A 243,553-nucleotide genomic window follows, 5' to 3' on the forward strand; every position below is an offset into this window, starting at 1 on the left:
TTAGCATGTATTTGTAAAGCAAATAAATGATCAAAGTTTATGGCAATAGTGTATCAGGCAGGGCAGCACTTGAGTCTACATGGTACTGTTCATACATCTGTCAGCACTACATATTAGTGCTATTCTGATTTTTGGTTGTATTTTAGCATTAAGTTTAAGGAAAACTGTAAGCCAAGGGCCAACAGTAGATGCTGAGAATGTTAGAGTGCCCTTATATAACTCTACAGGTATAAATTTTTAAATTAAAAAAAAAACAAGTTCTACCCTCAACACATTTTAAGTGTACAATACTGTGAGTACATTTTTATGGGTAAATGTTGCATTCTACTCCCTTCTCCAAATATGTGAAGAAGTACTTCCCACTTTACCTGAAGCACCAGAAATCATTTAAGTGAAGTTGGGTTTGGGTTTTTAAATGCTGCTAAGATACAGTAGCTACTTCTATGTCTAGCTCTGTGTTAAGCATTTTATATATGAAAATTTCTGGGCAGCCCTAGGAGAGAGAAGTGGGGATCTATTAAGGCATGAGATCATTATGACTTAGAACATACTTGACCAGGGCTGGGGATTTAGCTCAGCGGCATAAGTACCTGCCTTGCAAGCAGGCGGTCATGAGTTCGATCCCCGGTACCGATAAAAAAAATAAAATAAAAACATACTTGACCAGGATACCGCAGAACCTGAAACCTATCCCATTACCTGTTTTCAGGGAGTCTCAGAGAAATCTATGCCAGAGTATAAAACAAAGCAAAGTGACTCTTTATCATAAGCTGGGGCTTTAGCCTCAAACTCCAGTATAGAACTGGGAGGAATGAGACTTACGATAGCAATTGTTCTCTGCTAGATAGGTGTGAGGCCTCCAAACCCACATTCTAGGCTTGGCTCTTTCTCCACTGATATGACAAAGTCTTGCCTATGAATGCCTGCGGGGAAAATAATGGAAAGAAAGTGTCTTGATTCCCCAGAACCCTCTAATCCTAGGCATAACTGACACAAAAGGAAGGTTCAGCAAAAGGGTACTTCCAGACAGAAGACAGAGACAACCTCAGAGCTTTTCGTTCTATGAAAGTTTCCCTTTCTGTGACTGTGTTCAACCTAGTACCATGGAGTCTTTCTCAATCCAGTTTAACACTTTCTGAGTGGGGAGGTGGGAGACAAAGGAGCAAGAAAAATCTTGAGCTGCCTTTCTGAGAAGACCAGTGTAACCAGAGCAGGTAAGTATGTGTACTGGCGTCTAAACCAATATCTGAGCTCTTAACCACAAAAGAGGAATGCATTAAAATAACTTGGAGGTATTTTTCACAATACATATGACCCTCTAGGCAGTTAGCATAAACATGTTGACTGTACAAAGGCTGAAGGTGAAAGATCAGGGATGGGTAGAAAAGCAACATTCAAGTAAATTAAATACCACAAAATAGAAAGATCTATCTTTTCATACTAAGGAAAAATCTTACTGTTAAATTACAAAACCACCAAGATCTGAAAGTGTAATTCATTATGTTCTTTCATATGTAAGAAATGGCAGATAAGTTGTGTGTGTGTGTGTGTGTGTGTGAATAATACTTAATTTTACAGGAGAGGTCACTGAAAGAACAAACAGGAAACTAATACAAGTTACCAGTAGGCAAGAAGTAATGAGGGTGATGGACTTAGAAGTAAAAATGAAAAAAAAAGGAAGAAAGAAATGAAAATGAGACTTCTAAATGTAAACCTTTTATAGTTTTGGCTTTTGAACTTTGTAAATGTTCATTTTATTTAAAAGTTGGGGATTAAAAAAACAAAGTGATAGAAAAAAAGAATTAACACTGAGTAGGAAAAAATCTTGAAATACTTTTCCAAAGATTAGTTGGTGATTTTTTTCTTCAAATGGAATTTAGGGATAGGAAGAAAACTAATGCTCAAAGATGGCTGAAAACAATGACCTTTGGCTTCATACCACAGATTGGATGAAGCCCAGAGAGGAAGATGTTTCCTCATTGATCGATTGGAATATGAAAGAACTCCAGCTTGATTAAGGAATGAGAAGTAAACAGATACCAAGTCATCTGGCAAAACTTTGTCTTCTTTTTTTTCCCCCAAGAATTGTACCTAGTGTCTTGTGCAATACTACTGAACTACATCCTGGGCCATTTATATATATATATATATATATATATATATATATATATATTTTTTTTTTTTTTTATTTAGGAGGAAAGAGAGAAAAACACAAAACAAAACGAAGCAGTGTAAGGTTACATATAATACAGAACTACAAAAAAAATAACAGTAAGAAATCACCTGTTAATAGATTACATATTATCATCTTGGAAATAGTTGCTCAAATCACAGTATCAAAGAATACAGAGTAGACATTCAAACAGAGAGATTACAAACAGCTGTGTTCAATGATCCAAAAACATTAATATAGTCAGCTCATTTATATTTTTTTAAGACAGGGTCTCACTATATTGCCCAGGCTGACTTGAACTTATCATCTTCCTGTTTCAGCCTCCAGGATAGCTGAAATTAGAGGTCTAGGCCACTGCATCCAGCCTGGCCACCCAATTTTTATTGCTACTTATGTGCATCACTCATTTTTACCTCATGAGAATGCTGTCAGTGTCAATGCCACTTATTCTTTAGAACAGTGCTTCTAAATGTTATCAAGGTCCCTAGGTTTTTTCTCAAACATATTTCTCAATCATCTAGATTTTCTTTTGAATTACACTTCCTCCCTATAGGATTGTTCACTAATAATCATGCTCTTGTTCTTTAAAATGTCTCCCCAAATAAGTTGCTGTGACATTGAATCAAATCTATGACTTCATTGAGCCCTGCTTCTTTGGCCAGGTTCTGTGCTAGTCTCTATTTTTCGTATTTCTTTCTGAGATTACACTCATGTGCCACCTAACTCAGTCCCTCAATTCTTATTTTATCTACCCCTTTCCTTTACTTTTCTCCACCTCATTTGTCATCATGGCATAAGATTCAGTATTGAGTCCTTTACATCTATCATTTTGTTCTTTTTACCTTCTAGATAATTTATTTTACAACAACATAATTTAGCACCAAATGTTTAGTAAGCACTCATCACACTTGCCATACTGGAAATTAGCATTATTTTATCTGACCAGCCTTATGAAACATACATTTTTTCTTTTGACAAAGGGTATTAGAAATCCCAAAGAGTAAGGAGACTATTGCGTAAAGTCATGTGTATCGTCTAGTACCACAATTCCAGTTTAGGGTGTACAAGCAGTTGGAAAAAAGATGGCAAGAGGTGAGGATGTTGAAAAAGTAGGAGTAGTTTTGAACTTGTGCTCATACTTTTCTTCTAAAACAATGCAGAGTCTAGCGAAGGAGAAAATCATTGAGGCTGGAGACTAAACCTATAGTCCAGGATTCAGATAGCTATGAGGGCCTTGAAAAGCAGTAGAATCAGTGTACCCGAAAGGTAGTTCTAGAGTTGACCTCATGAGCTATGGAGTGTCTTCTTGGCATCCACGTCTTTTTAAATTTTTTCAAGTATTTTAGCCAAGTCTGGCATGTTATTATTCTGAGTCCAATGTAGTCTACATATATTGTCAAAAGTACATCCAGATAGGAACTAAAGTATGATGTCAGAGGGGAGATCAAAGAGGGCACAAAGGGGAGCTGCTGCTCCTATGTCATTTCCCTGAGCTACATGAACCTTTCACGTAGCTTCCACCGTCACTACTAAGCACAAGCCACTCCTCAGTCTTAACTTTCTACCAAATATATTCCCATGAGTAATTAAATAACTGTTCTCCTGGTCTCACCCTATACTAAACAAAACATATTACATTCCTTCTTCCCAGGTGGTCTCCAGGTCCTGGCATTTCTATTTCTATCAATGACACGCAATTATCTCAGTTATACCACTGACATTTGGGGGGCACCTGATACTGTTCTTTTAGCTTTTATGTAGAACCATTCCCTCCTTTTCGTAACTATCCTCATCACGCTAAGGTGTACCACTGACCACATGGTGACTCTATCAGCTTCTCTCCATGCAATGGTATAACTGGGGCTAGGGGTCCTCCCCTGGGTGGCACATTTTGTGGGTGGCATTATTGGAAAATTATGTTGTAACAATTTACTCCATTCAGATATATTGGGAGGATAGCAAATTGAAGGACCACCCCAAGTGACATGAACTCTAGCTATGTCACTACTCTCATATATCCCACACACTGCAGGGTAAAAGAGTACAGTAGTTAAGAGCACAATCTTTTGTGTCATTTTTTGTCATTAATCTTGTATCATCTTGTGACATCTTCTATTTTGAAATTCCTAAGTACTTCTCTAGCTAGACTGTTAACTATCTGAGTAATCCAAATGATGATCACCTTCATTTTGAGGAAAGGGAGCACTTTCTTAAAGAACAAAAACATCAAAAACTGTACAACACATTGGGGTGTAGCTCAGTAGTAGAGTGGATGCAGAACATGCACAAGGCTGTGGTTTCAATCCTCAGCACCAAAAAAAAAAAAAAAAAAAAAAAAAAAGAATTAAGGTGCCTGCCATGTACTACCCCTTAAAAAAGTATAGCCCACAGTAACTTTCACAAATATTTGTTAAAATAACTCAGTTTTCTGTTTTAACCATTTGGTCTCCTGAGTATTGAATGGAACATGGTAAAGAACAAAATTGGCCTTATGTTCCCATCTATGTCTGGAATCCCCTTTTCCACTCCTACCGAAAGCTTCAAATTCTGCCCATCTTTCAGGAGCGGCCCAAATTCGATATCCTCCAGAAGCCACTGACCCCCAATTATTTGAGTGAGTCATGTTAGAGTTGCACAGAACAAGTAGGGATTTGAAAAACTTCAGACCTGAGTTTGACTCACATTTTGCTACGTACCACCTGTGAAGATCTCCAGCCAGTTAAGTTATGTCATTACTTCCCTCACCTGTGAAGTGAGTCATGCCTATTTTGCAATTCTATTGAGCCTTCAATTAAATAAAGTAAAAATATTAACCCCAATGTTCTCCCTGATCATATAAACTCTGAAGTATTTTTTCTTATGTCTTATTTTCTGTGGACAAATACCAAAACTTCTGCGCCCGGCCCAAGCAGCCAAATAACTTCCTGAAGTAAAAACCGAATGAATGCAAATATGAATTTGTTTGAGGGGACTCTAGCAACATTAATGCCACTAAATTAGTGCCTCATTTAGTACCTAGCAGTAACTGAACACTGTGTAAGGGGTAGAGGTTGCAGAGAACTGTTTGCAGGCTGTCAGAAGTATCCTGTTGATATGTAATTCAAAGTTTTAAGGTAGGCAACCTAGCAGCTGTAGCGTCTTTAACAACCTAAGATTTCTCTATATCTTCCTGTTCTAAATATGCAGTATTTTCTTTAAGTTAGTAAGCTAGCTCTCATGCCTTAAGTATTGTGACTGCATTCTAGACAGAAAGAATAGATCAGGTGAGTGGCAAAAGGCCAGCTAAATCTGATCCTTTTCATCAAGGAAACAATTACTTCCCCAGAAGCCTTGATTAGTAGACTTCTACTTATGTCTCATTTGCCAGAGTTGGGTGAAAGGCCATTCTAGCTTCAAGAGTCTGGATGTGAGTACAGTATTTTTACTAGGCACATTATTTCTCCAAAAAAAATTGAGTTTCTGACAGAAAAGATGAAAAGAATAGATGCTGGATTAGCAGTTGTAACTATTTGCCACATGAGATTCACAATTTATTCAGTTTTTTTACTTATTTTATTTTTTCTTTTGTGGTACTAGGGATTGTATCCAGGGCCCATACACTAAGCTACCTCCCAGCCCTTTTTATTTTTTATGTTGAAACAAGGTCTTTGCTATATTATGAAATTGGCTAGACTGGGCAAACATGCCTTCTTTCTGCCTCTGTCTCCCAGAATGCTGGGATTATAGGCATGTGCCATTACATTAACCAGATTATGACTGTTTTCTCAGTACTCTGGGAACCAGAGACAGGAGGATCAAATTTGAGCCCGGCCTGGGCAATTTGTTGACTGAACATGACCATTTTAAAATAAACATTTTCAAAAGGGCTGGAGATACAGCTCAGTGCTAAGGCTGTGAGTTCAATCTCTGGTACTGTATTGTAAAAATTTAAAAATTAATATATTCTACATACAAAGCGGGACTTTTCACCTGGATCAAATCCCAATGCCCTAGGCTAGGGAGCACCCCCATCCTCATCTCATGTGCATATACCCTCCTTATCCTGTTTGACCTCTGACACCCACACCAGGTCAATGCTTCAGGAGAATCCTTGGTCTCTGTCACCCCATACCTGGCTACCTCCACTAGATAAAGTTGTCTGTCGCTACACAAGAGATAGACTTCTATGCGTCAAGCATGCCAAGCTATTACTTTGCCATTGAGCTATGTCCTCAGCCACCTAAGTGGGTTCTCAAGTAAGCATGAAGTAAGACTACATTTTTGTGCAATTGCAGGTAAATTTTTTCCAAGTTAGAGGAAAGGATAAAATATATTAGAATCAGTTGCTACCTGGAAATGGTTTTTAAACCTCCTCTTGATGTTTGTGGTTAGATGCCTTGCTTTGTCTATTGTCAATAGGATAAGAGTTCCTCTGCAGTGATGTCAAATCTTTTAAAACTCTCTGCTACACATGTGTGTCATACATTTACCACGTAGTGGTGACTTCCCTAGGGGAGTGCCTGTCTTTACATCAAAAAATAGTTGTGATTCTCTTAAACAGTTGGTTTGATTTTGTCTCATGAACCTTTTGAAGTATGTAATTTATCTTATTTTTTCATCCTAACTGCCATGCTAATCTGACCTATGAGCCACATAAATTTTATAGACAATTACACTATTTATTTTTGTTTACTTTTTCTTCTTGCCCTTCTTTACATTTTTACCTACCAATTTTACTTTATATGTCTGTGCTGTTTCTAATGCATTTTTGTCATCCACATTAAATCATTTCTGAATATCAGGCTTAAATATATGAAAAAACTTTTAAAAATAAATGTAAGGGAAAAGATTTAAGAACATTTCCAAAACTAACCCAGAAGTTTCTTTAGGGGGATAAAGAATAATATGGAACCATTTGGATAATGTCTGCAAGAAAATTAAAATTAAAATATTCCCAAGAAATTTCCAGATAATTTAAGAATCAAAATTATTGCTGTTGTGATTATAAACAAACAAACTGCTTCTTTCATCACATCAGGAATGCAAGATTTATAGATGAACCTGGATAGTGCCTATTATAGGAGGAGGCCTGAAGCAATTTACATGTGCCTCTATCCCATAAGCTCTTTTGCTTCTACCATCAGAAATCTGACTACAGAGCTGTGTGAGATCTCATTTAGATGATGATTCTTGAGAGGAACAACTATCTCCTAAGCCATAGACAATGCAGTTTAATTCTAATATGGACACTGGTGGTTTGTCTCTGAAGATCAGCATTCTCTGGTAATCACTTTCACTTTGAGTCTTCTGACTTAGAAAAATCCAGTGTAAGGAAAGAACACAAAGTTCAAGGAAATGGGTTTTTTAGTGCATATTGATTTATATATAAAAGCAAAGAGAATGATTATATCAGGATTCCAACAGATAAGTGAAATCATTTTTACACACACACACACATTTACATGAATGTGGAGGCCAGTTAATCAAGTCTGAGGTATGAAATCCTTCAGGTACGCAAACAGAAAGGATAGATGGGAGCTCTTGGATACAAGCTGATGTTGCTGTCCACAGGCAGAATTTCTTCTTTGGGGAAGCTCAGTTTTGCTATTAAAGTGTTCAACTGATTAAACCAGACCTACCAGATTATCAAGGATATTTTTGCTTAATTAAAATTTTGACTGATTATAGACTTGAATCATATCTACAAAACACCTCACAATACCACCTAAATTAGTGTGTAATGTACCTACATTTGTGCGTTGACATTTAAAACTGACCATTAGAGTGATGTTTGATTGTTGGGAGCCGCGTCTGTGATAGCTCGCCTTGCGCAGCGGACGTGCGGCCTGTGGTAAAGAGCAAAGCCTGAGGTAGATTACCCCTCCCATCGAATATGTTAGTTTCCTGCTTACCGCGTAAACAACCCGCTCAACAATATAGTCTGCCTGGCAACTGATGATGTTAGCCAATCAGCTTGCCTTGCTTACTTTAACATGATTGGACACTGTACCCGTATATATACCGGCGCCACCCCTGGGCGGAAGTAGAAGCCAGATAGAAGCCCGGAAGTAGAAGCCCAAAAGGAGCCGCGGAGAGCGGACCGGTAGAGGCTTTGGGGCAGGCTGAAGCACAAAAGGAGCCGCGGGGAGCGGACCAAAGGAGGCTTCAGCTGGGAGAACCCAGGGCAGGCTGTACGGAGAAGGAAAATAAAAAGAAAAGGTTGTCCACTACCAGACTTTGTCGTGTGTCCTTCCTGCCGGCCGGGAGCGGACATCGACATTTGGAGGCCCGCCCGGGGACTGATCACCCCCGCGACGTGGAAGTGGACAACGCTCCAGTACAGAGCTGCGAGACAGGTGAGTTGGGGATAAGCCTGGGCTCTGGGTGGCGCGCACCTACAGGGCTTTTAGACTCCCCTCAGGCTCACGCGTAAGTGGCGGATTCCTTGGGCCTCACGCGGTGAGTAACATATTAAAAGATGGGAAACATGTTAGGTAGCAACACTAAGAGCGAGGGTGGTTGTGGAGAAAGCTCTCAAGAGCTTACAAAAGTACGCAGGGTATCTGAGCAGGCCCAGTCAGGGAGCTCCCGAGAGGGGTCCGTCAAGGGGAACAAGGATGCTAAGGAGGAGGACGGGGCTCTAGCCTCGGAGTCGTCTGACTCCGAGGACGAGGGAAAGTTGAATGGCAAGGAGGCCAAAGAGACCAGCTGTCAGGAGCCTAAGTCGCTCAATAAGGAGTCGCAGGGTTCTTTTCCAGCGTTGCCCCGCGAATTGCGCTCTGCTCAACCTGGTCTGCGGAGGAGTAGAGAGCTCCTGAGCGCTCCCCGGCGCGAGAGGGAGGCGAAGCCTTCCGCCCCACCTTGGGGGCCGTTTCCGGAGGCGATTCCTCGCCACGAGGCGGCCGCCTGGGAGCTCTCTCCCCTTTCGCCAGAACAGGAAGTGATGCACGGGCCCCCATTTTCCGCCCAATCACGGCCGCCGTCTTATGCTCCGCCGCCGGCGGGTCGGTATTTTTACAGGCGGCTTTGGCAGGGGGGACGCTTGTCTCATGAGGTACATCCACCTGGGATAGATAGTGGCCCCTACGAGATATTTCCTGTACAAGTAGCTATGGGCCAGGGACGCAATGTATGGGAGCCTTTTGAGATAAAGCAGATTAGAGAACTTAAAAATGCAGTTACAACCTTTGGGCCGACTGCGCCTTACACCATTGCCATGCTGGAGAATCTGTCTTCTGGGCCCCTCACCCCCGCGGACTGGATTCAGCTGGCAAAGGCGTGTCTGCCCTCGGGTAGTTACACAGAGTTCTCTGCCGAGCAGGCTGAGAAAAACGCCGGTCGAGGAAATGAGGGCTGGGGATTTAGCTTAGCGGCATAAGTGCCTGCCTTGTAAGCAGGCAATCGCCAGTTCGATCCCTGGTACCACTAAAAAAAAAAAAAAAAAAAAAAAAAAAAAAAAAAAAAAAGAAAAAGATAAAAATAAAAAATAAAAAATAAAAAACAAAAAGGGGGAGTAAGCCAAGGCCTGCCTCCAAAGGCGCGGTTATCTATGACAGGACAATGGATGGGCCCGGATCCAGTGGTCAGCTGGAACCGAGGCGCGGTTTGTGTTTTCCCACAGGAATCGGGACGAGAACCACTGTGGATACCGGAGAGACTGACACGGGCAACAAAGCCCTCGACTGAAGATCAGACCTGCCCTACTGGAGATCCATCACAGACCAACCAACAAGATGAATAGAAATAGCGGTAGCCCGAAATGGACAAGAAGATCCTCAGGCATATGCATGGCTTGCTCAATTGGCCCACGACCGAGTCTAGATATGGCGGGCATCCCTCATTCTCCTCCATAAGGTGACAATACACAGCAGGGTAGGTGAGTCAATGACGGGTAAGAGCGTGCCTCCCCAGCACGACTCGACCTAAGCCAGGCCCTACCCCATCCTGCACGTAAGCCGCTGGACTGTTAGATGCTGCCCAGGTCTAAATTTCTCTCCGAGGGGATTTCTTTACGGAGAGGAAATGAGTGCAAGCTTGTGTGCATCCAGGTTCCGTCCAGTTTGTGCCTGGCCCTAGAAAAAGGACGAGGGCCTCAGGGCCTTGGCAGACCATGGCATGGCCAACCAGGGTCTAAGCCAAGGACCTACGGTGGGCCTACACATAGGGCATAAGCCTCTGCACCCAGTCCAGGAAGGGCTACGATGCGCACATTCATAAAAAATAAAATAGGGGGAGATGTTGGGAGCCGCGTCTGTGATAGCTCGCCTTGCGCGGCGGACGTGCGGCCTGTGGTAAAGAGCAAAGCCTGAGGTAGATTACCCCTCCCATCGAATATGTTAGTTTCCTGCTTACCGCGTAAACAACCCGCTCAACAATATAGTCTGCCTGGCAACTGATGATGTTAGCCAATCAGCTTGCCTTGCTTACTTTAACATGATTGGACACTGTACCCGTATATATACCGGCGCCACCCCTGGGCGGAAGTAGAAGCCAGATAGAAGCCCGGAAGTAGAAGCCCAAAAGGAGCCGCGGAGAGCGGACCGGTAGAGGCTTTGGGGCAGGCTGAAGCACAAAAGGAGCCGCGGGGAGCGGACCAAAGGAGGCTTCAGCTGGGAGAACCCAGGGCAGGCTGTACGGAGAAGGAAAATAAAAAGAAAAGGTTGTCCACTACCAGACTTTGTCGTGTGTCCTTCCTGCCGGCCGGGAGCGGACATCGACATTTGATGTTAATTTTGTTTTTAACTTCCATTAGTGAGTATTTTGTTCTCTGTGAAAAAAATCACAAACTGGTTTGAGACAGGATCCAAGAAGCAAAAAGTTAGTGTTACTGATATATGCCATCAGTTTTAACATGCATCTTTCTATAAAGGTCATTAGCTACCTGGCATTCATTGAGTATATTGTTTGATTCCACTAAACTGTTTCAGTTAATTGGTGAGAAAATTAGTTCTTCAGTTGAAATCAACATCTAAAAAGGAAGAATTTCAAGAATAGGTATATATTTCACTTGTAAATTATTTTTCTCATGGCAAAGTGCTTAAAGAGTATGAGACTATGTTAGTTGCTCTTTCTACTTCCCCTTGGGATACAAATGATAGATGTATTGAAAATACTCAAACCTACAAAAGAATAGCAAGCATTTTCATTTTGAAGGATACCTGCCATTCACTAATGATGTGGGCAAATTACTTTCTTTCTGAGTCTCATTTGCTTACCTGCAAAATGTAAATAATGATTACTATCTTGAGAGCTTGGTGAAGGTCAGATGAGAAAATACAAGGTAAATTTCTAGAACACAGTAGATACTCCATAAATGCTTATTTTTTTGCATTCACAGGTGAAATCATATGAGTTAAAAATTTTCTCCAATTTTTTTGTAGATTGTCTCCAACTATTCGCATTATTTCAGATATCAGTAGGAATCAAAGTATCAAGTTAGAGTTCTAGTGATCGAATTCTCACATTTACTACACTCCTTGCAAGTTTCTTTGTATATACTTATGGGCATATAAAAGCTTTTTTTTTTGTAGTACTAGGGATTGAGACCAGGACTTTGCACTGAGCTACACGTATAGCACTTTTTTACTTTGTGAGGGTCTAACTTGCCCAGGCTGCACTTGAATCTATGGTCGTCCTGCTTCACACTCCCAGAATGCTATTACAGACATGAACCACCACACCTGGCATAAACTCATTTTTATATGTTATCATTACATTTTACATGTTATCATTTCAATCATGAGTGTAGATAAAATTGATATGTTTACAATTGCTTTTTTAAGGATCAACAATTCTCTAATTTTATCTGAAAATATTCTTATGAGACATGGTGGTAAAGTTTTGAATAAACATTAGGTGTCACCAGGTCTCATGAATGTGAAATAATATTTGACTGAGGAAAACAGGACATATCTTAAATTGTTTTCAATTCAAATGTAGCAAGCAGCTGAAGCTGGAGATTGATCACATGTGTGGGGCTAAAGCAAGGCCAGCCCTGAAAATAGGAAGACTACAAAGCAACCAGGTAAAGCAGTTGTTCTGGCTCCAAGAAGGCAAGGGACACAGGCCAACCAGGCAAACAAGTCGCTAGACAGAAAGAGAGGCTGAAATTAATATTATCCTCCTGTACAAATAAAACTGCTACAATGATTGAGCAGTTCCTTTCTTCCCATCCAAAAGAATAAGGGCTCCACCTGACCTCAGCTTTTGTTTCTTCTTTACTTTCTCATCCTATCAGGGTCCTTAACCCCAAGAACCACAAGAGCCACGTTGGTCGCAGCATCAGAGTCATGTGGCTCAGCATACACAGGTTGTTTCGTTTTATTATTGTTAACTATATAAGAGACGTAAATAACGTATAGTTTTATTTTTCCCTGGGAAAAATTGGAGATGAATCTAAAACCTCTTCAATCCCTACTCCCCATCAGCAACTACCATTATCACTTTGATCTATCCTTCCAGACCATTTTTCTATGAATTTACATACATACTACAATGTACACATAAGATGAACTCAAATGGAAAGTAGATATTTTATTGCCTAAGGAAATTAGGACCTGTTATGGATTTTTATCTTGTGAAATTTGAGATGTGATAGTCAAAAAAGAAAGATGAGAAAAGAGAAAAGGGAAAGGAAGTCTTGCCAAGAGTGACAATTTAAATGTCTCTATATTTCTTTGGTATTTTATTATTGGTCTCCTGAGCCCAGTTTTGCCAAGTTACACCACCATAGTATGTGTATGACAGCTCACATGGTTTAAAGATCTTGATTCCAGTTTCACCAACCAGTGCTTCAACAGAGACAGATAAACAATTCCTTATGCATTCTCAAAGTCTCGCTCCACAAAAGTCCAAGCATTATCAGACCCAATTTACAAATGAAAACGAAAAATAATTGTGCCTTTAAAGTACAAATTGAAATGATGATGCCCAAAGTCAACTGTTTCCCAATTAATACAGAAAAATACCTTTCTCAGTTATTTAATTATTTTAAAATATGAGGTAAATTCAAGTTTAAGACAAGATGGCATAGACTTATTTTTCCTTGTCTTTCCCTGTTAGAATTCCTGAAAATAATACAAAAGTCATTATAAAAGGACTCTAGAATGTGGAGAGTTAGTGGACTGGACAGAGACTTCAGCACTTAAAGAATGACACTCAAGCTGGTCATGGTGGTGCACACTTGTAAGCCCAGCACTCAGGAGGCTGAGGCAGGAGGATCCTTGCAAGTTTGAGATCACCTTGGGCTGTAGTGAGCTTATGGCCAGCCTGAACTGCATAGTGAGACCCTGTCTTAAAGATAAAAGGAAAAACAAGACACTATGTGAGCTCTCTGGCTTTTCTTTTTAATCTTCCACAAGTTTGATATTGGATTCTGGAGAGGCTTCCAACCTACCTAAGACTCTTCTGTCAAAGCAGACAAGAAATAAAAATAAAAAAAACAAAACAAAAAAAAAAACTGTTCTTTGTGCCCAAAGGACTGGGAAAAGAGAGAAACCCCACCCAGCAAAAGAAAAACGTTTTAGACAACACTGACCCTACCCAACTGTATGCTATAGTACTTCCGAACCCTACTCTGTGGACACAGGTAGCTGGAGAAACACATTCCTCAGGGAGCACCAGCTGAGATTGAGCTAGACTCTGGGCGACCGAGAGGCCTGGGGAAGCACTTTCTTTCCCTGCAAGCAGCAGCATATACTTAGAGCCAAAGTAGTAGGGATCTGGATAGCTCCAAGAAACTGGAAGAAGCGTGCTCCACCAGCTGGAGCTTCAGACCGCTGTCTCCCACGCAGCAGCAGCAGGTAGCCACTTAAGACTTTAAGCCTACTCCCACTCCATGGCACCAGAAAGCTCAAGGAAACACTTTTTACTCTATGCTAGCACCCACTGGACAAGTGAGGCTCAGATTTCTTGACTACAATCACAAGGCAGGCCACAGAGGCACTTTCCTCTAAGGCTAGTAGTGTTAGCGTATGCCAGGCCACCTCTGGTATCAGCAGAGGATGCAGACAGTTGCTTCCACTCCTCCCTGCTATTGCTATGCCAGCTAAGCCTAAGTGAAAAACCCGGATGCCTAGCAGCAGCTGGTGCCCCTCACCCTCTCTATTAGAGGGAGGGAATCATCTCAGAGAGCAGGGAACTGGAGAAAGAGATTCTTCAAATCTGTATAGAAGTCTTGGAAAGACACCTGTTTAATACAAATATGAAACTTAAAACATCATGCCTGAAAGTCTGAGAACTTTATTGCAATGTGGCATCCCACTCAGGTTTTCATGGTGGTCTCTGAGGAACACACAAACAAAGCAGATCAGAATAGCGATGTGCAGGTTCTAAAAAATAAATTGTCTTTGGAACCTCAGCTCACAAAAGCAGGCCAATAAAACTCAAGAATATCCACACAGAGACACATCATAACTAACTTTTGAAAACTAAAGATAAAGAAAAAATTTTTGATAGTAGTTAGAACAACATGCATTACCTATAGAGGCACACTGGTTTAAATGATAGCAGATTTTCTCATCTGAAACCATTAATGCTGGAATAAAGTGTACATTTTTCAAATGATAAAAGGAAAAAACTGTCAAACCTGAATTCCATTGCAAAAATCCTTCAAGATTGAAGAGAAAATAAAGGCATTCTCAGATGACAAGAAAATTTATAAGTTGTATTAGCAGATACATCATTAATGAATGGCTAAAGCAAGGTCTTCAAACAAAAAGGAAATGATACTAGCAGAGGCTTGGAACTTTAGAAAAGGAAAACAATGACATATGTAAAAATCAGGTGAATATTGTAGTTTTTTCTCATGCATTTTTTCAATCATGTAAATTGTTGAAAAAAACACAATATACCATCTGATGATGGATTCAGTATATGTAGAAAAATAAGTAGAGAAAGTATATTTCAAAAGGGGAAGCAAGGGAGGAGTAAAGGGACCTACATGAAAATAAGGTTCCTACACTTAGAAGTGGTGAAATACTGATAAGAGTAGACTGTTACAAAATACACACATAATCTAAAACAAACATTATGAAAACTACATAGTTTTTGTAAAGTTATAGACTCAAAACACTAAATAAGTCAAAAAGGAATTCTAAATACAATTCAAATAACTCACAGTAAGGCAAGAAAAGGAAAATAGAGAAATGAGAAATATAATATTAAATATTAGATTTAAGCTCTAACGTAGTAATAATTATGTTCTGGTTGAATGTGCTAAATAAATGGATTAAAAGGCAGAGATTCACACATAGTTTTGTTTGCTTGCTTCTTTTTGAGACAGGGTCTCGCTATGTAGTTCAGGCTAGTCTGAGTTCACTAAGTAGCCCAGACTGGCCTCAAACATGCAACTCACAGTGATGCCCCTAATTCAACCTCAGAGTATTGGGATTACAAGTATGCTTCACCACACTCAACAAAAACAGATTTTTAAAAAGCTACTATGCACTGTCTAAGAAATTCCTTTCAGATCAGGGATATATCTCAGTGACACAGTACATGCTTGGCGAGCACGAGGTCGTGAGTTTGATTCTGGTACCACAAAAAAAAAAAGAAAAGAAAAGAAAAAAGAAAAAGAAAGGAAAAAACTCCAACTCCATTCAAATAACACAGGTAGGTACAGAGTAAAAGTATAGAAAAATATATACTACACAACCATTACTTATTAAAAGTAGCAGAACAGCACCTACCTCATGGGTACAAAGGCCTGAGCTCAATTCTCAGTACAAAAAAACAGCCAGGTAACTTATTAAAAGCAGAAATATCTATATATTAAGATCAGATAAACTAGATTTTAAAATTTCCAGGGACAAAGAGAGATATTATATAATGATAAATGGGATACTTCACCTAGAACACCTAAATGTAAATGCAGCAATAAATAGTTTTCTTTTTTTTTTTTTTGTCTTTTTCGTTTTTATCGGTACCGAGGATCGAACTCACGACCGCACACTTGCAAGGAAGGTGCTTATGCCACTGAGCTAAATCCCCAGCCCCAGCAATAAATACAGTTTTGAAAGACATGAAGTAAAATGATAGTCGCTAAAGAGAAAAACAAATGCACCATTATAACTAAGACTTCAATACCCTCCTCTAAGCAATATAACTACTATATAGAAAATCAGCAAGGTTATGGAATTGACAACACTGTAAAGCAACAGGATCTAATTTTAGATCCAACTTTATCCAACAATAGCATAACTCACATTCTTTTCAAATACCCATGAAATATTCACCAAGATAGTCATGTTCTGGGTTATAAGACAAACATGAATGAATGCAAATGAATTGAAATCACAGAGTATGTTCTCTGACCATAAGAGAATCAAATTAAAAATAAATAATAAAGTCAACAAGGAAAATCTCTAAACATTTGGAAACCAGACAATGCACTTCTCAATAATATATAGATCAAAAAAAAGTCTTCAAGGAATTTTTTTCCTAGAAAAAAGCATGTATTTGGCTTTTAAACAATTAAAAATCCTGTCTAAGCAGGCTCTTTGATCAGGTTTGCAAGTCCTGCTCAGCAACTTTATGTCCTACACTGCACTCGGGGGTTGCCCCAAAGGCACAAATTCACGGCCCTCTGGGCCCACTCCCCTGCACAACTAATGCTGACATGATATGCAGCCACCAGAGCTGGTGCACTGGGGTTCAATGAGCCATGTCACAGTCACACATGCTCATCCTAGATCAGGTCCCACATTCAAAGCCTGACACAGCTTGGAGGGGCCACAGTAGAGATCAAAGTCTTTGAGGCCACAGCTGCTGGTGTCCTTCTGAAGGGTGCTATGAAGCTGCCTCATGGTCTCCAGACACTGGAGACTCTAGTGATCGAAGCAGGACACAAACCCCATCCTCTTGGCCAGACAGATTCATGAAGAAGTACATGCCATAGATGAGGTGCACATATAGGACCCCAGGCTTCATGCAACTGATGCAATTGCAGGGGAGTAGGTCTGCTAGGGACTGGATTGGGCAGTTTCATCCTCCAGTCCCAAGTATGCCTCAGTCTTCACAATGCAACTACGCAGTTCTGTGCCATCACCAAGTTACCAGACAAGGATGTATCCTAGAAATGCCCAGACCCAAGGAGACTGCTGGTTGGTCAAATAACTCTGACCCCAGCCAGCAGAGTGGTCCTTTGGGCTCTCTAAAAGAAATAAATGCTGCATTGGGAGCTCAGGTTAATGGTGGTCCCAAGCAAGACTTTTTGGGGGAAGCTGGCCAGGCTGTGTTTATTGGGTTCTACCGTTGCTGCTCTGCCTCTGCCAGTTTTTTCCCCCATCCTTTAGGAAAGCTTTTGGATGAACAAGGAGAGGCTCATTCCATTTAGTGGGAAGCTTGGCCCTGCCTCAGGAGGACAAAGTAGGGCCAGCGCCAGTATCCCACATCTCTAGATGTGTTGAGGGAAATTTTTAAAAACACAGTGAACTGAATGAAAATGAAAATACAACATTAAATTTGTGGAATGTAGCTGTGCTGACACAATTTATAACACTAAATGCTTACATTAGAAAAAGAGAAAAGGTCAGGTAAGTTCCTAACTGGAAAAAGAAAAGCAAAATATACTCAAAGCAAGCAGAGGGAAGAAAATAATAATAAGCAGAAATCATTGAAACTGAAAATAGAAAAAACAATAGATAAAATCAGTGAAGCAGAAAGCTGTTCTTCTGAGATCAATACAATTGATAGACCTATAGCAAGATTAAGATTAAAAAGAGTGAAGGCAAAAGTTCCTAATAGCATAAACGAAACAGGAAATTTTATCACAGATCCTGCAACCATTGAAGGGAAAATAAGAGAAGTCTATGAAGAACCTTGTGTATAACTCAAGTGAAATGGATTGATTCTTGAAAAGCACAAACTATCAAAATTCAACCAATACGATATATACCATCTAAATAATCCAAACTGTTAAAGAAAGTGGACTTAAAATTAAAAAGGTCTTGAAAAAAGAAAGCTCCAGGTCCAAATGGTTTCATTGGAGAATTATTTCAAACATTTTAAAGAATTAAATTGAATTTACCTAACCTACTCTAGAATACCAAAGATGAAGGAACAGTCCTATGCTAGAGGTCCTCCGAGCCATTCCCAGGCTTAATGAATCACAAAAATCTGCAAGAAAATATTAGCATTATGGAATTCATCAAATTATAAAAATACTTTAACAGTGGCCAAGGATTCCCAGAGTACACCATATAGTCATACTTGTGGCTATGATTTACTACAAACAGAGCAACATCAGCAAAGGAAAAACAAACATGGGTTGAAGTCCTAGAAATCAAGGTACAAGCTTCCAAGAGTCCTCTGTCACAACTATGTACTAGATAAATTGTACTAATTCCTTTAGGAACAAGTAGGGACAATACATGTGAAATGATGTCTATCAGGAAAGCTCCTTAGAAACTCACTCCCCAAGGCATTTATTGGGGATTGGTCACGTAGGCACCCTCTGCCTAATACTTATCAAAATTTCAGACTCCCAGAAGGAAAGCAGGGAAATGTTTAGCATAAAATATATTGTTTGTACAAAACAGGTACAGTGAACAGTTTTATCAATCCTAAAAATGGAGGGGACCCTCTCCAAATCAAAGTTCCCAGATGCCATTCAAGGATCCGCCTTTTAAGCAAGCCTGTCAAAGCTCCAAATTCAAGCCTGCTACATTAAATATTTTCTGCCCAGCTGGGAAATCAAAGAGACTAGAGCTCTGGTCCCAGGAAAAACCACATTTGTACAGATTATGTACAGTAAACCACTCTTATCAGTTCTGGAAATGGTGAGAACGCTCCTAAAACCCAAGTTCCCAGATTCCAAAGAGCTTGCTATCTTAGCTTTTTTTATTTGTTTGCATAACTTCCCAAGTCACTTTATGAGGCCAGCATTATCCTAATACCAAAGCCAGCAAATCCTCTCCAAATTACATACTTTATCTCCCTTGAACTTTAACATAAAAGTCTGCAAGAAAATATTAGCAACATGGAATTAAACAAGGTATAAAAATAATTTTACCATGGTGGGAAAGGTTTTATTCTAGCTGTGCAAGGTTGGTTGAAAAGTCAGTATTCAGCCAGGCTATAATCTCAGCACTCTGGGAAACTGGGGCAGCAGAATCACAAGTTAGAGCTTGCCTATGGGACTTAGGGACTTATCAAGATTCTGTCTCAAAATAAAAAAAATAGAAAAAGAACTTGGTATGTATCTCAGCATGAAGACCCTGGGTTTTATCCCCAGCACCCCCACACACAACAAACAAACAAAATCCCAAAACTCTCAATATTCAAACCATGTAATTTACCATATCCACACCAAGCTAAAAAAGTAAAATCATATAATGTATCACTTAATGCAGAAAAAGCATTTTACAAAATTCATCATTCATTCATGATAAAAAGCTCTCATCACAATATGAATACAGGTACTTCTCAAATCTATAAAAGTATCTACAAAAAACTTACAGCTAAACATCATACTTGTACTGATAAAAGATGGAATGTTTTCCCCCCAAGAAAGGGAAGAAAGGAAAAACGTCCACTTTTATTATTTTCATTCAATATAGTTTGGATATTTTAGTCAGAATAAGGCAAGAAAAAGAAGTACAAGGCATATGATTGTAAAGGAGAAAATAAAATGGTCCCCATTCACAGACAACATGATTTTCTATGTAGAAAATTCTACAGAACCTAAAATATAGGACCCCCTAAAATTAATTGAGTTCAGCAGGTCACAAGACACAAGATTAACACAAAAATTAATTTCATTTCTATAAACAAACAATGAATATGGAAGTGCAAATTTAAAACGATACCATTATAATCATGCTGAAAAAATGAAGTTCTAAAGTATAAACAAAACTTTTTCAGACTTATATGCTGAAAATTCCAAAATGCTGATTGAGAAGTCAAAGAAGTTTTAAATAAATGGAGAGGACATATCATGCTCAAGTATTAGAAGACAATATAGTGAAGCTTCCAATATTCTCCCAGATATAAAATTTGTGAAATCTGAATGTTATATGAATAGTACCCAAAGCCAGTATGTTAGTTTTGATGTTTACTGAGTCATATAAGATATTACCACTGAGAAAAACTGGGTTTCCGTACATGAGACTCTTCTGTAATAATTTTTACAACTCTCTGTGAATCTGTAATTATTTCAAAGTAAATTAAACATAATTCAGTAATGTAAGTCTGAAGGAGTAAGAATATTTTAAAACTCGCATTTATTACAAAATAGAACTACATCTTAGTATGGAAAATAGCCAATATACACAAAAGCCTACACTGCTGTTTATCATAGAAATGTAAATGAAAGTGACTATGAGTTCTTCATAACTGTATATGGCATATTTCCACACCCAAAGCGAAAAAGATTTGTTGCTAAACATCTATATCAGTCAGAATTCAACTAAAGGACCAGAACAAATAGGAAATAATTAATTCATTCAAAGCTGTTGTAAAATCTACAGGAAGAGAAAAATCGGGAGGTTGGAACCAAGAAGCATAGGCCAAAACTACACACACACACACACACACACACACACACACACACACACACACACACACACACGCCTGCCTGCCTGCGCGTGTTTTCCGATACCTCAGCTCTAGTTTAAAAGTTTTCGAATTGATTCAGATTATCCTGGATAATCGCCCTTACTTTAAACCAGCCGACTTGGAGTTTTAATTATATCACCAAAATAGCTCCACAACAACACGTAAATTATTATTTGATAGGATAACTGGGAGTTGTAAGCTAACCACATTTAAAGTAAAACAGCCACACGAATTTCATAAACCATTTCTGCTTGCAACTGGATAAACATACTAAGAATCACTTTGGATTTATTATCAAAGGTAATTTCTAACACAAACGATGTAAATCACTAGTGTCCGCTGAGTTCATAGACGAAGTCCCACGTAACAGAACTTTAGAATTGAAAAGCTTAGCTTGTATTTCGACTGAAGAAGCGTCTCGCCGAGCTGAGCTGCGGCTCCTCGGGAGGCGGCGCGCGGGGGAGGAGGGACGGAAAATCCACCTGGAGCGCGAGCGCCACGGGTGTTGGAGCTCTGTGGGCGGAGCTTCGGAGCCAGTAGCTTTTAGCGACTGCGCCCAGCCCGCCAGAAGAGCGCGCGGCGGGCAGACGGCGGGGAGCCAGTCGGTATGGCGAGCTCTGCAGGCTGGGGAAGGAGGGAGCGGTGGGGGAGGAAGGAAAGGGAAGAGGCGGAGCGTGGGAGCGCACAGTGTCAGGAATACAATAGTGCTCCGCGCCGCCTCGGCCGCCGCCGCTGCCGCCGCCGCCCAGCTGCCTGCCCAGGGTTGAGGCCTGACGGGGCCGAGCGGGCAAGGCGCGCGCGGGGGGGGGGGGGGGGGCCCTAGCGACTCCCGCGGCCCGGCGGAGCGGGCGGGAGTGAGAAGGGGATTAGGGGGCAGGTGCGAGGGAGAGGAGAGAAGAAAGCCGGTGGTTAAGGGGGCGGTTACCACCCCTGAGGGACTTGCCAGGCACGTTGCCTTGGCCCCAGTGTGGAGCCAGGAGGGAGCCGCGACCTAGCTGCGCGAAGGTAGGACCTAGAGGCCAGACGCGACGCGGGCGAGGTTAGGGTCACCGCACGCGTTAGGCAGCTGGAGTGGCGGCCTCGGGGAGTGGGAAGTGGGCGGCTCGGAGCACAGTGTCCCGCCCGGCCTCGCTGCTCTCCAGGTCGCTCCGGCTCCACATAGCGGTCGCCTGTGGCATCTCCAGAGCCTTTTGACCAGATCGTGTGTGAGCTGAGGTAAAGTGCCTGGTGGTCCTTCTACCGGCTGGGGCAGTGCCCGGTGGCACGAGAGGGGGGCGGGGGCAGACGCACGAGCTGAGCGGCAGCTCTTGGGCTGCACAGGCAAGGATTTGAGCGCCATAACTGTTGCGGCGTTCCCTCCGGTTTATCCTCTCGGCATCCCCCACCGTCCCTGTCCTCAGGGTGGTATCGGGGCTCGCTGGGCCAGACCTGTGGCGGGAGGGCTTGCTCTGTCGGCCTCCCGTGGCTAGATGCTGCAGGGAGCCAGGGTGCGCTCAGGCTGTTCGGCATTGCGTGACGGGAAGAACCGAATGCTAGGAGAGAAGCGGGGGTTGGAGTTGCAGGGAGCAGCGAGGCGCTCCAGAGAGCCAGCGTGCCAGCCGAGCGGGAGCGCGGGCGCCTTGCCGGCCGGCGAACTTTCCCTTCTCTTCCAGTCATTGTTTGGACTCTGTAAGTACGAAGCTGCAGAGCGCAAGGCAGTCCACGGGGTAGAAAAATCAGTCTGGACAGCTTTGCAAGTTATGGGAAAATTTTCCCACCGCCAGGCAAGGCGGAATTGTTAACTTTTCACTAGCTCTCGAGTTCTGGTTTCCTGTGCTGCGAGGTCCATAGATAACTATCTTTTAAAACTTCCAATCTTGTTCTCCCACTTTTTGTAGCAGAGCCATTGCTTCCACCAAGTCTGGCTTTCCAGTGTACTGGGCAACCTGCACTTACTATTTGTGAGGAGAAAAGGAGGCGCGGGATCTCGAGTGAGTGATCCTACCGTGGTCTGTGGAGGCATGTTTAAAAGCTTATATTGTTGTGCAGCCCTGATACATATATAGCTCGTAGGCTTTTGGCGAGAAACTTGTTTGGCCGCTCCTTTGGCTTCTCAGTTGTAAGGCAATCCATAGCCTTAGCTGTGCACGAGGGCCCGCCCCCACCCTGAGATGCGTTTATCTTTGAAGCTGAGGAGATCCTGGTCCCTGCCCCCTCTGAGGTCTGATTGTATAAGAAATCAAAACTGTTTTGACAGTGCTTCTAATGGCCTGAAGGGAAAGGCGACCTCATTCCTTGTATTCAGTCTAATAAAGATAACTGCTGCTCTCTAAATTCAGAAAGGAATGGAACAAAATTTAGGTAAAAACTGGTTACACAACCTCTTTGCTTAGATTGAGCAAACCAGAATCTACTTTCCTATAATAGGTCTCTTAATTTTAACCTACAACCACTTCTTGTCAGCCTGGGATTTGGGGTTGTAGGGATGGGGAGGAGAGAATTGTGGGCATTAAAACACTGTTTTATTTAGTTTAATACTTTCGTAACATCTGTAGACAGTGACAATATGGATCTCAGACTTCTTCAAAGCCTTTCAGTAGTGTAGTTCTCATGTTTTGGTACCATCATGAGTTTAATCTCTAGATAAGTGAAGAAAGATTTTTCTCTTTTGTGTTTAGCCTAATGTTCTATCTTCTTACCGTTTTCTGTTTTATTTAAAGTGATCTCCCATACTTGAACTCTAAAAGGATAATGCCCTCTCTTCAAAGAATACCTGAGATCTTTGGAAAGTGTTTCTCACTACCCAGTGTATATTAAGCTTTCAATATTGGTAGCTACCATCGTTGCTATCTTTTTTTTCCAGTTCCATTATTCTCTATACTTTTGTTTGCTAAAGAAGGGTGCAGCCCAGTATTTTTTTTTTTTTTGGAAGAGTTCTTTGCATGTTCTGGCTAATCAGCTGTATAATACTCAATATTCTGATTCTAGAATTCACAATTCTCTTCCACCTTTTCTGGGTCACATTGCTAGATTGGCAATGTGGTGTGCATTTTGGTCATAGGTAGGGCAAATGTGAAGAAAGATCTTCCACTCCTTGAAGTGTTTGTTGTTTGTAATCAGCTGGGAGCAGGAGCCTCCCTCAGGGCACCTGTCACCCATTCTTCTGGCTAGTGGAGGAGGTTCCCAAGGCTGGAGAAAGTGATAGTGCTGGCCAGTTGGCATAGCTGAAATGTGTGAGTTGCTGCAAGTTAAAGAACAAAGGATGTTAAAGATTTGTAGTTTTAGTATGTTCTTTAGTAATTATTTTTCTCTCTTTTGTGTTCTACCAACCATATCTGTTTCTGCTATAAGCTGCAAAAAGCCATCTCTTTTATTTTGAGGTCTGACTGAAGCTAAACAAGTATTTTGGAAGTTGGGAGTGGGAAGAAGGAATCATCAAGCATGAGGTGTTTGTGAAGATGTGACACTACAGAGGGTTATTAGAACCCTTGATCAGGCAGGGATGCAGAAAGCCAGGCTAAAACTGAGGTTGCATATTTTCATGGAACATAAATGTACTTACCTCCTCATGTAGCTTACACAGAACAGAGGCTGAGGAAGAGAGTTGTTATATGCTAGTTCACATTAAGAAAAATTTCTCATCAGAGAATGATTGATATAAACCCTTTGCTTGCTGCTTTATACATTAAAGCGGTGAGCATTCAGTAATACTCATCTGGCATTGCCTTAGCAAGTGTGTGTGTGGTGTTGGGGATTGAACACAGGATTTGGTATATTTGCTTGGCAAGTGTTATACTGCTGAGCTACATTCAGCCTCAGTACTCTCCTGAAATGAAGACAGTTGAGTAGCTCACAAGTTTATGTTGTTCCTGTTACAGTGACTGGGAAAGCTGAACTGTTCTAGTTTGTAGGGTAGGAAGGACCTAGGATAAGTGCTTAGAAGTAATTAATAAGAGGGTATAGCAAGTGATCATTACAGAACAAGTGCTGCTTTCTGTTTTCTGGAATCATTGTGACTCCCTCATGTTATTTTTGCCCCTTCCCTGTAAGTCTTTCCATAGACAGTAGCAGTGATACTTTAACCATCAGAAATGCCTCTGTGCTTCTGTTGGGAAAGAGCAAGAAAAGGGGTCCTGGGAAAAACACCTGATTCTATAGCTGAGCCTGGGAAAAGAAAGGTAAAAACTTAGAGGGCTGTCTAAACATGAAAGGAGGCTTGCAGACGTGAGAGGGTCTTAGGGGGTCCTGATATACCCTGAAGAGGCCTAGAATAGGGAAATGGTACTGGGGCTTTACCCAATAAGAATCTCCTTGGAAACTTATTAATACTATCCTTTTTTTATATTTTAAAAACTTGATTTTGATAAAATTATAATTATAAAAATGTTGCAAGATTGGTATAAAGACCTCACTGTATTCCCTTTACCCAGGATCACCAAATGTCAGCAGTTTGATTTCATTCACTGTATCATTCTTTCTGTTTCTTTTTCCAAATCATTTGAAAGTAACCATTGAGAGACTGATATTTGTCAAGGCCATCCTGGCAGAATTGTCTCAAATGCATCCACTGAGTATAGCAGAGCCCAGAAGTAGTCTACCAATAGTGTCAAAGCATACATTTGTAAATTATGTGGAATTCTTTGGTGTTAGATATAGAAATCATTATCAATTTTAGAAGTGTTTAAACATACTCCTCTTTTCTGCCATTCTTGTTGCGTTGTCCTAACTATACCAAATTTTAATATTGCTATGAAAATTCACTACCCAACTTTGCAGCCGTAATATATTCTCCAACATTGTTATTTAAGTAATTCAGCAAACATGTATTGAATACCTTATTTGCTAGGGGAGTAAGAGGTGAGAGAATCCAGGTGTGGCTTGTGCCTGCAATCCTGACAGGAGACTGAGGCAGGAGGATCCCAAGTTCCAGTGCTAGCCTGCACAATTTAGAGCCTGTCTCAAAATAAAAATGGTGGTGGTGGGGGTGTGGCTCAGTAGTAAAGTTCCCCTGGGATCTGAAGTGCAGATGTCTGGGAGTCATTTGGATGGACATAAATGTAAAAATTCATCTTCTTTGAGGTGTGCTGCTTTTAGAAGAGAGGGTTCATGAGTTAGGGAAGCCTTTTGTGTCCCACATCCCTGTGGCATCAGGCCAACTTGGATTCAAATTCTGTCAGTACTCCTTTATCTTGACCAGTTTTTTAAATTCTCTGTGTTTCATGTTTTTTCATCTGTCAAGTCACATTTCTCAAGGTGGTGCTGAGAATTAATTGAGGTAGTAGTTGCTCTGTAAGCATTACTGTAAGTAATGCTCTGTAAGTCATCTACTCTTAGGAAACTGCAGTATGTGGGGAAATAGCAGAAGTATTAGGTATTAAGGTAGGATTCAAGGGGATATTCTGTTTTTTCAGTAAATAAATGTCTAATTGAAGTGTGAGGCTTAAAAAGGCAAAGCCTAGGTAACTTGCCCAAGGTCACACAGCAAGAAAGATGTAGAATTCTGCTTGTGAGAGATACCAGCAAGGTTCCCTTGGAGCTTCAAGAATGAGCAGAAATAAGGTTAAAAGGTAGAGAAAAAAGATTACCAAGCAAAGGGAGCAGCAGGTGTTGTGAGAACACTGAAGTGGGAGAGAGGTGTAGAAAGGATCCACAGAGGTTTGCCTAGGATCTGGGGAGAGATGAGGTAGGCAGAGGAAGATTGACAGGGCCTTGTGGGACCTCATTAAGCAGTTTGTGTTTTATTCCAAGGACAATAGGAGGTTGCCAGAAGATGTTTTTTTTTTACTTTTCTTAAAGCACATAGTGTATGCATGCAGATGTGTGTGTGCATGTGTATGTCTGTGTGTTTAATCCAGAAAAGCTTCTAATAAAGCCTAAAGGAAAATGATTTAAGAAAGTTAGTTATTCAGTGTCTCATCGTGTGATACAATATAGGCAATGTTTTTGGCCCAGATGTTTAGATTTTTAAAGCAGTTTTTACTGTCAGTGTCCTCACAAAACCTACTGCTCCCTTTGCCTGGTAATCTCTTTTCTCTACCTTTTAACCTTATTTCTGCTCATTCTTGAAGCTCCAAGGGAACCTTGCTGGTATTTCTCACAAGCAGAATTCTACATCTTTCTTGCTGTTTGATCTTGGGCAAGTTACCTAGGCTTTGCCTTTTTAAGCCTCACACTTCAATTAGACATTTATTTACTGAAAAAACAAAATATCCCCTTGAATCCTACCTTAAGCAGTTTTTACTGTCTATCATAAAAATAGTTTTTGTGGTGCAAGAAGCCCATCCGTCAGAATGCTGCTAGAAAGAGGTTTAATTTGGCTCGTGTATGTCTGATGATTTTTAGACTGCGTTAAAGCAGCTCTTTTAGCTTTCACTGACTCCCTGCAAAGGAGTAAAAAAACCTGGAACTGGGAGAAAACGTAATTATCAGAAACGTGAGTTGCTGTTCAGTGTTAGAAATGGAACTGCCGAATATGGCTTGTTTAAATATATAATGATAAAGATACTTCAGAGATTAAATAGAAATTTGTCTTTTGTGTATGTGTGCATGTTGCACACGATCTGTGATAGCAGACCACACATTTGTGAGAATCTGGAAAGACAAGAAATTTTCAGTACTTTATTTTTATTCAAGTATTGGAGGTTTTCATGTTTGAATTTATTTTTTATGTACAGAGTAAACTGCACAGGACGAAAGTCAGTGTTCTCTTCCCCTTGCCATATGCACTGGGCCACAAACATTTACTTTTAAGTATCTTGTGACAATTAATTTTTATGGGGAAGAGGTGGTTGGTTGATATCTGGATGATCTAGGTTGGGCTCATTAGTGTATCTGGTAGTTGACAGGCTGTTTGGTCTAGGTAGGGAGTCTTAAACTTAGTTGGCTTGTCTCCACTCCACATGGTCTCTCCTTGAGCTAACTTGTTAACATGATGTTCCTACTCTAAGGAGTAGCAAGTGAGCAAAAGCACCAGAGTACAAGCACTTTTCAAGTGTCTGCTTGTGTCACATTTGATACTGTTCCATCAACTAAACCACACAAGTGGGTCCATGATCTAGTCTGAAGCCACTGTGGGAGAGGACCATTTGAGGGTGTGGATACAAGGAGATGCAAAAAAAAATAATTGGGGACCTAGAGGCCAGGAAGTTTAGCTCAGCAGGTGTAAGTGCCTGCTTGGCAGACGTGAGGTCTTGAGTTCGATCCTCAGTACCAAAAAAAAAAAATTGAAAAATAGGAGCCATTACTGCAGTTGTGCATAATAATTAGTACTCAATGTTAGCTCTTTTGATAAATTTTTAACATTAAGTACCCATTTCTGAATGAAGTATATTGTAGAGATTAAGTAATATTGATATACCATTAATAATATCTTATTTTGTATTGGATATAAAGTGGAATAATGCTGTTTTAGGAAGAAACCAAAGGGAGACTTCTAGTTTGGATGTAGGCTCAACAGCTCACTGATCTTGTATAGCTGTTATCAAAGGAGCCCCTGGGTTTTCTCAATCCCTTTTCAAGCCTTATTAGAAAACCCTAGTTTAACTGTACTGTAGGTTTTGTAGTTAAGCAAAAAGACTTACTTGGGGATTTACCACCACTTAAGAGATGAAAGATTTGTAGCTTCTTTTGAAACCTTTATGTGTTTTATAATTTTAAGAGAAAAAATTCTTATTTGGGCATTCCAAAAAAGGCATAAGAGTCTCTGTAGATGTTTTATTTGACCAAGAAAAATCTACTTATGGTTGCAGTGAAGAATCCAGCATTGTACTATGAAGTGAGTGGCCAGGAACCACCAATTTGGAGCATCAGCTTTTGACCTTTGCTCAGGAAGATATCAGAGGTAACATTCTTCACATAACTAACACAGACTTTACAGCAACACAAGACCTGAAATGTATTACATAAAAATATAACTGGGCTCTATAAAGCACAGGTGGGAAACCCATCTTATACATCTTAAAGAAAATTACTTGATGGTAGCATCTTAGCTTATCTTTAAATTCCTGACATTTTTAAAGTCAGTAACTTGGAAAGAGCCATCAGAATTTATAAACACACATATAGTTTGAACCAGAAAACACTTCCAGGAATTTATTCAACAAATACTTGCATGTTAATTAAGTATCATTTACAATAGCAGAAGATTAGTAGTACCTTAAGTGTCAATCAAAGCTTGGTAGACAAGGTTTTACCTTGATATTGGGGGATCTCCAACATGTACAGAGGTGACAAAAAGCATGCAATAGAATAATGTGTATTGTATGCTATGTTTTGTATAAATGTTTATAAGTACCATTTGAATTTTAAGCTATATGAATGTATTTTTCTATTTCAAAAACTAAATACACTTTTTTAAGAGATGATTTATGGTGATGGCTATGTAAACTTTCATGGGCTCCTTCCCCAGTTGACTTTGTCAGTTATTCCTGTTCAAAAAATATCCAATCAATATTTTTCCTTAGAAATTTCTCATCGTGGTATAGTTCTGATTTCTTTTTTTGATGATGCTGGGGATTGAGCCCAAATCCTGGCTTGTGCTAAGTGTATGCTATGCCACTAAACCCTGAATTTTTAACTCTAGTCTTGTCTTTTTAAGAATGCCCTATATGTGGAATCATAATATATAGCTTTTTTAGTCTGACTTACTTTATTTGATTCATCTGTATTATGTAAACTAATAGCCTGACCCTTCTTATCACCAACATTCTGTTATATGTGTACTTTGTTCATTCACCTGTTGAAAGCTGTCTTGGTTGTTCACGTTTTTTGGACAATTATGAATAAAGTTACAGTAAGCAATAGCATATAGGTCTTTGTGTAGATACAAGTTTTCATTTCATTTGTATAATACCTAGAACTAAGGTTGCTGCAACTCCACTATTTTGCATTCTCACCAGCCATGAATGTGATATATATGTTAAGGTTCATTCTCTTGTATGAATATTCGATTGTCTCAGCATCATTTGTTGAAGAGATCACTTTTTTCCATGGCATTGCTTTTGCACATGTATATCCAATTCTGGGATCCATGATGCATTAATCTGTGAACCTATCAGTTTCCATTTATACCCTCCCCCTCTCCTGTGTGTGTGTGTGTGTGTGTGTGTGTGTGTGTGTGTGTGTGCTGGGGATGGAACACAGGGCCTTGGTTATCCTTGGCAAGTGCTGTACCACTGAGCTACATTCCCAGCCCTAACACACTATCTTGATTACTATGGCTTTATAATAAATCTTGAAATCAGGTAATAAGAGTACCTTGGCCTTTTCTTCTTTTTTGTAATTATAGTAGTGAGAATAGAGCACTTCTCCCAATTGTGGGAAACATTCTGCCTCTCACCATTAAGTATGATGTTGACTGTAGGGTTTTGTTTTTTGTTTTACATTTTATCATGCAGCAAGCAGTTAATCTAGCAGTCTTGAGGATGCTATTTTTAGAAGACCTGCTTGCAAGACTGGCCCATAGTTGATATATGGGACACTGACTTTTCAAGCATTTTTAAAAATAAAAGATTATATTCTACCTTCATTTATTTTTACAGTGACCTTTATTTCTTTTCTTGTAGTTACCTTTAACATTTCTTTCAGAGCAAGTCTGATGCCAGTAAATTCTATTTTTATTTACATGAGAAAGGTTTTATTTTTCTCCCAATTTTGAAGGACATTTTGTTATGGTTTCTGATAAGATAATGTACCATTAGTACCCTTTTTCTTATAGATAATGTGCCTTTTCCTCCCTCTAGCTAACTTCAAAATTTTCTTTTTGTCTTTGATTTTTAGCAGTTTGAATGTTACATCCTAGGTTTGACTTTAAAACTTTTTTCTATATTTATTCTGCTTGATATTCTCTGAAGTTCTTACATCTATTGGTTGTTGTCTGTTACTAATTTTGCAAACTTTCGGCCATTTTTGCAAGTAATTCTTCTGCCTCCATCTTTCTTTTTTCCTCCATAAGATTCCAGCTAGAAGTTTAAAACTATTTGCTGTTGCCTCACAGTTCTTTAAATGCTATGCTTTATTTTTTTCTCTTGTCTCTTTTAAATTTTTTAATTTTTATTGACTGGTTAAAAAATGTCTTCCGGGTCACTTTTTTTTCTTGCCTGCATCAAGTGTCCTGTTGAGCCCATTAGGGTTTTTTTTTTTTTTTTACTGTTTCTTTATTTCTAGTATTTCCATCTTATGTATATGTATATGTATATGTATATGTATATGTATATGTATATGTATGTATTTCTACCAGGGATTGAATTCACAGTCTCACACTGCCATAACCTCACACTTGCCAGACAGGTGCTTATGCTGCTGAGCTAAATACCTGGCCGTCCATTTGATTCTTTCTTACAGGTTTAATTTCTTTGCTGAAGTTGTCTGTCTGCTCTTTTATATTACCTCCTTTTTCCACTACCGTCTTGAATGTATAAATCACAATTCTCATTACATTTCTGATAATTGTGGTGTCTGTCTTTTACTGAGTTTGGATCTGATGATTAGTGACTTGGAATATTTTCTTATGACTCATAATAAGCCTGCTGAAAGCTGAACATGACAGTAGATGCAGAGAAAAATGTTTGATATGTTTGGAGAAGAATCTAAGTTCCTTTTTGCTAGGCATTTAGTGTTAATCTAGTCGGGGTTGCCCTGTTCTTTATGTTTAGTTTTGCTATGGGCATAAGAGATTTCCCTTTTTCCTACTGATTGGACTTCATTTTGACGCTTACTTGGTTTGGAGTTTTTTCCTTTTTGCTGCATTCCAAGAGTTGTCTTTTATAGCTTTCCCAGTTGTATTCCACTATTATTAACTAGATAGGTGGTTTGCTACATAGTGGTTGGTGGGGAAAAAAGGAGCTGTATGATTATCTGATTAAGCCTGTGAGATTCGGCTGATACTGAGTTTGTCCCTGGCAGCTCCTCTAGGGGTTAGCACTCCTCTCCATTTCTTTTCCTCAGCTGCATGAGTATTCACCAGTGTTCTCAATCCGTGGGTTTCAAGTCCTTCCTCCTCAAGATTAAACCTTTTGTTCTGTACTGTCTATAAAGGGAGTCTAGGCTGAGTTTCACAATGTTATTTTCCTCATCCAGCCAGTACCATCACAGGAGATTTTGCTGAGATTTTCTCTGGTACTTAACTCTGAGAGTCTGGCAGAATTGCTGTAGGAAAAGCTTCTAAGAAAATAGAGTGCATATTTCCCTATGTGGAGCCCAGGAACTTCACAGTCTGGCTTCTAGTAATTCTCAGAATTTGTAGCTTAATCTTCCTACAGGTTTATAATACGTTCAAACCTGTGTCTCCCTGCAGTTTTCAGTCTCTCCATATAACAGGGTAAGTGGTTTGTCACATCAACTCTGTTCTTCAATAGATTCAAGAAAAGTAGTTACCTTTCAATTTGCCTAGCTTCTAGAGTGATTTCCAGTGATTATTTTCCGAGCTGAAACCTGAGTCATAAAGTTTTAATCTCCATGACTGTCCAATGCAGTATATGACACAAAAACTCAATACAGATTATTTTTCTCCTTTATTTACATCCTTGAATTTTATGTTTTTCCTGTTAGGGAGAAAGGAATATTTGATTCTGGTTTGAGTCTGTCTGTTTTAGGCTTTAAAAACCTCTACACCATCAGTAGTATGTGATATTTATCTTCCTATCTTTCAAAATTTTGTGTATGCCTTTGTAGTTTTTGTTCACATTATTAGCATTTAGCAATTGCTTCGTTCAAAATTATATCATGATTAGCCTATCTAGATTATAGGTTTTTGTTAATGATCATGTGTTTGCCATATTTTCCCCTGTGTTGCCAGGTACAATTCAATTGAGCAAACATTGGTTGAGTACCCCCTGTCATATGGGCAAGATACTACATTTCAAGTAGCACACATACCTGGTCTGCTCAGTGAAGTAACTAATCTCTAAGGATAGTGGAAGGAAGGATATTGCAATTTTTTTTAAAAATTCCATTCCAATCTAGAACTTTTAAAATTATTTTATTAATTATATTTTAAATTATACTAGTGATACATGAGTGTATTTTAGTAAAAACTGAAAATTTATAAAGAGAAGAATTTGTTCAAAAGGAAAAAGGAACTAGAATGGGTGAAAGGGGAAAGGACAGTAAAAAAAAGGGAAAATGCAAGTCAGTTATTATACTGTCAGTATTTTTTAGTTCATTAAAAAGGAAAGTTTGTGCTAATATCAATTGGAGAAATTTTTGCGCTTATGGTTTGTACCTGAGCAGCTACTTTAAAGATAACAATATGTAATGTTTTAATTATTGTTATTCTATTACTTTGTTAAAAATTTTTGTTTTACCTCTTTTCCGTAAAATAAAAAAAAAAAGAAATTATAAAAGGAACCATAGTTGGTGCTGGAGATTTAGCTCAGTGGCATAAGCGCCTGCCTTGCAAGCAGGCAGTTGTGAGTTCAATCCCTGGTACCGATAAAAACGAAAAAGACAAAAAAAAAAAAAAAGGAACCGTATTTGTTGACATCCTTATTCACATTCTTCTTCCTAGGGTTAATTTTGATGACTTATTTTTATTACTATTGAAATTACTGCATGGTGTATAATGCCATCTAATAATTTAGTGAGGTACTTTTTTTTTTTTTTTGTCTTTTTGCTTTTTATTGGTACCGGGGATCGAACTCACGACTGCCTGCTTGCAAGGCAGGCGCTTATGCCGCTGAGCTAAATCCCCAGCCCCCGAGATACTTTTATTTTTAATGAAATAAGCTCCTAAATTTATTTAACTTTTTTATTACTGGAATAGAACCTAGGGCTTTCACACTAAGGTATATGCCCAGTCCAGTTTTATTTTTTAAATATGAGACAAGGTCTCACTAAATTGTTAAATTATCTAGACTGAGCTTAAACTTGTAATTCTACTCCAGTGCTTAGGGTAGCTGGGATCACAGGCATATGCCACCATACCCACCTGTTTACTTTTAAGGAATGTTAGCAATAACTGCCATGATTAGTTTGATTGTGTGGCTTGATAATGCTGCTTGGTTTCATATTATAGTGTAACTGTCTTAAGTCCCATTGTTAGTGGTAGGTACAAATGTTATAGGAAGTGTATGTAGTGCATAGAAAGTACAGAATTAGTACTGACTGAAAAAATGATCCATTGACTTTAAAAGTATCATACCATAAAATGTAATTTTTTGGCTGTATATGGGTCTCTGTATTTTAATACATTTAAAGGTCAGCGTAACTGCCACTACAATTAAGGGACAAAAGAAAAGAAGTACCTCTGAAAACTTCTTTTTGCTAGATTTTTCGTCACAGTCTCTTCCTACTTTTATACTCAGTAGCCATTAATCTTTTGTGCCATCACTATAGTTTTGTCATTTTGAGAATGAGAGCTCATATCGTCCAAATTGTGTATACCAAGTTTCTTTTTATTTCTAAATAATACTGTGTTTTTTCCTGGCAAGTGCAAGGTTATGAGTTTGGTCCCCGGAACCAAATCAAACCAAACAAAAAGCAGTAGTTTATTGTATTGTATAGATCTATCACAGTTTGTTTAATCATTCAACATTGAACTTTTTATTACTAGAATAATATAGAAGTTTCTAATTTTGGTGATTATGAATACAGTTGCTATAAAAATTCATATGCAAATGTTTGTGTGCATGTTTGTGTTTTTCTAGGGTAAATACCTGGAAGTGAGATTGCTGGAGTTACACCACCACTCATGGTAACTAGTTAAGAGTTTAGATGTTAAAGTAGCGCAGTAGTGGCAAACCTATGGCATGTGTACCACAACCAGCTGTTTGTTATCATTGAAAGTTCTACAGAGTTTGATATCACTAGAATAGAATAACAGACACTCTTGTTTGAATCCTGCTTCTTCTTGTACTATTCCTAAAAACTTGAGTAGTTTTAAGCTGTTTGTACCTTAGTTTCCTCATTTGTAAAATGAAGCTAATAACACAGTGCCATGGTTTATGTTGGTGGCCCCCAAGCCTCTTGCCTTTGCATTATGCATTTGTGATTGGTTCATTGTCTAGTGCTTGGAATGGGGGAGTGAGTGCTACACCAGCTGAGGGGTGGAGCCAGGATGTGATGCAATGGCAGGAAGAAGGCATGTCCCATGAACTGCGGTCCTGCCTTGCCACCCTGCCTTGGAGCCAACTGAGCATGGACTGAAACCTCCAAAAAACTGTAAGAAATAAACCTTTCCTTTCCCAACTTTGGGCATCAGGTATTTTGTCTCAGAGACCAGTAAAAAATAACTAAGATAGAATTTGGTTCCGAGGAATGGGGTCATTGCTGGGACTATACCTGACCATGTTTTTCAAGAGGCTTTGGAAATCGCTTGTGGGCAGAGTTTGGAAAGGTTCGGACATGTCACCTCGAGGCATACAGCTGGAGCAGTTTAGGCTGTTCGGAAGAGGAGATTCTGGTCAGAGCTCAGGAGACCAGAAGGCTGGTAGAAAGCCTGATGGTAAAGACCAGGCTTGGGAGGTTTCTGCTGGGAAGAAGGACTGCATTGGTTGTTGTACTCCCCATGATGTGGCTTGGCAGAAAGTTTGTCTGTATTTTGCTCATGCCCAGGACACTATGCCTGAGACTGAGATTAAGGGCAACAGACCGATTAATCTGGCAAAGGAAATTTCAAGGCAGTCAAATGTTAAGGCTGTGGCATGGCTATTGTTGGGGGCTTTTAGCCAGACATATGTTGCAAATCAAAAGCAAAGAGCCCAGCAGGATAATTTAAAATGCTATGAGTTTGGCCAGAAGGAAAACTGTAAAGCTGTGGATTGTAAAGATAGAAATGAGACTTTGATTGTTGAGAAGAAACAGAGAGATAAGAAAGATGGCCATGGGGCATCCCAGGAATCAGGGGATCTTCACCCTTTGCAGCTTCAAAACTGCAAAAGTGAAAGAATTTACTCTGAGGAGAAAGCTTCAAAGCACCACACTCCAAAATGGCAACAGAGGCCACATGAGGTTCTAGAATGGTGGCAACATAAAGAAGCTTTTCACAATCAGGTTCACAGAGCCCAGTGATCCAGGTAGTTGACCCCTACAACCAAGAGAGAGAGAAGCCTGGCTACTGCTCCAGCTGGCAGCAAACCTTGATTGTGTCCACATGGCGCTGATTTTAGGTGCAAGAAAATGCACAAATTCTGAAGGTAAGATAGCTTCCTCTTCAATTGCAAAGGGCCTAGGAGGCCAAGCAGTGTGCCCCTGAGAGGGCAATTTGTAAAGATGTAAAGGTGAAGCCAAATGTGCAGTGGAGACTCCAGCAGAAGTTTAAAAAAGCCAGGAACATGGATCATCCAAGGAAAGCTTCAAAAAGCGAGCAGAAAGGGTTTAAGAGAGAAGTTGCAGGAGCTGATATACCTGGAAGTGCCACGGAGGGGTGGAATCACCCAAGCCTTTTGGGGCTTCCAACCAGATTGTTTCAAATGTGTTTCAAATGCTCTGCATGGAAATCTAGGACTTAATGTTCCCCTGCTGGATGTTGGACTTGTTTTGTTTCCAGTGCTTTGTATTGCCCTGTTTGTAACTTTTGGAATGGTAATGTTTATCTCCTGCCTTTGCATTTCAGAAATGTTAAACCTTATTTCATGTGCACAGGGTGTTACAGTTAAGAGTTTGCCATAGATCTTGGAGGAGACTTAGGACTTGGACTTTTCAGCAATGCTAAAAATGTTAGGACTTTGGCAACTCTTGGAGATGGACTAAATGTCTTTTGTATAAAGGATATGCATGTGTCTTTGGGGGCCAGGGGTGAAATGCCATGGTTTATGTTGGTGGCCCCCAAGCCTCATGCCTTTGCATTATGCATTTGTAATTGGTTCATTGTCTAGCACTTGGATTGGGGAAGTGAGTGCTACACTGGCCTAGGGGTGGAGCCAGGATGTGACGTAATGACAAGAGGAAGGCATGTCTTGCCCTCTTGCCAGGTTCTGCCTTGCTGTTTGCAGCCACCACGAACTGCAGTCCTGCCATGCCACCTTGCCTTGGAGCCAACTGAGTATGGACTAAAACCTCCAAAAACTGTAAGAAATAAACCTTTCCTTTCCCTTTGGGCATCAGGTATTTTGTCTCGACGACCAGTAAAAAATAACTAAGACACATGGGGTCATTTGAGGCTGGGTATTTAGCTGAGCAGCATAGGTGCCTGCCTGACAAGCACAAGGTCATGAGTTCGATCCCCAACACCCCCCCCCGCAAAAAAAAAAAACCTGGGGTCATTGTATGAAATAAATCATGTATTACAGATAAAATGCTGAGCAATATATGGCATCCTGTATATTTTATCTCATGTTTAATGAAATGTTTTTTGGTCAGAAACATTTGCCTAATATAAACAGAAAATTAAGGAATCTATCAATATGGTATGTTTGGTAGGCAAGTCTTCAAAGCATGTAGGGAAAATTTTAAAAGTCCTCTATGATGACATTTTTAGGAACACAGATATGTTAAGAATTCTGTAAAATGCTCAAAGAGTGGACCAGATACCCAATTTTTGTGGTGTGACTTGCCCTACCATATTTACCAAAAATTGAGTGTATTGCCATATTTCATACAGGAAGCTACAAAAAATAGCTCAGAATCAACTAAAACTCACTGAATACTTTCTTTAGACCAACCCCCAGGGTAGGCATTCTTCTATTATATAAACCTAACCACCTCCTCACAAAATAAGACATTTATATGCTCAATAAAACTTAATTTTACACTTAAAAATTTTTTTTGGTGCTGGGAATTGAAACCAAGGCCTTTCACTAGTTAAGTATGTAACTTATTCCTGAGCTACAACCCCAGAGCCTATACTTTTTTTTAAAAGGCCAATTATTGACAATAATGAGGCCTGATTTCTCGGGGCCCTCATGATTTGAGCCATCTGTGATTTCTCAGGTATTATATTTTATTTTGTTGAAGTTTTTATGTGAGCATATGTTTGAAATTTAGCATGAATATATTTATCATAGGAAATTGGTACATATACATAGCACGTCTTCATCTTTTTTTCCTCTTCTTCTCTCCCTCCTCCCATCTTCTTCCTTTCTCATATCTCCTTCCCATCTCTACAAAGTCTTATCTCGATGTTTCCTATTATTTCTCTTTTATTTTGCTTTTCTGAGTTTCTCATGTAAGGTAAACCATGTGATATTTAACCTTATGTGTCTGAAATATCTCACTTAGCACCATGGTCTCAAGGTGTATCCATTTTTCTTACAAATGACTCAGATTTATCTTTCTTTATGGCTGAGTAGAACTTCATTGTGTGTTTTATATTTCCTTTATTCATTCATATGTTGATGAATATAGGCCACTTCCAAGATTTAGCGACTGTGAGTTGTGTAGCTATAAACATGGGTGTGCACGTATCACTATAATATGTCTTTAACTCTTTTGGAAAAATACCCAGAAGAAATATAGCTGGGTTAAATGGAATTTCTGATTTTAGTTTTTTGAGGAATCTCCAGGCTAATTTCCATAGTGGTTGTACTAGTTTACATTCCCAACAATGTAGAAAGTTTCCTTTTCTCAACAATCTCACCAGCATTTGTTGTCTTTTGAGTTCTTGATGGTAGCTGTGATTTCTGGAGGAAGATGGAATCTTGTTTTGATTTACATTTTTCTAATGGCCAAATGCTAAACATTTATCCATGTATCTATTAGCCATTGGTACATTTTGTTTTGAGAAGTATCTATTCCTTTCAATTGCCCATTTTTTAATTGGATCTTATATTTTGGGGGAATTAATTTTTTTAAGTTCTTTGTATAATCCTGATACAGTATTAGTCTTCTGTCCATAAAATAGCTGGAAAAAATGTTTTTCCCATTCTGTAGATTGTTTCTTTGCTCTGTTATTTCCTTTGCTGTGCAAAAGCCTTTTTTAACGGAATCCCACTTTTTGATGGTTGATGCTATTTTGTGTGCAGTTGGGGTTCTGTTTAGAAAGTAGAAAGTTTTTGCTGTTCATTTGTCTTCAAGAGTTTCACCCATTTTATTTGCTAAAAGATTCAGTGTTTTTATAGTTAAGTCTTTGGTTCATTAGAATTTAATTTTAGTACTGGGTGAACTATATGAATCTAAATTCATTCTTCTGTGGATGACCACGTTTCCTAGCACTATTTGTTAAAAAGACTATCTTTTCTACATCATCCAGTGCTATATTTTAAAACACATCTTTGTATAGAAAATTGCCCCAGTTTTGAGTAATACAATGAGGAATGAATTGCAGAATAACTTTGCATGCCCATTCAGATCTCTTCCTAGAGTACTAGATCATTATAAAAGGCAACATAGATCTCTCTTTTTAATTTTTAAAAAATTTTTATTAGTTCATGTTTATAGTACATAATGCTTATATTCATTGTGGGAGTTGACACAAGTACATAACACATCTTAACTCTTTTTGTATCCCTTTCCACATCCCTCATTCCATCTCTTGGTCACCTTCCCTTTTGCAAAAGATCTATCTCTTTCCATTTTGTAGCTAATATATAGTATTGTCTGGCTCAGTCTAAGCAGGCATCTAGGGCAACGAGGGGATGTGTTTTTCCCCTGGTGAATCTCCCCTCTACCCTTTGAGGTATACACAGAGGGTCTCCCATTCATTCACCATGCATATATAAAATCTATGTTCAATGAAGAGCCTGAATGTCCTTTTTAACATTTTATTTTTTAACTGTCTTTTCTTTTTAGTTTCATTTTATGTTTTAAGATGATCTAATCCATGAACTATAGATAATTATTCACCTGGGATTTTAAAAGAACTAGGTGAATAAGAAATCTTGATCACAGTGTTAGGAATGTCACCACTAGTCTATTTCCTGTTTTCTAACCAACAGTTTAACACTCATATTTACTTGAAATCTCTCCTCACAAGAGGGACATCTTTTCCTCTTTGCTCTGAAAACTCTGCCTAGGCCAAGTTTTCTAAATTTCTACAAGCCCTGTCTCAGCAAAACCCCCTGCACACACATATGCTATGTTGTATGCCATATTCTCTCATTCAATAATGTAATTTTTATCAAGGTGCAGTGGTACATGCCTGTAATCCCAGCATGCGGGAGACTGAGGGAAGAGGATCACCATGAGTTGAGGCCATCCTGGGCTTCATAAGCAAGTTCACAACTAAACCAGCCTGCACTACATAATGCGATCCTGTCCAAAAATGTAATTTTTATTACTTTTGCACCTAATGCCATGCTTCTTTATTTATGAACTATTTATATGTGCATGGCTTGCAGCAACTAACCTCTTGCAGTGCAGCAGGAAATCCTCAAATTTTCTACATCTTAATCTCTACAAACACATGAAAGAGGGTTATTGCCTACTATTGAATTAACAACCTGACATTATGTAACTTAATTAACAGAGAAGAAAAGAAATTTAGATGCCTTGTCCCAAATACTGGATTTGGTCCACTGCTTACTATTCAATTAAAAAACCAAACATCATATCTCATATTGTGTTTAAAAAAAAAGATGTGTAACGTATGCTAATGATTACATAAGTCCTGTGGAAAACAAGAGTTTGGAAAAGAAATGCACATTTTACTCTGTGTCAAAATTATTGCATTGCCATGCTGCCGTGGGAATATTTATGTTTTATATTTATTTTATATTTATATATATACACTCTGCCTGTGTAAAGTATAGCTTTACAGTTAGATTCCATGGCTCATTTAGAGTTTCTAGCTTTCCCCATAATTCTGTCTTTTCAAATGTAGACAGAAAATTTTGACTAGAAATAGCTGTGTCCTCCTCATTTTCCATGAAATTCACATGTTATGCAGATGCACAGGTGTATGTGTGGCTATGGTATGTGTCTACATTTATCCCTCTCTAGAATCACTAACTTAAATTCTGAAGAAACTTTGTTATACTATTAAAGAAGTGTGTAAATGCTCTAGTTCTGGTTGGGAGTGGTGACACACACCTGTAATTCTAGCACTCAGAAGGCTGAGGTAGGAGGGTCATTGTGAGTTCAGGGCCACCCTGGGCTTCAGAGTGAGTTCAGGTCCAGTCTGAACTTCATAATGAAACCCTGTCTAAAAAGAAAAAAAAAAACAAACAGACAAAACCACCTCCAGTTCTGTTCTGTGTAGCCCCTTAAGGATAAGGGCAATTCATGTAAGTACTTGCCTTTAGGAAAACTGTCTCTAGGCTACTTATTTTGCCATAATCTCAGTGCCACTACTTTCCAGATCCAAACTCAAATTCTTTCCAGACTATTATTGTTCATCAAGATGTAGACTTTAAAGGGCTCTTCCTTATATTCCCATCATCACCTCTGCTACTAGGCCACCACTGACCCCTGGTTGCACAATGTACAAGAGGTAGTATCTGTACTCTTGAGAGGCTGGTAGTCAGGGTCTCTCACATCAAATCATTTTTTACACTCTTTACCTATTTTCAAATCCTGTATGTACTTCATCTAAGTATGCATTCATTAGAGACTAAACATATCATGAGTCACCCTACTCCTCTGTACTTAGCTCTGCTTAGAGAGTCCTCCACATTACTCTGGTTTTGTTCTATCCTTCATGTTACTTAGAAGCTCATTTTTTTCACCTCAGTAGTTCTCACACCTCTGAAGCTCCATAGGACTAAATGTATTCAATACTAATTTACTAAGTGAGACTAGCATGATGGAGTTCTTAATAGCTACAATGTCCTTTCATCTCTATTGCACACTCCTTTACAGTATAACTTTGCAGCTCCTATCAATAGCTGTAGTCTATTTCTTGAATCTGGGATGTCCTTGTGACTTACTTTAGCCAATTAAAATGTAGTGTTTTACTCTGGGTAACCTCTAAGCCTAGGTCTTGGGAATACTTATAGCTTCCCTTGCTCCAGGGGAACCCTGGCTAGCCTGCTAGAGAAAGAGAGGTGATATGGAAGAATATTTCAGACAGCAGTCCGATCATCAGACATGTAAATGTGGACAACTTGCACCATTCAGCCCAGTCACATTTCAGAGCTGGGGAATAGAGTTTTGTAGTAGAGTGCTTGCCTACCATCCACAAGGTCCTGTGTTCAATACCCAGTACCTCAAACAAATTGTGTGTGTATATGTGTGTGTTGTAGTTGATTTACACAGTAATAAATAAGTGAAAGGATAGGGCTTATACTGCTTGGCTTCAATACAGTCTTAGTAGAACAGTACCTTGGAGTTCTTTGCTGCACTGGACCAATATCTATCCATTTGTCTGCCTCATAACCCGTAATAGTTTGTTCCCCTCCATCAGCCCTATATTGCATCCCTTCTATTACCCTTGTTGATTGCCCTATGGAGTCAACCCATTGAATACTTCAACCCAGGAAAGTTGTTCCAGCCTCCTAGGCTTCCATCATCACTCTGAACTTCCAATACAAGAGACACATGTGCTTATAATTATAATAGACCTTAGAGATTGTATGGAACAATCCTATCCAATTATGAATTAAGAAAGCAAGTTCCAGATGAGAACTAAAATAATTCTGATAATAAGTGAGTTATTTAAAGTTAAATGTTATCTGTGTCAAGACTAGAACTCACATCTCATACAGATTATTAGCTAGAAAATTTCCTGTTTTCTTGCATCACCTCCTTGGTTCACATGTATGAAACTGTAATTACATTATGGAAGTTCTTTGGAGGTGGGCAAGGTACCTTTTTTTCTGGGTTTTCATACTTCCTTGTTTATCCCCACTCTGAGACTAACCAGTAATGATTAGATGCATCAGTAGCCAATAAGTGCTTGTTGATCAGTTGACTTATGGTGGTAATTACAACTGTATGTATTTGTCAGAACTTGAACTGTACATTGAAAGGGTAAATTATACTGTATATAAATTTTTAAATTAAATTTTTTAAATTCACAAGTATTACACTGAAGAAATTCATTTGTTTGATAAATATGGCTAAATATATAGGTTACATGTTACTGTGTAAAATGAAATTTGGCCCTTTGACTTGCATGTAATAGACAGTCTATTAGAAATGTTAATTTCATTCTTCCTTGCACACAAATGCTTCATGATTATGTCTCAAGGTTGCTAACAAAAACATTCTTGTCCTAGGTGATAGCTGGATCACAGATGACTTTATAAGATTCTATGAGTGGTTTAAAAGATAAATAAATGGAGCCTGGGATTTAGCTCAGCAGCATAAGTGCTTGCCTGGCAAGCACAAAGTAAAAGAAAAGAAACTACAATACTTTGAAAATGGAGATCAAAGAGGATATGAGCAAATTAAAAGAGATTTTTAAAAGAGAAATAAATGACTTAGAATGTTTGCATAAAATAAAAAATATAAGTATACCCATGCTATTCTAAAAAATAATCTCCAGAACCTTAATTTTATTTATTTAGTTAGCCTCATTTTTTTCCTAAGACAGGGTCTTACGATACAGTTTAGACTGGCCTTGAACTCTATATAGTACAGGCTGGCCTCGAACTTGAAGCAGTCCTCCTGCCTCAGCCTCCTAAGGGCTAGAATTACAAGCGTGTGCCACCATGCCTAGCGCCTTAATTTTATTTTTAAAACTAGGCTTAGCTGTAAGATAAACTATTAGCCCTTTATTAACAGAAATTACTTAAAATTTTAAAATAAGACAAAAAGGTAATCAAGTGGCTTTAAAGGGTCATACCAGCAGAATTGACTAAGAGGTCCATCAAAAGATTGTTTTCCAGGAGTTTACATCTTTGTTTGGCTCATTGCCCACTAGTGACTGGGTCTAGACTTTTTCAGGAAACATGTTAGCTTATAGATTTTTATCTGGTAGAGAAGCAGATCTTTCCATTTAGTAAAAGAAATATTCCCAAAGACTTTAGATTAACTTTCCTATACAAGGCATAACCACTTTTTAAAAAATCTAATTTAGCAGTTCTATCGTTCTCAATTTCAGTGTAAGTATACCAAGTCTCAATTATTTTTAGTACTGGAGATTGAACCCAGGGTCTTCTTACTGGGTGACATCCCCAGTTATTTATTTATTTATATATATATTTAATTTTAAGATAGGATCTCTCTAAGTCACTGTGTTGCCTCGGCAGTTGTCTTGCTTCAACCTCCTAGAGTACTTTGATTCCAGGTATGTGCCACCACGTCTGACCACATATTCTTCGAATCAGCTTTATATTCTGCTAGCTCATTACTAATAAGCTAAATACATCTGACATGTATTCATTCTGTATTTGAGGCATATTTTTAAAATTATATTTTGATACCCAAACATCCTGTAACATTACCTGTAGGTCATTCCCTATCTATTAAAAGTCCTAGGGAAATCCACTAATACTGTATCAGTTCCTTGAAATATCTTTATGATGATACTATTACCAGAAGAGGTCGTCACAGGAAGACTAGATATCTCTGCAGATATTCAAAAACACTTCAGCAAGACTTTTTTGGAACTATTCTCACAGCATGGGAAACTGGTTCCTCCTTATGTTCCTATTATATCTGTAAGCTGAGAGGATGACATTAAGAAACCTTTGTTTTATGAGATCCAGAGCAAATGGATTCACATAGAGCTCTTCTCTGCTATCAAACACTAGTCCTATAATTTGTTTTTAACTAATAATAGCCATAAAATAACTATATTATAGTAATAAAAGTTGATACACTACCAGCTGCTTTAAAAATACAATGGCTTTGGCAAAAATATATTGTAGCCTATGATACAGCCTCTTTTCCATAATAGGTTTTATTTTAATACTTTTGCCATACTACTGAACAGTGTACTCAAATCAACAAATTCAGCCAATGCTCAATTCATTGCAGGCACTGCATTTGGCCCTGTGCCCTCTACTTCTCCATCCCCAAACAGGCTCCACTAGAAAACATTGTCAATCACTGCTTGCAATTGTCTGGATGAAAATGGAAAACAGAGCCTGAAGCATTGTAGTCTGCCCTGTCAGCACCCAAAGGACTCAAAATGGAACAAACAAAAGACTGGATCTCTTTCACATTAATAAAAAGCTTAATTATCTACAAGACCACTGATTATTAAATACATTCAAATTTGAAAGATCCTGAGAAATAAGAGCATATTAAAACATGATTCACTATCTCTGGTATTTATAAGTATTTTGAGTCAGTTCAACAATGTAATTGAAACATATCTTCCAGTCAAAATTTACATGCAAACATAATCCAGGTATTCATACAAAAAGGCCAGTTTTCTATGGAACATAGGGAATCCTTTGCAGATCATGTCTAAGTCAAAATTCTGAAACATTAGGAAGGAGAAAGGCATGGACTGGATTAAGTGTATGGTAGCACACAAGTGGAATAAAACAATTCTACCTACTTTTTCCCCTGGAGATTAAGAACAAAATAAAAGAAAGCTCAAAAATTTTCTCTTCAATGTTTTATAATAAATTTAAAAAATTAATCACTCAGGTCAGCTTCTGCCCCAGGATGTAAAGATCTAAGAGTGTTGTTTCCATTCTTTACAATAGAAAAATAGACTTTTAAAATTCATGACCTGGGGCTGGGAATTTAGCTCAGTGGCATAAGCACCTGCCTTGCAAGCAGGCAGTCATGAGTTCGATCCCTGGTACCGATAAAAACGAAAAAGACCAAAAAAAAAAAAAAAAAAAATTCATGACCTTCATCAAACTCCATAGGATTTTGCTCAGATATTTCTTGAGAGAAGTGTTTGTTCAAGTTATGTTGCCCATTTTTAAATAGCATTGTTTTCTTACTGTTTTTGTTTGTTTGTTTGTTTGTTAGTTAAAGTGCTGGGTATCGAAACTAGGCACTTCACACTACGCACATTCTCATACTTTTTAAAAAATTTTTATTCTGAGGTAGGGTCTGGCTAAATTGCTAAGTTACCCAGGCTGGGCTCAAACTTTAAATCTTTCTGTCTCAGGGGCTGGGGGTTTAGCTGAGCGGCATAAGCACCTGCCTGGCAAGCAGGTGGTCGTGAGTTCGATCCCTGGTACCGATAAAAATGAAAAAGACAAAAAAAATCTTTCTGCCTCGTCCTGTCAGTACTGTTGAGTTTTTTGAGAGTTTTTCAATATTCTGAATAAAAATCTTATATTACTTATGTGATTTATCAGCAAATGTTTTCTTTCTTTTAGTAGATTGATGTTTCATTGTCTTTTTAACTTAATACATTTTTTAAAATTTTTATTTTGAAGAGAACAAAAACAAAACAGAACAAAGCAGAGCAGAGTAAAACAATGCAAATAACCCAGAATTTTAGAAAAAGACGGCAGGAAATCAGCAGTGGCTATCATAATGTCTCTTGTTTGCTTTGAAATAGTTGTCCATACCTTCACACACAAGTTAATACACTTTTTAAAATTTTTACTTTAAATAGAATAAAACAGAACAAAACAGAGCAAAGTAGAACAGAGTAAAACAATGCAAATAGCACAGGATTTCAGAAAAAGCAGGAAATCAACAGTGGCTATCATGTCTCTTGTTTTCTTCAAAATAGTTGTCCATACCTTCACACGCATTAAGCTAATACAAATCAAAATAGTGTGAAAGTAATGAAAACACAAGAATGAGAGCCTTAAGGCCTTTCAAGACCAGACACTAGGAAATCAATAATGGCTACCATAATGTCTCTTGTTTTCTTTAAAATAGCTGTCCATATCTTCATACGTATTAGAATGAAATAATTGAAAACAGACTAAAACCAATCAAAACCAAGAATAAAAGCATTACAATAAGTTAATACAAGTCAAAATAGTATAAAAGCAATCAAAACAAAGCAAAAGAATGAATATATTTGTTATACATAACAATCACATTCATCATAGGGAATTTGTGCCCTGCACATAATATATCTTATTTTTCCCATTCCCCTCCACTCCCTTCAAACTTTCTTCCTCTCCCAACTTACAATAGCTTTGTTTCCATTTTCCCTTCCATTACTTTTTTTTCCTTTTCCCTTCCCCTACCCTGATTCCTTGTTTCCCTTTCCATTTAAGCATATGCTTCCTATTTCCCAATATCTAGTCTCCATTATACTCCTTATTTACCTTTTAGGTTCCTCACACAGGGGAAACAATGCAATTCTTAGGTGTCCAGTTTATTTCACTTAAGGTTAAGGTTAAGACAAAAACTTGGTAAATTGTTCAGCGTCCTTCCTTAGCCTCTCAGTAGCTTGGATTATAGGCATCCATCTGATTTATCATTTTTTAAAAAGGATTTTGCATTTGAACTCATATTTGAAAACCCTTTTTCACTCTAGGTTGTAAGAATTTCCTCTAAAAGTTTTGTACTTTTATATTTGAACATGGTTTGAGATAATTTTGTATATGGCATTAAGGTTAGGTACAGATCTGTTTTTGTGTATATGGATGTTTTTAAATGACTTTTTTCAGTACTGGGGATTGAACTCAGGACTTTGCACTGAGCTATATTCCCTAGCCTTTTAAAATATTTTGAAACAAGGTCTCATTAAGTTATTAACTTCCCCAGGCTGAGCTTGAACTTGTAATCATCCTGCCTCAGCCTCCCAGAGTGCAGGGATTATAGACATGCATTATTAGGTTCATTTCTTTAAATTAATTAATTAATTAATTTGTCAGAATCAATTGCCTGTATTTATGTGAGTCAATTTCCAGACGTTCTTTTGTTCCAATGGTTTGTGCTTTTATTGCTTTGCCAATACCATTATCTTGACTAGTGTGGCTTTACAGTAAATGTTAATTAGGGTCATTATTCCAATTTTCTATTTTTTAATTTAGCTGTTTATACCCTATAAGTTTTATAGTCATTTGTCTATATCCACAGAAAGTCCTGTTGGAATTTTTGTTGGAATTAGGATAAATCTACTGAATATGTGGAGAACTGACATCTTTAAAATGTTGTGTCTTTCATCATACAAATAGGGTATATTTCTTCATTTATTTAAATTTTTTTATTCGGTTAGCATTTTGTAGTTTTCAACAGACAAGTCATGCATATGGCTTGCTAGATTTATACTTATTTTATTTCTTTAGAACTGTTATAAATGATTTTAAAGTCATTTTTCAACTTTTCATTGTTAACATATAGAAATATGATTTTTATGTTGTCCCTATTTCCTGATATATTATTAAAGTATTAGTTATGAGAAGAATTTTTTGGGCTGGTGATACAGCTCAGTGGCACAGTGCCTGCCTGGCAAGTGTCAGGTCATGAGTTCAATTCCCGGTACCAAAAAAAAAAAAAAAAACCAGTTTCTCTGTTTTCCTCCTTACTATCTTTTTTCTTCCCCTTTTTTGCTGGGGGACAGATTTCATTGTGTTGCTCAGGCTAGGCTCAAATGCTGAAATTCAAAATCCTGTGGCATCACCCTGCCAAGTAGCTGGAAGTACCGGTGTGTGCCAGCATGCCCTGCACAGATTTTTCTAAGCAATCATGTCATCTAGAAGAAGTAGGGTTAATTTTATTTCTTCTAGTCTTTATGCCTTTTAAAAAGCCCATTAATTTGATTTTGTGACTTTGGCAGTTTTTAATGAGTAATTATCAAATATCGATTCTATGATGTTAATTTTTTTTTAATTTGGTACTGTTCTACCCTTTTCTGTTTTTCTATTTTCTTTGATTTTTGTTTCTTTCTTTGAAAAAAAGAGAACCTTATGCAATATAACAACCATTGTTAAATTTCTTTCATTCTGTTTGAAAACCTGTATTGTTATTGAGTTTGCTGTTGTTGTTTATGTCATTTGCTTTTTGTTTTTCTTTTCTGACTTTTCTCTTTAAAAAAAGTACATTATTACACAGACAGAGATTTCCAGTATGATATTGAGTAGGAATTATGAGAAAAGGCACTTTTTCCTTATTTTACATTTAAGTATTTCACATTTAAGTTCTTCATCAAGGTTGAAGAAGTTCTTAGTTATTGAGAATTTTTATGATAAATGCATGCTATATTTTTACAAATCTTTGTTTGTTTGTTTTGTTTTGTGGTGCTAGGAATCTAACTCACAGCTTCACACTTGCCAGGCAGGTAGGTGCTTGTGCCACTATATTCCCGGCCCTACAAATGGTTTTGATTGCATCAATTGTCATGATGCAATTTTCCTTTTCTTAATGTGGTTGAGTACATTGATTAATTCTCTAACATTGAACCTGCTTTGTATTCTTGATATAAACCCCATTTTATCTATATGTGTCTAGGTAGTTTTGTACTACTGGGGGATTGAACCTGTGACCTTCATACTGAGTGCATCCCTTCCCTTTTAAAATTATTTTATGATAAATGTAATTAATATGTATGACAAATATATGGTAATAAAAATAAAGTTACTTTAAATTTTTGATACATGGTCTCACTAAGTTACCCAGGCTGGGATTAAATTTGTGATCCTCCTGCCCCAGCCTCCCAGAATGCTGGGATTACAGGCATGTAGATGTATAATTTTCTTTTTATGTTTTTTTAAGGAGAAAAAAAACAGAAAAAGGGTACAAGTTATACAGAACTTCAGAAAAAATAAACAGGAAATCACTAGTTAATTACATATTGTCATCTTAGAAATAGTTGTTGAAGTTACAAAATTAAAGCATATAGAGGGGACTTTCAAACAGTGAGACTGCAAACAGTTTTGTTCAATGATCCAACAAAACTCAGTAATATTGGGGCTGGGGATTTAGCTCAGCGGCATAAGCGCCTGCCTTGCAAGCAGGCAGTCGTGAGTTCGATCCCCGGTACCGATAAAAATGAAAAAGACCAAAAAAAAAAAATTAAATCAAAACTCAGTAATATGGTCATCTATCTTATACACTTAAATATATATGTAGTTATATCTTTTAGAGAACTTTCTTTTCCTTTCTTTTGTACAAGACAATTACACATTTTGGGTTTTATTGCTCCCACAGTTCTTAATACTTTTTTTTTGAAGAAGGTAAAACCAAATGTGACATACCAGGACAGAGTCAGTCAAATCAAAAGGATGGACATAATACATAATGTAAAAATACAAGGTGATCAACAATGGTTACCATAATGCCTCTTGTTATCTTAAAAAGAATTGCCTATATCATCAGTTATAATAAAATTGAACAAAACAGTAAAGAATAAGAACAATAAAACAAAACATTGGAGACATTAGAGGACTTCAAAAGTAGATAATAGTCAACCAGAATGGGTGTCACAATGAATCTTACTGTCTTCATAGTTGTTGCCTATACTTTCAAACTTGGTACTATCAAGCATAACAGAATAGAGGAAAATCAGTCAAAACAAGATGGTGAGAGAAATACAGAGTTTCAAATCAAGTTAATAGGAAATCAAAGTGGATTACTACAATATATCCTGCTATTTTTTATTTATTTTTCCCTTAATTAAAAGGATAAAAATGAAAAAACTAGATAATAAAAAGGAGATTGAGATAAAAAAGAGGGCATAGCAACAAAACAGCACAGATCAAAACATAGCCATTTAAGCAAAATAGTATTTCACCACAAGATAATCTCGACATAATGGTAGTTACCATAGTGTCTCTTCCCTTAAAATCTTTGGGTATAACTTCATATACTGTAGCATCAAACATATCAAGACAATGTAAAACCGTTCAAGAGAATGACAGTATTACAGGGTATTTAGAGTCAACTAACAGAAAATGAACAATGGTTTCTGTATAATCTCCTTGTCTATAAAAGTTTTGTTTATAGTATCACATATAATAAAATCCAATAAGGTATAACACGTTAAAACCGATGGAGACAGAAGAACAAAAGCTTGATGGGACTTCAAAACAAGAGGATATTAAATCAGCACTACCTATTATGATGTCTTGTTTTCTCCAAAATGGCTGTTCCTACCATCCAACCTTCTCTGCCTCATTTCTGTTGAGCTCTTTTTCTGTCATTAGTTGTCAGTTTGTCCTCTTCATTTTGTTTTCTGCTCCATTCATTGTGTCCTCTCTGCCACTGTCTCTGGAATCTTGGTATTTTTCATTTTTAGAATATCCTGCAGGATTCTCTGTAGAGTTGAATTGGTGGTTGCAAATTCCCCGAGTTCCTCTTTATCCTGGAAGCCCCTTGTTTTTCCATCAATTTCTAGGGACAGTTGTACAGGATATATCAGTCTTGGCTGGAGGTTATTATCTTTCAAGCTTGAATTATTTCCCCCCACGCTCTTCGTGATTTGATGGTTTGTGCTGAGAAGTCTGCTGTAATTCTGATGGGTGTTCCCTTGTAAATGAGCTGTTTCTTGTTTCTGAGGGCTTTTAATATTCTGTTCTTATATTTGTTTTCTGGAATTTTGATTATTATATGCCTGGGTGTAGCTCTGCTTGGGTTGTAGGTGGCTGGGGTCCTGTATGCCTCATACATGTGAGTATCTTTACCTTTTGCTAAATTAGGGAAATTCTCCTGGATTATTTCTGTGAATAGCTTTTGTAGTTCATTTGTTTGAGTCCCTACTTCTTTTATGTTCTTAATTCTTAAGTTATAGATCCTCTTATCATCTTCTAATCTTTGTATTATTGCTGTTTGTTTTCTTGTTATTTTTAAGAAGTTTTTCATTTCATGCTCCCACCTTACAAATCTGACCTCCAGTCCTGATAATCTATCCTTAGTTTCTTTCAAGCTCTTTTGCCAGCTTTCAATAGAGTTTTTAGTTTCCTGGTAATCTCTTTGAACCTGCTTCACGTATTCTATGTTTTCTCTATTTTCTCCATCAAACAATTCTCCCCTTTTTTTTTCTGTTCTTCCATTCCACCATCTGTTTTTTCTTGGGTGGTGCTTAGTGTTTCTCTAACTATTCTACTTATTTCTTGCTTTATTTCATTAAATACTTCATTTTTGAACTCGTCTATGAGGCTCCGGAGATACCACTTTATGTCTATAGGTGCGTGTTTGATATTGCATGTTTTCTGTCTTCTCTTTTGCATTTACCTTTCCTGCATCAGTGTTCTCAAGATTGGGGACTGAGAACCCTTTCTTGTTGCTCCCTTTTCCCATACTTTTTGTTCCTTCCATACAAGCGTATGTAGGAGGCCCAGTTTTTTTTTTTTTTTTTCTCTTTGTCTGTTACAGTTTGTTTGAATCCACTGGCTAGGTGTTCCCGCCCACTGCAGTGTACTAGGGAGACACAGACCTGGGCAGCCTCTGCTGGGCCCGCCCCTCCAGGTCAACCTACTGAATGTTTCACTGCTAGGGTGCACCGCCAGGCGCAGGGACCTGATTTGGGCTAGCCTACTGGATCTTAGTCCACGGCATCACCAGGCCAAGCGCTCCCCACCACTCCCGCTTGAGAGGGGAATATGCAACTAAAGTCATTGCAGGGCCCTGTTCCGGCTAGTCTGCTCGTTCCCAGAATGTCCTCTGTTGGAGCTTCCTAGTCTATGAAAGGGTCCCCATTTCTCTCACTCACCGCAGGTCGATGCAGGGCTTCCTGCCAGTCTCGCTCTCAATGCTGTTTGGTTCGCCGATTCCATCTCTCAGAGCTTTCGCATGTCTCTCTCCCTTATGGGCAGATTGGGATGCAGTATTGGCAGCAGGAAATTCAAATCGCGGCTTCCAATGGCGCGGAATCCAGCTTCGCACTGAGATTTTATCTGTTCCTGTTATAGCATCAGGATTGCATTTCCAGTGGGTTTCTCTCAGCTTAGTTTGTTCCTGGGTGGGCAGGGTACATCTCCCCTTGCGTAGGACTCCTCACACGGCACCGCTCCTAGATTCTAAACTGGTAATCTCAGAGAGCCTGCGTGGCTGCTGTTATATGTCCGCCATGTTCTCCCAGAAGTCTTTCTTTTTATGTTTTGTCTGGGTTTAGTATCATGGCTTCATAAAATAAGTTGAAAAACATTCCTTCCTTTCCTTTTCTTTGGAAGAGATCTTTCAGAATTGGTGTTAATGTTTCTTTAAATGTTGGAATTAACCAGAGAAAACATTTGAGTCAGGGTTTTCCTTTTTCCAGAGGTCTTAAACTTTGAATTGAGTTTCTTTAGAATATATAAGTATTCACATAGTATTCAAGTTATCTATTTCAGCTTCCGAAAGTTTTTGGTAGTTTGTGATTTTCAAGGAATTAGTCCATCTCATTTAAGTTGTCTAATTTAGGTACATACAGTTGTTCAAAGTGTCCACTTACCGTTTTAGTGTCTGCCTGATCTTAAGTGATGAAGTGATCTTTCATTCTTGATATTGGTAATTTGAGTGCTCTCTTTCATTTCTCAGGCATGCAAGGGATTTTTGTTGATCTTTTCAAATAGCCACCTTCTAGTTATTATTGATTTTTCTCCATTTATTCTCTTAGTTTGCTTTCATTTCTGCTTTCTCTTGATTACTTACTGTATCTATTTGCTTTGGATTTATTTTGTTCTTTTCTAGTTCTGTAAGGTAAAAAGTGTAGAGGGAGAAATTACTGATGTGCCATGTTTCTTCCCAAAGAGCATTTAGTGCCATCAATTTTCCTCTAAGAGTAATTTTTCAGTTGTAGCCCACAAATTGGTTTATAACATATTTTCATTTTTCTTGAGTTGAAAATATTTTCTATACTCACTCTACCATTTTGTGTGTTCTGCATCCCTAGCTGCTCAAATTACAATTTTACACAGTTTTTCTTTTTTTCATAATTATTTAAATCTGTGCTATAGACTATCCAAATGTTTGGAGATTTCCCTTTTATTGCTGATGGTGTCTATTTTAATTTCTGTTTGGTCAGGGAACATATTCTTTATAATGTCATTTTTTAATATTTGGGAAGATTTGTTTTGTGACATAACATTTAGCCTTTTTTGTTGAAAGAATATGTATTGTATAAATTGAGGGTAGTTTTCAATGTGTACATGTCAGCTAATTCCACTCACTTGTTATGGTGTTCAGTTCTATGTTCTTTCTGATTTTTTGTCTACTTATTCTTTATATTAATTCAAATATATTTGGGTTTTTCTTTCTCATTTTAAGACTGGAAGTTTTTGCTTTACATATTTGAAAGCCCTGTTGTCACTTGTTATGCAGTAACATATTTAGTTATTAACATGTTTAGTTAAGTCCTTTGAATACAGTAACATTTTAGCATTATGCCATGTTCATGTTTGTTCAGAATTCTCTTGCTTGGTATTTTCATCATATATCCTTTTTCACCTTCTCACTTTTTAACTATGTTTTGTTTTTCTTTTTTTTTAGTACTGGAGATTGAACACAGGTCTTTCACACCAAGCTAGATCCCTAGCCCTTTTAATTTTTATTTTGAGACAGGGTGTGCCTAAGTCACTAAATTGCCCAATCTGGGCTCAGAATTGTGATCTTCCTGATTCAGCCTCCCAGAGTGCTGGGATTATAGGAATATGCTATCCCTCCTTCCATTTTTAAGTGGATTATTTATAGATAGCATATAGTCAGTTATGTTTTTTTAAGTCTATTCTGCCAATCTTTAACTGGTATCTTTGGACCATTGCATTAGTAATTATTAATATGCTAAGACTACCATTTCATTACTTTCTTTGTATGACCCTTATGGAATTTTTTTGTTTGGGTTTTAAGATTCCAGGGTATGAATTTAGGGCCTTGTTCATGCGAAGCATGTGCTCTACTACTGAACTATTCTTCCAGTTCTAACTCTGATTTTGTTTCTCTTTTTTTCCTCACTGCCTTGCATTCTTTTGGTTCATTTGGACACTTTTAATGCTACATTTTAATGCCTCTACTGTGATTTTTGGTTTATTCCTTTTAATATTTTTCTTGTTGCTCTAAGGATTATAATATACTTAGATTATAAGTATATAAGACTTACATATTCGACTTTTTACAGTCTACTTAGAATTATCCATTTAAGGGTACTTAGAAAACCTATAAACCCATTTACCCCTGCTCCTTTATGTTATAATTGCCTTACATATCACATCTATATCTATTGAATATCCCCTGACACATTATTACCATTTTCACTATCAGCCACCAAACATTTTATAAAACTCAAGTTTATTTACCCAAATATTTGCCATTAATATTGCTTTTCTTTTATTCCTAATTTCTAAATTACCTTATGGTGGTATTTACCAAGTGCCTGAAGAACTTCCTCTAGGAATTTTTTAGAATAAGCCTACTGACCATAAATTCTCATTCCTGAAGGATGTTTTTGTTGAATATAAAATTGAATCTTACCACTTTTCTCTTTTTCCCTCAGAACTTCAAACATGTTGTTCCACTTCTGTCCTTTGAAAAGTTCACTGTCATTCTAGTTGTCATATCCTCATGAGATAATGTTTTAAATGCTTTTTTCAAAATTCTTTGTTTTATTTTCATCAGGTTGATTTAGATATGTCTAGGAATGGATTTTCTTGTGTTTTCTTATTTGGAGTTTTTTACTAGGATTATGGAAAGTAAAAGTAAGTGCTACACTCAGAATGGAGTGAAATAATATAAGACTTCTTTTGAAAGTGAGCTTTGTATCATAGGGATCTGCACACAGAAATATTTCTGTTTGCTGTATCTCCAAGATGGATTTTAACATTAATGAACTCTGTAACTCCCACTCCCTTTCAGTGATACAGAAGATTGCTAAACATGGACTAGAATGGAGAGTGTTAAGCTCCTAGAAAAAGTAAGAGAGTTTTGTAGCTTTAAATACCTACTAAATTATAGGTTGCAGTTTTCAAATGCTACTTCTACTATAATGTATTATTGTGTACTTATAAAACTTGTTCCTTCTGCAAGATGAAACTTTAAGGTGATGGTAAGGTACTGGTTTGAAATACTCACTGAAGATTGAACCCAGAGCCTTTGCACTGTGCTACATACATCCACAGCCTTTTTTTTTTTTTTTTTTTTGAGACATGTTCTCAGTCACAATGTTGTCCATGCTGGACTTTAACTTGTGATCCTTCTGTCTCAACCTCTGAGAGTTCTGGGATTAGAGTTTAGCCACTTTTTGTCAGTGAAAATATAAAATTTTAAATTCTTTCAGAAAGACATCAAGCCTGAGTTAAGAGCAGGGACTGGCATAGTATAGCATCACTGCCAGAACTGGCCTGCTCCCTGCATTTTTATAGCCTACAAGCTAAGAGTCTCTTTTTGGTTTTTAGTGATTGAAAAAACATCAAAAGTAGAATATTTCATGACATGTAAATATTATATGAAATTAAAATTTCAAGGTTCATAAATGAAATCTTATTGGAACATAGCCATATCCATTTGTTTATATAATGTCTGTGATTTCTTTTACAGTACAGCCAAAGTTAAATAGTTAAAATAGAGTGTCCTGCAAAGCAAAAAATAATAACTGTCTAGCCCCTTATAGAAAATGTTTACTAATTCCTGATTTAGAAACATGTCCAGTGAATTGGATTAGAGTATCAGTGATCTGGGGGCTAAGGACTTAGCTCAATGGTAGAACACTTGTTTAGCAAGTGGGAGGCCCTGGGTATGAGCCTCAGCACCAGAAAACAATGACCTAGAGCATCAATGATTTGTAACTAGAATTCAAACTTTGCTCTTTGAATAGGTATTAGAGAGTTGAAGGATAGAAGACTTGACTAGAGTTAACTGATTACAACTCTAGTCTGTTAACATATTAAATATTTTTTCAAGCTTATACCAGTATTCCACATTATCTATAGTTTGTGATGCTGAGGATAGAACCCAAGGTCTTGTGCATGCTAGACAAGTGCTCTACTATTTAGTTGTACTTCCAGCTCTACTTGATTTCTAAGATGACTGTGTCAGATGAAATTGATTAGAGGAAAAGCCAGAACTGTTTCTGCCTGGTTATTTGAAGGTTTTCACTTGATGGTGGAGGTACTTGAGGTTTGAGTGTGAGGGAATTTGTAAGATTTTCTTGGCTGCAGGAGATACAGGCCCTTATTTAAAATTCTGTTTTCTTGGTTATGAATTGAGCTTTTTACAGATCTAGTTACCTAGTTCCCTTTCCTTAGACTTCTCTTATGAAGATGTTTGTTTGGCTAGTGAGAGGAAATTGAGTAGTTCCTTTTAAATGAAGAGGAAAGTCCACCTATGACAAGGGCCCAGACTGCCGTTGTTCATAATCCCTCCAGCAGGTCTGTCTTCTGGGCTTGCAGATTTGCCTTGCCAGGTGGCATTAGCAATCTGTTCAAGATGTCTATAACTTATTTTTCCTAACCTCTTTCCTTTTTCTGTCCTCTATTTTAAGGACCAGATGAGCCACATCTGTACTGTGCTTCTATAAAATGGTCTTTTAAGCATAAATCATCATTTGCTACCCACTGAAATTTAAGCTTAGATGGATTACCTAAGGAATAATCTAGAGATAACCAATTTAAATACACAATTTACATTAATTTTAGGGCAAATATATTATGTTTGTGATCAGAAAGTTAGATTTTAGGTATCAGGAAAAAAGTCTCTTTGTAACAGGACAAATACACACATATATTTTCTATATATTTGTATGCTCCATAACTGTTAACTCTTGGATCCATTTTACTACCATGAAACACAACTGTCCAAAATGCCATGGGACACGACCATCTTGGAAGTGAAATTAGGGTCTGGATGACAGTCATACCCTTCAGCTATTATACTTTTTCAGCTTTGTGAGCCATTTTAAACCACGCTCATTTTACTCTAGAGGTGTTTGTAATATTTTCCTGAGTAGATTCTCCAGAGTACCACATGTCATTTTTCTTCTGACATCTTTTCTCTGAGCAGCTTTGATGATCTTTGAGGCAGGCTTCTTCCTGGGCTTTGTTGTTTTTAGCCCCTGGAAACTATGGTCCTGTGTTTGCCCTCAACCCCACTTCCCACCCACCATGCTGCTGATGCCACAGACATACCGGACTCTGCTTATTTGAGCAACCCACTCATGCAGTACTCTGCTAAGGGTACTAGTGTCTATGTGAAGGCTCTTGGTTTTCTCATCATTCTGTTGAAGCTAGAGCCCCTTGGGTTTAGGAACTGCATGTTAACTTGTTTGGATTCCTGTGAAAAGCCTCGCTATTTACATTTACCTGAGATTCTAAACTGATTTCTTTCAAGCTAGCTGAGCTAAAAGACGAATCTGGGTAACATTGTCCACATCACTTTATGAATTCCTCCTCCCTTATATCTTGCTACCAGATCCAGTTAGTAAAGTACCATCTTTTCTTAGGCCTCTTTTCCAGGAGATTTCTTGTTCCTTCAAGAACATGGATTCCTGATAAGATAGACTGCTCCTGGACTTGCCCTAACAGGTAAAAATCCCACTGGTATAATCGTTTTGTTTTCAGGTATAGCATATGTGTAGATTATTGTATATGCCATAGTTTATACCTTACGTACATATTTTCCTGTTCCTCTCTCTCCTTGAGATTTTAAAGTTGTTTAGTTACTGTAAGAAGCCTGGAGCTTAATTTTTACCTTTACCTAGACGTGGCTGTCTCCTGCATTCATCTGAAATGTTGAAATTAGTTTTATTTTTCTCTCTGCCTAAGCATTTATGCCTACTTTGGGCTCCAGTGTCTGCTCTACCTATCCATTGTTGCCAACTCGTAGAAGTTGACTTTTATTCTTCTCAAACCTTCCTTTATTTGTGTATCCTAGTTCAAGGATTATTATCCTCTTTTTCTAATTTCTTAAGGTGTAGGAACTTAGATTATTGACTTAAGATTTTTTATTTGCTAATGTAAGTATTAATACAAAAAGCACCTCTCTCATCACAGTTTTAGCTTTATCCCACAAATTTTGATATATTTTTATTTTAATTTAGTACAGTATGTTTTATAAAACTTCCCTTGAAATTTATTTGGTTCATCGTTTATGTAGAAGTACTCTATTTAGTTTCTAAACGTTCAGAGATTTTTCCTGTTACCTTTCTTTTATTGGTTTCTATTTCAATTCCATTGTTACCAGAAAATGCACTCTGTATTTTTAAATTTGTTTGTTTCATGACTTTACATGTGGCTCATCTTGTTATATTTTCTGTGAGTGAGTGAGTGAAACAAATGTGGTTTGTTGTTGGATGCAGTGTTCTCTAAGTATCCATTAACTCTCATTGGTTGCTAGTGTTGTTAGTTCTTACATGTCCTTGCTGTTTTGTCATATGTTGGATCTTGCTGATTTTTCAGATGTTCTTGAAAGGATGTTGAAGTCTCGAACTATAATTGTACATTTGTCTATTTCTCCTTTCAGTTCAGTCTGGTTTTACTTTACATATTTGCACCTCTCTTTAGTGCATATGCATTTAGAATTGTTATACCTTCTTGGTAGGTTAACCTTTTTATTATTATTTAATGTTCCTTGTTTATAGTATTTATCTTTTCTTTGGTATTACTACAGCCACTCTTGCTTGCTTTTGAGTAATGTTTGCATTTAAATCTTCGACTTTTGCTTTTCTTATATTTGAAATAATTTTCGTGTATGCAGCATGTAATAAATAGGTCGGTTTTTTTAACCCACTCTGCTGATCGCTGTGATCATTGATTTAGACCATTTACTTTTGGCAGCCCTGCAAAGATGTGTAGAACATCTGTCCTTAGAATGCATTTTCTATATTTGTGCCTGGCTTTTTCATAAGTGACTCTTTAAATATATGGTATAAACAAAGTTTATTTGACAAAGAATTGAAAGTCCTGGATGCTAGCCCTTCTTTTGGCATGCAATAGTTTTTTGACATTGAGCAAATGATACCATTTAGTTCTGTTTTAAAATGCTCTCTGGGTTCCTATTGGGTGCCAAGAGTTAGACATGGATAGTAAAGACACAAAGATGAGACACAGCATATTCCTTGCTTTCCAGGAATTTAGAGAGATAAGTTCAAATAATAATTTTAGGGGGAAAATGTTAATGGTTAGTATCAGGTTTGTACAATAGGAGTTAAGCAAGGCTTCTAACAAGAGGTAATAGCTGAATTTATTTGTGATATTTTCTTTTTTTAAGTTTATTGGTACAATTTAGGTATACAAAGTGACCGCATTCATTATAGGGAATTTATATCTGTACATGGTGTATCTTATTGCCTCTTTTTTCCCCCATTCTCAACCCCTTTTAAAAAATCCCCTTCCCCTCCCTGTTCACAAAGCCCTGTTTTTATTTTATGCCTTTTCTCATTTTTTGTGTCGCTTCTTTCCCTTTCCCCTCTCTCCTCCCTATTTCCCTTTTTTCTTTTGAACAGGTTCCTCCTATTTCACAATATGTATTGTATACGTATATTCTTGTTTACATTTTTAGTTTCTCACACCAGAGAAATAATGCAATATTTACATGTGTGCACAATTTATTTCACTTACGACTGTGGTATCAAGGACAATCCATTTAGCTATAAATGTCTCAATTTTTTCTTTCTTTATGGCTGAGTAATATTCAATTATATTTTTAAAAACTACATATATTTATCCATTAATTGGTTGGTGGTTAAGTGGTGCTGCTATAAACATGAGTGCACGTATATTGTTGTGGTATGATGCTTTTAATTCTTTTAGAAAGATACCGAGAAAGGGAATAGCTAGGTCAAACGACACCACTAATCCTAGTTTTTTGAGGAATCTCCACACTGATTTCCACAGTGGTTGCACCAGCCTATACTCCTACCAGCAGTGGAGAGGGATTCCTTTTTCCCCACAGCCCTGCCAGCGTTTGTTATTAGTTGTTTTCTTGATAAGAGCCATTCTTTCCAGAGTGAGATGGATTCTCAGCATAGTTTTAATTTGTATTTCTCAAATGACCAGTGATGTTGAACATTTTTGTATATTTATTTGCCATTTGTACTACTTTTTCTGAGAAATGTCTGTCTCAGATGCTCATTTTGAATTGGGTCTTTAAATTTGGAGAGTGATTTTTTTCAGTTCTTTATGTATTCTAGATATTAGTCCTTTGTCTGAAGAACAGATTATCTTCACATTTTAAATGCCCAATATAGACAACAGGTGAAGAAGTGGACAGAAAAAGAAAACTGAACATATTTGTATTTTTGTATCCTCATGTTTAAGGAGAAGTTAATGAAAAAAATCCAGCTCCCTTTCACCTCCTGTAGACACAAACATTGTGTAATCATGATATCCTCAGGCCTTGGCATCTTTTGAGTCTATTTGTACCCAAATTATTTTATGATTCTTGGTTCTAGTGGTTTCTGAACTTTCAGCCTCCATCAGAGTTTTCATGGTTATGTTTATAAGTCTTCATAAATATTTCATGTCTTCATATATCAGTATTAATTATAGTCACTCTTCTGCTTTTGAGCTAATCATTTATATAATATATGCCTAAGGTAGATGTCAGGGAATGGGGTTAAAGCCTAGGCTTCAGAAGACTACCAAACTTAACAATGGATTTTTGTCACATTTATAATTCCTGTATTTACCCTGATAGTGTTTTTGAATATTGATAAATTTTATAGTATTTATTTTCTTCTTCTTTAAACCACATTTATATTTTTCAGTAAGAATTAAAATAAATTGTACAAGTTCTTTAACCACCTTAATAATTCTTACTCCTTTGTGAGTTTCTTCTCCATTGCCTAAAGTTTTTCTGTAATTGGATGAATACTTGGTACAGATCACCAAAGCTACTGGGTACCCTCTCATGGTACCCTCTTCATTGAATCTTCCCTCCAAGAGTTTCTGGCTTGTGAAAGTAGAGCATGATAGAGTTGAGAATCAAAACTTCAGAGTAGGTAAAGGGTTGTGATTCATAACCTTGCAGAAGGAAAAACTAAGAGGATGCTACTGAAGTAACAGGAACATTTTAAACAAAATTTGGTAGTAGCCAGTTATCACTAGAAGTATTGAAAATATGTAATGATTTTTTTCTATGATGAATTTAGGGAAATAAAGTATTTCTGACAGCTGTTGAAATGTTGAAGTGGATACCTAAAAGATTATGCAGAATTTATTTTCTAAATCCAAGAAAACAATTTCCTATTCTTCATTTTGGAGTGTAAGATAAATTTAGAAGACTTAAGAGGCAATGAGTAGGTTGGGGGTCTTATTATGTCATTACCAGTTTTCCCATTGAAACAGCATGATGTATAGTGGGGAGATACAGCTTTGGGAATTGGCCCTTGAGTTCAAATTTCAGCTGCCTAAGGCTCTTCTGTATAAGTGGATAATATCTGTGGCAAGTAGGATTAAATAAATTCAAGTATGAGAAGCATCAACCACAACAAAATGTGCCCTATTGAGTGTAGTTGCCCTGATATTTCTTTACAGCCCATCTGTATTTGGCTCCCCAAATTCATTGCTCATAACCTTCACATACTATCTGAAGTCTAATCATTCAGAATTACTTTCCATTTTTGTCTTCCTATTATACTTCTTTTAAAATGGGTTCTCACTAGGTTGCCAAGGCAGACCCTGATCTCTCGGGCTCAAATGATTCTCCTTCCTTAGCCTTCCAAATAACTGAAACTATAAATACACACATGCCAAGCCTCTGATTCTAGGTAATTCTGAACATATTGTGTCTTTCCATGCTCTCAAATGTGTTATACTCTTTATCTTGGAGAATTCACTTTGGTCCAGGTTTGATTTTCTACTTGGCTCTGAAACTGAGTTTTGTTCATACTGAGGATGGATCCCAATTTGCAGATGGACTTGAAGTCACATAGCTCTATATAAACCAAGATAATTTATTGATGTGTAGGGAAAATTCAACTGTAATTACAATTTCATGTGGTGAAACCACATTATGCCACATTTTAAGAGCTGATTGTGCTCATGGATTTCCAATTCCATCATCTGACATCTTAGGAGCTTGAAATTGACCACTGTGACTACTGTGGGAGTACCTACATCACAGAAATCAGTGAACTACAAAATCGTAGATTTTCCTCCCATGAAGAGCCTGAAGGTACACATTTTTAAACTCTACTAAATGCATATTTCTATCTCCCTCCCTCCCTGCCTCTCTGTTCCTCCTCTTCGTCCCCCCATATTATATGCCCAGTATCATAAAAATGCACCAACTCTTATACATTTTACCTCCTTTATAGTGTTTGTCAGCTCTAATAATTGCTGAAGTATGTGAAAATGAACTCTATTTAAAGGGTAGTTTAACCTACTATGGGTAAACTAGGGTCAGCTTCTTTGATGCTAACTCAGAGAGGTTCTGCCTGTGTGAAAGATGCCTGTGTTCTCCCCGAAATCATTTCGTGTGCTCACTTTACTCAATTTAGTTTTGACTTTTAAATGTCACTGATCACTGACAAAGACGTTACCAGGTTAAGGATATACATTGTTGGTAGTTCAGTGGACAAAAGTGCAGAGAGAAAGAGAAGAATCTGTATTAAAGAAGGTTAAGAGGAGGTTAGGAGTAATAGCAAATAAGATGGTGAGCATATAAGAGAATCTGCAACATAAGAGGAAGTCAATTGTACCTTAAAAAGTGAAAGTGTCATAAGTATATATAACCCTATTAATCTTAAAAGCAGACATACCTATTCAATCATTGCCCAGGTCAAAAAAACCAATATTGCAAGTACCTCAATGATCAGAGATTTACCAGGTAATAAAATCCTGAATTCTGTTGCCATAGATGTATTGTTTTTGTAGTTTACATAAATAACACACACACATATCAGCTTTTTAAAAAAATATTCTATTGAACATTTTAGGGATTTTTTCTAGTTTGGGGTTATATACAGTGCAAATCTGGACAATTTTATTTTTCCAGTCCTGGGAATTTGACCCAGGGTCTTCACACTGAGCTATATCTCCAGCTTTTTTATTTTATTAAAGGATCACACTTAGTAGCTCAGGAAGGGCTCAAATTTGGAATCCTCCTGCCTCAGCCTCCCAGACTGCTGAGATTATAAGCATGTGCCACTATGTCTGGCTTGAACATTGTCTTTTAGGATTTAGAGTTTGTTGAGGTTGTTTTGTTTTGTTTTAGAGGGGGGTTTTGTTTTGTATTTGAGATTATCTTTTTTTATAGTTCAGGTTACCCTTGATCTCAGTATGTAGCCCAGGCTAACTTCAAATTCACTGTGATCCTCTTGCTTCAGCCTGCCGAATGCTGGGATTACGTGCATGTACCACCATGCCCAGCCTGGCTCGAACATTTTGAAATATGTCTTTGGCGGGGAACATAGTGTGCATTTCTGTTGTGTATCTGAGAGTAGAATAGCTGAGCCTTAGGATATGCACATATTAAACTTTAGTAGATACAGTATTTTTGGTATATATCTAAATAGAAAGTTGCCTTTCTCTTTATTCTAATTTATATTTTCACCAGCAGTATACCAGAGGTTACATTTGTGCACATATCATTGTCAACACTTGAAGTTCAATTTTACCTTTTTTGATAGCTAGCAGTGGCATTTTGTTGTGGCTTTCTTCTTTTTTATTGAGATCTAGTTTACATGAAGTAAAATACAGAGATTTTAAGAGTATAGTTTGAGTTTTGACAAATGCATATAACCATGTGATGTAACAAACTCCAAGATATAAAACATTTCTCTCGTCCTGGAAACTATTAGTATGTCTCTTTTTAGTCAGTCCCCTCAATCCAGAGGCAAGCCCTATTCTGACTTATGTCACCATAGCTTATAGTTTACATGTTATTGAATTCATGTAAATGAAAACTTACCATATATATTCTTATATCAGCTTGATTTTCGGTTTATTTTGCTCTACACATAAGTAGTCTGTCCTTATCCACAGATTTACTTTCTGCAGTTTTGGTTACTCTGCCTTGAGGCATGAGCTGAAAATACTGAGTGGAAAATGTCAAAAAAAACAACAACTGGTGTTTCAAATTGTATGCTATTCTGAATACTGTGATGGAACCTTATACCATTCTTCCCAGCATGTGAATTATTCTTCTGTCCTATATATCCATGCTGCATATGCCACCTACCCATTAGTCACTTACTAGCCATGTAGTTATTAGATCGACAACTGTAGTGCTTATGTTGAAGTAATTCTTACTTTACTTAGTAATAGCCCAATAGGGCAAGAATAGTGATGCTAAAAATTCACATTTGCCAAAGAGAAACTATAAAATACTTCTTTTTTTCTTTTAACTTTTTTCTTTTATTAATATGTGTTTACAGTACATGATATTTACATTTATCTTATGGAGTACGTATATGTGTATAATGCAGCTTGTTTCTATTCCCCTTCCCACCCATCTCCCTCTGCCTCTAAATTTCCTCTCCCCATTTTCATTCTTATTCTTAGCTCATGTTTATGACATACAGTGTTTGCATTCATTGAGGTTATTAGGTTCCTGTACATGGCATATCTTCATTGCACTTACTTCTCCTCCACTCTCTTTGCCCTCAGTCTCCTGGATGACCTCTTCCCATTTGCAAGAGAGCTATCTCCTTTTTTCCTTCTATCCATCCTTTATTATTTTCTTTGTTTGTACTTTACCTTTCTCAAATGAAAGATTCTATATGATATTTAAGCTTGTGTGGCTGATACATTTTCACTCAATATCATATTTTCCACATGCATCTATTTCCCTACAAATCTCTTGAATTTGTCTTTCATTATAGACAAATAGTATTCCATTATGTATCCATTTGTCTTTATCCTTTTGTCTTCATCCATTCATCTGTTGATGGGTATACCAGTTGCTTCTAGGATTAAGTTGTTTTGAATTGTGCAGCTATAAATATTGGTATGCATATATCACCATAATATGATGTACTTAGTCTTTGGGGAAGATATCTAGCAAGGGAATAGCTGAATCATATGGAATTTCTAGTTTTACTACTTTGAGAAATTTCCATACTGGTTTTCACCCTAGTTGTACTAGTATTTCCTTTAAGTGAAAAAGTAAAAGTTCTTGAGGAACAGGAGAAAGATAAAATCAAATGTTGAAATTGCTAAATTCTACATGAGATACATTTAGAATCGAGAGGCCATGTTCACATTAACTTTTATTCTATATTGTTATATTTGTACTAGTTTGTTTTTGTTGACATATTACTGTGCTTAACTTACAAATTATAGTTTATCATAAGTATATATGAGCTGGGCATGGTGGCTCACGCCTGTAATCCCAGCACTCAGGAGGCTGAGGCAGAAGGATTGTTGCGAGTTTGAGACCAGCCTAGGCTACAAAGTGAGCTCAAGGCCAGCCTGAACTGCATAGTAAGACCCTGTCTCAAAAAGACAAAAAAAATAAGTATATATGAATATGGAAAACAGTACAGTCATGCATCTCAGAACAGGTATACATTGCAGAAATGCACTGTCAGACAATTTTGTCATACAGTGTACTTAAACAAACTGAGATAGTCATGATGTCACTAGATGGTAGAATCTTATAGGACCATGATCATATATAGTCCATTGTTAACTGAAATTTCCTTGTATAGTGTCCGAATCTGTTTAGGGTGCAGTGCTACCATAATTTCAGGCATCTCTGGGGGTCCTGGGCTATCTCTCTCATGGATCAGAGTGGATTCCTATATTTTTTAGATTTATATGTTGATGTCCATCATTATTACTGATTTTCTTTCTAGTTATTAAAGATGGAATGTTGCACTGCTGGAGTTTAATTGTTCATTTCTTCAGTTTTTTTGTCTTTAGCAATTTGAGTATGATATATTTGGGTATGGATTTCTTTGTATTTATTCTGTTTGATGTTCTTTCACCATGGCAGTTTAAACTTTTTTTCTTTAAAAATATTGCAGTATCACACTTTTTTCTTCTTTGTATTGTATCAATTACACAAATGTTGGATCTTTTATTGTTATCCAGCACATCTTGGGGTTTTTTTGTTTTTTGTTTTTTGTTTTTTGCCTTTTTCCTTTTTATCGGTACCGGGCATCAAACTCACGACTGCCTGCTTGCAAGGTAGGCGCTTATGCCGCTGAGCTAAATCCCCAGTGCCCACATCTTGGGGTTTTGTGCTATGATCTGTTATTTCAGTTAATTTTTATTTCTACTTATAAAGTTTCCATTTTGTTATTATTTGTGTTTTCATAATACGTTGTATTTCAACTTTCTTTGCAGTGAGTGGGTCTTGGTTTGATGAGTACTTAAATGATCATTTTTTGTAATAGCTACTTTAGGTGCTTGTTAGGTAATTTCAACATTCGTGTCATCACATTGTTAGCGTGTATTATCTTTTCCCCATGTGATTAACTTTTTGTAGCTCATTCTAAATGATTTTTTATTTTTATCCTAAACATTTTGAATAGTATGAGATTCTGGGTCTTGTTTCAGTCCAGTGGTGGATATTGATGTATTTTTTTCATTGGCAATCAACCTGCTTAGGTTCAGACTAAAAGTTCCAGCTTGCTTTCTGTGAGCTATAGTTTCAAAATCAGTTCAGTATTTAGTGTATTTCCAGTGCTATTCATATTTGACCCATGTATACCACCACTTGTCAGAGGCCTGAGTGTGTGTTAATTGACCTTCCAAATCTTTGATATGCTGGTTAGGATCAAATCCACACAAGAACAGGGGTTGTAGACCCCAGGAGTTTATAAACAGCTTTGTGGGTTTGCTTTCTGTAGTTCTTTCCTCTTTGCTATTTCCAGATTTCCTAGGGTTTACCTTTTTGATTCTGCCATCAGAAACTACCCACTTTAACAATGTACCATCTCTGAAGCATAAGAGGCATGTGGACAAAGAGAAATAAAATAATAAAAACAGTGGATTTGGCTTTACTTTTTGGAGCCATTAATGATTCCACCAAATTGAATGGAAGTTTTCTTTTCCTTAGATTTTTGGCATCTGTAGTCTTCTGTGTCAGTCACTGTCCCACAGCTTCTACAATCAGATTTTCCAGGCTGAAGAAAGGGAAGGAAAAGAAGATAAAAACCCAGGGATTTCCCCTCCAGTTTCTCTGAACTTTAGAGGTTCTTTTTTTAAAATCTTGAACCAGAGCACATGCTCTAACTGCAGTGCTCACTTTTAGATTTTGTGTTGAGTTCAGGCCAGAAAATACTATAGGCAAGATAAGAGGTGAAGTTATTTTTTCAGTTGTAGTACTTCACATTCTAGTGTTCTTTCCTGGTTATCTGTTCTATACTTTTAAGAGTTCTATGGTAGTTGCCCAGGCATTTTTTGGAGGTACTAAGGATTGAACCTAGGGCCTTGAGCATGCTAAGCAGGTGCATTACCACAGAACTACATCCACAGCCTTCCCCAGACATTTTTTAACAGATTTTATGGTTGTAAGAAATCTACACTATAGGTGTGTGTTTATTCCATTTACCTGGAACCGTATATCTCAGTGGATACTTTCATAGATGTTTTGAGTTGATTCATATCCCTCAAAATACTTGTATCTCTAAAATACTAGTTTCAGAGATGTAGTGTTTGCTGTAGTTAGGTGGATGAAAGTTGCTAATGGTTAGCAGAAGAGTAGCACTATTGACTGTGTACATAATGACCAAGCCCTGAAAAACAGCCCACTTTTCTGAAGTCATACATGGTAATCTCCTCCTTGGCCCTGCCTTTCTGTCACACTCTCTTACTTCTGTCCTGGTATTTTCTAGTAACATTTGCCCTCTAAGACTTTATCACATTCCATTTCCACAACCACCCCCCACCCTGACATTTTTCACTGGGTTTCCCCACACTCTCTCCTTCCTAACATTAGTCTTCCATTTTATCACCAAACTATTTCCCAAAGATAAAAGAAGTGAAATTTCCTGTGATATTTGAGGACTTAAGTTCTTGCATTTGAAGGTAAGCTGGTAGGAAGTGGGCACAGATAATGTTTCAGCTCTTAGATGAGGGCTGGACCTATGTCTTTGAAAGGCATTGTCCTGGTCTGGCCAACTATTTTTCCATCATATTGGGACTTTTTTCTCTCTTGCAGTGTTTCTAGTGTGTGGTGGGGACCAGCCACATAAAGGTCTAATATAGCCAGGAATATGGATTCAGAAAAAAGATAATATTTAAGCTACACTAGCCTAACTAATTTGGGAATATATGAGACTTCTGGACTGGTTTGGTTTTTTTTAAGTCTTAAAATTTAATAAAAGAAACTACAAGTAGTATCTTTTATTTATTTCCTATTGTTACTTATCAGTGCAGGAAGGAAATGGGCAGAAATCACATAGAAATCATGTGATTTTTATATTGAAGCATGAGCTCAGTATTTTTTTAATGGTGGAAACCTATATTCTTTAAAAACCACAGTGGGCTGCCTAGGTGTCTGCTCAACTCATAGCCTTCTGGCATGTATTAACTATGTTCAAGGAGGAATATACTTACTGGCCAAAGATACGGTACATACTTTTCCAAAGAAAATCCTCAAGTATAGCATATTGCCCTATTTATGCCTGTTGAGTTGTCCATTATCATCTTGGCTGGGAGCAGGGCAGCAGCAGGGAGTTGCCTAAACTCTGACACCATTATTTTTATGATATACTGGCCCTCTTCATAGGATAGGTCAGTGATACTTGTTTTCCATTGCTAAGATATTTTTTCTCTTGGCAATTAGCCAAAGCAATTAGTCTAAAAGAAAACGCATCTATTATTCTTACTCTTCCATTTTACAAAGGAATGTTCATTTAAGTGAGGTGTTTCTGTGGTGCTCTCCTTAGCTGTAGGAGCAATTTGACTTTGGTACTTGGAGAGCAAATAATAAGCCACAGAAACAGTGATTAAACAGTATTTCTCTAAATAACACAGATTTATGTGCCTGAGGTTGACCGAAGCATGAAAATCAGGGCTACCTTCAATCAAAACCACTACCTATAATAAATTTAAGGTTCAATTGAGTGATTTAAATATTTTCTTCTTTCTTATTTATCTATTTATTGGCAATACTAGGGCTTGTATACAGAACCTTCAGCTTATGCTATATACTCAGCCCCTTTAAATTAAAAAAAATGTCGGTAGAGTCTTTCTAAGTCACTGAGTTGCCCAGGTTGAGCTCAAGTTTGAGATCCTTCTGCCTCCTCCTCTAGTGTACTGGGATTACAGACACATGCACTATTATTATTGATGGTGAGATATTCCCAGGTAACACAATTCAAGGCTATATATATTGAATTCATATTATTGTACTTTTTAAGTTCATCTTAGGATACTTGTTGCATTTCCCGGAACCTGACTCTAAATTGAGAGGTTCCAGTTCAAGGTTGATGAAACCTGAGAATTTCAAGGACATTACAATTCACCAAATCCAGATGCCTTCCCTTTGCAGGAATGCTCTTTACAATATTCTGTCAGACAGGTGGTTGTCTGACTCTTAACTCTTCTTTGCCCCAAAGAATATGTACTTTTTTCCTCCATACGTTTTGAGGCTGACTATTCACTCATCTTTCATTGGCAGATTGTTCTTTATTTCTAAACCATGATCTTCTTTCCATAAATCCTCATCATTATTCCCAGATCTCCCCTCCATAGAAACACAAAGTAAATCTCCATTATTCAAAATATTTAAAGCCATCTATTGTCCTATTTACCATCCCCTTCCTCCCATTCGTGGTCTTTTTGAACACTAACACATTCTGGATTCTTCCAACTGTATATTTCAAGGATTTTAATACAATGGGAAAATTCAAAAGATAATGTAATGAACACTCATATTCCCTGCTAGTCAGAATAGTTAAGATTTTTGTCATTTTCTAAAGATTTTTGGGTGTTGTTTTGTTTTGCAATAACAGGGATTAAATATAGAGCCTTAGCACTGAGCTATATTCTCAGCCCTTTTTAAATTTTTTTGAGGCAAGATGTTACTTAATCACTAAATTTCCCAGGTTGGGTTCAGTCCCCAGTATTGCAAAAACAAAATCTGTACTGTATTAGTTATTGTGCAAATTTGCACACATTTTTCCATGATACATAGATATATATCATATATACATATCACTGTATAGATAGATATGATTCCTGATTCATAAAATACGGATAGTTTCACTTTTAGTGATTTTGTTCTTCAAAGTGGTCGTGCAAATTAAATCCTTACCCTTTCACCTATCATTCATGTGTCATGATCCACAAACTTTTTTTTTTCATTTTGGTTCTCCTCTCTGAATATACTTTTATTAGTCATTGTTTCTCAGATTGGGACAGTGTTGTCCAGTTTTTGTCCAACTGAAGTAGACAGTACCTTGTATGTTTCTGAATTTAGCCTAAATTTAGTAGTTACATCGCCCTGCGGTATTTACTAGTATTAAAAACTACACTAGCCAGGGATAGAGTTCAGTGGCACAAGCACCTACTTGGTAAGTACATGGTTGTGAGTTCAATCCCTGGTAGAAAAAACAAAACAAAAATAAGCTGTCTTCACTTGTACTTAGAAAACAGTTGTGCTGACTTTGCACATATTCTACTTACATTTCATCCTGCTTCTGTTTACAATACTAGTTTTTTAAATCCCTCCTTTCCTCTAATGAATGTTCCCTTTCCTGGGCTCAGTAATCCTGGGCTTATCTATATTATTGATCCAGGTTCTGACCAAAGACAGGAAGAACCCAAAGGGGCACATACTATATCTATGGCCCATAACAAGATACTGTTCTTCCAGCTTACCGGTCTACACCTGGATTCATCATCTCAGTAGGAAAAGCCTTATAACCTTTGTCAGCTGCCTCCACATACACTGTATCTGTAAATAATTTTCTTCATAATGAATTAAGTGATTGGAACAAAAACTTTATAGTAAATTGGGAATGTCATGTTTTCAGAGATCCTATTCTGGTTGCTATTGACTACTTCTTTCTTTTTCAAGTACGTCTCCAACAAATATTTTGTTAATAGGGTCCAGAATTTAGGTTGGAATGAGAGTAAGTCTTCTTATTTCTGATGATCATATACACCCCCTTGAAACTAAGGGATATTTTTGCCATTATCCACCCTGTTGGGAAGTCTAATTTCTATGAATAAAGTAGTTTTCATGATAATAACCATCCAGGGTTTCTGTGCTCTATTCACAAGCTAGTGCATCTTCTTATACCAGAGCCAAACCTTTCATGTGTGAGATTCCTTAGGCCAGTAGCTCAGGTCAACACTAGTTAGGCTGATAGATTTTCTCTTGTTCTTTAGGACCACAATTGTCTAGTTCAAGTTACTGTTTTTTATAAGGATTGATGGTTACACATGTCAGAACCATAACTTAAATTAGCCAAAGGAGCAATCAGAGAGTTTACTGATAAATGAATATTCCATGAACTGTTGCCCTTGGGAATGGCTGTTTCCAGGCAGTTGCTACAGCCCTGAATCTCCTAATCTCACTTGCTTTTTTCTGATTTAGTTTCTCTATTGGGTAAACTATGTGCAGCAAATGGAATGCTGCTTTACCTATATTTCTGTCAAAATTCTAGGGTGACTTGTTGATCTAGCCTGGGTTATATGGCTTATATCTAGGAAATATGCATGTGTTGGAAGAGGGGAGATTGCTCTCAAACCACATGGACTGATAATGACCCCTCATTCATTCATTTGCTAGATGTCCACTATGTGTACCAAACATTGTGTTGAGCCCTAGGGTTGTCATCATGAGCAGTACAGACAGTGTCTCTGCCTTCCTAAAGTATTGACATATATAAGATAGATTTTAATGTGCTCATAGTAATGAAGGAGAAATTGCTCATGCTGTAAAGCAAATGACAAGGATCCTGACCCACTCTGGGAAGGCTGCCCTGAGGAAATGTTGTTTGAATTGAAATCTGGTAGGAATAGGAGTTGGCTATGTGATATAGGTTATAGGGATGATGACCACTCAAATTAAAAGGTGGGATAATATATACAGAGCCTTGGAAGAAGAAAGGAACATATTCTAATCACTGAAAAAGGGGTGGAATGGTTCAGTTACAGTCACAGACTAAGGTTTAGGCAGAACTGTAGAAGTATATTGGCACCACTTCTGACAGAGCTACATGGTTTGCAAGAGGTTTTGCCTTGTAAATTTAAGCTGGGAATCTAGGGGCTTAATAACTCTAGCCCCTATGGGTAACTCACTTCCTGAACACAGCTTTTTCTATCTAATTGGCCCACTTGATTGAGATTTGAATTTAGACACACTATATCTGTCATGTGTCTAAATGTGGCTCAGGCATTGCCTCTCCCAGGAAGTACTCATCACCATATCTTTGCCACTGGAATGTTCTGCCATTCGTGTTCCCATTGTCCCTCTGCTCAGAGTACTGTCAGTTTTGTTTATCCCATCCAGCCCTGGGAAGAACATCTGGATGCCCATCCAAGCTAATGATTGCATCTGTGTAAAAAGTGTTATCAGAGCAGGCCTGACTTTGAAAGCCTGTTTATGAGATTGGCCCTGGCCTGGAGTCTGGGAACTTTATTTTTGGGAGGGTTCTGCCATTCACAGAAGTGATAAGGTTAACTTATTGGATCTGAACTGTTTATACAAGCAATGTGGTTCATGTTGTATATATCTGCTTTCTTTCTCAGAGTTTGGAATTTTGGTATGTGCCAGTTGGGTGTCTATGAGACTGCCCCCAATAAAAACACTAGGCTCTGAGTCTCTTGTAACCCTCCCTGATAGGCAACATTTTATGTTTTATCCCAGCTTGTTGCTAGGCAAATTAAGTGTGTCCTGTGTATTCATTAGGAGAGGACTCTTAGAAGCTTGTGTCTGGTGTCCCCTGGACTTTGCCCCATGAGCTTTTTTCTTTGCATCAATGATTGTACTTTGTGTCCTTTCACTGTAATAAAGCATACCAATAAGTGGTTATGTGTTGAACCCTGTGATTCTTCCTAGTGAATTGTAGAACTTAAGGGTGGTTTTAGGAACCTTTCACACAGAACCCTTACAAAATCATTATTAAATATTTGTTGAATACTTTTTAAAGGAGAAGAGGCTGAGCCTGGCAAGAAACTAGGGCAGAGAGAAAGGTTCTCTGGTGATGATACTAACTGGCCCTCTGAACGGTCAGCATTGGTCCTAAACTTGCACTCTGCATTTCACTATACTACAGTCTTATGGGCTAGAAAGGAATCCATGAGCACTGGGGAAGCAATGAAAGAGTTTCACATTAAGTATCAGGAGTAGATCTGGCCTTTGGAGAGAATTGATGTCCAAGCATCAGTAAAAGATTGTGAAAGCAGTTTACTTTGTCAGATTAAAATTTATAACAAGAAAAAAACTTAAACAAAGCTAGTATAACAAAAAAGTCTTTTAATGAACTAGAAAATACAGTTTAACATACAGCCTGGAACATATATATGGGAAATATTTCAGCCTAAGTTCCTTCATCAAGGGCTGCAGAATCACTCAGTAGTAGAGCATTTGCCTAGCATGCCCAAGGCCCTGAGTTTGATAGCCAGTTCTAGGCAAAAAAGAAATGAAAAAGATTTTCTTGCCTAAACTGAGAATGGTGGCATTTGCCTATAATTCCCAGCACTCAGGAGGCTGAGGCAGGAGAATCTCCTTAAGTTCAAGACCAGCTTGAGCTGCACAGCACAACATAGCAAGACTCTATCTCAAAAAAAAATTGACATTGCCACATTCCTTCATCAGATCTTTATTGAGTTCTTCTCTGGGCTCCGTGAAAGGGAACATGTGACCTTTAGTTCCTCTTTGGCTTTACTTCTAAGCTAGGTCCTGCAAAAACAAGTATTTATACTGTCTATAACAGAATGCACTAAACTTGTTTTCAGATGGTTGTGATGCTGTTGTTAGCTGTCAAAGTAGGACTGTGGGATTCTGAATTTAGAATCTGGGAAAAACATTTGAACAAAGAACTTTTTTGCCAGTCTCCTATAAACTGATGATATTTCAAATAACTGCACATTAATAGCTCAGAAATAGTTTGGTACTCATAATTTTTTTAGTTAGTAAAAATGAAATGTTCTTATTTCCACGATATGCCACCATTGTTTTGTCTTTCTTGTGTGTCAGGGATGGTGTTTCCTAAGGGAAAACTTAATTAGACTGTACAATAATCTTCTTGGGGAACTAGTAAAGGCTGGTTATAAAAACTACACTGGATTAAAGTTCTTATTTAAAAAACCTTAAAGGAGAAAAACATCCTGTACTGAGGGAACAGAGGTGAAATGATGGAGTTTTGCTGTCCCTGTTTTGCATTTATGACAGTAAACTTGAAAGCACAGGATCTTCTGACCATTGAAGCTGAAATTACATATGCAGTGTTTTTGTGAAATAACTTTTACCATAAAAAGTTTGCATTTATGTCTGTCTTGAATAATTCTAAAAACTTCTATAAAGAAAATTCTAAAAATACTGGTGCAGAAAATCACCAGTCCAAGACCAATACAAGTACACAAAAGCATTACACTGACTACATGTCTGTGTATTGGCTGATTTCTGAAATGGTGTCTCAGAAGGATTAAAATTGAGCCTCTGTTCTGAGCATGTGATGTCCGCTGTGGCCTGGGAGAGTGCCAGTTAGTTGAAGCACCTGTGCTTCTTCACAGGCTCTTCTTGTGGATGCCCAGGAAGATGGTAGGGAACTGCCTCACCATTCCAGCCACACATTCAGGGCTAGGAATCCTGAGGCTGCTTCTGCTCTGACTGACAAAAGGCCTATACATGGTAGTCTAGCCATCTGGTTGCAACTGTGAGCAAGAAAAACAGAATGAATTAGAATAAAATCAAGTATGCCTCCCCTCCAGCTGCCACTAAATTCACATTGATAGTGATTATCAGAATATCTTTCTGTCAATGACTTCCTCTTCTATTAAAGAATGCTCAGGAAATCTGGGTGTGATGACCTATTTTCTGTGTGCACATAGAACATAGGAAAATTGTGCTCAGCTCTGACCTAGAAATTTGGAATATTGGTAGAGAGACTTGATACCCCACGGGGGACCCATAGGCCAATTACCTTGAGTCTGGCAAGTAGAATACAACTCCTAAAGGAAACTAGGTATTTTGAACAAAGAAAAAATGCACTTATCAGGGAAGCTTCGTATATTTATTTCTTTGTTTATTGCAAATCCTCAAAAGTTTTATTTTCTTTAAAATAAAAATAAGAGAGCCGGGTGTGGTGGCACATGTCTGTAATCCCAGCATTCAGAAGCATGAGGCAGAAGGATTGTTGCAAGTTCAAGACCAAGCTGGGGTACAAAGTGAGCTCAAGGCCACCTGAACTGCATAGCAAGATGCTGTCTCAAAAAGATAAAATAAAAATTTAAAAAAGCTTTAAAACTATTTTCAGCTTATTATTCATTGCACTTAGCTTAATCAAGAGGGAAGTTCTCACAAATTCCTAGTCTGTTCTTTATAAAACAAAAATTTCCTATTTTGAGAAATTTTATTGTTAGAATAAGCATTTACTGCCCAAACCAGCTCTCAAAAATCAATCTGTAATTGGATGTATGAGTTCTGGTATATTCATTTTTAACAAATTACTTTATAGTTATACATGTATAATTAATCTTTTGAATTGTTATCTGTCTTTTCTTTACTAGAGTACATTGAAGGCCAACACTGGTACAGATAAAGGGGTATTATAACTAAAATGAATACCCTAATAGCAATGCTAAATTCTCATAAAAGAGCTTAAAACTCTTCAGGTAAGATATTAGGAATGTGTTATTTTGACATTTCTAGTTAACTGCTGGCTGTAAGTGCCACTTATGTCTGTTATGAGGAGGCACCTTATGGCTGTCTTGGTACCAAATAAAATGGGATGCTTGCAGATAGAGGGACATGTGCTATTTGTATGACTACTGTTATAGCCTCCTCCTTTTGGTCAAGTGGTGACTCCACTGTGATCTTAATATTAGCTACAGTGCCCTCTTCAGCAGAGCCTATCTATTCATAGTGTCTACTTTGGAGATTTAACCAGTATCTAAATATGCTCAACATAGTACGACTGAGGTATGTGATAACTTTTCACGCTACAGTTTATCATTAAAAATTTCCCTCCAAAATCTAGTAACTTTTGCTGTGTAACTAAGATTTTCAAAGTTAGTGGCTTTAGAATAGTAATTATTTATTTCATTCTTTGGGTTAATCATTTGGATTGAATCTAGCTAAGCAGTTCTGTTCTCAGCCAATCTCCCTTATATCAGTAGTCAACTGCAACACTAGGGAGCTGCTTCAGACTGTCAATAAGAGCAGGGGTAGGATCACTGGGCTAAATGTCTCATCTTGCAGCAGGCTTGTTCTCATGGTAGCTAGACAGGTTTCTAAAAATTAGTGAAGCAGTAGGGCTTCTTGAAGCTGGCATACTGTTACCTCTTCTGTATTCTATTTTCCTAAGCAAATCAGAAAGCTAGTCTAGATTTAAGTTGCTACAAAGTCATCTTGAAAAGTGTGGATGGGTAAAGAAAAAGGTGGAGAATTGGGGTCAGTTTTGTTATCTGTCACAGAAATATAGATTATTCTTAAAACCTATAGATACTCCTGGAATTGTTGTGTTGGTTGTTATATGATGCTGGGGATTGAACTCAGGGCCTTGCACATACAAAGCACACTCTACCACTGAGCTACATCCCCAGCACCTTCTGTAGCGTTTAAAAATGTATATGTTATGCATGTTCAAAATTACCTTAGAGACTGATTAGAAATAAAGTAGTAAAAGTTTTCACTTTTCAGGACTGTAGTGAAAATTCTTTGTAAATTGGGTTTTTCCTGATACGCAGATGTGCCTCATGTTTTAAAGCAAGTCATAATTCTGGATCCTTGCTGCAAAATGATACAAAGTCCTGAAATGGAGGTTTAAAACATAACTGCAGATTTTTTGGTACTCCTTTCATCAGGAGGTAGGGCCTCTATCTCCTTCAATTTCAATCTGGGTGAACTTGTGACTACTTTATTACAACACAGTGTGACTTCAGAGGCTAATTTAATAAAAGGCAAATGCAGCTTCTGTCTTATTCATTGGAACATTCATGCCAGGACTCTTAACTGCCACATAAAAAGTCTGACTACCCTGAGGCCATCCATAGTAGGGAGACCTCATTTAGGTGCTCTGGAGATAGTGGCTGCTAAGCATACCCATTCCGTCAAAGACACCAGATGAATAAAGACGCTCCCAAATGATTCTGTTTGTTTGAGTCTTCCCACCGAGAGCCTATACCTTGTGGAGTCAAAAACACCATCCCTGCTGTGCCTTATCTGAATTCCTGACCTACAGAATTCATGAGCTGATAAAGTAATGGTTGTTTATGCTCCTGAATTTTGAAGTGGATTGTTATACCACAGTCACTAACTGAAACAGCAAAAATGAATGAACATGGTTGTACTCCAATAAAACTTTATAGACACTGAAATATGAATTTAATAATTTTGTATGTCATAAAGTATTCTTCATTTTATTTTTCCAGCCATTTAAAAATGTGAAAATCATAACTTCCAGGCCATAACAAAAATGAGCAATGAGCTGGATTTGTCCTGTGGGTTGTAGATTGCTGACTAAATCTAAAACATTGCATAATACTTACAAAATTTAAACTTGAGCTTCTGGTTAAATGGCTCTATGTTCATATTTGTTTGTTTATTTGATTGTTCAAGACAGAATCTCACTATGCCTTTTGGGCTAACTCAGTATGTAGCCCAGGCTGGCCTCAGAGCTCACAGTGATCCTCCTGCCTCAACCTCCCAAGTGCTGGGATTTCAGGAATGCACTACTACACCCAGCTGAATTCATATTTTAAACTCATGTCACCTTTCTAAACAAAGTGGTAACAGATAAAGCAAAAAGCCAGACATATCCATGATTAAGAAAAGATAAATGAAAAAAAAAACCCAAGGGATTTAGTTTAGCCAAACAAGTGCCTGCCTGGCAAGTGCAAGGTCATGAGTTTGATCCCTGGTACAATAAAACAAAATTCAGTTAATGAAAGAAATGATCCCTGACTCTGAAGTGAAGGATTGTCCATTAGCAGAGATAGAAAAAGACGTTACTTCTATTCAGAGCGGCAGGCAGGAGAACAGAGAAAGACTTGTGCAGAGACAGATGTCTTGCTAGATTACTATCTAAATTTGTATTTTTTTTCCTCCCTCTTTGTGAGAAGGGACTGACAATCCTGCAAAGAAATACCTCTCAATGGAGATGGTAAAAGGAAAGGGAGAGAAATAAATTTGCTCTCAGAATCTTTTTCAAATGACTTAAAAATTTTCAAAGAGATAAGAATAACATTCCTTACAAATTTTTAAGCAAAAAAATGATGATACAGAATTTTTAAAAAATGAGTTTGGGATTTAGCTCAGCGGCATAAGTGCCTGCCTGGCAAATGCGCGGTTGTGAGTTTAATCCCTGGTACCAAAAAAAAAAAAAAAAAAAAAAAAAAAAACAGAATTTCAAAACAACCTAATAGGTTAACAATGTTTAATATATTGTGTATAACTATCTTCAAAGTAGTTGCTCAGATTTTAAGATATAGGCATGAAAAGATGACCAATGAAAGCACAATTCTTTTTGATGAACTAACAAAAATTATCTATCAAGTCTCTCTCTCTCTCTCTCTCTCTCTCTCTCTCTCTCTCTGTGTGTGTGTGTGCATGTGTGTACACATATAATTTTTTCCCTTCTTTCTTTCCTCCTTTCCCTCATCTCAGTTGTTCTTTCCTTTTGAGCAGTTTCTTCCCCTTTCACTTTCACAATATCTTTTGTACATTTTGGGTCCTATTTACTCTTTCAGTTTTTTATAATAGAAAGGCAATATGTTTACACATGTGAGTTTGATTTATTTTACTTATGAATATGGTCTCATGTTGCATCCATGTACCTATAAAAGCCTTGAGTTTATCCTTCTTTATAGCTGCGTAGTACTCAATTGTATAAAAATACCACCTTTTATATCCATTCTGTGGTGGATAGGCATTTGGGTTGTTTCCAAGATTTAGCTATATTACAAATTGTACTGTTATAAACATGGGTACACATATATCACTGTGGTATGATATTTGACCTGATAAGAATTCATATTCTAGTTGGAGATTTTGTAATATATATTAATGCTTAAAGTAGTTTAAGTTAATGATGCTAATACACATGCCACTTTCATATTGCTGTTGGGATTGTCAAGGTCAAAGTGAATCAGATACTGGAGGTTTATAAGGCTTATAAGGACATATAAATGTTTGAAAACTGAGAAGCCTTTTGATCATGCATAATAAAAAGGAATAAGATATGTAAATGTCTTTTATTTGCTCAAATATTTAGTAGAAAAAACTGAAATAAGAAAATATAGCAATATATTAACATTTTAAAATCTAAATGATGGATGTATGAATCTCCATATCATTTATTTTTCCATCTGTTTGAAGATTGCAAAAATGTGAACTTTTTTTTACTGAAGAAGCTAGATGGAATTGTGTGATTATATGAAGTATGGAAATGGGTACTACAGAGGTTCAGCAGTGTTTGAGCTGGAAATAGTGTGATAAGGTATAAAGCTGCAGAAGTAAGTGTAGCTTGATTGTGGCGAGACACGAAAGTTGATCTTAATAGGGACCTTAGGTAAAATCCTAGGAGCAAAGAACACCCTTTAATGTCTCAGCGTGATAGGACATGGTTCAATTAGTGTTTTAGATAAGTTTCTAGCTATGAAGTAAATTTGATGGCAACAAGATCAGTCTAAAACCAATTAGCTGCTCTTTTACTCTAGGTTTAAGGAAATAGGTCCTAAACTTAAGACAATGATGGCTAAAATGAGAAAGGAACATTAATTTAGAAGATTATTTTACAGTAATTTCGCAAGATTTAATAACTGGACGTTCTAGGACAAGGTAAAGAAAACAAGACATTTCTGTAAATTGTGTGACTCTCAAAGGAGGAGGTGACAAGAGAGACCATTGAAGGGAGGAAGAGCCAGTGGAAAAGAAAAGATTGTCACCTTGATGTCTGTGTCTCTGGTTGGCAGGACTTCTCTCTCTCTCCTTCCTCCATACCTTCCCTTTCTCCTCCCTTCCTTTTTGTACTAGGCATTGAACCTAAGTCCTTTGTACTAAGCTATATCCCTAGCTCATTTTTTTTATTTTGAGATGGAGTCTTACTAAGTTTCCTAGCTAGGCTTAGACTTGAAATACTACTGCCTCAGCCCCTATAGTGTTGGAATTACAGGTGTGTGTAACCACACTTGGCTCTTTTTTCTTTGTATTCTTTCCCCTTTCTTCTCTTTTTTCTTTTCTGTTCTCCCTCATCCTCTCCAAATCTCAAGCTCTAGATAATGCTCTAGACTGAGGACCCTGTTCCAGGGCCCATGACCCTGGGGATAAGGCATTTATGGAACCACCATTATTTACAAGATGGTTAGTGGGGGAAAAAGTATGTTGCAGAGTAGCACAGGAAGCTGTAAAAATGCTTTTGGGATGTATAAGTCTTTGAATGTCCACGCTGTCTTCTGAGTCTGTTTTCTGTGCCTCTTTTTAAAATAACTTTCAAAGGAATTATTTCAAGAGGGATGGAAGAGTGATCAACATGTCAAATGTAGCACACAAGTGTTTAGAGATGAGAACTGGAAATATGCAGACTGGTGACCTTTTCAAGTACTCTGATGTTGTAGAAGTCAGTTAAGAAGTACTAAAGCAAAGAAGGGAAAATAGACTGTAGACTAATTTTTAAGTTTTCACAAAAAGGGAAAGAAATTGGATATTAGCTAGAGAAAAATGAAGCATAGTCAAGTAGTTTGGGGATAAAGGTAAAGATTTGAACCTAATGGTACAAATTACTGTAAAAGCAGAAAGAAGTTGAAGAGCAGATTTTTTTCTTCATAGAAAATTATTCCTTCATTTATAGCTGCCAAGACACTGACGTGAATTGCCTTGTTAGATAGTGAGCTCTTTGTCACCAGAGTAGTCAAAGGTTGTGTATATCTCTTCTAGTCAGCTGTGTGGAAAGATCTGGTGAATGCATTTAGGAATTTTAACTTGTATCCAATTCCCAATAATTTTCTCCAAAGTTTTTTTTTTTAGTCATTATAAACCTAACTTGCTATCTGGTAGACCTCCCTTGCCTGGCAGGACCCAGATATTTATTAACTCACTGGGATAAGTTAATTATTTGTCTTTGATCATGAATAAAATTAAACATCAGATTCTCAGATAAGAAAATATAGAAACGTAGGGTCCAAAAAGCTTTATCACATCAACGGCTAGCCATACTGTGAGCTCACAGGTACTTTTGACAAGGTAGTCACTTTCTACACAATAGCAATAGTGAGTCTTTGTTTCAAACTTTTAAGAATTCTATTTTATATATGTCTGTATTTTGTAAAACAATACTAGTAGCATTGAGAGGACAGGGGAACTTCACAAACAAGAAATACCTGCTTCCTTTTCTTTATTTCATATTCCTATCTGGATTTTTTTCAGTTCACACAGAATTTTGGTTTTCTGGGACCAAGAGTAGATAACTAGGCTCTATCCATGTTGTTAGGTCCTCATCTTAGATCTTTTAGTGATCTTTTGGGTTAGTATGTGAAACCATTCAGGGGTGACTTTTGCTGTTTTTTCTCAAATGACTCAGGTATTTGTCTGTATCCAAATCTGACATTCTAAAGGTACTGGAGCATGAATGACTGAATGCAACTAGTTCTCAGAAAGTCACATTTTAGTCAGTACCTTCCAACTCTCTTATTCATCATTCCTTTTATAAAATTAAGAAGTGGTATAACCTAATTGACTAAAGTTTTATTCCTTCTCAATTACATTTTGAATTCTGTTAGCATCTGAAATGCTAATAATGACTAAAATGGCTAAAATCCAGTCAGAGAAATTAGAAAATGCAAGTACTAGAAAAACAGCGCCACACTTCCAAAGAAAAATCAGAAACAACAGGTATGGTACATTTATCTTTTAAGGAAAAATAGATACATAATTACTACCAATTGATCTGCCTACTTGTGGGCCCACAGTTAGGAAGTCAGCCTCCCAATTATTTCCAGGCCTATAGGTTTTGGCTGTTTCTTATTCTGTTTCTTACCCTGTTTATAAGTGAAAATCTCATAAGATGATGTTGATTATTTTCCTTTCACAGATGAATATTTTCCAGATATGTTAGGAACAGAAATAAACTGCCCTGGGGCTGGGGATTTAGCTCAGCGGCATAAGCGCCTGCCTTGCAACTGTGTGGTGGTGAGTTTGATCCCCAGGACTGATAAAAAAACGAAAAAGACAAAAAAAAAGAAATAAGAAATAAACTGCCCTTTTTACCATATACTTGCTTTTATAACAGTTAAATTTTATTTTGATATTTTTTATATTTGAATGAGATTTTAAGATAATAAATTTAATCAAGAGTTGCAAAAAGTAATACAGAGAACAAACTTCCTGTTCCAAATAGAATGGAGTATATACATTTTGTTCCAATTAAATATACTGATATAGGAAGTTTAAAAGTATATGAATAAGAAAAAGATATACCATGCAAACACCAATGAAAACTGGAATTGCTATACAGTACTAATATCAGATAAATTAGACATAACAGCAAAGAAAATTACCAGAGGGAAAAGCACTACATAATGTTATGAAGGATCAATCCACCAAGAAGACAGCAGTCTTAAGTGTTTGTACACCAAATAGCAGAATCACCAAATTGGTGAACAGAATTGACTTGAGAAGTAGACATATGTACAGTCATAGTTAGGAACTGCAGTACACCTCTTTCATTAATTGATAGAACCAGTAGACAGAAAATCAGCAAGGAGCCGGGCATGTTGGTGCACGCCTGTAATCCTAGCACTTGAGAGGCTGAGGCAAGAGGATTGTTGTGAGTTTGAGACCAGCCTGGGCTACAAAGTGAGCAGAAGGCCAGTCTGAACAACATAGCAAGACACTGATTCCAAAAGACAGTAAAAAAAAAAATCAAGGATATAGAAAAAATAATACTACCTATCTGCCACATTTAATTGACACTTACAGAATATTCTGCTCAGCAACAGCGTAATATACTTATTTTCTAAATACATGCACAACTTTCAGGTCATAAAACAAGTCTTCAAATACAAAGAATTAAAATCATACAGAGTATATTCTGTGAACATAATGGAAGCAAAGTATTGTAGAAATCAAAAACAGACCACAAGAAAGTCTCCAAACATTTGGAAGATGAACACCATACTTCTCATTAATCTTTGAAGTCTCAAGGGAAAGTTTTTATAAATACACTGATTAACCTGAATGTAAATGAAAATACAGCATATCAAAACTTGTGGGCTATAACTTGAATCAGTTGTGAGAGGGATTCATGGCACTAAGTGCTTATATAAGGACGAAATAGCCTCAAATGAATGATCAAAGCTTCCACCTCATGAAACTAGAAAAACAAGAGCAAAAAATCCCAAAACAAGCAAAATGACAAATAATAAAGAACTGAATTCAGTGTAATTGAAAATAGAAAAAACAAGCTAGAATCTAATTCTTTGAAAAACAGAGATTTTGTCTTACTTAATGGTGCAGTTTGAGCTTTAGGATTTTTACAAGCTCCAGAAAAGATTGCTGGAGCTCTGGTGGTGCAATAGGTTAGCGGGTGGTACTTACAGAAAAGATTGTCATGTGTAATAGGAACTGAGAATTTCTGCTAGGGAGGCCAAATACATTTTCTCTGGATGTAACTTGCCTTTGACATCTTTTTTTCTAGACCCTTTTGTTTGTGGCAATTTTTTTTCTTTTCTGTCACCTTTAAAGTTAACTTTCATGTCTGACTGTTCCTTTGCCATAGGAGCTGCTCTAACTAGGAATGAATGTTTAACAGCAACCCTCCTCACTTTACACCTCACACACCCTCGTTGATTTGGAGATTAATTTTGAAACGCTCTCAAATTGGTTTGTCACACATCATTGGCTATCTGTTTTTAGGTTGTGATCATGCAAGCTATAATGACAGGGAGCCTGGTGCACCTGGTCTTGTGACCATCTGCAGGATTCTTGGTGGTTTCTTTATCCACTTTCTGGTGGCTAGTGCAGTGCCTGCTCTCTATTAGCATAGTATTCATAGTTGGTATGTGGTGGATTTAAACTTGCTCAATCATTTTGGGATTATTTGTGTTTTTGACCTTATCTGAGGTTTACGTGCCTGTTATTTTTACTAAAACCTAGGGAAAATGGTATTTTCTTCATATTTAATTATTTAATGATTACTTTAAATCAGGGAGATGTTCTAAATGTATTAGGGATATGTGTGGATGAAAAAGTTTGAGGAGAAAGCAGCTTAGGACAGAAGATAAGACATAATGGAAATTATTATTTTTTAAAAATTCATTTCAGTTTCTACCTGGAGAACTATGCATTTTATAGTGAAAGCAATTCTTGTTGATTTGCTTTATTTTTGAGATCTTACCTACAAATGATATTTATATTTTGTACATGTATACCTTCTTAAAATGCAAGTCTACTTATTTACCTGAGTAGTTAAAGGTCTGGGGATATAGCTCAGTGGTCGATCACTTACCTAACATGCATGAGGCTCTGGATTCAAGCCCTAGTACAGAAAACAAAAAAGAAAAAGTAAATACCTATGAGTAGCTGAAATTTCAAATGTATGTGTATAAATTTTTTAAAAATATTCTGTTAATTTTTAAAAAGCTGTTAGAACTAGGCCTTTTTCCATTACAAGACATGAAGCAGATTTTAATTCAGAAAGAGCTAAGACCTTTAAAATCTCTCAAGATAACATTACAAAATAGACCACCCAGGCTAAAATCTTCCAGTGAGATCTTTATTAGCCAAACAGTAGACTGAGAGATTGAGGTAGGGTATGTATTAGGGGAGCAATAATATTCAGATTTATGCTTCCAACTTTCAGTATTTATTGAAAGAAGTGTCTTGTTTAAATAAGGGATTGACAGATGGTTTGTGAGCCAAATTAAACTTGTCACTTGTTTTGGTGTGGCCTGTGAACCACACAGAATGGTTTTATACTCTTAAATTGTTGAAAATAAAGGCAGAATAACATTTCATGATACATATATGAAACTCAAATATTCAATACAAAGTTTTATTGCATCAGAGCCATGCTTGTTTACATACTATGAGTGCCTTATTCTATAATAGCAGATTTGATTTGTCACAACCAAGACCATATAGCCCACAATACCAAAGACATTTCCTACTTGGTCCTCTACAGAAAATGTTTCCTGTTGTATACAGCAGACATGTAATACAAAAACAGAGTTAGAAAAGAAAGATAGTATTTGCTGACACCTACTTTAAATTAACTTTTCAGTCTGTTTTCCCAATGCAAGATGATTTCTATTCTGAGGGTTTGAAATTCCCAAATTAAAAAAAAAAGAAATTTCCCAAATAATTTGTTCACAAGTCCATATGGTAAGCTGACATGATGGCGGGGATAATTGTGGTTGACATAGAAATATTTGTCTCATTAGTAGGAACCTACCTACTAATTTGTGAATTTGTATTGTCTTATTTTCTTTTTTGTTTAATGCTTTTTTAGTGCTTTATTTTCCAATCAGATTTTATTGGTACTTTTTTTTGGTACTGGGAATCGAACTTACAACCTTGTGCTTGCCAGGCAAGCACTTAGGCTGCTGAGCTAAATCCCTGGCTTATTGGTACATTTTAGATATACGAAATGATCACATTCATCATAGAGAATTTGTATCTATACATGATATAATTTGATTCTTTTTTCCCATTTCCTTATCCTCCCTTCAACCCCTCCTCCCTTCTCCATTTACAAAGGCTTTTTTTCCTTTTCCTTTCTTTATAGCCCCTCCCTTTTCCTCTCCCTATTTGAACATTTCCTTCCTATTTCATAATATCTATTACACATTTTGATCTTTATTTACACTTTCAGCTTCTCACGGCAGAAAAAAACAATACGATATTTACACGTGTCCGATTTATTTCACTGAAGTGTATGGTCTCAAGGTGCATCCACTTATCTAGAAATGTCTTTGAGTTTTTTCTCCTTCATGGCAGAGTAGTACTCCATTGTATATTTAAAAAAAACTTCTTTATTCACCACGTGATGAGCATTTGAACTGTCTCCAATATTTGGCTGTTACAATCCAGACCACTTTAAACATGGGCGCACATGTATCACGATGCTGGGAAGTAGATGAGTCAAATGGAACCTTTAGTCCTGATTTTTGGAGGAGTCAACCACACTGATTTCCACAGTGGTTACACCAGACTGCACTCCCACCCACAGTGAAAAGTGTTCCTTTTTCTCACAACCCTGCCAGCATGTTATTGGTTGATTCTTGGTAGTAACTATTCTTTCTAGAGTGAGGTGGAATCTCAGCATTCTTTCATTTGCATTTCTCAAATGACCAGTTATGCTAAACATTTTTTCATACATTTGGTGTTTGTACTTCTTCATCTGAGAAGCATGTTTTCATCTCAGATGCCCATTTTTTCAATTGGATACTTAAATTTGGTTGGGAGTGGGGCTTTTTTGAGTTCTTTTAGATAGTAATCCTGCTGGATATGGTTGCACACACCTTTAATCCAAGACTCAGTTGGCTGAGTCAGGAGGAACCTTATGAGTTCCAAGGCAGCCTGGGTTACAAAGTGAGTTCAAGGCCAGCCTGAACTGCATAGCAAAATCCTGTCTCAAAAAAAAGTAATTCTTTGAGAAACAGCTGGCAAAAGTCCCCTCCCCCCTCATTGGGTGTCTCTTCATTCTGTTGGTGATTTCTCTTACTGTGCAAAAACTTTTTAATAAAATGCGATTCCGGTTGTTGATAATGTGTGATAGTTTCTGTGGGACCAGGATTTTGTTCATAAAATCTTTGCCTACACTGATGTCTTCAAGAGTTCTACCTATTCTGTCTTCCAGCAGATTTAATGTTTCTGTTTTAACATTTAAATCTTTGATCTATTTCAATATTACTTTTGTGCATGGTGAAAAATATCAGTCTAGTTTTAATCATTGGCATGTGTAGAGCCAGTTTTTCCAGCACCATTTATTCAAGAGGCTATCTTTCTTCCAGTGAATGTGTTTGGCACCTTTGGCAAAAAGGTAACTGAGTATGTTTGGAGTTGTTTTTGCATCTTCTGATCTGTTTCATTGATCTTTGAGTCTGTGTTTTTGCCAGTACCATGTTGTTTTTATCACAGTAGCTTTACAGTATAATTTCTAAATCTGAGATTGAAATCTACCTTGCCTTTGTTGCCCAGAGTTGCCTTTGCTAGTTTAGGTCTTTTCTGGTTTCAAATGAATTTTTGGATTGTTTTCTCTAATTCTGTGAGATATGCTGTTGTAATTTTGATTGGGATTGTATTAAAACTGTATACCAAATTTGGAAGCGTGGCCATTTTCACTATATTGGTTCTTCCTACCCAAGAGCAAAGGATATCTTTACATTTTTTGGTATCCTATTTGACCTCCTTTTCCAGAGTTTTCAACAATATAGATTTTTTTTACTTTCTTTGTTAGATTCCTAGGTATATCATTTTTTGGATGCTATTGTAAAAAATGTTGTTTTCCTAATTTCTCAGTTTGGGTTTTGTGTACAAATAGGCTATTTTTGAGTGTTGACTGTGTATCCAATTATGCTGCTGAATTTGGTTATTAAATCTAGATTTTTTGCTGGAATTTTTAGGGTTTTCTATGTAGAGTATCATGTCATCTGCAAATAACAATAATTTAACTTCCTTACTTATCATTATTCTTTTTAATTCTTTCTCTTGTCTAATTGTTCTGACTAAAGTTTCCAGAACTATCTATATTCAATAAGAGGGGAGACAGTGGACATCCTTGTCTTGCTCCTGATTTTAGAGTTAAAACGTTTGGTTTTTCTCCATTTAGTATAAAGTTGGCTATTGATTTGTCATAGATGCTTTTTTCAGATCGAGATAAGACCATCTATTCTAGTTATCTATAGTTTTTTTTTAATCATGAATTGGTGTTGGACTTTCTCAAAAGCTTTTTCTGCATCTATCAAAATTATCATATGATCTTTGTCCTTGGCTTTGTTAATATGGTGTGTTACAATTATTGATTTGCACATGTTGAACCATCCCTGTATCCTTGGGATGGATGAATCTGCTTGGCCATGATGTTTAATCTTGATTATTTGCTCCATTCAGTTTGCCTGTGTCTTAAACTGAGGATTTTGGCATCTCTGTTCATTAGGGAGATTGGTCTGTAGTTCTCTTTCTTAGTTGGATCCTTGTCTGGTTTTGTTATCAGGGTAATCTTTGCCTCCAGGAATGAATTTGGGAATATTGCTTTCCTTCTAATGTCATTGAAGTTTGGGAAGTAATGACATTAGGTCTTCTCTTAATTTCTCATAGAATTCAGTAATGAAACCAGGGCTTGGGCTTTTCTTTGTTGGTAGGTTTTTAATTACATCTTCAATTTCATTGATACTGGTTTAGTAAGGATTTTTTAATGCTGTTTTGAGGAATTTTGAAGAGTTAGACCTCTGGACTAATCACAGGGAACTCTGATTCATGTGATGTATTTTGCTTTTTTTAAAACAAGCTTTAAAATGCTGAGATCAAGGTGGTCTTCATTTAGAAAACACCATACAGAAAACTTCTTCTTTTATAAAGACAAAAATTTGTTGGACTGAGAAAAAGTAATAAAATGCGTGATTTTTCTTCTTTTGTTTACTCTCTCTAGATAATTGTTTATGGCATTAGTCTCTGCACTACTGAGACGTGTTACAAATGAAGGATATGCAAGGTAAACAGATTCAAGAGGAAGAGTTTTGTTTCTGTGACATTCAACAGTGACAGAGCTGTTTTATAGAGCTATGAATTTGGAATTAAAGCACAGGTACTCAGTCTTAACATTAGTATTGTTTACCCCAAAGCAGTGGTGATCAGCTCAAGAGGCACATTTATAACACTCAGGACTTCTGTTTAATAGGTTGGAAAGTCCTTTGCCCATACAGACAGGAATTGACCATTAAGGATAAAAAAAATGTGCTGATCTGGTATGACCAGTGACCTAATTTAAATGTTTCTGATAAGGCTCTGAAGGATATTTTCCTGGAATCTAAGGGAGCTGGACTTTCAGATGCTTCTTTCTTTACTTAAGGATTACTTCCAAATACCATCATGGATTTATCCTCCCTGATTTTATCTCCGGCCTTCTTGAATTTGTTTACATTTTCATTCTGTTCCACTTTGTGAGCTGATAAGTTCTCTAAGTTCCCAGCTATTGCTGAAAGTTCTGTTTTCCTTTTGATAAAATTTCCTTTAGGTTTCAGCCTGTTCCCCTTTGTTACTTAAGTCTGTAGTTGAGTAAATAAATGTAAGTAAATCATTTCTACACTATTTTTGATGCTTATCCATTTGTATCATCCCCTTAGAGTAAGAGTCCTCAACTTTACTCTTACTGACATTTGGGGCATGATAAACCTATGTTTATAAGGGTCTATTTAGTACCTTGTAGGATGTTTAGGAGTATCCCACCTGGTCTCTACCTACCAGGTGCCAGCAGTACCAATTACTGTGACAGTAATGTTCCCTGAGCAAGAATAAAATTGCTAGGGGCTGGGGATTTAGCTCAGCGGCATAAGCGCCTGCCTTGAAAGCAGGCAGTCATGAGTTCGATCCCCGGTACCGATAAAAAGAAAAAAGAAAAAAGAAAAAAAGAATAAAATTGCCTTCAGTTGAGAAGCAATGCTTAGATCTTGACTTTTTTCAAAATCGAAAGTTTGTGGTGTTTGGACTATATGAGATGGAGACTTCTTTGTCTAAGTAATTATATAATGCCTTTATTTATTTATTCATTCATTTATTTGCATTACTAGGGATCGAACCCAGGGCCTCATCCATGCTAACCAAGTTTTTTACAGTTGAGCTACATGCCTAACATTATTGTTATTGTTGTTGTTATTATTATTATTTGGGAGTCTTTTAAGATTGAGTTTCACTATGTAGTGCAAGCCTGGCTTGAACTTGCTTATGTAGCCCACACTGGCCTTGAACTCACAGCAGTCCTGCCTCAGCCTTCTGAGTGCTGGGATTACAGGTATGTGCCACCATGCCTAGCTCCCTTTTTATTTTTTAAGACGAGTTTTCAATAAATAGCCTAGTTTGCCTCAAACTTGTCTTTCTTCTGCCTCACCCTGCTGGGTAGTTGGAATTGCATCACTGTACTGCTATTTCCTAGAATACTTTTTACAGCTCTGATTATTTTCCATCTTGAATGACATTGACAAATATTTTTATATTTTAAGTGTTTCAGGTCAGCTGCATTATTTCATGGCGGCATAGAGACAGCCTAAAACCTTAAAAACTATTTGTTTTCAGTTGTAAATGCCCTATATATGCATTGTAAACATGTAGAAATTGGAAAGAATATTTTTATTACCCAGAAATTCATCACTTCAATACAGCTGTTAGTAAATTGGTTTATGTATTTAACTTATTTTCTATATTATTTCATAGATATCATAAAAATTGATTTAATAGAGAAATTATAATTTTCTTAACATTTTAGCATGAATGTTTCTCCATGTACAATGTTTAAATGACTGGATGAAATACTATAATATTAACATAGTTTAATTGTTCCCTTTTTTCAATCTATATTTTTTACTAGTACATGTTTATAGTACATAATGATTATATTCCTCATGGGGAATTGGTACATGTACATAACATGTCTCAGTTGATTTTTTAAATTCTAGTCCCATCCCTCCCTCCATCTCTTGGCCCCATTTGCAAAACATCTATATCCCTATTTCCTATTATCTTTTATTTTGTTCTTTATATTTTCTCAAGAAAAATCATGCGATATTTAAGCTGTATGTCTGATTTATTTCACATAACATTGTGGTGTCAAGGTACATCCATTTTCCTACATGGGTCAAGTCCTTCTATGTGGCAAAATAGTTCTCCATTCTGTATAAATATCACATTTCTTTATCCAGTCATCTGTTCATGGGAATACAGGCCACTACCAAAATTTAGCTATTATGAATTGTGCTTCTATAAATGAGTATACATATGTCATTGTAATATAATGTTTTACCACTTTCAGAAAGATTGATAGAAAAATAACTAGGTCCAATAGAATTTCTATTTTTAGTTTTTTGAGGAATCTCCATACTGATTTCTATTATGGTCGTACTAGGTTACATTCCCACACTGTACACATGTCCATGCCACCAGCATTTGTTATTTAATTTATTGATGATACCCCATTTTTATGCAGTAAGATAGAATCTTAGTGTTGTTTTGATTTGCATTTCTTTAATGGCCGGAGATGCTGAACATTTTTGCTATGTATTTATTGCGCATTTGTGTGTCTTCTTAGAAGTGTATTCATTTCAGTGGACCATTTTTTTATTGAATCATTTATTTGGGATGGGTCTGATTTATTTTGAGTTCTTCATATATTTTAGATACTGGTCCTCTGTCCAAAGAATAGTTGGTAAAATTTTTTTTCCATAATGTAGATTGTCTTTTTCACTCCGTTTATTGTTTCCTTTGGTGTGCAAAAGCTTTTTAATTTGGCATGATGTCATTTGTTGATTCTTGATGTTATTTCTTAAGCAGTTGGGGCTCTGTTCATAAAGTCTTACCCTATGCTGGTCTTTAAGTATTTTACCTATGTTCCAGCAGAAGATGTTTCTGTTTTAATATTTAAATTTTTGATCCATTTTGATTTTTGTTTAGTGCATAGTGAGAGATACAAGTCTAGATTTAATCTTCTGCATGTGGATAGCCAGTTTTTCCAGCACCATTTAATAAAGAAGCTATCTTTCCTTCAATATGTGTTTTAATTATTCCTCTTTTATGTAATAGCTAGGTTTTACTTTTTCATAATGGAGTTTTAATAGACATATTTGTTCATAGATAATTTTCTGTGTTTCAGATTATTTTTTATAAATGTAGAATTCCTGGATCAAAGGGTGTGAATACATTTAAAGTAAAGCTTCACATTATTTTTCAAGCTGCTGCACGGGCCAAAAAGTATCAGTGAATAGGAACTTGCACTGATTATGCATTTCAAAAGTGTATCTCATGAGTATATAGTAGTAGGGAGTTAGGTAGCCACCAGATTATAAGCTTAAGGTTTCTCTCTCTCTCTCTCTCTCTCTCTCTCTCTCCCTCTCCCTCTCCCTCTCCCTCTCCCTCTCCCTCTCCCTCTCCCTCTCCCTCTCCCTCTCCCTCTCCCTCTCCCCTCTCTCCCCTCTCTCCCCTCTCTCCCCTCTCTCCCCCTCTCCCCCCTTTTTTTTCTGGTACCGGAGATGGAACTCATGACCTCACGTTTGCCAGGCAGGCACTTATGCCGCTGAGATAAATCCCCAAATTGACTCTCACACTCCTTTAAAAGGATGTTTCATCCAGGAAAAACATTTAGTTTAGACATTTGTATTTTTAGCTTTTTTTCGGTGCTAGGGAGATGAAACTCAGGCCCTTACAAATCCTAGGCAAGTGCTTACCACTGACTTATACCTGCAGTTCCAGACATTGGCATTTTGCCTGGTTTACAATCACTATTAAATCCTACACTGTTAATCATTGTGATTGAGCTTATAAGATCTGATAACTTATAAGATCTTATAACTTCTGTCAAATTGCTATTTTCCAAAGGTGCAAGGTGTGAGGTCTAGTGTACATTTATTTGTGTCAAAATAAATGGGAAGAAAAAAAGAAAAGAATGCCTTTATGAAGTCCATAAATAGAAGGTTAGAAAATAAGTAGCTTAATAGTGTTCCTAAGACTAAGTAAGACATTGAGTCACATCACATTGAGTTACTCTAAAATTGCATTGCATTTATTTATGGTTTTGCTTAACATTTTATTCTAATGTAATTTTTCATAGTACAAATAAAGAGTGTTTTCTGTCTTCTTTTATGCTGTTTGTTCCTCTTTTTTCCTAAGAAGTTACTTTGATAAAGCATCAGGCCTCTTTCTCTTCCAGTTCTTAAGTGGATATTTATGACAGGGGTATCACAGAAAATAATTGTTTCCTATAGCAATGTATGCTTTTTGGACATCATGGAGCACTATGCTCAGTCTCTAACTGCTGTAGCTTTGAAATCTACCTGGTCCACTAGAAAGCGCTAGTGCTTCTATGAGGTGTTGCATTTATTTCTTAAATTTTTTGACATACAAAAATGTGCATATTTAATGTATACAATCTACTGAGTTTTGGAAATAAGTGTATACCTGTGAATCATCACCTCAAAGTTTCCTCTTTTATTATTTTGTAATAAGAATACTTAACATTAAAGACTTTCTATTTTATTTATGTACATATATTTTTTGGTGGTACTGTTGGTTGAATCCAGGACCTTCCCACATAACTACATCCCCAGCCCCTTTATTGTTTACTTTTGAGTCAGGGTCTCATTAGGTCACCAGGTTGCTCAGGCCAATCTCAAACTTGTGAGTCTCCTGCTTTAGCCTCCCAGAGTGCTGGGGTTATGCATGTGGGCCACCCATACCCAGCTGGGACCTACTCTTTTAACAAAATTTTATGGACTTTTTTATTTTAAAGAGGATAAAACCAATCAAAAATAAACCAGTATAAGTGATACAGAACTTCAAAACCTTTTGAAACCAACAATAGTTACCATAATGCCTTTTGTTGTATTCAAAATAGCTGCAGATACTTTTGGACATAGTAAAAATTGAACAGAACAGAATAGAAACAATAAAGCCAAAACAGTGTAATAACATTTTAAACATACAATATAGTACTGTTAATTATAGGTACTGTGCTGTACATTAAATCTCTGGGACTTGGTCATCTTCTGTGGTAAATTTTTAAAAGTACTACTTAAGATGAAAAAGATGTGGTATTTCTATACAGTGGAATACTACTCAGCTATAAAAAGGAAGATCTTGATGCCTTTATAGGTAAAAGGAGGCAACTTGGGACTATCACAAGTGAAATAAACAAGACTCACATTAGTAAATATCTAATGTAAAACATAATAACTGAAAAAGTAATATCCAAAATGTATAATAGATACTGTAAAAATGAAAGGGAAGGAAAAGTGCTCTAAAGGATATAACTGTATGTATAAGTGTGTAAAATAAATGACCATATTACTAAATTTTAGTTGGATCATTGAACAGAAGGTTTTGTACTGTCAATGTTTGGGTGTCTAGCCACTTTTTATGCTTTGATTTTGTAACTTGAACAACTATCTCTAACATGACAATATGTAATATATCAACTAGCAGTTCCTTAGTGTTAATTTTTCCCTTTTTGAATTCTGTATTATTCTACTTTTTTCTATTTTGTTTTTTTCTTTCTTTAAATAAAATAAGATTAAAAATTACCATTTAGTATAAATTCACATTTTCTTAAGTAAGGGTACCTAAATGTAGACCTTGAATCATTATTCAAATTTATATAATTTATTCAGGAGTACTCTCAGGAGAAACCTTTAAGGGAAACAGGGCAGTAGGCCACAGAAGAGAAGGAACCTAGTAAGGTTATATGCAATATTAGAAAAATCTAGTCTGGTGGTTGGAGGAGAATAAATTGGCTACTGGTTGGCCCTAGGAAGAAGATTGGGAGAATATAATTCCTAACTGTTGGGGAGAGAGGTAGCTGCAAACTAGTAATTGTCACTAGGCAGAAGCTAGGAGCCAGGTACACTAGTCAGATAAAGGAGATCTGGGTAAGGCACCACAATGTCTATTACTCTTGCATGTTTACTTTTTGCAGCAGTCTCAGAGCTGAAGGTAGGAGATGATTGTTACATGTGATACAGTCTCTGCTTTAAAGGTGCTTGTGGGGCTAGGGGTTTAGCTCAGAGGCACAGAACCTGTCTGGCAAGCACAAGGTCATGAGTTCAATTCCTGGTACCAAAAATAAATAAGTTAAATAAAAATGATTGTGATCTAATAGCATAACTGACTATGTAAAGAATATTTATAGTACAAGCAAAGTACCTTGTGCATGTACAAAGAGACTTGGATGGAATCCAAAGGAGTGAATAATTAGGGGAGAGGTACCTGAAGAGTTTCATTGAGGAGATCTAAAAAATGTGTAAAAAAGCATGTTAGGGAAAGTGAGTCAGTCAGGGTAAACAGGAGAGTAACTGTAGGCAGAAGGAAGAGCCCCAAAACTGGGAAGTATGAAATAAAAGTGATGCATTGACAGAATCACATGGGGCATAGTGTGAATATGATTAGAGAATAATTAGAGGAGGCTGGTGGCCAGCAGCTAGTGAGGCCTGATAGACTGGAGCCAGAGCATTGTGGGCTTTGCAGGCCATACAAAGGAGGCTGCGCTTAGAAGAGACAACATTCTGCTATCATCACTCCAGCCTGTCTTGGGCCTCAGTGTTAACTTGAAGTTAACCTGCCACCTCTACTCTCTGCTCCAAGAATGCGGCTTTAATATTTCTGAGCCACAAATTCTTCACCTGTAAAATGGCTCCCAGTGGTATATGTAGGACTGTTTTTGTAATTAGAAATAATGAATAAAGACAGTTAAAACTTTTTTATTGCTAATGTAAGAGTTTTGTTGTCATGTATGATAAAAGTAGTTGTTAATAGTCTACAGAACATTCGTTCTGGTGATGTAGATCAGGGCTCAGGACTTACCTAGTGTATGAGGTTCAGTCTCTAGTACTGCAAAAAAAGTCAAATTTTGCGGGTTCTTAAAATTCCCCACTCAAAGAACATTTTGGTAACTGTTTCACTTAACAGGGTATCATGGAAAATGAGAAACTATTAATATTTCATAAGTTTATCTTGACATTCATAAGACTAAAATTTGCCTATTCTGGGACATGTAAATTCTAGACATTTCATATAAATAGGATCGTAAATGAGCCTTTTATGTATGACTTCTTTGGTGTGCATAGTTTTTGCTAAGTGTTTAACCTGTTTTGTATTTATTTTACATGTCAAAATGTGTTAGCATTTTGTTCCTTTTTGTTACTAAGTAGTATTCTATACGCTGAATATACTACAGGTTAACGGTTCATCCGTTGAAAGATGTCTCTTGTTTCTAGTTTGCAGCTCTTATGACTAAAGCTGCTATAAACACTTATATAAACATAAGTTTTCATTTCTCTGTGAAAAATGCCCAGGAGTACAGTTTCTTAGTGTATGGTAATTGCGTGTTTGTTTAAGAAATGACCAAGTTATTTTCTAGAATAGCTGTTCTGTTTTACATATCCACTAGCAATATGTGAATAATAGTTTCTCCATATTTTCTCTAGAATTTGTTGTTTTCACTATTTTATATTTATCCTTAAAAGTGGAAGAAGGAAACAAAAAGAAAACAATTGACGAATTACATGTTATGACAAAAGTAGAACCAGCAGTGTTGCTGGTTTTGATGATGGAGCAAGATGGCCAGGACTCAAGGAAGAGAAATGTTCTGTAAGAATAGACTAGGCAAGGAAATAGAGTCTCCTTAGATCCTCCAGAAAGGGACACAGCCTTGCTGGCATCTTAATTTAAGACCAATGATATCTCTGTCAGATTTATAATAAGTTTGGGTAATTTTAAGTCACTAGGTTTGTGATAATTTGTTACCACCACATTAGAAAACTGAAATAGGTGTTTTAGAAAAGTTCACCTTAATAATAGAATTTTAGGACTCGAGGATATAGCTCAGTGGCACAGTGCCTGCCTAGCAAGTGCAAGGCCTGAGTTCAATTGCTGCTACCAAATAATGATGATAATAATAATAATAATAATAATAATAGAATTTTAAATGTTTAGCCATGACATTTATCTGGAAAGCTTGCATATGTAGACTGTCCCTTTGATACTGGACCAATGAAGTGCTGCTATAGGTAGATGTGTATATTCAGTAAGGAATAATTAGAATATATATTATTTTTATTTCTGGTTAACTTTCTACATTCATTGTGACTTTAAGTCACAAAATCACATTACTCTTTTTTTAAAATAGAGTCTCCCTATGTAGTTCAGGCTGGTGTTAACTACCTAGCCCAGGCTACTCTCAAACCTGTGGTAATACTCCTGCCTCGGCCTCATAAGTGCTGGGATTACATGAATGCACTACCATGCCCAGCAAAATCACATTACTTTTTGAAAGAAAGCTTTTTGTTATTTTTGTAGCATCTTTTTCAAAATATAATTCATATAGCATATATTTCACCTACTTAAGTACTATGTATAATTCATTGACTTTTTAAAATATATTCACATATACATGCAACCATTATCACAAACACTTTATGTTTATCTCACTTCCTGCTGCCTTCCACTGTTTCTGATGAGGGAAGTGTCAGCTGTCAATCTTACTGGAGTTCACTTATAAGTGATGAGATTCTTTTTTTCCCTTTTTCAGAATTTTCTCCTTGTCTTTTGCTTTTAGCACTTTTACTGTGATGTATGTGTTTATGAGTCTGTTCTTTATGATCTGTCCTTGGAGTTTATGTTTATCCTACTTGGAATTTGTTCAGCTTCCTAAATATACAAATTAATGTTTTCCAGTAAGTTTGGGGAATTTTTCAAATGTTTTTATGATCTTTTTTGTCTCCTTTCTTCTGATCTGATTCTCCTATTACATATACATTGAAGCCCTTAATAGTGTCCTACATTTTTCAAAGGCTCTGTTGATTTTCTTCGTCTCTTTTACTGTTCTTTAGTCTACCTAGTCTCTATTGATCTATTTCAAGTTCATTTATTCTTCTATCAGTTTAAATCTTCTTTTGAAGCCTTTAGTGTATTTCAGCTAGTCCTTCTCAGTAAAATTTAATTTGGTTCTTTTTTATATATTTTAATCTATTGATAGTCTCTTTAACAAGGTGTTGTCATTGTGCCTTGTTTTACTTCTTTAATCATGGTTTAATTTACTTAAAAAAATATTTACATGGCTAATTTGAAGTCTGTCTATTAATTCCAATATCTGGTTGCTTTCATAGGCATTTTCTGTTGCATACTTTTTTACCAGTGTTTCAGTCATACTTTCCTATTTGACTATCTCATTTTTAAAACTGAACATTTTAGATAATATACTGTAGTAATTCTGGGTAACACCCACCCATAGTCTCTTTATTACTGTTTGTTCATTTTCTTCTTTAGTGACAGGCCGAATTATTTGACTGAAATTGTTTACTCACTCCCCAACCCTGCACTGTAGGGGAAAGCTTCCAGTATTGCTCCTTAAGGATACAGCCTTATATATGTCCAGTCATCCAGGGATGACAATGATTTTAACAGGGCTGTTTTTAGTTATCTCTTTCCCTGACCATACCCAATCTTTAAACTCTACTAGTTGGTACCTGAAGATTATTCCCTGTTTTGTTTTTCCCTTGTTTTCTCTAGCATGGTAGCCAATCTAGACTTAAACTTCCATACTCTAATTGCAAATGAAGTCAGTTGCATTGTGAGGAAAATTGGCACCCCTGTATTGTATGACCTGCCTCTGTCCATAAGAAAATTCTCTGAACTAGAGCTCTGATACATGAGATGGAAACTGTGTTGTTTTTCTCTGAGTGAAGGCCTCAGGTCATCCTAGGGTTGCCTCTTCTGGTGTAGAACTCCCATTCCACAAACTGAAGCCAGGACAATCATGGTCTTAGTATTATTGGTGATACAATACCCAAGGCGTAACCTCCATATTATGATAGGATCTGGGTAAAATAAGGGAGCCCCTGCCTCACAACCACACTCACCTAGAACTTAGCCTCAGCAGCAGCTAGCTGAAAACAGAACAAGAAAATGCTAATGTCTTGCTCTTCCCAGAAAAAATGGTTTCCAACTGAGAGCTGTGGGGATAGGGAAGGATGAGCCCTGTGTTATTGGCTGCACTGATCTGACATATGTTCTATACTTGGAGAGATGAAGGGAATGACTGGGTCTATGTCCAAATTCCAGATTCTTACTGAGTTTCACTAGACTTTCTTGAATAAAGCTTTGTTTGCTATATGACCTTAGGACCATTTTTAGAGACTTTAAATAGTTGATTATTGTTGTTTTAATTGGAATAAGTTTTACCAATTTCAGTGGGATTTGGGGAGCTCCTCACATAGAAGTAGAACTCTAAAAGCCTTTTGATATACAGTCTTGTTGTTCTTATGCAATTGTTCAGAGTGGCCATGTACTTGGATGTCTACTTCCTTAATATATTGCAAGTGGTTTGAAGTTAATAGCGCTGACCTTTGTTCCTTGTAGAACTGAGATAGTACCTAATAGCATTTTGTATGTTGTGGCTTATGAAGGGATGTCAGTTATTGACTGTGTCATTATCTTTTCTAGTTTGTATTTTCAGCAATTTATTTGTGTTGAAGTATTTGTCTTCCTTTTCTCTTACTCTCTAGTGCTGTTGTGTTCCTAGGAGGAATCTATTTGCCATAGTAAAAAAAAAAAAAAGGACACTTGAATCATTATAAATTTTAGTCCAAAACATTTATTTTTCACAATATAGGGAACTTTCTATAGCATTCCTGCAGTATATATTTAGTTACAATTCTAGATTAGGCTACCTATTTGGGAGATGGGGACAGGGAGAAAATGAGAAGGATGGAGAGAGGACAGGCAGAAAGACAGTGTGGTCAGACTTTTAAAAGGTGTAGGATATACCTAACTGATTTTTTCTTCAGCCAGTCATGTTCATGCCTTTTAGCCTTGGCTCTACATTCATAACTACTTTTTCCTTTCCTATTCTTCCCTCGTTAGGATCTCTGGCTAGAAATGACCCCTTACCTGCCCCACCACCTTTATTTTGATGTATTGTGGGCACATCTGAGGCTCTGGCCATCACTGTACCTCTCATTCTCTAAGGTGTGACTTCACCCAGTCTTTCACATACTGTGTATTAGAAGGTGTGGTCGTAGTATTCTTTTCTCATTACTCTATGTAAAGTGGTAGTGAACCTATGGTATGTGTGCTGCAGCCAGCTCTTCATTACCATTGAAAGCGCAAAAAGATTCACCATTGACTGCTTAGGTCATTTGAGAATGTTCTTGACAGAAATCATTCTCACTCAGTGTGATTTGCCTACTGCTACTTTTGGTATCTATGGAATGACGTTGACTGCACTCTGGGATGAGTATGTGTTGTCTGTTTCATTCAGTGTTGTTCTCTTTCCCAGAATGCTTCAGGATGAAACGCCATAGACCTCTCAGCAGCACTGACAGTTCAGATGAGTGTGAGTAGAACCAGCTGACTACTGGTAACTTCTGTGTCTGTACCCCTTTAATGATTTCTTCCTTCACTTAATAATAAGCTATTTCATGCTTCCTTCAATGGTTAAAAAATAATGTTTCTCAGAAAAAAAGCTCAGGGCCCATTTTTCTTATTAAATTCCATTATAGATAAATAAATTAGGTAAAGATACTGGTTTGCGACTTGAGCAACTATCTCTAAGATGATAATGTGTAATCTATTAACTGGTGATTTCTTACTGGGTTTTTTTTTTTTGTAGTTCTGAATTACTTGTACCCTTACACCACTTTGTTTTGTTTTGTTTTTTCTCTTTTTCCTTTTAAATAAAATTAAAAATTAAAAAAAAAAGATACTGGTTTGCTGGGGTGTTTTTTGCTTTTCATTTATCTAAAATACAGAGGTGAAATCCAGTAATATTTTAACAGAACTTCTCTAAAAAGAGATGAGTACTTGACTATAAATTGTAGACCCTGATTTTAATTGTAGCCAAATACTAAATGTTTGACTGTGAATCAGTCATTATTTGGAAGAGGCCTTAGTAACATCTACTAGGGGAGTATGAAAGGATATATAGATTACTTGCCACACATTCTTAGTTTTTTCAGTTGTTTTTGTAGATACTTTTCCTCCAGGTGAAACATAAATTGTATTATTCCAAATATCATGGGGTGAGATTACACCAAATCAAATCTTTCCAGCCTTTCCATTGTTGAAGTTTTTCACTCTAGGAAGGCATCCATAAATGTTAAATTCCATTCTGAGGCTTTCTTGGGGTGTGCAATTTATTTTCTTCCTCGGTAGTATGAGATCCATATGATCTTCTCCATCATATTTTTCATAATTCTCTTAGATGGCATTTCATTTAATGGCATTTAGTTATATTAGTGGGTTATACATCTCAGTATTTTTTTCTAATTATCTTTTGCAGGTCCTTCCACTTCCTTTACTTCTGGCCCAATGTATAGAAGCAAGTCAAAAATGCCAAAAGAACACAAGAAACCTGATGAGGTAAAATCAGATATTCAGTTTTGAACTTGAAAAACAGCCAAATAGCTGCCTCTTGCTTGCATACCTATAATACCCAGAATCTAAACATATACAAAGTAATATATATGTCAGTAGATAGGCTTGTTTTCTAATGAATTTGTTTTTCCAGAAAAGATTCCATTTCTTTTCTCCTTTAAGAGAGCAATAATTCTTACACTAATGTCATTTAGGTGATAAGTTCCTGACTTTAGACTATTCCTCCCCTATCCAGAGAGTCAAAGAGAGCCAAACTTTATGGCACATAATACAGCAAGGGATAGGTGAGGAGTTTGTGGATGGGTAAGGGAAGGACTAAATCAGAAATTTAGGCTGTGGGCTATATGATAGGGCCTCACAGACTTTGGAGCACACCTCGGTCACTTCTTGACTAGCACTAGCTGGTCATCTTCTGCTACAAGGCAGCAAAGTCCCAGGGTGTCACTTGTACTTGGTAATTCTACTAGCTTTCCTCTCATAATTACATGATAAAAAGCTGGCTTTGTGTATCTTTGTTTCTACTACTAATAGTCTTCCTTAGCTGTAAAAGAAAAGAAAATGTATTATCTGTTGCTATATTACAAATGATCACAAAATTAGTGGCTTAAGCAGCATACATTTTTAATCTCCATTTCTATGGATCAGGAGTATAGGAGAGTATGACTAGGTTCTATGTTTAGGGTCTTTCAAGCCTGGAACTACTGTGCTGAGCAGTATATGTTCTCATCTGGAGACTCAGCTTGTTGGAAGAATTCATCTCCTTAGAACTAGATGACTAGGGTCCTTATTATCTGCTTTTTTGTTTTCCTATTACTGGAGTTCAAACCTAGGATGTCACAGGTTCGAAGCAAGGGCTCAACCACTGAGTTACATACCTATATTACAACATGAAACATTATCAAATCTATTTCTCATATCTGCTATTTAAGTTTTTATATACCAAAAGCTTTACGTTAGGTAACCTAATTATTTCCCAAACTTAATTATCAGACTTTCCTTGGATTGCTTGTTAATTATACTATGCTGATTCCAGACCAGTACTACCCTATGGCACTAGTGAATTAGTATTTCCAAAGAAGGTATCTGAATTCATGTTTAAAAATGGTTCAGGTGATTCTTAAGATGAGGTGACATTAGAGAGATCATATACTTGTGTTTTGTTTCCTTAATACCACTAAAGAGTAGGTACTGTTCTTTTTACATGATGAATCTGAATTTGAGACTCAACAAGTTACTTGTCCAGGTCATATAAATAAGAACAGAGCTGAAACTCAACCCTGAATCCTATTAGTTTAACAAGTATTTTGAGTATGTTATGTGGGTGCAGTAAGTGTTTATTAAACATTCATTGAACCTTTCCCAGTTAAGAAATATGGAACGGGCTGGGTATGGTGGCACATGCCTGTAATCCCAGCACTCAGGAGGCTGAGTCATGAGGATTGCTGTGAGTTTGAGGCCAGCCTGAACTACACAAGCAAGTTGAAGGCCAGCCTGCACTACATAGTGACACCCTGTCTCAAACAAAAAGGAGGAAGAGAAAGGAGAGGAGGAGGAGGAAGAGAAAGGAGAGGAGGAGGAGGAGGAGGAGGAGGAGGAGGAGGAGGAGGAGGAGGAAAAGGAAAGAAGGAAATATGGGATGGCAGCAATATTTTCTCATGAATAGTTATAATCAAAGCTTCCATGATGAGTAGTCTGCAAAACTCCAGAATAGAACAAATACTTAGAACTGAACAAGACCTGGGAACCCAGGCAGAACATGGAAGGAACCTTTGGTTAAAAAAGAAGTACAAGTAAATGGAAATTGGCAGAGGTGAAAAGCACATGCTGCTTGCAGGTGAGATTGAGGGCAGACTTGGAGGAGTCAATGGAAGCTATTATGATTTCTTTTTTCCCCATTTGGGTCTTAAAACTGAAAAAAAAGTATCAAATTTTGCTACTTTTTTCAGAGAGTCTTAGTTCCTGTTAGTTTTTGCTTTTCCAACAGGGCCAAAACAAAATTTGACTGCATTTGTTTCGTACCATTAGGGTTGGATAAAAATCTTAAAGAGTCACCTTAATCTAGTCTTCTAGCTACAACTCCTAGAAGCCCTAATATAAGAAACAGGTCCTATTTTAAAAAGTAATTCTACATATTTGCTTAACCAAACATAGTTAACTACCAGTCGTCTTTTATGTCAGTTTCCATTTATCAGCATAATTGAGGATTACTTATATTGTTTGGAATTTTTTTTTGAGACAGGGTCTCGCCATGTAGCCCAGGCTGGCCTTGAACTCACTATGTAGCCCAGGCTAGCCTCAAAATTGCAGCAATCCTCCTGCCTCAGCCTCCCCCAAGTGCTGGGATTATAGGTATGTACTGCCATGCCCGGCTACTTACATTGTTTTACTCAGTATTTCTGAAAGCTGTTGTTTTATCATCTAAAACACTAGTGATCACTTACATTTAGCCTTATTATTTTTATGATAAAGTTCCTATTTAGGAATAATACATATATTAATACATACATTTATTAATATCTCAGTTCATGAACATTTCTCTTTGCAAATAATTCACATGGCATACGGAAACGTTCAGCAAAATTTTGCTTTGATTCACAAACTCCACATTGGGTGAGGAACACAACCAGCTGTGTCCATCTTCCCCACACAGACACAAATGTGGCCTTTTTCCCTAGAATTGTGGAACAAATTAAATTCATGGTCCAAACTCATGTATATAAAATTATACTTGAAATGAGTTTTTCATAAAGTTGAGTCATAATTTAAATTCACTGTCAATCTTTGTTTCTGTTATATTGAACCAGTTTACATTTAATTTTTGTATGTATGATTTAGCATAACTGTCATTTTGTTTTATATTTGTTCTCTCTGTTATTGTTCCTGTTTATTTTCTGTCATTCTCTGGGTGAGTTGAACAATCTTTGAAAATTCTGTGTTGATTTATCTATAGCAACTTTGAGTATTTATCTTTGTGTATAATTTTAGTGTATAATTTAGCTTATAATTTTATTCTTACTACCTTTTAGATATGCAACTTATCAGTCTATTGATCTCTGCATTTTACCACTTGAAATATAAAAACTTTATCATCGTGTAAGTCTTTTTCTATCCTTCCATATCTTAATACTACAATTCTTAAGTATTTTCTCTACATATATCAAGAACAATATATGTTGTCATATTTTTTCAACCATAAAGCTTCAGAAAACTCAAGAGAATAGTCTGTTTACCCAAACTTGTACTCTTATTTCTTTATTGCTGATGTTTCAATTAGCCTTTTTTATTCACTACTTTTATGTTTAAAGAACTGTAGTCACTTTTTAGGCCAGGTCTTCTGGTGATAAATTCTGTTGGTTTTCATTCGTCTGAGAGTCTTGATTTCACCTTCTTTCTGGAAGGATATTTTTGCTTGATAAAGAATTATGATTTGACCATGCATGGTGATGCATGCCTGTAATCCAAGCACTCTGAAGGCTGACGCAGGATGATTGCAAGTTGGAGGACATCCTGGGCTACATAGCAAGAATGTCTTCTCCAAAACAAAAAAAAGAGAAGAAAAAATGATTTGACAATACTTTCCTTTCAGCCCTTGAAAAATGTTGTGCTACTTCCCTGTGGACTTCATGATTTCTGATGAGAAACTTGTTCAAGGTTTTTTTTGTTTTTTGTTTTTGATTTTTGGTTTCAAAAGTTAGATGATGATGTCCCTAGGGACGATGGTTTTTTCTATGCTTGGGACTGACTCAGGACCTCAGATATCCTGGTCAAGTACTCTACCCTTGGTCAAGTACTCTATCCTGGTCAAGTACTCTACGCTGAGCTACATCCCCAGTTCCCACCCCCTTTGAGTCAGGGTTTTTGATGCTAAGTTGCCTAGACTGGCCTTACATTTGTGATCCACCTTCTGCAGCCTCTGAGTAGCTAGGATTGCAGAGGTGCACTACATACCTGAATGGGGTTTTGTTATTATTTTATCCTGTTTTGGGTTTGGACAGCCTTTTTACTTTTTTTAGTTTTTTAATTTTTATTTTTTTGGGAGCAGTACTGGGGACTGAACCCAGAGGTACTTTATTTTTGTGCTACACCAGCAGTCCTTTAAAAATGCTTTTATTTAATTTATTTATTCATTCATTCATTCATTTTTGCCATATGAGGGAAAATACATTCTAAACCCTTTTTTAAAATTTTGAAATAGGGTCTTACTGAGTCATTTAATTTCCCAGGCTGAGCTCAAACTTGCAGTCATCCTACTTCAGTCTCTCTCAGTGCTGGAATTATAGGTGTACACCTAGGACAGCTTCTTTAATCTATAGACACATCTTCTGCCAAGTGTGAGGAGTTTTGGGCCATTATTCCTTCAAATATTTTCCCATCTTGTCCTTTTGAGACTTAAATTGTATGAATGTTAGATCTTTTATTTTCCACAGGTTCTTCAGGCTTTTTTTGCTTTATTTCATTTTATATTCTTTATGTTTATCAGATTATTTCTCTTGTTCACTGGTTCTTTTGTTAATTCCATTCTTTGAGTCTATGCTGAGTTTAATTATCGTAAAATTCTATTATAAAATTTCCATTTCTTTCTTTGTTTACTCCCATTTCCTTATATGCTTTTAACAAGTATCCTCTGGTTCTTTCTGTCTTTGTCCATGACCTTCTCCCTCCTATAGATATAGCAGAGAGAGTGGAGCTGAGCACTTTTCCTTTGCTTCAGCAATGGTGAAATCCCATCATTGCCCTCATTTGATATCCTTTTCCTTCAAACATAGCTTTTTGTGCAGTTGAGGGAGCCAGTATAGTAAATACCAGGTATCCATGTAACCTTCTTCAGCCCCTCCCCCATCTTCCCTGTCTGAGCTTAATTGGGTTCCTGGGGCAAAATCTTGCAAACAGGTAGGAACTCCCATGACTACATTCCTCAGAAACTTCATACTTTCATAATAGTCCCCACTTGGCCTCCAGCTAATCATCAAAATTTGCAATTGAATTTTCCTGCTGTGGCTTTTGTTCCAGGTAAGCAAATGCTCTGTCCTATACCTCCCTGCAAGTGCGTGCTTGTCTTGCTTTTGACTTGGCCATTTGACCTGTGACTTATTTCTCTGACCATTTCATGAAAAATTGTTAACTTGCTGCGTGCTTTGCCTTTTTTTTATAAAGATGGGAGGGTTTTTTTCTTGGTTTCTACAGATCTGAGATGAAACCACAGCTCACAGATCTTATGTTTTTATTGAGAGTTAGGTGTTGAAGTACCATATAAATTATCTTTTTTGTTAGGACTTAATTGACCTCGTTAATAGATACATATTTTCTGTGATATTTAGTGCATCAGTAAAATTCCTATGCATGCTTCCCCTGATTTTTCATTTAAAGAATACCATGTATGTTTCTGGGGCTTTATGTATCTTTTGACAAAGTTAAGGATATTTTTGTTGTTGTTGTTGTTGTTGTTGTTGTTAGTAACCTTCTAGGTCTGTAAAGGGGCATGTCTGTTTAGTATGAGGTAAGAGAAATAATCCGGTTTATCTAAAGATCCCAAAAGTACATTGCATTGTGGTCATTGATATTCCAGTTGGTGTCAGCCCATAGCTATCAAAATGTTCTGTTTATTTTAGGCAGATGTGGTGGCACACACCTGTAATCCGGCATTTGGGAACTGAGGCAGGATCACCATGAGTTTGAGTTCAGCCTGGGCTATATGATGAATTCAAGGCCAGCATGAATTACGTAGCAAGACGCTATCTCAAAAAAACAGACAAAATTGTTCTGTTTATTCTTTATAGGAAATCTGGAATTATTTTAAACTACTTGAAAATTTTTTACATGGTTTTTAAAATTGTAAATTTAGAAATTTATTAAACTTTGATTCATTGGAAAAGTCAATGCAGACACAATGTCTTGACAATACATATTAGATACCTTCATTGTCATATGAAAACAGCTTTGGACTGGGGATGTAGCTCAGTAGAAGTATACTTGTCTAGCATTGTGCAGGCCCTTGATTCAATTACAAGGACTGAAAGAAGTTTTAAGAGATACACACATACCCATGTTTATAGCAGCACAATTCAAATATCTAAATCTTGGAAGCAGCCCATATGTTCATCAACATATGAATTTATTTTTTAAAAAATAAGGTATTCATACACTATGGAGTAGTACTATACCATGAACTTGAAGTCATTGGCAGGAAAATGGATATACTTTCAGACCATAATGTTAAGTGAGATAAATCAGTTACACAGGCTTAAGTCACCCATTGTTTCTCTTACATGAAAAATCTTGAGTAAAAATAAAGCAAAATAAAAGATTATAGGAAGCAGGGAAAAATATCATTATCAGAAGAGAAGAGAATCACCAAAGGGAGGGAAGGGAAGGATAAGGGATAAAAAATAAATGGGGTGGGTTATGTACATGTACCAACTCCACACAAAGAATGTAAACATATACTGCAAATGTACCCAAAAAAGGAAGGGAATAGAGAGATGTGTGGAGTAGCTGGGAATATAGCTCAAGAGCACAGTGCCTGTCTGGCAAGTGCAAGGTACTGAGTTTAATTCCCAATACCAAAAAAAAAAGAGAGATGTGTAGAGAGCAAAGGAAGAAAAAAGCAAGGGAATGAAAAAAGGAATTAAGAGGTGTTACATACATGTATCAATTTCCGACAAGGAATGTAAACATTATATATTACACACATGTACTAATAAACTAAAATAAAAAAGATAGTTTTAGGCACAGTATTTGTTGCTAGGTTTTCTGTATTTGCAATGATACCTTGAAAATCTTTTCTTGCCTTAATATTATATAATTACAATTAATTTCCTTTGATTGGAAGTAGTTTTCATGTTTGCAACTGTTTTGTACTTTAAGGATAACAATCAGTTTGTGGTCAACTCTTGTATAGTTTCAGATTTAGGTGAATATGAATTGACATTGGACAGTCTTTCTGTTTCATTGACATGGACCAGACAATATTCACCTTTGTGTCACACAAGTAGTAAATGTTTTGACTTTTCCTCTGAAAAAAATGTCATGCAAATGTTCAGATTAGCTGTGTTTAAGAAACTACTCACTGAAAGATTTTAGAGCAATAAAAGCCAGAGTTATCCATGAAGGACATTTCAATTGTATGACTGCAGTAGGTTAATGTTGATGTTTTAATTGAAATCATAGTGAGGCCTCCTTTGTTTCTGCAAGCATCTTAGAGGCCAGATGCACAGTGTTGAATTTGGCATAGCTTCTGGACTGTATGTTAGCCCAGCGAATCCTCTCTTTGACCATAAATGAACAGTTCGGGTAAGTACAAAGCCTTTTTGTTTCAGGACGTTTTGGGGAAACTACCAATGCATATAAAATAGGGACACAATTAAGAATTGATAAAACTTTTCAACTTAATTATCTTAAAAGGTCAGTGTCAATAACCATGTCAGACCATTTGAAATTTTTAATTGAGCAACAAATATCTATGTTTTATTTTTTGTTGATATCTCCGCATTTTAGTTGAACGGTGAGCCCACATCTCTCTCACTGCATCAACAATTACTTTATGGGCTGGATAGAAGTTAGCTCTATATTTCTCTCTGCTTTTAGAACGTAAACTAAGACTATGACGATGATAATAAAATAATTGCATCTAGTATGTATTTAACAATTGCAATGATCCCAATGCTATGTTAAGCCATTTACATAAATTGTCCCCATTTAATACTTACATCCACCCCTGTAAGGTGGATATAATTATCCCCATCTTGCAGATAATAAAACTGAGTTCTAGAATTTTTCAAATAGAATAAAATCAAACAAAATAAAAATAAAGCTAATCAGAATAGAACAACAAAAGTGATACAGGACTTCAAAACAAAATAATAGGAAATCAACAATGGCTACCATAATGTCTCATTTTCTTAAAAATAGCAAGACAGAATTTAGATAGTTTAAAGCTACTAAGTAGACCAATCCAGGTAGTCTGTCCTAGAACCCATATTAATTTCTTTAAACATTTTTTAACTTTATAAAACATTTGCCTGGTTCAATATCAAACTGTAAAACAAAATACATTTTAAAAGATCCAGTTTTGTCTCTCTTCTGTTATGGTTTGATTGTATCCCCCAAAGTTCTTGGGTTAGAAAACTGAATCCCCTTTGCAACAGTATTGGCAAGTGGCACCTAAGAATAAGTAAGCAGGCTATGAGGGCTCTGCCTTTGTGAAAGGGTTAATGTCTATCAGAGGAGGAAGTTATTGTGAGAGCGGATTTGTTATAAAAGTAAATTCATTCTTTTCTTGTCCTCACCCTCCCTTCCCCTCTACCACTGGATAACAGCATAAAAGTTCTGATTCAGCTGCCAGCACCATACTCCTGAGCTCCCAGCTTCTAGAACCATAAGCCAAATCATTCTCTGTTCTTTATAAATCATACAATCTCAGATACTTTGTTATATAGCAGTAGAAAATGGACTGACATTCCTCTCCATTTTCTTCTTCCCTACTATTTGTAAAGGGTTTTTATTATACTTTACAGTTTCTTTTTGAAAACATATTTAAAACGTATATATGTGCATACTGTATGTATATAAACCACATCACTAATGAGAATATCTTGTGCTGTTTTGCTTTTTATTCAATTTAAGAACCTTTAAAAATGCATTTTCTTATCAAAAGTAGGTTCATGAAACCAGTCTGGCAAATATATTTCATATCACTTTTAAGATATCTGCCTGAGTGCTGAATTTACGTTTCCATCCCCTCTCCAACATTTATATTCTGCCTCATGCTTGAGATGCTTGAGTTATACAGCAAGATAAGGAAGACTGTCACATTCTGCCTTGAGTAAAAATGCTTTTCTATAAAACTTGAATCTGATGCTGTTGAATCTGGCTAGCTTGTAAAATTGAAATTGGGCTCATCATATAAGTCTATTTTTTTCTCTAAAGGGAAAGGGAAAATTGTAATAATCACTGGATTTATCTTTACTTGCTTAAAAAGGGGACTGTTTGTTGGTGTTCTGCATTTTGAGGTTTTCCAAAATTCATAGAGTACCTGTTCCCTGGAGGTTTGGTGTTTCTGAAGCCATGGAAACAAGCCAAATGTTACTGGTTTCTGCTCTTATATTTCTTTGTCTACAGTCTTCAAGTTACTTTTCTGTTTGGCAAATGTATGTATTAGCTTTCTAAGGCTGCTATAACAAATTACCACAAATTAGATAGCTTAAAATAATAGGAATTTATTCTCTCATAGTTCTGGCAGCCAGACATCCAAAGTCAAACCAGTCTATATTTTTAAAGCGAGATTCCATTCTTTTTTGAGACAGGTCTCACTATGCACTTCAAGCAGGCCTTGAACTCACTATGTAACCCAGTCTGGCTTCAAATTTGCACTGATCTTACTATCTGTGCCAGGATTACAAACATGTGCCACCACACCTGGCTTACCAGGTGTGGTGGCACATTCTGTCTTGAGTAAAACTGCTTTCCATTCTTCACCTCTTCCTCTTTCAGGTGGCTGTCAGCGTGCATTGATTTGTTGATCAGTGCATCATTCAGTTACTGCCTCCTCTTCTGTCTTAAATCTCTCTGCCCTTATTTCAGGAGCATACCTAAAATACCTTTCAGAAAATCTAAAAGAGATGGGCAAAGGTATACTAGGAAGATTGAAACAAACAGCAGGGTTAATCTTGATCTCATACAAAGTAGAATTCAAGTCCCCAAAATAAAAAAGAAAATATTTTAATGCTAAAAGCTACACCTCACCATGAAAATATGCTTGTAAACATTTTTACACTAAATAACACAGCAACCATCTTTATACACCAGAATCTATAGGAAATATAAGGATGGGTTGAGAGGTGCTAATCATAGGAAAATTTAAACAGCCCTCAAAGGGCTGGTTAAGTGAATAAAAAAATGAGAAAATAGAAGTTCTGTACAATACAAGCAATAAAATAGATCTAACAAGTATCAACCTGTACATCTTGATATTAGAGGTAATAGGCACAGACCTCAAGTGCCTATACTGCATATATACAATAAGGTTAAATACTAAGTCACAAGGAAAATACCCATAATTTCCATTAAGTAGAAATATGAAAGAACATTCTGATTACAATGCCGTAATATAAGAAATTACTAATAAAAACAAAAGTGCTTCCATGTGGGAATTTTAAAACTTTCCATCAACTACCCATTAGGTAAAAGGAAGAAATCCAAATTAAAATTACAGATTTAAAAAGACGACAAAAAACTTATATTTCAGATACCTGCTCTATATTGTAAATTATATGATGAGAAGGAAGCAAGCAATTGTTCAACCTACTCGATATTTTTTGTACAGAGAAATAAAATACTTTAATTCCAAGTATTTCTAATGTTTTAATTACAGTACATTAAAAGTCATTTTTCATTTCTATATACATAATAGTCAGTAGTAAAAGTTTCTAATGTTTTGACAGGATTTGCATTTTCCATTAATTATTAAGAATGGAGGCTTGAGGTATGTAGCTCAGTGATAAAGCATGTGGTTTGCATGTACAAGGCCCTGGGTTAAGTCCCTAACACTTGAAATAATTGAAACTGCTTTTCACAGTTTCAGCATTCATTGTCATTTTAATGATCATATTGCTGTGCATATTGAGACTATCTGTACTTTGCAGATAACTATATAAATAAATTTGGAAACTTGAATAAAACGTAACTTCCTTTAGAAATATAGATCATCAAAATTAACCCACAGACTTAGAGAAAGTTAGTAGGAAACTACACCACAAAAACCTGAGAATCAGATGGCTTCAAAGGGAGCAGATACTCCAATAATTCTCAGATTATCCCAGGCTCCTGGAAAGGAACAGAGGTATCCTAATTCGTTTTATGATGGAATTCATAAATAACTAAACACAGCAACCACATAGCAATCAGTGTATAATACTGATGGACAATACAAAGAAGGTAAAGCATAGATCAGTATCATTCATGAATATGATATAAAAACATTAAATATTAGAAAATGTAATTCATTACACTGTAAGAAAATAATGCTCTGTGATCAAGCATATTCACCCCAGAAATGCAAGTTTGTTTCTGTATTGTGAAATCCAATGTCATACGATGTATTAATATATCTAAGGAAAAACATTTTTTGTTTATGTGTGTGTGTGTGTGTGTGTGTGTGTGTGTATCATAGTCCCAAACCTAGTTTCCCCATTAAATTTTCACTATAGGAACAAGACAGACATGGCCACTATCTCTGGTACTATTCCAAATATTAGTAGAGATATTAGCCAGTGCAGTTAAACAACAAAAAAAAATCAATAAGGGCTGGGGATGTAGCTCAGTGGTAGAGTGCTTGTCTAGCATGTATGAGGCCCTTAGTTTAACTCCTACACTAGAAAGAAAAGATGGAAGAGGAAGGGGGAAAAATAACCAGTTAGAGAGACAAAACTAAAGAACATGTAAAATTCTATTTGCAAATAGGGATGTATATCTGAAAAATTAGAAAATCAATGATAAAACTAACTCAAGCAGTAAAATGAATGCAATTTATTACCATAGTAAGAAAATAATGCTCCATGATCAAGTATATTCCCCCAGAAATGCTATAAAATAATTGCTTGAGTAGATAGTAGGCAAGATAGAAAGTAAGATAATCAATAGCTTTTATAATCAGTTTGCAATGTAAATATGCTTGGGGCATGTTGTAGTGTTAGAAATGAAGCAGATATTCAAAAAAGATAGGGTACAATGGTATTTCAGTTTACAAAATTCTTTTTTTCCATGATTTTGTTTACAAACTGAACTGAACAAGATCCAAATCAAAACCATATTACTGAGTTTTGTTGGATCATTGAACAAAACTGTTTGTAGTCTCATTGTTTGAAAGTCCACTTTATATGTTTTAATTTTGGAGCTTGAACAACTATTTCTAAGATAACAATATGTAATCTATTAACTAGTGATTTCCTACTGTTTATTCTTTTTGAAATTCTGTATAACTTGTACCCTTTTCCTGTTTTTTTTTCTTTTTCTCCTTAAATAAAATTTAAAAAATATAAAAAAGATCCAAATCAAATTTTCTCATAAGGTTAATTATTAAACCTACCTATCAAATTTGATTTGGTTCTTGACCAAAATTGTGAAAAGAATTAACTTCATGAATCAAGGTATCACTGTATGTCAAAACAGCTCAGGTGCTAATCTGAAAGAGTACCCAATGTCCAAAAGTAGGACAGTTTAAAACTGAATTATAATCTAAAGACTAAAATAGATATCCATGAGTCTATAAAGATATAAATAAATGAATAAACTAATAGGGAAGGGATGAGTCTTACAGAGGAATTTCCAGTAGTGTAGAAGACTGAGGAAAATAGAAAATCACATTAGGATATCACAATAATAATTGCTGCAGGCAAGATATCCATGAATGGACACTAAAATTAGTCTATGACAAAGTAAAGTGAAATAGCATATTTTTATATTCTCAAAATATCTCCAAGATACTTAATTACAAAAGGGAACTATAATAACCTAACAGCAGAGAAAACTATCAAGATACTACCTGAACAAAGTTGCAGATGGTGAGAGCAGGGCAGCCCTTCCTGTGTCTCTGGCCCCTTTCAGTTGTTGCGATGCCTGTTCAGATGCTTTGGACTTTCTTACTAAGAACTAGTAAGACTTTCCTAAAATATGACCATGTTCTTATTTATTTGTCTTTTTGAGACAGGGTCTCTATGCAGTTTAGGCTGGCCTTGAACTCACTTTGTAGCCCAGGCTGGTCTCAAACTTGCAATGATTCTCCTGCCTCAGCCTCCCGAGTGCTGGGATTACAGGCGTGAGCCACCACGCCCGCCTATGACCAAGTTTTTTAAATTGAGGTCATGAGGGTAAAAAGTAGAAGTATGCACAATATGATATTAAATTGTAGCAACTTTTATGAAATTGTAGCAACTTATGATGCTTCTTAATCCCCATTAGAGGGCTGAAACTGTACCTAAACAACCTATTTAGGACTCAGTGCTTTTTGATGCCTTAGAAATAGGAAAAGTAATTTTTGTTTGACTAAGGGTAGAAAGAAAAAGTCCATTTTATAGCTAATTATATCTGACCCGCAGGAAAAAGTATTAATTTGTTCTTGTTCCTGGCTTTCAGTTTGTGAGATTATTTTATTTATTTCAATAAATTCTAAAATTAAAATTTTTGGAACAAAAAAAAGATACTACCTGAACCAAGTGATAACTTTAACATTGCCAGTATCTTACATCCCAGATATATGGAATAAAAACAAGAGTTTTTGTAATATTCTTACAAAAAATGTATAATCTCAACCTAATTATGAGAAAACATTGGACAAACCCCAACTGGAAGAACATTTTACAAAATAATAACATAATTTCAAGTCATGAAACATAAGGAAATACTGAGAAACTCAGATTAGAGATTACCATAGAGACATATGACTATTACAATATGAGATCCTGGGTTGAATTCTAGAACAGAAGGACTGTAAGGGGGAGACTAGTGAAATTTGAATAAAATCTATACATAATAATAGTATAACAGTTACTTATCTTGTTTAGGTCATCGGACTCTGATTATGTAAAAGGTTAACATTAGGTGAAACTCAGGAATATATAGGAACCTTGTGGTATGTAAGTAATCATAAAATGAAGTTATGACTGCATGAACAATTATGTTATCAGCAGATATTTGTTCCTTAATTTTAAGAGACTTAGGGATTGTCCGATACAAACTGCTTTAGAGTGACCTGTTTTGTTTATTTAAATTCAAGGAGCCTGAGAAAATAATCCAGGAAGTTTTACTTTACCCTTTATTAAATCCAAAATAAGTTAGCTTCCCTGTCAATTCTATAAAACCTTCCAAACAGAAGTTGATCTGGCCATTTAGGAAGTTAGAGATGTTTGAAATTTTAGGAAATGAACATTGGGTTGGAAGGGGGTAGAATTTTTAAAAAGAGAACATTAAATGAAATTAGTTTCATAGTGGTGATCTTTTCAAGATATGTGCAATGCATCTTCCCCAGGTATTCCGGAAGGACCTCATCAGTGCCATGAAAATTCCAGATTCTCACCACATTAATCCTGATACCTATTACCTCTTTTCGGACACATGGAAAGAAGAATGGGAAAAGGGAGTCCAAGTACCAGCCAGTCTAGACACTGTTCCACAGCCTTCTCTCAGGTATTTGCATGTTCTCTAATTCACTGAGATCTAGTATATGATACCATGTCATGATAGTTAAGTAATTAAAGTCAAGCTCATTTGTATAGAAATATAATGAGCCCATTCATAGTATGGCACTGTTTGAGATTCAATCCATAATTATAAGAATTTGGAGACTCCAAATCTCACTCAACAACCAATAGCATTTTTAGTCTTCCAAGAGAGACAGCATTAATAACTTTCTCATGAAAAGTTGCTTCGGGGGGCTGGGGATTTAGCTCAGCGGCATAAGCACCTGCCTTGCAAGCAGGAAGTCGTAAGTTCGATCCCTGGTACCGATAAAAATGAAAAAGACAAAAAAAAAGTTACTTCGGTATAGCATGGGCCTCATAGCGATGGTGTCAGTAGATAACCAAAACTTGCAGTTTCAAGTGACAAGAGAGTTTTGGAATAGTTGGATTAACTATAAGCACATGGCCTTCACTTGCAAAGACTTGAGAAGAAAGTTGAAATAGGAGTGGGCTGTGGTTTCATGGAAAGAGGAGAGAAGGACTCTTCTTCCAGAGGAAGTGGTAAGTTTAGCTCCTAAAATAGTTGCTGATTTTGGAAGCCATTTTTGTCTTCCTGATCTTTGTGTGTTCCCACTGCTTTACACAAAGGATAGCAGGAAGTAAAACATTCCGTATAAATTTGTGTCACTGGAGCCAGGAATTTAGTTCAATGGCACAAGCACCTGCCTGGCAAGTGTGAGGTTTTAAGTTTGATCCCTAGTATAAAAAAAAAACTTTGTGTCATGAAGGAATGAATAAATATAACACAAAGCTCCAGGTAAAGGAGCTGGTTGGACCTGTTGGTTACTATCAGAAATTGTAGGTTCTTAGGACCTAATTATGCTCCACATATGTTTGTTGAATCACTTCTAGAAACCCAGGCCCAAGCTATCCTACCTGTAGAGAGGGTGTCCGTTCTGTGTTTAGGAAAGACTCAATCTTAATCAACACATGTGCTAAGCCTCACTAGTTCATCAACAGTACCTATCTCTTGCCTCCTAAAAATCAGAATAACATCATGAATGAATTCAAAAGAGTTGAACATTTTCATATCCTTGCTGTCCATATTTTTATATAGCTATAGCAGCCCTGGTGCTGAACTGAACAACCATGGCCATTTCATTAACACTCCAGCGACTTTTGCAACGTCTTGACTTTTGTCTTGATGTTAAGTCAGTATCAATTGTCTACTTAAAGGAGGTACTTTTAATCATTTCAAATCAGATGGCGAATATCTAGTGTACTATTTTTAAAATGCCATCCATCTGATAAGTAGGATAACAAGTCCATCAGCAGTTGAGGAATAGTGAATTTAGAGACTAAAAGAGTTGATTTGTTCTGAGAGTTTAGAATACTACTTTAAGTGCTGTTAATTTTTGATATCTCTTCTGTTTGTCATAGTTCTTTGCCTAACTCGTAAAATCCTGAATTTTAATTGAACAAACCACACTATTAAATTATTGATTATATTAAATTCCTTAGTGAAATGCAGAACCTGTTGGTTGCTCTTGATAGGTAGAGTATGTCATTTTCTATTTCTTAAAAGGCATCAATAAGAATCATACTATAGCATAGAGTCTTCACTGTGGAACAACTATTCTCAAATTTTTAGGTTATATCAAAATCACCTAGGGTATTTTTAAAAACAGATTTTCTAAACCATATGCCCAAAGTTTATAATTGAATGGATCTTAGGTATGAGGCCTGAGAATTTGCATTTCTAATAATTCTCCTACTGATGCTGATAGTGCTTATCTAGGGAGGACATTTTGATAACAATTGTGTGAAATGTCTTATTTCCTGAATTTAATGGAAATCACTTTTATCAGCTTCCTTAGATTTGGCCTTAAATATTGAGTCATCCATACTGAAGATTCAACTGATTTATCTTTATGTTTGTAAAACCTAATGCCTTCAACCACTCTTATTGCAGCTATCATCATTTTGCAAGGCTCAAGTTATGTTATGATTTTTACTTTTTACATTTTGTAGGCCACCTGAAACATTTTTGTGATATGAAATGATAGATATTAGAACATTATTGAATTAATTTGTATGCCCCTTTATCTAATTTTCAAAATCAGATGAGTTCAATTAACATTTTGGGAGGCAGACAAATGGTGGGCACACACCTGTAATTCCAGCACTCTGGAGACTGAGTTCAAGACCAGCTTGGGCTACATAGTGAGTTCAAGGCCAGTAGCAAGACCCTGTCTCTAAACACCAAAAAAAATTTTTTGGAGTCCTGTATAAATTCAGGTTTATTTACTTGGCCTCATGGTATGATGTTACTCCAAAACCGCCCTTTTACATAGAGCCTAGCCTAAGTTTGTGATTTTGATGTTCATATTTATTGCTTTTTTTCTTTTGGATCATACTTTTAATGTCATGTCTATGAACTCACCTCAACATGTCCCAACAATTTTTTCCCTTTGTTTTCTTTTAAGCCTTTTATATGAGGCATAGTATGGTCACTATAGGTAATAATTAGTTACGGTGAGTATAGATAATAATTATGTACTATGTATTTCAAAAAGGTAGAAATCAGATGTGGTACTGCATACGTGTAATCCCAGCAATCAGAAAACCAAAGCAGAGGGGCTGGAGGTTTAGCTCAGCGGCATAAGCGCCTGACTTGGAACCAGGCAGTCGTGAGTTCAATCCCTGGTACTGATAAAAAGGAAAAAGACCAAAAAAAAAAAAAAATGCAAACCGAAGCAGAAGAATTGCAAATTCAGAGACGGCCTGGGCTACATAGCATGTTTGTGGTCAGCCTAAACTATATACCCAAGACCATCTCAAAAATAAACCAACAAGAAAGGATTTTGAAAGTCTTCACCCCAACGGATTAATAAATATTTTAGAAAATAAATATATATAACCTGATGTAAATTTAGGCAAGCATAGCCAGACTTGATGACACATGCCTATAATTCCAGCAGTCCAGGAGGCTGAGGCAGAAGGACCAAAAGTATGAGCACAGCCTGGACAGTGTAGTGACTTAGCAAGACCCTGTCTCAAATTTATAGAAAAGGAAAGTAAAGGAGGAGGAAGGGGAGGGAAAGGAAAAGAAAAGAGCTGGTTAAGTTGCTGGGTTTAGAAAAGAGCTGGTTAAGTTGCTGGGTTTAATCTCCAGAAACACTAAAAGATACGTTATATTGTACACGTGTTGAGCATTATATGGTACCCCATTAATGGGTACAACTTTTATGTTTTTTGTATCAGTTAAAATTTTTAAATGTCAATAAAAATGTTATCACTATAAAAGTTTTACATTTAAATGCATGATTCCTTTTGAGTTAATTTTATATAAGTTTAGGTCCAGGGTCAAGGTAATATAACTGGAGTCTTTTCTCTTAATCATTTTTTCTGAAATTACAATGGATTTTCTAGTTTGTCTTTCAACAGAAATTTTGTATTAAGCTTGTCTATCTACAAAAACTTGCTGTATTTTCACAGGGGTTACATTAAAACTGCATATTATTCAGGAGAAGTTGGCATCTTTACTATGTTGAGCCTTCCAGTTTTTTATTTATTTAAGTCTTTCTTTCATCAACATTATGTAGTTTTCAGCAAATGCATCCTGTATGTTTTGCTAGATTTATACTTCTGTTAATTTTTGTAGTGATTGTTATGTTGTAATTATAATTTTAGTTTCCAGATATTCGTTGTGATTACATAACAAATGTGATCAGTTTTTGTGTATTGGAATAAGTACCCACTATTATTAGCTTGGGCTGCCATAATAAAATACCACAGGCTGGGTAGCTTTAACAGGAGAGGTTTATTTCTTAGAACTCTGAAAGCTAAAGTTCCAGATCAAAGTCTGATGGGATTCAGTTTTTGATAAGAATCTTCTTCCTTGCTTCCCCCATTTTTGCCATGGCTTTCCTTGGTGCATGTGGGAGGAATTGAGAAGGGAGTATTGTTTCCTCTTCCCATTGGATTAGAGTTCCACATATGACCTGATTTAACCTTAATTACCCCTTGTAGGCCCTCTCTCCAAATACTTTGAGGGTTGTAGGACTTCGATATAGGAAATTTTTTGAAGGGACACAGTTCAGTTCATAACACTCAGTGGGTCAGAGTTTATAACTTTCCTATATACTGTTTTGATATGATATGCTCATATCTTCTGGAGAATTTTTAATGTGTATGTTCCTGAGAAATACTGGCCTCTAGTTTTCTAATGATATTTTTATCTGATGTTGTATTAATGTGATGCTAGTCTCAAAATTAGTTGAGGCGTATTCTCTTGTTTTGTGGAAAGAGTAAATACACTTATAAACACATATATATATGTGTTTATAACTTGCTCCTTTTGCTTAATATATACTTCTGAATCATTAATATATACTTCTGCATCATTAACAAAACTAAAAGATGAAACAATTGACTATAAAGACAAGTCCCTATTTCCTCACTGAAACCAGATCCAAATACACAACTCCCACTTCAATAGTTCTACTTAAAATCCAGTAGATGTGTCAGATTTAAACATCCCAAACTGGACTACTGATCTTCTTTCCAAAGCAATTCTACCTGTAGTTTTTCACTTTTTGGTGATGTGAAAATCCATTCTTTCATTTTAACTAACTTTTTAGGCCAAAATCCTTAGAGTCATCTTATTTTCTTGTCTTGCATTCCATATTCAATCTCCATATTCAGGAGATCTACTTTCAAAGTATATCCAGGTTTCATACAATAAGTGAGAAGAATGACCCCTAGTGCTACATGAGACCACAAACCTGCCTCCCATCTCACTGCTCTACTTGGCCATCTAGGTCTCTCTCCTCACCCCACTTCTCCCACATTCCTTTCTACTATACTTTAGGCAGGAGCTCTCTACCACTCCTGGTTTCAGGTAATGAGTAAAATACACCAACCACTTTTATACACACGTTTATCTTATTTATATATAAAGTTTAAACCAGCTGGGTATGGTGGCACATGCCTATAATCCCAGCACTCAGGAGGCTGAGGCAGGAAGATCACCACAAGAGGCCAACCTGGGCTACATAATGAGTTTAAGGCCAGCCTGAACTATATAGTGAGACCCTGTCTCAAAAAAAACCTAAGATAATTAAATAAAGTGCAAAGCAGTCCTTTGTCATTTGTTCTAGTTATTACTTCTAGTGTTGACAATAAATTGACCCAAAACTTTATAGCTCAGCACAACTGAGTTGTCATACTTGTGGATTCTGTGGGTCAAAAAGTCAGACAGAACACAGCAAAGGTATCTTATCTCCATGATTTCTAGTTGGGGGTGATTCAGCAGCTGAGGGATGGAATCATCTGAAGGTTTACTCATTAATGTGTCTAATAGCCCTTCTCTGGGCTGGAATGACATAAAGACTCCCCTTGATATCTCCACATGGTTTGCTTCCCTCATGGCCTGACAAACCCTAGCATAGTCAGACTCCTAACAGTCTTCAGGCTCAGTTTCCAGGTACTTTACTTACGTTCCTTCCTGCAAGCCTGTGAAGGTGGCATTCTATTTTATGACACAGCTTTGCAATTCCCCTAACATCACTTCTATTGGTCAAAACTGTTACAGGCCCTTCCCTACTCAAAGGGAGAGGAAAGAGACTTCATTGGATGAAAAAGTGGCAATGTCACATTAGAGAACAGCTTGTGGGATTCAAGAAAATGCCACTATTACAGAGATCTTACTTATCCTTTGTTTCATTAATTGAGGCATGGGGTTTACAGACAAGTAGTTTCCTAAAATCCTCCTTGTTTATCTTGCCCACTAGGAAACTACTCCTGAAGATAATCTTTATAAAAGGCTCCTATTTAGTTTTTAAGACACTAATTTCAAGCCTTCAAAAAATGTAATGTGAACAACTTAGAACCTACCTCAAAGTAAAAATAAAAACAGGGCTGGGCATGTAACTCAGTGTGCTCTGCTTTCAGTCTCCAGTGCTGGAAAAAATGACAATGTTGTGTTCATGTATATAGTTCTGTGCAGTTCACAAATTATTCTAATCCACTCATTAGGAAATGCAGCATAAGCTCTACCTCCCAAATATTTAGTTAAGTTGAAGAGTTATTGAGATGTCACTGTGCATAAGACTGGAAGAAACTTTAAATCATTTTAGAGCAGTGACAGTTGCCTTTCTGTTGCCTCTCCAGTGGCACAGCAGTATCCATATGGACCACAAGTTGTGGCATTGACAGCCACTCTGGCCTACCCTAAAGGACATGTGGATAGGCCACCTTTCTGTGAAGCTAAGCAAGTATGATTGTGAATAATTATACCAAAAATCAGTTATGCAGAAAATTACTACATTTATTTAAACTAGAGCCTCCAAACTGAAAGCTAAACTTATCCTTACTTAGACCTCTGGCCTTGTGAGCTTTTGCTGGTTTGTTCATTGGTCTGGTGGTTGTTCAGAAAGTCTTTTTTTTTTTCAGAGAGTTTTTCTATATCTAGTACATGGTGAAAAAGAAAATTACTCAGAGATAATACTGGGATTTCCTCCAGATAGAGCCAAGTTATATGTATTTGAAGATATTAAAGCTGTATTTTTTAATCCCAAAGTAATTTTTTCACCAATTTTCAGATGCACTCCATTCTACCATTATAAATGCATTTATTCCTTCGTGAGTTTGCATTAACTTCACATTTTACCCATGTGTTTTCTTTCAGTTGATCTTGCTGTTTAGTCTAATTTTCATTGTCCTAGATTTAGTCCATAAATTCAAATTTCTAATTCAAGATACATATGAAAACGTGTAAGATGATAATACCATAATTATCACTGTAAACTTTGCATTAAATATGATATACACATAAAAATACAGAGCATAATTCTGCAGCTCAATGAATTTCATGAGCTAAACATTCATTTAACTACCCCCCAGATCAAGAATTAGAATATTACCATACCCCACACTCCCAGAAGCCCTCTTTCTACTTGCTTTTTGCCAGTTTTTGAACTTCATATAAATAGAATCCTACAGTATATATTTGAGACTGGATTGTTTAGTTCATCATTATAGATGTTAGATCCATCCATGCTGTTGCACATAGTACATTAATTTTCAACTGTGTCATAATTCGTTGCTTGAATGTTCCACAATTTATCCATTCTATTCTCAATGTATATTAGGTTTCCAATTTTAAGCTATTAGAAAAAAAGCTGTTATGAATATTTTTATTCATCTTTTGGTGTGTTAAGTTTTTACTTAGTGGATTTGCTAAGTTACAAGGTCCGGCCATACCCTATAACAGTAATGATAAACCACTTAGAGCTTTGAATGATAACGTTTCACCACCACTCCCCTGTGACTGTAGTATCTGTTGCCAAAGTAGTTGTACCAATTCACAGTCCCACCAGTGGTGTATGAGAAATGTGTTTGCTCCATTTCCTTACCACCAACTAGTATTGTCAATTTTGAATCAGTCTTTTTAAAGTTTAGCCATTCTGGTAGATAATAGCAATTGTGATCTTGATTTCTGTAATAACTAATAAGGTTAAGAGACTTTTAAAATTTATGGACTGGGGGGATAGAGAACAATGGATTCACCAGCTAATACGCCCATTCTGGGAACCAGCACCATGTCTTGGGCTGCTGCTAGACTGCAAACAGTTAGGCCCAAGCCTCTCCCTGTGAGTCAGCACCATTTGAGGACTACAGGGAGAGAGAATAATGGGCGCATCAGCATACAAGCCCAGTGTGGGAACCAGCGCAATACGTGGGCTGCTGCTGGACTAGGAATGCCAGACCCCAACCCCTTCCTGCAAGTGTTCTGGCAAACAAGTACTGACCACCCACTACTCCTCCAAAGTGACTAGCTTATCTGGAGAAGCGCAGGCTGTGATGATAGCTATCTAGGTGAAGTATAATTGGATGCCTGTAGTGCTTTGGTGTTTCACTAACATTGCAGGACTAGGGCCAGTGTCTGATCATGGGTTCAGAGGATAACGGTAGGCAGTGTGACATCTAGGGGGATCTCCTTCTGAGGGTTGCAGCCATTGTTGACTCCCTGTGGTCTTGTTTTGAGATCCTGTATCATTTCCATTGTTTTGTTGGGTTGGGTTTTATTCTCTTTTGTTTTGTTTGATTATGTTAAATCCAATGGCAGATGAAGTTATTTCAAGGATAGCAAGATACGTTAGTAATTTTGGATTTTTACTATTGGCTTGTTTTGAAATCCTTTATTGCCTTCATTGTTTTATTTTTATTTCTATTCTGTTCTGTTCTGTTGGATTTTTACTATGTCCGAAGTTATCTATAGCTACTTTGAAGACATCAAAAGGCATTGTGGTAACTATTGTTGATTTCATGTTTTGAAGTTCTGTATCCCTTATACTGGTTTGTTTTGATTGGTTTTATAATGTTTTATCCTCAATAAAAAATTAAAAAGACTTTTAAAGTTCATTTGCTACTAGACATGATTGTACACACCTATAATTCTGGCAATCTGGGAGACTGAGGCAATTCAAGCCCACCATGGAAAATTTTCTTACACAAAGAACGTGACTCAAAAAGTGAAAAAGGGCTAGGAATGTAGCTTAGTGCAAAGGTTTTAAGTTGTCTCCAGGAACTAAAAAAAAAAAAAAAAAAAAACCATTGTCTTACAAATAATCTTGTGAAACGTCTACTTAATTGGACTTTTTCTAATTGATTTAAGGGTTTACTGTATATTGTAGATGTAAATCCTTTGTCATCCCTATGCATTGTCTATATGAGTATGTAATCTATATGCAGTATCATCTGTTCCTTGGATTGCCTTTTTACTCTTTTAATTTTGTCTTTTGATTATCAAAAGTCCATTTATTTTTGTCTCATCCTTTATGGTTAATGGCATTTGTATTTTATTTGAAGTATCTCACCCCCATGGTTATAAATATATTCTCCTTTGTTTGCTTCCAGAAGTTTAGTAAACACATTAACTTAATTCAAAAACTTCTATAGTGTTACCTTGTTCCATATGCAGCTTGAGGCAATTGAGATAAACTGTTAGCTATGAGTAGACTTTTTAGAGAAAAGTATATCTTGAAAAAATGGGTATTTTATACTTAACTTGTGTCCACATACCAATAAAGCACAACATTTTTAATCTCACAGTCTGGAGACTTTATATGTGTGCCTTGTCCTTTTCAGCTGGGTTCATTTCACTTGAATGCACACTATTTAAAGATTCTGCATTTTCTTCAGTTTGTTACCTTTGACTCTAAAAAAATCCATGTAGTAGAAAAATTAGTGTGTAAATATGTATAGTTGTTAACTTTATTCAAGATATATTATTTGGTATCATAGGCTTTTAAAAGAATTCTTAGGGGCTGGGGATTTAGTTCAACAGTGTAAGCGCCTGCCTGGCAAGCATGAGGTCGTGAGTTCGATCGCTGGTACCAAAAAAAAAAAAAAAAAGAATTCTTAGAAGAAAATATCTATAGAATAAACTATGCCTATGTATATATGTATATAACATGTATTCACAGGAATGTTTATGAATCCTTTTACATAAGTAATGACTTTAGGGTAAAGAAAATACAGAAATCTTCAAGAGACATGATTTTCATTATTTTATGATGATTATGTGGGTCTTGTTACTTTCTTTTTCTCTTTATTTAGATTACCTACCCTGTTCTTTAAAATTTCCAGAGAATAATAATCGAGATATCCTCCTAGTTATATTTTCTGATGCCTCCTCTGGTATTTAAACCATCAATTGTTGGCACAAAAAGCTTCCATATTTTTCTCTTGTTTCCTTGCATTGGACACTTGGGTGTCAAGACAGGATAAAAGGCAATATAAATTCACTCAGGCCTGCTGGAGAAGTTGATGGAAGAATAGGAATCTTTCATCCTATTTTGTTACCCTGGCTCATACCTATGGTTGATATTGTTTATGGTTGGAAAATGCCTTGAGTTTGTATAATTCCTTAGCCTCTTGGCTTTAACTTATCTCCATTATGAAAATAAATAATAAATACTTAGTCACTAAGTATCAAACACCTGTTTTTTAGTGTTCGCTATAATCAAACTTTATTTCATATATCAGTAGTTGTAAGTTTGGTGTTATTTTATCATAATTTATTATTGTCATTCCTCTATTTTCTTTTTTTTCTTTTTCTCATCACTGGAGATTAAATCCAGGACCTTCACACTGAGCTACATTTACCCAGAACTTTTTTTTTGAGACAGGGCCTTGCTACATTGCTGAATTGTTCAGACTGAGCTTGAATGTTCCATCTTGCTGCTTCAGCTTCCCTCAGAGCTAGGGTTACAAGCATGTGCCACTACCTCAGATATCTCACTACCTTTAATCTAAAAATCTGAACCTTATATCTGTCTAGGACTGTACAAGAGAGTAGCAGGAAATTAAAACAGACTGATGTGAGTCTGAAGCCTGCACTCTGTACCCAGAATATAGTATTGATTCTATGGCAGAAAATCACAGATTTTGCTAAAATATATCTTTGGTATGGGATTTGGCTGTTCCACTGTACAGGTAACACCATCTCCCAGGTTTCCCTTTCTGAATATACTTGGCGACCTCTGTGCAAGAGCACACAATACTGCTACAATATTTTATTAGAATGAACAGTAGGTTTCAGGATCCATGAGGGTGAATGAAACATACTATTTTTAATCATTGAGCCACAGCACATAAAAACTGAATTTGAAGAACCATTTGCTTTTTTTTAAACCAGAGATTGAACTCGTGCTTACCATTTGCTTTCTAGAAGGGTATCCGCCATACCACTCAGCAAGCAAGATGAGGCATATACCCAGGGGAGAGAGAGTATCTAGCTTTACTGTATGACTTAGTGCCATTGGATCCATCCAGTCAATGCTTGGACCCTACTGATTTTTGACCATTATCAGTGTCTTCTCTTGCTTCTCTAGGATTATAGCTGAAAAGGAAAAGGAAGTTCTCTTTGTCCGACCCCGGAAATACATCCGTTGCTCCAGCCCAGAGACCACAGAGCCTGGCTACATCAACATCCTGGAACTGGCAGCATCCACATGCCGCTATGACCTAGATGACATGGACATCTTCTGGCTTGAAGAATTTAATGAGGACCTCACAGAAATGGGTAAGTTGTTTTCTCATAAGTGAGTTGAGCTTTGACTCAACTCGCAAATTTTTTTAAATTGTTAAGACCTTTAAAACATATTTTCTTTCATCTTGTTGCTTTCCTTTCTTTTCTAGCCTTTTCATTTTTCTCTTAGATCTTAATGAGATATTCCTTCAAATGCTTACATATATTGAAATAGAACAATAACATTTAAGTCTGATCTTTCTTTCCTCATTTAAGGTAAGTAGCACAGATCACGGATGGCACATAGATTTTGTGAGTTCTGAGTCTAAGCGTGGCTGTGGCTGATTGGATTTCTAGTTAAGAAGAATTCTGAAGCCAGTTGTGCTGGCTCAGCCCTGTAAATCACTCTGATCAGTGAGCAGGTCCAAGAATACAGGTGCATCTGCCAAGAATTTGAAAAGAAGCTCCAGCGTCAGCTTTGGGAAACATCACTGCAACTGACAAGTTTCTGTGACCAGTGTCCCTTAATGCAAGACTTAAAATTTTGCTATTTGGAAGGAAAATGGCAGATCCACGAGAATCATGCCCCAAGCAGTACTTAGCTACCAGTGAGTAAAAAATGAAGCAAAACCAAGCCAACAAAAAAAAAAGCCTTGAAAGTAAGCATAATTTTAAGGTGAATGTTACCAACAGTTCTAGAAAATGCTACAGGAAAGTCACTTTATATTTACACACAGCTCTTGTTTACTTGTTTTCAGTCTAAGCATTTTGGTCAAGTTTTCCTGTAGAACTATGGGTAACTTTTAAGTCTCTACATGATATACATTTGATTTTTGTTTTTGTCTTTTTTTGAGACAGGATCTCACTATGTGGTGCAGGCTGGCCTTGAACTTATGGTGATCCTCTTGCCTCAGCCTCCTGAGTGGTAATATTATAGACATGTATCACCCCACCCAGCTGATTTCATTTCAGTTTGAGTCACGTTTGTTCATTGTCAGCACTAGGATGGACTGTTTTCCTCCCCTCTCCCATTTTTTTCTTTCTTTTGAGGCTGGTATCTGAATGCACATGAAAAAAATAAATTATATTAAATCCACATTGACATGGCAATAATAGTTATCTTGCCAGTGACCAACCCTTGTTCTGTGCTTTTTAAAACTTTGTTTTATGTCTTCTTCAGTCCTCAAAGGGGAAATAAGTTGTCAATTTAAGGTAGGAACCAAAAGATAAGGGAATACAAGACTGACAGGGATAGAAAATCATAATATGAGGACACACTCAAATGGATTGATGGTCCAGTATGCAGTTGTGCATAGGAAGCATATAGCATCTGTAGATCCTATAATCATCACAACATTGCTTTGTGCCATGAAACCATATTATAGCTATAATAAGGTCCCTTTGATATTTTGCAATTAATTCTCATTGGAATTATTTCATTTTCAAGTAGACTTTTTATTTTGGAATAGCTTGATTTACAGAAAAGTTGCCCATTGAGTATAGAGCTCACATATGCACCTCACCCAGTATCAGTTCCCCTAATATTAGCATCATACTTGGCTGTAAGATGTTTGTCAAAACTAAAAATACTATGTAACTACTAAATAAACTCTAGGCTTTATTGGACTTTTAGTTATTTCCACTAGTGACCATTTTTGTTCTAGGATCCCACATTGCGTTGGAAAAGTTTTAAAAACATATCCTACCTCAGGATTTCCTTTAGGGTAAATAATATTATAGTGACAATCCTAAAAGCTTAAAAAATTGAGTATTTTTTGAATTAGATTAAGGAATTTTAAAAAAAAATTATTTTTTTTGGTACCAGGGTTCAAACTCACATGGCCTTGCGCTTACCGGGCAGGCACTTTAGCCACTGAGCTAAATCCCTAGCCCCTGAAATTTTAAAATTGAGAATTTACTACATGTGAGGCACCATACTAAGTAGTGTGCAAACATCATCTCATCCTTATGACAAATCAGTGTACTTAGCTGGGTATGGTGGCACATGCCTGTAATCCCAACATTCAGGAAGTTAAAGCAGGAGCATCCAAAGTTCAAGCCCAGCATGGGCAATTCAGTAATTTAGCAAGACCTTCTCTCAAAAAAATCAAGGTAATTTCAGAATTGGCTTGTTAGACCTTTGTGAATGTTAATAGGTTTGTATTTGTTTGCCTTTGAAAAATACCAGTGGATTTTTAAAAAGTGAGATTTGAAAAAGAGTATTTCACTTTTATAATCACATGCACATAGTACCTGAAACTTTCTTTTCTGACTTAATACATTTTTGTATGAAAATTTCCTTATATAACCAGTAGATGTGCTTATTGAAGCTAATTTTCTAAGATTAAATTATTCATGTCCAAATAGTTACATGCTTTAGTTATTTTGTTATGGTGCAAATCATTGTTCATAATTACAAAGTTTGGTGAAAGTCCTCCTACTATGGGAATGAGAAAATCAAGAGTTCTAATAGAGGATGGGTAAGAATTTAGACAAAAATGGAAAGGATCAGTAATCTTGTAAGGAATGTCGTGAAATATATTATCTCCTTTCATGTGTCAAATGTGAATGTATTTTTATAGGTAAATGTTAGAGTATCTCTAGTATAAGATTGTGTGAAATCTGGTTGTTTTGGAACAGAGAAAATATTATTTTATCCTTTAGAATCCCACCCATGCCTGCATTGGATTCACAGTAAGTGATATGAGGATGACAGCTTAGTGGTGGGTTGATCGATTGTTTGTATTTCTGTGCAGGTTATGGGCCAGTTGATGAGACCCTTATGGAAAAAACAATAGAAGTCCTGGAACGTCATTGCCATGAAAATATGAACCATGCTATTGAGACAGAAGAAGGGCTAGGCATAGAATATGATGAAGATGTGATCTGTGATGTGTGCCAGTCTCCAGACAGTGAAGAAGGGAATGATATGGTATTCTGTGATAAGTGTAACATCTGTGTGCATCAGGTTAGTGAAGAGTGGAGATTGCCACCTCCCCACGGTCAGCCTTTTTGAAGTTCAGTGATAATCTCCAATATCCATATCTGCATAGCACCTTGTATTTAAGGGTAAAAATAAAAATTTGAATGGATGTTCTTCAGTATTTCCTCTACATATAATACTTACGGTCCTCAAGTTGTCTTACCTATTAACTTCACCCCAGCAGGTTAACCCAGGTCTTTATTGTGTCATTTTCATGCCAAGACTATTGAGAGTGCCTTGTTCAGTTCCCCTGTCCCATGGTCCGCATGCTGCCTGGCCAGGAGTCTCTCTTCTACCCTAGAATTGCTATGACATCATCAGGTTGCATTCACGGACATATAGAAGACCAGATTCTATCTTGGTACTCAGAGCCCTCCCTATCCCCAAATGTATCACCCCCAAGAAGCTAAGTCCACCCCACTTTTAGAGATCACAAAATTTTAGGGCTCACAATGACTACCTCCTTAGTTTTACATACCATACCAGGAAAAGTTAAATAACTTTACTCAAGCTAGATATTTGTCATTCCACATAGCATCCTGACCTTTAATTGTGATGATGATTACAGCAGGCTTGGTGGCACACACCTGTAATCCCAGCACTCAGTAGGCTGAGGTAGGATCTTTTTTTTTTTTTTTTTTGAGGCCAACCTGGGCTATATAATGAGCTCAAGGTCAGTTTGAACTACATAGTGAGAGCCTATCTCGAAAAAATGGTGATGCTGATTATATCAACACTCATTTCAACCTTTTCCTTCTCACTTCCATAAGCCCTGTGCTCCAGAAAAATAGTTATTGAGGTGCAATGATGAATATTTCTGGTACTATCCTGTCTCTATCTTTCAGCCATTTCCCAATTTTACTGCTCTGTCTGTATATTTTATCTATCTCTCAATTTCAGAATGTCTTCTCCTACCTCCAGCCATCAAAAATCTATATACTTTCCAAATTCTAGTTCAAATTCTTTCTTAACCTCTCTTACCCTTATTCTACAAGAGGTGATCAAAATATATGGTATTTAAAAGTTTTTTAAATGTAGTACAGTAAAATATTTATTGCTGTTGATCCCACTCAAAATATTCCACCTCACTTTAGACACATGTACCATTCTTGCCACTTTCTGAAACAGTTCTGAAAGTCCTTTTTCTTTAGTGTCTTCAGAAGGCATGATCAAAAATATAGTGAATGCTGCTCCCAAGTGCCATCCAATGAAAAGGCAGGATTGTAAAAACATTACAGTGTATTCTCATCCACCTTATTTATTGAATCTGACACTGTTCAACTTCTGGCTTGTCCCAAAAGTCAAAATGACTGTAAAAGGGTAAACATTTTCAATCAATTCAGGACATCACAGCAGCCACAAAAGTGCAGCTAAGGACATGAAAGAAGACTTTCAGAACTGATTGAGAAAATACAATAATGGGATGAGTGTGTTCAAAGGAAAAGTATTTTGAGGGGGATTATGGTGATATGTCTTTTATTGTAATAAATTTTTAATGTAACATTCATTATATTTTTCACTCTTCTGAACCTGTTTTGTGTTTCAGTCATATCAGTAATTTATCCAGCAAAGACTGTAGCTACTCAGCACCATCCATGAGCCAGAACTATGCTGAGGACACAGTCAGTGATGAAGAGACAGATATACATCTGTTCCCAGAAAAAGCATAGTCTAATGTGAAGACTATAAGGAAAATGCTAATTCATCCAAGTGGTGCTTTTCTAGCTATAAATTCATACTAATATAGAATTACATAGGAGGGACAGGGTCAAAAATGACTTCAGGAAATGGTATCGAAACTAAATCTTAATGGCTGAAAGGAGATGTCAAACCAGCAAGGTATGTTTGGGAGAGGGGAGAATATGTTCATAGGGTTATCAAGATTGGATATATACATTGGAGGTAGCTCTGAGTACTTCAGAAATGTGGGGTAGGGAAGTCCTGAAGACTCAGGATAAAAAAGGACACAAAAAACACATGTGGCCAGCCACGGTGACACATGCCTATAATCCTAGCACATGGAAGGCTGAGGCAGGAGCATTGCTGTGAGTTCAAGACCTGCCTGACCTGTAGTGAGACCTTCTCTCAAACCTCCCCCCCAAAGTGAAGTACTCACTGATAAACTAAAACTTCCGTTTTATCTTGTAATGCTGAAAGATATCATATGATTTGTATTTTAGAAAGGTCATTCTGGCTAAAATATAGGAGACAGAGAGCAGCCAGAGCTTAAGACTCTTAATTCCTTAGGCCACCTAACCCTCTGTATGTAGAAGATATTGAGAATTCTCTGTGACCAGTTTAGTCTTTTTATCTGCTTGCATCTTTTAAAATAGGGAATTTTGAAAATTTATCTTCATTCTACTAGTTATTGACATATATATTGCACTTTCTGTAAGAGCAAGAAATATTTCCTATTTATCTATGAACTTAATCTTCTGATGATATAGATTCTCAGTCCCTTCGCAATTCCAAAATTCTGCAAACTACACTGTGCGTGTGTGGAGTAGTGGAGCTCAAACTTGGAGCACTGTACCATTGAGCTACATCCACAACCCTTTTTTATTTTTTTGAGGCAGGATCTCATTAAGTTGCCCAGTCTGGCCTTGAATTTACAGCCCTACTGCCCCAGTGCTGGAATTAGGACATGCACCATCATGCCTGGTACCACACTTTTTCCTTGCCAGAACTGATTTAGGGATGATACTAAATTTTACCCTGGGGGCTGGGGATTTAGCTCAGTGGCATAAGCGCCTGCCTTGCAAGCAGACAGTCGTGAGTTTGATCCCCGGTACCGGGAAAAAGGAAAAAGACAAAAAAATAATAATAAAAATAAATAAATAAATTTTACCCAATATGAGGCCATTTATGGCCTTTATCAATTTTTTATAAATATTCATATATTTTGTGAGAGAAACATTAATGTATTTAATTATGTAGTTCTACCAGGGGTTAGGTAGTATATAAAAAATATACTGTATTACTTTCCTAAGATCTGAACAATTGTGAATTTTCTGTTTCTCACTATAGGGATGCCAGATAAATAATTGTGAATCTGCAGTAAAGCTTAAATGGAGTAGAACAAAGGGTCATTTGAATATACTTTCTATATTTGTTCTTTATAGTTGGGACAAAATATTAAGGGATTATTTTTAGGCTCTTTGACTAGTAAAACTAAATGTAGCATAATAATTCTCCCTAGGATTATATCATCTCTTTTAAAAACATATAGGGTAATGACTATAAATGATGCCCTTTCCTTTCATAGAGATAGTGTTAACAACTGGCCAGACCTTGCAGAATGTAAACTGGTATATATTAAAACTGGAAATTATAGGTGGGTGTTGTAGGGCGTATCTGTAATCCCAGCACTTGAGAGGCTGAGGCAGGAGGATCACTGTGAGTTCAAGGCCAGCCTGAACTGCACAGTGAAACCCTGTCTCAAAAAAACAAGACAAAAATCAAGCTGAAAATTGGTGCCATATGAAGTTTCGTATAAGTCTGCCAAAGTATGTTGGCTTGCATCCTAAAGAGCTACTTAGGTTAGAGCTCCCTCTGTTGGCTAAAAAGTAAAAAAGTGATTTGGAAGATTTGGTGTGGAATACTGACAATGAATTTATTAAACATAATTTTTTTCTCCATATAATGTTCAGTGTTTGTTCCTCAGTAACAAAAATACACTCATGGTCCGTACTTTGGAAAAGAAATGTTTATCAGTAAACTAGATTTTAATATTTAACTTGAATTATTTTCTTTTAAAAAAAGACCTCTTGGCATGGTGACATATACTTGTAATCCTAGCAATAAAGAGGCTAAGGCAGGAGGATTGCTGAGTTCAATTTTGCACTACATATTGAGATCCTGCCAAAAAAATTCCAAGTCCCTTTATGTGTACCCATTTTTTCCTTAGTCCAAATATTAAACACTCAGAATATGATTGAAGTTTATGTGCCCAAGATATATACTCATAGTTTTTATGTCATGAATATAATACTTGACACTTAGTTTGTTAGTCCCCTAGTATCTGTGTGCTGTTTTCTTAAGAGAATCCACAGTCTTCACCATTTCATGGTCCATGAAAGAACCACTGCTATGGGCTGGGGATTTGACTCAGGGGTATAAGCGCCTACCTGACAAGTGTGAGGTCATGAGTACAATCTCTGGTACCTCAAAAAAAAAAAAAGAATCACTGCTATGAAATTCAAGCTTTTATGATTTTATGCCTATGTGTAAGTCTACAAATGGCTCAGTAAATGATTTTGTACCCAATAGAATCTCCAGGAGATAAGTGACTTTCTTAGAAGAGGGCACTGGCCTTTCTTCTGCCAGTTAGAAAGCAGATCTATTTTTTTTTTATTTTAAAGAGGGTAAAATTAAACACAACAAAACAGAACATAGGAAAGAATGTAAGATACATAAATTTCAAAGCAAGACAACCAGAGATCTTCACTATCATATTGTCTCTTGTGTTCTTCCAAATACTTGTCCGTATCTTTACATACAGAGAATTCATATAAAACAACATAGTATAAAACTGATCTGAACAGAATGATTCAAGGCGTTTTAGGTATTCAAGACTAGACAATAGGGAAGTCAACAGTGGCTGTCATAGTGTCTCTCATTCTCTTCAAAATAGCTGACTATACCTTCACATATGTTGAAATTAAACAAAACAAAACAGACTAAAATCACTCTGAACAAAGAATAATAATATTGCTAGATTTCACATCATGACATTACAGAATCAGCACTAGGTACCGTAGTGTCTCTTTGTCTTCAAAGTAGTTGTTAATTTCATCATGCGTTATGTAATGAGTTCTCATAAACTGTTTATAAGTTCTATGCATGCATGAGTCTCTATATCTACCCTTGCTGTACTAGAGGGAAAAACAAAACAAAGCAAGACAAAACAAATTCCTAGAAAAACATGAAACAAAAGTAATATAAAATCACAATACAAGGTGATCTACAACATTTACTATGATAGCTCTTGTTATATTCAATAGAATTGCCTATATCATCAGGTATAGTATAATTGAATATAACAGTACATAACAATATTAATAAAAAACATTAGAGACATTGTAAGACTTCAAAAGCAGGTAATAATCAAATCAGAGTGGGTATCCTAGTGAATCTTGTCATCTTCAGTGTAGTTGCCTATACTCTTCAGTGTGGTTGCCTATACTCTCAGACTTGATACTGTCAATCATAGCAGATTCGAATAAAATCAGTCAATACAAAACAGCAGTCTAACAAACCAGATTCAAATAAGGTCAGTCATGATAAGACAGTGTAAGTTATACAGGGCTTCAGATTAAGTTAATAGGAAATTAAGGATGATTACTGTACTATATCTTGCTATTTTGGGGATAGCTGTGCCCTCAAATCTACTACAAGTAGACAAACTAGAACAGAATATAATCCATGTAACAGAGTGGTGAGAGTAATGTGTGTTTTAAATCCTGATACATTATTAACAATATCCTCCGCCTTCCTTTTTTAGACAGTTTCTCCTCTTTCATTTCCACAGAGTGCACTGCGCATTTTGGGTCCCACCAACTCTCTCAGTTTTTAGATTGGGGCAGGGGAACTTGCTATTTCCCTAAGGGGTTCTGAACCTTTTTACCCCTGAACTTGATCTTGAGCTGTATTCCTTTACCTACTAAAGCCTCAAGCTTCCTTATAGCTGAGTTGTTCTCCACTGTACAAAAGTGTCATGTCTTTCCAACCTATCTTCAGCTGCTGGACAAGCTGTCCCTATTTCTCTTTGTCACATAGAGCATTGTTTTCTCATCTTTGACTTTCACTTTATTAACTCTCTTTCAGGTTGATTATATTTCCTATTCATACCATCTCGCTGGACCCTATCTCCTGATCTACTCTGCCTGTGTTTCTTTTTGTTAGTGTATCAAGGCCATCTATGTTAAGAGATTATAGCCAACTTGATTTGGTGGTTTGTGTTGAGAAGTCTGCCGTTATATTGATGGATTTTCCTTTATAGGTGATCTGTTTTTTTCTCTGATGGCTTTTAATATTGTGTTCTTGTGATGAATTTCTGGAATCTTGATTATTACATGTCTGGGTATAGCTCTGTTTTGGTTATAAGTGGCTGAAGTTCTGTATGCCTCATACATCTGCATATCATTTCCTTTTCCTATGTTTGGAAAGTTTTCCTTAATTATTTCTGTGACTAACCTTTGTATTTCATTTGTGTTTATCCCAGCTTCTTCACTCATTTTTTTTATTCTTAAGTTATAGATCCTCTTGTCGTCTTCTAGCCTTTGTATTGTTATTTTTATTGTTATTTTATTATTTTATTTTATTATTTATTATGTTATGTTATTTATTGTTATTTTTAAGAGATCTTTCCTTTTACAATCAGACATTGCAAACCTATCTTCATGTTTTGTTAATCTATCTCTAGTTTCTGTCAGGCAATTTTTCCAGCTTTCAGTGGAGTTTTTAATTTTCTGGCAATCTCTTTGAATCTGTTTCATGTATTCTAGGTTTTCTTTATATTCTTCATCGAATGTTTCTCTCCTTTTTCTGTGTTCCTCCATTCTTTCATCTGTGTCTTCTTGAGAGGTGCTTAGCGTTTTTTTATTAATCTTCTTATATCTTGCTTTACTTGAATTAATATTTCAGTTTTAAGCTCGTCTATGATGTCACAAAGATATCTCTTTATGTCAGCTGATGCCGTGTCTGATATTGCATTTTTACTGCCCTCAATCTCTTCTGTATTCACCTCTTCTGGATCAATATTTGCAGGTTTGGGGGCTGGAGGCTTTTTCTTATTTCTTTCTCTTGTCATGTTTTTGGTTTCTTCCATACAGGTGTATAGTGGAGATCCCAGCCCCTGTCCTTGTTGGTTATGGTTCTTCTGAAGCATGATAGCTGGGGATTTCTGCCCTATCCAGTTTGCTGTTGGTCATTGAGGTGCAAGCAGGGCAGCTTATGCAGGCCCCTCCCCTCCCAGCCAGTCAACCTGCAGGGGCCTGCACCAGTTAGTGTGTGCCGGGCTTATGGAATCGGTTTGGGACAACTTATCAGGCCCCCACCAGGAGCACAACCCAGGCCAAGCAGATCCCACCAATCTGCTCTAGGCAAGGAGCTACCAACTGAAGTCACTGCCATTCCTCTTTGTTCATGCCTGCCCTGCCTGATTCCAACATATTGTCCCTTTCCTGTGGGAGGATCTTATTCCAAGCATTCACCATGGGTTAGTGCAGGCCTCCACACCTGCTCTGTTCTCTGTTGGGCTCACTAACCCCGACTTCAGCATGACCATGGCTCCAGTGGCGAGTTTGGGCAGCTCCAGTGAGAGCGCCATGGCCGCTAATCTTAGCTGCTCTGATAGTAGTCCTGGGACCATGTTTTTAACCAGCTCTTTTTCCCTTTAGTTTCTCCCTGGGTCATCAAGAGGATCCATCACTCTCTGTCTGATCTTCTCCAGGATGTTATTCTGGCATCTGAGTTGTTTCTCTCAGGGAGGCTCTGTATTTTGCTGCTTACTGATTCACCATCTTTAGGTCCACCTAATAGATCTATTTTCTAGAGAAAGCTTGTGGGCAAATATTCTTGACCTCAGGGAAAAAGAATGCTTCAAAAATTAGGGTCCTTATAAAGTGATGCTCTACTGTCATGAAAATACCTAGTTGGAGTCCAGCTTGGGTTCCTGAACTAAATTAACTAGTTCACCAAACTGCCTACTAGAGCTCAGCCTAAAGGGCATTCCAGGTAAATAGATGAAAGCTTTATCCTTGGTGACCTTACTGAACTACATGATGGCAGAAATAGAGAAAAACGGTACATGGTACAGAGTATAAACTTGGAATGTCAGTACTATGTCAGGTAATGGAGTAGACAAAGGGGCTGGTGTTCTTGGAGGGGCCCAGAGTCTGAGCCAGGAACAGAAGAATGAGAAAGGTTTTGACTGTGCAAAGAGGAGTTGACCATGTGGTACAGGGACACTGCCTAGCCAGTGATGACGAACATGTTGTAGCTTGCAGTGATAACAAATAGCCTGCCATAGGTTTACTGAGAATAACTGGTTATGGAGAAAACCAAGAGGTCTGCCTGTCCAAGTTAGGAGCCCTGTGTTTGAGTATGGTGTGGTGCAAACAGTGAGGTGTGAGGAGTCACAGACTTTATAGTTTTGTTTTGATTGTTTGGTACCAGAGATCAAACTCACCACCTCACATTTACCAGTCAGGTGCTGTGCCACCAAGCTATATGCCCGGCCCAGCCACAGACTTTAGATCAGCAATTGTTTTCTTTAAAGGATCAGATAGTAAATAGTTTAGACTTGGGCAGCCACGTGTTATCTCTATTATATATTCTTTTTATTCTTCTTAGAATCCTTTAAAAATATGAAATTTATTCTTAGTTTGTTATCCTTATAAAACAGGACTCAGGCAGTAGTAAACACCTGAGTGGGTGGCAGGTGACAACAACAACAAAAAAAAATCCCTGGAAAATTTTGTTGCTGTGCAGTGGTAGAAATCTGTTTTAGTGAGAAGGGTCTGGTAGTCAAATGGGGAAAGAGTTAAAAGTGTGAAGAGGAGGAAGAGAATTTAGAAATAGATCAATCTATTGATGATTGGGATGAGAACTTGAGTGGAGTAGTAATGACAGGGATGCGATGAGAAAATAAGGTCAGAGTCTCTGGGGCACTCTAGGAAGGAATGGCAAACCCCAGGACCAATGGCAAGTGAGTCTAGGAATTTGATCTACAAATGGGAAGTGTAGCAGGATATAGAAAGAAGGAGTTTGGAAGAAGAGTAGATTCTAGGGGGAAAGGGGTGGATATGATGGTAACTGTCACCACTTAATCTGACCTGAAGGTAAACTTCTGGGCCCTGCAGAGATTTTTGAAGCAGCCTTGTTGAATCTGCCAATAGTAGAGACTGCCAAGCCACATGAGGAGCTAGGTGTCCCCTAGGCTTAGTCAGAAATAGTATAGAGCAATAAGGAGGAAAAGATGTGTAAAATTTGAGATAGGGAAAAGCAAGTTCAGAATATTTGCCAAATGAATCGTCCACCTTCCCCAGTTTTTTTCAAATATTCCAAAAAGGATTTGAAACAGCTTCCAGAACTCATTATGCATTATTGTGATTAATGTAACTCTATTCAATTTTCATTCACATTCATTCCTTTTTCTTCAGCCCAAGAAAATAATTGCTACAATTACTGAGCAGTTTTTATGTGTGAAGCCTTCTTAGGCTTTGTAAATATAGCTTATTTGCTGCTCAGTTTCATTGGATTTTTTTAACCTTTTCCTTTTGTCACAATAGTAGATGACATGCAAAGTTGTTCGATAAATGCTTTTTGAAGTAATTATAATCCATAAACATTGGAGAAGCTTTAGAAAACAGGCAAAAAAAGAAAAACATCTTTAATCCCAACTCTCAAATAAAAGGCTGGCCTTTGAGAGTACCTCTTTCTAGTCTTGTACTATAAAAAAATAGTTTTCATGGACACATGTGCTGATCTAAGTCCACATGCTGGAAGTTGCTTTTCTGAGCATTTTAAAATTACCAAATACTGGATATAAACTTGCTTGACTATATTTGCTTTTCTTCCAAAAATGAGATGCTCTGTGACTTTTTATCAGAACAGGCATCGACCCTGGTGCAAAGATGCTAACCGTTCTTCCTTTTTCTCCTCATGCTTCCAGGCCTGCTATGGCATTCTAAAGGTCCCAGAAGGCAGCTGGCTGTGTCGCTCCTGTGTGTTGAGCATTCAGCCACAGTGTGTTTTATGTCCAAAGAAAGGCGGAGCCATGAAGACCAACAGGACAGGGACTAAATGGGTTCATGTCAGCTGTGCACTGTGGATTCCAGAGGTAAGAAATCGTCTAAGCCTAAAGCGATTTGCTCTAAGGTGACCTTCATTCCTACAACTTTCAGACTGACTGAGGCTTACCATGGAGATGCTTTGTGGTCACTTGTGTTTCTGAGGTAATAATACTTCTACTTGAGCTACCTCAAATCCTTCTTGGATGCAAGTATACATGTAAGCCCGTGCTGATTAATTTATGGGTAGTACTCCCCATAAGTTACAAAATTGTATGAGAGAAGAGACACAAAAGACAGCAAATGTGAATAGCAAATTTTAAGAATGTCCATCAACAGATGAATAGATATGGAGTACACCTGCACACACTGAAATATTATTCAATCATAAAGAACAAAATCATGTCATATGCAAGAAGGTGAATGAAACTGTACACTATCATGTTAAATAAATAAGCCAGACTGAGAAAGTTAAATATCACCTGTTTTATATGAGCAATGAGAGAGACAGGAAACTAGAAGGTAGATTTTTGGAGATAAAGAAAGGGATCAGGGTAAAGGAGGAAGAAAAGGGAAGGGCACAGGAGTAATAGGGATGAAAATAATCAAAACATGTTATATGCACATACCAATATTCCAAAATTAATCTCTTTATTCTATATTACTAATGTGTACTAATGAAAAATATGTATAGCCACAACTCAGACCAAGATACAGACTACCTCAGAAATAGACATATAGCACCCCATAAGGATCCCTCATACCCACTTTCTACTCCCAATCCCTGAGATTAACCACCATTTGTATTTATATTACTATAGATAAGTATTGCAGCCAGGCATGGTGGCTCATGCCTGTAATTCCAGCACTCAGGGGGCTGAGACAGAAAAATTGCCTTGAGTTCAAGATCACCCTGGGCTACATAGTAAGTTCAAGGCTGGGCTGGACTACATAGCAAGACTCTGTCTCAAAAACAGTTTTATCTGTTTTAAACTTCATATAAATTAATTTGTAAGTACTCTTTTCTGTCTGGCTAGCACTCCATGTTATGGTGTGTATTGGTAGTTCATTCCTGTGGATGTATCTGTAGCTCGGTGGTAGTGTGCTTGCTTAACATACATAAGGCCCTTGGTTGTATCTCAAGCACCATAAAAATAGTCCATTCTTTTCTTTGCTTAGTATGCTATGATTTGTCCATATTCCTTTGACAGACGTTTGAGTTTTTAATTTTAGGGTTATTACAAATAAAATGATCAATAGCTCCTTTACCTACTATGACTTTTTACTCTTTCCTTTTTGAAGCTCTTTTCAAAAGAGTTTAGACTCAACATTTGACTAGGACCTTTATTCAAAATTTTTTCTCATTATCTAACCTAGTCCTTCAGTTATTATTTCTCAAGGGGCTATGTATATACTAACTTAATTTAAAAAGAACTTCGAGATATTTCTATTACCTATTACAGCTGTCTGCCTTTTCTTTTCCTTATTCTTTTTCTTTCTCTTTTTCTTTTTCTTTTCTTCTCTGGCTGTTGTGATATCCCTCCTATCTAAGTTAGCAAATTTGTTAGGCAGAGTAACTTGCATGACAATAGAAGCCATAGAATTCAATTAATGGGGAGCTGATAACACTATACCAATAATTTATTGCCCTTTAAAATTTCCCTGTATTTAAACCAAAGGTGGTGGTGCATGCCTGTATTTACAGTACTCTAGGAGGCTGAGGCATGAGGATCACAAGTTTGAGCCCATTCTGGGCAACCTAGGCTCTATCTCAGCATTTAAAAATGTAAAAACTCTAGGGATGTAGCTCAGTGGAAAGCCCTAAATTCAATCCCGAGTTCTACAAAAATTTCCCTGGATTTAATCTTTAGCATTGGTTCCAAGGGAGTTAACTCTCTAAATAGTTAAACTGGAGTCCCAGGTATATAGTTTTGTATTCTTATGACTATATACATCTATATTAGTTTCCTTTTCTAAAAATCCAGCTTATAGACATGTAAAGTGATCTCAGGTTTCTGGTCTGAGTGACTGCAGACAGACCCCTCAGCTAATAGAACAGGTGCTTTTAGCTCACAAAACATGACTCTGGAAGAGTTCTTTAAAATTGCAGTAAACTTTCTCAACTATCAACATTCTCTAGTTTCTAGTTCTTGTTTCCAGTATCTTTTGGATTAATAAAGACCTCTGTTTCCTTATGTGGACAGAACATATACTTGTTTGACCATCTTTACATGACATTTCTTCACTTTTTAAAGTTGTTTTCTCTTAGAAATTCATGAGTAGCTGGATGTGGAGGTACATACCTGTAATCCCAGCACTCTGGAAAGCTGATGCAAGAAAACTGCAAGTTCAAATCCCACCAGGGCAACCTGGTTATACCTTGAGTCAAAATTAAAAATAAAAGAGGGCTGGGGATGTAGCTCAGTGTGAGGACCCTGGGTTCAATGCCCTGTATAAAAAAAAAGCAAACAATATATTCCTTTAAAAAGTAAAGACATGTTTTACCAGCAGTGACATAATTCCTTATTTTCACATGGAAAAGAATTTTTCCATCTTTTTTTTAAAACCTCCCTTTCCTTTTAGCACTCTCCCAAAGAATTTCACTTTGAAGTTACTTAGGCTGAGGCGGCTAGTTAAGCTGAGGGTAATTAAATGGTTTTAAGGACTCTGGTTTAAATGTTGTCAGTCTCATCCTTTCTACTCACATACTGCAGTCTCTTCATTACATAAATTTGCTGCTACTTCCTAACAATATTGTACTTCTTTGTAAACCCATTGTAAAGACTTATCACTGCTTGTTTTTATCCTTAGATAATTAAATGAAATAAATCATGTGGCACCACTTCTAATGTACAACAGATGCTAGACTGTGTGATTTTTTTTTGAGACAAGGTCTCATTTACATCGTGCAGATGGCCACGCTGGCCTTGAACTCACAGTGCTCCTCCTGCCTTAGGCTCCCAAGTGCTGACATTGTAGGCATGTACTACCATACTAGGCTGATTCTATGAATTTTAATTCTTTTCCTTTATAGCTTTCTTTGATATATATATTTGAATCAGTAAAGTAACCATGCCTAGTCTATCCTATGTAGGAATCCTTTGCATTACTAGAAATTGTTGAAGGACTGTTGAAGACAGATTTCACTTATTCTTGATTCTATATTAACCTTGAAAGATATGACTTTCTTCATTGTTTTTGATGTTTGGAGATGTACGTGGCATTATTTCTGGTTTGTGACAGGCACTTTTAAGATCCTTGGTGCCTTTGCCTTACCATGGTCTTTTACTTGTAGGTCAGCATTGCTTGTCCTGAGAGGATGGAGCCAGTTACAAAGCTGTCACACATCCCACCTAGCCGTTGGGCCTTAGTTTGCAGCCTATGCAAGTTGAAGACCGGGGCTTGTATTCAGGTAAGTCCCTATGAGAAATTGTGGAGTGAGCTAAAACCACATTGGCCAGACTGACCCTCTGTAATGTCCTGTTAACCAAAAAGTCATTCAAAAAGCTGTCCACTCATGCCTCGGACCCTCACACTGTACAAGCTATTTCTAGTAATCCCTTTTTGGGTGTTACCGCTGGACCATTCAGCTTATTCTTTTCAATATGCATGATGGTTTATGTAGACTGTGCTGTTCTGTGCCAGCAGTCTCAGCTGCTCAGGAGGCTAAGGCAGAAGGATCGATTGAGCTCAGGAGTTCAAGGCTAGCCTGGACAACTAAGTTAGCTCTGTCTTACAAAATACTCATAGGAGCAATTCACTTGAGTCAAACATCCCACTTCCCCTACACCCCCTTAGCAAATGGGAACCAGAGAGCTGAGCATCTCTTGGGAGGGTGACCATATGCAGTATAGCAAATAAGGGGGATTTCCTTCTACCATCTCTTTGAAGGCAAATATTTTTACTAATGTTTTGCTTTATTCTGATTAGTGGTACTGCTCTATTCAATATTCTGTTTTGACAAGTTCTATAATGTTCTGTATTTCATTTTATTATGCTATATGTGATTGAAAGAACAATTATTGTAAAGATAACGAGATATACCGTGATAACTATTACTGTTATCCCAGTATCCTGCTCTGAAGTTCTGTACCAATTTCACTACACTGTCTAATTGGCTTTGTTCTGTCTTATTCTATTGTATTTTACTACCTTCAAAATAATAATTAAAAAAAAAGAATTCTACTTGCTAGACAAGAGTAATTGTCTGTCATCTCTCTCTTCCTCCTTCCCCATCTTCAAATAAACTGTCTTTTATTTAAAAAAATATTCATAGTGGTAGTTAATCTCCATCCATTGCTGTCAGAGGTGATAAATTAACTGACCTCTGAAGCCAGGTGATATCACCCTGAGTGGAAGTAAGCTGTAATTCTAAATCAAGTAGCTATATTTTTGTGTGGCTCACCCACTAACTATAAATAGATTTGGGATCCAGGACAGTTTGATGGATAGCCGTGTCACTGAGCCCTTGTTGGTTTAACAGTTCTAGTAGGGAAAAATACTTTTTGATGGGTAAGTTCTAGTAGCTAATTTCAAAAGTCATTCATACATGTACATTTCTTGTGGATGATAGTGCAAGTAAAGTTTTCTGGGACACATAGGGCACAGGAATTCAGTTGCTTAAAGTAGAAATAGTAGCTGATGTGGCATCCAGTAATAACAGCTGATAGGGGACATGTAGATAAGACTAGGAAAGGCCAATTACCTCCAGTAAAGGCGCAAAAGGTGACTCTTCATAATACCACTTTCCATAATTTCATATCACTTTCTTTTGTTTGTGGTACTGGGGATCAAACCCAGTGCCTTCACACTGAGCTACATCCCAACCCTTTTAAAAATATTTTTAATTTAAGACAGGGTCTTGATAAGTCACTAAGTTACCCAGCCTAACTTTGAACTTGTCATCTTCCTGCCTCAGCCTCCAAGAATGCTGAGATTACAGACATGTGCCACCACGCTCAGCTTTAACTGACTTTCTATTCCAAACTTTATGTAATGTGGTGGCTTTGCTGGCAAGAAGGAAGAAAGGACTGACCGGCTAGTCCTCAGACTTGCATGTTAGCTACAGGCCGGTTGAAATTCAGTTTGTCTGCTTCCTTCACAGAAAAGAGGCCATATGATGTCATAGCTTAGGCCAATGGCTCTAGGTGCTTTGTGAGGTTCTTTGCACTCTGACATGACAACTTGTTTCATATTCATCATCTTATAAAATCAAATACTTCCCTTGCTTTTTATAAACATTTTCCAGCTGATTTCATATACTTCACTATAACACTATAAGTCTTATAAAAAGAAAACTCTTCCCCTGGGGTCTACTACTGTAATGCATAGTAAACTCTCCTGGCTACTTCCCAAATGTGAACCCCTTGAAGACTAAAATTGTGCATCATCCTTCTATGAACTCCCCCTGGTATGAAGTTTATTGCCTGCCCATCATTAACACTCAGTATTTATTGAATAAATGCTGTATATCCATTTTTATTGTACCATAGATGAGTTTGTCATTTGAATTTTCCCTACTAAAAAATAAAATGTTTTCTGTTTTCATAATTAATCATTTTATAGTAGACATCAATTAACAAACAGTAATTTAATTATTTTCCTCATTGTGGTACTTGCATTTTCATCTGATTTTTGCTGTCTTAAATCATTATTTTTACACAGGTTAGTAATTGGCCACATGACTATGATGAGAGAAAACACTGGCCTTGAGCTTAGCAGACCTGGGTTTGCATTGCAGTGCTGTATCACCACTTTCTATCTTCTGTTATAGTTATTTATCTGTGAGTTTTGTCTTCCCTAGTAGACTAACATCATACTATTTCATCCTTAGACCCCTACTCCAGTATAGACATGGTAGGCAGACAAATACTAGATTAATTGACAGGTAGATAATGAATAAGCAAATGGATAGATTTGCATTCTAAAGGAAGTTTCTCACCTAGTTCTTATTTTCATTGCTTAGAGTTCAGATTCTTCATTTTATAAAGATCTTACTAAATAGAAATTCTTTAAACTTTTTGTTCATGTATGGTGATGGGATACAGCCTAGAGCTCATGTATGCTAGGCAAGTTCACTGAACTACATTTCCAGCCTCTGATGGTAATTGCAATCTATTATAATATTTATGCCTGAGTATACATAAGGCTCAATAAACTAACGGAGAACCTTATGCCATGGAGTTTACATTTTAGTTGGAAAAGTAGATATTAAACCATAGATATTAAATGACATTTTAGAAGGTTAATAAAAGCTATGAAAAGGAAAAATATGTCAAATACAGTAACCATCTGTGAATTATGTTTATTCTGGCCTCCTCTCTCCTGGCAATGGAAATACCCATGGGGGCAAGGATAAAACCTAGTAGAAACTAATATCTACAGCTTCCATATCTGAGAGCTAAAACCAACCTTGCCCTCATCACAAAGGTGTCTGATAATCCTGGAGATCTTAAAGTCTGAATTCAAATCAGATGTACCAGGTAGCCCTAGATTGTTGCTTAGGTCCTGGTCACAGTATCTCTAGCTACTAGATTTTTAGAATTCCTGTAGGGTCCTTCTGTATCTTCTATGTTCAACCCACATTTAAGCTAGATCCAGGTGATTTGATCCTTTCTAAAGGGAAAGAATGGTTAAGAATGGGGCCTTAAAAAAAGGAATATGGCCTTTGGAACCAGGATTCAAACCCTGGTTCCACCCCTAGTTATGCTGGCTTAAAAAAATCACCCAACATCTTTAGGCCTGTTTTTATATCTATACATAGAGATACTCATAGTACCCATTTAAAAATAGTAAAGAGCTTAGCACAGTGCCTAATAGTAAATACTCAGTGTTAGTGATACTAATAGTAGTGGGTTTTTTATTGTTCATATTATTATTCCCTAGAGTCAGTCTGACTTTGCTGATAGAAAACCCTTGCATTCTTACAGCCACATTAAATAAAATGAACATTTAGGGCTTAGATAGCAGAGGAGTAGGGATTAGTCCAAAGTCATATACAACTATACTGAAGTCAGAATTAGGGTTAGACCACCATGATTTTACTGTTAGACTAATATAAGTTTGACTATAAGAAAAAATGAATTTTTAATTTTTTATTTTAATGATAGTAAAATCCAATAAAATAAAACAGAACAAAGCCAATCAAAACAGAGCAACAAAATTAGTACAGAACTTCAAAGCAGGATACCAGAAAAAGAACAATAGCTGACATAGTATATCTTGTTATCTTTACAATAGTGTCCTTCCATCAGGTATAGCAAAATCAACAAAACAGAATAAAACCAATCAAAACAGAATATTGAATAAAGCAAAACATTCAGAACAAAGAAAAACAGAACAGAATTGGATTTCAAAGACAAGATAGAAGGAAATCCCTCGTATTTGCTATATTGCATACTGTCATCCTTCCAAGAGATGCCCAGATCACTGGCCCCAGGCCTGCAAAGTCAACCAAACAGTACAATCATTTAGTTGCTTTATGTACCTTAGTTGCTATCAACTCAGCCAGTCTTCTAAACCAGCCGGTTGTTTGTTGGGGAGGGGTTGGTTCTTAGCCTTCCCTCTGAATAGTCAGTGTGTGCACCATCATAATATTAAATAAATGTGTTATATGAATAGCATAATGGTTTTTTTAGCACCAGGAATTGAACTCATGATGTTGCACTTGCCAGGCAGGAGCTTGTGCCACTGAGCTAAATCCCCAACCCTAGAATGGCAGAATATTATAAACTTAATTTCAGGATGTCTATAATCATACCATCCAATAGAACTTCCACAACGGTGGATGTATCTATATTGTCCAGTATGATTGAGATGTGGCTAGTGTGACTGAGGAGCTAAGTTTTTCAAGGTGTATAATTTTAATTAATTTTTGTGTGGTCCTGGGATTTGAACCCAGGGTTGCGCACATGCTAAGTAATTGCTCTAGCACTGAGCTATACTCCCAGCCCAATTTTAATTAATTTAATTTTAAATAGCCATGGGGCTGGGGATTTAGCTCAGCGGCATAAGCACCTGCCTTGCAAGCCGGCAGTCATGAGTTCAATCCCCGGTACCGATAAAAAAGAAAAAAAAATTTAAATAGCCATTTATGGCTAGTTGGTTGCCCTGATGGAAGCTCAGCTCTGTAAGAATAATTTCAAAAAGTCAGGTTCGTTAGAAATTGGAGTTCTGTGATTGTGATTGTTTTTTAAGAGCCAGCAGATGCTCTGGCAATAATACTGCTTTTTCTTTTATTTGTTCACAAGTATTTTTTAAACAACTGCTTGTTCAATAGTTGATGGCAATGCCAAAGTAAATGACACAGCTTTTGTCTATGGCCAGGGATTTGACAGCTATTATGCTGTAAGTGAAGTATGAAAAGTACCACTATAGAAGCATATATGGAGTGATGTGGTAGACTCAGAGAAAAGATGACATAACTGTGTAAGTTAAGAAAGAATTCTCAGAAAAGGTGAAGGCTTTTCATGATTGAGCTCAAACCTTAAAGGAAGATTTTGACATTTTCTTACTTCTGTTTTTGTGGGAGCAGATTTACTGAGTTGCTTACAAAGCATTAGTCATGGCCAATCCAGGACCAATCTTCTTTGCTTCCTAGAAGCTCTATTTAGGCCCAGAGATATAGAGCTTTCCCTCTCTGCCCAACCCTGATGTCTTGACACATCCTTTCTTCTTGCAGTGCTCCGTGAAAAGCTGCATCATTGCCTTTCATGTCACTTGTGCCTTTGAGCACAACCTGGAGATGAAGACCATCCTAGATGAGGAGGATGAAGTAAAGTTCAAGTCTTACTGCCTCAAGCATAGCCAAAACAGGCAGAAACCAGGAGATACTGAGCACCCCCACCACAGAGCTGCTGAGCAGAACCAGGCCAAAAGTGAGAAAACCAGCCTGCGGGTACAGAAGCTCAGGGAGCTGGAGGAAGAGTTCTATACCTTGGTCCGAGTGGAAGATGTGGCAGCAGAGCTGGGAATGTCCACACTAGTTGTGGACTTTATCTATAACTACTGGAAACTGAAACGCAAAAGCAACTTCAACAAGCCATTATTTCCTCCAAAGAAGGATGAAGAAAATGCCCTTGTACAACCAAAAGAGGAAAGCATTCACACTCGCATGCAAATGTTTATGCACCTGCGACAGGACCTGGAAAGGGTAAGATGATGGGCTCTAATTAGTTAGTATGTCTCATCTGCCTAGAAATGGGGGTCCTATTTCCAGTTTAAAAGTAGCCAGCTCAATTTAGTGTGAGTGTCTGTGTATCTGATTATCTTATGATTTCACAGTTGCCCCAGACATTGGCCTCTGTTTAAATTTTCACAGACACAGAGATTGAAGAGGGCTCACATATATGCTCTATGAACTATAAATTTAAAATAAATCCTTATTTGATTTATGTTTTATTTACTGTTGAGCCTAGATTGGCTCAGCTATATTTTAGTGATGTAAACTACCAGCAACAGAAAGTAAATTCTGTTTTTTATGTTTGGCACTATTGACACTTTGGGCTGGATAATTATTTCTTGTGTGGTGCTGGCCTTTGTTATAGGGGGTATTGAAAGATGTTTGACAGTATTGCTGGCCTCTACCCACCAGGTACCAATAACACTGCCCATACCTACCCAATTGTGACAACCAAAATAGTCCCTGGTTGAGAGCCACTCTACCAGATAATTAAACTAAAGATATATTTATCAGGTATGTACTAATTTAGGTACTGCCAGGATTCAAAGATAAGTCGGGTGCTATGTTTACCTTAGAGAAATTTACAATTAAGTATAATTATATAAATGTCTTGAAGTTTTGTGTCTGCTACCAAAATTTGAAAAAGAATTAATGGATTTGGCTCACTTTTAAAATTTAAAATATACATATATAGCACCTCCTATTGTTACTGTTACTACCAACACTGTTGTAAGCATTTTATAAATTCATTTCATCCTAATATGCTATGCCAAACTATTTTTCTCATCCCTATTTAATAGGTGAGGCACAGAAAGGTTGATTAATTTGTCCAGGTGAAGAATTTGAGAGAGTAAAATCGTTATACTTGTAGCTGTGGAAATGTGGTTAAATTGAAACCGTGAGCAAAAATCCACTTCCAGTTTCCCCAGCTAACTTTTCTTCTGCTGGTCCATCTGCTGCTGCTATCTTTGGAGCAAGCATTGCTATGATTTGTACTGAGGGGCTTAAAGGGAAGGTTGAATTGTTAAACCATCATTCTGTCTTTCCAGCTTGGCTGTGTTCATAAATACCAATTCCATGACACTGCAGGGAGAGTAGATTTCAGAAGACTACTTTGGAGCACTTTGTGCTGCTGATTGATACAGGAACCATGCCCCCATGATCCACTGTGCTGTGTGAATTCCTGTGGAGTGGCTCTCAGTCTGTGACTCTTGAAGGGTCCTATCTTATCTGCTCACATCCACCCATACCTGATCTTAGTCATCTTCATTTTAGCTAAACAATTTTACTTGTCAGGTTTGCTTAACGTGACAAACATCTCTATTTGCTGGGGATTGGGCTTTCAGGTCCGAAATCTGTGCTACATGATAAGCAGGCGAGAGAAGCTGAAACTATCACACAGCAAAATACAGGAACAGATCTTCAATTTGCAGGTCCAGCTTCTTAACCAAGAAATTGCCGCAGGTAATCTTGTGTTAATATCTTTCTAGCAGATACATAAACTGGTTACATCCTATCTTAACAATCTAAACTTTGACTGAAACAGCTTTACAATGTCTTCTGTTAGTTACTTTCTCATCACTGGAACATAATACCCGACACTAACCACTTAAAAGTAGAGGTTTATTTTCGCTCACCATTTGTGGAGGTTTCAGGCCATAGTTGGTTGGTTAGAAGACAGGATAACATGGTAGAAGAGGCTTGCTTGTGGTATGGCAGTCAAGCAGAAAGTGATGAAGGAAGGTGGAAGGGAGATACACCCTTGCAGGCCAGTGATCTCAGTGATCCACCTCCTCTACCAGGCTTTATCTCCCAATATCACGTTTAGCTACAAACTCATCAGTGAACTAATCCACTGATAAGTATCACACACCCATGATCTAGTCACTTCCCAAAAGCCCCACCTATGAGTAGATGAGGCTTTGCAGGAACATCTAACTATAAACCATAACATTCTTTCCTGGCTGCCAAAGACTCATGTACATCATATGCAAAATGCTTTTGGTCCATCTCTAAGAGTTTCCAAAGTCATAACCATTTTAGCATTGCTGAGAAGTTCAAGGCCAAAATATTCTCTTAAGATTTAAAGCAAACTCTTAGCTGTGAGCCCCTGTAAAAATAGTTAAACACTTTCAACACACAAAGGCATTCCCACTCCAAAAGACAGAAATAGAAGTGTAGAAAGGAGTGAGACCAAACCAAAACCCAAATCCAACAGGACAAACATTAAATCCTGTAGTTCTGCCAGGCATGGTGGTACATGCCTATAATCCCATCACCTGGAGGACTGAGGCAAGAGAATCAATGCAGGTTTGAGGCTAGTCTGGACTACATAGTGAGTTCAAGGCCAGCCTAAACTACATAGTGAGATTCTGTCTCAAAAAACACATACATACATACATACATACATACTATAGTCCAGCACCCGGAGCAGTCTGTTAAAGCAAGAGGGCTTGCATGGCCCCACCCCTACAGCACTCTCAGTGGTTATAGCCCTCATAGCCTCTCTTTTGGGCTGGCTTTGCTTACTCCTTATGGCTTTCCTCAGATGTTCCACATTCGTGGCTTTTCTAACATTCTGGGTTCTCCACTGCACTTTTGACTTCACACTTACAGCTTTGCACACTGCCTAGCTTCCCAAGTCTTCTTAAATCTGGGTGGAAACCTTCCTGACCCTAAAACTCTTTCGTTCTTCATCTTCCTAAAATCAGCACCATGTGGATGACGCCAAGGTCTGCCGCCAGCTGGACCAGTAACTGAGTCCTTTTGCGTCTCACTCGTGGTTGCAGAGGCCTCTAAGTACCTGGACTGCTAAGCCCAGTGAACTGAATCCTGGGGAATTAATCCCCATTCCCTAGGCTGCTGCCAGTCTGCAGCATTGGTACCCTGGGAATCTCTTCTCAAAGCACTGTTTCATCTTTGCAATTTTGAGCCCTCAAAAGGTAGAGTATTGCTAGTTCCCCACATTCCCTCAAGATACTATTCTGGGCAGGGGATTTAGCTCAGCGGCATACGTGCCTGCTTTGCAAGCCCACAGTTATGAGTTTGATCCTCGGTACCCAAAAAAAAAAAAAAAAAAAAAGATATTTTTCCTATTGTCCTGTTCCAAAGTACTTGGCTTCTTTTTAATACTAATCTTTTCAGCAACCCAGTTCTCCTTTGTTCCATCTTTGCAGGGTCCACCTTCACCAGAGCTTCCTTTTTGCCAGACTCAAAACTTATTAAACCATTCTACTGGACAGTTTGCTCTTGATTCTTAATGTAGAGCTGGCTAAAAGCTCCCAACAGTCCCCAAGCCACAGCCTGAATGTTTGGCTGACTTGAAATTCCCTTTCCAGGTTAATTAGTCTACTGCCCTTTATCTCAGTTTCCTGAAAAATCTCTGGACATGAGCAAAATGCTGCCAGAAGATAACATACATGGCTTGGAATGCAACTGCCAGTGGACTCCGACTTCCCAAGTGAAGATTCTTGAGCCTGCTCTTTTCCAGCTGTAGTACAGCCAACATTCTGGTCCTCTGAGCTCCAACCAGAATCTCCATCAAACTCCCATAGCTTTCTAGGGCTGCTTCTACAGCTGGCAGCTCCAAACCTTTCCAAACTCCTTCTGTAAGCCAATTCCAAAGACCAAGTGGTCAGATAGCATCATTACAACAATGCCACTTCTCTGATACCAATGTCTGTTCTTACTTTATCATCACTGAGGCATAATACCTGACACTCACAATTTAAATGAGGAGAAGTTTATTTTGGCTCAAAGTTTGTAGATTTCAATCCTGTACTGGCTCCAAGACAGAACAACGTGACAAAAGGACATGGCAAAGGAGAATTGTTTATTGATTAGCAGTTAGAAAGCAAAATGTGATTGAAGTAGGAGGAAGGGTAATTTGCCCTTTCAGCCCTTGACCCCAGGGACCCATCTCTTCCACCAGGTTTTATTCTCCAAAATCATACTTAGCTTTAAACTCATCAGTGAACTAATCCACTGATAATTATCATGCCACCATTATCCAGTCACCTCCCAAAAGCCCCACCTATGAGCAGATGAGGCTTTGGGGAGGACATCTAAATAGAAGCCATAAAAGCTTATTTGCTTCAATACAATTCTGTTACTAAGATGGCCCAGTTTATGGGCCAAGGGACATCTCCCAGTGGCACAAGTGCCTGCCTGGCAAGTACAAGGTCCTGAGGGGTTTTTTTTGGGTTTTTTTTTTTAATCTTTTTTGAGACAGGGTTTCGCTATGCAGTTCAGGCTGGCCTTGAGCTCACTTTGTAGCCCAGACTGGTCTCAAACTCACTGTGATCCTCCCGTCTTAACCTCCTGAGTACTGGGATTACAGGCATGAGCCACCACACCCGGCTCAAGGTCCTGGGTTTAATTCCCACTACAAAAAAATTCCAAGATGGCCCATTTTATTATGAACTCATGACCCAAGCAATCCCAGAGTAGGCTTAGGGTAACTGCAGGTCTAGGGCAGATAGTCTATATCCTAGACAGACATTGGAAGCCATTAATTAGACCCAGAAAGTTATTCTGTAGTTACCACATTCATTTAGAAATTGATAGGATAGAATTGAATTCGTTTCCAGAAAATATTTAATTCCAGGACTACTCATCTTAATAATAATCTATTAAATATTTAGCCAGAATCTAGTTCTTGCATTTTCGTTTAATTGCCAGTATTTGTTGAGCCCCTGCTAAGTGCTAAGAACTGAATTAAAAGATAGAACAGTTAGAAAGATAGACTCACTGCCCACTTGGTGAGAGAGAGGGGTGAGAATAATTATAATTTCCAAAATATGGATGCTTGGCTGGAAATAAGATAATCATGTCCAATGACATGTGTAACTTTACTGTGTCTTATTTAACAAACAAAGGTAGGAAGCAAATCCTGAGCAACTGTCGGCTGTTGACAAGGATGTATGGAATCAGCTCTTATCAAGGGCCAGCCATAGAGCGAGAGAGACATGCAGTAATGAGATTGCAGGTAGACATCAGAGGCTCTGGGATATTTGTGAGTGTCAAGGGCAGTGTGACTGGCAAAACAAGAACCAAAGGAAAGCAGGAAAGAACCCTTGCATGCCAAAGAGATTAGCACAGCCATGTGACTTTTGATTGCGGGAGCTAGGCTCATGGCTTACAAAGTCACATGGCTTACAGCATCAGCAGGAGCAGGCCTGGGAGAGATGAGGGCTGTGGATATTTAACTTGGACCCTTTGGTAATACATGCAGCCCTTTGAGACATCTAAGAGCTGACCTCTCTAATTCTCACTTCTGTAAGTTCATGGTAAAAGGATAATGGGCAAAGGTCAAGTCCATTAGCAAGGAGGAACTGTTTGGTATAGGCAGACCTATTCTAATTAATTATAGGGTGACATAACCAGGCAAATGACTGCTAGTACTCTGCAGGCCAAACCCACAATCAGCCAAGTGTAAGGGTATGTTGTAACTCTCTTCTCCTGGCTTTACCACTATCAAACCTCCTCATACCATTATGGAATGATCATTTGTAGCAAGGAAATTATTGTGTAGTAAGGACAAAACATTGGCAGAAACTACCTACCACTTCTAATGCCAGGTACATATTTTCCCCCACCAATACCTGTAATGTTTCTGTGGGGTTATATTTGACTTGTTTTAGGAAGGCCAGGCAAGAAGGGAGAAAAAGGTCTGAAATGTCTGCTTGAGACAGTATCAGCACTGTACAATACCCATGCATGCACACATACAAACAAGTAGAAAGCACCTCTTCTAAATCACTACTGGTGATATTCTTTTCAGAAATTCAAGAGGCAGAGATGAGGATACAGGAGGCAGCACACTAGTCTTCATGATCTTTTTATAGATCAGGAAAGTGCAGGTGAAGAGGTGTTGCATACTGAGTTTTGCATCTGTAGCAATGTAAGCCCCATACCCTAGTTCACCTGTTCACTTGCTACCTCCATGAGGTATGTGCATATCAAAGACCAGTGCTCCTTGTATGTTTTCTAGGAAGTGTAGGTACATGACTCACTCTGCCGTAATAAGTATGTATGCTATTATTAAAATCAGTTGTTAAAATAAATCTTTCTTTTTGATCTCAGGACAACCTTTGACAAATGCACTAGAAAGCTCATTGTTTTACCCACCACCAAGAATTACCTTAAAGTTAAAAATGCCCAGATCAACCCTGGAAGACTACAGAAACAGCTCCACAGAGGCTGACCACCGACCCTACTCTCCTGACAGCAGCTCCCCTGGTCCTAATAAAAGGAACATGCAGGTGCCTCCGGAGCCTCTAGAAATGAAAGTGAAATCATATCCAAGACATCCACTAGAAAGCAAGAGTAACTGTTTGCCGGCCAGTCTCAGCCATTCTCGGAGTGAAGCAAAGGATTCCAGTCCTACTTGGAGAGCTCCATCTTCGGAGTTCTATCATGGACAGTCACTAGGGAAGCCTCTAGCATTTCAAGCTGCCCTCCATGGACAGTCTTCCATTGGGAATGGGAAAAATCCGCCTAATCCCAAGTTTCCCAAATCCAATGGCCTAGAGAGCAACTGGTCTGGGAATGTCACCCAAAAAGAAAGCTCAAGTGAGATGTTCTGTGACCAGGAGTCCATGCTCAGTTCTCACTTGGCCAGTCAGGGTACTTTTAGAAAATCCCCCATGGAACACTTCAGCAGGTCCTTTAAAGAGGCCACCAACAGATGGGTGAGGACCTCTGAGGACCTTCAATGCTCGAAACCAACTAAGAATATGAGCCCTAAAGAACAGTTCTGGGGTAGGCAGATGCTTAGGCGGTCTGCAGGTAAAGCTTCATATCAGGAAAACGATGGTTATTGCCCAGATTTGGAGTTAAGTGATTCAGAAGCTGAAAGTGATGGGAATAAAGAAAAGTCCAGAGTAAGGAAAGACAGTTCAGATAGGGAAAATCCTTCCCATGATTCTAGAAGGGATTGTCGTGGTAAAAGCAAGACACATCCTCTCTCCCATAGTTCAATGCAAAGGTGATTAGCAACTCCCAAGGACAACCCAACCTTTGCCTTTGTCCCATCTATTGGGGAAAATCCATATATCAAAAGCATTCTAGTATATATGGGGAGAAATTTCAAGGAAAAGAATGAAATTTTCCCTAATAAATTGGCTTACAGTTTTTGAAAAGATTTCAAGTCTAGTTTTTACAAGCACATTAGAATTACAAATTGTCCAGAGGCTGGTTTGTCAAGAGACTATTGGGAACCACTGGACCCAGAGTATTTACTCAGCTTTCTAGTCACAGTAACACATTAATGAGTCTGTGTATTGAGAATCTCTGCATTCATTGTTAATGGATTTGCAAGAGACTATGATTGCCATACACTAAAACTACTTATCTTTTACAGCTACAGCATGTGGCTCCCAGAGGTCCTGTCTGTAGAAAGTTTCTTACACCATGATGTCTTTAAGGGACAGACCAGGAGACAAGCATTCTCAGATACTGTAAAACTCACTACCCTCTTCCTTTGCTCTGCAGAAGGTTGAGTTCTTTTCACAGTATCGTAACTTAATGAGTCAATTCTCCTATTGCTTACAAGTGTCGAGTGCCTGTTCCTAGACCTGTTTGTTGGGGACACAGTCATAACTCACCCAACTAACAAGCATAAAAAGCTAACTTGCGGATAGTGTTTACAAAAGTACTACTTCCAAGGAAAATGCTTTGATTCTCTCTGTTTAGACATTTGTAAGAATCCCAGAGCCTTTTCCAAAGTGAGACCATTGCTGGGATATTTGTACTAGGTCAGGGTTTTGTGTTGTTTTCAAATAAGTTTGACTAAAATAAGTTTGGCTGACAATTTTTGTATACCTGCTTTAATGTTTATAAAATTTTTATTGAGGTATAATTAAAATATAATGAAATGCACAGAGGTTAAGTATTCTTACCTGCTTTAATTTTGAAACAGATTTTTATTGTCAAGCAAAATTTGAAAGCATGTGTTTAGCACATGGATATAATTTAGCTTTGTATCAATATTGAATCTGAGGCTGTTTCCCAAACAAAACAACTGGAGCCATTTTTCAGAAGTTGTTTATATGCTGTTCCCAAACGATCAGCCTTGATTCATTTCTGGAGGAAGAGAATAATTACATTTCAGGGGGAGGGAATAAAACATGTCTGCTTCCCATTTAGGAAAGGGGGAAAAGCTGCAGTTTTTAAAATGTGAAGCAGACTATATAATTCTCAGCTCTCTTCTTCCTAGCCTTAAATTAATATTCTCTTTCTTCTAGTTTGGGAAAGTGTAGTGGAAATTTTGATACAAAAAAATACCATTTCCAATTTGTGAAGTTTCTTACTGGAGAAACAGTCCAGTTGTAGAGTGCTGGTCAGTGGAGGCTGAGGCCCTCTGTACGTTCATAGAGAAGAAAGACTCAGCAGTTTTCTTCTCCCATGCTTTTGTTCTTATAGCCTTGTTAACGAGTTCTTTGGGTTTTGTTTCTCATTTTCTGAAAACTTATGTATTTTGCCTCTCCATTGGCTCTATCTTCAAAACGTTTCTTTCTTTTGTGCCTATATACATGTGAACCTGACATAACATTATGTGCTAGGTATCCTGTGTTTTATTTGAATGAAAAAATGAAGAAGAGAATGTCCTGAATTCATGTACTAGACTTCTTTAATTTCTCTTTGTGTTTAATTTGACACTCATGGTAATGAGTGATAATAGAGCTGTGTTGTAAACTCATGTTATAGGCCAATGCAGTAGCCTGTGTCCTTTCATGCCTTTCAAATCTGAATGAGTGAGAGCAAAGGAAAATATCAAAACAGTACTTCAGCCAAATTCCATATGTAATGCCATTGGGGAAAGAATGGACTAAAATATCATCCCAGTCAGGGAACTATAATGGTAATGTTTTACAGGATTTTCCTAGTTAAATGAGAGAGTTATACTTTCCATTGCCCCAAAAATGCATTTGTTACATTTTGTTGTATTACCTCTTAACTTTGTTTCTTAATATTTTTCATTTTGTCTTATATAGTCCAATTTTCCAAGATAAACACAATCTTTTTCAAATGTCATCTTTTTACCAATACTTTTTCATTAAATTATGAAAACTGCTAACTACTATCAGTGTGGTAATTTTTTATTTTGATCTTTAAAAATCTTACATTTGTTCATTTTATATTTAAAAAAATCACATTCACTAAACAAAACAAATGGATTGTGGAGGAAGAAGAAAGAAGAGAAACTGAATGTTTAGAAGTACAGATTCATGATTCATACCAATATTAGGGGCCAAAGAGAACTCAGGACATTTGGGCTTTACCCAGAAACCATGATTTCATCAGCCTGGAAAGATAAAGACCTCATAATCATCATTAAAAATCACCAAGGGAAAAAATCCTGACTAAAGGTACAAAGTTCAGATGGCTTAGTACATTGGGCATCACTTAAGTGCATAATTTTTACAGTATTCATTATAGGGGACCTGTGAGTATAATAATGTCATAGGAGTTATGTGGTATAGTGGAAGGGCTTTGAGGGCATCATAAGCATTCTAATATTTGAGAAATGTATGTGCCAAAGGTCATTGGGTAAATCAGTAATGAAGATAGGCAAAAAAAAGGTGAGGCATGTGTTCTTTCTCATGCTCACTGGCTTGCTCTCTCTCCGCCACTCCCTCTCCCTCCCTGTCCCCTTTCTCCTCCCCTTCACCCCTCTTTCCTTTCCCTTATTTGTTAAAAAAATGACTGAATTTTTTCCTAGTAAAATGCCCTGGAGAACTGAAACTACAGATATATCCTGTTATAGCTATTGTTTATACTAATGTGTACATTTCCAGTACGATATTACCTTTTGTCCTTGTGTTAAAGAAACATTTAAATTTAGATAATAAACCAGAGGATGCGCAGTCCAGGATTTTTGCCCCTCCAGGACTTTAAAATCCCCAAGATGCTTCCTAGCATTATTATTTCATGCCAGTGGCGGAACTCAGCTTCATGCATGCTAGGCATGTGATCTACTACTAAGCTCCACCCACAGTCCCTTATTTGTAAGAACTGAGGGAAAATACATGATAGAACGAGAAGCTTACTTACCATTGTGTAACTTTCATGTGCTATTTTCAAGAAATTATTTTACAATAACTTTTATTAAATTTTTAGAATCTTAACAATTTTCAAGTTTTGTGGAAAGTAGCAACTGTATATTAATTTTTAAAATAACATTTAATAAAAGACCTACCCTGAGGCTATTTCTGTGCAAGGAACTTTGTTAACACTCTGGCACTGTAAAAGGAGACTTCAGTGAGTTCAGTTGATTTTACCTCATGGATTGGAACAGATTTCCTGGCCTGAAGATGTGAGGATAGTTGTCCTTGAAATAAATCAGAGATAGAGAGGCTTTAGTCTCAGGTTCATGTCCCTATTTCTGTCCCGTCACTGATTAGTTATTTTACCTCACATTCTCTTAAGTATATCAATCATCTTGATAAACTCTCAGAGCATTCATCATTTTTTCATCTTTTAGGGCTGGTTGGTCTATTAAGCATTCCATCCTGAAGGCCTGACCACCCCAAACTCTTAAGTCCCCTCCCTTCTCCTCCCTTCCATGCCTTTCTCCGTTTTATCTCCCAAGTAATTGGGATTATAGGTGTGCACCACCATTGGTAAATGGGTAGCAGGTTGTAAACCAACTGGAAAGGTGAAACTGAACTCTTTTGGAGTTTGAAGAGCATTTGTGGGACTACCTTTTCCTCAACCTTGCTCTTTGAAGTACTGCCATGGTGTAATGAAACTGCTTCATAAAGCACTTGTGGAAATGATGGCCTCCTTATTTTAGTTATTTATTACATAATAAATTTCATTCAAAAATTGCTGAAATTTGGAAAGTTAGAAGTGCATTGAATTGATCACTTCAGACTCAACACTTTCAACTGGACAGTACTACTTTAGTTCTTTCAACTGCTTAGCAGAAAAAAAATACTAAATATTTAATTTCTACTTCAGATAAGCCTGGCATATGTACCAGGATCCTGGTATCAGATTTCTCTTTTCTGTGTGTTTGTGATACTGAGGTTGAACCCAGGGAGTGCTGAGCTACAAATCTAGCCCATTTTTTATTTATTTTGAGACAGATTCTCACTAAAATTGCCCAGCCTCCCAAGTAATTGGGATTATGGGTGTGCATCACCATGCCTGACAAGACTTTTCACCCTAACTTTTCCTTTTGCTGAAACAGGAACTCAGGGCCAGGAATATAGCTCAGGCATAAGCACCTGACTGACAAACTACAAGGTCCTGAATTTGATTCCTGGTACCAGAAAAAGGATTTCCTATAAGACAGGAATTAAGGTTATATTCTTCCCCTTTCCCCAAGCTCTGCAAACAGAAATGGCAATGGAGGTAAAAATCAATTAGTTATTTTACCTCACGTTCTCTAAATATATCAATCATCTTGATAAACTCTGCGATCACAAGACTGTGGCTGTGTCAGTACTTTAGCCATTCTGTCTTCTCAGTCGTACTTGCTGACAGAATAACAATGGAATATCAGTGAACATAGTCAAACAGAGCTACCTACATCTCTGGGCCAGAATTTGTACCAATGTCTTGTCCTCCCTCTTTCAAAGATGGACTAAGAATTATATGAGCAAAAACCAGGCTAAAGGCGGGTTTATGACAGCTATTTAAGTCCCTGATGGTACACAAACAAGACCAAAATCCTAAGACAAACCAGGAAACACTTGGGACCAGCCAAACCTTCAAATAAAAAAGCAGGATTCATGGAGCCCTTGCTCTGTGTCTAGCCCTTTGCTAAGATTTGGTTCTATTAAAAACTATGAAGATGACATTATTAGCTTCATTTGACACATGTGAAAACAGATTTGACCTCAGGAGACTAAGGCAGGAGGATTGCGGACATGATTGAGGCCAGCCTGAACTATATAAACAGACCTTGTCTCAAATGTAAAGAAGGATAAACTTGAGACATTTATAGGTGAATGGTTGCAACTAAAGACCATACTCATAAGTGAAATACATTGGACTCACATGTGTAAACATATTGTCTCCCTGGTGTGAGAAACTGAAAGAACTAATAAGGTCTAAAATGCACAATAGATACTGTGAATGGGAATAAATGTTCAAAAGAAAAAGGAAATAGGATAGGGAAAGAGGAAAGGAAGGAAGGGAAAAGGAAAAAAAAACACAAGATCGTTGTACTGCTATTTTCTCTTAGCTCATTAAAAAGAAAGGTTTGTGCTAACTTGGAGAAATTTTCATGCCCATATCTTGTATTCTGATTAACTACTTTAAAGATAGCAATACTCAATGTATTAACTATTGTTATTATCCTATTTGTTATGAAATCTTGTTTTACTTTTTTCCATTAAAATAAAATAGGCTAAGAATGTATCTCAGTGACAGAGTGCTTGCTTAACATTGATGAATGAGAACTTGAGTACAATTCTCAACATTGGAAGTAGGCACAGAAGATATGCACCATTTTCTAAACCTTAAACAGATTTTAACAAATTTTCAAAACCAAGCCAAATGAACAACTGCATCCATCAGAAGTAATAAAAGGCAGGGAATGCCATGTTCCTAGGTCTTTTGAAGAGAAAGTATCCCTGCTAAACACGTTGATGTTAACCCACTGTCAATGATCTTGGACTTTTGTTCTACTTAACTATGTGAGAATAATTTTCTATTGTTTTAAGTAAATTTTACTTATTTTTCAAATCCATTTTATTTCAAGGATAAAAATTAAAAAAATCTACAACAAAATTTCAAAACGTGTCAATCAGGAGTGCATGCATTGTACGTTGTCATCTCCAAATCATTTACCCAGAGCACTACACATCTGCACTCAATTGTCCAAACAATACCAGCACAAATCTTTCTGTTCAGTGAACTCTGACAAATCAGTAGTATAACTGTCTTAAATATCTTTTAATATACATGCATATATGCATGTTTTTTCTTTCACCTCACATTAATGAAAGAATATAATATTTACACATGTGTCTTATTTATTTCACTAATGAGTATGTGCTCAAGGTGCATCCAATTACCTATAAAAGTATCGAGTTTATCCCTCTTCATGGCTGAGTTTATCCCTCTTTTTCAACAACTCCATTGTTGAAAAACGACATCTTTCTTATCCATTCCTCAGTCAATAGGCATTTAGGTTGTTTCTAAGATCTAGCTATTACAAACTGTGCTGCTATAAACATGGGTGCACATATATTGCTGTAGTATTATGTTTTTCTTTTGTAAGACACGAGAAAGTGAATAGCTGGGTTAAATGGGACCTCTAGTCCTAGTTTTTATTTTTATTTTTTTTGTATTTTTACTGGTACCAGGGATCAAACACACGACCACACGCTTGCAAGGCAGGCACTTATGCCACTGAGTTAAATCCCTGGTTTTTAAAGGAATCTCCACACTGATTTCCACAGTGGTTGCACCAGCCTACAGTCCCACCACCAGTGTAAAAGAGTTCCTTTTTCCCCACAGCCCCTACATAATTTGTTACTACTGAATTTCTAGGTGGTAGCCATTCTTTCAGGGGTGAGGTGGAATCTTAGTATTGATTTAATTTGCATCTCTCAAATTACCAGTGATGTTGACCATTTTTTCACATATTCATTTGCTGTTTGTATTTCTTCCTCTGAGAACTGTGTATTCACCTCAGATGCCCATTTTTGGATTGGGTCTTTAAATCTGAGAGGACTGATTTTTTTTTTTAGTTCTTGATATGTTCTCCATAGTAATCCTTCATTTGAGGAACAGCTGGCAAAAATTTTCTCCCACGTTGTGGGTTGTCTGTTCACTCTGTTGGTGGTTTATCTTGCTGTGAAAAAGATTTTCAGTAGGATGAGATTCCAGTTGTTGATTATTTGTGACACTTCCTGTGCAATCTGAGTTTTGTTCAAAGTCTTTCCTACACCAATGTCTTCAACAGTTTTACCTACTCAATTGTCCAGCAGATTTAATATTTTTGTTTTAATATTAACAACTTTGATCCATTCTGATTTTATCTTTGTGCATGGTGAAAGATACAGGTCCAGTTTTAATCATCATCGGCATGTGTAGAGTCAGTCTTTCCAGCACCGTTTATGAAAGAGCTTATATTTCTTCCACTGAATGTGTTGAACATCTTTGTCAAAGAGAAGAAGGCTTAGCGTGTCTGGAGTTGTTTCTGCATCTTCTAATCTGTTCCATTTATCCTCGGGTCTTGTTTGTTTGTTTTGCTTTGGGCCAGTACCACACTGTTTTTATCACAGTAGATTTATAGTATAATTTCAAATCTGAGATTGTGATGTCCCCTGTCTTCTCTTTGTTGCACAGGATTGCGTTTGCTATTCTAGGTCTCTTCTGGTTCCAAATGAATTTTCAGATTGTTTTCTATAACCCTGTGAGGTATACTATTGGAATTTTGATTGGGATTGCATTGAATCTGTATGACAGTGTTGAAAGGATGGCTTTTTTCATTATATGCTTCTTCCTACACAAGAGCAAGAGATATCCCTCCATTTTCTAATATCCTCTTCAATTTCCTTTTTCAGATCACTGCAGTTTTTAAGATAGAGATCATTTACCTCCTTTGTTAGATTGACTCCTAGGTAGTTCATTTTTTTGGATGCTATTGTAAAAGGTATTATTTCCCTGATTCCTCTCTCAGTGAATTTGTTGCTCATATACAAGAAGGCTATTGAGTTTTGAGCATTGACTTTGTAGCCAGCTACATTACTGAATTTGCTTATTAAATCTAAAAGTCTTTTGGTGGAGTTTTGGGGTCTTCTAAGTGGAAGACTGCAATCATGTCATCTGCAAATAATGATTTAATGTCTTCCTTTCCTATCTTTATTCCTTTTACTTCTTTTTCTTGTCTAACTGTTCTAGCTAAAGTTTCCAGGACTATTATTGAATAAGGGTGGAGACAGTGGACATCTTTGTCTTCTTCCTGATTTTAGGGTGAAAGCTTTTAATTGTTGTCCATTTAGTATGATGTTGGCTGTTGGTTTGTCGTAGACGGCTTTTATCAGGTTAAGATAAAGGCCATCTATTCCAATTTTTTTCATGAATGGGTGCTGGCCTTTGTCAGAAGGTTTTTCTGCATCTATTGAGATGCACATATGAGTTTTGACCTTGACTCTGTTAATATGGTGTATTACACTTACGGATTTATGTATGTTGAACCATCCCTACATCCCTGGGATGAATTCCACTTGATCATAGTAATCATAGTGATCTTTGTGACAATTGGCTGCAGTCTGTTTGCCAGTATCTTACTGAGGACTTTTTGCATCAGTGTTCATTAGGGAGATTGGCCTGTAATTCTCTTTCTTAGTTGGTTCCTTCTCTGTTTTTGGTATCAGGGTAATGCTTGCTTTCAGGAATGATTTTGGAAGTATTACTTCCCGCTCAATTTCATTAAAGAGTTTGAGAAGAAGTAATGGTGTTAGGTCTTCTCTAAATTTCTTGTAGAATTCAGCAGTGAATCTGTCAGGTTCTGGGCTTTTCTCTGTTGCTAAGTTTTTAATTACATCTTTGATTTCATGTGTTGATACTGGGTTATTTAGAAATTTTATATCTTCTTTTTTTTTAATTTTTTTTAAATTTTATTTAAGGAGAAAAGAAAAAAAAGCAGAGAAAATGTACAAGTTATACAGATTTGCAGAAAAAAAATGAACAGTAGGAAATCACTAGTTAATGGATTATATATTGTCATCTTAGAAATAATTGTTCAAGTCACAAAATTAAAGCTTGTAAAGTGGACATTCCATCAATGATACTGCAAACAGAAATTTTATATCTTCTTGATTCAGCTTAGGTAATTCATATGTGTCCAGGAATCTGTCCATTTCTTCTGTATTTTCTATCTTAATAGAATACAAGTTTTCAAACTGGGTATAGATGCTTTTCAGGATTTCTGCAGTCTGCTGTGATTTCACCCTTTACACTCCTAATTGCATGGATTTGAGTCTTTTCTTTCCTTTTTTGATATAGTTGGCTAAGGTTTTGCCAATTTTATTTCATTTTCAAAATTTGATACACTGATTTTTTTGTGTTGCTTTTTAGTCTCCTGTGTGTTAGTTTCTGCTCTGATGTTTGTAATTTCCTCTCTTGTATGAGCTTTTAGTTTAGCTGCTTGTCTTTCGCTAGAAGTTTGAGGTTGAACATTAAGTTGTTTATATGTGCTTGCTCTGTTTTCCTGATATGGGTATTTACTGCTATAAATTTCCCTCTTGTGACTACTTTCATTGTGTCCCACAAGTTCTGGTATGTTGTAATTATTATTCAACTGTGAGAACTGTCTAATTTCCTCTTCCATCTGTGGCCACTGGTTGTTCAGTAGGGTGTTACTTAATTTCCATATGTTCATGAAATTCTCATAGTTTCATTTGGTATGAATTTCCAGTTCCATTGCACTGTGGTCTGATAGTATGCATGGGATAATTTCAATTCCTTGGCATTTACTTAAGTGTGTTAAGTGAGCCAGTATATGGTCTATTTTGGAGATTATCCCATGTGCAGCTGAGAAGAATGTGTATTCTGATGTAGTGGGTTGGGACACTCCATAGACAGTTATTAGGTCCATTTTTTTCAAAAGACTGATTTAGTTCTAATATTTTAGTATTGATTTTTTTGTCTAGTTGATCTGTCTTGTTGTGACAGTTGAGTATTGAGGTCTCTCAATACAATTGTATTAGGCTTATTTGATTTTTCATGTCTGTTAGTAATTGCTTGATATAGATGGGAGCACTGGTATTTGTTGTATATATAGTTATGATTATTATCTCTTCCTCTTGAATTGTGCCCTTTATGAGAATGTAGTGACCTTCTTTCTATCTCTTAGTCAGTCTTGGCTTGAAAATCAGCTTTTCTTCAAATCTAATAGCTACCCTTGTTTTTTTCTGGGTTCCTGTCACACAGAGTATTGTTTTCCATCCTTTGACTTTCAGTCTGTGAATTTCCTTTTGAATTAAGTGTGTTTCTTGTATGCAGCATGTTGTTGGATCTTGCTTCTTGATCCATTCTGCTAATCTGTGTCTCCTGACTAGTGAAATGAAACCATTAACATTGATGGTTATATCTGATATGTATTGACTCATTCTGGTCATGTTATTTTCCTGTTGTTGTCACCCTCACCCTGTCCCCCAATCGTTTCTCTTTCCTGGTTTATTACTTCTGTTGTGGTTCATGGATCTGTAGTTCTTATTTTTTCTTTCTAGAATATCCTTCAGAAAACTTTAGAGTGCTATTTTGGTGATCATAAGTTTTCTCAGATGATCTGTGTCATGGAAGTATCTTTCTTCTGCACCAACTTTGAAAGATAATTTTGCAAGATACATCAATCTGGGTTGGAAGTTGTTTTCCTTTAGAACTTGGAGCACTTCCTCCAAGCTCTTCTTGACTTAGGAGTTTGTGCTGGGAAATCAGCTGTGATTCTGATTGGCTTTCCTTTATAGGTAATTGGTTTCTTTCCTCTAACAGCTTTTAAGATTCTATTCTTGTGTTGAATTTCTGGAATCTTGACTATGATATGCCACGCTGTAGATTTTCTTTTTCACCATGTGTGAGACCACGCATCCCTGGCTGCTACACAGGCATGGCAGACAGGTATAGTTAAGAAACATCTTTGCTTTGAACAGGAGGAATGAAAGCACAGCACTTTACAGCCATGTTGTAGTCTGAATCCTGCTCGGGCTGTAGATTTTTTAAGACCATTGCTAGTTGGAGTTCTCTATGCCTCATTTATCTGCATGTCAAATTCTTTTTCTCTACCAAGAAAGTTTTCTGTCGTGATGTCTGTGAACATTTTTTAATGTAATATGTGGTATCTCCTACTTGTTCATGACTCCAGTAAATTTTATATTATTCTTCTTTGTCTCATCTAGCAGCTGCTGGATTACTTTCTTGTTGTCCCTTGCTATTTATGAGAAGTCTTTCTTTTCCTGGTCGCTAATGGCAAGCCTGTCTTCAGTCCCCTGAGATCCTGTCCTCACATTGGCCTAATCTGCTTCAAATATATTCAGTGGAGTTTTTATTCTCCTAGATATCTGCTTGAATCTGCTTTATGGATTCCATTTCCTTCCTATGCTACACTTCTATAGTTGCTAAACCTCATCTGTCTTGTTTTGTTTTGTGGTATTTTGTTTTGTTTTTTTTCTGTGTCTGCTCTGACATTGCTAAGCAAGGTGTGTATTTTGGTAATCTCTGTAGTTATCTAGGAGATCATTTCTAATTTAGGTTTTTTCCAGAGCCTCATTCAATTGCTTTGTTTCTACTTCAGAGAGACCTAGTGAGGGGCTTTTTAGATTGTCCAACCTCATTGCCCCTGGATTTGCCTTTGGTTAACTGGATGTCTGAGGTTGCATTTTGCTTAAGTGTCTTCTCATTTTATTTTCTCTCCTTTTCTTAGTTTAATTCCTGGAGTGACGCTTGTAAGTTGCCTGTGGTACATTGCTTTTTTGGTAGTAGTTAGGACTCTTATGTGATGATTACTTTTCTGAGGTATCTTCCAGGTATAGCTGGGTTGTGGGTTTTGAGTCTGTTGGAAGATCTTAACTCTTCAGTATGTTGGAGATGAGAAGTTGTTGCTTGTTTGGCCCAGTCCTATGTTGTTTGGTACTGTGCCACTGTATTTTCTATGATCCTTAGTTAATCTAAGTCTTGGATTTTCAGGACCAACAGCTGTTTAGAACAGTTATATCAATTTTGGCTATACTGGTACCAATAGCATCAAATAGCCTAGAAAGCAACAAACTGAGCTAACCCTTAATGTGCAACTTTTAACTGTATGAACTAGATTTATGATTACATAACATAATATAAAACAAGCAAGATAATTATATGTAATGTGTCAATTTTGCCCTTGGGGTTAAAACTTAAAATGGATTAAGGAGAAAGTAGCGAAGTGGAAGAGACAGAGATTACAAGTAATATTGGAGGACAAAGGAGGATCCTGCCAACTTGGAGAAACTGGTGCAGGAGACTGAGGGATAAGAGAGATGGAGAGATAAAAGGAAGAACAGAACAGAACAGAACCACACGCACAAAGAGGTTAGGAACCACTTTAACACTCATAAAAAATGTAGAAGACAAAGAAGAGAAACAAACTTTTAAAAATGAAAAAGGAAAAGAAAAAGAAATAGTGCATTTCCAGGATCCTCTCTCATTTCACTACCTGAAACCTGACAGCCTGTAGAGACAGAGTCCCGAATCTTGCCACTCTATCCCCGTAAGCCAGCATTTGCTTTATGGCAGAGTAAATATACCCTCAGCAGACCTGCCCTGAGACCAGACTTATTGGCCTTGCCACAGTCTTAAGCTTTTTTCCATGGGAGGTGCCCAGCTAGGAGCCACTAGAGGAAGTCAGCAGCCAGATGTTCGGGTTTATCCGGCCCATCTCCAAAATGGCTCCTGGCTAATCTCCCTCTCCCCATAGGAGGACTAAGTGCTCTGTACTCACCTCCAGCCAGTGCAGTCCTCCATGTGCGTTGCTGTTCTCCACTGCTACATCTCCCTGCAGAGGCTTCTGGAGTTACCAGCTGTCACCATCACCATGTCTGTGAATCCCCAGGTTCAAATAGCTGTCTTTGCGAAAGTGGCACTGGCTACTGCCTTCTTGTTCCTTGAAGTTTTTCTTTTTACTCTCTCTGTGGACTTCAATTCCCCCTTCAGATTCTTCCTGAGTCCATGGGATTGACCCCCTTGCTTCCTTTTTGTTCTCACAATGTTATATCCCAGCATCTTGATGGTGACCTTCAGAGAGGCTGTTTTCTCTGCTGTTTACTACTCTACCCTAAGTAAACATTTAAAAGGATTCAAGTCAAATAATATATTCTTTCACCACCATGGAATTAAATTAATCAATAGCTGGAAAATAACACATTTCTGAATAACACAAGTCAAAGAAGAACTCAGAAACACTATAGCAAATAGTCTGAATGGAATGGAAAAATGCTTTGGTGGGGGGACTAGGGTGAAAGCCATGCCCCTTACAAGGTGGGGACCTTGTAAGCCAGCCAGCATCCCCAACACCCAAGCCCTGCAAGCAATAGACTGATTTGGAGTAACCTGGAGATGATGACAACTGAAATAAAGAAACAACCTAAAGTTTCTATTGGTTGATTGACTGCAGGCCTAAATCCAGTGGTCTGAGCACCTATTTAGAAGATGCAATATGCAATAGAATAACTATGGTACATTCCCTACTGTCTTACTTTTGAAATATAGTATCAGGTTCTCTTATTTCATTTTATTCTGTTTTATTCCCTTTAAAATAACATTTAAAAACATAAGTGTTAAGTAAGTATGAGAAGCAAAATTTAAAATACAGAGATAAATTAAGAACTAGAGAAAATCATTGAAACCAAAAGCTGGTTCTTTAAGAAAATAAAAAATAAATAAGTTTCTAGTGAGTCTGACCACCCCCCAAAGACAAAAATCAAATTACCCTTATCGTAAGTGAAAGAGATGATACTAAAATGGAGTCTACAGATATTAAGATATAATGGAATAGCATGAGCAACATTATGCTAATAAATTGAACAAGAAAAACAAAATGGTTGAATGCCTTTAAAACTCACACCACCAAGGCATATTTAAGAAGAATGAATTGTTTACAATTAAATAAATTTTTAAATAAATTTAATTTGCAGTTAAATACACTTTTATGAAGAGAACTCCAATCCCAGACAACTTCACCTATAAATTCTTACAAACCTTTAAAAGAAAAATACTACTGCTACACAAATTCCTACCAAGAAATGGAGTGGAAACGAGATATCAACCAATAACAAATGCCCGAGGGGCTGTGGGGAAAAAGGAATTCTCCACTGTTGGTAGGAGTGTAGACTGGGGCAACCACTAGAGAAATCAGTATGGAGATTCCTAAAAAAAACTAGGGCTACCATTGCCATTCAATCCAGATATTCCCCTTCTGGGTATCTTCCCAAAAGAATTAGAAACATCATACCACGGCAATATATGTGTACCCATGTTTATAACAGCACAATTTGTAATAGCCAGATCTTGGAAATGACCTAAACATGCATTGACTAAAGAATGAATAAAAAAGATGTATTTTTCTACAATGGAGTACTACTTAGCCATAAAGAAGAATAAACTGGAGACTTTTATAGGTAAATGGATGCAACTTGGGACCATACTCATAGTGAAATAAATCAGACACATGTAAACATAGTATTGTCTCACTGGTGTGAGAAGCTGTAACAGCATTATATATGTGTGTATGTATATTAGTTAAGATTTTTTAAAAATTAATGTAGAAAAAACCCTTTCCTCTTTTGAGTTGTGGATAGCTAGCATTTTGTCTTTAAAAAAAAAGAAAAGAAATAGATTGGAGAGAAGAGTTCTCAGCTCATTCTGTGAAGCCAGCATTATCCTGGTACCAAAACCAGACAAACACAGAAGAAAACTACAGACCAATATCCTTCATAAAATATATATGCCAGTAGGGCTGGGGATATAGCTAAGCAGCACAAGCACCTGCCTGGCAAGCACAAGGTCAGGAATTTGATTTCCAGTACAAAAAAAATTATATATATATATATATATATATATATATATATATATAACCCGTGTCTCAAAATATAAAAAATCTGGGAATGTAGCTCAGTAGTAGGACTAACACAAGGAACTGGGTTCAATGCCTAGTATCAAAAAAAAATCCAATATAAACTGTCCAAAGGATATAAAAATAAGAAAGAAAAATTGCGTTTCTTTTTGTGGACTTTAAAAAGTATCATTACATTAAAAAGATGCATTTTTATGCAATGGAGTATATTCAGTTATAAAGATTGCATCAAGTCCTTTATAAGTAAATGGACACAACTTGAGACCATACTCATAAGTGAAATAAATCAAACACACATGTGTAAATACCGTATAGTCACTGTAGTGTAAGAAACTGAAAGAGCAAATACGATCCAAAATCTATAATAAATATTTGTAAGGATAAGAAACTATTTAAAGGGGAAAAAGGATTGGGATAGGGGAAAGGAGGAAAGAAGGAAGAGAAAAGGACAAAGACATAAATTTGTGTGTATATATATGTAAGATAGCTAAGATTACTATACTAATTGAATTAGTTCTTGGAATAGAACAGTTAATACTCATGATTAGATCAATTCTACATGTCTGTATCTGGTAATATAAGCAACCCTTTTGAAGCTAATATACAGTATTACAACCATTGTTACATTCCTATCATCTTGTTTTGAAAACCTACACTGTTACTGTTTTGGATTTATAGTGTTTCTCTCTTTTGCTTGGTGTGTTTTCTGTGTCTCTTAAAAAATCACAAAAAAAAGTATCATTACATAAAAATAGCTTTACTTATAGTTATGAGAAGAAAGAACGTAATTACAAGAAAAAGAAGAGCTTTTTGATATGAAGGAAATATTTTGCATTTACTTACTATTTAAAAATAGCAAGTAAAAAAATCATCAAGAGCTTGGGATAAAGCTCAGCAACACAGTGCCTGCCTGACAAGCGCAAGGTCCTGAGTTCAATTCCCAGTTCAGTACCCAGTATCATCAAAGACTTCCAGGAAGATTACTAAGTAGTGAGCAGCAGAAAAAGAACCTCTCTGAGATTTAGTGTCCAGACGGCAGAATATAGCAACCTGAGAAGAAGGAGGGAGGTGGGTCCCCAGGACCCAGTAATGATCTGAAGCAAAAATTGAAGCCCACGAGGAAAATAAAGAGAAACTTCAATGAAAAAGAGGTGGCAGGCTATGCGTTTTGTCCAAGCCAGGACTCATTGCAGGGGAGTGGCAGCTCCAACCTGCAGTCAACACACTGACTACTGGCTACCTCAGAGGCTGCTACAGAGAAACATACCAGAGGAATGGAGCAGTGAATACAGCAGACTGCAGTGGCTGGTGAGTTATTCGGGTTTAGATGTTTCATAGGAGAGGGCAATTGGCCAAGAGTCAAGTTGGAAAGAGGCCAATTGAGCTTGGAACTCAGAGCTGGCTCCATCTAGCAGCTCCCAGTGTTAAGATAAGGATGCTGAATTCAAGCTGAAATGGGTGATGCATGAACTGGTGTGGGCTGAAAAGCTCCGGCTTCAGCCTCATGGCCAGAAACCATCCTGAACTTCAGTGAAACTAAAAGTACAGGATCACTGGAATTACCCAATATCCTGTCATAAAGCTACAACTGGCTTGCTGGGATTAGTCAACTGAAATCAGGACTATCTGCTCACATTGTCTACCAGTTACAGCAAAGACAAACTGTGAAGTAAACATTTTTTCTTATTTTCTTTTATTACTTTCTTGTTTAGTTTTTTCTTAATTTTTTTGTTCATTTTTATGAGTGTGAACATGGTTTCCAGTTTTCTTGTTGTTCTGTTCTTGTTTTTTTTCCTTCACTATTTCCCTACTGTCATCTTCACCAGCTTCCCAAAGTTTGTATGATCTTCCTTTGTACTCCAGCCTTGTTTCTAATCTCTCCTTCTTCTTCTATTTCTCTGCTTTTTCCCTACCCCCTTTTAAATTTTCTCGCCTAAGGGTAAAATCACTATATTTGAGGCCTTATTTACTGCCTAAAATTTTCTGGTTCGTTTTAGATATTTTTTTATGTAACTACAATTCTAGTTTGTATGGGTAAAAGTAGCAAATTAATGGTTACCTAAGTTTGTCATTTTCTAGGCTATGTTTGATGGTATTGTTATTGCTGATTGTACCACTTAAGCCTGGTATACTAAGACTGAGACTAAATATGGGTCATAAAAAATACAATAGGCCAGTACCTAAGAACCAGGGGCTGGGCCAAGTAGGCAGAAACTTATCCCCAATAAATTGAAGAGCTAGGATCTTGCAACAGACTTAAAACCCAAAAACCAGCTACACCTGAAAGACACCTCTGAGAAGTAGTCATTTCCCAAATGCTCTAAATACTAGCAATAAAGCTACTCATCATAGACAATTTATAAGCATCAACCCAAGAACTAAACTAAAAAAAAAAATATGAGAACAAACTTAAACAAGATGCAACCCCAGACTTCCAATTCAACAAAGGCAAACCCAGAGGGCAGTGAAGTGGAACAACACAAAAACCACCCAGATAGATTCTCTAAAATGGTAACAGTGGAAGTAGCAAATGAATGAGGCTCTAGAAAAAAAATCAGAAATAATTTGTCAGGTAACTACAGAGATAGTGTTATGGCTTGTATCTAGATGTTGCACCAAAGCCACAAGCAGTGATGGGGACAGAGTTTTTCAGAGATGGCTGAATCTAGAGTTTGTGACTAACTTATAGTACAATGCTGAGATTAAGTCTGAGTGATTGCTTGATCACTCCACTGATTGGACTGACATCACCCTAATTCTAGAAGTTTAGATAAAAGAAGCAGAAAGAGTCCTGTTACCCCCTTTTTGCTCTTGTTGCTTTTGCTCTCTTCTGGCACCATGAACTGTTTCCACTCTGCCATACCACCTTGCGTTGGAGCCAGCTAACGATGGGCTGAAACTTCTACACACTGAGCTAAATAAATCTTTCCCCCTTGAACTTTGAGTGTTGCGTATTTTGTCTCAGCAACAAGAGAAAAGTAAGACATATGGTGACCATAGTTAAAGACATCTTTAGTGACTATAGAGAAGATACAGATTTTAAAAATAGAGAATTTAGGGAAATAATGGAAACCATGAATACCCAACATAGGAAAGAAATGGAATTCATGGAACAGACTTAAACAGATACCCAGGAGATTAAGAATTCCACTGAAAGTATACACAGAAGAATGAACCAACGTGAAGACAGAATCTCAGACATAGAAGAGAGAATTGTAGTTAGTGATCATGAAAAGAAAGATTTCTTTAAAATATCAAGGAACCACAAGAAATTGATCTAGCAGCTGCTAGATAATACAAAGAAGAATAACAGATTGATCAGAGACAATGAAAAAGCAGGAGATTGCACAAATGACATAAAAAGCCTGTTCACAGAAATCATGGCAGAAAAATTCGCAAACATAGGAAAAGAATTTGACATCAGATAAGTGAGGCATATAGGACTCCAACTAGTCATGATCAAAAAAATCTATGCCAAGTTATATATAGATATATAATAATCAAAATCCCAGAAATCCAGTACAAGACCAGAATATTAAAAGCTTTTAGAGAAAAGAAACAAATCACCTATAAAGGAAAACCCTTCAGAATCACAGCAGACCTATCAATAAAAGCTATCAAGTCAAGGAAAGCTTGGTATAAAGTATTACAAGCTGTAAAAGGAAACTATCTCCAACTCAAATTGATGTACTCTGAAAACACTTGTTTCAAAACTGATGGAGAAATAAGATATTTTGATGACAACAAATATATGAGGAAATTCATCAATACCAAACCAGCACTCCAGAATGTTCTGAAATACATTCTAGAAAGAGATTACAACTAGAAAGATCTAGAAAGGATTACGACTCTGTGAACTGCAAAAGAAAGAATCCACCAGGCAAGGCAAGTAATTAAACAGAGGGGAAAAGGGGGAGCCAACAACAAGAAAATAACATGACAAGATAGATCAATACATATCAGATATAACCATCAATATTAATGGTCTCAATTCACTAATTAAAAGAAACTGACTGCGCATGGTTCTATCAAGAACATATAAAGAATTTTTAAAAGTCAGGCTCCCCAAATTCAAAGACTCAATCCAAAAATGGGCATCTGAGAAGAATACATACTTGTCAAATGAAGAAATACAAATGGCTAATCAATATATGAAAAATATTCAACATCATTGGTCATTTGAGAAATGAAAATTAAAACATCAATGAGATTCCACATTACTCCAGAAACAATGGAAATCATCAAGAAATCAACCAATAACATGCTGGTGGGGCTGTGGAGAAAAAGGAACTCTTCTCCATTGCTGGTGGGCGTGTAGACTGGTATAAACACATTGGAAGTCAGTTTGGAAATTCGTCAAAAAAGTAGGACATGTGTTCCCATTCAATCCAGGTATTCACCTTTTTGGGTGTTTTCCCAGAAGAACTGAAAACATCCTAAAACAGCAATATATGTGTACCCATGTTTATAACAGCACAATTCGTAATCACTAAATCTTGGGAACAACCCAAATACCCATTAACTGTGGAATGGATAAAAAAAAAAAGATGTACTTTTATACAATGGCATACTACTCAGATATAAAGAAGGATAAACTTGAAGCTTTGATAGGTAAATGGAGATAATGTAAGACCATACTCATAAGTGAAATAAATCAGGCTTGCATGATTTTTTTTTCTTTTTTAAAACAAACACATTTACATTGTCTCCATAGTGTAAAAACGGAAAGAGTAAATAAGATCCAAAATGTACAATAAATATTGTGAATGTGAAAGGGGAAGAAGAAACTGCTCAAAAGAACAAGTGGGATGAGGGAAAGTAGAAAAGAAAGAAGGGGAAAGGTTAAATAGATAATTATACTACTAATATGATATATATATATATGATAGATAATTATACTACTAATCTCTATTAGTTCATCAAAAATGATGGTTTGTGTTTCATTGTTTGATATTTTTCATGCCTATATCTTGTAATCTGAGCAACTACTTTGAAGATAACAATATGCAATATATTAATATTATATATTAATATTATTTTGTTTTGAAATTCTGTATCATACTTTTTATTTTTGTTTGTTTTTAAAAAGAAACACATCTAATTCAAAAATAAAACCACAGTCAAAAAATGGAAAACCATACTCCATGAAACAGGAACCCATAAAAAAGCAAGGGTATCTATTCTATTTGCAGGCAAAGTGGATTTGAAGCCAAGACTCATTAAGAAAGACCAATAAGGTCACTATATCCTTGTTAAGAAAATAACCCAAGAGGAAAAGAAACAATAATATGCATGCACCAAATACCAGCCCACCAAAGTATATAAAATAAAATGACATGAAAAAAAATACAATTATAATGAGGGACCTTAATACACCACTGTCACAAATACTCATATCAACTAGACAAAAAATTAACAATGAAGTATTAGAACTGAACCAAACTTCTGAACAAATGGACTTAGTAAATGTAAACCCACAACATCAAAATACACATTCTTCTCAGCTGCTCATGGGATGTCCTCTGAAACAGATCACATACTAACTCAAAGAACATGCTTAAGCAAACTCAAAGACATTGAAGTTATGCCATGCATATCATCAGACTATAATGTAATGAAATTAGAAATCAATGGCACAAGAACTACAAGAATTTCATAAACCCATGGCAATTAAATAACACCCTCCTAAACAACCAATGGGTCAAAGATAAAATTAAAGAGGAAATTCATTTCTACAATTAAACAATGATGTTAATAAAACATACCAGAATTTATAGGACACAATGAAAGCAGCGTTATGAGGAAAATTTATAGCAGTAAATTCCCATATCAGGAAAACAGCAAGCTCAAATAAACAACTTAATGTTCAACGTCAAACTTCTGGTGAAAAAAGAGCAAATAAAGCCCAAATTTCATGAGGGAGAAAATTATAACAATCACAGCAGAAAAATAACAATACAAAGCATTAATAAATCAAATTGTTGCTTCTTTGAAAGATTCAATAAAATTGACATACCTTTAGTCAACTTTACCAAAAATCAAAAGAGAAGACTCAAAACCATGCAATTAGGAATGAAAAGGATGAAATCACAACAGATCCTGCAGAAATCTAGATCATCGGTACCTACTTGGAGAAACTTTACACTAATTAGGTAGAAAACAAGAAGAAATGGATAGATTCCTAGATTCGCATGAATTACCAAAATTGAATCAAATCATAAAAATTCTGAATAAACCAATATCAATCAATGAAATTGAAGATGTAGTTAAAAACCTACCAACAAAGAAAAGCCCAGCCCTGACAGATTCACTGCTGAATTCTACAAGAGATTTGAGAAGACCTAATGCTGCTACTTGTCAAACACTTTATGAAATTGAAAGGAAAGCAATACTCCCAAATTCATTCCAGGAAATAAACAATACTCTGATACCCAAACCAAAATAAGATCCATCCAAAAAGCAGAACTATAGGTCAGTCTCCCTAGTGAACTTAAAAAACCTCAATAAAATATGGGCAAACTGAATACAATCAATCATCAAGAAGATTATACACCATGACCAAGTAGGATTCATCTCAGGCATGCACATAGGTTTCAGCATACAAAAATCAATAAATGTAATATACTGTATTAACAGAACAAAGAGGAAAAACCTCAAATGATCATCTCAATCAATGCAGAAAAAGCATTTGATAAAGTCCAATACCCATTCATGATAAGACCCTAGAGAAAATTAGAATACATGGTCTTTATCTCAATCTAATAAGAACCATCTATGACAAACCAACAGGCAACATCATACTAAATGGACAAAAACTGGAAACTTGGACTCTAAAGTCAGGAGCAAGACAAAGATGTCCACTTTTACCACTCTTATTCAATATAGTTATTCAATATAGTTGAAATATTTTCAACTATAATATTCAATATAGTTATTCAATATAGTTGAAATATATTGAAAACTTATTCAATATAGTTCTGGAAATGTTAACCAGAACAATTATACAATAGAACAAAATAAAAGAAGCAAAGATAAGAAAGAAAGAATTTAAATTATTATGATAACATGATATTCTACGTAGAAGACCCCCAGAAAGTCCACCAAAAGACTTCTAGATTTAATAACCCAATTCATGGAGCTGGGGATTTAGCTCAGCGGCATAAGTGCCTGCCTTGCAAGCAGGCAGTCATGAGTTCGATCCCTAGCACCGATAAAAACGAAAAAGACAAAAAAAAAAATAACCCAATTCATTAGTGTAGCTGGAGACAATGTTAACACTCAAAAATCAAGTAACTTTCTGTACACAAATAAACTCACTGAGAAAAATTAGGAAAAACACCACCTTTCACAATAGCATCCAAAGCTGGGTGTGGTGGTGCATGTCTGTAATCCTAGCACTTGGGAGGTTGTGGCAGGAAAAATTTTTATGAGTTTGATACCAACCTGGGGTACAATGTGAGTTCAAATCTAGTCTGAACTGCATAGTGAGACCCTGTCTCAAAAAAACAGCATCAAAAAAACCATAGGAATCAATCTAACAAAGAAAGTAAAAGACCTCTACATTGAAAACTACTGCCCTCTGAAAAATGAGATTGAAGAGAATATCAAAAATGGGAAGATATCCCTGATTCTTGAATAGGAAGAGCCAATATAGTGAAAATGGCCATACTTCCAAAATTGCTATACAGATTTAATGCAATCCCAATCAAAATTCCAATAGTATATCTCACAGAATTAGAGAAAATCATTCTAAAATTCATTTGGGACCAGAAGAGACCTAGAATAATAGCAAGGCAATTGTGGAAAACAAAGGCAAAGCTATAGACATCACAATCCCTGACTTGAAACTGTACTACAGAGTTACCATGATAAAAGTAGTGTGATACTGGCAAAAAAGAAAAGAAAAGAAAGAAACCAACCCAGTCCAGAGGATCAGTGGAACAGATTACAATATGCAGAAACAACTCCAGATGTACTGAGCCAACTTATCTTTGACAAAGGAGCCAAACATGTTCACTGAAAGAAAGCCTCTTCAATAAATGGTGCTGGACAATGAAATGGACAGCTACCTTGAAGAAAAAGAGACACTAAGGTACTCAGTGCTGATTCCATAGCATCATGATGTGAAATCCAGCATTCTTTGTTCAACATGATTTTAGTCTGTTTTGTATTGTTTAATTTCAAAATACATGAGGTATGGACAGCTATTTTGAAGAGAATGAGAGACACTGTGGCAGCCATTGCTGACTTCCCTATTGTCTGGTTTTGAAGACTTAAAATGCCTTCATCATCCTGTTCTGATTAGTTTAGTACTATAATGTTCAGTATTTATTCACTGGGTGTGAAGATGTGGACAACTATTTGGAAGAAAACAAGAGACAATATGATAGTGAAGATCTCCAGTTGTCTTGCTTTGAAATCTGTGTCTCTTACATTGTTTTCTTATGATCTGTTTTGTTCTGTTTAATTTTACTCTTTAAAATAAAATTTTAAAAAATGATGCTGGAAAAACTGCTTTTCCACATGACAAAGAATAAAACTAGACCTATATCTTTCACCATGCATACAATTAAAATTGAAATGCATCAAGGATCTAAATATTAAGACAGAAACACTAAATCTGCTGGAATTTAGAATAGGTAGAACTCTTGAAGACATCAGTGTAGGCAAAGACTTCACAAACAAAACCCCAGTTGCACAGGAACTATTGCAAAGAGTCAACAACTGGGATCTCATCTTATAAAAAATGTTTTAGACAGAAAAAAAAAACTACCAACAGAATGAAGACACAACCCACAAAGTGAGAAAAAAGATTTTGCCAGCTGTTTCTCAAAGGACTAATACCTAGACCATAGGAAAAACTAAAAAAACTCAGACCCCATGTCTTAGTTACTTTATGATAATCGCTGAGACAAAATACCTGATGCTCACGTTGGGAAAGGAAAGGTTTATTTCTTACAGTTTTTGGAGGTTTCGGTCAACACTCAGTTGGCTCCAAGGCAGGCGGGCATGGCTGGACCGCAGTTCATGGCAGCCATTGACAGCAAGCTCAAACCAGCAAAGAGAAAGACACACCTTCTTCCTGCCATTACATCACATCCTGGCTCCACCCCTATGTGGGTGGAGCACTGATACCATCAATCCAAGCACTATACAATGAACCATCACAAATGAACAATGCAAACTCGTGAGGCCTGGGGGACACAAACATAAACTATGACACCCCCTCACACAAATTTAAAGACCCAATCCAAAAATAAGCTTGTGAAATTAATACAATTGCCAGATAAAGAAGTAGAAATAGCAAATAAATATATGAATAAAATATTCAGCATCCCTGGTCATTCAAGAGATACAAATTAAAACCATGCTGAGATTCCATCTCACTCCAGAAAGATTGACTATTATCAAGAAATCAACCAAAGCAAATGCTGTAGGGGTTGTTAGAAAAAAGGAACACTTCTCCACTGTTGGTGGGAGTATAGACTGGTGCAACTACTGTGGAAATCAGCGTGGAGATTCCTCAAAAAACTAGGAATAGAGGTCCCATTTGACCATCCAATCCCCTTCTGGGTATCTTCCCGAAAGAATTAAAAGCGTAATACAACAGCAATATCTGCACACCTTTATTTATAGTTGCACAGCTTATAATAGCTACATTTTGGGAAGCATCCAAATGCCCATCAATTGACAAATGGATAAAGATCTGTGTTTTTTTATACAATGGAGCATTACTCAGCCATAAAGAAGGATTATCTTGAGATATTTATAGGTATATGGATACACCTTGAGAACATACTCTTAAGTGAAATAAATCAGACACACATGTGTAAATGTTGAATAGTTTCTCTGATGTGAGAAACCTAAAGTATAAATAAGGACAAAAATGTATCATACATATTGTGAAATAGGGATAAAATATTTTCTGTTGCTACAACTTGAAGTAAAAAATAAAATAAAATAAAATAAAATATTCAAATGGGAAGGGAGGGGCTGGGGATTTAGCTCAGCGGCATAAGCGCCTGCCTTGCAAGCAGGCAGTCATGAGTTCGATCCCCGGTACCGTTAAAAAGGAAAAAGACAAAAAAAAATCAAATGGGAAGGGAAACTAGGGAGGGGGAGAGGTAAAGGAAGTAAGGGAAGGGCCAGGGACTTAGCTCAGTAGCATAAGTGCCTGCCTGGCAAGTGTGAGGTGGTGAGTTCAGTTCCCAATCCCCAGTACCAAAAAAAAAAAAAAAAAAAAAGGAAGGGAAAAGAAAAAATGAGAAAAGAATGAAAAAAATGGAAATAAATCTTTTGTAAATAAAGAGGGGAAGAGGGATTGAAGGGAGAGTAGGGGAATAGGGGAAAAAAGAATTAAGTTATGTATAGGTACAAATTCCCTGTGATGAATGTGATCATTCTGTATACCTAAATGTATCAATAAATGTAATTAATTTTAAAAAAATATCCAGGGGGGATTTCGAGCAAAGATGGCAGATAGATAACAGCTGGCTACAGAGGCTCCCTGAGATAGTCAACTTAGAATTCATCATAATACAGCATGGGGAGTCCCAAACAGAGGGAGATGAATTCTCTCATCCCAAGAAGAAACTAAGGTGAGAAGAACCAATCAAACATACAGTCCCGGTGCTATTATTGGAACAGCTAAATTTCAGTGCTCCCACCGCAGTGGGCAATTTGCCAAGCTGTCTGAGGTCCCACTGCTTCGACTCACTGGAGGCTCAGTCACACTGAGGTCAGGGGTTAGCCAGCCGAACAGAAAGCTGAGCTGGAGGGGAGCCTGCATCAACCTGTGGTGAGTGATGGGAATGGAGCCATTCCACAGAAAGGGCTGCTCTGGTGGATGACATTCTGGGACTGGGCAGCACTGGCAAGTGCAAGGGGCAGCAGTGACTTCAGTCAGTTGTTCCTTTCCTGAAAAGGATTGGTAGAGTGAAGTTGGCCAGGGTCATGCAACCTTGCTGAGACCTAATACATTATCTGAAATCAATTCCCTGTAGTGGTGGTGCATACTAATGTAGTGAAGGCCTCAGAAATTTGACTGACCTGGAGGGGAGGTGGTACACAGTAATACAGTGCAGGCCTCAGCAGCTTGACTGATCCGGAGGGGAGGGGCCAGAATATGCTTTCCCTGTCTGCAACTCACTAGCACACTGCAGTGGGAAGGGTCATCTAGCCAGCATGCTTCAGAAGAATTGTAACCAACAAAGAAAGAAACTGGGGCCTCCTGGAAGAAACAAAAAAGATAAGAACAGGAAGCAACAACAAAAAGTCCCCAGGCCCCAACCCTGAGAACACTGACCCAGGACAGGTAAATACAAAGGAGAATGAGGACAGCAAACATGCAGTATCAGACACAGCACCAGTGGACACAAAGAGATATCTTCAGGACCTCATAGATGAGTTCAAAAGTGAGATATTTAGCCAAGTAAAGCAAGATATAAGAAGATTAATAAAAGAGATGCTAATCACCCTTCAAGAAGTCACAGATGGAAGAAGGGAGGAACTCAAATATAGGAGAGAACCATTTGATGAAGAATATAAAAAAATATAGAATACATGAAGCAGATTCAAAGAGATTACCAGGAAATTAAAAACTCTATGGAAAGATGGCAAATCTGCTTGAAAGAAACTAAGGATAGATTATCCAAACTGGAGGACAGTTTTGCAATGTGGAAAGGAAAAACTTTTAAAAATAACAAGGAAACAAGCAGTAACAATACAAAGGCTAGAAGATGACAAGAGGATCTACAACTTGAGAATAAAGAATGTGAATGAAGAATCTCGGGTACAAATGACAGAACTACAAAGGCTATTCACAGAAATAATTAAGGAAAACTTCCCAAACATAGGAAAAGGAAATGATATTCTGATATATGAGGCATACAGAACTCCAGCCATCTACAACCAAAACAGAGCTACACCCAGACATATAATAATCAAGATCCCAGAAATTCAATATAAGAACAGAATATTAAAAGCTGTTAGGGACAAAAAACAGATAACCTATAAAGGAAGGCCCATCACAATAATGGCAGACTTCTAGACACAAACCATCAAGTCAGGAAGAGCCTGGAGCGAAATATTCCAAGCCCTGAAAGAAAATAACCTCCATCCCAGATTGACATACCCTGATAAACTGTCTCTAGAACTTAATGGAGAAACAAGATGCTTCCAAGACAAAGAGGAACTTGGGATATTCGCAACCACCAATCCAACTCTACAGAGAATACTGCAGGCCATTCTAGAGAGAGAAAAGAGTACTAGGATTCCAGGAACAGTGGCAGAGAGGCCTCAATGAATGGAGCAGAAAACAGAATGAAGAAGATAAGCAGATAACTGATGGCAAAAAAGAGCATAACATAAATGAGGCAGAGAATGTTGGTTATAATCTCTAATATAGATAGCCTTGATACACTAAATTAAAAAAAAACAAAGAACCACACATGTAGTAGATCAGGAGGCAGGGTCCACCAAGATGCTATTTATAAGAAATATAATTAACATGAAAAAGAGCACATGGACTGAAAATCAAATATGAGAAAACAATGCTGTATGTGACAGAGAACCAGACAGTAATAGGGGCAACTCGACAAGCATTTGTGGATAGGTTGAAAAGACAGGCTTTAATAGGTAAAGGAATACAATTAGAGATCAAGGCCAGGAGAGAGAAGGTTCAGAACCACTTAGGTAAATAGCAGGCCCCCCAATTTAAAACCAAGGGTCTTGGTCAGACCCAAAAATGCATAGTGTACCCTGGTGAAGTGAAAGGGGAGGAAGAGGCTTAAAAAAGATGGCAGAAAATATTGTTAATAGTGTATCAGGATTTAAAACCCACATTACTCACACCACTCTTCTTAGATAGATTTTATTCTGTATCAGTTTGTCAAACTGTCTGTATCAGTTTGCATTAGATTTGAGGGCACAGACAGCTATCCCAAAAACATCAGGATATAACACAGTAATCATCTTTAATTTCCTATTAACTTAATCTGGATCCCTGTATGACTTATATTGTTTTATCATGACTGATCTTAGTTAAATCTGGTTTTTTGATGGCTATTTGATATTGACAGATTTTATTCAAAACTGATATGATTGATAGTATCAAGTCTGAGAGTATAGGCAACTACACTGAAGATGACAAGACTCTACAATATACATTCTGGTTTGATAACTGCCGGTTTTTGAAGTTTTATACTATATACAAAGTTGTGCTTTTATTAATACTGTTATATATTGATATATTCAATTATACTATGTCTGATGATATAGCCAATGCTATTCAAGATAACAAGAGACAACACAGGAACTATGCTAGAACTCCTTGTACAACGGTCTTATATTTCTTTTTCATGTGTTTATAGGAATATGTTTTTTTTTGTCTTGCTTTGTTTTGTTTCTCCCTCTAATATAGAAAGGATAGAAATACATGTTAAGACTCATGCATGTGTAGAATCTATAAACAGTTTATGAGAACTGATCTTATGACACATGATGAAATGAACAAATACTTTGAAGAAAAAGAGACACTAAAGCACCCAGTACTGATCCTGGAGTGTCATAATGTGAAACCCAGCAATAGTGTTATTCTTTGTCCAGAGTGAAATTAGACTGCTTGGGTTTGTTCAGTCTCAACATAATTGAAGATATGGATAACTGCATGTGTGTTTAAGCATATAGGATTGATAACCATATTTCTAAGTTTTTGTTGGATAGTTGAACAGAACTGGTTGCAGTATCATTGTTTGAATCCCCACTTTATGTGCTCCACTTTAGTATCTTAAAAAACTATTTGTAAGAGGACAATCTGTAATCATCAACTAGTGATTTCTTACTGTTTATTTTTTTCTTTGAAAGTGTGTATTATTTCTACCCATTTTCTGTTTTGTTTAGTCTTTCTTTAAATAAAATTTAAAAAAATATCCAGGACTGAGGATGTAGCTCAATGTTAGAGTGCTTTCTAATAGTAATCATGACCCTGAATTTAATCCCCAGCACAATAAATAAATAAATAAAAATAATGCAAGCATAATTTGCTTTATTCAAAACCAGGGTTAAATTATTTAAACTTTCTGAACTTACTACACTAGTTTTATGAATTAACATTGTTTTCATAACCATATATGTGTGTATATATATGTGCATATATATAATGTATGAGAATAAACACATGGAATGATAATAATGAAATGAAATTTTTCTAGGGTTTGATTTTATGAAATTGTATAGGGGGGATTGAACCCGGAACCTACATACTGAGCTACATCCCCAGCCCTTTATTTTTTTTTTGTTTTTGAGACTGGGTTCACTAAGTCATTAAGTTGCACAGGCTGGGTTTGAATTTACAATTCCCCTACCTCAGTCTCCCAGAGTGCTGGGGTTACAAATGTACACCAACACCCTTCACCTATGAAATTCTTAAATTGCTACAAATCATAATATTTAATGTGCTAGCTAAAACTGAAATTTCAAGATTTTAAATTTAATACCTTAGATAAAAAGATTAAGTTAACTAATAACCTTTGGACAAATTAGAAACTGGCAGTTGGTAAGTAAAAAACAGATAAAACATTGGTCACTCAACATCATTTTTTATTCTTTATTTCCTAGAGTGGCACTGTTCTTATCAAGCATATATTTAGGAAATGTACAGAGTACTACTAGAATCCTAAAAAGTAAAATTTTCAAAGATCTCAGAAACCCCTTGAATATCTGTAACCTAAGGTATTGCCATTATCTCGATGGCAATAAGTTGTGTCCCCTCTGAGAGGCACAAATTACCGCCTTCTGAGTTAATAAGGAAAGTACAATATTTACAATCCTAAACTCTACCCTATTATAAGCTACTGTGGCTAATTTCTGCAGACATTACCTCTAGTTTTATCCCCAACACATACAAACTGCATTTTCCAAACACCCTACTTGGGCCGGGGATGTGGCTAAGTGGTAGAATGCTGCCAAGCATTCTCAGACTCCATCCCCAGCATTAAAAAAAAAACTGGGAATTCTTAGGAACTCTCCAGAAACTGATGGCTGAGAAGTGAACAGCTTTAGCCCAAGGTGAATTTTTCTGATTCTTCAGCAGGTTTTTTCATTCCCTTTAGCATTCACTTTCTACTCTGTAGTAACCAACTAAAAGCGTTCTCTACATATACTTTATTATCTTTACCTGCTGGCTTTTGATTCCTGATAGTCTTCCCACATTTAAGAAATACAAGTAGGCTTTCCTCAGACTATATGTATTGCTCTGAATCTGTTTGCTGACCAAAAAATCTTATCATCTCTTCCTTAAACATTTTAGAAGATACTTCCTCACATGGAGGCCCCTTCTGGTTGTTAAGTTCTTTGAATCATTAATTCCAAATTTGGTCTCATATAAAATTGTGTCAGAGCTGACAGTGTAGCTCAGTGATAGTGTGCTTACCTGGCAAACATGAGTCCTGGGTTTAGTCTCTAATACTATACACACAGACACACACACACACACACACACACACAGCCCTGAAATCCAGAAGCTGTTGCAGAAGCTCACAGCAAGGATTTGGTGTTCTGGATAACATAAACATCATACAAGGTTGCTCTGTGACAGTAAGGGATCAAAGCAAAAATAAGACTTATCCAAATCACACAAATGATCAAGCATCACTCTATCCTGGATTATACAAGTGAGTGCTGATTTCTTACAATCACAATACTCTTTTAGCCATCTAAATAAGAATTAAAATACCCAATCATAGAATTACCCTTGCTTCCTAAGAACATCCAGTCCTTGGACTCTTCCTCTAAATCACTGAATAAAAGGCCAAATCCTGTGATAAAAGTCTCACAAGAACCCTGTTACTGCACCTGCAACAGCAAACAGAAACATCAAAGACATCACCCAGGATTTGGAGGCAGATTTATTTAATGTCGAGAGGTGCTGACCTCAAGAAAAAAAATGTCAGGCCCCAAACCTCAAGGAGGGAGGTTTTTATGGGGTTTGCAGAGTATTCAGCTATCCTTGATTGGTTCTTACAATATACATTATAGTGACCAACTATGCATCACGTGACCAATTGTTTCTAAGAAAAAGAAATAACAGGAACTGTTACATGAGCAACTAACAGAGACTGAAATATACCGGCTGGTGGGGGGGCATTTTGTGCTACAGGATGTCCTATGGTTCCCCAGGACATTTATCTTCCTTACTTTTTGCAAGGAGTCAGTGAAAGGCTGACTTTTGTTTGATTAGAGCTGATCTTTGAGTGAAAGGCATTTGCATTGTAATCAAATTTTCACTTGAGGACTTAGCCTCAGAGAGCTTATAATAGCAAGAAAGACAGACAAACCAACAGTACTCAGTGAGTGACATGAGTAAAGTGTAAAGACAAGATACTAAAAGAACAATAGGTCAGAGAGCCAGGTGGGTCAGTGAAGGCATCCTGGAGGAGGGGACACTCAGCTTAACCATTAGCTCAGTGCAGAGGTAGGAACTGGGTTAAAAGCAAGAAACCACATGTGTAATTAAAACATGACAGAGGGACTACCAGCAAGTCTGAAGGGTTTTGTATTCTCTTGGGTAGATTACAAAATGATATGATTAAATTGTATTTTATAAAGGGTTAATAACTGATATTATGATCAAAGTTAAGCCAACATTGTTTCCCTCTAGATACTGGGGATATACCATAACTTTTTTTATTAAAAAATTAAAATAAAGAAGGAGATTAAGATAAAAGAGGACATAACAACATAATAACACAGGTCAGAACAGAACAATTTAAGCAACATAGTGTTTCAACACAAGATAACCCAACATAACAGTAGCTACCATAGTGTCTTTTTCCTTGAAATATTTTAGTATAACTTTGTATATTATAGCATCAAGCACAACATAACTTTTATAATATTGCCAAAAGATATAACCCGAATTAACAATAAAGGGAAAAATATCACATAATCCCAAATGAAAAGATATTTTGCCTTTTGAACTCCAGAAATGCCAATGTCATGAAACAGAAAGGCTGATGAACTGTTTCAGATGTAAGGAGATTAAATAAAACCAAATTCAATGTTTAGCCTACGCTATATTTGAGGATGAAATACTTTTTTCCCCTCATGACGTAGGGAGGGACTTCTGTCAAAAGACTGTGTTAGCTTTCCATCACTGTGGCAAAATAAATGAGATAACAACTTTAAAAAAATACTTTTCTCCCTCTTATTATGAAGGACATTAATGAAACAATTGGAAAACTTAATTAGACGACACTGGATTTATATTTACTGCCTAATTTTGATTATTGTGCTATGGTTGTTTGAGAAGATTCTTGTTTTCCGGAAATGCACACCTAACTATTTAGAGGTAAAGAGCATCATGTTGGAAATGTACTCTCAAACTGTTCAGGGAAAACTTATCCATAATATATATTTTAATATAATATATATATGTATATAAATGTAATATAATATAGGGTAGCTTGGTGCAGTGACACATACTTGTAGTCCTCAGGAGGATGAGGCAGGAGGATTGATTGTACAAGTTCAAGGCCAGGGACGCTTCCATGATCTGGTGATTATCTGGACTTGAGTTAGGAAACCAAGTGTGGCATTTGGTAAAGTGTCTGATTTATTGCATTGGTGGCAGCATGCACCTATTTACCAAGATAGAGCAGGAAGTTTTTGCATAAGATGATTGCCTTTGGGTAACTTCTTAGAGCTACTGAGGAGAGGGGTTGATCTCCAGGCCTGTACGTTGAGGGAGATCCAGGCTTTAATACAGGTTACTGAGGGTATCATTAGCATTGAAGAGGCAGAAGAAGCCATGAGACTAGAAGAGACTCTAGAGAGACAGCATAGCAAAACACCAAATATCCCCAACATCTAGAGATTGCATTCCCACTTTCTTTACCCCATCCAAGAAAGTGGGCCATGGTAGTGTATGACAGTAATCTCGGCACTACACTAGGATAAAGTAGGAGAATCATGAATTCAATACCATCCAGGGAAAATTGGCAATTTAGTGAGATCCTGCCTCAAAAAAAAAATAATTGAAGAAGGGCTAGGGATGTAGCTCAGTGTGAAGGACCTGGGTTCAATCCCCAGTACTACAAAAAGGAAGGAAGGAGGGAAGGAGGGAGGCGGGGAGGAAGGGAAGGGAAGGTGGGAGGGAGAAGAAACAAGGAACTAACATATGAAGGAGGAAATAAAAAAAGTTTTCTTCAGCTTCATATGTCTCCACTGATGGCTTAAGCTATTTTCCACCTTTTTCTTTCAGCTGAATGTGTTACTGTGCAGGGCCAGGGTCCCAGGAGGAGGTGATTCCCACTGAGATAAGGAACCTAGGCCTATCCTACCTGTAGAATTAAGGTGCAGGTTTGATGACTCCTGTCATGGAAAAAAAATTCAGGACTGGTCAGTAGACGGTACAGAAAGAATTAGAATTGTAAAAGCATACACTCACAGTGTGGGCCTTCAAGAGTGGAGGGGGATAAACAACCTTATAATCTGGAGGTGAGTATTTTTGTAGGGTCTTGGGAATGTCTTCAGCATGGGTGACCTTTGATCTGTATTCCTACTGTCTGTGTGATTCCCCATCTGTCAGTCTACACTAAAATACAAACTATTTACATGTCTTTGAATTTGACATGCTGCCCACTAACAGTGTTGCTTACTTGAGGATGGACATCTGTGGAAGGGAATGCAATTTACAGGTGAAAAGCACAGGCCCAGAGCCCAGTTTTCAGCCTTATTATGTGTTTAAGACCCTTAGGATTGTTTTTCTAAGTTTTTTGAGACAGGGTTTCACTATGCAGTTCAGGCTGGCTTCAAACTCAGGTGATCCTTCTGCCTCAGCCTCCTGAGCACTGGGATTACAGGTATGCACCACCATGCTCAGCTATATAGTTTCTCTTAAAAGTGTAGTTTTGGGCTAGGGTTTTAGTCTAGTGGCACAGCGCCTGCCTGGCAAACATGAGCCCTGAGTTTGATTCCCAGTGCCAAAATAAGATAGAATTTTAAGGCCGGGTGCAGTGGCTCACACTTGTAGTCCCAGCACTCAGGAGGCTGAAGCAAGACGATCAACTCAGTTTGAGGCCAGCCTAAACTGCATAATGAAACTCAGCCTCAAAAAGACAAAAAGAGTATGATTTTAAAATTCTGATTTTCCTTGTCACTTTTTTATGTATCATTTTTTCAATCCTACCTCAGGCTTGGGAGGTCTGTTCATCTTGTAGACTTGTATTTTTCTACCTGTAAATAGGAAAACGGGAGCGTAATCGTCTTAAGTACCTCCCAGGACCAACAGAAAAATCAGCGAGGCTCTAAGTATTGGTTCTTGTAAGTTACTGTCTTTAAGCTTTGAACTGACCATAGGTACACTGTATGTAGCTCACTAGTAGAGCACTTACTTGCCTACCAAGTAGAACACAGTGAGTTTTACCTCCAATACAAAAGAAGTTGAGCTGAAGTTGTGCCAACTTTTCCTTTGAGTTTTCAGATGTTTTCAGTTTTCCTTTTTGGTAAATGAAATTTTTTTCCAAATCCATTTTATTTCAAGGAGAAAAAGAAAAAAACTAAAACTAAATTTCGAAACACATCATTTAGGGGGCAACAATGGTACACACATTGAGCATTGTCATCCCCAAATCTGATAAATTAAAATTTACAACGTCAAATTGATGGTGCTTTGAGAAGAGTAAGAGGTTTTTAGGACAGTCCAGATAGTAGGGAATGGGATACTAGACTGAAATAATGGGGTAATGTACCAATCTCAGTCATAGAATTGTTTTTGACAGTAGATACATCCCTGCAATGCAAGTCTCTAACTGTTTAGAGATCATTCTCATCGCAGCACAAATTCCCTTGCTCCCCTTGGCAGTTAATCCCTGCCGCTATTCCCCTCCCCCAAGCACCAGTCTGCCTGAGTCCCTTTAAAGATTTTTTTAGGGACTGGGGCTGCAGCATTTTTGTGAGACCCTATGCTCCATCTCAGCACCGCGGGGGGAAAATTTAATCTTTTAAATTTGTGGGTTGCTTAAAGTATAGATAGATTCAGGTGGCAGGATTAGGAATATGCTTGGGATCTTCATGGGAAATGTGAAGCTAAGGACTGCTGGAGAAAAAAAAATTGCTGTTTTTTTTTTCTCCATGTGATTTTACAGTCAAATCAAACACACTCTTTTCTCTTCCGCACCAAAAACGTTTTGCAAGAGTTGGCTTCCAGCCATCAGTGTCCTTCCGACTAGGTAAAGGGAAGATTCTTTTAATCACTTTGTTCTTTCCTTTTTAAAACCGTTTGTGTTTAATCAGACCTGTTCCAATCTGTTAGGCATTTAAATAACTTTTGTTTGTTTAAGTAAAAGATAAAGGTTAGATATCCTAGTTCAAACTCCAAAGTTTAGGTTCATTATGTCCCGCCTCTCCACCCTCACTCCGTCTCACCCCCGCCCCTCCCCCACCCCGTTCTTGCCCTGCGTGGTTTTGCAGGAATTTTTCCCGCTTCAGGAACAGAGGGGTACAGCGTTGGCCTTTGTAGGACGAGCAAGCCGCGTCACCTTGTCCCCAGCCTGCGGCCATCCACCTGTCCAGCCACGGTTTCCAGGGAATTTCCCCTCCCTTGCATTGCTTGTGCCTGACAGTGCAGCCACCAGAGAAGTCTCCGGCCTGGTGAGTGCCCTGGTCGGGCCGACCTCCCCACAACCCGACCCTCACGAAAGGTCTAAGCGAGGACAGAGCGAGACCAAATCAGCCCAGTCTCCCAACCAGGGGCATCCTGGAGGGCGACTGCCCTGTGTCCACCCAAGGACCTGCGCTGAGCTCATCCAGGCTGGCCTGGGCACCCACAACAGAAGCCCGCGCTAGGGATCAGACTGGCTCAGCCTTTAGCTTCCCAGTGCCTTTGCCATCGCGGTCACTGATACAGTCACCTAGACCGCGTAGCAGCTGGGCAGGTGAAAGACCCACATAATGTGAAGATGGTTTACCTGCACAGCACAGGCCCCAGCCGCCTTTCTCCTCTCCCAACCACCCCTTTGCAGCCAGGGCTTGGTGCAGAAATGGGACATTTAGCAGCTTCTGACTTGCATGACAGAGGCAGACTAGTGGGATTAAAAGTCACCACTAAATGTGGAGCTTCTGATCTTGGGTCTTATCTAAGATTGATAACATGAAGGCCTTTGGAGTCTGAGCCAATTTTTAACATCTAGTGGAAGTTCCAAATGCAGTGAGGCTAGCAGTCAGTATTTGAAACAACTTTGAGATAAGTGCAGGTTTTTTTAAGTATAGTTTACTGAGAGAATGGGGTAGGGTATGAGGCAATCTCTCACTATATACAAGCTGGCCTTGAACTTCTTATGTAGCCCAGACTATTTAAAGAAATATTAAAACAAATCTCATTTTCCTCCCTTCTCTCCTATTCATTTGTCCATCCATATGTGGGACCACTTAAAGCAGATAAACAGCCAAAGCCTGCAGGTGCCAGTAATTTTTACCCACTGGAAATCTGCCTACTGTGGGCTGGGGATTTAGCTCACTGGTATAAACACTTGCCTGGCAAGCATGAGGTTGTGAGTTTGAACTCTGACTCCAAAAGAAAAAAAAAAAGAAAGAAAGAAAAAAAAATCTGCCTATTGAAAGCAGAGCAGGACAAAACAAAGGATGCTATTGACAGTTGCCTGACTCCCACATGGCACTCTTATCTGATCAGTTTTGGTTTTTCTTTTCTGATAATTCTTTTTTTTTCTCTTAATTTATTGACAGTCTGGCCTAAAGTCCCAGAACAGAATATTCCTTACTTGTGGAGTTCAAGACTCCTTGCCATAATGGCACTAGGCCTTCCCAGGGAGCAAGAGAAGTGGTCAGTTCTTCCTGTGGTGCCTGGCAGGTGTCCTTTTCTCTATTCCTTCCATAGTCTGAATCTGAAAATGCACAGGGCAGTGTGTGTGGGGGGGTGCTAGGGATGGAACCCAAGGGCTCAAGCATGCTAAGCATGTGTTCTGCTGCAGAGCTAACCCCCATCTCCTGGGTGTTAGCTCTAATTTAGTGCATTGTTACTGGTGAACAGATTTCTAAAAATACAGATCAGGAAGGTCCTGGCCTCCAAAGGGATCAATAGCACCAACAGTTGGAGAGAGAAGGTGACCTTTAGACATCCAGAGGGGCCACCAATGAGGGAGCTGCCCGCCCTCTGACCATCCTTTGGAGCCAGGGTGCTGGCATAAAGAGCAGCCTTGCACTCTCCAAACAGCTCTCTGAGGGTCACCAGCACCGAGTTGTGGGTGCCAGAGTATCACTCTTCTTTTATAAAGACAACTTGAAAAAACACCCCTCATTGGTAAGTTGATTGAAGATATCTCCTGTTAAGTCCTATCAATTATTTCTTCTTCCTCCTCCATGTCTCCTCCTGTGACACTGCTGATCTTATTCTGACTTTGGGAAAGTAAGCCCAGCTTTTCCAGTTATGAAAAACCTAGCTATACTTCAGAGAGTTTGTGAGTTGGGTTCCAGACTACTGTGATAAAGCAAATTTCATAAGAAAATAAGGCATACTATTTTTGGTTTCCCAGTGCATAGAACACTTAAGTTCATACTACACAGTGGTTGATTAAGTGCCCAATAGCCATTATGTCTTTAAAAATTACAGATCTTAATTTTAAAAATACATTATTGTGGATTGTAGTGGCACATGCCTGTAATCCCAGCACGCAGGAGACTGAGGCAGGAGGGTCACTGTGAGTTTGAGCCTGGCCTACATGGTAAGACCTTGTCTCAAAAACCAAAACAAAAATTCTTTATTGCTAAAAAAAATGCTAAGGATCACCTGAGCTGTTGGGAAAATGGTGCTTATAGACTTGTTGAATGCAGGGTTGCCAGAAACATTTGATTTGTAAAAAAATGCAGTAGCTGTAAAACACCATAAAATAAAGTATGCCTGAGATTTTTACGAAGGTGCTGAATTTTTTGGTGCTGAACTGGGTCGATGCAATTATGTTTCACTTGATCTCTGTTATATTCAATAGGTTGCTGCATGACAATGTCTTCCATTAAAATTGAGTGTGTCTTGCCTGAGAACTGCCGGTGTGGTGAGTCTCCAGTTTGGGAGGAAGCATCCAACTCACTGCTCTTTGTAGACATTCCTGCAAAACGGGTTTGCCGATGGAATTCACTCAGCAAGCAAGTACAGCGAGTGATTGTGGGTAAGAATGAAGGCCCAGCTCAATTCTTTGCAGCCAGGCATCTTTTCCCAGGATAGGAGCAGTCATCATGTTTGTCCTTCCCCTGGGACCTTCTTATTAAAGCATACTGAATATGCTTTAAGACTTTTGGCTTGTCATTCTGTCTGTGACACACACCATTTCCTCCCAGTTTGACCCAGGAGTAAATGTTGAGTCATCATCAGTACTTTCCTCATTCTCTTCCAGTGAGAGGCAACACTCCCAATATCTATCTGTCCTTGACACTTTCACATGTGAAATTTGAAGATTAGGTTAATGGCACAGCAAAGGCTAACTGCCTTGGGTCAAGCCAAGATCTTAGTTTAAAGAAAAATAAATAACAAGTTGATCTCTTCTTTGCATGTAAAAAGGTCTTCACATGTGAAGGGATCAGAGACTATATAGCTCAATGATAGAATACTTTTTTTTTTGTACTAGGTATCAAACTCACAACCTTACACTTGCCAGGCAGGAACTTATGTCACTGAGCTAAATCCCCAGCCCAATGGTAGGATACTTGATTAGCATAGTTACATCTCTAGCACTGGAGGTGGGGAGGAGTTATGTATCAACTAGGTCTATCTTTGTTCACTGCACAATGGTAGAATTCTGAGGGAATGCAGTGTGCATTTTAGTGTGATTCAACTTAGGGCCCTGTAGGTTCCAGAGGTGGAGTCTATTGTTTTCTATGGCTCAAGGCTATGGGCTGACTTGATTAGTGATAGGGAAAGAAGTTTCTTTTTTTTTCATTTTGTGTTCATAGGAATGAGATATCAGGAATTACTGTAATATTGAGAATACACAGGAATTCCTGGTATGTCTTTCCATAAATCCAATTAGGGACCAATTAGAAATAAATATCTATTTATATTCATATTCTGTGTGTGTGTGTGTGTTCCAAGCTGGCCCAGAACTTGCTATAGAGCAGCTCAGGGTGCCCTTGAACCCTCCTTCCTTGTCCCTCAGCCTCTCTATTAGGCCTAGTAGCTGCTGTGGTTCAACTCCTCTGTTTCTCCCACAAGCCTGGGAGCATTCAGAAGAGTTGGATTCATCTTGTGGCCTAGGACAGAGCTGACACTCAATAAATATACAAGGTTATGAAGATTTTCGTATTCAACAGGAGAAAAAACTCACACCCACTGTCAAAATTGCTGGGTTTCTTCTCTAAAAGGTGTCAGTCAGGTAATAGTATGGCCTCAGTGTGCTACTCAGCCCCTAGACTGCTCACCACCTTATGACAACTGCTTTTGCCTCTGCAGATGCCCCAGTCAGCTCAGTGGCCCTTCGCCAGTCTGGAGGCTATGTTGCCACCATTGGAACAAAGTTCTGTGCTTTGAACTGGGAAGATCAGTCAGTAGTAGTCCTGGCAGAGGTAGATCAAGATAAGAAAAACAATCGATTCAATGATGGAAAAGTGGATCCTGCTGGGAGATACTTTGCTGGTATGATTTCTTTTTAGCCCCACCTTTGTTCAACTTTGCAAGAAACACTATGATTTAGAAATTTCTGACTGCTACAGTGATCAAAGTGTTATTCAAATGGGTTTTGGGTTTTTTAAATTAATTCAGTTTATTGGTACATTTTAGGAATACATAATGGTCATACTCATCATAGAGAATTTGTACTTGTGTATGATATATCTTGATTGTTTTTCCCCATTCCCCTCCCCTCCTTCTCATTTACTCTTTGCCTTCTTATTTATAAAAGCTTTGTTTTGGGTGGGGATTTAGCTCAGTGGGGTAAGCACCTGCTTGGCAAGTGTAAGGTCGTGAGTGAGTTCAATCCCCGGTACCAAAAAAAAAAAAAAAAAAAAAAAAGAGAGAGAAACAAAAACTTTGTTTCCATTTTTCCTTTTCTCATTTTTTCTTTGCCCTTCCTCCTTCTTTAGTACCCCTTCTCATATGAATATTTTCTTCCATTTTCACAATATCTATGATACATTTTGGTCCTTACTTATACTTTCAATTTCTCATACTAGAGATACAATGTAATATTTATACATGTGTTCAATTTATTTCACTTAAGTGTATGTTCTCAAGGTGTATCCATTTACCTACAAATGTTTCAAATTTATCCTTCTTTGTGGCTGATAGAATGAGCAGCTGAAATGAATAGACAGTTCTCAGATGAAGAAGTACAAGTGGTAAATAAATATATGAAAAGTGTTCAACGTCACTGATCATTTCAGAGATGTAAGTTAAAACACTGAGATTTCATCTCACTCCAGAAAGAATGGCTATTATCAATAAATCAACTAATAACAAATGCTGGAGAGGCTGTCGGGGGAAAGGGACCCTTCTCTACTAGTGGTGGGAGTGTGGACTGGTGTAACCATTGTGGAAATCAGTGTGGAGATTTCTCAGAAAACTAAAACTACAGGTTCCATTCCTAGCTATTCCCCTTTGGGGTATCTTCTCAAACGAATTAAAAGTATCATACCACAGCTATTTGTACATACTCATGTGTATAGCAGCACAGTTTGTAATAACAATCTTAGAAACAGCCCAAATGCCCATTAACTGATGAATGGATAAAGAAGATGTGGACTTTGGTGTTCATTTTCTTTTGCATTGCTGGTGTTTCAACCCAGAACCTCATGGAAGCTAGGCAAGCGTTCAAGCCCTTAGTTAGACTCTCAACCCTTTTCTTTTATTATTGCTTGAGTAACTTATAGTACTAAAGAAAATCCTATGAGAAAGTATTCCTAGGTATTCTTTTCAATTTCTGCCTCTAGCAGAAACTAAAATCTGTATGGTGTTTTTGTGGTTTGAATGAGTTGTAAACACAGATTTTGATGTTTAAATTGCAATTTCTTTTTGTTGTTGTTGTTGTGCTGGGAGTGGAACCTAGGGCTTTGTGACTACCAAACAAGTACTATATACTAAGCTACACCCCCAAGTCCCCTAAACTGAAAATAATTTCAGATTTACAGAAAAGGTAAGAATAGTACAACCAACATCCATATAGCTATTGTCACCTGTTGTTAACATTTTGTTCCCCTACCTTTTTTTTTAAATTTTATTTAAGGAGAAAAAGAAAAAAAGCAGAGAAAGGGTACAAGTTATACAGATTTACAGAAAAAAATAAACAGTAGGAAATCACTAGTTAATGGATTACATATTGTCATTTTAGAAATAATTGTTCAAGTTACAAAATTAAAGCTTATAAAGTGGACATTCCAACAGTGAGACTGCAAACGGTTCTGTTCAATGATCCAACAAAACTCAGTGATATCATTATCTATCTTATACACTTAAATATACATGCAGTTATATCGCTTAGAGCACTTTCATTTCCTCTCTTTTGTGCAATGACAATTACCCATTTTGGGTTTTGTTGCTCCCACAGTTCTTATTACTTTTTTGGAAGAGAGTAGAACCAAATGTGACATAACAGAACAGAGTCAGTCAAATCAAAAGGGTGGGCATAATAGATAATGTAAAATCATAATACCAGGTGATCAACAATGGTTACCATAATGCCTCTCGCTATCTCTAATAGAATTGCCTATATCATCAGTTATAATAAAATTGAACAAAACAGTAAAGAACAAAACCAACAAAACCAAAACATTGGAGACATTATAGGTCTTCAAAAGTCGATAATAGTCAACCAGAATGGGCGTCATAATGAATCCCACTATCTTCACAGCTGTTGCCTAAACTTTCAAACCTGGTACTATGAAGCAAAACAGAATAGAGGGACATCAGTCAAAGCAAGAAGGTGAGAGCTATACAGGGCTTTAAATCAAGATAATGGAAAGTCAAAGTGGGTTACTATAATATATCCTATTTTTTATTTATTTTTCCCTTAATTAAAAGGATAAAAATAAAAAAGTAAATAATAAAGTGGAGATTGAGACAAAAGAGGACATAACAGCAAAACAGTGCAGATCAAAACATAACCATTTAAGCAAAATAGTGTTTCACCACAAGATAATCCCGACATAAAAGTAGTTACCATATTGTCTCTTTCCTTTAAATCTTTGAGTATAACTTCGTATACTGTAGTTTCAAATATATCAAAACAATGTAAAACCATTTAAGAGAATGACAGTATTCAGGGGATTTAGAATCAACTAACAGAAAATGAACAATGGTTTCTGTATAATCTCCTTGTCTATAAAAGTTTTTGCTTATACTATCATACATAATAAAATCCAATAAGATACAACCTGTTTAGACCAATGGAGACAGAAGAACAAAAGCTTGATGAGACTTCAAAACAAGATGGTACTAAATCAGTATTACCTATTAAGATGTCATTTTCTCCAAAATAGCTGTTCCTATCATCCAATCTTCTCTGCCTCATTTCTGTTGAGCTCTTTTTCTGTCATTAGTTGTCAGTTTGTCTTCTTCATTTTGTTTTCTGCTCCATTCATTGTGGCCTCTCTGCCACTATTTCTGGATTCTTCGTATTTTTCTTTTTTAGAATATCCTGAAAGTATTCTCTGTAGAGTTGAATTGGTGGTTGCATATTCCCCTAGTTCCTCTTTATCCTGGAAGCACCTTGTTTTTCCATCAGTTTCCAGGGATAGTTGTGCAGGATATATCAATCTTGGCTGGAGATTATTATCTTTCAAAGCTTGAATTATTTCCCCCCATGCTCTTCGTGATTTGATGGTTTGTGCCGAGAAATCTGCTGTAATTCTGATGGGTATTCCCTTGTAAGTGATCTGTTTCTTGTCTCTGATGGCTTTTAATATTCTGTTCTTGTATTGGATTTCTGGAATTTTAATTATTATATGCCTGTGTGTTGCTCTGTTTGGGTTGTCGGTCTCTGGGGTCCTGTATGCTTCATACAGCTGAGTATCTTTACCTTTTGCTAAATTAGGAAAATTCTCCTGGGTTATTTCTGTGTGTAGCTTTTGTAGTTCATTTGTTTGTTTCCCTACTTCTTATTTTATGTTCTTAATTCTTAAGTTATGGATCCTCTTAACATCTTCTAGTCTTTGTATTATTGCTGTTTGTTTCTTTGTTATTTTTAAGAAGTTTTTCATTTCATGCTCCCATATTACAAATCTGCCCTCCAGTTCAGATAATCTGTCCTTAGTTTCTTTCAAGCTGTTATGCCAGTTTTCGATAGAGTTTTTAGTTTCCTGGTAATCTCTTTGAACCTGCTTCACGTATTCTATGCTTTCTCTGTTTTCTCCATCAAACAATTCTCCCCTCTTTTTGTGTTCTTCCATTCCACCATCTGTTTTTTCTTGGGTGGTGCTTAGCATTTTTCTAACTATTCTGCTTATGTCTAGCTTCAGGTCATTAATAACTTCATTCCTGAACTTGTCTATGAGGCTCTGGAGATAGCGCTTTATATCTATTGGTGCTGTGTCTGCTATTGCCTCTTTCTCAGTATTGGGGGCCGAGGACCCTTTCTTGTTGCCTCTTCCCATATTCTTTGTTCCTTATATATGCAAACGTATATAGGAGGCCCAGCTTCCTTCCCTGTCAGCCACAGTCTGATTGAATTGCGCCGGCTAGGTGTTCCCACCCACCGAAGCACACCAGGAAGTTGCAGACCAGGCAGCCTATGCGGGGCCCGCCCCTCCAGGTCAATTTACCTTCAGGCGCTGGGACCTGGGTTGTGCTAGCTACTGGGTCTTAGGCAGCAGTGTCACGTAGGCTAGGCACTTCTCACCAATCCCGCTTGAAAGGGGGATACGTGGCTGAAGTCACTGCAGCGCCCTGTTCTCGCAAGTCTGCCTGGTCCCAGAATGTCCTCTGTTGGAGTCTCCTAAACCATGGAAGAGACCCAGCTTCTCTCACTCACCGCAAGTCAATGCACAGCTCCCCACCCGTCCTGCTTTCAACTTTGTTCACCGATTCCCGTTCTCAGAGCTTCTGTGTGTCTCTCTCCCTGCCAAGCCGATGTAGATGCAGCAGCAGCGGCGGGAAACCCAAATTGCGGCTTCCAATGGCGTGGGCTCCAGCTTCCACACTGAGGCTTTTCTGTTCCTGTTATAGCACCAGGATTGCATTCCCAGTTGGTTTCTCTCAGCCCAGTTCATTCTTGGGTCAGCAGGGCATATCTTCCCTTGCTTATTATTCCTTACTCCGCACCATTCCTGAATTCTAAGCTGAGTCTTTCAGAGAGCCTCTGTAGCTGCTGCTATCTGTCTGCCATGTTCTCCCAGAAGTCCTTGTTCCCCTACCTTTAACATTTGTTCTATGTCCAAGCATAATTTTCCCTGGAGGAGCCAAGATGAGAATAGGCTGCATATATATGTGTACCTCTACCCCTGAAATACTCCAGGGTGAGTTTCCCAAGAGAAATAACACATTCTTACATTGACACTGTGAAGTTATCAGCTGAAAGATATTTAATATTGATGGAATAATTTCATCTGACATACTATCTATATTTCAGTTATGTTAATGAACTGAATAATATCCTGCATAGAATTGTCCCCTCCAGTAAAGGATTCAGTCTAGGATCATGTTTTGTACTTACTTTATCTTTTCATCTTCTTAATCTGGAACATTTCTGTGGCTTTTCTTTGTTTTTTATGACAGAAGCATTTTGAAAGGATATAGTCCCCCTTTAATAGAATAGTCTTCATTTTGTAGTTGTCTAATGTTTTCTTGTGGTTGGATTGATACTCCACAATACATTCTTGGCTGGAATACTGTGTAGGTGATGCTGTGTCCTTCTTGGGATGTCCCATCTGGAGTCACATGATGTGCATCTGCCTCCCATTGGTGATGTTAATATTGATGACCTGTTTAAGATCCTGTCAGATTTCCCTATGACATAGTAACTGTTTTGTTTTTTTCAGCACTGAGAGTGAAACCCAGGGCCTTGCAATACTAGAAAAGTGCTCTACTCTTAGCAACCCTTTTCCAAAGCTTTTATTTTTAGCTAGGTGTGATGGTGTATGCCTACAATCTCGTCACTCAGGAGCATGAGAAAAGAGGATCGCTGCAGGTTCAGGGACAGCCGAAACTGCATAGTAAGACCCTATCTCAAATTTTTTTTAACTTTTACTTTGAGCTGCGCATGGTGGCACATGGAAGGCTGAGGCAGGAGAATTGCTGAGAGTTCAAGGCCAGCCTAAACTGCATAGTGAAACCCTGTCTCAAAAAGACAAAATAATAATAATAATAGTAATAATTTTTACTTTGAGTCAAGATGTTAAATTGCCCAGACTGGCCTCAAACTCAAAATCCTTTTGCCTCAGCCTCCCAAACAGCTAGGATTTACAGATATGCACCATCATACCTAGCCATAACTGTTTTTTAATTGTCACTTATAAGAACTTGTGGAGTTTGTTGTCTGTTTCTGTATAACCAATTTCCCTGAAATTTAGGGGATTACCATAACAAATGTGTGTTATCTCACATAGTTTCTGAAGGTCAAGAATGTAGATGTGGTTTAGGTGGATGGTTCCAGTGCAGGCTGTAGTCAAGCTGTCAACGAGGGACCTGAAAGATATGCTTCCAAATTCATTCAGGCAGGAAAAAAGCGTCACTTCATCACCATGTGGGCCTCTCAGTAGGACTGCTCAGGACATGACTCTCTTTTCCCAGAAAAATTTCATTCAGGCAAGAATTAACAGTGAAAGAGAGGGAGAGAAATTTAAGAGGTGTCAATCTTAGAAGTGACATACCATCAATTCTACCATGTGCTACTGATCACCTAGGTAATGATGAGACAATGGAGAGGACTGTACAAGGCTGTGAATATTGGGAGGCAGGGATTCTTAGGAGCAGTCTTGAGGTCAGCTATGGAGAGATTCTTTAAATCAACATAAATACTCTGATCCTTACCCAAATCTCTCCTTATGTTTTGTTTTTGTTTGATTTTTCCCTTTTTTGTCTCGTTTGCTTTTATATTTACTGTTTTTTTTAAATGTTTTTTGAGACAGGGTCGTGCTATGCAGTTCATGGTGGCCTGAAACACTATGTAGCTCAGGTTAGCCACACCTGACTTATATTCACTGTTAATTATTGCCTGAATGAAATTTTTGAGTTTGTGGTACTACAGTTGAACACAGAGCACCACGAATGTCAGGCAAGAGCTCTACCACTAAGTAACATCTTCAGTCCTTTTAATTTTTTTAAGACAGGATCTTTTTTTTTTTTTGTCTTTTTCATTTTTATTGGTACCAGGGATCGAACTCACGACTGCCTGCTTGCAAGGCAGGCGCTTATGCCACTGAGCTAAATCCCCAGCCCCAAGACAGGATCTTTCTAAGTTGCCAAAACTGGCTTTAAACTTGTGATTGTCAGCCAGATGTGGTGGCACATGCCTGTAATCCTAGCACTTGAGAGGGTGAGACAGCAGGCTCACCATGATTCCAAGGCTGGCCTGTGCTACATAGTGAGTTCAAGACCAGCCTGGACTAGATGGTGAGACCTTGTCTCAAAAACACTAATAAATAAATTATAAACTTATGATTCTCTTGCCTGAGCTTCCTGAATAGCTGGGATTATAGGCATGCACCACTGCACCCACCCTAGGCATCTTTTCTGTGAGGCAGATAGTATGAAGAAAATTGAATATTGATAGTCTCCAACTATAAGTCTGTATTTTTCTAATTCTCCTTTCAGTTCTGACAACTTTCACTTTATGTATTTTGAAACTCTGTTGTTAAGCACATACACATGTAAAATAACTATATAGTTCTTAGTGAATTGACATTTTCAATATGTAATTATTTTTGGCCTTGAAATCATTATTCCCCTATATGTAGTGTGTCATTTTTTCTTTTTCATTTGTAGCATTTTTATTGCTTTAAAGCATTTTTGTTTTGACTTTAGTTTTCAGTAACTTGGTTACAATGTGTCTGGGTGTAGATTCCTTTGTGTTTGTCCTATTTTTTATTTGTTCTGTTTTTTAAATCTAGTTTTACACTTTCCACCAAGCTTGAGGAATTTTGAGCCAAGTAATCTTCAGATTTTGTGTCTCTCTTCTCTAGGATCCTAGACATGCATTAGCCCTTTTGTTGTTGTCCTGTGGATCCCTGAGGTGCCATTCCTTTTCTTCCAATCTTTTTTCCTCTCTGTTGTTCAGATTGCATAATTTCTGTTAATCCCTTCTCAGGTACACTGACTCTTTCCTCTGTCATCACTGTCCTATTATTGATGACTAAATCCAGTGAATTCTAAAATTTTCATTTGAGCCAGGCATGCTGATGCATACCTGTAATCCCAGCACTCAGGAGACTGAGACAGGAAGATTGCCACAAGTTTGAGGCCAGTTTGGGATATACAATGAATTCAAGGCCAGCCTGGACTATATAGAGAGACCCTATCTCAAAAAAGAAAAAGAAAAAACTAAACAAAAAGTAAAACTTTCATTTGATTATTCTTCATATCTTCTACTTCTTTGCTATGATTTTCTATTTTGAGTTTTGTTCCAAGACTTGATAATAATTTAAGTTTCTATGGTGGTTGCATTAGTCGTTGACAATTCCAACATCTAGGCCATATCATTTCCAACATTCATTGATTTCTTTGATTTGATTTGTTGACTTTTTTTGTACAAGTTGAGATTTTCCAGTATCTTTGTGTTTCCAAGTGTGTATTAAAAGGAGATAAGGAGTATTAGTGGGAGAAAAAGAAAAAGAAAAAGAAAAAAGATTTATGTTAGCTTGTGGTTCCAGTCTATGATTGAGTAGTCCTATTGCCTTGGCAAGGTAGCATGTTATAGAGAGAACACAGAGTGGAACAATTACTTACTCATGAGCTAGTAAACAAAGGGCAACTGGACCAGCCAAGGTCTCCCAATCTTCTTCAGACCTAAGGATTGCCCATAAGGCCTACTGAGGTTACAGTAGCAGTACCCTGGAGACCAGGCCTTTAAAGTGGACCTTTGGGCCATTCAGTATCCAAATTCAGTACCAAGTAACTTTTTTTAGTTTTTTGAGACAGAGTCTCACTATGTAGCCTGGGCTGGCCTCAAACTTACGATCCTTCTGTCTCAGCCTCCAGAGGACTGGAATTACAGGCCTGCAATACCATGCCCAGCCTTATTTTTTTAAGTACTAAGAGGTGACCCCAAGGATTCTGAGCTACATCCCAAGCCCTTGTCTGTTTCTTTCCTACTTTGTTTGTGACAGTTTTGGCTAAATTGTCCAGGTTGCCGTTGACATTCCGATCCTTCTCCCAAGTAGCTGGAATGACAGGCATGCCATAATTATAGGCATGTCTATCTCTAGCATTGAGTAAATTATGGTTATATCCTAGACATTTTGAATATTATATAATTAGGCCCTGAGTTCTCTTTAAATCCTTTGAATAAACTTGTTATAGTAGTTTTAGCAGGCAATATATATGTATATTTGAGGTGAGGCTGCAAGCTCCAGCCTGCTTTCCATTAGGTGTTATGGGGCTCTGCTACACATGTGTGCCTCTCAGTGGTCAGTCTGGGATAGGAAGAATTCTATCCATTAGTTCTACTCCAAAAATCTTCAGGTTTTTAAATTTAGAATCTGATCCATGTATATACAAACTGAAGATGAGCCTAGGAATTCCTAAACAGCTTTATGGGATTGTATTCTTAAGCAACTACCTGTCTTTCAAAGCCCTTCTTCGCATTCCTCTGGCCACTCCTATAATAGTGCTGCCTTCAGGGCCAATCAACAGGAAGATGTGCAAAGAGTATTACAGTCACAGAGTTAAATTTTTTAAAAAAAAGAATAAGCACCAGGAGGGCCAGGGATTTAGTTCAGTAGTATAAGTGCCTGCCTGGCAAGCATGAAGTTGTGAATTCAATCCCCGTTACCAAAAAAAAAAGAATAAGCACCAGTCATGGTGGTGCATACCTGTAATCCCAGCACTCAGGAGGCTGAGGCAATCAGATCACTGTGAGTTCAAGGCCAATATGGCTACATAGTGATTTCAAGACCAGCCGGAACTAGATAGTGAGACACTGTCTCAAAAATCCAAAATCCAAAAACTGAACCAAACACACACACACACACACACACACACACACACACACACACCATAAAATTGACAGGTGTGGTAGTACACACCTCTAAACCCAACAATCTGGGAGGCAGGAGGATTCCAGAGTTTAGCTCAGCCCTGACAGTATTTATTTTTCTCTTTGAGACAGTCTCTCTCTGTAATTTAGGCAGGTTTTACACTTCCTATGTACCCCTGGCCTCGATCTCATGGTGATCTTCCTGCTTTAGCTTCCTAAATGCTGGGATTATAAACATGAATCACCAACCCAGCAGCAATTTAAAGATACCCTGTCTCAACATAAGAAATGAAAATGTGGGGAGCCTAGGAATGAAGCTCCATGTGAAGAGTCTGGGCTTAATTCATAGTACTACAAAATAAATAAATAAAAACAATAGTGGTTGGATCTCCCTTTTGGAGCTGCACGTAGCCTTACCATATAGAGAGGAATGTCCTCTTCCCTCAGAGTTTTGATGGTAGTAAGTTTCCTATTGCTGGTCACTCTCTCCACTTCCTCTGCTGAAGAATGATCTGGGGCCTGGGTGCATGGGACAGTAGAGAAAAAGGAGTAGAAACTAACTTTGTGGTTTCCTCCACTCCTCCTGAGCTTCAGGAGTTGTGTGTGTGTGTGTGTGTGTGTGTGTGTGTGTGTGTGTGTGTGGTGCTGAGGAGGAACCCAGGACCTTGTGAATGCAAGGTGAGTGCACTACTACTGAGCTACACCCCCCAACCCAAGGATTTATTTATGCTGCTTGAGCCGGATCTAGAGGGTTTCTCTTAGATCTCTGTCTGCACCCCTGTACCCCACTCCGGATTTCAAACTGTGTTGACTTCAAGCTGGGAGATACTGAAGAAGAAAATAGAGAGCTCACCACCAATTAGGTGGCACATCCAAATCTGCTATTCTTCCCTGAGCTGCCTACTAATGTTTTCAAATTTCTCAAGTAGCTGTACCATAAGTGTTGCCTCAGTTTTATAGTTGTGCTCAATAGGAAAATATGAGGTTGGTTCATGTTTACTCTTTCTTATTGGAACCAGAATTTCTCAGCATACTGTTAATTTGCATTATAAACAAGATATTTGTATTTTTTATTTTTATTTTTCACAGTACTAGGGATTAAACCTAGGGAGCATCGAGCTGTATCCCCAGCTATACATATTTATTTATTTATTTGTTTATTTTTTGGCAGAGGCTAGCCCAATCAGATCTTGAATTTAAGACCCTCCTGTCTCAGCCTCTAATGTAGCTGGGATTATAGGCATCACACCAGTAGTAGTTGTTATTTTATAGAAACATAAGACCCCGATAACAAATGTATAGTAATTTTCATGTTTTACGCCTTAGAAAAGAGCCTTGATGTGAGATTTAAGGTCCTATACATGGGCAAGATGTTATGGGGATGATCCTGGCTTTTGGCTTTTGTAGGCACCATGGCTGAGGGAACTGACCCAGCAGTTCTCGAGCGGCACCAGGGGGCGCTCTACTCCCTCTTTCCTGACCACCATGTGAAGAAGTACTTTGACCAGGTAGACATCTCTAATGGTTTGGATTGGTCCCTGGACCACAAAATCTTCTATTACATCGACAGCCTGTCTTACTCCGTGGATGCCTTTGACTATGACCTGCAGACAGGACAAATCTGTATGTACTTTATTATTTTTTTCACTCTGCTGCTATTATTTTCAGATGCTTGTCACTAGTAAGGCAACTCTCAACTCATGGAGAGAGATTTCCAATACTGTTATTATAATATAATAATAATTATACAGACTTGAATAAGTTTCTGGTCAGCCTATTCCTCTCAGCACAATGAAAGTATGGTCATCATTGGTCTAATGAGGATAGAAGCTTAATCCTCTTCCACCATCATTGGAAGGGGCTCACTAGAAAATAAATCCTGTACTATCAGAAGGTGATTATAGAATGAGATAAAAGAGTAGACAATTTCAGTTTGAGTTGCTAGCTTTAGGGTCTCAGTCTAACTCAGGCTGGACTTGAACTCACTGTGTAGCCCAGGGTGGCCTCAAACTCATGGTGATCCTCCTGCCTCAGCCTCCTGAGTCCTGGGATTATAGGTATGTACTACTATGCCTGGCCAACTAATTTTTTTCTTTTGGCAGTACTGGGGATTCAATCCAGGGCCTTGTATGGACTGGAAAATGCTTTACACTGAGCTACACTTCCATCCCTCTTTTTAAATTTTATTCTGAGAAATGGCTCACTATGTTACCCAGGCTGGTCTCATATCTGCCTCAGCCTCTCAGGTCGCTTCAATCATAGGCACATGTCACTGTACCTGGTTGGGCTGCTATTTGTTATTTTTACTTTAATTAATGATATAGGTAAGTACTCAGAGGCAAAATGGATAACCTTTGAAAATGGAAACACGAAGAAAATAGAGGTTGGTTCAGCTGCATTGGTGTGTTGTAAATGAGGTATTCTTAGAAACTGGGAGGATAAGAATTAGAAGAATAAGAATTAGAAGGGTCCTTGAAACTGAAAAAAAATAAACTAATCATAAAAATGACTTGAAAAAAATCATCACTCTTTGTGTAGATTAATCAGACGTAAAATATTCCAGCACCATATTTTGCTTTGAAATATTAGCCATTACACATAAATTTTAATATATAATAAAATCATCCTTTTATAAAAAAAAAAAATATTAGCCAGACGTGGTGGCTCACACCTGTAATCTGAGCATTTGGGAGGCTGAGGCAGGAGGATCACTGTGAGTTCAATGCCAGCCTGGGCTATTTGACAAGACCCTGTCTCCAAAAAAAAAAAAAAGAAGGAAAAAATATGTGCCACTCATTTTTATAGCATTTTAATCCATTTTCCTTACGCATAGTTTTAACAATTTTCATATTATACTCCAATTGGGTTAGTGTAGTGATTGGGATTTTTTTTCTTTCTTTACTAGGGATTGAAGTCAGGGTCCCATCTCTCTGTTCTGGCACTCAACTACATCTCTGGTTTTACTTTCTTGTTGTTGTTGTTTTGAGACAGGCTCTAACCATGCAGCCCTACGGGGGTGAGGGAGTGCACAAATTTACAATCCTTGTGCCTCAGCCTCCCAAGTGCTGGGATTACAAGTATGAGCCTCCAACAGTTGTCCCTTCCTCTGGCTTTTTTTCTCTCACAATACTGAGTATTAAACGCAGTGTCTTCACATTGAGCTACTTCCTTAGTCCTTTTATTAAAAAATGTATTTTTTATTTTGAGACGGAGTCTCACTAAGGGCCAAATTGCCTAGGCTAGGGCCAGCGATATAGCTCAGCAGAACAAGAACCTACCTGGCAAGTGCAATGTCCGGAGTTTGATTCCCAGTACACACCCCTCCCCCCCCAAAAGATTGCCCAGGCGAGGCTTGAACTTGCAATGCTCTTGCCTCAGCTTCCAGAACAGTGGACTTGTATGCCTGTGCCACCATACCTAGTTTGCTCCTTTGGTTTGTTTGTTTTTGTATATTGTGGTTTCTCCCTTTAACCAGCCGGTGGGTATTAGAATACCTCTCTTTTTGGAAACAAGTTCTTCTGATATTTAGTCTTGATGTTTTTGTTTTTGTTAGGGTCTCACTATCTAGCCCAGACTGGCCTCAGACGTGTAGTGCTACCTCCTCCACCTTCAGAGTGCTGGAATTACAGGCATGTGCTACCACACCTGGCTTTTAGTCTTGATTCAGGCACATTTCATCAGGCAGAGAAAGAACTCATCTGTCTTCCCAGTTTTTGTGCATGAACTGTTTATGTGGCACCATTGTGTTGCCTTTTACATCTTGGGCTTAAAACAGGCATTTTTATAACTACAATAGCAAAAGTCCAAGTACTTGAAATGGGCCTATAGGACCTCATTCGGGTCAGCCTCAGAGAAAACTACCTACTAGTATTTTATTAAGAATTTTCAGGCTGGGGATTTTAGCTCAGCGGCATAAGGGTCTGCCTGGCAAGCACAAGGTCCTGAGTTTGATCCCTGATACCAAAAAAAAAAAAAGAATTTTCTCCCAGTACTCTGGAGGCTGAGGCAGGAGGACACCATGAGTTTGAGACCAACCTAGGCTACATAGTAGGTTCAAGACAGTGTGAACTACTAAGCAAGGCCTTGACTGAAAATAATCTGCTTGCTTTTTTTTGTTCTCCTCTGAAAACATAGGCAGATGCGTCTGTACCCAAACAAAAAAAGGGAATTAATCTACTCCAAAACATGTAGCAAAGTCCTCTATTCATATGCTAGACCCTGGATGAGCAGAAGCAATCAGTGTTTATAATCACTTTGAAAGCTCATTGTCCCATTCTCAGTACTGAGTAACCTGTTATTTTGTTCTGTTTTTGTTTTTGTTTTTGAACTTTAGCCAAGCGCAGAAGTGTTTACAAACTGGAGAAAGATGAGCACATCCCAGACGGGATGTGTATTGATGCGGAGGGGAAACTGTGGGTGGCCTGTTACAATGGAGGAAGAGTGATCCGTATAGATCCTGTGACAGGTAGGCCCACAGCAAAATCACCCTCCCTGACATGTCTAGAAAACACCACATACTAGGGACCAGGGATACCTTGTTACTAATAAAGAGAGATATCTAGTCGGTGATCTCAACCAAATAACCTTGGAAATAAAGGCCAAAGTTATACCCAAAATTTAGTTAGAATTTCTTTTTCCTGGGGAGCTTTCTTTGCCCCAAAGAATTTTTCAAGGAAGCCCAGTGGGGTGGCTCATGCCTGTAATCCCAGCACTTGGGAGGCTGAGGCAGGAGGATTGTGGTGAGTTGGAGACCAGCCTGGGCTACAAAGTGAGCTCAAGGCCAGCCTGAACTGCATAGTGGGGCCCTTTTGTCTCAAAAAGACAAAAAAAAAGAAGAATTTTTCAAGAAAGACAAGTTAATATATGCAAGACCTCCAATCTTCTTTAGAACACCTTTGCTTCCTTGCAAAGCCTCTAGAAATACTGCAAAGGCTGGAAATTGCTAGAACTAAACACTAAATATTTGGTAATCTAGGGAAAAGACTTCAAACTGTGAAGTTGCCTGTTGAGAAAACAACTTCATGCTGCTTTGGAGGGAAAGACTACTCTGAAATGTATGTGACCTGTGGCCGAGATGGAATAGACCCTCAGGGTCTTCTGAAGCAACCTGAAGCTGGAGGAGTTTTCAAGGTGATATGGCTCTTTCCCTGAGGGGGGAATGAGGTGAAGACTCCTCTGTGAAGTGTCTCAGTGACTGGTGCTTTGCAGTCCTCCAAAATCTAATTCAATTTAGCATGTTAAGCTTATCACCTTAGACCTGACAATATTTTAGATATTCTGGACCAATGGTGGCAAACCTATGGGGCACGTGTGCTGCAGCAGGCTGTTTATATCACTGAAAGCAGTAAAAGGTTTGCCATCACTGTTATTTAGAATGTTGGTTATCTGAAGTCTAGGATGATCTATTTAGCATACTTTGTACAATATTCTAAAATACTTTTTTTTTTTTATCGGTACTGGGGATCAAACTCACGACTGCCTGCTTGCAAGGCAGGTGCTTATGCCACTGAGCTAAATCCCCAGCGCCTATATTCTAAAATACTTTTTGTGCTTCAGTGGTATTTGTTGAAATCCTTCACATTAGCATTGATAAGCTTGGAAACCCAGTGCTAGAAACACATTTATAAAATCACTTGTTTGTTTTGATGTTATAAGAGTACTTTTAAGGACTTGGGGAGGCACTGAGACAGGCTGACACACATATGTCCTTGAACTCATTATATAGCCCAGGCTGGTCTTGAATTCAAGCAGTACTCCAGCCTCAGTCCTCCAAGCGATGAGAATACAGGACTACACCACTACACCCATCTATTGACAAATTTTTAACAAACATCTTTTCGCAACAGAACAGTGATATAAAAAAGAAATCAATGACCTTTTGAGCTGAAATGTATAAATGTGGAAAAGCCTTCTTAAAAAGGAAGAAGATAATAGAAATACATTCGACTTTTAAAATCTAAATCATAGTGGTTGCTAGTTGTATTATAATCTATATAAGTAATTGGATTAGACCATAAATGCCTTATTGAATAGTTCTGGGTGGTTTTTTGTTTTTTTTTTTTTTTTTTGAGACAGGGTGTTGCTATGCAGTTTAGGCTGGGCTTGAACTCACTTTGTAGCCCAAACTAGCCTCAAAATCACAATGATCTTGCCTCAGCCTCCTGAGTGCTGGGATTACAGGCATGTGCCACCACACATATCTGTGATACCTTATTAAGTAATTCTTTTTCTTTTCCTTCCTTTTTTAATACTATGGATTGAACCTAGGACCTTTACAGTGAGCTACATCTTCAGCCATTTTTTTAAAATTTTGAGACAGAGTCTTGTCAAGTTGCTAAATTGCACAGGCTGGGCTTTCATTTGTAGTCCTCCTGCCTCAGTTTCCCAGAGTGCTGGAATTATAGGCACCGCCACACCTAGCTAAGTAACTATTTATAATAGAAAATAAAGGAAGGATAGCAGGGCAGCTGAATATATTCTTATGAATCATAAAATGCTTTTGAGGAATATTTGTGTTTATCTTTTGTCAGAGTTTCTTTTCTTTTTTCGACAGATAACTGGCCTCGGGGTCAAAGGACTCGCCCCCTACCCCTATGCAGGCTGAGAGACAGGTCTTTCCTGCTGCAGGAAGGTTTGAAGACAACTGGAGAACTCTGGAGCTGAAATGTCAATCTAGTTAGAAAAATGAAGCAATGATATTATTAACTGGGTTAATTTTAATATGTAATTTTAGGGGTGCTGGAGATTGAACCTGGGGCCTACCACATGGTAAGCATTTGCTGTACTGTGAGCTATGACGTCAGCCTCATTAATTTATATTTGTTCAAAGACAGAGCATTTTTAACAGGATAACAGGTGGTTTTGATAATACACTATACAGCCTTCCATGAAAAGGTCTGTAGAGTTAGCTATGTGGCACACATCTATAATCTCAGCATTTGGGAGGCTGAGGCAGAAAGATCACCATGAGTTTGAGACCAGCCTGAGCTACATAGTGAATTCAAGGTCAGCCTGAACTGCATAGAAAGACCCTATCTCAAAAAGCCAAACCAAAACCAAGACATCTATAGAAAGGCAAAGGGTTGTTCAACTGTCTCTCAGCCTCTTGATTCTTTGCAGATTGCTCAGAGGAATTGGAATAGGACCATATCTGTTCTTTATTCTATATTCCATACTTAATGTATACCTAAAGCTTAATAAAAACTTAGTAGGTACTTAGTAATATATAATTACAATTATGTTCCCTTTTATTTTCACTTTAATGTCATAAAATATACTGTGATGATATCTTATTATTCTTTTTGTTGTTCTTATTTTTTTACTTGTTATTACTTTTTCTGTATGTTATTTTTACAAGGTAAATACTGCTACAAAAATTGCAAACACTCTGGTAAAATCCATGGTTCCAACTGCCACGTGATGGATATAAAAGTAATAGTTCATTTTGGAGCAATTGTTTTTAAAGTAGCTTTTGAGTTGTGATTAGTTTGCACATATTTAAAATATACAACTTGATAAAGTTATCTAACATATACACATTAATGATACCAGCTCCAGGAACAAGATAATGAATCTATCTATCACTGTGTTAGTTACTTCTTTTATTGCTGAGACAAAATACCCAACACCCAAAGCTAAAGGAGAAAAAGTTTATTTCAGCTGACAGTTTGTAGAGGTTTCAATCTGTAGTAAACTGACTCCAACGTAGGGTGGTATGGCAGAAGGTCATCACAGAACAGAAACTGTCCATGGTAAAGCAGGCAGATAGAAGAGAGGAAAACAAAGAAGTAGCAGTATCAGCAACCAAACCTGCCTTTATATTTCATCCAGGCTACCTGCTTTTTGAGCAGTACCACCCACACCGGGGCGGGGGTTGCTTAATCCGAGTATCATACAGCCTAGATCCAGCTACCTCAGGAAAGCCCCACCAATAACCACATGAGGCGTTGGGGGAACATCTAGATACAAGCCATAACAAGTACTGATAAAATCTTCCTTTAGTCCCACTGTAATCTTTTCCTTTGTCTACTCGGAATGCCTGTTCTGCTTTCTGTTACTATAAAATAGCCTCAAAGTTGGGTAGTGTAATTTTTCCAATTTTGTTATTTTTCAAAATTATTTAGCTGTTCTTTTGGCCTTCAGTTTTATTTATTTTTCATGTTATTTTATTTTTCTGTGCTGGGTATTAAACTCAGGAATTGAAAGAGTTTTTAGCACGGTTAGAAGACAGACTATAAAGTAAAGTGGCCTTTATTTTAAGAATGCGGAGAGAGAACTTCTCAACCACTGAGGTCTGGCTTTCTCTCTGCCAGACTCATGGTGTGGGGGCATACATATAGCTTAGGTGTGGGGTGGAGCCTAAGGGGCATTACTGATGCACAGGTAGCCCATTGGAATTCATTTCGCGCCACAGGTAAATTGCTTAGGGGCAGGGAAGGTGACCTTTCACCTTCCAGCCTCCCACCACTACAGCATCCCCTCCAGGGCAAAATCCTTTCATTTCTCTCCTCTTTCTTAAAATAAAGACCACTTTACTTTATATTCTGTCTACTAACCGTGCAGAAAACTCTTTCAGAAATTTATAATATTATACATACCACTGTGCTACAAATTAGCTCCATTATAAATTTTATTTTTATTTCTGTTTATTTTTGTTCAGTACTGAACTGACTATTGAAACCAGCTTAGGGTCTGTACAGTGAGCTATATCCCCAGATTTTTTATTTTTGATTTAAGAGATAACGTATCACTAAGTTGCCCACTATGGACTCAAAATTTCAATCCTCTTATCTTGATTTCCCTGAGTACTAGAACTAAAGGTGTACGTCACCACTCTGGGTTCCTATTATAAATTTTAGAATCAGATTGATTATATCTATTAAAAATCTTACTACAATTTTAATTGTAATTTCTTTATTTTTCCAAATCCATTTTATTTCAAGAATAAAAAGGAAAAAAACTACAACAAAATTTCAAAACATATTAATCAGGAGCAAAAATGGTACATTCCTTCTAAATTGTCATCCCAAAATCATTCACCCAGAGCACAAGACATCTGCATTCAATTGTCTAGACAACAACTTTGCTGTTTGTATTTCTTCCTCTGAGAACTGTGTATTCATCTCAAATGGCCATTTTTGGATTGGGTCTTTAAATCTGGGAGGACTGATTTTTTTTTTTTTTTTAGTTCTTGATATGTTCTCCATAGTAATCCTTTGTTTGAGGAACAGCTGGCAAAATTTTTCTCCCACGTTGTGCGTTGTCTGTTCACTCTGTTGGTGGTTTCTCTTGCTGTGAAAAAGATTTTCAGTAGGATGAGATTCCAGTTGTTGATTATTTGTGACACTTCCTGTGCAATCTGAGTTTTGTTCAGTCTTTCCTACACCAATGTCTTCAACAGTTTTACCTACTCAATTGTCCAGCAGATTTAATATTTTTGTTTTAATATTAACATCTTTGATCCATTCTGATTTTATCTTTGTGCATGGTGAAAGATACAGGTCCAGTTTTAATCATCATCGGCATGTGTAGAGTCAGTCTTTCCAGCACCGTTTATGAAAGAGCTTATATTTCTTCCACTGAATGTGTTGAACATCTTTGTCAAAGAGAAGAAGGCTTAGCGTGTCTGGAGTTGTTTCTGCATCTTCTAATCTGTTCCATTTATCCTCGGGTCTTGTTTGTTTGTTTTGCTTTGGGCCAGTACCACACTGTTTTTATCACAGTAGATTTATAGTATAATTTCAAATCTGAGATTGTGATGTTCCCTGTCTTCTCTTTGTTGCACAGGATTGCCTTTGCTATTCTAGGTCTCTTCTGGTTCCAGATAAATTTTCAGATTGTTTTCTATAACCCTGTGAGGTATACTATTGGAATTTTGATTGGGATTGCATTGAATCTGTATGACAGTGTTGAAAGTATGGCCATTTCACTGTATGCTTCTTCCTACCCAAGAGCAGGAGATATCCCTCCATTTTCTAATATCCTCTTCAATCTCCTTTTTCAGATCACTGTAGTTTTCAAGGGAGAAGTCTTTTACCTCCTTTGTTAGATTGACTCCTAGGTAGTTCATTTTTTTGCATGCTATTGTAAAAGGTATTATTTCCCTGATTCCTCTCTCAGTGAATTTGTTGCTCATATACAAGAAGGCTATTGATTTTTGAGCATTGACTTTGTAGCCAGCTACATTACTGAATTTGCTTATTAAATCTAAATGTCTTTTGGTGGAGTTTTGGGGTCTTCTAAGTGGAGTATCATGTCATCGGCAAATAACAATGATTTAACGTCTTCCTTTCCTATCTTTATTCCTTTTACTTCTTTTTCTTGTCTAACTGTTCTAGCTAAAGTTTCCAGGACTATTATTGAATAAGGATGGAGACAGTGGACATCTTTGTCTTCTTCCTGATTTTAGGGTGAAAGCTTTTAATTGTTGTCCATTTAGTATGATGTTGGCTGTTGGTTTGTCATAGATGGCTTTTATTAGGTTAAGATAAAGACCATCTATTCCAATTTTTTCATGAATGGGTGCTGGCCTTTGTCAGATTTTTCTGCAACTATTGAAATGCTCATATGAGTTTTGTCCTTGACTCTGTTAATATGGTGTATTACACTTATGGATTTATGTATGTTGAACCATCCCTACATCCCTGGGATGAATTCCACTTGATCATAGTAATCATAGTGATCTTTGTGACAATTGGCTGCAGTCTGTTTGCCAATATCTTATTGAGGACTTTTTGCATCAGTGTTCATTAGGGAGATTGGCCTGTAATTCTCTTTCTTAGTTGGTTCCTTCTCTGTTTTTGGTATCAGGGTAATGCTTGCTTTCAGGAATGATTTTGGAAGTATTACTTCCCGCTCAATTTCATTAAAGAATTTGAAAAAGAAATAATGGTGTTAGGTCTTCTTTAAATTTCTTATAGAATTCAGCAGTGAACCTGTCAGGTTCTGGGCTTTTCTCTGTTGCTAAGTTTTTAATTACATCTTTGATTTCATGTGTTGATACTGGGTTATTTAGAAATTTTATATCTTCTTGATTCAGCTTAGGTAATTCATATGTGTCCAGGAATCTGTCCATTTCTTCTGTATTTTCTATCTTAATAGAATACAAGTTTTCAAACTGGGTATAGATGCTTTTCAGGATTTCTGCAGTCTGCTGTGATTTCACCCTTTACACTCCTAATTGCATGGATTTGAGTCTTTTCTTTCCTTTTTTGATATAGTTGGCTAAGGTTTTGCCAATTTTATTTCATTTTCAAAATTTGATACACTGATTTTTTGTGTTGCTTTTTAGTCTCCTGTGTGTTAGTTTCTGCTCTGATGTTTGTAATTTCCTCTCTTGTATGAGCTTTTAGTTTAGCCTGCTCGTCTTTCTCTAGAAGTTTGAGGTTGAACATTAAGTTGTTTATATGTGCTTGCTCTGTTTTCCTGATATGGGTATTTACTGCTATAAATTTCCCTCTTGTGACTACTTTCATTGTGTCCCACAAGTTCTGGTATGTTGTAATTATTATTCAACTGTGAGAACTGTCTGATTTCCTCTTTACTTCCATCTGTGGCCACTGGTTGTTCAGTAGGGTGTTACTTAATTTCCGTATGTTCATGAAATTCTCATAGTTTCATTTGGTATGAATTTCCAGTTCCATTGCACTGTGGTCTGATAGTATGCATGGGATAATTTCAATTCCTTGGCATTTACTTAAGTGTGTTAAGTGAGCCAGTATATGGTCTATTTTGGAGATTATCCCATGTGCAGCTGAGAAGAATGTGTATTCTGATGTAGTGGGTTGGGACACTCCATAGACAGTTATTAGGTCCATTTTTTCAAAAGTCTGATTTAGTTCTAATATTTTATTATTGATTTTTTTTGTCTAGTTGATCTGTCTTGTTGTGACAGTTGAGTATTGAGGTCTCTCAATACAATTGTATTAGGCTTATTTGATTTTTCATGTCTATTAGTAATTGCTTGATATAGATGGGAGCACTGGTATTTGTTGTATATATAGTTATGATTATTATCTCTTCCTCTTGGATTGTGCCCTTTATGAGAATGTAGTGACCTTCTTTCTATCTCTTAGTCGTCTTGGCTTGAAAATCAGCTTTTCTTCAAATCTAATATCTACCCTTGTTTTTTTCTGGATTCCTGTCACACGGAGTATTGTTTTTTTTTTTTTTTAATTTTATTTTGAAAGTATACAACAGAACAAATCAGAATAAAGCCAACTAAGGTCTTACAGTGAAATTGGTACAGAACTTCACAGCAGGTTACCGGGATAACAGTAATAGGTATCACAGTATATTTTGTTATCTTTATAATAGTTGTTCTTTCAATCACGTGTATCAAAATGAGATGAAATATCGAACACTGTAGAACTTATCAAAACAGAATATTGAATAGAGCAGTACCATTAATCAGAAAAGAACAACACAGTAATAAAAATATTTGCCTTCAAAGAAATGGTAGAAGGAAGTCCCCCTTATTTGCTATGGTCAACCACCCAGGAGACGCTCAGATTTCTGATTCCCATTTGCTAATGGGCGGGGTGGGGGAAGAAGGAGGATAGGGGAAGTGGGATATTTGACTCTAGGTCATGTATCAGTAGGTTCACTATTGCTTAGCAGGGAGGCAGGATAGTCATTTGGTTTCACAGCATCCTCAGTTCCAACATGGCACGAATCTCAGGAGCTGCTGCTGGTTCTCCTCTGGAAGGGCTGCAGTCTGCCATGGGGCCTCCCTTACCAGGGAGGGGAGGTGCTTGCTTGGCTTCCCAGGGTCCTAAGTTCCAACTTGGCATGGATCTCAGGAGACACTCCACACGGAGTATTGTTTTCCATCCTTTGACTTTCAGTCTGTGAATTTCCTTTTGAATTAAGTGTGTTTCTTGTATGCAGCATGTTGTTGGATCTTGCTTCTTGATCCATTCGGCCAGTCTGTGTCTCTTGACTAGTGAAATGAAACCATTAACATTGATGGTTATATCTGATATGTATTGACTCATTCTGGTCATGTTATTTTCCTGTTGTTGTCACCCTCACCCTGTCCCCCAATCGTTTCTCTTTCCTGGTTTATTACTTCTGTTGTGGTTCATGGATCTGTAGTTCTTATTTTTTCTTTCTAGAATATCCTTCAGAAAACTTTAGAGTGCTATTTTGGTGATCATAAGTTTTCTCAGATGATCTGTGTCATGGAAGTATCTTTCTTCTGCACCAACTTTGAAAGATAGTTTTGCAAGATACATCAATCTGGGTTGGAAGTTGTTTTCCTTTAGAACTTGGGGCACTTCCTCCAAGCTCTTCTTGACTTAGGAGTTTGTGCTGGGAAATCAGCTGTGATTCTGATTGGCTTTCCTTTATAGGTAATTGGTTTCTTTCCTCTAACAGCTTTTAAGATTCTATTCTTGTGTTGAATTTCTGGAATCTTGACTATGATATGCCACGCTGTAGATTTTCTTTTTCACCATGTGTGAGACACGCGTCCCTGGCTGCTACACAGGCATGGCAGACAGGTATAGTTAAGAAACATCTTTGCTTTGAACAGGAGGAATGAAAGCACAGCACTTTACAGCCATGTTGTAGTCTGAATCCTGCTCGGGCTGTAGATTTTTTAAGACCATTGCTAGTTGGAGTTCTCTATGCCTCATTTATCTGCATGTCAAATTCTTTTTCTCTACCAAGAAAGTTTTCTGTCGTGATGTCTGTGAACGTTTTTTAATGTAATTTGTGGTATCTCCTACTTGTTCATGACTCCAGTAAATTTTATATTATTCTTTTTTGTCTCATCTAGCAGCTGCTGGATTGCTTTCTTGTGGTCCCTTGCTATTTATGAGAAATCTTTCTTTTCCTGGTCACTATTTGGCAAGCCTGTCTTCAGTCCCTGAGATCCTGTCCTCACGTTGGCCTTTTAAAAATGAAAAAGGAAAAGAAAAAGAAATAGTCCATTTCCAGGATTCTCTCTCATTTCACTAAGTGAAACCTGACAGCCTGTGGAGACGAGTCCCGAATCTTGCCACTCTATCCCCGTAAGCCAGCATTTGCTTTATGGCAGAGTAGTGGATACCCTCAGCAGGCCTGTCCTGAGACCAGACTCATTGGGCTCACCATAGTCCAAGCAATTCCAAAGGTCTGTGCCCAGCTAGGAGCTGCTAGAGGAAGCTGCAAGCAGTTTTGAGTTTTGAGCTTATCCTGCCAACTCCAATATGGCTCCCAGCCTATCACTCTCTCCACATGGGAAGATTTAAGTCCTCTACACTCACCACCAGCCAGTGCAGTCCTCCACATCCAGTGCTCCTTCCCTGCTGAGTGTCTCTACAGAGACCTCTGGGGTTGCCAGCTGTCACTGTCACCTTGGCCATGCATCCCCAGGTTCAAACAGTTCAGTAAGTCCATCTGAGGGAGAAGGTGCAGCCAACTACTGTTTTCCTCTTCATTTTATTTTTCCTTTTTACTCTCTTTTTGTGCTTCAGTTTCACACTTCATATTCTTCCAGGGGACCCACTTTCTTCCTTCCTGTCTTCCTCCCGATGCTATATTTCAGCATCTGGACAGTGACTCTCAGAGGGGCTGTCTTCTCTGTTGCTTACCCCTCCACCATCTTCCCAGAAGTTTCTGTAGTTTGTTTAAATCTGTGGAACAATTTGGAAGAATTTACTATTTTTAATCTTTTAATCCAACATGGCATGTTTCTCCAATTATTTGTCTTCAGTTACTTCTGTCAATTATTTTTCTTCAGTTATTTCATAGATTTGAGTACAGAGATCTTGTACATATACTGTAAAGAATTTTGCTTTTGGAGCTATTATAATTTTTAATTTTTTCAATTGATAATTGCTTATATATAGATGTATGACTGATTTTTTAACTTTGTTAAACTCATTTATTCTTATAGCATTTCTGTAGCTTCTTTGAGATTCTTTGGATATACAATTGTATTATCTGTGAGTAGAGAGTTTTGTTTCTCTCATTCCAATCTGTATGTTTTTATTTCTTCTTGTATTACTGTACTGCCTACCGGTATTATATTGACTTGAAAGAATATGAGTGGATATCATTATGTTGCTCCCCAGCTTAATGAAAAGCATATATTCTTTATCATTAGATGTTAGCTATATGTGTTTTTGTGGATGCCCTCGTCAGTTTAAGGGACCTCAATTCTAGTCTAGTTTGCTTAGAAGTTTTCTTAATACTTTCATGTGATGCTGAGCAAAGACACCCAAATCCTCATGCATGCTAGGCAAATGCTCTATCACTGAGCCACATCCCCAGACCTCCATTCTCTTACTTTTAAACTATCCGTATCATTATATTTGCAGTGAGTGGGTATGTTTGTGTGATTAAGGTGACTGGGATTTGAACCCAGGGCCTTTACACTGAGATATATTCCTAGAGCTTCTTTTTTCTTTTGAGACAGAGTCTCACTAAATTTCACAGGCTGGGATCAAACTTAAAGTCCTCCTGTCTCACTTGTCAAGTACTGGGATTAAAGGTGTTCCCTACCACTCTTGGCTATTCAGTTTCTTGAATCTGTAGGTCTTTATCTAATTTGGGAAGTTTGGGGCCCTTATTTCTTCAATTTTTTTTCTGCCCCACACTCCTCTCTTTCTGAGACCCCAATTATTTGAATATTAGACATTGTACTATAGGTTCCTGAGGCCATTCAGTTTTTTCAATCTTTTTTCTCTTGTTCTGATTGAATAATTTTTATTGTTCTATCTCCAAGTTCACTGGCTTTTTCCTCTCTTCTGACATCTATTTATATGATCACATTGTTGGCACCTTGTGTTGCCTTTTCCTATTTGAATCAAACATTTCTTTGTTCTCTGTATGCTAATTTTGGATTGTATTCTGAATATAGTATTTGGAATATTATTTTATGAGACTTTGGGTCTTGTTTAAATCCTATTGAAGAATATGATATATTTGTTTCAGAAGACAATCTGTATGGTTAGGTTCAGGCCATAGGTTCCATTCTGTCTTCTGTGGATGTGGTTTCCATGTCAATTCTGTTTTCACAGGCTTTGCAGTGATACTTAGGTCTGTCCATTTAGCTCTGTCCCATGTAAGCTTCAGAAGGTTTAGTCTGGAACTTGAACAGAAGTCTGGCGTTAGCTCTGTTCTCAGCCTGGAGATGTTAATTGGGATTCAATCCATGTATGATGAGAATTTCAGAAGCCAGGAAAAGTTATAGAGTTATAAATGACTCCATAAAATGTTTATAAATGTTTGCATTCAAACCCAACCTCAAAGACATTTTCATGGGGATTCTCCAGAGAACATGGTGTGTCTGAAATCCCAGGAGTGCCTGCTCCTCATGCCCAACACTCACTGCAATCTAAAAGCTACCTGATCTCTACTTGGTTCCTTCTTAACCCTGTTTTTCTATTAAGGGAGGGCAAAGAGCAACAGGGCTGACACAGGGTCTCTTAAAGCTCCAAAGAGGGCATAAAGTCCTTTATTTGTGAACCTTCAGGAGACCAGTCATGATCTGAAGCCAAATGGGGCCCTAATACATCTAGGTGACCTCATATCCTGGTCATTTCCTGCCCACACTCAGTGCAGGCAGATAGGATACTAGCGAACTGGCTGAGGAACTCCAGGGGCTATGATGGAGAGTTCTGAAAAGGCAATCAGACCAAATGTCCAAGAAATGACTCCAGTATAGCTCTAATGCGTTTTCCAATACCCCTGGATCTGAGAACCCAATCTAGTGGAACATAAGCTCTGGCCCCTTTCTTCAGCAGTAGAAGGCTCCCCAATGTCAAACATGAAACCCCTTACACTCTATCATACTTTTCTTGTGTGTTGCCTAAGTGACCACCTAGTCAATCAGATTTCTTAAAAAGTCATCTAGTTGACAATGAATCAAGACATCTGGTCAACCTAAAAACTCAGCTCTAAGGTCAATGCCCAAATTAGAACATCTGTCAAACCAACGAAAAAGGCCATCTAGTCCCCCTGACTTGCCAAAAGGCAATCTGCCAGGGTCTTGGAGAGTCTTTGCACAATCTTGGTAGACATGCCAAAAATGGAAGGACCTCAGTATTCTTTTCACAGGCAACTTCTTAGCCAGCTCTCTTGGGAAATGAGATGATATCTTCCAGATGAAAAGAAGGCTTGTAATGTGTATAGGAAACCAATAAATTCCACATACTCCGTGTTCCTCACACTATGCCCCCCTACATCACCCTCTTGAGATCTGAAAGCATGGGAAAACAGTAAAAACATCATGCTGATGCTCTGGTCATTATTTGAATAGTAAATAGTGAAGTCCTTCGTCTCTGACCAAAGAATCTCATGTCTTCCACATGCATTCATGAAACAAGAAAGCTTTTCAGCTTGCAAGTAGGGCAAAATCTCAGATTCTTTATAGTTCTGGACATTAACCCTTTTAATCAGACACTGAGTCCAAGATTCTCAGGCCAGGCATCATTAACGCCAGACTTCTCATACTACACTGCCAAGTTCTGTCTTTCCCCTGACAGAACTTCCAATGTAGGCTGCCAATGATGCCTCCCCAGTTCCACCATCAGAGGCTAGCTCTACACTACTAGCTCCAGAACTGAAGACTCATCTCTTGCTTCAAAGACTTAAATTCTAACCTCTTCCTCCAGAGACTGGGTCTTCACTACTCTTCCCAGAAAGCAAGTTGGGTCTTCTGCTTCCAGCAAATAAATGCCAATTTTTGCCACCAGCACTATATTCCCTAATTCCTCCTCTAGAGGTCTCATCTCTATACCTGTTCCAGATGCTAAGTTCTGATTTCAATCCCAAAGTCTAGCCTCTTCCTCTTAGTCATGAAATGAAGTCTCACTTCTTGGCAGAGGCTGTCTCAATTTGCACAAGCAATCACTGAAGCTGTCTCACTACCTAACCTCAACCTGAGTGTTCATGACCCCATTTCATGCAGGGAAAAAAAGAAAGGGGAGGACTGGCAGAGGTGGCCATGGAAACTTTCAGAGAATGTAGAGTCTTTTAAGAACAGGTCTTTGGGAAGCAAAAACAATAAGAGGCCCTGAGCCAGGCAGGCCTTCACCCTCTGAGGCCTGCTGGCCTTTAGATAATAACTGAGGCACCTCGTGGCCCTACTTCTTTTTTTTTTTTTTTTACTACTTCTTGAGTAGAGGAGTTTGGAGAGAAGTGAGACTAACAGAGTCTCACTTGGGGCTACTGGGGAGCAGAGGTGAGCCTATACACCAGCACATACTTCCCCACTGGAACCAGATAGACATGCAACCTGAATAGTACCTTTAAAAGACTTCGAAAACCTTGATGGCCCCATCTCTGGGGCAGAGAAGGAAAGATTTGTGGGAAATAGCACAGATCAACCCTGGGATTCTCCATTGTGAGTGCTATGCCCTTTCATGAGGAGTACTATGAAAGTGGGGGATCCAGAGCCCCAAGAAGCCCCTCTCTTCCATGCAGTCAGCTGGTCTTCTGACAGCTAGCAGTGATTTATGGCCCAGTTTATCATGCAGAGGAGACTGGAGAGTGTGGGACCCTTGGGATGGCCCTGGGGGCCAACAGGAAGGATGCAGAGAACTTTCAAGGAGACTTTCAATGGAACAAGAGCCACTTGAAACCCACTCTGGGCTCCATCCTTTTCAGCCAACTGAAACCTGGCATTGTGCTGTTTGCTTTGCAGTGTCATGGTGTACAAGACTGAAAGGCATCTTCAACTCCATTTTGAAGGCAGATTGACTTAACCCACAGGGATTCTGCACAGGGCACATAAGCAGGCAGACTCTGTCCCAGTTCTTAGCAGGTGAGGTCAGAAAGGAAGAGGACTAGCTTATTGGTCCTTTGCAGGCTTGCTGGGCCCTCAGTTTCCTTCCTCTGCAGCCAGCAGAGCCTGCGCCAGCAGCCCCTGGGGCCTCTCCAGAGGAAAAGACTTTTAACTCACTGTATACTCCAGGCTGGCCTCAAACTCCTGGCAATCCTTCTGCCTCAGCCTCTGGAGTGCTGGGATCACAGATGGCCTCTACCATGCCTGACCAGAAGCCTTTGAAAGATGACTTAACATTTAGGGCTAGTGCCTACTTCCAGACCACACTTCCAGCAACTTCCCACCTGTGGCCTTCAGCTGGAAGAAATCAGAATGCCCAGAATGATTGGATGAGCCCTTTGGGCCCTCCATAGTGAAGAAAGAAGCCATTTAGGGGGATTACAGTAGACCAAGGGCCATTTGAAACCCTATCCTGTGTTTCCCATATGGAGATAACATGGCTCTTTTGACACAGTGCTGGTTATCTTCCAAAATCGGCATTTTCTTTCTTCTGTTTGTTTTGTTTTTATGATACTGCAGATCAAACTGAGGGGTACTCTACCACATTCCCAGCCTTTTTTTTTTCAGTTTTCAGACAGGGTCCTGCCAAATTGCCCTGATAGCACTAAAATTTGAGATCCTCCTGCCTCAGCATCCCTCAGTGCTGGAATTACAGGTATGTGCCAGGTTCTAACCTTCATTGTTAACCTAGCACATTGAAGGAGGGTGAGACCAAGATCAAGAAAGTTAAGGGACCTGTGCAGAGCTTGTGGCAGCTAATGCAGCTTTTTGTGAGGGTCCCCTCTGTGAAGTAAAATGAGGGCCAACACAGGGAATTCAAAGTCTTTTAGAAGCAGTTTTCTCTTCCGGGAGAACATGGCGGACAAGTAACAGCAGCCACAGAGGCTCTCTGAGATTACCAGTTTAGAATCCAGGAGCGGTGCTGTGTGAGGAGTCCTACGTGAGGGGAGATGTACCCTGCCGACCCAGGAACGAACTAAGCTGAGAGAAACCAACTGGAAATGCAGTCCTGATGCTATAACAGGAACAGATAAAATCTCAGTGCAGAAGCTGGATCCCGCACCATTGGAAGCCGCGATTTGAATTTCCTGCTGCCAATACTGCGTCCCAATCCGCACGTAAGGGAGAGAGACGCGCGAAAGCTCTGAGAGCTGGAATCGGTGAACCAAATGGCATTGAGAGCGGGACTGGCAGGGAGCCCTGCATCGACCTGCAGTGAGTGACAGAAATGGGGACCCTTTCATAGACTAAGAGGCTCCAACAGAGGACATTCTGGGAATGAGCAGACTAGCCGAAACAGGGCCCTACAGTGACTTTAGTCGCATATTCCCCTCTCAAGCGGGAGAGGTAGGGAGCACTTGGCCTGGTGACGGCATGGAGTAAGATCCAGTAGGCTAGCCCAAATCAGGTCCCTGCGCCTGGCGGTGCACCCTAGCAGTGAAGCATTCAGTAGGTTGACCTGGAGGGGCAGGCCCAGCAGAGGCTGCCCAGGTCTGTGTCTCCCTAGTACACTGCAGTGCACGGGAACATCTAGCCAGCAGATTCAAACAAACTGTAACAGACAAAGAGAAAAAAAAAAAAAAACTGGGCCTCCTACATACGCTTGTATGGAAGGAACAAAAAGTATGGGAAAAGGGAGCAACAAGAAATGGTTCTCAGTCCCCAATCCTGAGAACACTGATCCAGGAAAGGTAAATGCAAAAGAGATTGAAGACAGAAAACATGGAATATCAGACACGGCACCTATAGACATAAAGCAGTATCTCTGGAGCCTCACAGACGAGTTCAAAAATGAAGTATTTAATGAAATAAAGCAAGAAATAAGTAGAATAGTTAGAGAAACACTAAGCACCACCCAAGAAAAAACAGATGGTGGAATGGAAGAACAGAAAAAAAGGGGAGAATTGTTTGATGGAGAAAATAGAGAAAAGATAGAATACGTGAAGCAGGTTCAAAGAGATTACCAGGAAACTAAAAACTCTCTATTGAAAGCTGGCAAAACAGCTTGAAAGAAACTAAGGATAGATTATCAGAACTGGAGGACAGATTTGTAAGGTGGGAACATGAAATGAAAAACTTCTTAAAAATAACAAGAAAACAAACAGCAATAATACAAAGACTAGAAGATGATAAGAGGATCTATAACTTAAGAATTAAGAACATAAAAGAAATAGTAGGGACACAAACAAACGGACTACAAAAGCTATTCACAGAAATAATCCAAGAGAATTTCCCTAATTTAGCAAAAGGTAAAGATACTCAGATGTATGAGGCATACAGGACCCCAGCCACCTACAACCCAAACAGAGCAACACCCAGGCATATAATAATCAAAATTCCAGAAATCCGATATAAGAACAGAATATTAAAAGCCATCAGAGACAAGAAACAGATCACTTACAAGGGAACACCCATCAGAATTACAGCAGACTTCTTGGCACAAACCATCAAATCATGAAGAGCATGGGGGGAAATAATTCAAGCTTTGAAAGATAATAACCTCCAGCAAAGACTGATATATCCTGCACAACTGTCCCTAAAAATTAATGGAAAAACAGGGGCTTCCAGAATAAAGAGGAACTAGAGGAATTTGCAACCACCAATTCAACTCTACAGAGATTACTGCAGGAAATTCTAAAAATGAAAAATACCAAGATTCCAGAAACAGTGGCAGAGAGGCCACAATGAATGGAGCAGAAAGCAAAATGAAGAGGACAAACTGACAACTAATAACAGAAAAAGAGCTCAACAGAAATGAGGCAGAGAAGGTTGGATGGTAGGAACAGCCATTTTGGAGAAAACAAGACATCATAATAGGTAGTGCTGATTTAATATCCTCTTGTTTTGAAGTCCCATCAAGCTTTTGTTCTTCTGTCTCCATCAGTTTTAACGTGTTGTATCTAATTGGATTTTATTATATGAGATAATATAAACAAAACTTTTATAGACAAGGAGATTATACAGAAACCATTGTTCATTTTCTGTGAGTTGATTCTAAATACCCTGTAATACTGTCATTCTCTTGAACGGTTTTACATTGTCTTGATACGTTTGATGCTACAGTATACGAAGTTATACCCAAAGATTTTAAGGGAAGAGACACTATGATAACTACTATTATGTCGAGATTGTCTTGTGGTGAAACACTATTTTGCTTAAATGGCTATGTTTTGACCTGCGCTGTTTTGTTGTTATGCCCTCTTTTTTATCTCAATCTCCATTTTATTATCTACTTTTTCATTTTTATCCTTTTAATTAAGGGAAAAATAAATAAAAAATAGCAGGATATATTATAGTAACCCACTTCAATTTCCTATTAACTTGATTTGAAACTCTGTATTGCTCTCACCATCTTGTTTTGACTGATCTTCCTCTATTCTGTTATGCTTGATAGTACCAAATTTGAAAGTATAGGCAACAACTATTAAGACAATAAGATTCGTTGTAATGCCCATTCTGGTTGACTATTATCTTCTTTTGAAGTCCTCTAATGTCTCCAATGTTTTGGTTTTATTGGTCCTATTCTTTACTGTTTTGTTCAATTTTATTATAACTGATGATTTAGGCAATTCTTCTTAAGATAGCAAGAGGTAGTATGGTAACCATTGTTGATCACCTTGTATTTTGTTTTTACATTATGTATTATGTCCATCCTTTTGATTTGACTGACTCTGTCCTGGTATGTCACATTTGGTTTTTCTTTCTTCAAAAAAAAAAGTAATAAAAACTGTGGAAGTAATAAAACCCAAAATGTGTAATTGTCATTGTACAAAAGAAAGTTCTCTAAAAGATATAACTGCATATATATTTAAGTGTTTAAGATAGATAACCATATTACTGAGTTTTTTTTTGATCATTGAGCAAAACTGTTTGCAGTCTCACTGTTTGAAAGTCCCCTCTATATGCTTTAATTTTGTAACTTCAACAACTATTTCTAAGATGACAATATGTAATTAACTAGTGATTTCCTACTGTTTATTTTTTCTGAAAGTCTGTATATCTTGTACCCTTTTTCTGTTTTTTTCTCCTTAAATAAATTTTTTTTAAAAAGAAGCAGTTTTCTGTGGAACTGGGATGATCTGAATCCCTAGGACATGCTTCCTCAATCCCATCTGTAGCCAGGTATTTAGCCAATGTTGAGTAAGGAAATTCCTGGACTTGGATCTAGTCTATACCTAATTCTGACCATGACCCAGAAGTCAAACAATTAAATATTGACCTCAGCTTAAACTGAAGCTTAACACTGACCCTGACTATGAACCTGACCATCACACTAATCAAACCCCAAGCCTGGTTCTAAATCTGACTATAAATCTTAATCCTAGACAGTCATGGTGGTGCACACCTGCAATCCTGGAACTGAGGAGGCCGAGGCAGTAGATTGGCATGAATTTGAGGCCAATCTGGGCTGTATAGTGGGTTTTAAACCATCTTTAACTGGGTAGTGAGACCCTGTCTATTAATTAATTAATTAATTAAAAATCGTAATCCTAAAACTAAGCAAAAACTAGATCCTAAAAATTACCTAATCATGATTCTGACTCTAACCTCTAACCTAACCCTTACTTTGATCTTTATCCTGATGCTCACCTAAACCTAACCTTAATGTTGTCGTTGACCCAAAACCTGACATAACTACACCTATCCCTAATCTTGACTCTGATACTGACACTAAACATTAACCCAGTCTTGACCCTGACAATAAGCTTGAGTCATTCTTTTTTTTTTCTTGAGACAAGGTCTTGCTATGTAGCCCAGGCTGGCCTCAAATTTGTGGCAATCCTCCTGCCTCAGCCTCTTAAGTGCTACAATTACAAGCATATAGTACTCAGCTAAAGCTTGACTCAGATCATCCTGACACTGATCCTAAAATTGACACTTACTCTAACTCTGATCACAAACTAACCCTAATTATAAAATGTTTGACTTTTTTTTCTGAACTGGGGATTGAACCCAGGGCCCCTATCACTGAGCTATATCTCCAGCCCTTTTTATTTTTTATAATGAGACACAGTCTTGCTAAATTGCCCAGACTGGGCTCAAATTTGAGATCCCCATCTCAGCTTCTAGAGTGTCTGGAATTATAGGCATGTGCCACCATGCCTGCTAATCACCCAATTAACTGTTTACCTCAACCTGACCTTTACCTTGATCCTAAATCTAACCACAACCCTAACACTTAATATTATCCCTCAGGCAGGTGTGGTGGTACACACCTGTAATTCCAGCACTCAGGAGGATGAGGCAGGAGGATCACTGCAAATTCAAGGCCAGCCTAGGCTACATAGTGAGTCCAGGCCAGCCTGAACTACATAGCAAGACCCTGTCTCAAAGAAAAATTAACCTAGCGTGAATGCTGACTTTGAAGGGTTTGGTCAAACATTCTAGATGTTTCTGTGAAGTTGTTTTTGGTTTTGTTTTGTTTTGTTTTGTATTTTCAGTGTTGGGGATCAAACCCAGGGCCTGATGCATGCTAGACATATGCTCTACCACTGAGCTACACCCCCAGTCCTGACGATACCTTTTAGATAAGAATAACATTTAAATCACTTGGCTTTGAGTAAAGCTGATTATCCTCCATAATGTAGTGAGTTTTGTTCAATCATTTGACTTAAGAGACTAACAGCCCTAGAAAAGAAGGAATTTTTTTAAAGACAGTCTTGTTATCTAGTCCAAGATGGCCTCAAACTTGTTATGTAGCCAAGATTGTCCTCAAATTGATCCTCCTGCTTCAGCCTCCTGAGTGCTTCAATTATAAGCATGTGCCACCATACCTGACAGAGAAGGAATTCTGCCAGCAGACTGGCCTCAGCCTCCAATTGCAGCGTTGACTTTCCCTGGGTCTCCAAATTGCTGGTCTACTTTCCAGATTTTGAACTTTGTCCACGTGTATAATCAAGTGAGTGATTCCTTAAAAATCTCTCCCTATAGCTGGGCATGGTGGCACACAACTGTAATCCCAGCATTTGGGAGGCTGAGACGGGAGGATCATTGAGAGTTTGAGACTAGCCTGAGTTGCAAAGTGAGTTCAAGGCCAGCCTGAACTGCATAGTGAGACCTTGTCACAATAGGATGAAGAAATTCTCCCTATAGCTATAGATATGTCTTAGTTAACTTTTGCATTGCTGAGATAAAATACCAAACACCCAAGGTTAAGGGAGGAAAGGTTTCTTTAGGTTTCTTTTGCCTCGTAGTTTGCGGAGGTTTCAGTCCATAGTCAAGGCAGGGAGGCAGAGGTGCATCGCAGAGGAAAACAGTTCATGGTATGGCAGGGCAGCAAGATCCAAGCAATGGCAGCAGCAGAAGTAACAGCAGCACTAGGCCTTCTTTCTGTCCCTTATATTCCATCCAGGCCACCCACCCTCACGGGGTGGCACTTACACCCAGAGTGCACCACTCTTAATCCCAGTCACACACTCTAGTTCCAGTGATTTTGGAAAAGCCCCACCTATGACTACTTGAGTCTTTAGGACATACTTAGACACAAGCCATAACAAAATACATAGAGATAGATAGATACAGATATAGGTAGATAGAGATAAATCATAGTATATCACATTGTTTCTGTTCCTCTGGAGAATTCTGATTAGTACAGAGAATGCTGGAAATCTGGAGTACTCTTGAAGACTTTTGTTTGTTTGTTTTTGTTTTGTTTGTGGTATGTTGCTTGAACCCAGGACCTTCACACTGAGCTAAATTCCCATCTCTTTTTTATTGTTTTATTTTGAGACAGTCTCATATGTAGTTCAGGCTGTCATTGAGCTCATTATGTAGCTAGCTCAGGCTGGTGTCAAACTCATAGTGATCCTACCTCAGTCTCCTGGGTGCTGGGATCACAGACATGCCACCATACCTAGCCCGAAATCCTGAATTTTTTTTTTTTTTTTTTTTGGTATTTTTACTGGTACCAGGGATCGAACTCACAGCCATACACTTGCAAGGCAGGTACTTGTGCGAAATCCTGAATTTAACATCTTATTTCATTGCGAAAAACTTGATACTTTCCTCACAAGATCAGGAATAAGGAATATTCACTCTTACCACCTCTCTTCAATATTGTCCTGAAAGTTCTACTTGACCTTATCAGTGAGTTCTATCAAATACTGAATGAGGAAAAAAATCAGACCCACAAAATCTTTTCCAGAAAAGATATCACAAACCTGAGATTGCACAAATAGTATTTTTTGTTTGTTTGTTTGGTACCAGGATCAAACTCATGACCTTGTGCTTGCCAGGCAGGTATTATGCTGCTGAGCTATATCCCTGGCCCTGTGTGAAAAGTATAAGAACGAGCTTACTATGTCAGAAACAGTTTTACATGAAGGGATACATACATTCCTTCTGGGAAAACTCATCTTCTCCCAGTCTCAACCACCATCCACTTTCAAATATGCATCTCAGGCCTTTCTGGAGCCCAGTCACACAAATGTAACACAAATCTAAATAAATGCCTGTTAACCATTATCAATGAATTATGAAATATACATAGCCCCAAATCTATTTTCCTGTCCATGAGAGCACCCTAAGAGCAATTACTTTTCCTGTCATGTTCATGCCTGTATATTTAAGGCTTGAGGTATACAGCAGGTACCTAAGTAGTTCATTTCTTTTTCAAGAAATATCTTCCCACAGCTGAGAGTGGTGATGCCTGGCTGTAATCCCAGCTACTTAGGAAGCTGAGGCAGGAAGAGCATGGGTCTGAGGCCAACCTGGGAAATTTAACAAGATCCTATCTTAAAAATAAACTAGTGGGCTGGGGATTTAGCTCAGTAGCACAATTGCCTGCAATGCATGCACAAGGTCGTGAGTTTGATCTGTGGTACCAAAATGATAATAATAATAATAATAATAAAATAATAAACTAGAAAGAACTGGGGAGGTAGCTGAGTGGTAGAGAATTTACCTACCATGTGGGAGGCCCTGGATTCCATATTCACTACTGCAAAAAAGCAAAAAGAAAAACAAAAAAACAAAGATAATAGAGAGGAAATATCTTCTCACAAAGAATACAAAGCAATAGGCCCACATAGTTTTTTTTCTGATTTTTATTGAAAGAAAGAAAAGGGACTTAAAAAAATAGAGAAAAAAGTAGAATAATACAGAATTCAAAAAATTAACATCATAAAATCACTAGTTGATACATTACACATTGTCATCTTAAAAAAGTTGTTAAAGTTACAAAATCAAAGCATAAAAAGTGGCTAGACACTCATTGACAGTGCAAACCCTTCTGTTCAATGATCTAACAAATTTAGTAATATGATCATCTATCTTACACACTATACATACATTATATCCTTTAGAGCACTTTCCTTCCCTTTCACTTTTGCAATATCTATTATACTTTTTGGATCCCATTACTCTGTCAGTTTTTATTATTTTTTACACTAGAGAGACAATGTGATATTTACTATTGTGAGTCTTGTTTATTTCATAATGAGGATAGTCTTTGAGTTCTACATAACAGTCAAGGCACAGATAATTTAGAATTGTATCAATTCTTACCAAGAATTAAGAAAAGAAGCTAGGCTAGTTAAGTCCTTAATTCATTTTTTGGTGATATACTGTATTTGTTTCCTAGGGTTGCCACAACAGAGCACCACAAACGTGGTGGCTTACAACAACAGAAATTTGAAGGAAAAAAACAGCAGAAGTTTGTTCTTTGAAGTTCTTTTTTTTCCAAATCCATTTTATTTCAAGGGGAAAAAGAAAAACAAACTAAAACTAAATTTCAAAACACGTCAATCAGGGCCTCGGAACTTCTGGACACTAGATGACAGAAGTCAAGCTGTCCAGTGGGCTGTGCTCCCTCTGAACCTTGTATCCACTCCCTCTTCACCTCTTCCTAGTTTCTGCTGCTTTGCTGGCAATCTTTTGTGTAACTTGACTTTGTGTTGTCTAATTCCAATCTCTGCATTTTTAAGGATTTGGCAATATCAGAAACCAGCCCATGGTAGGGAGCAGAGATACCTACCCAACACTTTCTTAACCTCTGGCCCATTGTTGGTGGCCTTTGAAACAAAAGGCACACCTCTGTCAGACAGCAAGTGGTCTGTGCGAGTGGCACAAAGTCCTTTCCTTTGTGCCTAGTCCATGACGGTAGATGTGCTGCCATATTCAAGGGACAATGACAGTGATCTGGCAATGCAGGCTTGGTCAGCTACTTCTAGTCAGTCTCAAAACAATATGGCTAACCAGACATGGTAGCACAGGCCTGTAATCAGCACTCTGGGAGGTCGAGGCAGGAGGATCACAAGTTTAAGTCCATCTGGGCAATTTAGTGATTTAAGAGAAACCCTGTCTCAAAATGAAAAGAAACAGAAGGTGGTGGTCAGTGTGAAGGCCCTGGGTTCATCCGCAGGAAGAAGAAGGAAGACGAGAAGGAGGGAGAAGAGCAGGGAGGAGAAGGACGACTTGAGGACAAGATTCTGCTTTTTCTTCAATCATTAATCCCGCTCCAGCTCTAGTGGACACGTTTATGGGAGATACGTGGGTAAGTCAAAGCAATGACCTACCCTCTGTGGACAAAGGACACAGGCAGGCTCTTCTGTCTCAGGGTTTCTTGTTGGTTGAAGAATCCATTGATCAAATTCCAATCTCTGTCCCTTCCTGCCAAGGAGGGCTGGGTTCAAACCATTTGTCAATCAGCCTTCATCTTGGAGCTCAGCATGCCTCAGCGCCTCAGGACAGCTTCAGGACTCTTCACCGGTCAGCCCAGCACTCTCTCAGTTTACAGTCTACCCTCTAATGCTGTCAAAGCTGCTCCAAAAAACCGCTGATGAACGCAAGAAGTGTCACCAGCCCATGGATCTGTCACAAGTGGCTGTTGAATCCCACTCAACTACTAGCACAGAGACAGGCAGGCCAGGGAAAGAAGCTCTGAGCCCATCCCAGCTTCTCTCTGCTGGTCCTTGTAAGGTGTCTCATTCCATGACTGATGTCACTCGGGAAAGGAAACAGCCGGACAGGGCTGGGTTTCATGGCTGTAACTGTACTGTGGGCAACATGTGCCCTTTCTGTCTCTGTGCAGCCACAGTACAGAAAAACAAAAATCCAGAGGTGAGGCAAAAATACTTAAGATTGACTCCAAGTGCTGCTGTTTTGATTTTCTCCTATAGCACTTAGGTGACTTTCCTCCAGACCAACAGAGTTGAGTTCTGGTATAGAAAATGGAATGTATGTGTGAGTTCATTTAAAATTTGTTGAATCAGCCAGGCACTGTGGTGCACACACACCTGTAATCCCAGCACTCTGGAGGCTGAGACAGGTGGATCGCAGGAGTTAGAGGCCAGCTTGGGCTACACAGTAAATCCAAGACCAGCCTAAATTATGTAGTAAGATCCTGTCATAAAAATAAAATAATATAAAATAAAAATTAAGAAACTTTACAAAATCAGATCCCAAACTGATATCTCTGAGCTCATTATTTCAAAACATAAGTTTTCAAAAGAGGCCAGTTATGTATGGCAAGTAGAATTTGGCAAAGGAGAGAAAGCACATGCCAGGTGACTTAGAGGACTCTTAGCAGAGCACAGGCTGGAGAGAAATGCAAGCAAGAATGTTTGCCATTTTTTTGGTAGTGGGGATCTAACTCATGGCCTCACACTTGCCAAGCAGGCATTGTGCTGCTAAGCTATATCCCCAGCGCATTTAACATTTTAACATGGGAGTTTTTCCAAGCCTAGTTTGGAAAAGTGTAATTTTGTTGCATTTTTATCTTTTTAAACTTTGACCATTTATTTTGATTAGTTATCTTATAACTTTAATTTTGCTGTTTTACTATTTTATCATGCTTTATTCTAGCATATATATACATATATATCTATATACATATACATATGTATTTTTTTTTTGTTTTGTTTTTTGGTACTGGGGATCAAACTCACAAACTTGCAGTTGCCCTCTAGCTTATATTTTAAATTTTTAAATCATTTAAAAATTGTAACTGGAGGTGTAGCTCAGTGGCGTGCCTACTTGGCAAGTGAGAGGTCATAAGCTTGACCCCTGGTACAAAACAACAGCAACAACAAAAAGCATGGCCCTATGTCCACATAAACATTGTATTGCTGCTGGCTTTTTAAATTAAAGTTTAAGAAATGTACTCATCAAATGTCGATAGGTCTTTATGATACTTTGGTCCTATTTATACAATGTTAGAGTGTTAGGCAGTTGGGGATGTACATTTACAATGTGAAATTTTAGCCAAGCATGGTGGCGCATGCCTATAATCCTAGCATTTGGGAGGATCCTTGTGAGTTTGAGACCAGACTGAGCTAAAGTGAGCTCAAGGCTAGCCTAAATTGCATAATGATACCCCATCTCAAAAAGACAAAAAAAAAATTGCTATTATTTTATTCATCCTAAAAACCACAAAATGATGGTCGGGTGGGGATAGCTTATAAATATTAGTAACTATCAATTTTTAATACTAATGAAATTAAGAAAGAAATTGTGATAATAAATACAATTAAGTACTATATATTAATTTGTGTTAATTTTTCCAGTAATATTCATTGTGTATTGCATAGAAATGTGATTGTCTTCCAAGTGTGGTAGCGGGTACCTGTAATCCCAGCCCTTGAGAGGCTGAGGCAGGGGGCTCACCACTAGTTCAAGGTCAGCCTGAACTATGTAGTGACAACCCTGTCTCAAAAAAAAAAAAAAAAACGTGATTTTGTTTTTTACTTTTTTTCCCCCGAGCTGTTTTATGAAAAAATTGTGAACAATTTTGCAATGAGACTTCAACTTCTAACTTTTGTGGTATTGGGGATTAAATCTGGGGCTTTACACATGTACTCTATCACTAAGTTACACTTCCAGCTCTTTTTTTCCCCAAATCCATTTTATTTCAAGGAAAAAAAAAAGAAAGAAAAAAGCAACCAAAACAAAATTCAAAACATGTTAATCAGGGAACTTCCAGCTCTTGAATCATTTATTGACTGTTTAGGCATATTAGGAAAATTCTAAATGCTTGTCATGTATTGTCTCATCTAATCCTCATGGGGAGACACCTTTATTTTCCTCTTATCCCCATACTATAGATGTGGAAACTGCGTGTTGCTTTTGGTTTTGTTTTGTTTTTCAGAACTGGGGATGGGACCCAGGAGCTGGCAAATAGCCAGGGAGGTGCTTTGCCACTGAATTGTATCCCCAGCCTGCTTCCCCCCTTTTGTTCTTCTGCTACTGAGGACTAAAACCCAGGGTCTTCACCAAGAGCTTTATCCTTAGTCCATTTTTTATTTTTCATTTTAAATCAGGGTCTAAGTTGATAAATTGCTCAGGCTGGACTTGAACTTGCAATGTACCTGTCTCATCCTCCCAAAGAGCTAGCATTTTGAGTAGGTGCTCCCACCTCCCTTACTTATTTATTTAGTTTCAGACAAAGGGGTCAGGATTTTAGCTCAGCAACTCAAGCACTTGCCTCATAAGCATGAGGACCGGAGTTTGATCCCCAGTGCCAAAAAAAAAAAAAAAAAAAAAATCCCTAGTATAAATAAATATATATATATATATATTTTTTTTTTCAGACAAGATCTTTCTATGTAGTTTAGGCTGGCCTTGAATTCACTACGTAGCCCAGCCTATCTTTAAACTTGTGATCCTCCTGCCTCAGCTTCCTGGGAATACAGGCAGGTTCCACCATGCCCAGCTTTCTTTTTTGACACAGGGCCTTGCTAAATTGCCAAGACCTGCCTTTTCTTTCTTTTTTTTTTTTGTCTTTTTCGTTTTTATCGGTACCAGGGATTGAACTCACAACTGCCTGCTTGCAAGGCAGGCGCTTATGCCGCTGAGCTAAATCCCCAGCCCCAAGACCTGCCTTTTCAATCCTCCTGTGTCAGCCTCCCAGGTAGCTGAGATTACAAGCCTTCTCATTTTTAAGGGCATTTATTTTAAATATATGCATGATCACTCCATAAATTAATGAAATTCATTTATTTTTGTTTATTTTTGAATGAAAGCCAATATTTATATTCATTTAGCCAATATTTACGAACAGCTGATCTATGTCAGGCAATGTTGTAAACACCCGTGAACCATCACAATATCCTTATGAGATAGTTACTATCGTAAGTCCTGGTTTCCAGAGGAGGAGGGCAAGGATATAAGGTCACACCCAACTCAAAGTTATCTCTTTAATTAGATACTTCACATAAATCTTTATCCACATCATCTTGTTTTTCTTTTTTAAATTTTATTTTATTTGTACTACTCAAGACTTTGCATATACTAAGTAGTTACTTTACCTTTCAGTGATATCCCAGCCCTTCAGCATCTCCTTTCAGTGAGGCATTTTCCCTGGTGAATCTAGCTAAAATCTCTGCATATGCACATGCACATGTGCACTCAGATGCACGCAAACACACAGACACAAATGTATGCACATGCACCTACCTGTACACACAGATATGCAAATACACAGGCATTGTGTGCACACACATCCCTTTTCTGATTTTTTCTTTTCAACATCTATAGCTATCATATAGATATAGCTATAGATATATAGACATATAGATAGATAGATAGATAGATAGATAGATAGATAGATAGATAGATAGATAGATAGATATTTGGTACCAGGAATCGAACTCAGGGCTTTGCAGTTGCCAGGCAGGTGCTGTGCCACTGAGCTATATATCCCTGACCCCATATATTCCTTATCTAACAATTATCATTACTGTAAATTTTTGTTTATTCTTTAGATGAGTTACGTGGCTTTAACACTAAAAGTCAGCTCCGAGACATCAGGGAAGCTTGCTTTTTTCATCCATTCCTATATTCTCTGTCACACAATAGGAAATTGTTAAAGATATGTGGTATGAATGAATGAATGAGCAGGGAGGTGACAGTGCCTGCTTGAAAGACTGTATCTCTTACTCACTGGGCCTTACACATAAAAATGCTCTATTTTACTGGCTGTGGTAGTGCATGCCTGTAACCTCAGCACTTGGGAAGCTGAGACAGGAGAAATGCTGTAAGATCTGGCTAGCCTGTGCTACAAAGTGAATTCAAGACCAGCCTGAACTACACAGTGAGAGACAGTCTCAAAAAACAGGAAAAATGTTCTTTAACTGGCATAGTGATATACATCTGTAATCCCGGCTAATTGGGAGGTTGAGGCAGGAGGATTGCAAGTTCAAGACCACTTCAGGCAATTCAGTGAAACTGTCTCAAAATAAAAATTTTAAAAGGTTTGGGATGTAGCTCAGTGACAGAGTGCTTGCTTAGCATGGGTTCCTTCTCCAGCACTGCTGAAACCAAAACAAGTCAAAAAGAAATGCTCTGATAGATTTATAGACTTACAGAAGATTGGTTCTGTTATGTTGGCTGAGCAAAGCTGTATCCAAAACATTACGGTTCAAATGGACTTGGGATCAAACATTTGGATAAGAATGATGTGTTACAGTTTTCCAAGTACTCCTGCCAAGCCCCACCCCTACTCTGGCAAATTCCTGCAAGCAGGGACCCTGGTATCCACCAGTGGCTGACATGCAATCAGGGCTTGGCACTCAGTAGGCACTGAACTCCCATCTCTTCTTCCCAATGTCCTTAAAAGGTCAGTCATCCTTAGCCAGGTGTGGTGGCACATACCTATAATTCCAGCACTTGTGAGGGAAGATGCCAGTTTGGGTTACAGGGAGACCCTATCTCAAAAAAAGAGAAAAAAAACCACAAAGCAAATAAATAAAGTACTAGGAATATAGCTCAGTGTGAAGGCCCTGGTTTAAATGCTTAGGGGAGAGGGGGGCAGGGAGCTGGGAGAGGGGAGTGGGGAAAGGGGGAAGGGAGAGGCGAAAGGAGAGAGGAGAGAGAGCAGAGTGGGGGAAAAGTCAGTCATCCACTAGAATGCTATGACGTGCTGATCACAGGTGTACCCTGTGACTTAGCAATTTCAATTCCTACCTATATGCCCAAGAAAAAGAAATGTGTATGTCCATTGAAACATGTGCACAAGGGCTGGGGATATTCTTACTGGAAGAGAGCTTGCCTAGCACACATGAGGCCCTGGGTTCAGTACCTAGTAATACAAAAAATAAGTTTACAGGATTGTTCTTGAGGGTTAGGGAGTGTGGCTCAAATGGGAGTGCTCACCTAGCATGTTAGAGGCATCAGATTACATTTGCAGCACCACAGAATACTGGACAGCCCCAAAAGAAATCTACTCAGAACACACCTCCTGTGAGGTGACACCATGCAAGGGCTGACTGGCGGGGAGCCAGATGCCAGCCCTCTCCTGGGAGTCTGCACCATTCGAAGACCATGGGGAGGAAAACAAGAAGTCAACAAGAAGCTAAGCCCTCCTGTGAGTCAGTGCCATGCTCAGGCTAACTGGGGGAAGAGCCAGATGCCAGCCCCTTCCAGCACACGGGCAGGGAAACAAGAAGAGCCATGTTCTGGACCCTTCTGCCCCCATAAGTGACAGGCTGAGAAACACAAGCTGTGATGATAGCTGGGGTAAAATACCATTTAATGCTTGTAGTGTTTAGTGTTTCACTGACCTTACAGGTCTAAAGCTGGTAGTCTGATCATCTGTTCAGAGGATAACAATACGCAATGTACCATATATGGGGGAGTCTCCTTCTGAAGGTGGTGGCCATTGTTAATTCCCTATTATCTTGTTTTGAAATTCTGTTTTGTTCGCATTGTTTTGTTTGGTTGGGTTTTATTCTGGTTTATCTTGTTGTATCTGATGGCATGGGCAGCTATTTTGAAGATAATGACATATTACGGTAGCCATTTTGGATTTACTCATCTCATTTTGAAGTCCCGTATTGAATTCATTGTTTTGTTTTTATTGGATCTATTCTGTTTTGTTTGATTTTTACTGTCTGATGGTATGGGCAGCTATTTTGAAGACAACAAGAGGCATTATGGTAACCACCGTTGATTTCCTATTATCTTGTTTTGAAATCCTGTGTCACTCATACTGTCTTGTTTTCAGTGGCTTTATTCTGTTTTGTTTTGCTTGATTTTATTCTAAAATAAAATTTATTTTTTTTGTGTGTGTCTTTTTCCTTTTTATCAGTACCGGGGATCAAACTCACGACTGCCTGCTTGCAAACAGGCACTTATGCCGCTGAGCTAAATCCCCAGCCCCTCTAAAATAAAATTTAAAAAAATCTACTCAGATTCCCAGCCACACTTGAATGATGTTCATACAATGAGGTAGGTACAGCAAAGAGGACAAAGTAACATACACAACAATGCAGATCAATCTCACAAACAGGCACTGAGTGAAAGGAGATGGATACAAGAAGACATTTGTGCTTAGAAGTTCAAAATCAGACAAAAAAAGTAGGCTGCATTACTTTTTAAATGTTACAGAAGAGAGACAGACCCCAGCCTCTCTCTGTGTATCAGCGCCATTTGCAGACCAGGGTAGAGAGAAGGACACATTAGGAAGCAAGCCCAGCCTGGGGACCAGTACCATGCATTGCTGCTGGCAGACTGGAACAAATAGACCCTCAGCTTCTCCCCATGAACCAGCACCATTTGCAGACTGAAGGTAGAGAAAAGAAGGCTACACCAGAAAGCAGGCCCAGTCTGGGAACCAGTGCCATGCCTGAGTCACTGCTGGACTGGAACAGACAGACCCTAGCTCCTTCCCACACACGAGCTCCCAGACAAGGAGTACCACCACCATCCACACCATAAGCAACCAGTTTATCCAGAGAAACACAAGCTGTGCTGATAGCTATTGAGGTGAATGCAATTGGATGCCTGTGGTGCCTTGGTGTTTCACACTGCAGGTCTAGGGCCAGTGGTCTGATCTTAGTTTCAGAGAATAGTGGTACAGTGTGGCATCTATAGGGCATCTTCTTCTGAGGGTTGCAGCCATTGTTGATTCCCTATGGTATTGTTTTGGAAGTCCTGCATCATTTCCATTGTTTTGTTGGTTGGGTTTTCTTTTCTTTTGTTTGATTGTGTCAAATCCAATGGCATGAGCAGCTATTTCAAAGATAGCAAGATATATTATGGTAGTCATTTTGGATTTCCTATTGGCTTGTTTTGAAGTCCTTTATTGCATTCATTGCTTTATTTTTATTGTTTGTATTCTGCTCTGTTTGATTTTTACTATGTGTGAAGTTATCTGCAGCTATTTTGAAGACATCAAGAGGCATTATGGTAACCATTGTTGATTTCATGTTTTGAAGTCCTCTATGTATTTTTTTTTTTTGGACCAGGGATCGAGCTCATGACCTCACACTTGCAAGGCAGGCACTTATGCTGCTGAGCTAAATCCCCAGCTCCTTGAAGTCCTGTATCTCTTACACTGGTTTGTTTTGATTGATTTTATTCTGTTTTATCCTCTTTTAAAAAAGTTACAGAAGAATATTTAGTAACATGAAAATATTTACACGTTAAGTAATGTATAAAACAAGTTATTACAATTTTTATGACATTTGCATAAAGGCATGTTTTTTTGTCTTTCTTTGAGAAGGGGGTCTCACTATGCAGATCAGGCTGGCCTTGAGCTCACTTTTGGTCTCCAATCCACAACGATCCTCCCACCTCAGCCTCCTGAGTGCTGGGATTACATGTGTGAGCCACCACGCCCGGCTCTCATAAAGGCATTTTTATAACCAAAATATGTCTGAATGGAATTTATATGTAAGTACACATATCAAAAAATAGCCAACATAGGCCAGGCATGGTGGCACATACTTTTTTCTTTTTTTGAGACAGGGTCTCACTATGCAGTCCAGGCTGGCCTTGAGCTCATTTTGTAGCCCAGGCTAGTCTCGAACTCGCAAGGATCCTCCTGCCTCAGCCTCCCGAGTGCTGGGATTACAGGTGTGAGCCACCACACCTGGCTGCTTTTTTTTTTTTTTTGGTGGCACATACTTGTAATCCCTGTACAAAGGGAGAGTGATGCAGGAGGATCTCAAATTCAAATCCCACCTAGGCAAATTAGTGAGAAACTGTCTCAAAATTAAAAATAAAAAAGGTATTATTCTTTGTTCAGAGTGATTTTAGTCTGCTTTGGTTTGTTTAATCTCAACATAAATGAAGATTGGACAAAGGCGTGTATGTTTTAGTGTATAGGATTGATAATCATATTACTGTTTTTGTTGGATAGTTGAATAGAAGAACTATTTGCAGTCTCGCTGTTTGAATTCCCATTTATATGTTCCACTTTTGTATTTTTAACAATTATTTGTAAGAGGACAAAATGTAAACATCAACTAGTGATTTATTAGTTTTTTTCTTTAAAAGTATGTATTATTTCTATCCATTTTGTTTTGTTTTGTCTTTAAATAAAATTCTAAAAAAATAAAAATTATAAAAGGTCTGGGCATGTAGCTCAATGCCAAGGCCTTAGGTTCAATACCTAGTACCACCACAAAAAAAAAATAAAGCCAAAATGGCTTTGAAGACACAAACTGGAAGGCTTACTCTATGAAGAATCAAACTCAGCTAAGTGTGGTGGTGCACACCTATAATCCCAGCACTCTGGAGGCTAAAGCAGGAGGATCACTGGGAGTTTGAGGTTAGCCTGGACTACATAGTGAGTTTAAGAGCAGCCTGAACTAAAATAGTGAGACCCTGCCTCAAAAACCAAAGACCAACAGTCCCCAAAAAAGAATCAAGCTCAATTATAAAGGTTCAGCAATTAAGAAAATACAGCATCCACAAGAGAACTATTTATTTATTTGTTTATTTTTTTTGAGACAGGGTCTCACTATGCAATTCAGGTTGGCCTTGAGCTCACTTTGTAGCCCAGGCTGGTTTCAAACTTGCATCGATCCACCTGCCTCACTCTCCTGAGTGCTGGGATTACAGGAGTGAGCCAACATGCCCAGATTTTTGAGAACAATTTAAGAATAAAAAAGAACACAATGCAAGTGTCATAAGCTTTTTTCTGAAGAGGTCCAGATACTAAAGACCATACGCTTTGCAGGTAACATGGTCTTCGTTAAAATCATTCAGTTCTGCTGTTGTAGCACAAAAAATAGGGACAGGTAACATGTAGACAAATGGGAATGACTGGGTTCTATGACAATTGACTTACAAAAGCAAGAAGGTAGCCTTAGTTTCCAGAAACAGACACATAGAATCCAGAAACAGACACATATATAAAGGTACAAATTTTGATACAAACTATAGACATAGATATGACTTATGATAAAGGTGGCACTGAAGAGCAAGGAGGAATGAATGGTTTTTTAATAATATATAGGTCTGACTGACTAAACATATAGAAAAGAAATTGACCCTACTTTATACCATACTTAAAAATAAACTCCCCTTCCAGTACAAGTATACATGTGAAAAATCTAAATGATACAGCTTCTAGAAAACTGTATAGAACATATTCATGACTTGGGGGCAGAAAAAGTTTAAGACCCAAAAGCAATAACCACAAAAGAATTATTATTTGGGTTGTGTATCAGTCAGCACCTACTAGAGAAACAGCATATAGGACAGATATATATGCTGGTCATGGTGGCACACTGCTATAATTCCAGCACTCAGGAGGCTGAGGCAGGAGGATGCTGCAACTTGAAGACCAGTGAGTTCAAGGTCAACTAAACGGCACAGCAAGAGCCTGTCTCAAAAAAGAGCTATATAAATATACTGTAAATGGACTTACAAGGTATCTTTACAGTGGCTATCTGCAGAGTCAGGTGTGGAAAGGGGCAAAATGGCTGGCTGGGTGCTGGGGATCTGAAGGAACCAGTCAAAAATCAAAGGCCTGGAGCTCACTGTAGTGTTAGTCCCTATCAGGAAGTGTTACCCCCTATTTTAAATCAAAGAGCCTGCTCTGGGAGCCAGATGTCCAAGACAAAGGCAAAGACTGGAACTCTCCCTGAGAAATAGAGGTGAGCTTTCCTTCTTTATTCCACTCAGGCTACAAGCCTATTGGTTGGTGCTATTCACATCCAGGACCTTCCCATCCTCAGTAAGTCCAGTCATACCCAGAATTATGCTAAGTTAATCAGCGGGCGTTTCTTACTTACATTGACACAATAGTTAATTATCACAGGTCACATTAAAATTATGCATTTTTATTCATCAAAAGATAGTTTGGGGCTGGGGATTTAGCTCAGCAGCATAAGCACCTGCCTTGCAAGCAGGCAGTTGTGAGTTCGATCCCCGGTACTGATAAAAATGAAAAAGACAAAAAAATTTAAAAAAAGATAGTTTGGGCTTGGGCATGGTAGTGCACGCCTATAATCCCAGCAATCAGGAGGCTGAGTCAGGAGGATAATCATGAATTTGAGGCCAGCCTAGATTACAGTGAATTCAAGGCTAGCCTAAACTACATACTGAGGCTCGGTCTTAAAATATAAATGAAAGATAGCTTGTGATAAAATGTTGGCAATGTGAATCATTTTCTTTTTTTTTTTAATCGGTACCGGGGATCGAACTCACGACCGCCTGCTTGCAAGGCAGGTGCTTATGCCACTGAGCTAAATCCCCAGCCTGACATTTTCAAACTCAGAAAATATCTCAAATTCCTATAAATGAATTTTTTTTTTCTTAAACAGGGTCTTACTATGTACATGGCTCAGACTGGTCTCAAACTGATGGTGATCCTCCTGCCTCAGCCTCTTGAGTG

General features: G+C 37.6%; 2 protein-coding genes, 2 non-coding genes and 1 pseudogene across 15 annotated transcripts; 2 read left to right on the forward strand and 3 right to left on the reverse strand.

Annotated features, from left to right (window-relative positions):
• Nucleotides 1-16,654: 16,654 nt before the first annotated feature.
• LOC134475529 (DNA-3-methyladenine glycosylase-like) lies at nt 16,655-18,351 on the reverse strand (annotated as a pseudogene).
• Nucleotides 18,352-21,254: 2,903 nt separating this feature from the next.
• On the forward strand, nt 21,255-157,606 carry Jade3 (jade family PHD finger 3). 11 transcript variants are annotated; one of them, XM_063245774.1, is made up of 12 exons: nt 21,584-21,712; nt 28,435-28,526; nt 100,260-100,316; nt 101,262-101,341; nt 115,377-115,534; nt 126,429-126,619; nt 129,322-129,533; nt 139,225-139,392; nt 142,638-142,754; nt 148,023-148,493; nt 149,870-149,987; nt 154,608-157,606. In XM_063245774.1, exons 3-12 carry the CDS (start codon nt 100,271-100,273, stop codon nt 155,513-155,515), a joined length of 2,469 nt encoding a protein of 822 aa, XP_063101844.1. In that variant the 5' UTR covers nt 21,584-21,712; nt 28,435-28,526; nt 100,260-100,270; the 3' UTR covers nt 155,516-157,606. The 11 variants fall into 11 exon arrangements, with proteins under 11 accessions (XP_063101840.1, XP_023417611.2, XP_063101844.1 ...); XM_063245772.1 differs by lacking the exon at nt 28,435-28,526 and adding an exon at nt 21,850-21,922 and having other exon boundaries at nt 21,589-21,712; XM_063245771.1 differs by having other exon boundaries at nt 21,630-21,922.
• An 8,455-nt stretch (nt 157,607-166,061) lies between these two features.
• Nucleotides 166,062-166,193, reverse strand: LOC111754757 (small nucleolar RNA SNORA63). Its single transcript, XR_002789426.1, has one exon. It is a non-coding gene; the product is annotated as a small nucleolar RNA SNORA63 (small nucleolar RNA).
• Nucleotides 166,194-190,539: 24,346 nt separating this feature from the next.
• Rgn (regucalcin) lies at nt 190,540-211,507 on the forward strand. 2 transcript variants are annotated; one of them, XM_013144315.2, is made up of 7 exons: nt 190,540-190,740; nt 193,092-193,268; nt 194,546-194,728; nt 205,623-205,838; nt 208,549-208,680; nt 209,191-209,345; nt 210,769-211,507. In XM_013144315.2, the coding sequence occupies exons 2-7, from the start codon at nt 193,100-193,102 to the stop codon at nt 210,817-210,819; spliced, it is 906 nt and encodes a 301-aa protein (XP_012999769.1). In that variant the 5' UTR covers nt 190,540-190,740; nt 193,092-193,099; the 3' UTR covers nt 210,820-211,507. The 2 variants fall into 2 exon arrangements, with proteins under 2 accessions (XP_012999769.1, XP_003462590.2); XM_003462542.3 differs by lacking the exon at nt 190,540-190,740 and adding an exon at nt 192,259-192,406.
• Nucleotides 211,508-217,670: 6,163 nt separating this feature from the next.
• On the reverse strand, nt 217,671-217,801 carry LOC111754758 (small nucleolar RNA SNORA63). Its single transcript, XR_002789427.1, has one exon. It is a non-coding gene; the product is annotated as a small nucleolar RNA SNORA63 (small nucleolar RNA).
• Between the last annotated feature and the right edge of the window lie 25,752 nt (nt 217,802-243,553).

Source organism: Cavia porcellus, unplaced genomic scaffold (assembly GCF_034190915.1).
Source record: "Cavia porcellus strain 051 isolate PalLab524CR breed Dunkin Hartley unplaced genomic scaffold, mCavPor4.1 scaffold_3, whole genome shotgun sequence".
In the NCBI taxonomy this organism is placed as follows: Eukaryota; Metazoa; Chordata; class Mammalia; order Rodentia; family Caviidae; genus Cavia; species Cavia porcellus.

Excerpts from the sequence above, each read along its gene's own strand:
- Rgn (XM_013144315.2), top strand. The coding sequence starts at position 193,100 with ATGACAATGTCTTCCATTAAAATTGAGTGTGTCTTGCCTGAGAACTGC. Across the intron at positions 193,269-194,545 it reads AGTACAGCGAGTGATTGTGG|ATGCCCCAGTCAGCTCAGTG; the intron begins GTAAGAATGAAG and ends TTGCCTCTGCAG. Across the intron at positions 208,681-209,190 it reads CCGTATAGATCCTGTGACAG|GGAAAAGACTTCAAACTGTG; the intron begins GTAGGCCCACAG and ends TTGGTAATCTAG.
- Jade3 (XM_063245770.1), top strand. The coding sequence starts at position 100,271 with ATGAAACGCCATAGACCTCTCAGCAGCACTGACAGTTCAGATGAGT. Across the intron at positions 126,620-129,321 it reads TGAGGACCTCACAGAAATGG|GTTATGGGCCAGTTGATGAG; the intron begins GTAAGTTGTTTT and ends ATTTCTGTGCAG. Across the intron at positions 149,988-154,607 it reads TAACCAAGAAATTGCCGCAG|GACAACCTTTGACAAATGCA; the intron begins GTAATCTTGTGT and ends TTTTGATCTCAG.